General features: G+C 44.6%; 1 protein-coding gene across 4 annotated transcripts; it reads right to left on the bottom strand.

Moving 5' to 3' along the window:
- Nucleotides 1-65654: 65654 nt before the first annotated feature.
- Nucleotides 65655-277434, bottom strand: pdgfd (platelet derived growth factor d). 4 transcript variants are annotated; one of them, XM_078545535.1, is made up of 7 exons: nucleotides 276767-277434; nucleotides 164285-164471; nucleotides 149488-149674; nucleotides 133211-133270; nucleotides 114577-114778; nucleotides 96491-96705; nucleotides 65655-67879 (listed from the first exon to the last, which is right to left on the bottom strand). In XM_078545535.1, the coding sequence occupies exons 1-7, from the start codon at nucleotides 276876-276878 to the stop codon at nucleotides 67748-67750; spliced, it is 1095 nt and encodes a 364-aa protein (XP_078401661.1). In that variant the 5' UTR covers nucleotides 276879-277434; the 3' UTR covers nucleotides 65655-67747. The 4 variants fall into 4 exon arrangements, with proteins under 4 accessions (XP_078401661.1, XP_078401660.1, XP_078401663.1 ...); XM_078545534.1 differs by having other exon boundaries at nucleotides 164285-164489; nucleotides 276767-277433; XM_078545537.1 differs by lacking the exon at nucleotides 133211-133270.
- Nucleotides 277435-288358: the final 10924 nt, after the last annotated feature.

Below are 288358 nucleotides of genomic sequence, written 5' to 3'. Positions count from 1 at the left end.
AAGGAATGGGAGACAGAAAATTAGTGAGTGGCTCTGAAATACAGAGATAAAAAGGTTAAAAAGTGTAAAACACAGGAATTTTGCAATGTCAAAAGGTATATATGTAAATGCAAGGAGTATAGCAAATAAAGCCATTGAGCTGAGGGCACAGATAGATACATGGCAACATGATAGTATTGCTATAATGGAAACTTGGCTTAAAGAGGGACAAAAATGGCAGCTCAACATCTCTGGATATAGAGTTTTCAGGCAGGATAGAGAGCATTATTGGTTAAAGAGTCAATTACAGCTGTGAGGAGGGATGATATACGAAATGAAGCATCAAATGAGGCCATATGGAGTGAGCTCAGAAATAAATAAAGGGGCAGCCACATTACTAGGAGTGTATTATAGACGCCCAAATAGTGAGAGGGAGGTAGAAGAGCAAATATGTAGGCAAATTTTTGTGTGCAAAAACAATAGAACAGTAATTGTTGGGGACTTCAGCTACCCTAATATCAACTGGGATATGAACAGTGTGAAAGGCACAGAGGGCACAAAATTCTTGAACTGCATTCAAGAGAACTTTTTTAGTCAGCATGTAACAAACCCAACGAGACCGAATGCGATTCTAGATTTAGTCTTAGGGAATGAAGCAGGGCACATGGATGAAGTAGCGGAGAGAATGACCATAATACAGTTAGACTTAGCATCATTATGGAAAAGGACTAAGATAGAACAGGGCTAAAAGATCTAAATTGGGAGGGGAAGACAAATTTTACGAAGCCGAGAAATGATCTGGCGGAAGTAGATTTCATTACAGCTACTTGAAAGGAAATCAGCATCAAATCAGTGGGAGGCATTCAAAAGTGAGATTCTATGGGCACAGTGTAGATAAAGTAAAAGGGTGGTAATGCAAATCTAGAGCCTCCTGGTTATTCAAAAGCATACAGGGTAAGATAAAGCAGAAAAAGAATGCTTATGATAGTCACAAAAAATGTTATATTGTAGAAAGCGTATAGAAAGGACAGAGGTGAAGTAAAAAAGGGAATTTGGAAAGCAAACAGTGGATATGAAAAAATATTGGCAGGTAAAATCAAGGAAAACCCAAAGATGTTTTATCAGTACATTAAGATCAAGAGGATAACTAAGGGAAGGTTAAGGCCTATCAGAGGTGTACATGGTAACTTATGCATGGATGCAGAAGATATGGGCAGGGTTCTTAATGAGTAAGTTTGTCTCTGTCTTCACAAAGGAGAAGGATGGTACAGACATTCTAGTTAAAGAGGAGGATTGTGAGATATTAGAGACAATAAGCATAGTGAGAGAGAAAGTACTGGAGGGACTGTCATCCTGGAAGGTGGACAAATCACCAAGGCCAGGTGGATTATCTCCCAAGCTGTTTAAGAAAGCCAGGGAGGAAATAATGGATGCTCTGAGGATCATTTTCCAATCCTAACTAGATACCGGCGAGGTACCAGAGAATTGGAAGCCTGCGATCGTTGTACCAATATTTAAAAAGGGCGCGAGGGATAGGCCAAATGATTATAGGCTGGTCAATCTGACTTCAGCGGTGGGCAAATTATTATAATCAATTCTGAGAGGCAGGATTAACTGCCATTAGAAAGGAATGAATTAATCAGGGATAATCAGCATGGTTTGTTAGGGGAAGATTGTGTCTTACTAACAATCAAATATTTTGAGGAAGTAGCAAGGAGGTTGAGGGTAGTGCAGTGGATGTTGCCTACATGGATTTTAGTAAGGCATTTGACAAGATCCCACGTGGCAGACTGGTCAGAAAAGTAAAAGCCCATGGGATACAAGAAAATGTGGTGAGTTGGAGCCAAAATTGGCTCAGTGACAAAGAAAAAGGGTAATGGTGGATTGAGATTTTTGCAACTGGAAAGTGGCTTCCAGTAGCATTTCACAGGGCTCAGTGTTGGGGCCCTTGCCGTTTGTTGCATATATTAATCTTTGGACTTAAATGTAGGAGGTATGATTGGGAAATTTGCAGATGACACAAAAATTGGCTGCGTAGTTGACAGTGAAGAGGATAGCTGTTGACACCAGCATGATATCAATGGTTTGGTTGAAAGGGTGGAAAAGTGGCAAATGGAATTCAATCCAGAAAAGTGTGAGGTGATGCATTTGGAGAGGGCAAACAAAGCTAGGGAATACACAATAAACGGGAGGATAATGACAGAGGTAGAAGAAGTGAGAGACCTTGGAGTGCATGTCCACAGGTCCCTGAAGGTGGCAGGACGGGTGGATAAGGTGGTAAAGAAAGCATATGGAATGCTTTCCTTTATTGGATGAGGTATAGAATACAAAAGCAGGAATGTAATGCTGGAACTGTATAAAATGCTGGTTAAGTCACAGCTGGAATTTTGTGTACAGTTCTGGTTGCCACATTACAGAAGGACTAATTGCTCTGGAAAGAGTACAGGGGAGATTTACAAGAGTGTTACCAGGGCTTCAAAATTGCAGCTATGAGGAAAGATTAGATAGGCTAGGGTTGTTTTCCTTAGAACAGAAGAGGCTGAGGGGTGACTTAATTGATGTGTACAAGATTATGAGGGGCCTAGATAGAATAGACACGAAAGACCTGTTTTCCTCTTGCAAAGAGGTTTTTTGCAAGGGCCACAGATTTAAGGTGATTGGTAGAAGGATTAAAGGGGACATGAGGGTAGTATGTGTCTGGAATTCGCTGCCTAGTTTGGTGGTGGAGGCAGAAACCTTCAACTCATTTAAAAGGTGCCTGGATCTGTACCTAAATTGGTGTAGCCTGCAAGGCTACGGACAAGTTGCTGGAAAGTGTGATTAGAATGGGTGGCTTTTTTTAAAACTTTTTCTTTTTCGACCACACAGGCATGATGGGCTGACTGGCCTCTTTCTGTGCTGTAACTTTTCTATGGTTCTATGGATGGTTGCACCTGCACTAGTATTCAGTTTTGCTTAGATATTATGCCAATGCATCTGTGGGCATATAATCTGGACAGTGGAAAAGGCCTTTTTTTGTATCACTGTGCCAATACATTCTTTTAAGTTCCCTGTGTTGAAGGTCTGCTCACTTTGTGTGCCGATGGTCCAGTTATCCTCATCATCTGATCATACAGCTTCGCTAGACATTTTGTGGTTCTTGTTTTATACGCACTCTTGGTTGGTTAAAATGCTGTACCAGTCTGGCCTCTGGTTGTGGCTTCTCATGATGTCAAACCACATGTTCTGACCATTATTTTCTGCATTGGTGCTTCCAATGTCCACCTGGCATTTAGCGTTAAAAGCTGGTGCATAGGCAGAATTTTCTGCCTACTGGGTGGGCGGGCCCGACACAATCTCCAGCGGGCGGGGAGCTGATCCCCGCTGGAGAAGCAGGCCCCGCTGCCATTTTAAGTGGGTGGGCCAATTAAGGCCCGCCCAGCGTGACGCCTGATGGGAAGCGCTATGCACTTCTTGTCCGGGCGGGGGTGATTCCCCAAATGTGAGAGTGTGCTCTTTCACACGAAAGAGCACACATCTCCCTGAGGCTAAGTGCTGCCTCAGGGAGATCACTGACAGTTGTGAAAATATTAAAAATGGAAAAAAAAACCTTAACATGTCCCCCTCATGTGACAATGTCACATGTGATGGGACATGTTCATAAATTTCACTAAAACTTTATTAAACTTTTTAAATCCCTACATGAAACCTCATCCCACCGGTGGATGAGGTTTCATGTTTTTTCTATTTCCCGCCGGGGCTCCTGGCCTGCCCGCCAACCTTAAGGTTGGACGGACAGGTTCTTTAATTGTTTTAATGATCTTGTCAATGGCCCACCTTCCTGAAGATTTAAATGGGGCGGGATGACGTTGGGGGTTCCCCCACGTCATCCTGCGTCATTTTATGCGTCGGCGAGCGAGCCCCACCCCCTGCTTGCTGACGGTAAAATTCAGCCCCATGTATAAGACTGCACCATCCGCATTTCTTACTCGCTTGCCTGTATTGGCTATTGAACCAATAGTTGATGAATTATGAATAGCCTGTAGACTCTGTCTACCTACTTGTATGGTTTTGTACTTGTGTCTGCTTTGTAGTAGCACTTCCATGGTGTAACCTTTGGGTTACTCCAAGGGTTGAATTTTCCCCCCTTCGGAGGGGAAGTTGATGGGTGGGTGCATACGGGCGCACTTCCGATCGGCGCCCCCCGATTGGAGGCGTGGCGCCATTTTACGTGGTCGGGCCAATTAATTGATGTCCCCACAAAAGCGCTAAGTGCTCCTGTGCGGGGTGGGTGGGAGAATCCCAAAATCGAGTGTGCTCTTTCACGCATGTGCATGAAAGAATGCATTCATCTCCCTGAGGCTAAGTGCAACCTCAGGGAGATCGGCTGGACATGTAAAAAAGACAAAAATGGAAAAATAAAATTTCCCTGACATGCCCCCTCATGTGACAATGTCACATGAGTTGGGACATGTCCATAATTTTTACAAGATCTTTATTAAAACGTTTAAAAGCCTACATGAAACCTCATCCCGCCCGTGGACGAGGTTTCATGTTTTTTCTAGTTCGCGCTGGGGCTCCTGGCCTGCCCGCCAACCTTAAGGTTGGACGGGCACGTCCTTTAATTACTTAATTGATCCTGTCAATGGCCTCAATTGGCCATTGACAGGTCGGTGGGCGCGCAGCTGGTTTTGCTGCGGCCCCGCCTTCCTGAAAATTTAAATGCGACGCGGTGACATCGGGAGTTCTCCCTGACTTCACTGCGCGTCATTTTACGCATCAGCGAGCAGGCTCCACCCACGCTCGCCGACTCACAAAATTCTGCCCCAAAAATTCTTTTTGGAATTCTCCCATTGGGGTAGTTGTTATCACAAGCTTGATTATTCTGTTGGCTAGCTCTGCTGCTCCTTGTCTCTGCATCTACTTACGAATTGGTCAGTGGCCTCTGTCAGTTGTTGCCTAAAGGACAAGAATTACAGATGGTGTATTCTGAATCTGACCTTCACTCGTAATTGAGCTTTAAGTGTTGACCAGAATTTTTCTGGATTCTTTAGATGGTCATTGGACAGACCTGACATGGTTAGTCTGTGGAAGCCTTCATTGCCTATACAATTTTAAGTTTTAATGCCTTGTTCATCTGGTTCAGAAATATTGAGGTCCATAAAACACAGCTTGATGCATTGTCAGAACAAAGTAAAGTCAGGTAGGAGATTCATTGCCTTCTAATTGAATATTGGAAATTTTGTGATCATCTTATAGCTTTTTGCAGCATTTTTAATGCTATCTGGAGCTTTTGACAGCCAAGCAAGTTTCCTCCAGCTCTTTCAGAGTTTATTTAGTTCTGTGATGCCGTATCTTTAGTGGTCACTGCCTTAGCTAGTCATAGGTTACTGCTTGACTACAATGGTAGTCCGGTTGAGCTCTTTCTGATTTTCCCCAGGTTTACTTAAGCTCCCCAACAAAGCAGTGATTTAGGTCCAAAATTGTTGCAGGGGTCCAAAAATGAAAGCAAATAGCAAAAAAGCTTTCCTATAGGCTTCCCCTGGCTGCCAGGAGCCACCACTGGACAGACCCTTCCCCCCCCACCCCCCGCCAGCCCAGCATACAGTGTTCAATTTCAGCAATAATGAATTCTCCCATCTGTAAACTCTGCGCAAAGTGAGACCACCTGGATTTTGCTGTTTAATTTCAGTTCCTGCTTAAACTTCACAGCTGGTAAACTTTAACTATTTAAGCTCTTCCAATTTTGAACAATCTTACTGGATCTGGCGCCTGCCGACTAGAGCGAGGTGCAATCCCAGAATGAAGAGACAGTGTGTGTCAGATTCCTACAGAGCTACAGAATCATTTACACATGGTGAGTCTTGATAGTTGTTTCACTTTCACATCAGTTCTTTTCTTCTGCTGGATGTGAAAGGGTTGAGGCTTGTATTCTGCTCAGTCAAATCCTCAAAACCACGCTGCCATCAAGTTTATGTTCTGCTTCTATTCAACATAAATGTACCAATCATACACAAGGATTGGTGAAACAATAATATATTTTTTTATTTGGAGATAAGACTACATACAGATATTAATCACTGGGAGTATGAAACATCTTATCTCTACCACTGCTGTTCGCAGATTGACTACAGGTCATGGGACTAGTACATCATATCCTCTCGAGGTGGTAATGATTGACAGTAGTTTAAAATACAGCCCCTTAAAAGTGGATGTCATCATCATAACACGCTTTAAAGCATATCCTGTGAAAAAAATGGGAGCTGAAAGCTACAGAGGCGATTTCATGGCGCGTCCCCAAGGACTTGACTGCTATGTTGGACAAAGTTCAGTGACCTCTCACAAATAGTTAAATTCAGTGAAAGCATCTTCAAGTGACATCTCCTACTCACTGCACCGTCTCTCACACTGCTCAAAGCACCACAGCCCCATCATTAACTCATCAGTAATCAGTATTATTTGAAGTGTTGTTGGATTTTTTTTTTGTAGTGTCTTTTATTTCAGGATTTTGGTGAAGAGGATGATGGCCCATATCAGAGGACAGATAGGTGGAGAATTGTACGGGAGAGCTGATGAGATTCTAGGGGAACCAGAGCCTGAGTAGCTGACCATGGACAGGCCATCTGGACCAAAGTCCTCCTATCCTCCTCCTCCTCCTCCTCCGCTTTCTCCTCCTCAGATACCCACGGATGGCCTTCTGGCAAATACTGGGCCCTCAAGGACACAGCAGATCACCACAAATTTAGAGAGACCCTATGGCAAATACTGGAGTGCTCCACCTGCATGGTCCAGGTAGAACTGTTGTTCCAGAACAATGATAGTCTGCTGCGCAATGTTCCAAGTGGCAGCATGCCTCCCTTTGTAGATGAGCTGTCCCGTGGCAGAGGGGAGTCATGAGCCAGGTGTGAAGTCGGTAGCCTTTGTCACCAAGCAGCCAGCCTCTGCTTCAGCATGGTAGCTGAAATATGGCAGGTACGGCTGAGTGGTGCAAGATGAAAGCATTGCAGTGCTGCCAGGAGCACTGGGATTTGACAACCTGCTCTACTGTTATTATGACACAGCCGATGGTAAGTGCTGAGTTGTTCAAATCCCTGAGGGAAACTTGAAGAACTTGAAGCAACTGTCATAATCCATTTTTGCAATTTGTATGCTTTGAGATGCATGCTTTGAATTCAGTAGTAATAAGACCACATAATCTCAAGAGGTTTTTTTTAATAAAACTAAATTAAACGCTTATTAATACAAGAACAATTGTAAGCACGTACATATGTCTACAAAATTACTACTATAATAACTACAAAAATCCTCTAATTAATCTGACTCTCAGTTACACCCCCATTAAGGCAACAGTAAAACTCATGGATTTAAAGAGACACCTGGCAGAGCACACCCTGGACAGTCGCATTCAAAATGAGTTTCTTTCAGCTCTGGGTCCTTGCAGACAGACTTGAAGCTTAACAGGCTGGAGGCTTCTCACACTTGATGGATCTTAAAATGCCTCTGCCTTACCCACAATTTCATTTCTGTTTATACCTACTTTTTCCTTTGAATGTAAATTTTCCATTGTATCACTAGGTTTTTAATTTTACCTCTTCTAACAACAACACCCTTTTATTCCACCAATTTTATTAGTAAGCTATAAAAAATAAACACATTGCTTGGCGTCTTCTGGATAGGTACAATATTTCTCCCATTCTTTTGAATGCTTTATTTAAAAATGCAAATTACCACCTTGACACCTTTATTTCTAAACTTCCCCTATTTAGTCTACTGCATTCGCAGCTCCCAATGCGGTTTCCTCTACATTGGAGAGACCAAACGCAGACTGGGTGCTGGTTTGCAGAACACCTTCGATCTGTCCGTAAGCATGACCCAGACATCCCCGTCGCTTGCCATTTCAACACTACACCCTGCTCTCATGCCCACATGTCAGTCCTTGACCTGCTGCATTGTTCCAGTGAAGCTCATCACAAATTGGAGGAACAGCACCTCATCTTCCAACTAGGCACTTTACAGCCTTCCAGATTGAATATTGAGTTCAACAATTTTAGATCATGAACTCTTTCCTTCAACCCCACCCCCTTTCCGATGCCCCCCCCTCTTTTTTTCCAATAATTTATATAGATTTTTCTTTTCCCACCTATTTCCATTATTTTAAAATGTATTTCCATCCATTGTTTTATCTCTACCTTTTAGCCTATTTCAATCCCTTCCCCCCACCCCACCCCCACTAGGGCTATCTGTACCTTGCTTGTCCTGCTTTCTACCCTTAATTAGCATATTCCTTAGATAATATCACCACCTTCAACACCTCTTTGTTCTTTTGCCTATGACATCTTTTGGCTATCTCCACCTATCACTGGCCCTCTATCCAGCTCTACCTGTCCCACACCCTTAAACCAGTTTATATTTCACCTCTTTTCTATTTTTACTTAGTTCTGTTGAAGGGTCATACGGACTCGAAACGTTAACTGTGCTCCTCTCCACAGATTCTGCCAGACCTGCTGAGTTTTTCCAGGTATTTTTATTTTTGTTCTAGAAACTACAGGTCAGTTAGTTTAAATGAATAGTGGGTAAGGTTTTAGAAACAATGGGCTAAATTAGTTGAGGTGCCATGGTCCCTGCTCCCCAGGCTGAAAAGTCAGGAGGAGCCACCCAGGGGAAGGACAGCTGCCCCACGGTCATTTAACAGTCAATATGCTGTTAATAGGCTGAAGGCAGGATTTTCCAGAAGGAAAAAAACTGGGAAATGAGAATCAAAAACAGAAAATGCTGGAAAAACTCAGCAGGTCTAACAGCATCTATGGAGACAAAAACAGAGTTAATGTTTCAAGTCTGTGATGGAAACAGAATGAAACGTTAACTCTGTTTCTCTCTCCACAGATGCAATTAGACCTGCTGAGTTTTTCCAGCATTTTCTGTTTTTGTTTTAGATTTCCAGCATCCACAGTATCTTGCTTTTATCGTTATTATATGGCAAATGAGGATACTGGTCCGAACTGGTCTTGTACACCTTAAAATGGAACACCAGTAATAACTGGGAACTAAGAGTACTGGTCTGAAGTGTTTTTCCCTTCTGGGTTCTGCCCTTCAGGAAATCCTGCCTCAAAAGAGCTGCTGACCAGTCAGAGGCTGGTAGCTTTCAAGTGCCAGCATATCACCGTGAGGAGCGGCCACTGCCAATACCGCACTCAGTTTGAGGAAGTATTAACTGATTGGAAATTTGTAAGTGTTTGGGGCTCAGGGAGGGGAGGGTGGTCAGTGAGGGGGAAGGGAGTGGGGCTTGAAATGCCATGGGGAGATGTGAACCTCGGAGAGGAAGGTGACACCTTTGGGGGCTCTCTGATGGGCCCAGTGGGCCAGCTAAGGAGGGACCACCTCACTTCACCACCAGCCCACACAAGGAAATCTGCTGTGCTGGGCTGGGCCTTTGGTGTGGGCCTTTCCTGCCACCGGTTTAATCCCGGCAGCAGCAGTGGGATGAGGCTTCCACATGGGTATTAAATGCCCATCAAAGGGTCTCAATTGGCCCACTGGTGGGCAGGCTGCCCGAAGCCATACCCCTGCTGCTGCTAAAATTGCAGTGACGGCAGGGGTGGGTGGGTTTATGGTGTTCAGGATGCCTGTTGGATTTAATCTACCCCCTGCCTTCAAACCTGCCTGCAGGTGAGCCCAAAATCCAGCCCAGTAATCAGAGAAAAAAATCAGCAGGCACTTGGAGAGGCTTGAGTTAATTAAGGTGGGACAGCATGAATTTGTAAAAGGCAGATCATGCTTAACTAATCTAATTGAATTTTCTGATAAAGGAACAGAGCATGTGGATGAAGGGAATGCAGTGAATGTTGTCTATATTGGGCTTAATTTTATGTACAGTAGTGGTGGCTGGGAGGCTGATCTGGAAGTGTGTGAATTGTCGACTCCCATCCCTGTCTTTGAGAGAGGTTGGATAATGTGGGAATCAACTAAATAACAGCTGCTGGGTGGGTTGCTGGCAACAGCGTTACTGGAAGTTAGATAGCCTGCCCAATGGGACATTGAGGGCGGGAGGTACAGGCATCAAGTTGGCAGGCTGTGACCCAGAGGGAGGTCGTGGCCACTCATTTAAAGGGTCCCCTGGCAAGTGCCTGTGTCAGGTGCACCAGGGATAATCATTTGCAGAGAGTAAGAAGATTTTGTTGCTGAATATATTTATTTGGAAATATTGTCAGAGGTAAGTGAAAACTGTTATTTATTTGTAATGCTTTTATTGATGGGAAGTTTTCAGGATCTTTAACAGGGAAGGCAAAACCTTGGAACGTAGTTGAACTGTGTACCTGATGAATACCAGGTGTTCAGGGCGATGTGCAGCATCAGCTGTTAACTCTCTGTGTCTCTCCACAGATGGCTGAGAGATGATGGGGAGGGCAAAAAGACTAGGATGGCCCTAAGTTTGACAATGACTCTCTGCAGCCCTCCTCCAGGCTGTAAGTGACAGACAGGAAGTCCTCATGCCTGCTGATGGAAAGAGGAGACCTCCCAGCATGACCAAAGTACCCCGGACAGAGGTTGCAGTGGAGGTGAGCAGATTTGGTGTCACCCAGTGAACCTGGATTCAGTGCCAAAAACGCCTCAATGATTTTTTAAGATCTACAAGGGTGAGAGAGGCTCTATGCTGGAGATGTATGTATATGGAAAGTTTTGGGAAGGCTCCATTAGTTTAATGTCTTGTGTACAGCCCAGAATGTGAGGTGGCTTGATGCATAAATGGCACAGAGGCTTTTGGGGGGCAGGGGGGAGGGAGTGTAAAAGGCCTGGTTAGAAGGTGCTAATCATTTGTGCAACAGGCCGTACGTGTGAAGGAATGATTCTATAGAAGATTCAAAATCATTAAAATTTCATACTTTAATTACAGGAAAAGAAGGCACAAAATGCCAGGAGAGCAGCAAGGCTGGAGGTAGTGTGCCAAATCTGGCCACCCTCACACCCATAGAGGAGGATGTGCTGGAGCATGTGGTGAATGAGTGGAGCCGGTCCATTAGTAGAGGTGAGATAGAAGGAAGGCCCTGGGGTGGTGATGTTGCAAGGGGCATCCATTACATTTGAAAGAGAGCTGTGTTATGTGGGCTAAGGGTAGGGTGCATGATGTCTTTTATGATGTTGGGAATGAGGCATTGATGGTTTGTGCTTTTGAAGGCTGTCAAGGGAGGAACGACTGACTCCATGTTGGAAGCTGTGAAATGCAAACAACGAGCAACACCTTCCAATGTTTGCAGTGCTGCCAGTGTGGAAGCTTGTCTCTGTGCATTCACCGTAAAGGTAGAAGATGACCTTAACCTTCCCTATTTTTGTCTCCACCACCGGTTCACCATCAACTGAAGCTGCCACAAGCCGCAAGGGTCCCACACTAACCTCTGAGGAGGATGAGGAAGCCTCAGAGCAGCATCACATCCTTGCTCTGTACCCAGCACCAGCACAGATACTAGCACCTCGGTGGGAATGAGTGCCTCGGAAGTAAGGGAACCTCAAACTGGTGAGGACACGTCACAGTCCCATGTGGAGACTGAGATGGAGCAGGCCTCTGGCAGTTGGCGGAGTGCTGGAGGAGAGCCAAATGCGGAGTCTCAGTCAGATGAAGAGCCCTAGAATCATCCGTAAGGTGGCAGATGCTGAACATCCAGCGCGAGATGTGTGGAGATGTGTTGAAGATACCAGAGGGGTTGTGCTTTCTGGCATGGACTTTGTCCATCCAGACCATGAGTTCTGCAATCACCCACTCTACAGAATGTCCAACTTCCTCCATTGACAGACTGATGACTGTCTTGGAGGGTCAAGCCCAGCAGATTACTGGAGCAATCGTGGGGATGCATCCCGACCTGCACTTCATCGCCTTGTCTCTGAACTCAGGGGCCCAGATCCAGGGAGAGAGTGGGTTGATGAGCCTGGGGTCACTCTCAGGAAAGCATAGTGGGCCAAATGGGCCACATGGCTGGGGGTAAGCAGCAGCAGCTGGAGGCACCTCTCAGGGTGCTTTTGATGAGGTCATTCTCCCCTCTGCCATTGGCACAGATACTTTTGCTTGCCACTTCAACAGATGCTAATATGCAGGAGACACCCACTACGCCGGGGCCCTCATGGCCTTAGGTGACCAGAGGACGGCCACCAAAGTCATCGCAGACAAGGGTTAGTAAGGGCAGCTGCCAGTGAGGGGGGAGCACCAACCTGCAGCACCTAGAAAAGAATCAAAAGTGCATATGGGTGAATTTATAATTTGTTTTATTTGCAAATGTTACTGAGGTTCTGTGTAATAAATGCTGTCTTGTTTGAATATCCTCAAAAAGATCACTGGTTTATTTACTGTGTGAGAAAGCATTGAGATGGATTCCATTGACGGTCTTATTTGAATGTGTATTCATGTGCACTGCAATGAGTGTCATGGTTTGGATGTTTGTGATTGTCAGAGGTGACAAACTGGTTTTCTTGTGATGAAGGAGGGAGAAGAAGGAAACACTAGCCAATAGGATGAGATGTTTGGATGGATTGAACTATTGGAATCCTTGCAGGGTTAAAGCCTCCATTGCCTCATGCCCATCCAGATGCTCCCTGGCAGGGTATTCCACATCTGGCTCTGGCGGTTCACCCACTTCTTTCCCTATCGCCTCATTAGCCATGTCATCCAATCTCATTTTGAGTAGATTGGGGATTGTCGTGTCGTGGCTTTCATTGTATCAGCACTTGGGTTCAGTCCTGGGACTTCAAACAGGTGTCATGAGCCGCTTCTTCAGAGGGTATCCTTTGTCACCCAGCGGCCATCCTTCCAATATCTCAGACTCATTGAACATGCGTGGTACCTGGGAGTGCCTGAGGATGTATGAATCATGGCTGCTCCCTGGGTATCTTGCATACACCTGCATTATACACTGTTGGTGATCACATTAGGGGGAGGTGATGGCATAGTGGCATTGTCGCTGGACTAATAACCTAGAGACCCAGGGTAATGGCCTGGGGACCCAGATTTGAAACATGCTACGGCAGATGGTGGAACTTGAATTCAATAAAAATCTGGAATTAAAAATCTAACAATGACCATGAAACCATTGTCAATTGTTGTAAAAACCCATCTGGTTCACTAATGTCCTTTAGGGAAAGAAATCTGGCCCACATGTGACTCCAGACCTACAGCATTGTGGTTGACTCTTAAACGCCCTCTGAGCAAGGGCAGTTAGGGATGGGTAATAAATGCTGGCCTGGCCAGCAATGCCCACATCCCATGAATGAATTTTAAAAAGCATGATATCACTACACATTGACTGAGTGGTAAACCTTTCCGTTAATAAAGGCCCCTGGCTGCCTTGATGGAGATATGAGTGCAATCAATGAAGCCTTGCACCTTTGGAAAACCTGACATAGCCACAAAGCCTCTGGCTCTTTTCATTTGACTATTGTTGTCACTGGTGAAGACAATGAATTGTTCTACATGGTGAACCTTAATGCAGTGGTGTTCTTAATCTTAATACAGTGGTGTTCTTAATCTTAATGCAGTGGTGTTCTTAATCTTAATACAGTGGTGTTCTTAATCTTAATGCAGTGGTGTTCTTAATCTTAATACAGTGGTGTTCTTAATCTTAATGCAGTGGTGTTCTTAATCTTAATACAGTGGTGTTCTTAATCTTAATGCAGTGGTGTTCTTAATCCTAATGCAGTGGTGTTCTTAATCCTAATGCAGTGGTGTTCTTAATCTTAATGCAGTGGTGTTCTTAATCTTAATGCAGTGGTGTTCTTAGTCCTAATGCAGTGGTGTTCTTATTCCTAATGCAGTGGTGTTCTTAATCTTAATGCAGTGGTGTTCTTAATCTTAATGCAGTGGTGTTCTTAATCTTAATACAGTGGTGTTCTTAATCTTAATGCAGTGGTGTTCTTAATCCTAATGCAGTGGTGTTCTTAATCCTAATGCAGTGGTGTTCTTAATCTTAATACAGTGGTGTTCTTAATCTTAATGCAGTGGTGTTCTTAATCCTAATGCAGTGGTGTTCTTAATCCTAATGCAGTGGTGTTCTTAATCTTAATGCAGTGGTGTTCTTAATCTTAATGCAGTGGTGTTCTTAGTCCTAATGCAGTGGTGTTCTTATTCCTAATGCAGTGGTGTTCTTAATCTTAATGCAGTGGTGTTCTTAATCCTAATGCAGTGGTGTTCTTAATCCTAATGCAGTGGTGTTCTTAATCTTAATGCAGTGGTGTTCTTAATCTTAATGCAGTGGTGTTCTTAGTCCTAATGCAGTGGTGTTCTTATTCCTAATGCAGTGGTGTTCTTAATCTTAATGCAGTGGTGTTCTTAATCTTAATGCAGTGGTGTTCTTATTCCGAATGCAGTGGTGTTCTTAATCTTAATGCAGTGGTGTTCTTAATCTTAATACAGTGGTGTTCTTAATCTTAATGCAGTGGTGTTCTTAATCTTAATGCAGTGGTGTTCTTAGTCCTAATGCAGTGGTGTTCTTAATCCTAATGCAGTGGTGTTCTTAATCTTAATGCAGTGGTGTGCTGCAGACTGGGTTACACTACTCAGGTCATCTCAAGTGGCTTGAAATTATCCTGATGTGAAAAAGTTTTGTGCCACTGTGTCTTTAAATTCCACAGGCATTGGATGCTCCCTACCCCTCACACACAGTTGGATGCAGTCTCTGGGGCTAGAATATCACAAAGAGATGCCACAGTGGCTCAAGAAAGGCACAGTCCTGGCAGGCACTGTCTTTCAGTCATTTGCAGGTATTTAATGCACACTCTGTACACATGATTGGCAGGGTACAGGCTCTGTGGGCACCTCTGTGCCTGCTGCAGCCAGCCCTGAGCGGCCACTTGCTCCTCAGCACATTAGCCTCCATCAGCCACTTCCTGTGGCTCCTGCCTCTGTTCAGCTGGCCTCCTCCATCTCTTGCAGAATTATATTTAACGTTGGACATTATGTTTTGAGTTTTGCAAGCATGGGCTGGTTGGGTACGGTCTGTACCTGTTGTGAACAGCGGCTGGGACATGTTGTTTGATACTATCCATCAGTCTTTGGGACATACGGCCTACATTAGATGTAAATGTGATTCCGTGATTGGACTAATATTTGCTAAATAATCCTCAGTATGCTAAGAATTACCATGACAACCAATTTAAGCTTGCAGTATGGCACATTTGCGTATACTGGAAGTGACATATATTAATACACAGGGCCCTGTTCTTTGCAGACAGAAAGAACATGTACACCCATTACAAAAACAAAAATTGCTGGAAAAACTCAGCAGGTCTGACAGCATCTATGGAGAGAAAGACAGAGTTAACGTTTCGAGCCTGAGGGCAGAATTCTCCCTTCGGCGAGCGGGGGCGGGGCCCGCTCACTGACCTGTAAAATGACACGCAATGACATCAGGCGGGTGTCCTGACGTCACCGCGTGTCATTTAGATTTTCAGTTCGACGGGTGCGCAGCCGACTCGGCTGCATGCCCGCTAAACTGTCAAAGGCCTATCAAGGCCTGCTGAAAAGTAATTAAAACGGTTAAAGGAGCTGCCTGTCCAGCCTTAAGGTTGGAGGGCAGGTGAAGAGCCCAGGCAGCCTTCGCATATTTCATGGAACCTCATCCGTGGGTGGGATGAGGTTTCATGAAGTGTTTAAAAATTCAATGAAAATTTTAATAAAAATTCAATGACATGTCCCAGCTCATGTGACACTGTCATATGGAGGAGACATGTTTTAAAAGTTTTAAATTCCTTTATTTCAAAGTCTTAAATTTAAACTAATCTCCCTGAGGCACCTCTGGCCCCGACTCAGGGAATCCCCCCCCCACACAGGGAGCACTCAGCGCTTCCGGGTGTGCGTCACGCTGGGCGGGCCTTAATTGGCCTGCCCACGCAAAATGGTGGTACGCACCCGATCGGGGCGCTGATCGGGTTCGGGTTCGCGCTCGCCCCTGCACAACCTCCCCCGATGGGGGGAAATTTCTGGCACGTATCTCTGAGGAAGAGTCATATGGACTCGAAACATTAACTCTGCCTTTCTCTCCACAGATGCTGTCGGACCTGCTGAGTTTTTCCAGCAATTCTTGTTTTTGTTTCAGATTTCCAGCATCCACAGTATTTTGCTTTTATGTACACGCATTACACCTGTTTCAACTAAACAAAACAAGTGTCAGCCATTTGCTGACTCATTCCTCAGGACAATGCCTTGACAATCAGGGTCAGGCTGCTTGGTTTAAATTTCAAACAATGCTTGGCAGTCAGCATCACTGGTGCACACTCCATGGCAACGCCTCTACCAACCTAAGCCCACTTGCCAACCAATCAGCACTCTCTTTTTGTGCATTATAAATTGTTATTTTCCTCTTATATTGATATTCTTGCAAAGTGCCCTGATGAGTGCAAGATGAAAAGCTTCAACATATCTTTTTTTTCAGCAAAACTCAAGAATAAACTGTGCCCATATTGGACTCAGCAACAGAGCTGCAGTGTCTATCAGATTGAGGACACTGTAATGATCAATAGCTGATACTGTCCAAGGATTCATGAGCTTCACAGATTTGCCAGTGAAAACCCTGTCAGCAGCCTCTCCTGCTAAAGTTAGGCACAGACCCACCTCCAGCTTTTATATCTGCCCCTCCCACTAACAATGAAAAAACCAAGGTTCCCCCTGGTGTGTTTCACATGTAGGTAACATGTTGGGGCTGTATTATTGCAGTCGATTAGGCTGCACATGAGCTTAAACAATCGCTAATTGTTCATTTCAAAACGGCAGGTGGGTTCCTGATTTCAGAGTTGCCCACCCACTGTATTATTAGTGACTGGCAATTCACAGTGTAATTCACAACCCCGCATGGTCACATCAGAAATTACATTTCCGCAGGACTAAAAAAATCCTGTTTTTAGAGCATAAAATTCAGCCCATTGGTTTTAAGGAAGTGTTTGACAAAGTACTACATAAAAGGCTGGTTAACAAAATTGAGGCTCATGGAATAGAATCATCAGTGTCCAGCTGGAAAAAAAAGCACAGAAAACAGTGAGACATGTTAAATGGTTATTTTTCAGACTGGAGAATGGTAGAGAGTGGTGTTCCCCAATGCTCAGGCCACAGGTTTTTTTGCAATATATAAAAGATTTCGATCTTGGAATACAGAGTAGATGATACCAAACTTGGAGGAATGATGAACAGTGAGGACGATAGCAGGACACAGATAGGTGAGGAGAATGGGCAGGCAGGTGGCAGATGGAATTTAGTATTGGCAAGTGTGAGGTGATGCATTTTGGCAGAAAAGATAGGGAGAGGCAATGTGGATTCAATGGGACTGTAAAAAAGTATGTAGGATCAGAGGGGTTTGGTACATGTGCATCTATGTTTGAAGTTGGGAGGACACGTTGAGTGTGATTAGCAAAGCATACGGGATCTTGGATTTTATAAATAGAGGCATTATGTGAAAAAGCAGGGAAGTTCTGCTCAGCCTTAATAAAGCTCTGGTTAGGCCCCTGCTAGAATATTAGGTCCGGTTTTGGTCACCATGCTTTGGGAAGTTGTAAGGGTCCTTGAGAGGGATCAGAAGAGGATTTAGCAGAATGGATTCAGGGATGGGGGATTTTAGTTACAAGGTTAGGTTGGAGAAGCTGGGGTTGTTCTCCATGGAGGAAAGGAGATTGAGGGGAGATTTGATAGAAGTGTACAAGGCTATGACACATTTTAAGATAGATAAGGGAAAACCATTCCCATTAGTTGATAGTCCAAGAACTAGGGAGAAGAGATTTCATGTTTTGGGTAAGTGATGCAGGGGAGTTTGAAGAAGAACTTTACCATTCATTGCATGATAATGACCTGGAGATCACTGCCCATAAGATTAGTGGGTGCAGAAACAATCAATGATTTTAGGAGGAAATTGGATGGGCACTTGAAGAAAATATACCTGTAGGGCTACAGAGGTTGAGTGGGAGGATAGGACTGACTGGATTGCTCCGCAGCAAGCCAGCATGGACTTGATGGCCTCCCTGTGTGTTGTAAAGGACTCTATGATAAGTCTTAATTGCTGCCAAACCGCCTCTCAGGCACTGAAAATGAACTTTTACAAGTGTGGAGTTAATTCCTTCAGATTTTAACTGGAATTTTAGTTGGATTTTTCTTCACTGTTCTTTCCGTCTCTTATTTTTCTTTGACTCCCATCTTTCTTTTCCTCTCTTTATTTCACTTTCAATTTGGCATTGTGTTATGATCTCTGTAGAGACCAATAACTTTTAAAGAGAAATTTGGACTTCCAGGTATTAGCTGAAAGAATAACACATCAATATTTCTAATTTTAAGAATTTTTACAGTAGCAAATGACTTTGGAAAAACTATCAACTAAACATTATTTTCTCTGTAGGCAACTTATACTTTAAACTACAGAAATTAACAGGTTCTTGTTACTTATCACTTTCCCCAGAATTACAAGTCTCATGGCAAATAGTTCACAATTGCTCCCAGCTCCCACTGGGTTGTTTCCTTTCTACTTTCCCAACTGGGTAACTTCTAATCCCAAAACTATCTCTCACTGTGAGGGTTACACTGTAGATTTCTTCCTCTAGCTCCAAGATAGGCAAATCTTCTAGCCTCTTTTAACTCCACATGAACTTGGTTTTCAAACTGAGCATGTGCTCCCACCCATGTTCTGCATGGTGAATGATAGAGGCAGCATTTTCTCTGCTTAAGGTGAAGGACTGGATAACTCTATCTCCTTCTTGCTCTCTACCTCTCAGTTGGCAGCAGACACAAGACAAAAACTGCATCCCAACTTATCTCTCATATTCATGGATTTATAGGGAAGCCTATAACCTGATCTCAAAATGGCTTCCTCTATCCTCTTTCCCAGGTCAATGAGAAACAAATTGACTTTGTATCTAAGTGGAAATGCTAATCAGTATCCCAACTCTCCCTTGATTTTGTAAATAAAGGGATAGTTTACAACACCACTGTTTACAACTTAATAGCTATAACACTTTTTTGGGACTTCAGGAGATTTAGGGTCTATTCATGGTATACTCAGTACCTTATGGCATTGTTCCCAAGTGTAAATACCTTGCACCTCCCTCTCAACTAATCAATCTGAGTCTCTTTTTATCTCTAACAAATAAAGCATTCGGGCTTACTTTCAGGCAGACTCCAGCACAGGCCACATGACTATTTTCATCTACCTTACCCTTAAAGTTACAGTCTCAAAATACAGTAATTTTGTAAACCAAAATATATAATCCTAAAACATAATAACCTTATAAACCTCCTAATTGTAACAATTGTATTAACTATTCCTACTTACAATTCCTGATTCAGACTCTGTGTGCCTCACCAAGGATTCTTCAGTCTGATAGTTTAAGAGAATACATAGTTGTTTGCCCTATCCCTACAGTTCCCAGGTGCCCTGTCAAGGCACTGCTGTCTTAGATTTCTAATCACTGCAAGTTGTAGTGCAAATGCCCATTGAAACTCTGTGGTTACGTATAAGTGTAATGAACGGTTAGCGGCATTTGTTCACCGCTGAGCGCAAAATCTGGGCCGATGTTTTACACGTGCAAATATTCCAAATGCTCCCAATCTTTCCAATGGAAAAAAACGCTTCCCATTGGATAAATTTGTCTGTTATTCTTAACATATCCTGTTTATTTTCTCTTTAAGATATGAAAACATTCTACTCTGTATCTAAAAAAATAAACAGGATGTGTTATAAATGTCCTGCAATTCATAAGACTTCAAAGGCACTTCTGGATGAACTCTGGAAAGCCCCTCACTGCCCAGACGTGTGAAATCTCATTTTTAATTTCCAAACACGGTTGATGATGAAATTAAAAGATTGGCTGTAACATAATTAACTTCTCGAACTCATAAACCTGAAATGGAAAGTACAACTCCTTTTAAAAAGCATTTGAAAGTGGTATTATTTTAAGCTAACACCTTTGTAGTTAACTGTTGAAATAGAATTTACAATATATACATTTTTCTGAACCGTTAATATATTATATATAATGAACAGTTGGTTCTTTGGAAAAATTGTGTATCAATTTCTATTCAATGTTCTCAATATCAACATCAAATAATATTAAGGAAAACTTGACAAAACAATGAATCATGGGAAATTAAAATCATCATCAAACTTTAGAAATGTGACTCAAAGTCGATATTAACCCTGCCTTGTTTGAAGTAAGGAAAAGCTGATTTACATTCAGGTGCACTGAAAACTCATCTGTACCAGCCTGATCATTTCAATGCACTTTTGTCAAGATATTATGAGGTTAAAATATGAATAATTATCTTTTACATCCCTCACATTCACTCTTTTTATTGTTATATTGACCAGCATTGAATCTGATAAGTATACACCATTGTGGGTGATAATACTCAAGTTTAAAACCTTATTGTATAACAATTGGCAGTAATAGAAATGGTTTTCAAACTTAGTGCTAATCAGGTTTTCTAATGTATGGAGCTGAAATTACGACAGGAGATCACAGAATCTCAGAATCATGGGACTGTCACAGCACAGCAGGAGGCCATTTAGCCCATCGTGTCCGCACTAGTTCTCCGAATGAGCATTTCACCTAGTGCCATTCTCCTGCCTTTTCCCCATAATCCTGCACATTATTTATTTTCAAATAATCATTTAATTCCCCCTTGAATCCCTCGATTGAACCTGCCTCCACTGCAACCTCAGGCAATGTATTCCAGACACTAACCACTTACTGTGTGAAAAAGCTTTTTCTTATATCGCCTTTGCTTCTTTTACCAATTACCTTAAACCTGTGCCCTCTGATTTTCGATCATTTCGCCAATGGGAAAAGTTTCTTCCTATCTACTCTGTCCAGGCTCTTTGTGATTTTGAATACCTCTATCAAATCTCCTCTCAGCCTTCTTTTCTCCCAGGAAAAGACACCCAGCTTCTCCAATCTGTCTTCATAACTGAAATTTCTCATTCCTGGAATCATTCTCATAAACCTCTTTTGCACTCTCTCCAATATCTTCACATCCCTTTATTTTATGTTGTCTCTCCATGTTCTTCCTGCCAAAATGCATCACCTCACATTTCACTGCATTGGACTTCATCTGCCTAGGCTGCCCATTCCATCAACTTGTCTATGTACTTTGGAAGTTCTACACTGTCCTTCTTACAGTTTACAATGCTTCCAAGTTCTGTATCATCCTCAAATTTTGTAATTGCTCCCTGTACACCAGACCATTAATATCTATCAGGAAAAGCAAGGACCCCAATAACAACCCCTGGGGAACTCCACTACAAATCTTCCTCCAGCCCAAAAACATTCATTAACCATTATGATTCGTTTTCTGTCACTCAGCCAATTCTGCATCCATGTTGCTATTTCCCCTTTCATTCCATGAGCTATAGCCTTTCTGACAATTCTGTTGTGCAGCACTGTATCAAATGCCTTTTGAAAGTCCATGTAGACCACATCAACAGTATTGCCCTCATCAACCCTCTGTTACCTCTTCAAAAAACCTCTAGCAAGTTAGTTAAACATGACTTTCCCTTAAGAAGTACATACTGGCTCTCCTTAATTAACTCGCATCTGTCCGTGTGACTATTAATTCTGTCCCGAATTATAATTTCTAGAAGTTTCTCCACTGCTGAAGTTAAACTGACTGGTCTGTAATTGCTGGGCTTATCCTTACACTTTTTATGAACATGTGTATAATGTTTCCAATTTTCCAGTCCTCTGCCACCACTCCTGAGTCTAGGGAAAATTGAAAAATTATGTCCAGTGCCCTTGCAAATTCCACTCTCACTTCCCTCAGTATCCTTGGATGTATCTCACCTGGTCCCAGTGTCTTGTTAACTTTAAATACAGGCAGCCTATTCAACACCTCCTCCTTATCAATTTTAAACCCGTGTAGTAACTGGATTTCCTCCTCTGCCACCGTGGCCTGGGTAATTTCTGCTTTTTTTGTAAAGACAGATGCAAAGTATTCATTTAATACCTCAGCCCTGCCCCCTGCCTCCATATATAAATCCCCTTTTTGGTCCCTAATCAGCCCTACTCCTCCTTTTATCACCCTTTTACTATTTATGTGTCTATAGAAGACTTTGATATTCCTTTTTATGTTAGCTGTCAGCCTCTTTCCGTACTCCTTCTTTGCTTCTCTTCTTTGCTTTTTCACATCTCCCCTGGACCTTGTCTATTCAGCCTGGTTTTCAATTATACTTTCTACTTGATGCCTGTCATAAAAACACTTTTTCTTCTTTATCTTAAGTTCTACCTCCTTTGTCATCCAGGGAGCTCTGGATTTTTTACCCTATCTTTCCCTTTCAAGGTATTATACTTTGACTGTACACGAATCATCTCTTCTTTGAAGGTAGCCCATTGTTCCGCTACCGTTTTTCTTGCCAACTTTTGGCTCCCATTTATTCAGCCCTGATCTGTCCTTACCCCATTAATGTTGGCTTTCCCCCAGTTAATTATTCTTAGTCTGGATTGTTCATTGTTCTTTTCCATAGCCAACCAAAACCTTAAGATACAATGGTTATAATGTCCCCTAAATGTTCTCCCAATGAGACTTGATTTACTTGGTGCACCTCATTCCCAAGAGCCAGGTCTAGCAGTGCCTCCTTTCTCGTTGGACTAGACACATACTGCTGTAGAAAATTGTCCTGAAAACATTCCAGGAACTCTTAACCCTCTCTGCCCTTTGCACTACTATAGATTCCAGTCTATTTTTGGATAATTAAAGCCCCCATTATAACTACTCTATAATATTTGTGCCTCTCTGTAATTTCCTTGCAGATTTGTTCCTCTCCATCCTTCCTGCTAGTTGGTGGCCTATAGATTACAACGAGCAATGTAATTGCACCTTTTATTGCACCTTCGCTCTGGCCAATAGATTCTGTCCTTGACACCTCTGGGACATCCTCTTTCTCCTGCACTGGAATGTTATTCTTAACCAATACCACCCTCCCCCCTTTTTCCCTTACCTATCTTTCCTGAACACTCTGTATCTAAGAATACTATTAATACCCAGTCCTGCCCTTCTTTGAGCCAGGTCTCTGTTATAGCCACAACATCATATTTTCACATGGCAATCTGCGCCTGTAACTCACTTATCATATTTACCACACTCCATGCATTCACAGTAACCCTGATTTAGATTTCATTACTTTCCCCCTTACTTTGGCCCCACCTATTAACTTACTATTCTCTATTCTAGTGCTATCTGTCTGTATTTTGTGAATCTTGGTATTCCTCGCTGATATTTTCTTCTAGTTCCCACACCCTTGCTGAGTTAGTTTACACCCTCCCCAACAGCACTAGCAAAATGACCTGCAAGGAACTCAGTCCTGGGTCTGTTCAGGTGCAACTCATCCAGCCCGTACAGGTCCCATCCCACCCAGAGCCAATGCCAATGTTCCAAGAATCTAAAACCTTCCCTCCTGCATCATCTTTCCAGCCACACATTCACCTGTTCTTAAACTTTCTGTACTCAGGTTGTAAGATTGCATCCACTTGCTTCATGAGTGCAGCCCCTACAAGAAGCTCGACACCATTCAGGACAAAGCAGCCTGCTTGGTCAGCAGCCCGCCCACCACCATAAACATTCACTGCCTCCACCACCAGTGCACAGTGGTAGCAGTGTGTATTACAAGAGCACTGCAGTAGCTCATCAAGGCTTCTTCAACAGCACCTTCCAAACCCTGGACCTCTACCATCTAAAAGGACAAAGGCAGCAGGCACATTGGAACACCATCACCTGCAAGTTCCTCTCCAAACCACACACCACCCTGACTTGGAACTATATTGCTGTCCTTTCACTGTCGCTGGTCAGAATCCTGGAATTTCCTTCCAGCACTGTGGGTGTACTTGCACCAAATGGACTGCAGCGATGTAAGGCGGCAGCTCAACACCATCTTCTCAAGGACAATTAGGGATGGGCAATAAATGCTGGTCTTTCCCGAGACACCCATATCCCATGAAAGAGCAGAGAGGGGGTTGTAAGAACCCACCTGGAATTTCAGCTCCAACCTTAAATTAGTTCTGAGGTCCGAAATTTGCTTCTTTGAATTGTTTAATTAGGCAGTAACAGATAGTATTTGTGGCCAGTGTCTTCCACTGCTTCATCTGTAAATCAGTTTTTTGAAACCTGTTAGTCCTAATCAAGTCCCCCATGAAAATTCATTCCTAGTCCCATGTGTCACCTGACAACGCAAGCCAGTGATTTCATGCAAAAGTGATTGGCATAGGCAATGGCGCTGACTTAATCCTTTCCCATTCTTCAACGTGGGAAGCAGACATTATTGGGTGAGAAAATCATTTCCCAGAGGAAGCGAGCACAGCTGAAATACATTTTAGATTCTGCTGAGGTAATATTACCCACACTATAGAGGAAGCAATTTAGCACAGGAAAGAAAACAGCCCAGAATCAGCATATAGAAAAGAAGCTGTTAAAAGTCAGATGCTGCAAGATTTATTCGGTTTGATCAGCATTGTTTTTTTTTAGTGTCTGGTGCAGTGGTCGCATTCTCAAAATCTGAGGTAGAAAGATATGGGTTCAACTCCCACTCTCGGGTTTGACCACTTAATCTGAGCAGACACTTTAGAGGAGCACAGTCAGAAATGGTGGGTGGGATTTTCCCCTCATTGCACTAAGTGCGGCAGCGGGCGTGAAAATGGCATTCTGCCTGCCAGCTGCGATGGTGGGTTTTTGCGCCGTATTGTCATTAATTATGCACGCACAGGAAACAGCGAATCGCGGGTGGGCGGCCGGCCCCGGATTCACCAGCCCTGCCGTGAGCTCACTGCTTCTTCACTCCAGGCACTATATTTAAACGGCATCCATGGACAGCTTTTTTAATATCTGCAGCCCAGTCCTGCTCCACAGAAGACCTGGCTCCCAAAGGGAAGAAGACACCAGCCCCCAAATTTACTGACGCCTCACTGGAAGGCCTGCTGAATGCCATGGAGTCCTGCCGCAATATCCTCTATCCCTGTGATGGCCGGAGGAGGTCCACCGACCTCACCACTCCGTCTTGGGAGGGGGTGGGAGCAGTGGTCAGTGCCAACGCAGCACAGAAGAGGTCAGCCATCCAGTGTAACGAGGATGAATGATCTCATTCATGACCCCAGGGTAAGTCAACCATCTCATCACTCTCAACTCACACACTCACCAGCCCATCACACATTCACTGGCATCTCACTCACTGCCAGCTCAAGGGACATCATGACTCACTTTCTCACACACACCCCCATATCGCCATCTGGCCTCGTATCCTCTGCAGTTCACGTCCTAATCCCGTCCATGGCTGCACTCACCACCCACACATGACATCCTTATCATCTGCCTTGGCATGCGTCCTGCTCACATTCTCCATCTGACTTTATGCAGGACATGCTCACACATGATGGAAGGGAGAGGTCTTAGACTGGGAGTCGAATGCCAGAAATCAAGGTGCTCACTCCCTTCAAAAATCGAGCCATCGAGCTGGCTGGAGAGGACGTGGACCCTGCCTGCGCCAATGGTGAGGTGGGTGGCGCACACCCAAGTGAGGATCCTGCCACCAGCTCACGCCTCAGACAACCAGACTATGAGTGCATTGTCCTGCTTTAGAGTTGCCTGCCATGCACTAATTATCTCTCTTTTCTTTCATAAACACCTCTGGAAAGCACCCAAGGGCATTCGCAAGCCAGGTCCTCAGCTCTAGCCTGACGACACCTCGGATAAGGAATCAGAGGAGCGCACCATAGAAGACCCATCTCAGCGTTCACCCACACCCTTCACCAGCGCAGAGACACATACCTCAGTGGGACCTAGTTCTAGAGCAGCCTTGGGGTCACAATCTGGTGAACACAGCACACAATCTGATCCACGTGGAGGCAGGGACAGCCAAGGTCACTGGCATTCGGAGGACTGTTGGAGGCCAGGAATTTGTGGAGTCTGAGTCAGACAATGAGCCTCCAGACTTGGTCCTAAATCAGTCGGAGGAGCTGCAGCGACAATCACGGGAACATCAGGAAGGGTTGTCAGCTGCATCCCTCAGAGTTCAACGGACGATGGAGTAGTCCGTCCATGTTCAATCTGAGGTGATAGCACCAGCATGCCAACACACTCAGGTCAACACTGATAGGAAGGCAGTTGCCATGGAGACATTGGTCCAGGACATCAGTGCTGCAGCACTCCATCGCTGTAGCTATTGGTAGCATCCATCAGTGGCTACATGAGAAGGGGGACGAGGCAGCAGATTAAGCCCTCTCAGAATAGATGCACACCTACGGAATATCCTCGGCTGCCTTGGCCTAAGTCACCATCGATGTTACACAGAATGCATTGTCGCGTTGCTGGAGATGGATCTCCTTGAGGAGCTTTGTAACATTTAAGACATATAGCTACGAGCTCACTAAGGATAGTGGAACAGCCCCTGGCTCTTGTAGGCGGCCGCTGTGACTGGATGCTGAAGATACACTTGAAGAGGCAGCACCTTCTGACGTCTGATGCTGGGACTGCCCCCTCCAGTTAGCACCTCATCCCAGCAAGGACACACGCTGCTGAGGGTTCATCGTCCTTCAAAGGATCAGGACAATGTGAGCCAGATGTTTAACTCTCATATTGAAGCGAATGGTTGAAATGAGAGGAATAGCAATGCTGGTGTTAATGTTGGCTCGTGATATCAAAGAGGGTACTCACTGCAACTCATCATCCTACTCGTGGAATCTGGTGGCAATGAGGGCCTCATGTGCATGCCTGCTTCATCTGGCCCGCGCTATGGCCTCTTCCCCTGCAGCCTTGGCTTTTTCCAACTCAACGCCCTCATCCCCTTCAATGTCCCCCTCATCGGAGGAGATGTGCAGCTCCTTCATGTCAGCATCTGGCAAGTCCTCGCCCCTTTGCAATGCCAGGTTGTGCAGTGTGCAGCAGCCACGATGATCTGTGAGACCCTTTGGGGAGTGTTCTGGAGTACCCTGCCAGATCTGTCCAGGCATCAGAATCGCATCTTTAAGATCCCTATGGTGGGCTTCACCAATGCTCAGCTAGTGGCTTGAGCCCCATTGTACCTTCTCTCTGCAGGAGTCTGAGGCTGCTGCACGGTTGTCATCAGCCAGGTCCTTTGCTGGTACCCCTTGCCAATGAGGAGCCAGTCCTGGATATTATGTGGTGCCTCGAAGGTGCCCAAGATCTGTGATCTACTTAATATGTATGAGTCATGGATGCTGGGTATCTGGGGCAAACCTGCATGATCAGTTTCTTATAGTCGCAGACCAGCTGTAAGTAGAGCGAATGGTAGCCTTTCCTGTTCATGTATTGGAGTGCCAGTTGCCAGGGAGCTTTTATAACCGCAAGAGTGCAGTCGATGGTACCCTGCACCTGTGGGGATCCAGCAATCTCAGCAAAGCCCAGTGCTCTGGCGTCCTGGCTTGCTTGATCTCTTTTGAAGTTGATGCAATTGTAGGCCTTGGCACAAAGGACATCTGTGACATCATGTATGCACTTGTTTGTGGATGCTAGAGAGATCCTGCAGAGGTCCCCAGTGGAGCCCTGGAAGGAGCCAATAGCATAGAAGTTGAGTGCGGCCGTTACTTTCAGAGTCACTGGCAATGGATGCCCTCCCAGCCCCCATGACACCAATCCCTGGAGAATGTGGCAGGTGTGAGTCACCAGGTCCCTGGACCTGCAGAAGCGTTGGTGACATCGGTTCTCACTCATCTCCAGATAAGATATGTGAGTTCCGTAGACCCTAGGTCTTGTGAGCCACCTACGCATGATGTCTCTGTGAGCGTCGTCCTCTGCGTCTGGAGGGTGCCTTGTTGGCCTTTGGTCTTGAGGGTTTTGCACCTCCCTCTGGTGAGCCAAGTACCTCTGTCACAATCTTCTCCTTCTTCTCCATTGCCTGTATGCGATTATGCAGGCAGCAATAAATCCAGGCTCCATCTTCCTGATGGTCTCTCTGCAGTATCAATGAGAAACAGACAAGAGTCAGCATTAGTCTCCAAACTCTTTCTGTCAGTGACTCGTCAGTGAATGTGGGCTCAAGGGCTTTGTTCCCATGTCGGCAACTACTCGCCCCTGAAATGATGGCCAGTGTGGGGGTGCATATCAAGGTGCTTCCTTCCCCCCCACCCCGCCAACTTCCCATGGCCAAATGCTATGACATTGCTTTGGCCAGGTGCTTGGATGTGCTGCTTTCAGCCCAGGCGCTGGAATCCTCATTCACTTCACTCTAATACTACACTCTTTGGAATAAACATGAGGGTAAATGTGTAGTCAGGAAATGAGAATATTTGAGGGGGGCCTGAAGCTTCTCTTCTGTGAACTGTCTGGCGCCACAATTCTAACATGCTTCAAAAGCTTGTCCAGTCGTTCAGTTGCTCTGGCATTCATTATCGCTCTGGGAAATTTCCACACTGTGCACAAGGGGTTAAAACATGGAGATTGATTAGTGCCACTTTGTGGGATTAGTCTCACATGAATGTGCATCATTGCTTCACTTTCCTGATTCCTTGTATTGTCATTGAAAGGTTCCTAACATGTCTCAGTTGTGCCTCACTCCTCCTTTGGGAATGCGCAGTTCAGTTGGGTGCCCCTTTAACCGGCCCCCCAGTGCATGCACCTGCCCTCCAATCTGCCCACAGAGCCCTCATCAGCAGAGCATCTCCTCATTTTAATTCTGTACTGTGCCATCGCTGAAGATTGGAAGATGGTGGTGCTGAGCTTTCACTGCCAGACCAGCTTGGAACCTCCATGTGTGAGTAAGGAAATCCCTCCCATCCTCCAGGAGGAGCTTAATGTTCATGTTTTCTTCCCTCCAAAACCTCTCAATCCTTCCCCTGTATTCCTTGATCCCATCGTGATTGTGGTGGATATCCGCTTGTTAGCCCCTGAAAATTCTGAGGTGGATGTGCATATGCCCTGTGTGGACCTCAACCCCCCCAACTTGAGGCCACTTGCACAGTTAAACATATACTCCTCCTCAACACCTTCTGGAACTCCCACAATGCTTTTTTCCCATCTTTAGGCTGCGGATGAGTCCCCTGACTGAGTGTGCCAACTGTTAACCTGTCTGATGCCAGGAACCCCATGGACCGAGGCGCATGATATTACGACAATGGCCTCTACACAACACGCTGGGCACTACTGAGACTGGAATGACATGCCCTCCCCAACTCTGGACTGGGACAAGGACGTTGTTTGCAAGCTCAACAATGCTAACTGAAGCACTTCTTCACTCAGCACTCCTCCCGTTCTGGCTCCAAGTAGCTTATGTCATTCTAGAACATAATCTCTCCCCATCCTGGTGCTGAGGACGCTAACCCCCAACATCCTCCCTCTAGTTATGAGCCTGAGTGCAACTTCCCCATCCGTGCCACCTAGTACAGCCCTTGCCCTGCAGCCCATGAAAAGCTAGCCCCGCATTACCAATGGCCTGGTAGGTAGAGACTTACCTGTGACACTCCTACGAAAGCAATGTGGTGCTGCCTGTGAAGCCCGGTGCAGATTACTGTGAAGGCTGTGCAATGCAATTTAGGCGAAGATAGGGGGTGCAGGCAGGGGGTGTTCAATCGGCGGGGGAGGGTGTAGTTGTGGGTTGTGCAGTCAGTGGGGATGTTGTCGGGGCTGTGCAGTCAGGGGGTGTGCAGCCATAAGGGGTGTAGGTCCCTGCAGCCCCTTCGCATCCCTGAGGCCAGTTTCCCACCTTCCCCAGTACAGCTCTAACCCTGAAGCCCATTAAAAGCCACCCCTGCCTTACCACTAGCCTTGGTAACTAGAGGTTGTCTGGGGGGTTCTGTGGGGTGTCAGTGTGGGTCTGTGCAATAGTTACCTAGAAGCTAGAAGTGGTTTTAATTCTTCTAACTTTGTCTGGATAACTATTGCTGTAAGACAGTCGGAACCATCTGAAGTTTGCAATTTTGTTGCATTTCCGGATGATTCCCAGTGCAGGGCAATTGCCTATTGGAAGGTTGAACTTCCCGGGCAATTGCTGTGCAATCTTTATCTGGGAGACCTCTGGGGGCTGGTGGGGTGAATGGATTTCCCCAGCCTATCTTTGGGGTACCCACCAGATATGCTGCTCTGGAGCTCGGAAGTTACGGGCCAATATTTGAGCTGGTACATGGGTGGGAGAAAACAAGTGACACAGGTGATGATCCCAAAGGGGATTGATTCACAGAAACACATGTTCCAGGATTTTTTGAGTGAACTGGTTCTCAGCATTCTCATGCTCTTCATCACCATTGTCATTGTCCTCCTTTCTTCTAATTTCCCTCATTCACTTTGCCATGCTCTGGCTTCCGTTCCTATGATGCATGGGGTGACCTCAAGATGGTTTAGTAGAGAAACGTGGAGCAGGGTCTCTAGGAACACCTTGTTCATCCTCATTCTCACTGTCACTGTTATCATCTGCCCTCCTGCTCCTGGTCCCCTTCCTCCTCCTCATCTGTGGCTACAAGAGCAGGTCAGAGGCTAGGAATCCTGCGGCAAGTGACTCCCCTTCTGACTCCCCATAGCCTGTCCACCATCTACAAGGCACAAGTCAGGAGTGTGATGGAATACTCCCCACTTCCCTGGATGAGTGCAGCTCCCACAACACTCAAGAAGTTTGACACATTCCAGGACAAACCAGCCCACTTGATTGGCACCACATCCACAAACATTCACTCCCTCCACTACTGATGCACAGTAGCAGCAGTGTGTACCATCTACAAGATGCTCTGCAGGAATTCACCAAGGCTCCTTAGACAGCACCTTCCAAACCCATGACCACTACCACCTAGAAGGACAAGGGCAGCAGATACATGGGAACACCACCACCTGGAAGTTCCCCTCCAAGTTACTCACCATCCTGACCTGGAAATTTATCGCCGTTCCTTCACTGTCACTGGGTCAAAATCCTGGAACTCCGTTCCTAACAGCATTGTAGGTGTACCTACACCACATGGACTGCAGCGGTTCAAGAAGGCAGCTCACTGCCACCTTCTTAAGGTCAACTAGGGATGGGCAATAAATGCTGGCCCAGCCAGCGAAGCCCACATCCCGTGAATGAATTTTTTAAAATGGTAAGGAGTAAAAAGGATGCTGATAATGGCAAAGGTAAGTAAGCAGATGTGGGTCAGGGCCAGCACTCTGAAAAAAACACCTTGAACATGGCCCTTTTGGAGATGGTGAGGGGCAAGGTGGTGGGGAGAAAAACGATAGAAAATGGGATAGAAGAGAGGATAAAAAATGGAATAAAACCATGGATAAATTAATAAAAATAAGTGGATAAAAAATAAAAATGAATGTAGAAAAAAAGGGGATTAAAAAAGGGTGAGGATAGAGGGAAGAGTTCATGGTCTGAAGTTGTTGAGCTCAATGTTAAGTCCAGAAAGCTGTAAAGTGCCCTCTCCAGTTTCCTGCTTTACATAGTGTCCAAGAAAGAAAAGGGAGGGTGGGCCATGTTACCTTGCCTACCCTCATCTAGTCATTGATTTTTTTCCCCTTGTACTGTTCTTCTGATGATAATAGAAGTGGAACTCAGTCGCGCCATTAACTCCCTCCAAATGCATTCTTCTTTTCTGAGGCTCCTTCCATGAGAACCCAGTAAACTTTCTCAAGGGTGTCTTAATGGTGACTTCATTATAATTTGGGGTATTTTCCCCCTTGCTCTTTTTGCCTGCTTGGGTGCCACTGCCTGCTCCTCCACTGGAAAACATTGGGCTGGAATTTAGGTCCAGTATGTGGGTCCCATGGGCAGATGCAGAAGTGGGCTTAACGTCCTCTCCTGCTCAGCCCCATGGCCCCACAGTGATTTAACATCTATTGGGATAATTACCTTTAGGTGAGACTTGAACCCCCATCTGGATGGCCAGCAGCCTTTTTGTCCCAGCACCATCCCAGGGAGTGGTAGCCACTGCTGGGACTGCAGCCAGTTCCCATCATGTTTATCGCTCGAGCCAGATGGAGGGGGGATGGGTTTTGCTGGTGTCAGGTTGCCAGACCGCTGCGAGGGGAGCAAGGGGAATTTGGGGCCTGGATGGACAGGGTAGCGAGGGATGGGAAAAGCAGGGACGTTTGTGGCTTGGGGTGTGGCTCCTATAGAAACAAAGCATCCATTAAAGAGGCATCCCCCCTTTCCCTGGCCCAAGGCCTTGGCAGGGACTCCTGCCAAGTTTCTGACCTGCTGTTGGCCTCAGCATTAACTGGCTACTTAAGTGCCTCAATTAGCACAAGGGTGGGCAAGCCACCAGGAAAAGTGCTCATAGCATTTTACAGGCACCACCCCCCACCCCCCGCCTCCACCTGCAAACCCACCTGCATGGGAACATAAATTTCTGCCCATTAAAACGTTAGTTTATGTCACATGAACCACCTATGACAGCAATGAGCCAATAATTTAAATCTTGCAAAAGGTTCATTACTTACCTGTTTCTCCCATAAGAAACTTCCAGCCCCTCCCCAACAATGTACGTTAGGGTTGGCTAGATTGGCAGCCAGGTGTCTTGTCTTTGGAGTGCACTGTCAGGACAAATGACCCTGTGGAACTTTGGAGCCTGTGGCTCCCTCTGTCAGTGTTTTGGTAGAATTGGGATGGGTAGAGAGGGTATTGTGTTGGGGACATACTCTGCCACAAACATATGAAATAGGAGCAGAAGTAGGTCATTCAGCCCCTCGAGTCTGCTCTGCCATGCAATAAGATCATGGCTGGTCTGTTTGTGTTTTGAGTTCTACATTCCCATCTACCCCCAATAACCTTTGATTCCCTTGCCTTCTGAGGCAGAGATTTCTATATTCCCAATCGTGCTTACATCCAGATTCCCTCGTGGAATACAATGAGCTCACCAATTTATGAGCAGGCATCTGAAAATTATGGAAATACATTCTGCTTGATCTGATATTTAACTATCAGTCTCCGAGGACTGCTGTGGCCACTCTCTGCTCCATTTTGGGTGAATGTTTTCAGACAAAACTCTGCATATGACCTGAAGGCCAGAATACAGGTCAGGGCAGCAGTGTATACTTGTGACATATGAAGATCCTGCACAACAAGAGATGAACTCCAATTCTTGGCTAATGAATGAAAATGATTAAGGCATCCATAAGAGGAAAAATGCAGAGAAAGATTGAAACTCTATGAGAAACATATAGAAGAGACAGAATCACGAGAAGGGGAGAGAATGAGAACAAGAGCTGTTCATTATTCTAAACAGATTGAAAATATCTGGTTTTATAACATAAAGTAGTCTTTATCATTTATAACAATTGGAAGTACTACTGGCAAGTACCCACTCAATAACACGTTAAAGAAAGTTTCCTAATCCAAAAGTTTTGTTTCCAAAATTATACTTTATTCATAGAATTTGTAAAAGTACATTACAAAATATTTCAAATTGAAAATTACAGAAAGTGCAATAAAATTCAACCTTTATCTATACAGCATGTGCCACTCTGAGATGTCTCAATACAATTTCAATACTCTTGATATTCACAATACATTCCATGTCAGGCATACAGCCTGAGGGATTCCACACAGTTTCTAGTCCCTTCATTTAATATGGCAGAAAGGCCTTACACAGTGGCCTTTCCCCATTGTGCTTCTGTAGTGGCTGCCCCAAGCTTCAGTGCATCCCTCAGCAAATAGTCCTGGACCTTAGAATGTCAGAACACATATAACATTGATTAAATCTCTATCGTCTACTTCCTACCTGTAGGAAACTCGTTCGAGTTACCAACAGTCACAGATTGCAACTCTTTTCGAGTACAATCACAGTTCTTGGTTTCCGGGAGTGGGACATGAACCCACAACCCTCTGATTCAAAGGCGAGGGTGCTATGAACTGAGCCACAGCTGACACCTCCCGTGCTGACTTTACAAATAAGTGTCACAGTAACCAGATGTAAATTTGCTTAATTTTTTAGGCAGATTGACCTATTGACTTGCACTTTCAAATTAGTTGCTGAAATTAAAATTTCATGATATAATGCTCCTTTCAATATAAAACAGTGCATCCTCTGACTTATTGCAACAATGCCATGGAATATAATCTTGTGCACATTTTAATCATCGCATGTCATACATTGATATGCAAATTTAAATTAAATGAATATTTATTTGTGTCAAACTTGCAATTGATTGGCTCAAATTTCATATTCATAAAATAAAAACTTCCCACAAGTGACCAGGCACCATTCATAAAATTGAAACCATCAATTGCATAGTTTTAAAAGATCCTTAATGGAGAACAGGCAGTCAGAACTGTTACCAATAGGAAAAGGTAAGCCTATCAAATTGCTCAATTGCTTTTTTTTTGGAAAATCCCTTCAAGCTCTTGGACTCTCACCACTGAGACTAAATACTAACATTTGAGTGAATTTGGGGTGGCTGCACCTTCATGACTGAATCATCACTGACCCTGGCCAATTTTAGTTTCACTGTCTACTGACGGCTCAGTGAGACTCATCTCGGGCTAGGGAAAATTCCCACAGGAAACCTTTGAAAAAAGTTAAATCACAAGTTTGTGAAATAGAGTTGATCGCCCCACAAATAATCGCATTTCTTCACGGAGACTTTCAAAACTAAAATATTGGGTGGAATCATCCGGTCTTGTTGGTCGTGGGCATCATGGTCGGCGTAGAGGGGGAGAATTCAGCGTGAGGGGCAGAAATCGGTTTCACGCCGGTGTTAAATCACAGAGGGACCATTAGATTGTGAACCCAAGACTACTCTGGATCTAGGTCCCACCGAGGTGTGTGTCTCTGCGCTGGGCAGGGTGTGGGTAAGCGCTGTGGCTGGTCTTCCAGGCTGCTTATTTCCAGCTCTTCAATGGAGGAGATGTCCTCTTCGCTGGAGGTGAGGATGTGGATGGAGCTGAGGGACTGGCTGGCTGAGGGCGTCGGTTGCTTGGCAGAGCTCCCTGTGAAACAAAGTGGAGATAATTAGTGCATGGCAGCAGAGTCAAAAACAGGAGACAGAGCACTGACAGTTGTGTTGAGAGAGGGATGATGTGGTGCAGGATCCTCACGAGGGTGTTTGCTGCCAACCTTACCGTTGCTGTACCACTAGCAATCGCAAGCTCCTCAAAGTGAGTGTCCTAACGTGGTCCGTTCTGCCCCTGGTCTGGGACCTCTTCCTGCTTATGTGGGCCAGCTTCTCCTGCATGAAAACTGATGGTGAGAGTGTAAGCAGGACACATGGCACTGCATGGAGTGTTTGTGTGGTGAACGGAACCATGGACGGAATGAGGATGCGAGCTCCAGAGGATATGAGCCTGATGGGGATGTTGGGGTGTGTGTAAGAGTTAGTGGTGCTGTCCCTTGAGGTGTGAGATCCCTGTGGATATGCGATGAGTGTGTGAGTTGAGAGTGATGAGGTGGTTGACTTACTCTGGCGGAACGGATGATAACATTCACCCTCTTCCTGCACTGGATGGCTGACCTCCTCTGTGCTCTGGTGGCATTGACCTCTGCTGCCACCGCCTCCCAGGCCTAGATTGGTGACTCTGGTGGATCTTCTGCAGCCAAACTGGGAGTAGAGGACATTGTGGCAGCCTTCCACTCCATCCAGCAGGTGCCCCAGAGAGACTTCACTAAATTTAGACGCTGCCGTCTTCCTGGCTTTCGGGGCCATCTGTTTCCTGGAGCAGTCCTGGTCTGTAGACTTGAAGTAGGCTGCACTCTAAATATGGCGTGCAGAGCGATAAAACGCTAAGGTGTAGCGGACAAATCCAAGCCTGCCTGCCAGCGATCGGGCAACTTTCCTGTGAATACATTATTAAGGAGGCAGGATGCACCAGGAAAGGGATGATAGGACATGAAAACCCGTCATTGCCACTACCGCGCTTAGTGCAAATCTGGGATGATTCTGCCCATTAAATCAGCTGTTAGACACCACAGCAACACTGAAGCCAGGAATATAAGGCATTATTTTTATCCAGCATTCCCACAGCAGGAATGAAGAAAAAAGTTATGCCTCACAACACTCTAACATTACCATGCACTTTTTTGACCCCAGATTCACCTGGCAGAATATCAAGGCTAGTATTTGTAACATGATGAACACATAAAAAAAATGACAATTACCAAAAAGATTATTAAGAATATTTATACCATATCATTTTCTATGTGTGAAAAACTCGTATCAGTGTTTTTCACCAGAGACATTTGGTTCTTTGAGAAGCCGACATGTTGAGTTCATTCAGGTTCCCTGACCCAATGCTCTTAAATAAATAAATACTTGCATTTATATAAGCGCTTTCACAACCACTAGACATCTCAAAGTACTTTACATCCAATGAAGTACTATTTTTAAGTGTAGTCACTGTCGGAATATAGGAAACACGGCAGCTAATTTGCACTCAGAAAACTCCCTAAAACATCACTGTGGTAATGACCAGATCATCTGTTTTTGTCTTGCTGATTGAGGGGTAAATTTCTCTAGGACAGAAGGAATAACTCCCCAGCTCTTCTTCAAAATAGTGCCTTAACTTTTGCATCCCTGAGAAGGCAGATGGGGCCCCAGATTAATGTTTCACCTGAAAGGCAGCACCTCCAATAGTGCATAACTACCTTAGTACTGCACTGAAGTGTCAGCCTTGATTTTTTGTGCTCAAGTCCTGAAGTGGGACTTGAATCCAGAACCTTGTGACTTAAAGACAAGAGTGTTGACTGAGCCCCAGCTGATAATGGTTAAAACATTGTTACAGATGGGGGAGAGAGGAAAAACTTAACTCCTTTATTTTCTCACCATCTGTCCATAAGCAGAGGTGTTTTTTTCTGAAATAGGCTATGGGATGTTTCCCCAAACCCTCTGTTTGTGAGGTCAATTTTTAAAGTGACTCGCAGCAAACTCTGTTTAGGGTTAAATCAGAAGTATAGTTTGTTCACACATTCAAACCCGGGGAATGGGCACAATATCACATACACCCACACAAGCACACAATAAGGAGATAGGAAAGAGGAGCTTTTACAACTATGAATAACCTAAAAGAAAAGCACCACAGATACGGATATCAGTTCATGTGATTGCCAGAGTCCAGAAAGTCAGAGTCCAGTGAGAGTTCCTTCATGGGGGAGCAACAGTCAGGCGGGTTCAGTTAGCTGAAACAGGAGTTGCAGAATTCCTTTAAAGTTGATAGTGATGCAGAGAGATGTTGGTAAACAGAGATTTGGTTTGCTCAGCAGGAATCTTCCAGAGAAAATAGGCATCGAGGAGGCTTAGATTTGATGCAGGCTGTTGGTCAGCCTGGAGTCCTGCTTTAATAAAAGCAAAATACTGCGGATGCTGGAAATCAGAAACAAAAACAGAAAATTCTGGAAAAACTCAGCAGGTCTAACAGCATCTGTGGAGAGAAAAAAAGAGTTAACATTTCGAGTCCGTATGATTCTTCTTCAGAGCTCTGGAGAAAAGTCATATGGACTCGAAACATTAACTCTTTTTTTTCTCTCTGTTCCGGTGACGATATGGCCCTGAAAGCCAAAAGAGTTCAGTGACTCATCACTGGAATGTCTTTTTGAGGCCCGCCGTGATGTCTTCCACCCCTGATCTGGCTGCAGGAGGTCCAACAATTTCACCACTCCGACTTGGGAGGCGGTGGCAGTGGGAGTCAGTGCCAATGTGGTACAGAAGGAGTTGGCCATCCAGTGCAGAAAGAGGATGAATGATCTCATCCATGCCGCCAGGGTAAGGCAACCATCTCATCACCCTAATCTCACACACTCAAGGCCATCACACATTCACTGGCATCTCACTCACTGCCAGCTCAAGGGACATTGCCACTCACTCTCTTACACAGACCCTCCCATCTCCGTCTGGCCTCATCTCCTCTGGAGACTGCCTCCTCAGCCCTCACCATCTTGAGGCCACTGGCACAGATCAACATGTGCTCCCACACATATATCATGGGATACCCCCCTTGCCCAGTACAGCCCTCACCCTGCAGCCTCTTCCCTGGCCTGGGGCCACTTCTTCCCTTTCCCCAAGCAAGCCCTAGCCCTGCAGCCATTGAAAAGCCACCCCCGTCTTACAGCTGGTCTGGTAGGTAGAATCTTGTCTATGAGGCCCCCTAACAATAATGTGGTGCTGCCTGCGAAGCCTGGCACTGATCACCATGAGTGCTGCCCAAAGCAAAATCCTGTGTGAAGGGCAGCTTGTCAGGTGCACATTGATTATGTTTAGTTGTGAAACACATCGGCGTGACTGATGCCCGGAATGTGTAGTGTGGGGGATGATTCCGGTGAGCAGGACTTGTAATGAGATGTTAAAGTATTGAAATTAGGTTCCTAACGTGTGGCAGTGGGAAATGCCGCCCACCATCGACGGGTGGAGCGGATGATTGCAAACTGGTTTTACGACGATGTGAAACCTATTTTTGCGATCTCCCGATATTTTCCGCTCCTGCCCACTATGATGCCCACCGCAAACAGGAATGGACACTTCCGACTTTATTAACTGCCTCTGTGGAGGTCTCTTACAAACTTCCTATATTTTTCAGTGGAGATATGTAACTTTACTCTACATGTACACCCTGTCCAGGGTGTCCAACTCTTGTGGAGAAAATTAAGAAATTAAGGGATAGCCTGCCTTGGGAGTCCATACGAGTGTGGGAGGTGCTACCAGAACTGTTATACAGCACAAACATGAGGGGAGTGGGCAACGCACATGTGTAAAATTTAAAGGTCCGAGTTATGGGACAAACAGTGTACCGGTAACAAGGAGCACAGGAGATGAGACAGTGAACTCAGACATGGGACAATCCTATAAAATATGGGATGGTTGGTCATGCTGACCCCATCCCCGTCTTACAACAGCATAACCTCTGACTCAGCAGGAGCAATGCCACTTCGGATCTGCTGGTGTTTATATAGATTCCATTGATATTCTCATAGCTAACAAGATGGGTGTTCTTTTTATGACTGTATAATTACAGATTGGAAATACAGCTCAGGTTTATGACAGTGCAACATGTTGAGAATGTTTTTGTTACTTCTCTTCCAAGCTGTTTTTGGGGAGCTCATGTAAATCTGACAGGACTTTGGCTCATCCATAAACACTCACTTATGTATAGACGTCAATTCTGATGAATAATTCATACAGCACAGACATCGACACTCAGGAGTGACTTCCACAAAACAAAAATTGAGAGTCAAAGAAAAATACTTGTGTTAATAATTGTTGCCTGTAATTAAAAAAAATGTTATTGTTGATAAGTAATAAACTATACACCTGAAGGAGTTTATTTATGTATTTAAAAAATTGTTTCTTAAACAGCAAGTGATGGAATTGACAAGGGAAAAAAAACATTTGATGTGAACAGATGAGGTGGCGGTGATAGGGCAAATTGAAGTAAAGGAATGATTTTGGTCCATTGATCATAATGACCTTTAATTTTAAGGTTCAACAGAGGGCAGTATGGGAACGGTACCCTGTAAATTGTTAATGGGTCAAATTTCCTAATGTGTGTAAAGTTTTCGCTGGAAAGCTGACCAGACAAAAACCAAATTCAGCTTTTGAAACGAATGTTGGGAAAGGCCTTTTAGTGACCATATGTTCTCAACTAGTTCAAACCATCACACCCAGGCTCTTCATCATGGAGTTTCCCAGATAATTTAATTGCCCATAAATCTTCTAAGCTAAAGGCCTAAACTAATTAAAGCCATAAAACCTCTAGGCTAATTACGCCAGGAATATGTGCGTTTGTACTAAAGGCCTCCTTTAGTGTGAAAGGCATAGTCAGTAACCGAAAGCACTTTGGCAACAGCTATTGGAACATAAAGATGTTACTTCTTCCCATTTATGTGGGGAAAAAGCTCTTTGATAAATGCAAGATCAGGAAAGGGATTCTTTCACCCTGGACCTGTTTGCAGTCCCAGCAGAGCCCACAACTAAGCTCTGGTGCTGCGGGGACTGCAAGAGTTGCTGGCCATTCAGATTTGCCGGCAGACCGCAAGGGTGGGACTTCCTCCCAGTGAGGGGCGGAAGTCCCACACTTTCCTTGTTGTTGCCACCCACAGCGTGTAATTGTTCTGGGGTGGATCTTTTTTAGGTAGGGGAGGGGTAGTGGCAGTGAGCAGTACGCTCCCTCACCACCCCTATCCCCACCCCCTAACCCCTGATAAATCCCAGGCCAGTGTTGTTGTTGGTTAAGTGAATGCAGGGATCTACCTTTAAAATTAAAATATCAAGGTAGGGTTTCTGCACACCCCTCCTCCCCAACCCACCCACCCCAGGCTGAGGAGTAGGCAACAGTCTGCAGTAACCTTTTTCTAGAGAGAGTAAGCTATCTTTCTGTGTATCATAATACAATAGTCCCACATGCAACAGAGGCACTAGTAGCGGATCAGAAACTGATCTGTCACTAAAGCAAGCTTTTTCACGGCTCTTTAACCCAGTCACAGCATCAGCATGCCAGCTTTCCAGTCAATTATGGAGGGTGAGTGGAGTGACGCAGTGCATCTATCGGTGGAAGGATTCCAGGGCAAGGGAACCTGGCAGGAGTCAGAATGCCTGAACTGTACCTTGCTTCTTGAGGCTTCAACAACCACAGGCATGGGAGGCGACTGAGGGAGGCTGCCCCGGGTCACTGATTCTTTCCTGGGGGTCGTGCTGTGCGATTTAAGGGACCTAAGTGAGGTAGTGTTTCGCAAGGGTATGAGGAAGAGGCCAGCCTCTCCAATCAAGCAGGTGTGGATGGAAGTGGCCAAGTAAATGAGCAAGAGTGTGGTCCCTCGAACCTGGAAACAGTGCCTCAAGAGGTTCAAGGACCTCAGGAGGTTTGAAAAGGTCAGTGACATAGCACTTTCAGGTGCAAGCAGCATACTCTGAACCCAGCTTTCTCCTGTGCAGCACTCCTGAGAAAATTGCACTTTGCAACTCCAGTCATCCTTCTATCTCTGCAAACAACTCCTCAATCCCCATCTGAATAGACAACACTGACGGTCAAGCTCATCTTTGTGCTACCTCACACCCATGCTCACAATCACTCTCCACAAATGTTGTCTTTCCCTCCTCTCCACACGAACCATTATGACCACTCACACCTCTGCTTTCTCTCCTTGCAGGAGGAGACAGCAACCAGCCTTGTTGCAAGGCCTGGGGGAGTGGGGTGCAGGGGTGGTGGTGGCCCTCCAGTAACAGGCACCTTGTCAGCCATAGGCAATATGCCACTCTCCTCCCCACTCTCACCTGCTCCACTGGAAGGACACCTTGTACCAGGAGGCTGCAGATGTCAGCAGTGACTCTGCTCCAAAAACCTGAACCCCGAGGCACTGGTGCTCACACATGTTGAGAGATCTGATCCTCTGCCTGTAGACCCTGTGTTGGGGATGTCATCTCTTTCGAGCTGGGTGTGTGTCCATCCCCTCTGTCATGTGGAGGGGTATGTGACTGAGGAGAAGGCACCTGGTGCTGTTGCTGGTGTTTCTGTTGCTGCTGGCGCTGTTGGTGTTGCTGCTCCTCTTTTTCCTCATCAGAGGTCCAATAGGTAGAGCTGCGTAAGTTGCGCCCATGCTGTTCACTAAAGGTTCACAGCAGGGGTGTGCAGATCAAGGTGACTAGAGTTCAAGACAGGTGAAGTGGCATCCAAAAAGTTGGAAATCATCTGTCAAGCAGCAAAGCACACAGCCAGAAGTGCTGTGAGCAGCAATGCAAAAGCAAAATACTGCAGATGCTACAAATCTGAAATATAAACAGAAAATGCTGGAAATACTCAGCAGGTCAGGCAGCATCTGTGGAGAGAAATAGATTTAACATTTCAGGTCGATAATGACCCTGCATGATGTTCATGATGTTCTCAGTGCTGCACTGGAGTGTCAATTTAGATGAGATAAACATGAGAATTTTAAATTTGGGAGTTAAGAGCCAGTGTAGGCCTGTGAACTCAAGTGTGATGGATCAGTGGAACTTGATGTGGGATAGGATTTAGGCAGCACTTATGGATAATCTGGTTTATGGAGGGTGGAAAATTGGAATCTTGAATTTAAAGGCATGGATGAGGGCTTCAGCAGCAGAAGTGCTGAGGCAGGGATGGTGACAGGCAATGTAATGGAGGTAGAAGTAGGTGATTATTGTAATAGATGGGAAGTGGGGTCAGAAGCTTAATTTGAGGTTAAATAGAATGGTGAAGTTACACACTTTCTGGATCAACCTGAGGCTAGCAGAGGAGAATTGGAATTTGTGGTGGGAGGGAAAGACGATGGCTTTGGTCTTCCTAATTTTTAATGTTTTTAATATAAAATTCTTACTTTCTTACATTTCCATGCATTGGAGAGTCTCTCTTTCTCACCTCCACACCCTCCGTCATTAACATCAGTCCCAAACTAAAGCTTTGTTAATAAAACAAATAAATTATTTATATATTGTCTTTTTAGTATTTGACCTCAGGAGGCAAGTGAATCATATTTGCTGTGCCCAAGGTCAAAGCAAAGCCTGGTTAAAAGCCCAGTTAATTTTATGACTTTAGATACCTGTGGTGGAATTCTTTTTCAATAAAACATTTGCTATTTGAATGTCTGAAGGTGATAAAAATCCATTAAAGGTGACAGCATAAACCTAACATTAGTGAAGTGATTACTGTGTTAAATCAACACATTTCACTGCCTGCTGTCCTTTTTTTCTCTTATACCCATCTGTTATTAATATGGTAAAAGCCTTTGCATTTTTACTGTGGCAATCTATTTGCTGGTGAATGGAGTTTTAGAAGAATTCTTTCAACTAGGAGAATGTGTGATATTTGCGTGCTCAGATCAACTAGTCCAGAGCAGAGATTCCCATCTGGAATAACTGTGTGGATTCATGCACATTGGGACAAAGTTATAACTGTCAACAGCTCATCATTATTTCTATGCTTTTACTGTTTTCAATCAAGTATTGTTTGTTGTGTTCTTTGCTCTGGATTTGATCCTCGGCTAGCTACACAGACTAATGAAATGTAGCTAACTCAGAATCATGTTCACATTGGTAATGTTATTTCAAATGTCATATGTGGATACCAGATAACCTGAGTTACTGAGGGATAGGATTATGTTGGCACGGCCCGAGAGCTAATAATAGAAAAGTGAAGACTTTCACAATCTCAGGATGTCCCAAAGCTCTTTACAGGCAAAGAAATATTTCTGAAGTTTAGGAAATGTGGTAGCCAATCTGCACAAAGCAAAGTTTGAAAAACAGTGTATTAATAATGATGTGTTTTAGTGATGCCAGATGAAGGATAAGTATTGGCTGGAATACTAGGCTGAACTTTCCTGCTATTCCCTGAAATAATGCCATCTACCCTCTCACCTGAGAGGGCAGATGGGGTGTTGGTTTAACTGGTTTTATCTGAAAGACAGCAACTCTAAAACTATAACAGTTGCCCAGCCCCGCGCTTTAGTGTTAACCTGGATTTTAAGCTCAAGTGTTTGAAGTGGGACTTAATTTTTGATTCTGAACCAAGAGTGCTATAAATTGAGCGCTGGCTGACACCTATCCTGTGCCTTTTCCTCTTTAAAGCATGAAACGTTAGATAAAATATTAAAGTGCAAATTGTTCCCCATATATTTGTACTGCTATTTCCATACATGAGCACACCAGATTGCAAAAATTGTGAAATGGATAATTCATGGGCTGTATAAGTGCTATTTTAAATGAGAACAGCAATTTCTCAGCATCATTTCAGCTCTCATTGTCCCCTTTTAGTTCAAGTAGAAGGGATTCTGTAATATCCTGGGTCTGTCAGTGCTCTGAAATCTGTCTCATTTACATTACATTTACAGCAGGGCAGATTCAGAGCGTGGGAGGTAACACAGAAACAACTGCACACATTTACAACTTTCCTTTGCATTACCATTGACCTGCTGTGCATCTCTGGCTCTCTTTCTCAGATGTTCAGCAGTTCTATTTATTTTCTCCTTGGTCCATGAGATTCAAGTTGTTTTATTTCAGGCATGAGTTGCTACCTTTAGGAAAGGATAGATCAGTACTATTTCTTCATGGATCTCCTCAACCCAATGTGCTGATGTTCTGTGATGGCCACTTATCAAAGTCATCGTACAAGTTTATAAACAACTCCAGCCAGGCCTACCTGCTCTCTTTTTATATGATCCTTATCTAATTTTGCTGCTAGCCGGCCCTCCTGAAACTGTTTTAAACAGGATGGCTCAACGAGGTTCTCTTTAGATCAAAACATAAATAGATAGGTAAACACAATGGCCTGAATATTCCATTTAGGGTTGGAACCTCTGTTTCCGACCCTAATCAGACAAAAAAAAAGGAAAATTACCTTTCTCCAATTTTTCAGGGCAATCTTCTGATGGCAGATCCTGCAGAACACAGTCAGCACAGGAAAGCTCAGAGGAGCAGCGGAGAGAATCTGTGCAGAAACCCCTTTTTACGGTATTAGCTGCCATTTTCTGTAGGCAAAGCGTTTAAATGTCCCAAAGTTTCTTTGAAAAGCTACAGAGAGAAGGTAAACGGGTAAGGGGTAGGGTGGGGTAAGATAAGTGGGTAAGAGGATAGAGCGGGTAAGGGGGGAGGGCGGGTAAGGTAAGTGGGTAAGGGGAAAGGGTGGGTAAGGTCAGTGGGTAAAAGGATAGGGTGGGTAAGGGGGTTGGGTGAGTAAGGTGAGTAATGGGGTAAAATGACAGGTGGATAGTGTGGCTGTGGGTGAGGTGGCAGGATGACAGGTAGGTAGGTGGCAGGACAGCAGCTGGGTCAGTTGGCAGGATGACAACTGGGTATGGTGGCAGGTGGGAAGGGTGGCAGGTGGGTGAGTGATAGGTCGGTGAGTGGGTAGGTGGTTTGGGGGGAGTCGGGTCAGGTTAGGAGGGGTTTTCATGTTGGGGGCTGGTCAGATCAGGTTGGGAGGGAGTCGGGTGGTGGTGACTGGTCAGGTCGGGGGGCCAGGGGAATCAGGTAGTAGGTTTGGGTTAGGTCAGGTCGGATTAGGGGTTAGTCGGTTGGTGGGGTTGGGAAGATCGGGCCGGGAGCTAGACAGGTCGGATTGGACGGGGTTATTTGGGTGGTGGAGGCTTGTCAGGTCAGGTTAGGGGGGATGAGTGGGTCAGGGGGAATTGGGAGTTTGAGGGGGGAGTCGGAGGGGTCAGTGTGAGTGATTGGGAGTCAGTTGTATAATTACCCAAGAGTTAGACTAAGGGCTGGATTTTACGTGTCCCCACCAAGCATGTTTTTGGTGGGGAGGGGGGCATGCAAAATAGGTCAGGTGATAGTCCACTACCTTCCTGTCCATGCCTGAACTCAACCTCATAATACACTAGGTGGGTGGTCGCCAAAATTGGCAGCCCACCCACCATATAATTAAAAGTCACTTAGGCTTGTTAACAAGTCTATTGACCTGAATATTACGCTGCCCATGTCATAACACAGTTGGTGTGGGCAGTGAGGTGGGAGTGGGTAGGCCATTTTTAAAGGCCAGCATGAACAAAGGTGGGAAGGTAAGAGGGCACCTCATTTAGGGGGTGCCCAGCATGCATTGGGGGTGCCCCTCCTGAGATGTTAGCCCCCTCTTCCTTCCCTGTTGCCTGCCTGACTAGACCTGTCTGACCTTGTTCACTAAATTGCTCCCTGGGAAGATGGGATTGTCCTATGATGAGAAGCGAAGTAAATTGAGCTTAGATTCTCTGGAGTTTAGAAGAATGAGAGGGGATCTCATTGAAACCTACAAAATTCTGAAGAAGCTTGATAGGGTGGACACAGAGATTGTTTTAGATTCCCCAACCAGCAGAAACAATGGGGCACAGTCTCAGGGTAAGGGGCTGATCATTTAGGACTGAGCTGAGGAGAAATTACTTCACTTAAAGGGTTGTGAATCTTTGGAATTCGCTACCCCAGAGGGTTGTGGATGCTCCATCAATGAATACATGTAAGGCTGTGATAGACAGATTTTTGGTCTCTCGGGGAATTCAGGGATATGGGGACTGGACGACAAAATGGAGTTGACGCCCAAGATCAAGCACGATTGTATTGAATGGCGGAGCAGGCTCAACGGGCCGTATGGTCTACTTCTGCTCCTTTTTCTTGTGTTCTTGTGTATTCTGATAGAACACGGCCCCCCAACCCCCTCTCCTTGCTCCTTGGGCTCTGGGATCCTCCCTGCTCTAAAACCCTGGGGCTTACCTTCTCAGGGAAGCCATGTTCTTCTTCAGCTTTCTTCCTGCAGTCTTGTCAGCATCTGTTACCCAGCTCTGGCGCTGCCAGGAGTGATGGAACTGCTGGCCAATCAGATTGGGTGGCAGCTCCCGAGGGCAGGACTTGCTCCTGAGGGAGGGGTGGAAGTCCTACTCTCCACCAAATTAGCCCACCAAAAAGCCAAAAAGCCCTGGCATAGAGTGAGTTGGCTTCCGTTTAACTTAACTTCAAGGCGGTGGGGCGGGGGGCAGGGGCGGGTGGTGAGCAGTCTGGCCTCCCGTAAAATACAGCCCTAGGTTTTTTTCTGTCTAACATTTCCTGGGTAACTATCCAGGTAAGTAAGTTGGAACTGTCCAAAGTCCCTGACTCTAACTCAGGGTTGGAAACTTTCTTGGATGGTCCCGAGGAACAGGGGAATTGCCCTTCAGATGTTCAAACTTCCTAGGAAATTTCAGTGGATTCATTGTGTTGGGGCTTCTAAAGTGTCCAGTAGCACATCTTCCAAGGTACATCTCCATCTGGAGATTGGAAGATCTGGGCCAATGTTAAATTTGTTGACTATAGTGATCCAGCTCTCACTACCACCTTCTCAAGGGCAATTAGGGATGGGCAATAAATGCTGGCCTAGTCAGCGATGCCCACATCCCATGAATGAATAATAAAAAAAAGCCTGTCAGAGACCTGATCACTTATTCTCGTATTGGCATTTTTATTGGGCTGTCAGTTTTCCTGTGGTTAAAAAGACCCTTTGCCATTAACCTACCAGTTTAGCCTAGTAGCACTTTCTACTATCATTTATGTTTGTTGACCAATTGTAGCTTTTGTTGCATTAAATTGCCAGGTTGAATTCCAGCTTACGGATAGCTGCTCAAGCATTATAGTTTGTTGTAAGATTACCTGGCTTTCTGATCTTTTGTTGTTAAGAACCCTTTGTGAAAACGTCAAAGGCCAAATTATAAATCATCTCTAAAGGTGAAACAGTAAGTAAAATCTTATCAAGAAGTATTGACTTCAAGTTAAGAAGTGAAAGAGTTGAAAATATAAGGAAGTGGAAAGGCTGAAGTATTTCACATTTTTGAGATTCTGGAAAAAATGAGCTAGAATAAGAGACAGCAGCAATGACAGTGTTGATCTCAATGTAGTGTAAATGTATGGAAGACAGAACAATGACTTCAAATCTATGGGGAACAAAAGATGAAAGCTTGGAAGAGGAGTTTGAACTTCCTAATTTGAAAGTGGTCCATTTCAACCAAACCATGATCCTATTTGGAAGTTATTGAGGTACATTTTCAAAGTTGAGCACAAGAGGGGACCATTTACATTGTGTCCTATAGCTTGGGTAATATGTACATTTAGAGATAAATGACAAGCATTAGCACGCTTAACCTGGTCATCACCCTTTCTTCAAAACCCACTGCTTTGACCAAGCTTTTAGTCATCCCATCTAATATCTCCTTCTTTGGGTTAATATCCATTTCTCTCTACGCTTCTATGAAGCACCTTGGAATGATTTTCTACATTAAAGGCACTATATAAATGCAAGTTGTTGTAAATGCATCCTTTGTGTCAATCCATCAATAACATCATATTCATTTTACTGTATGTATATGATCAATATTATAAGTGATTATAGATGTCCAAAACAGAAGAATATTCTTTGTGCATTTAATGGGTTAAATCATTGGTGCACTTGTTGGAACCTTTACAATGATTGCAGCATGGTTATATGAATGCATTAAGTAATAATGTTATCCTTTTATAGAAAGTCTACCAAGAAATGATTTGCTGTCATTTCAAATCAGACAGACAGGGAACAAGCGCATGGAAGATCCATAAAAGATTTGGTTTTTTTTTGCTGGCAGACTGAACAGAGAAACAGGAAATCAGGTTTGCTCGCAGCATTGGTAACGATACAATATGCACTCTTCCTTCAAGATCTTCAGTGAAGGTCTACACAGTTTGCAGTAAGTGGTTACTAAAACGCCTTCTATTTGAGTGCATGCTGCGTATAATGTCAGTTTTATATGAAGTGTTGAGGTGCCATTTTCATGCTGTTCTCTCTACCTCATATTAAGACTTAGGCAAAATCTTGGAGAAATGACTTAAGCCATTTCTAGTGATCTTCCATTAAAGTAACAGTGGAAATTGGGAGAGCCCTGTGGAAATTCTGCCCATCGTTCTGTAGCTGATTAAAATATATCGCAATCTAATACCCCTATTCTAAAACTCTTGTAAGTTAGAATAAAATATAGTTTTCTGTCAATTTATAAAACGTGCAGGAAAACTGTCAAAAGAAAGTCGGATTCCCCCCGGCAGAAAAACGAGTCAGAATTTTCCCCTCACCACTTTCATGTTGGGATGATGGCGGGTTGACATTCCCACAGATCCATGTCGGGCACACCATTTGCATGCATTAGCATATCATGAACACTCATTAAAAACACAACTCACCAGACTCACATTCCCTCTCCCAATTATATGCCACGCCAAAGGGAAATTAGACCGGTCTAAATCACGACCGCTATAAGTGACGTGCAGTTGTCAATCCTCACTTCACTTGTGTCTTTGAGGTGAGTGCATCTTTCAAAACCTACCTGCAACAGCGCTGCTCTGGTTCCTCAGCAATGCCAATGTTAATCCACACCGGTGTGGGTGTATGGTGGGGTTGCTCACGATGGCTGCCTCGGGTGTTGAACTGGGATGACAGAGACACGAGAGTAAAGGGGGCTTGACAAGGTTGTGGGGAGAACATGGGAGAAACACGAGGGTGGAGGGGGCTTGGAAGGGTTGGAGGGGGGAAATGATGGCAGGCAGAGGGAAGATTGGGGGTGGGGAAGCTGGAGCCTGACATGGAACGGTAGAAGGAAGACACAGAAGGGATGGCTAGGATTCGATTTGCATGAATAGGAGGGGATGCACACAGACTCTAGTGGGGGAGGCTAGTGTGGCGTAAGAGGGAAGGGTTGCACATAGAGAGATAGGTTGCCCAGAGACTCATGGAGCAGTTGGGAAGAGAAACAGTCATATAGTAATTGATTGAGGAGCCGGAGGGCTGAGCGAAGGAGAGTCATAGTCCCTAGATTAATGCCAATAGGTTGGGTGAGAGATTAAAGGCAGCCCTGGGGCCCTGTGAGCCATGCTTCAGGGCTGCGTATGGCATACTCGTCATGTTCCCGCTCCAGGGAGGAGCAAGGCCTGTGTGCTCAATGGGGACCAGCCGCTGCTTGGCGTGCAGAGCGTGGTCATAGTCAGTCATTGGTGATGGGGGCATTTGGCTTGGTACTGGGCTGCAGATGGCATGGTCATGGTCAAGGGAGGCATCTGCAGCCTGTAAATGGGGAAAACGTAATAAAGAGGGGGGGTACTCGAAACTCTCCCGGGGGGTGGGGGGGTGGTGGTGAGGTCTACATGGGACATGGGGACATTAACAGTGATGGGTGCGGGGAGAGGGCAGGAATGTCCACAGCAATAATAGAGGGATTCAAGGTTACTGGAGGAGGCTGGAGAATCACTGGAGAGAGTTCTACCTGCTCATCGTGAGACTCTAGGAAGATCAGGGGTCCCGAATGCTGACAGGGGGAGGGTCAAAGTTGGTCTCAAAGTAAAAATGCAGCACCACCATCTTGAGACCTCAAAGTTATGACACAGTTTAAAATTGAAACTGGAAAAGAATCTGGAAGTAAGGGGGCTGGGGTGGTGTGGGAGGAGCGCATGGCTGGACTCAGGGGCCCTAACTGTTTAGAATAACAACATGGAAATGGAGTCTGAACTGATAGAACTCAGGAAAGTGTTTATTGAGAAGGTGCAATTGGAGCCACTGACATTTGGAGCACTTTAACGTGAGACTGCAGGAGTCATTGGGTTCACAATGAAGTTGATCAATTTGAGCATTAACAGTGAAGAATGTGAGAATGGAAGGTGCAGCCAACCACAAAGGGAGCACAGTTGCTGGATATCTGCAAGATAATCAATGAAAGCCTTTAAACTCTTTCGAGTTATCAACAATCACAGATTGCAACTCTTTCGAGTACAATCACAGTGCTTTCTGCAATTGGCATGGCTAACGGGCCAAAGGGCATCCAGTCATTCTAAAAGTGCAGGTAGGGCATAATCAGTATACTAGACTAGACATAGCACGTGCATTAGGTGAGGTTGAACATATCCTGGATGCATTCGAGCCTTTTCCAACCTCTCTGGGATTAAGATATCAAGTAGCTGGGGTGGCATCTTGGTCACCTAGATCTGTGAGGTAGCGCCTCAGCTGGAACACTGGATCAGGGGAAGGCGAGAAGAGCATAACGCTGGCTTTCTGGTAGTTGCCCATTTCTCTTTAATCTGTTGGATCTATCTCTCCACAGGGAGGAGGAGGATTGAATAATGGAGCCCATGCTCAATACTGCCTTCTTGATGACAGTGATTCAATTGAGGAGCTTTGAGAAGAGGCACAGTCAAGGACCATGGTCCAGGGGAACCCCAGCAAGACCTGGAGGGTGAGAAGGTCAGACTCATCCCACCAAGGCAATTCACATGACTAAGGGTCTACCGAAGACACTGTTCCTATCTGGAGATGAGCGAGAAACCATGCGTTGCATGTTAAGAGATGTGGTGGCTCATATCTGCCACATTCTGCAGGAGGGGTTAATGCTGCACGAACTGGAAGGACATCCCTGCCAGTGCCCCTGAGGTCACCGTCGCACTCAATTTTTTTAGCAGCAGGTCGTTTCAGGGGTACATAGGTGGCCTATGTGGCATCTCTCAGTCCTCAACACTTAAACATATCAAGGAGGTGACGGATGCCCTCTAAAGTAAAGCTCATCATTCTGTAAAGTTTGCACTTGATGAAGCTAGCCAGGCTGCTAGATATCTGGGTTTCGTAGCAATATCTGGCTTAGCTAGAATACAGGGTGTGATCGATTGCACACATGTGGCTTTGAGAGCTCCATGGCAGCAGCCCCTGATGTTCATTAACAAGAAAGGTTCCACTCACTAAACTTTCAGCTGGTCTGCGACCATCAGAAATGCATCATGCATGCTTGTGTCAGGTACTCTGGGAGTTCCCATAACTCATACATCCTGAGGCAGTCCCAGGTGCCTCAGATAGTCGAAGGGCCATGGTACTTACAGGGTTGGCTGCTTGGTGATAAGGGATATCTGCTGAAATGATGGCTCATGACACCCGTACATCATCCTCAAAGTGCCTGGGAGGAAAGATACAACGCGGCACATAGTTCGACAAGATCTATCATAGAACAGACCATTCACTTCCTGAAAATGCACTTCCGATGCTTGGACCACTCAGGTGGGGCTCTGCAGTACTCTCCAGAGAGGGTGTCCCACATCATCGTGGTCTGTTGCATCCTGCACAACCTGGCACTTCAAAGGGACGATCACTTGCCAGAGGAAGACATGGAGGAGGCTGAAAACTCCTCGGACGAGAAAGAACTGGAAGGGCAGGAACCTGAAGAGGGCGATGATGGGGAGCTTCCACGTGAGGGTGTGATTGAAGCCACAAGATGCGAGAGATGTGCCCGTGACACACTCATAGCCACAAGGCTCCAGGAGGAGTAAAGTACAGGCAAGGGAACCCAAGTGCATTTCTCCTGTCCCTTGGTGGCATGTCAGTGATCTGAAAAGCCTTTACAAACGCTAATATTGAGAACAATGTCAGCATTGGGCCTTGGACCTCCAACCCTCATGTTTCACCAGGCCCTAATCTTTGGAAAGGACAGCAGCCAAAGCTGTATGTAACTGCTCAGGGAAGCAAGTGCAAAGCAAGTGGAATTGATGCAGTCTTGACCTCCTGAATGAGATACTTTTGCTGCCACAGAGATGTACACACGGCTGGAGAGACCATTATGGCTACAGGTCTTGTGCTTTGGCACAAACAATGAAGACAACTGTTTGATGATGGGCCAACATGAGTGGTAACCCTCCCATGCAATTGAGCACGCATAACTCCATGGTGTCTTTTAATGAATATCACTTCCTAACTCAGTTTGCAATCATTTTCAATAAAGAGGTTGACACATCTCTCTGATGTTAGACAAGGGGTGAGTAACTGACATGAGTCAGCTATACATTACATAAATGTGAGGCTCACAAAGGGAGGTGATCACAGAGTGGGAGCTTGGGTCACCCTCGCAATAAGAGGCCACGTAGATGCATATGCACAGTGCATTCAAATGGCGAGACCATTGTCATGAACAGCAAATGTACTTACGAAGGTGCATGATTTATACAGTGAGCATACCCATGACCCAAAAGTGATATCAAGTTTTCATAATCTTTCTAACCCTACCGCTACGTCTTGGTGGATCCCCAACATGCGCAGCAGAGATGGAGGCAGCCTGCTCACTGCTACACCCTGTTGTCTGTGATGACTTTGGTGGGTGTCCTCTGGAGGGCTCAGGCCTGGAGGGCCCCAGCCTTCTTTGGGTCTCCTGCTGTGAGAAAGTGCACTGTCCTCTGCCTGTGCAGCTAGAGGTGATGGGGTCACAGGCAGAGGTGAATGGGATTGGCTGGACACTCGTGGTGTCACCTCAGTGGATGGCCCTGGGACGTCCAGCTGCTGGTCCTCCTCCCTGTGGCTGCCCGATAGCCCCTCCCTGACTCCTTGAGGAGAAGGGGTACTTGGAGGGAGGTCTAGGTGCCCCAACCCCCTCTCACCTAGTTGCTGATGGATTCCAACAATGCCTAGAGCAATGGAATGAAGGTCCGAGTGCAAATCCGGCAGAACCTGCCAGACCAAGGTCTCCAAGGTGGCCATCACCCTTTCAATGGAGACCCTGAGGTACTCGCATATCAGAGCCACGACATCAGACAGGACACAGACGGACTCCTCCATCCTTCACTCTAGTCTGTTGACTGTCTCACAAAGCTCTACCTGATGTTTCGCTGCCTGTATTTGCATCTCCAGTATGTTTGCGACGGCCGCTTCCAGAAGCACATCATCTGACTCGGACTCGGCGGGTGGCTGTTCTGTGAGTGCTAGAGACCTGGGCTGTCACTGCCTCCGCATGCTGCAGAGATGTGTCAGTGAGGTGTTCCGCAGAATGTTATCATGAGCCTAATCTAGAACTATGATCCACCTGTGTGTCTGTGCTGTGGAGGGCGCAGTTGAATGCTATGACGGGTCTTCTTCAAATGGCTCCTCAGCATACACCTCTGAAGTATCCTGGTGATTATGTTGCCTGTGCAGGTTTGTCTGGACTTGCTGCTGCCTGTAAGAGAGAGAAGATAGATTTAGTTCATAAATAGGCTGAATACAACATTGCCCGTCACTCACTGAGAATATCAGGTTCCTTGGGGCCGTCTCTGGAAATTCTGGAACACAGCTGGGCTGCAGAGAGTAATGTGCATGTTCAAGTGGCCTTTAAATATGGCGCCAGGAACTTGAACCCCATGAGGTGACAGTGGGCAGATGAATCAGGGTCCACCCCGCCACATGATTCAGTAAGCGGCTCACCTATGCATAATTAATGAGGTTTCAAACAGAAGATCGCGCATGAGAAACCGACCCACCGATCAGGGAGAAGCTTGCCGCTAATCCTGCCTACCACTGCATTTTGTCTCCAGAGAGGAAAATTCTGCCCACAGTTCTGAACATATATTCGTGGCGGATTAAATGTGCACTACTTAGATCATATACCTGAAAGGTTAGCTGTGTTCCTCTCGCCAAAGGAGCTGCTGGGCCTGCTGAGTATTTCAACATTTTCTGCCTTTATTTCAGATTGCCAGCATCTGCAGTATTTTCTCTTGCACTTCTTCCAGTAACTGGTAGAGTCACTGGATATTCTGACCAATATTACAATGGGCCTGAATTTTCGGGAATGGGGCATGCCATTATTTGAACTTTACAGCTCTCATTCATATTGATCTATATTATACATGGTTTGCTGGAATGACAAACTGTATGTCGTGTGGCATGGGCAGTGGTGAGTCCTTGATTCATCTGTTGCATGGTGCAGCCATTGGTTGACCCACAGATCAACTACATCACACTATAAAAAGCTGAGAACAGGCTTCATAGTCAGATAATGGATGATACTGAGAGGTATTCGAGGTGAAGCGGTGGCAGTGATGGTGACGGTGGTGTAGTGTTGTTGTTGCTGGACTAGAAATCCAGAGACCCAGGTGCAAATCCAACCACAGCAGGTGGTGAAATTTGAATTGAATAAAAATCTGGAATTAAAAGTCCAATGATGACTATTGTCGATTGTCATAAAAACCCATCTAATGAGTTAACCACTAATGCCCTTTAGGGAAGGAAATCTGGGGCAAAATTTTTAGTTCGGCAGGCGGGCGCGTGCCCGACCCGCTTGAGTGTAAAATGACGCGTGTTGACGTTGGGAGAGCGTCCCGACACCAACGCACAGTCGCACAATATTTCATTCGGTGGCCGCATGCCGGAGTCGGCAGCACACCAGCCGACAATTAAAAGGCCTGTTAAGGCCATTAAAGGATCAATTAAATAGAAATTTTCACTGCCCGTCCAACCTTATGGTTGGCAGGCAGACAGAAAGGCCAAGCAGTCTTTGCACTTTTTAGGAAACCTCATCCACGGATGGGATGAGATTTCCTAAAGCAAAGAAAAATAAAATTAAAAATGTAAAATTCAATTAGTGATGTCCCTGCTCATTTGACACAGTCACATGAGAGGACGTGTTTAATAACATTTTTAATTTCTTTATTTTTTTTTAAACTCTTCATCTCCCTGAGGCAGTTCTGCGACTCGGAGATTTTCAAGCTCTCACTCGCACGCATGTGCGAAGTTTGCTCACCCCCAACCCCCACTCCCCGCACAGGCAGAGCTGAGCACTGCCGCTCGTCTTTCACACTGGGCGGGCCTTAATTGGCCTGCCAGCTTGAAATCGCTTTCCAGCCTCGATCGTAGTTGGCAGTCGGCTTCCCGCTCATCCACCCGCCCCCACCGAGCCCGCCCGGCAAGGGTGAAATTCTGCCCCTGCTGTCCTTACCTGGTCTGGCCTAAAGTGACTCCTGATCTGCAGTACCATGCTAAATGGGATAGATTTGAAACAGGTCTAGCAATTCAAGATTGGACACCCATGAGGTGCTGTGGGCCATCAGTAGCAGCAGAATTGTACTCAAGCACAATCTGTAACCTCATGGCCTGGCATATCCCCCACTCTACCATTACCACCAAGCCAGGGGATCAACCCTGGTTCAATGAAGAGTGCAAGAAGTGCCAAGAGTAGCACCAAGCATACCTATTAATGAGGTGTCAACCTGGTCAAGCTATAACACAGGACTACTTGCGTGCCAAACAGCATAAGCAGCAAGTGACAGACAGAGCTAAGCGATTCCACAACCAACGGATCAGATCTAAGCTCTGCAGTCTTGCCGCATCCAGTCGTAAATTGTGGTGGACAATTAAACAACCCACTGGAGGAGGAGGCTCCGCAAGTATCCCCATCCTCAATGATGAGGGAGCCCCGCACATCAGTGCAAAATATAAGGCTGAAGCACTTCCTACAATCTTCAACCAGAAATGTCGTGTGGGATATCCATTTCGACCTCCTCTGGAGGTCCCCAGCATCACAGATGCCAACCCTCAGCCAATTCGATTCACTCCACATGATATCAAGAAACAGCTGAAGGCACTGGATACTGCAAAGGCTATGGGCCTTGACAATATTCCGGCAAAAGTACTGAAGATTCGTGGTCCAGAACTTGCCGTGTCCCTAGCTAAGCTGTTCCAGTGCAGCTACAACACAGGCAACTACCCGGCAATGTGGAAAATTGCCCAAAATTACACAAAAAGCTGGACAATTCCAACCTGGCCAATTACCACCCCATCAGTCTATTCTCGATCATCAGTAAAGTGAAGGAAGCAGCCATCAACAGTGCTATCAAGTGGTACTTGCTTAGAAATAACCTGCTCACTGACGCTCAGTTTGGGTTGTGCCAGGGCCATTCAGCTTCTGACCTCATTACAGCCTTGGTTCAAACATGGACATAAGAGCTGAACTCCAGAGGTGAGGTGAGAGTGACTGCCCTTGACATCAAGGCCGCATTTGACTGAATGTGGCATCAAAGAGCCCTGGCAAAACTGGGGTCAATGAGAATTAGGGGGAAAACTCTTGGCTGGTTGGAGTCATACCTGGCATAAAGGAAGATGGTTGTTGTTATTGGAAGTCAGTCATCTCAGATCCAGGACATCACTGCAGGAGTTCCTTAGGATAGTGTCCTAGACCCAATCATCTCCAGCTGCTTCAACAATGACCTTCCCTCCATAATAAGGTCAGAAGTGAGGATGTTCGCTGATGATTGCACAATGTTCAACACCATTTGCGACTCCTCAGATACTGAAGCAGTCCATGTCCAAATGCAGTAAGACCTGGACCTTATCAAGGCTTGGGCTGACAAGTGGCAAGTAACATTCACGGCACATAAGTTTCAGGCAATGACCACCTCTAACAAGAGAGAATCTAACCATCGCCCCATGACATTCAATGACATTACTATTGCTGAATCCCCCACTATCAACATCCTGGGGATTACCATTGACCAGAAATGAACTGGACTAGCCATATAAGTACTGTGGTTACAAGGGCAGGTCAGAGGCTAGGAATCCTGTGGAGAGTAACTCACCTCCTAACTCCCCAAAGCCGTCCACCATCTACAAGGCACAAGTCAGGAGTGTGATGGAATACTCCCCACTTGCCTGGATGAGTGTAGCTCCAACAACACTCAAGAAGTTTGACACCATCTAGGACAAAGCAGCCCACTTGATTGGCACCCCATCCACAAACATTCACTCCCTCCACCATCGATGCACAGTAGCAGCAGTGTTTACCATCTTCAGAAACTCATAAAAGCTCCTTAGACAGCACCTTCAAACTCAAGCCCACTACTGTCTAGGAGGACAAGGGCAACAGATAGATGGGAATACCACCACCTGAAAGTTCCCCTCCAAGCCACTCACCATCCTGACTTGGAAATATATTGTCGTTCCTTCACTGTCACTGGGTCAAAATCCTGGAACTCCTTCCCTAACAGCACCTCCAACAATGGCAAATTTAGCAGTGTATTTAGTTGTATCTCAACTGCAAGGGATTGCACCCCTTCAATGTTCAGCTGGTGCATGACCATAGACTATGCATCATGCGGGTAAGTGCCCAGTGTCCTGGCAGAAGTCATGATACCTTCATTCTGCAAGAATCCACTGTGTCAACTGCCACCTACCACCAGGAGGTGGCTAAAAGAGTTATCGACTGACAACACGCCTCATGCTTTTGGTGCACAACCCATGCACACATGGGTACCATGCATATTACAAAAGCCATTCTGCCAAACAAAAGGTAATTGAGTAGACCATTGGGATGTTTAAACAATGATTCAGCTACCTGAACTGCTCTGGAGGAGCTCTGCAGTGCTTAGCAGAACATGTATCAAGATTCCTCATAGACTGCTATATACTATAATCGCATCATCAGCCCTTGGCACCAGTTAAATGGCAAGTAGCTGAAGAGGAGAAGGGGGAGAGGAAACCAACACATCCCTTTTCTGCCGGGCTTTCCATGACTTAATCATTGTTCTGCAGTACCAATGAATACATTTCTCCTTCAACAACATTCTCATATCCTATCTTCTCTCTGCTACTGACCATCACAGTGTTCGCTTAGCCACAAAGCAAAAACAAAAGCCTCCACAAAATAAACCTTCCAAACCAAATTTGTGAATGAAACCATTCAATAGTCTCTACAAAAGTTCCCGAATTATCCTTGCGTATTTCCTTAGTGTCTGTCTTCTGATTGCTTTTGCCTGTCTGAGTGCTTCTACACAGTGCTACACCAATGGTTGCAGCATGGCTGGTGGAAGCTCCTGACGATCATTGGGGGAGACTACAGATAGCCGAGGTCAACCTTGAGCAGCTTTTGAAAGCACCATGTTGGCATGCATGACAGCAGCCTGGGTAGACGGGCTGGCAACTGCAGAATGGCAGTGGTGAGAGGACAAATGCTGTCATCCTGAGAGAGGACAGCCACTGCTATTCCACTGGGTCAATACCTCAGCTATCCCAGCAACGTGTTAGAGGATAGATTACTGGACTGCTGTGACATCCTGAAAGCCTCTTTGAACACTGGCATTTGCAAACATGATGGTAATGTGCTGGGCTTGCATGACTTCAATCTGAGCTTCAACTCCAGCACCCAAATGTTAAGTGGCTACTGTTCGTGCTGCAGTGGAAGCTCAGACATCAGCCAACAGACATTGTATTATTGTTGGGTCTACAAGCATGGGGGTGGCCAGTATTTTCATACTGGAGTGGCTGGGCAACCAGGTTCTGCACAAAGTCCTGCACAAAGTTGGCACCAGACTTCTCCAAGTTCCTTGACACTGATCACAGGCTTTTGGCATTGAAAGGAGCTGGTGTCAGGCTCCCACGCTCAGGTGACCAATAATAGGTAATTGCAAAAAGAAAACACCCTGGGGAGTTCTCATCACACCCCAATCCCTTTTCTGCCCCCAGCATCCCATTCCAATTGCCCCTCCCAGGACCTACCTGAGTAAGGCAGCAATTAAGGCACACCGACCCACATTTGATGTCTTCACTCAGTCAAGCTGCCTGTGGAGCTAAGACCAGTACCTATAGCTCATACAGAGCATGTTGATGAAGCCAAAGGTCAATTTCCATCAATCTTTGAGGTACTGCCTTCACAGTGCAGAGTCCGGGTCGGAAAACGGGCCCAGAAAAGTTTCTAGGCTGTGATAACACCCTTAAGCTGTTGCATGCCTTTAAATACTACTGCAGCACGTTGCCCCCTCCTCAAATATGATACCCCTAATTGGAGTCAACTTGATTATAATCCACTTAAATAAAGTTACACATAAGGTATTAGGTCTGTGACTAATGGCCTGTTCTTGACTTTGTGAAATGCAGTGTTCAGCATGATTGATCATTCCAATACCTAGAGATGAAAAGTTGTATTATCCAGACTAATTGGAAGAGATTAAAGCCCAACCCTCGCCTTTGAGCTATTTTGAGTTGAACACAGTATTTTCATCATAATTTTGTCTTCGTAACTAATTAATCTGATAATGAGGTGAAGATCATTAAGACAATGGGATGTTAAAAATGTTTTAACTGATGAGAATTGGTACGAAATAGAGTGTATATTCTTCAACTGCTGCTGCCACAAAGGAAACTTTAATTAATGCAGTTTAACTGGATCAAGATGGTGATACTTACACCTACTGGAAATGGAAAAGACAATTCTCACTCCTTTTCTCGTATTTTTGTGATTGTGCATAGAAAATATTAAGATCGATCGTCTAACTGCAGGAATTTCCGTACTAATGATTTTGTCTTTTCTTGTTAATAGCTCAGTTACTGCAAACTCAGGAATGAGTTGGGCTGGAATGCTGATAGGCAAAGCAAAAGACAGAGAATCCCTGAAATTCACTGAGTAGGAGATGGGATGGGGCTTCTTCAAATCTTCTTCCATAACTTTGGCGGATCTCCCACGGGAATGGTTATTTCAGCTGTGTATGTCCTTTCTGCAGAGATTCTGTCACTCACCCATCACAGTTACAGAAGGAGATCAGGATTAATCGTCCAAGTGAGAGTGAGGAGTCCCTTGGGCAGACATGATGTTTGTAATGAAAATCTGACATACTGAGTCATAATAGAAATGGAACCATTAATAAAGTACAGTACGCTATAAATAGCGTACTATAAATAGATGTACATATAACACAATCCCATCCGACTGAAAGAAAGCAAGTCAGAGGCAACTGTTGGTTCTCAACTTCATATATTGAATTATGTCCTTGATATTGTAAGATTGTTTCTCAGGGTCATTTGCTTATGGTAACATAATTATTTATTTTGCATGTACTTTCCTCAAAGCAAAGCTGATTAAGATTTATGTTTGACAACTTGTACAGAAACCTTTCAGTTTGTTCCAGTCTGCTAAGATCCACCATAACAGAATCACAGAATGTTATGGTGCAGGAGGCCATTCAGCCTATCATGTCTGCACCAGCTCTCTGAATGAGTATTATGACTTAGTACCATTCTTCTGCCTTTTCCCCATAACTTTGCACCTTGTTTCTATTCAAATAATCACCAAATGCCCTCTTGAATGACTCGATTGAACCTGCCTCCACGACACTTCCAGGCAGTGCATTCCAGACTCGAACCACTCGCTGTGTGAAAAAATGTCTTCTCATATCACATTTGATTCTTTTGCAAATCACTTTAAATCTGTGCCCTCTCATTCTTTATCCTTTTACAGGCGGGAACAGTTTTCTCCCTATCTACTTTATCCAGCCTGCTCATGATTTTGAACACCTCCACCAAATCTCCCCTTAGCCTTCTCCTCTTCAAGGAGAGCAGTCCCAACCTCTTCAGTCTATCTTCATAACTGAATTTTCTCATCCCTGGAATCATTCTTGTAAACCTCTTTTGCACTCCCACCAATGTGTTCACATCCTTCCTATAGTGTGATGCCTCAAACTGTACACAATACTCCAGCTGAAGTCTAACTAGTGTCTTATATAAGCTCAGCATAATCTGCCTTCTCTTGTACTCTATGGCCCTATTAACAAACTCCAACTCATCCAAAATTCTGTCACCCACATCCTGCTTTGCTCATCTATCAGCCCTCCATCAAATTTCATTCATCTGGTTTTAGATGAACAACTGTGGGTGAAAGGAGGTGGTGCAGAACCCAATATACCGTGTGTGCTCAGACCAAAAGTGCACTGCCACCATACTTGTTAGGGTGCTCCACAGTTGGTGTGGAGCGTTGTGCCTGTCTTAGGACCCATTTTAAAATTTGTTGGCGACTGACCACCACTTGGCATGCTGCAGTCAATTTTCCCATGTGCACAGCTGTCAGTTCAGCAGTTCTGGAGGCTGCTGACTGAAAGGCAAGTTTAAGACCATAAGACGATAAGACATAGTGGCAGAAGTAGGCCATTCAGCCCATCGAGTCTGCTCCATCATTCAATGAGATCATGGCTGATCTGATAATCCTCAATTCCACTTTTCTGCCTTTTCCCCATAACCCTTAATTCCTTTACTGATTAAAAATCTGTCTATCTCCACCATGAACATACTTAATGACCCAATCTCTACAGCTCTCTGTGGTAAAGAATTCCACAGATTCACTACCCTCCGAGAAAAGAAATTCCTCCTCATCTCTGTCTTAAATAGGGGAGCCCTTACTCTGAGATTATGCCCTCTGGTCCCAGACTCTCCCACAAGGAAAAGCAACCTTTGAGCATCTACCCTGTCAAGCCCCCTAAGAATCTTATATGTTTCAATAAGGTCGCCTTTCATTCTTCTAAACTCCAATGAGTACAGACCCAACCTACTCAACCTTTCCTCATAAGAAAATCCCTCCATACCCAAGATCAACTTAGTGAACCTTCTCTGGACTGCCTCCAATGCCAATGTATCTTTCCTCAGATTAGAGGATCAAAACTGTTCACAATATTCTAGGTGTGGTCTAACTAGTGCCTTGTATAGTTTTAGCAAGACTTCCCTATTTTTATACTCCATTCCCTTTGAAATAAAGGCCAACATTCCATTTGCCTTCCCTATTACCTGCTGCACTTGTATGCTAGCTTTTTTGTGATTCATGCACAAGGACCCCCCCAAATCCCTCTGTCCTGCAGCTTCCTGCAGTCTTTCTCCATTTAAATAATATTCAGCTGCACTATTCTTCCTGCCAAAATGCATAACCTCACATTTTCCAACATTATATTCCATCTGTCAAATTTTTGCCCACTCACTTAACCTGTCTCGATCCCTCTGTAGACTCCTTGTGTCATCCTCACCACTCGCCTTCCTACCTATTTTTGCGTCATCCGCAAACTTGGCGATACTACATTCACTTCTCTCATCTAAGTCATTAATATATATTGTAAATAATTGTGGCCCCAGCACTGATCCCTGTGGCACTCCACTAGTTACAGGTTGCCATCCTGAAAATGCCCCCTTATCCCAACTCTCTGTCTTCTATTAGTTAGTCAATCCTCTATCCATGCTAACATATTGTTCTAGGAAATTGTCCCAAATACACTCTCTGAATTCTTGCTCATCACTACCTCTGCCAATTTGCTTTTTGCAATCTACATGAAGATTAAAGTCACCCATGATTAATGTACTGCTTTTTTTACATGCCCTCACTATCTCCTGATTTATTCTCTGTCCTACAGTATAGCTACTGTTAGGGGGCCTATAGACTACCCTCACCAGTGTCTTCTTCCCCTTGTTATTTATTACCTCCACCCATGTGGATTCTACATCTTCCGATCCAAGATATACTACCCTTAACGCCATGGGCTCTTATCTCATTAAACAGCCTTATGTGCGGTACCTTATTGGACACCTTTTGGAAATCCAAATATATTGCATCTACTAGTTCCCCTTTATCTACCCTGCTTGTTACCCCCTGAAAGAATTCTAATAAATTTGCCAGGCATGATTTCCCTTTCATGAAGCCATGCTGACTATTCTTGATTATATTATGCATTTCTAAATGCTCTGCTATTACATCCTTTATAATAGACTCTAACATTTTCCCAATGATGGATGTTAAGCTAACTGGCCTATAGTTACCTGTTTTTTGTCTCCCTTCCTTTTTGAATAAGGGTGTTACATTGGCAGTTTTACAATCCTCTGGGACATTTCCAGAATCTTCTGAAGGATTCTTGGAAGATTATTACCTGTGCATCCACTATCTCTGTAGCTACTTCCTTTAATATCCTAGAATGCAACCCACCAGGTCCAGGGGACTTATCGGCCTTTAGCCCTATTAGTTTCCCTAGTACTTTTTCTCTAGTGATAGTTATTGTATTTATTTCCTCCCCGCCTTTTGCCCCTTGATTATTTAGTATTTTTGGATCGCTATTAGTATCTTCTACCGTGAAGACAGATGCAAAGTATTTATTCAACTCCTCTGCCATTTCCTGTTTCCCCATTATTATTTCCCCAGCCTCATTCTCTAAGGGGTCTATGTTCACTTTGGCCTCACTCTTCCTTTTTATACATTTCAAGAAGCTCTTACCGTCTGTTTTTATATTACTTGCTAGTTTACATCAAAGTTTATTTCCTCCCTAATTTTTTTGTTCATCTTTTGTTGGTTTTTAAAACTTTCCCAATGCTCTGGCTTACCACTAATCTTTGCCACATTGCATGTTTTTTCTTTCAATTTGATGCTATCCTTAACTTCCTTTGTTAACCATGGTTTGTTTATTACCTTTCTAGAATCCTTCTTCCTCATTGGGATATATCTTCGTTGAGAGTCATGAACTATTTTCTTCAACGTCTACCATTGTTCATCAACCATCTTTTCTGTTAAACTCCTTTCCCAATCCACTCCAGCCAACTCTGCCCTCATTCCTTTGTAGTTACCCTCATTTAAGTTTAGCACAGTTCTTTCAGACCCAAGTTTCTCACTCTCAAACTGAATGCTAAATTCTACCATGTTATGGTCACTGTTTCCTAGGGGATCTTCTATTAAAACTGCCTCATTACACATTACCAGATCCAAAATAGCCTGATCCCTGGTTGGACCCACAACATATTGTTCTAGGAAATTGTCCCAAATACACTCTCTGAATTCTTGCTCATCACTACCTCTGCCAATTTGCTTTTTGCAATCTACATGAAGATTAAAGTCACCCATGGTTAATGTACTGCTTTTTTTACATGCCCTCACTATCTCCTGATTTATTCTCTGTCCTACAGTGTAGCTACTGTTAGGGGGCCTATAGACTACCCTCACCAGTGTCTTCTTCCCCTTGTTATTTATTACCTCCGCCCATGTGGATTCTACATCTTCCGATCCAAGATCATTTCTTGCTATCATACTTATTCCATCTCGTACTAACAAAGCTACCCCACCACCCTTTCCTTCCTGCCTGTCCTTTTGAAAAGTCACATACCCCTGAATATTTAGTTCCCAGCTTTGATCTCCTTGTAACCACGTCTCTGTAATGGCTATAAGATCATATCCATTAACCTCTATTTGTGCTGTTAATTCATTTATTTTGTTCCAAATACTATGTGCATTTAAGTAAAGAACCATTAATTGTTTTTTTTTTTACCATTTTTCCCCCCTTTGACCCTATTTGCTGCTTTTTTTAAAGTTTGTACACTCTGTTATTTCCTGTCATATTCGGGTTTCATCACCTAAATAGCTACCCTGCAAGGCTGCCATAACCTTTTGCTTTTGAAGCCTACATATCCCCTCTCCAGAACTATCACCCCTCTGTTTAGCTAAAAGCCCTCTCTCCAACCCTAGTTATTCGAGTCGCCAGGACACTAGTCCCAACATGGTTCAAGTGATGCCTGTCCCACCAGCACAGCTCTCTTCTTCCCAGTACTTGTACCAGTGCCCCATGAACTGAATCCCCCGCTCTTTACATTTTATTGTAATTATTTTTGTTACACCAGTATCGATCTTATACTTAACAAGCTATTTTTAAGAAAAAGATAGATAAAAGACTAGGGACCTAAACACAAACTAAAGACTTTACCTTAAAGACTGGAAATGCTCACCAATCCTACTCACCAATAAGCTGTTTTCCCTGCACTTGTGTCATGTTGTTGTTCGTGAGGTCACTCTGCCGTTGGTCTCACTGCAGGTAGGCCTCTCGATCTGCCCTTTTATCCTCTCCTGCTCATTTCCCACTCAAAATATACTATTTTGAGCCTCAGGAATAGAACAAAAATTAATCACTTACCAGATACTCACCAATTAACCAGCTTCTTCTCCTGTAGCAGAGCAAGAATCAATTCCTGGAGGCTGAGAAATTTAGGCAAAAGCAACCAAACACCTCTTTCCATTCCTCCGCTTAACTCCCTGAAGCGCTCAACTCCGGCACGCTATTGTAAGTCAACTCCTTGAAACGCTCAACTCTGGCACGCTATTGTTAGTCACACAGGGGAAATCGCAAAAGAGTTTTACTTATCTGAATGTGGAGTCAGCAGGAACAGGAGCATTCCTGTCAACTTCAAAATAAAACCAGAGGTACAAATAGCCACCACTAACCTCCACCATGCCCCACTTCCCTGACTCACCTTGGCTGGCGTCTCAGTTGGCTGAATTCGCTCCTGACACACAGAGCTTGCCAGTACTATTCTAATGAGATAAAAGCAAAATACTGAAGAAGCTCTAAAGAAGGGTCATACGGACTCAAAATGTTAACTCTGTTTCTCTCTCCAGAGATGCTGTCAGACCTGCTGAGCTTTTCCAGCATCTTCTGTTTTTATTACTATTCTAATGAGGCAAATGGGCCAACTTTCTATGGTTCTGCTGTAAGCTGTGCGAGCTGCTCCAGTATTTTATCCTGAGTGGGCCAAGAGCCAATTTCTAAACCAAGTGCTTTTCTCTCAGGAAGGGTAGATGCCTTCTAGTACCAGTCTCACTTCACAATAAGCACGTGTTGTGTGTGATCACAAAGCAATTCACGGGCTAGCAAATCCTCCACTGTTGGTTGTGCGAAACAGCTCAGTGACATGAAACAGGTATAAAAGCTTAAACAGGAAAAGGAGGTTCCTTTCAGAAATGCATGACATTTGCAAACTTTCTCTGTATCCTGATTCCACTGTCTGGCGAGCCCTCTGCTAATAATGGACGCTCGTGGATAGGCCAGGAAGCAACATAGCAAATAAAGTTGAAAATTTTAGTTTATTTTATAACAAAAAATAATCCTCTACAATTCCCTTTCTCAACCAATCTTTACATTCCATCAAAACAAAGAACACATCATAATTCTAATTATAATAATACATACAAAAACAAAAGAAGCTGTTTGAAATGCTATATATATATTTAAAAATAAGTTGTGTTAAAATGCAAGAATTGCACTTTAGGCGATTGTGTTCTTATTACACAAGAACAAAATCAGTATCCCAGGACCCTGCGGAATTGTTCTAAAGGCCATTAAGCCTTGCAGTACTGAAAGTGTACTAATATTGGAGCACAGCGTATCATTATACAACTTACAGGAAACTAAAAATTGTCTATTCTTAAGATAAAATGAACTTTCTTAAGAAAATCACTTTCTGTTGCTTATTTAGTAACTTGTAAATGTGATGGATGACTCTGAAAAATCTCAGAAAAGGTGATTTGGGATATGAATTTGAAAGATAATATTGCATTAATCTATAAGGTGCAGAGAGCTTTATAGGTACATGATCCTAAGCAGGCAGCACTATTGAAAGGTAGAATGCGAACCTCCTCATGTGAAATCCATTCCATTAATTAATTGATTTGTACTTACATTGTTCAAAATTCTTCACCATTAATGCTAAAAGATTATGAAATTGCCTTGCACGATTCTTAATGGAACAGTATAAATTCAATTGGCTTTAAAGTTTTTCATATTGGACTTATTCCAAAATCTTTGAATCTCACAGGATTTTCAAATATGCTTGTCCATTGCAGACATTAATAGTCGTCGCCAGAATGTAATATCCTTCTCTCCCTTTGCTTAGCTTCTCCAGCAAGTATGATTCACAGGTAATTGGTATTGACAATGGGCAAGTGACTTTTGATGTGAGGATAAAATGGCATAATTGCTCTCTATCATACACTACATCCATTAAAATGGATGTAAGTACTGGTCATAAACTTAGAAAATAGCTGAAGTAATTGTTCTTGCGCTCAGATTAAGATTTGAATTGAACAGCTGAGGCATAACAGGCCTGGTGCCTTTAATGGACAATCATATTGATTTGGATGTCTATTACTTGAAGACTGCTGTAATTATAAATGAGAGTGGAACATTTTAGGCCAAGTATATTCACTACAATAGAATGGAGCTGAATGACTTCGGTTTTAAATTGAAGTCATTTGCTTCAGCCATTGTTTCGTGCAGTCACCAACCACATTGGAGTCTATTTCATTCAGCAAAAATGCATTCACTTTTTCTACTGAAGGATGCTATTTAAAAAATCTAGAAGATCAGATCAAAGTAAGTTTTACAATCAGGCTTGATTGAACCAAGGCACATTGCCAGTACAAGTAAATCATACTTCATTTAAAAAAGAGGTTCTGCCTTTTAAGAAGATTGTGGAGGTTAATCATCATGTGTTGTGCCATGTATCACAAAATAAAACAAAAAATGTAACAGACAGAAGAACTTCCTTGGCCAACAATATTTAAAAACTTGCATTTAAATATCATTTACATGTTTAGTGATGAAAGTAGTTGAAAGAAATTGAAGCATTAACAAACATTGCCTGAGAAACACTTTGAGCCCAAATAGTCTCACAAAAACGTTGTGCATAAAGCAGTTTCACATTTAATCTGAAATTGTTGTTACAATGTGAAACTTTCAAGGTGCTTCTGATAATAGGAAAGCCATATCTGTGGATTAACTTCCTTCTTCAACATCCAATAATTACTCTGTCTTTAAACATTGCTTTACAATTGACATGTTCTCAGACTTAAATCCAGTAAACTGATTGAGATGATATTCTGAACATTAGAAAAAAAAGTTGAAGGTTGTTTCTGCATTAAAGCTAGTCAAATTAATAAAACTCAGTTTTATGACGTTCTGACTACAATAAGCAAGGCATTATTATGAAAGTCTGGCTGCCACAATGCTAATTAAAGAATATATTCAAGCGCAGCAGTTAATTACTTTCTGTAATGTTGGAAAACATTAACTCTGGTGTCAGCAATCATCTGTACACAAATGCAATCCTGTTAAAAAATAAGGTCCTTAACAGCCTCTATCAGCAATCCAATTCTTAACTTATCGTGGTGGCCTGGAGCTGCAAATGCAGTCACAGCGTTCATGATGCTCCAATTGGATGTCGATAAGGGCCATGGTCTTGTTTCTGCCCCTCCTGCGCGGCTGACCTGGTTCAGGAATAAATCTCAACACCTGAAATGAAATCATGCGTACCTTCAGAAAATAGAATTATTTCATTGCCTTAACATCTTTAGGGGAAATCTTGATTCTTGCACTGAAAAATCATAAAGATAAATACAAATAAGGAAAACCTCTCAACTAAAACATGTTGTTCATTCAGCCTAAAAAATCGATGTTGGCGTTCACTCTTTAACTGATCAAATATTCCCAATCACATTTACTCATCTTTACTCTGTCTCATCTTTCTGCAAAATCTCCTATAAGAGCACCTAACTATCTCTTAAATGACCTTTAAGAGAACTTTTGCCACCATTACAGCACATGGAAGATCTTTCTAAGTATTGTTCAAGAAAGTGTTTCCTATTATCAGTCCTGAAGTTGCACTGTACCAGCCTCTGCATTTGGCCCTCTGCTCTGAAGAAATGGTTTAACATGAAATAATGAAATAATGCTCATATTAACATTTCTATTCCATGTAGTGTTTTATGTACTTCTATAAGATCTACTTTGAAACAAAAATGAGGAGGCCTGAGTTTTTCTAAGTTTTCTTCAGAACTCAATCCTCTATTGTTAACCATTAGTTTTATGGCCTGCATCACTTTATGAGATTGAACATTTTCCTTCTGCCTGACTGACTAGAAGTAAATGCAAGGTGCATCCAAACTAGCTTTAACATGATGACCTGAGACATAAACCCTGCTTATTTGCCAACATAGATTAGTTCGGATGAAAGGCCATCGACCTGAAAAGTTGGGCGGAATTTAATCCAGCCCGTTGCACAGGGAACCATGGTGGCTGGGCCCATTTCATGGTGGGAGAGGTCCCACGTCCATCTCCTGGTGGTGGCAAAACCTCCCCCAATTATATAGGAGGATGGAAGGAGCTGACATGAGATTCCTGGCCGCTGGTGGCGGAATGTTAATTAGGATCATTAATGAGCCAACTGACACATTATTCCTGAGTCTATTGCAATTCGTTGATGGCTCCTGAAGGCCACCAAACATACCCTATTAGGTTTGCCAGTGGCCTTCTGGTGGAATCCCTTGCTATCGGGCACTCTGTGCCCGATCGAGGGACCTGGCATTGGGAGAGGGGTCTCTCTGAAAGCCACCCCCAGCCCTTGCCTCCGACCACCCTGCCCCCCTCCCACAACCCCCACTCCATGATCCCATCCTGCCATCACTCACCTTTGGCTTGGGGCACCTCAGCGATCCTGAGCCTCAGGTGGGTACATTGCCGGAAACTGCCTCTGATTGGCTGGCAGCTCTTGGCGGTGGGACTTCTGTCGTCGGGATCCTGAATCCCGGGGAAAGCACAACGGTGACCGGACCTTCCCCATGGAAATGACAGGGGTTCCTCGCTGATTCTCTGCCCAGTGGGTGAGACCCCAGTTGGGCCAATTAAATCCCGCCTGTTATCGCTATTTCTCTCTCCACAGACTGCCAGGCCTGCTGAGGGTTTCCAGCATTTTCTGTTTTTATTTATGATTTCCAGCATCCACAGTATTTTACTTTAGTATTAGATCAGTATTCTGTTTATTTTGCTAATTTCTGTTTCTGAGATATTGCATTTGGTCAGAGTTGAGCCTGCTTCATCACACTGATCCCTAGTAGTTATGATACTACTCATTAAGTAAGTATGCCCTCTATCTTGACCATTGAAAGAAAAACATTGTATTAGATTTCATCTAGTAGTTGTGTGTGTGTCAGCTGGGCCTCAGTTCGTAGCATCCTCGCCCGTGAGTTTGAAAGTTATGGATTCAGTTCCCGTCCCAGAAACCTGAGCACAAAAATTTGACACTCCATATGGTACTGAGGGACTATTGCACTGTCGCAGGTACCATCTTTCAGGTGAGATGTTAAACTGAGGCCCCATTTGCTCTCTCAGGTGGGTGTTAAAGACCCTTGGCTCTATTTTGAAGAAAACACCCAACGTCAGGGCAAATATTTATTCCTCAATGAACACCACTGAAAAAACAAATGATCTGGTCATTATCACATTGTTGTTTGTGGGAGCTTGCTATGTGCAAATTGGCTGCCACATTTCCTACATTTCAACTGTGGCTTTCGGCTTTAAAAGTCCTTCATTGGCTGTAAAGCACTTTGGGATGTCCTGAGGTTGTGGAAGGCACCTTATAAATACAAGGCCCGAATTTTTAGGTCATCAGGCGTGTGCGATCGGCGGACCCGGGAGCAGCCGGGAAATGGACCCCCAACCACGATCGGCCCCCGGCTGCAATTTCACACTGGTTGGCCAATCAAAGGCCAGCCAGCGTGAAACGCGCAATGAAAAGCTCAGCGGGGCGGGGGAGGGAAGCGGGCAGGCGACAATATCACCGTGGGCACAGGTAAGTGCTTCTAGAGAGCTCCCTGAAAACAAACAGTTGCCTCAGGGAGCTGCAGACCTGCATATAATGAACTAAAACTGTAAAAAGCTGCAAAAAATTGCTCATACATCATAATCAAGCACCTGAAAGCATATCTCATAAAAATGCTGTCCACAGATATTTATTTATATTTTATTTTCTAACGGAGATTTCATCCTGCTCTTGGATGAGGTTTGATGAAAATTATGAAGGCCGTCTGGCCGATTTGCCCATCCGCTAAACATAAGGTTGGGCGGGCCATGAAAAATCACAGACAATTGCGCTGTTAATGGGCTTAATTGCCCGTTTAATTGTCGGCGGGTATGCTTCCAACTTCTGCACGTGCTCACCTAGCGAAATATCGCGCGTGTGCATGATGATGTCGGGATACTCGACGCGATTTTACGCCCAATCGGGTCAGGTGTACGCCCGCCCGCAGGATGTAAAATTCTGCCCCAAGTTTTTTTATTTCTCAGTTACAAATATTGGGGTGGATTCTACTAGCCACCAGGAGGTGGGGAACAGTGTTAAAATGATGGGGAGCTGTATCAGATTGGCTACCTGACCTTGTTCCTCTGTAGGGGAATTTTACCAACAGTGGGGCCAGAATTGGACAGGTTGCCCGCTCCAAGGAGACAGGCAGCCAATGTAGATATGCAAAGGCCCTATTACAGGCCATTTCACCATGCCATTGGCATTTTGGATTGATTCCCTCTGCCATGTGACAAGGCCACCTGCTAAATGGAGGGGGCACGAAAGACAACCGACACAGCCCCAACAATCCTCAGAGGGGCTTTCCCTCCAACGTTCAGCCTGTCAATTTTTTAAGATTTATTTTTATCTTACCTGCTGAAGGCTGCAAGCTTCCAGCCTGCCTGAACCACAGCCACTGCTCCCGGTGGCACTGGTGAGGTTGCTGAGCGGCCAGCCCTCTGATTGGGCCATCAGCTCTCAAGGATGGGTTGCCTGAATAGGCATTTAATTGGTTGCCACCCATAAACCCATAAGTTTCAGGGGGATGTCCCGCCAGCTGCCCTTGCGTGACGGTGACACACGTATCCTGCCAAAGTTGGGCCATCCACCCAATTGGAGAAATTCAGCCCATTGTCTAGATCCTTTCTAATTCTTCCATTCGCTTTGCTAGACTCTGCTGCATCTCTATTTAAGCACAATTTTCAAATTTGATCAACGCACATTGTGTTTTAGAAATCAAGTAATTCTAGATTGAAAATAGTAAAGGCTGTTACATCAATTCTTGGACACTCCATTCAATACGTCTACAATGCCTGACATCACTTCAATAACTAATATTGACTCTTCCTCTCTTTCAGTTTTTAACCAGAACCCATATTATTGTTTCACCAATCCTTGTGTATGGCTGATACATTGAAGAGAAGAAGGACATAACATAGTGGCAGCACAGTTTGTGAAGGTTTGACTGAGCAGAATACAAGCCTCAACTCCTTCATATCCAGCAAGAAAAGAGCTGGTGTGAAAGTGAAACAACTATCAAGACTCACTGTGTGCAAAGTTTCTGAAGCTTTCTAGGGATTCTACACACACTGCGCCTTCTTTCTGGGATCGCACAGCGCTCCAGCCAGCAGGCATCAGATCCAGGTAAGATTGTTCAAATCTGGGAAAGCTTAAACAGTAAATGTCTATCTGCCACGAAGTTTAAGCAGGAACAGGAATTAAATAGCACAGTCTGGAAGTTCTCACAGTAAACAGGACTCACAGACAGGAGAATTCATTACTGCTGAAGTTAAAAGGCTGCAGGTTCGGCTGGGAAGAAGAATCCATTCAGCAACAGCCAGAAGAAGCCTGTAAAAAAAAGCTTTATTTTCACTATTTGATTTCATTTTGAAGTCTGCAGCCATTTTCCTGCATAAATCACTACTTTGTGGGTGGAGCCTATAGCTAAACCAGGGAAAAATCAGAGAGCATTTAGCAGCGCCACCATTGCACTCAAGCAGTAACCTATGGCCAGCTAAGGCAATGGCTACCAAAGGTACTGCAACACAGAACTAAATTACTTCTAAAAGAGTTGGAGTAAACTTACATAGCTATCCAAAGCTGCAGATAGCATTTGAAAAAAGCCTGAAAAAAGCTAAAAGATGATCACAAAATTTACAACACTTAATTGGAAGGCAACAGATCTCATACCTGAGTTTACTTTGTTCCGTCAGTGCGTTGAACTGCATTTTCTAGACCTCATTATTTCCAAACCAGATAAACAAGTCATTCAAATTAAAATTACTATAAGCAGTGAAGGCCTCCTGTGATGAAAGTGTAATAATTTTCATAATTTTTTTTGGTTTGTTGTAAAGTAGGTTTATGGGGGTAAGTATAGTTGGGTCTGTGTGTGATCTAATTACATTTGGAGTCAAGTAGACTGCAAGCTTGAAACAATCAAAATAAGCTAGGTGCCTGACATGATAATGAGTAAACATGGATGCTGGCTTAGCATGTAAGGTGTGAAGGGAATTCGCATAATTAGATAAATAAAGAGATATTTGGGTTTCAAAGGGATCTTAGTCTGTTTACAACTAGCCAGATAAGCACGGCTAAGGAATGTGTTTATTTTTCCCAAAGGTTACTGACAATACATAGTGGCAACAAGAAAGTTTTTATATTATGAGGAAGATACAGTTTTAAAGACATATGGAACAGTAGAATTTACATATTAAAATAGAGAAGCATATATAAAGGAGAATGAAAGGCTATGTGGAAAGAGAAGGCCATGTAAGATCTAACAGGAGTGTATGAAATAGCCTTAATGGAGCCTCCAGCATTTGTGCATACATCTAACAAAACTGAAGTTGGGGGAAAGCCATTTGGAATTCCACTGTCCAGGATATTGTGTTAACTTGCTGGATCTGTTTAAAAAACTAAAATCTATTTTGGACCGTTGTCTTAAAGGGAGTGTAACTTGGGGTCAGGTTAATTAGGAATTATGGGAGTTATTGTAGTAGTTATTGTAGTAGTAAGTATTGGAGTATTATAAAGGCATGGATCAGTGCTTCAGTGGAAGATAAGTGAAGGCAGGGGTATAGATGAGTGATGTTGCAGAGCTGTAAGTATGTTATCTTGGTGCTAGAGAGAATATGAAGCCAGAAGATTAGTTCAGGGTGAAATAGAATGTAGAGGTTGCAAACCGTCATGTTCGGCCTGAGATAGTTGACCCCAGACTAGAGAACTGGGAAGAGGGATGGAATCAATAAGAGTAGAGTTTGGGATAGGGACCGAAGACGATGGCTATGCTCTTTCCAATGTTTAACTGGAGGAAATTGCAGCTCATCCAGTACTGGTTGTTGAGCAAGCAGTCTGACGACACAGAGGAAGTGGAAGCGTCAAGTGAGGTGGTGAAGGGGTAAAGCTGGAAGTTATCAATGAATCACAAAAGGCTAGACTACAAGTTCAGCAGGTAATAGAGAAGGCAAATGAAATGTTGGCCTTTATGTCCAAGGGAATGGAGTATAAAAATAGGCAAGTCTTGCTAAAACTATACAAAGCACTAGTTAGACCACACCTAGAACACTGTGAACAGTTTTGGTCCTCTTATATAAGGAAAGATATACTGGAATTGGAGGCAGTCCAGAGAAGGTTCACTAGGTTGATCCCAGGTATGGAGGGATTTTCTTATAAAGAGAGGTTGAGTAGGTTGGGCCAGTACGTGCTGGAGTTTAGAAGAATGAGAGGTTGTTTCCCCTTGTGGGAGAGTCTAGGACCAGAGGGCATAATCTCAGAGTAAGGGGTTGCCCATTTAAGACAGAGATGAGGAGGAATTTATTCTCTCAGAGGGTAGTGAATCTGTGGAATTCTTTGCCGCAGAAGGCTGTAGAGGCTGAGTCGTTAAGTATATTCAAGGCTGAGATAGACAGATTTTTAATCAGTAAGGGAATTGAGGGTTATGAGGAAAAGGCAGGAAAGTGGAATTGAGAATTATCAGATTAGCCGTGATCTCATTGAATGACAGAGCAGACTCGATGGGCCAAATGGCCTACTTCTGCTCCTGCGTCTTGTGGTCTTATGTGCTTGAAATCTTTTATATTTTGTTAATCAATATTTTAATTTAATTTTTAAAATCTCTAAAGGTCTTGGTGGACTTATTACTTTTGAATTCAGTGCACACATCTCGTAATAAGTAAAAATTGCAAAACCGTTGTGAAGGCGCAACCAAGTTTCCCTCATGGATTTGGTCCACCTGGCACACATCATCTGCCATGTCATAACTTTCCATAAACCGAACACGTCAGGTCCGTCTGACAACAATCTAGATAAAATATGGTCAACACTCAAAGATCAATTGCAAATGAAACTCAACTTCAGAGTACACCATCTGGAATTCATGGCTTTCAGGCAGCAATCAATAGAGATCATTGACCAATTCATTCACAGATGCAGAGACAAACATGCAGAGTCTACAGGCTATATATAATTCATCCACCATTGGCGTGATAGCCAATACAAGCAAGACTAATAAGCAATGCGGTGGTGTGGCCTCATACATGCACCAAGAAAATTCCCAGCTTTTAATGCTGTATGCAAGGCATGTGGTGCCAGAGGACTCTGGAAGTGCCAATGTAGAAGTAAAGGCCAACACAAGTGGTTCGACGTCATGAGAAGCCACAACTAGAGGCCAGGTAGGTATGGCATTCTAACCAACCAAGAGCGCATAAGAGCGCAAATAGAAGATCCACAAAATGTCTAGCCAAGCTGTACAATCAGGTGATAAACATGACCAGACCATTGACACACAAAGTGAGCAGACATTCAGCACAGTGAACATCAAAGAATATATTGGTACAGTGGTAGCAATGAAAGCTTTTGCCACCATCCATATTATATGTCCACAGATGCAGGGTCAGCATAACCCATATGCAAAACTGGATACCAGTGCAGGTACAAACATCTTTCCATTTTGCACACTCAAATGTATGCACCCACAGAAGTGGCAAGTGATGATTCAACCAACCACTGCCAAACTCACCGCGAACAGTATCACAACCAAAATTATCAAGTCATCCTATTGCGACTAGAACGCAGTTTAAGATTCAACACAAACAAAGCAACCCTAATCGTACAGCAGCCTCCACCAAAGATCACAATGATCTGGACAGATAAGCAAATCACTGATACATTTCAGAGACTTGTAAATTTATAGCTCTGTGTTAAAGCATATTCAGACCCAATGGCTAGAATTTTCCAGCTCCCCCGCAACCCCCTGCGGCTGGATCCTCTGCAGTGGGGCCAGCGAGCCATTGAAGTCTCTGCTTAGATTGGCAGGACCGGAAGATCCCACCGGCGTGAGGGGCTAGAAAATTCTGGCCAATGTTATTTTCTTTTGATGTCATGTAAATAGTTTGATTCTATAAGCATAAACCCTTAGTTTAGAAAAAAGGGGAATGTTGTCATGTAATGTGCATATACTTTTAAAGGCCGTATCTTAAACTACTGCCATTCAATACCACATTGACAGGATATGATGTATTAGTCTCATGATTTGTAGTAAATCTGCAAGCAGCAGTAGCAGTGAGCAGATGTACTATACCTAGCCTCCTAGTGAACATTATCTGTATATAACCTTATCTTTAAGTAAAGAAGTCACATTATTGTTTCACCAATCCTTGTCTGTGGCTGGGTTGTTTATGTCAAAGAGACGAAGAATGTAACAGTAATGGGATGATTCTGTTTTCCTGGTGAGTAGACCTGCTTATGAGGAATACAAATTTGAGAACTGGATTGATAAGTAGCTTGTCTCCAAATGATGCTCCCCACACGTTGGGTGAAATTGTCCCAGATTTGCACTAAGTGCGGTAGCGGGCGGGGAAAAGAATGTTTTACCCGCTGGCCACTATGGCGGCTTTTCACGCTGTATTGTCACAACCCTGCATCATTAATTATGCATTCCTGGGAAACATGCCATTTCGACGGTGGGCGTGCTCTCATTCGCTCACTACACTGTCACCTCGCCACTTCCTCACACAGGGTGCCATATTTTTCAAGTGCTGGCGCATGCGCACTTCTGTTTCTAGCCCACGATTGTCAAGAAGACTCAGCCCCCTGATTCAGTGATGCATCCCTAGAGTGCATTTTAGATACTGTGGAGGCCCGCCGTGATCTCCTCTGCCTCCATTCTGGGTGAAGACCAACAAGCAAGGTTACCAATCCAGCAAGGGATGCGGTGGCAGCTGTGGTCAGTGCCAATGTCTTGCAAAAAAGGACAGTCACCCAGTGCCGCAAGGGGATGAATGATCTCATCCGTTCTGCCAGGGTAAAGTCACTCTTCTCATCACTCTCAACTCACACACTCACAAACACATCACACATCCACAGGGATCTCACACCTCAAGGGACAACACCACAAACTCACACACACCCTCACATCTCCATCAGGCTCATATCCTCTCGAGCTCACATCCTCATTCCGTCCATGGCTCCACTCACCACACAAACATTCCACGCTGTGCCATGCGTCCTGCTCACACTCTCTCCATCTGTTTTCATGCAGGAGAAGCTGGCTCAAAACAGCAGGGAGAGGTCCCAGACTGGGGGTGGGGTGACCCACATTAGGCCCCTCACTCAGAGGAGCGTGCATCGCGCTGACTGGTGAGGACGTAGACTGTGCCTGCGGCGATGGTGAGGTCGGCAACAAACACCCAGGTGAGGATCCTGCACCACATCATCTATCTCTCAATGCAACTATGAGTGCTCCCTCTCCTGGTTTTGACTCTGCCGTACACTAATTATCTCTACGTCAGTTCACAGGGAACCCTGCCAAGCGACCGACCCACCCAGCCAACCAATCCCTCAGCTCCATCCACGTCCTCACCTCCAGCCAAGGGGACACCTCCTCCATTAAAGAGCCGGAAATAAGCAGCCTGGAAGACCCGTCACAGCGCTTACCCACACCCTCCACCAGCACAGAGACACACAACTTGGTGGGACCTAGATCTAGAGCAGGCTCGGGTTCACAAACTGGTGGTAACCGCACGGACACATGTCCGCAGCAGGAGGAGGCAAGTTCAGCTGAGATCCCCAGCATGCGGAGAACTGCTGGGGAAGATACATCTGTGAGGTCGGAGTCAGATAATGAGCCTCTGGATTCGGCCGTCCAACTCATTGAGGAGAGCTAGCAGAAGGCAGGGGAACAAAATACAGAGCTGTTGGAAGCCTTCAACAAAGTGGCACATGAGTCGGAGGAGTGCGTCCGCCTGCTCTCTGATGAAGTAGTGCCCAAATGTGCGTATGGAGGTCTCCATGAGATGGGTGGCAGATGCCATGGAGACCTTGGTCCAGCAGAAGGCAGAGTTGTGCGCAGACCTGCACTCCATTGTGGTAGCCATGGGTGAGTTCCTACCGTGGCAACATGAGAGGGAAATAGGGTGCCTCGACATTCCTCCTGGTGCTCCTTCCCCTCAAGGAGTCAGGCTGGGTCCCTCAGGCACCCGAAGGGAAGAGGAGTGGCAGCTGGACACCCCTGGGTCATCCACTCAGGAATCTCAGAGGCTGTCCGCTCCCTGAGTCCCCTTTGCCTGTGACCCCCTCTCCTCCCTCTCAGCCTTATCCTCTGTCCCCACAAAGGAAGCAGCTGGCCAACAGGAGGACAGCCAAAGCAAGCCAGGGCCCCCAAGGTCTTGGCCCCCCAGAGTCCCATGCCAAAGTCATCAAAGGCAACAGGGCCAGCCATTGCACAGGCTGTCTTCACCCCTGCTGCAGATGTCAGGGCAGCACCTTGAAGTGTAAGACCTAGAAAAGCTAAGAAACTCTGATCACAGTTGTTTGCACACCGTTGTCCATCTGCGCTAACCTGCATCTCTTCCCACCCACTGATTGCACTCCCATGTGCCTGTCCAACATGAGACTCCTTTCATTTTTGGATTTGCAAGCATGGTGCATCTAACATTCTTCTTCAGGTTCCCCATTCTTTCCCCTTCTCTCCTCCCCCAGCCACCCATGTCCTTTCCCCCATCACTGTTGATCCCCGGCATCACCTACCAGTCACAACTTTTTCTATCGGGATGTCCAGGTAAATGTGCACATTCCCTACCTCCCCGAAAATTCCACCCCATCCACATTAACCTCACCGACCTCCTCCTTCCCACTTCCAGGGTCTGTGTCTGCCTCCAAGTCTGCACCAATCGCCCTCACTGTCCCTTCTCCCGGTACCATCGCACCTTCACCCTCCCACCCTACCGCCTCACTCTGCCCTCTGTCATTCTCACCACTCCCTCCTACGACGCCCACCCTCAGTTCACTCCCCAGGAGGCAGTCACCAACTCCAGAGACCCCATCCTTGCATGTTCACCTGGACATCCACCCTTCCAGACTCCTTTCCCCCTTGGAACTCCTTCCCCCCTGGACACCTCCCTGCCCAGACTCCTCTCCCACCTTATTCCTTCCCCCTTCCTGACTCCTTTCTCCACCCTTACTTCTTCCTCCACCCTTGCTTCTTCCTCCACCCTTACTCCTTCCCCTTACCAGGCTCCTTCCTCCCCCGGACTCCTTCCTCCCCGCTGGACTCCTTCCCCCATCTGAACTCCTCACTTACACCTTCCTTCCCCCTTATACCTATCCCCGCAGTTGTAGTATTCTCCCCCATTACCCCCTCCTCCCCTGTACTCCTTCCCCCCGCCCAGCCTCACCCTCCCCGACACCTTCATTCCTCCCTCCCAACCTCATCCCGACACCTTTGTTTCCCCTCCTCCCAACCTCACTCCCCTGACACCTTCGTTCCCCGCTACTGACACTTTTGTTCCCCCGGGCATCCTCACTCCCACTGGCACCTTAATTCCCCACCTCCCAACCTCACCTCCCCCGACACACCTTCCTCTCTGAGTCAAACCTAGACCTTCTCTCCCACCCCCGGTACACCTTCCTCTCCACCTCCTTGGCAATCATCCATAACAGACCATGGCCAAGACACCGAAGTCCCAAAGCAGACCCTCAACGGTGATTTTCCATCTTCCCTGAGCTGCTTCGTGGTGGAGTCATGTCCATGAGAATCCACCCAGCGTGCCATGGACATTCCTCCAGGATCCTGTTGCTGTTGGGCTGCGGCATCTTCTGCTCCTCGGATGTCCACAATGTGAGCAAAGCCCTGATGGTAAGTCCCGACTTCTGCATGTTGCACTTTTCAAAATGTGGGCCGGGACTCTCCGTGTCCGCTGGCTTCGGGCGTGTTCGGTGGCGTGAGTGGACAATAAGGTGCGATCAGTTTCACAATACATTAACCAGTTTGCGATTGTCCACTCAGCCCACTGATGGTGGGCTGCGTTTCCCGCCAATGGACAGGAGGAACCTCATTGTAATACATCAGCATATCATTATAAGGCCAGCTCACCAGACTCATCCCCTCCCACTGAATCATCTGCCCATGACGGTGGGAAAACACGCCGACGTGTTCCACAGCAACATATAAACAACTTGCACTTGATGGGCTGCACTGTGCTTGAGACTTCAAGGATTATTTGCTTACTTTGCTTTGGTCAGCACTCGCAGTCATCAGCGCCAGGCTTCACAGACAGCACCACATCACTTTTAGGGGGGCTCACAGGCAGGTCTCTACCTACCAGATCAGCCATATGTGGGTGGCTTTTCAATGGCTACAGGGTGAGGTCTTGCTTGGGGAAAGGGGAGAAGTGGCCTCGGGCAAGGGAAGAGGCTGCAGAACAAGAGCTGTGCTGGGGAAGGAGGATGTCCTAGGATGTGTGTGGGGGCACATGTTGATCAGTGCAAGTGACCTCAAGATGGTGAGGGCTGAGGAGGCAGTCTCCAGAAGAGATGAGGCCAGATGGAGATGTGAGGGTGTATGTGTGAGAATGGGTGGTGATGTCCCTTGAGCTGGCAGTGAGTGAGATGCCAGCGAATGTGTGATGGGCTTGAGTGTGTGAGTTTAGAGTGATGAGATGGTTGCCATACCCTGGCTGCATGGATGAGATCATTCATCCACTATCTCCGGCATGAAAACCCACCTTGGGCATGGATGGCCAACTTCTTCTGTGGAGCATTGACACCGATCACCACTGCCACCACCTGCCATGCTGGACTGATGATGCCATTGCCCATCCTGCGGCCAGAGTGGGGCTGGAGGACATCAAAGCAGCCTCCACGACATCCAAATGGCATTCCAGTGATGCGTCATTAAACCTGGGGGCTGCAGTCTTTTTGCCTCTTGTGGAAATCTTCCCTGCAGCAGTTGTGGGCTGGAAGCACCGAGATGTGTGCGCGCGGCTGGACATTAAATATGGCACCTAGCCTGATGAAGGGGCGAGGTGATGGCATGGCGGGTGTTGAGAGCCTGCCCGCCATGGAAATGGCATGTTTCCAGGGAATGCATAAGTAATGCGGTGGGTTTGGGACAATATGGCATGAAAACCCACCGGGGGCGCGGCTGGCGGGTAAATCTGGGATGATTCTACCCGTGTTCGGCACCGATGTGTTTTCCCGCCAACGTGGGCAGTAAATTTGACATGTGGGACATGGCGATCAGGACTTACAACGATATGTGGAGTCATTACAATGAAATTCCGGACATCTGACGGTGGGAAACATGGCCCACCATTCACGGGCTGAGTGGATGATTGCAAACTGGTTTCGCGACGTCGTGACACCAATTTTTGGCTTCTCCACCATATTGTCTGCTCACGCCCGCCATGACGCCCAATGGCAGCGGGCACGAAAAATTCCGCCCATAGTGCAAGATGTTCTTCAGGTGGGGTTGGCCAGGCTGCAATGGCGCTGCAGGTGGAGAGTGGACTAATGTCAGTAGACATGCAATAAACTGCACATGAACAAACACATATAAAGGGTCTGAAAGCTAAGGTTCCCTATGAAAGGATAGTGTCTATACCCACCATAACCTATTCTGAAATGCAGGTAGCTGCATCGCTGCCTGTACACTCTGGCAGCAGGATAGCGGCCCCTTTCGCCTTGGCGTCTTCTGTGGCCCCTTTCGCCTTGGACTCCCTGCTGTCTCTGTGCCCTCTGTGCCTGCGCCTCCTCCTCCCACAGGTGGCTCCCTTGGATCCTGCCTATGGACACCTGGCCTCCTCTCCCTTCTGCCCCTCTCTTCCTCCTCAGAAGAGGTGCCACCAATGGAGTAGACAATCTTCATTACCAGAGAAACAGAAGGTTGTCTGGTGACTGGATGGGCTCACACTTTATAAATCCTCCCGGGGCCTTGGAGACACCAATGAGTCCTGAAATGAGGCTAGCAATGCAAAGACTTGAAGCACAAGACATTGATAAAGCTGTCAAGTTTTACTAAGCAACCAGCAGCAAACTATCTCCTAAACTCCTCACTACTAACAATGGCAATGCTCCAGTCCCTTTATTTCCCGCCGTTGGATGACAATTTGTTAAAAACGGGTTAACATCTGCCCGTTTTGCCCGTGCAACGAGCGTGAAATCGCATGGGCAACATAAAATCGTAGACAATAGGCTTTCATTTACCCTTTAATTGTCGGCAGGAGTGGCTCCGTCTCTCGCACACGCTCACCAATCTTAATATTGCTTGCGTGCGTGATGGCGTCGGGACGCATGCCTGACGTCGTTTTGCGCAATTTCACATGTGTCGGGCAGGTGCCTGACCTCAGACGTAAAATTCAGGCCGTAGCTTTGAAAGGGGAAAATTTTCTCCCCGTCCAGGGGCTGAGCGGGAACGGGCGTGCAACCAATCGCCGCCCGCAATCGGCTGCGCGCCACCATTTTATGTGGGTGGGCTGATCGGTCCCTGTGCAGGCGGGGGGGAAGAGGGAGAGTCAGGGCCTGCACATCTCCCTGAGGCACAGAGCCACCTCAGAGAGATTAGGTTGGGTATGAGAAATTTAAATAAAGGAAAAAAAAATTATTCAGACAGTGTCACATGAGCTGGGACATGTCAATGAATTTTAATAAACGTTTTTATTACATTTATAAACCCTTCATGAAACCTCATCCTGCCTGCGGATGAGGTTCCACGAAAAATGCGAAGGCCGCCTGGGCTCTTCGCCTGCCCGCCAACCTTAAGGTTGGAGAGGCAACCCTGTTAATCATTTCAATTACTATTTAAATGGCGTTAATAGGCCTTTGGCAGTTCGGTGGACGTGCAGCCGACTCTGGTGCGCGCTCGCCGAACTGCAGATCAGAATGATGAGCGGTGACATCGGGGCGCACGCCCAGCGTCACCGCGTGTCATTTTATGCGTCGGTGAGCAGGGCCTGCCTCCACATGCCGACCAGGAGATACAGGCCAAAGAAACCTAGACAAAAGTCAGTCACAAAATCTCAGTGATGTGAGCTATATTTCATTGTGAGAGAACACATGAAAATGCTATAGACTTGTGTTGATCCTAACCATGTAAGTAGTGTTAGTTCAAATCTAAATAATCTCTGTTCCCCAACTATTAAATTGTCCCTTTTGCTGATTGTGATTTTGTAGCTGAAGCTAAATTATCATATAGCTATTTGGGAAGATTTCAATAATCTTGTAAAGTAAGCTACAATTAAGAAAAGGTCACTTACAGACACTACCATCTAGAAACCGAATTTTTACCTCGGCAGGTGGGCGCAGTGGGCGGACCCGGGAGCGGCTGCACAATAGACTGCCACCCGCAATCGGGCCATGGCCGCGATTTCATGCTGGCTGGCCAATTAATGGTCAGCCAGTGTGAAGTGCACGCTGATAGCCTCAACACTGCCTGGGTGGGGGCAGGAGGACCAGTGCGGAAGTCGGCGCATGTGCGTGGGTGCACTCAGTGAAAGCTCCCTGAAGGCACAGAGCTGCCTCAGGGAGCTGAAGATTTTTCACATTAAAAATAAAGTTTTAAACATGTCTCCTCATGTGACTCTGACAAATGAGCAGGGATATGTTGAAAATGAGTTCCAAAAATTTTTATTTTATTTTTAATTAACATCGGAAACCTCATCCCGTCCCGTGGATGAAATGTCTTCAAAAATCCAAAGACCACTATATTCGCCCGCCCGCCAATCGTAAGGTTGGGTGGGTAGGGAAAAATTCTAATTAATTAATTAATGGGCTTAACAGCCCTCTTAACTGTCAGCGGGCCGCTGCTGACTCCCGTGTGTGCCCGCCGACTGAAATATCACGTGAGTGCGGGATGACTTTGGGACTCTTGCCAGGCATCATCGCACATGATTTCACGTTCATGCATGTCAGGCGTGTGCCTGCAAGCCAAGCTGAAAATCCTGACCCATGTCACTGCAGTACTGATTAGGGTTTCAGCAGTTTGACAAATCCCTTCATAATGTAAAGGATGAACGGAGTACAATAGCTCAGGTCCATTGTCCTATATGACACTTTTGAATCTATCATTTTAAATATGTAGAATGTGGCTGTAATCCTGATTGAATTGTGTATTTTTAAAACAATACTGCTTTACTTAATATAACATTTGAAGTAAATTTTAATATTATATATATATATATATATATATATTTGCGAAGAGTTTCATTGGAGAAGGACAGCGAGGAAACATTCCTGGTGAAATAAACTTAATAACCAACACTTGAATAACAACATGATTCATGCAGTTTGGGAAGTGTTCAAATAAGAACATGAAGTGCTAATAAATAAAGTATTCATTTATCCAGCTGGACAATTTGGAAAAGATTCCACATTATACATAGTTACAGAAGAATTTTAAGCACTTCAAACACATGTGAGCGGATGGCTTTGTGGATAGCAGTTGAGTTATAGCCAATATAAGTCAACAAACATGTTTACCAAATCTTATTGATGCTTCAAGTGCTATGAAGGCTTGGGGACTATATGAAAGTATTATGTCGCAGGCTTCTTTGTGGGTTGCTAACAACCACATTGGCGAACACAGTACCAGACAAAGCAGCTACCGTTAGAAAAATATGCCAGGTGACTCCGTATGGCAATCAGATGGCTTGTAGCAAGTGAGGTTATATTTAGTATATACAAATCAAGTATTTCACAAGTATTTGTATTGCTGAAGAATATGTACTGACGCACACAGTAAAGTGTGCAAATTGGAGAGGTGATTTTTTAATCAAACACTTTCAAAAGTGCTAAACAGTGTGTCTTAACATAGATTTTAACACTTGTAACTCTCTGTGTGAAAAGGTATTTCAAATGAAGGGAAACTGCCTTCATTGCCACTTTTCCTCTCATGCTATTTCAAAACAAGGAAACAATGCTTGGCTGAACTACTTCATTGTAATATGAGTGGGGGTTACTTGTTAAGTTCAGAGATACTGAGATACTGAAACACCAGAAATTACACTGGAGGAAGGTTTCACCAGTGCGCTGTGCATGAAAAAATTTGTGAGCCCGTTTATAAATTACATGTTTATGATTTTTAAATAAATATTTGCAGGTAGGAAATCTTTTGTCGAGCTTAAAATAGTATGCTCACCTAACAGCACAGTGGGTGCACCTACACCACAGGACTACAGCAGCTCAAGAAGGCAGCTCACCACCACCTTCTTAATGGCAATTAGGGATGGGTAATAAAAGCTGGCCTAGCCAGCGACACCCACATCCCATAAATGAATTTTAAAAATGTAGCATTACAGAAATAACACAACGTTTGTGCAACAAATTACTGGGGCAGAATTTTACGGCCCCGTTTCGGCAGGGATGGGGCTGTAAAATGCGGCGAACATTATAAATCCCCATTATAATCCCATTGCCGTAAAATTCTGCCCCTTTTGTCTATATATTTAGACCCATTGCCTAAATGAGGTTGAAATTATGAAACTAAGCTAGCTTTCTGCCTGTGGCATTCTAAACTTTAAAATACTAACACACCATTGACTATGAAACTCCCAAGTCCTGCAATGCATTGCTGTGGATTTAACAAAATCCATTCTTACAAGGTTCTTATTGCTTTCGTATCTTCATACTTCTTCCTTAGAGAATGGTGTGAAGTAGTGAAAGGATTCTTGGCTGGTTAATAGTCTGATATAACACAAAGTGAACATTCCTTCAATGGTAATTGTAACTATCTTTATGGTTGCTGATAGGGTTTTTTAATCCATGCCAACTTGTCAGCATTTTATATAAAAATTGTCAATAAAGTTTATTCCATTGTATTCAAAATAAAAATGATCAGGTTGCAGTCGTTTAAAAAAATGCACAAGAGCAAAGTTTTCAGGAATGGCACAGCTGAATTTTGTGCTTATGGCTGATTCCCTCCAGATTGAGATTTGCCATCTGTAACACTCTCATTACTAGAGCTGAATTTTCCTGTAAGAAAATTTTACACACGAAGATCGTAGTGTTAATCTTTAAATTAACAACCCCACTCCCTCTTTAATTTCCAAGTCCTGGAAATTCTGCAAATACAGTGACATGAGTGCTTGAACAAATCCTCATCCTCCTCATCTGAATGTGTCTGCAGCCAGTCAGGCAGAAAATAACTTTTCACGTAGAAAACTACAGGCCATGGTCCAGGAAGGTTTTTTTTTGAAGCTTTATTTTATCAGTGTACTTGTTAATATAATTTTTTATACTCTCGGGATGCTCTCAGAAACCATAAACTTAATTGAAAATATTTCTGCCTCATGGGCATGACAACTTACTGTGGGAGAACATCTTCTAACAATCTTCAGTGCCAACATTTAACCAAGCTGGTCGATACAACCGCCTAATGTAAAAAAGCTGATTTTTTTTGCATAACATGGATTAAAATGCAGATGTCAGCTAAAAACACTGATGGCTGGGCTGTATAATTTCCCTATTTATACTGGCATAGTATTAGAACCGATGCTCCAGATCTAAACTTTTGGTCATCATGGAAACAATATAATTGTGTGCCTTCCAAATGCCTGAAATGCACATTACATTTCAAAGAAGACAGGAATGCTTTCAGCTTACTGTTTATTATGAAATAAAAACTTGCATTTATATAGTGCTTTTCATAACCACAGAGCATCCCAAGGTGCTTTATAACGAATTAATTCACCGTTGTAATATAGGGAATGTGACAGTCAAATTGCAAAAAGCAAGGTTCCACAAAGAGTGATAAGATAATGACCAGATAATTTCTCTTAGTGATGTTAGTTGAGGAATAAACATTGACGAGGACACCCGAGGAGAACTCACCTGGTCTTATTAAGAGTAGCGTCATGAAATATTTTACGTCCACCTGAGAAAGATAAGGCCTTAGTTTAACACCTCATTCAAAGGGCAGCACCTCTAATGGTGCAACACTCCCTCTGTACTAAAATGAAATAAAATACTGCAGATGCTGGAGATCTGAAATAAAAACAGAAAATGCTGGAAAATCTCAACAGGTCTGGTAGCATCTGTGGAGAGAGAAACTGCATTAACGTATGAAGTCCAATATGACTCTTCTTCGGAACGCCATCTGTGCTCCCTCAGTACTACACTGGGTTACCAGCCTATATTATGCACCCAACCCTCTGGAGTGAGGTTTGAGCCTACACCCTTCTGACTCAGATGCAAGAGTGCTACCACTGAACCACAGCTTCATGAATTATAAATTAAAAACTAGACCTTTGGAAGAAATTGTTGTGCTATCGCTGCGGGGCAAGCTCAGATAATAGAGGGAGGTAACTTTCTGCAGTCAACTTATCCTCATCCAACCTATCCTTCTTTGAATTTTTGATTTGTTGGAAATTGAACTTCTTTCAATCTCTTGTATTGAGGATCTTGCTATTCTGATTTGTAATCACTATCTGTCTTTTGACCTTCTGATGGATTTTTCTAGACAGCTAGTTCACATTCTACTTGCATGATGCAAGGGAGCTGTAGAATTATTTCTTGGACATTATTGCAATATTAACAGATTAAATCCACTACATATTAAAAATCTAATTTAGGTCATTAGTACTAATGAGACATTTGTTTCCATCTTTCAAATGACCCAGGACCTATTGTTGGAAAGCAAAGTTGGATGAGGCTCATTTCTAAGCATATTGCTTGATTGCAAGCTGAGCAATTAAAAGGGTCAAAGGTTTCTGTTGCTTAACCGGTCATTAAGCTGAATTGGTAGACAATAACAGCAAAAGGAGGTCTGATGGTACTAAGCAATTGAACACATGACTTGATCCTTGTCAATTTGTAATAGGTTAAGTATTGACTACAAAGTTGGAAAGTGATGACACTTTAGTCTTGTCCCTAATTATGACTAATCCAAAACATGTCTATTTTCTTTCACAATACCAAACTTATAGGGCAGAATTTTTAGTTTGGCGGACGTGCGCAATTGGAGGGCCCGGGAGTGGCCACGGAACCGGCCGCCAACTACGATTGGCCCCCGACTGCAATTTCACGCTGGCTGACCAATTAATGGTCAGCCAGCATGATAAGCACGCTGAAATGCTCAGTGCTGCTGAAGTGAGTGAGAGAGGGAGGAGGGTGGGTGATGACGTAAATGTGGGCATTGGGGAACACGGAATGAAAGCTCCCTGAAGGAAGAGAGCTACCTCAGGGAGCTGAAGAATTTAAAAGCAATTAATAAAGATTTTAAAATCAAGAAGAAAATGTCCACAGATCAGAATCAGTCACTTGAACATACAGATGATGAAAATTCTGCCCAAACAATTTTAGTTTTTAAATTTAATAACGGAAACCTCATCCTGCCCTGGGATGAGGTTTCATCAAAAATGCAAAGGCCGCCTGGCAGATTCGCCCGCCCGCCAACCATAAGGTTGTGCGGACCATGAAAAACTGGAATCAATTGAAACTTTAATGGACTTAATTGCCCTCTTAATTGTCGGCGGGCATGCTTCCAACTTTCGTGCGTGCTCACCAATCGAAATATCGCGCGAGCACAAGATGAAGTCAGGATGCTTGTCCAACATCATCATGCACTATTTTATACTCGAGCGGGTCGGCCATGCGCCCGCATGCTGAGCTAAAAATTCTGCCCATAAGACCACAACTAACATTGCTATCAATGTAATTCAGGTCAATTAATCTTTGATTACCAAGGTAATATTTAGCAATGTTTGGATCATCACCCAAATGATTACTTTTATAGAAAAGATATGAGCAAGTGAATATCCTCAAGACACATCTTTTTTTATATTCATTCACGGGGTGTGAGGTTTGCTGGCTGGGTCAGCATTTATTGCCCATCCCTAGTTTCCCTTGAGAAGGTAGTGGTGAGCTGCCTTCTTGATCCGCTGCAGTTGTGATATATGTACACTCATAATGCTGTTAGGAAGGGAGTTCCAGGATTTTGACCTAGCAACAGTGAAGGAACGGTGATATATTTCCAAGTCAGGATGGTGAGTTACTTGGAGAGGATCTACCGGTGGTAGTGTTCCCGTGTGTCTGCTGCCTTTACCCTTCTAGATGGTAGTAGTCGTGGGGTTGGAAGGTGCTGTCAAAGGAGCCTTGGTGAATTCCTGCAGTGCATCGTTTAGATGGTACACACTGCTGCTACTGTGTGTCGGTGGTGGAGGGAGTGAATGTTTGTGGATGTGGTGCCAATCAAATGGGCTGGTTTGTCCTGGAATGTGTCAAACTTCTTGAGTGTTGTTGGAGCTGCACTCATCCAGACAAGTGGAGAGTATTCCATCACACTCCTGACTTGTGCCTTGTAGATGGTGGACAGGCTTTGGGGAGTCAGGAGGTGGGTTATTCATCGCATGTTTCTTTGCCTCCGACCTGCTCTTCTAGCCACTGTATTTATATGGCTAGTCCAGTTCAGTTTCTGGTCAATGGTAACCCCACGATGTTGACAGTGGAGGATTCAGTGATGGTAATGCCACTGAATGTCAAGGGGCAATGGTCTCTTGTTAGAGATGGGCATTGCCTGTTACTTGTGTGGCATGAATGTTACTTGCCACTTGTCAGCCCAAGCCTGGAAATTGTCCAGGTCTTGCTGCATTTGAACATGGGCTGCTTCAGTATCTGAGAAGTTGCGAATGGTGCTGAACATTGTGCAATCATCAGCGAATATCCCCACTTCTGACCTTATGATGGAAGGAAGGTCATTGATGAAGCAACTGAAGATGGTTGGGCCAAGGGCACTATGCTGAGGAACTCCTGCAGTGATGTCCTGGAGTTGAGATGACTGACCTCCAACAACCACAACCATCTTCCTTTGTGCTAGGTGTGACTCCAACCAGTGGAGAGTTTCCCCCCCGATTCCCATTGACTCCAGTTTTGCTAGGGCTCCTTGATACCACACTTGTTCAAATGCTGCCTCGATGTCAAGGGCAGTCACTCTCACCTCACCTTGGGAGTTCAGCTGTTTTGTCCATGTTTGAACCAAGACTGTAATGAGGTCAGGAGCTGAGTAGCCCTGGCGAAACCCAAACTGGGCGTCAGTGAGCAGGTTATTGCTAAGCAAGTGCTGCTTGATAGCACTGTTGATGACCCCTTCCCTTACTTTACTGATGATCGAGAGTAGACTGATGGGGCGGTAATTGGTTGGGTTGGATTTGTCCTGCATTTTGTGTACAGGACATACTTGGGTAATTTTCCACATTTCCGGGTAGATGCCAGTGTTGTAGCTGTACTGGAACAGTTTGGCTAGGAGTGTGGCAAGCTCTGGAGCATAAGTCTTCAGTAATATAGCTGGAATATTATCAGGGCCTGCAGCCTTTGCAGTATCCAGTGCCTTCAGGCGTTTCTTGATATCATGTGGAGTGAATTAAGTTGGCTGAAGACTGGCATCTGTGATGCTGGGGACCTCCAGAGGAGGCCAAGATGAATCATCCTCTTGGCACTTCTGGCTGAAGATTGTAGCAAATGCTTCAATCTTATCTTTTGCACTGCTGTGTTGGGCTCCTCCATCATTGAGGATGGGCATATTTGTGGAGCTTCCCCCTCCAGTGAATTGTTTAATGGTCCACCACCATTCATGACTGGATGTGGCAGTACTGCAGAGCTTAGATCTCATCCATTGTTTGTGGGATTGCTTAGCTCTTGCTTATGCTATTTGGCACGCAAGTAGTCCTGTGTTATAGTTTCACCTGGTTGACACCTCATTTTTAGGTATGCCTGGTGCTGCTCCTGGCATGCCTTCCTGCACTCTTCATTGAACCAGGGTTGATCCTCTGGCTTGATGGTAATGGTAGAGTGGGGGATATGCGGGACCATGAGGTTACAGATTGTGGTTGAGTATAATTCTGCTGCTGCTGATGGCCCACAGCGTCTCTTGGATGCCCAGTCTTGAGTTACTAGATCTGTTCTGAATCTATCCCATTTAGCACGGTGATAGTGCCACACATGGTGGAGGGTATCCTCAATGTGAAGTTGAGACTTTGTCTCCACAATAAATGTGCGTTGGTCACTCCTACCAACACTGTCATGGACAGATGCATATGCGGTAGGCAGGTTGGTGAGGATGAGGTCAAGTATGTTTTTCCCTCTTATTGGTTCCCTCACCACCTGCAGTAGACTTAGTTTAGCAGCTATGTCCTTTAGGACTCTGCCAGCTCAGTCAGTAAGGTGCTACTGAACCACTCTTGGTGATGGATGTTGAAGACCCCCACCCAGAGTATATTCTGCGCCCTTGCCACACTCAGTGCTTCCTCCAAGTTGTGTTCAACATGGAGGAACACTGATTCATCAGCTGAGGGAGGATGATACGTGATAATCAGCAGGAGGTTTCCTTGCCCATGGTTGACTGATGCCATGAGACTCCATGGGGTCCGGAGTCAATGTTGAGGACCTCCAAGGCAACTCCCTTCTGACTGTATACCACTGTGCCATCACCTCTGCTGGGTCTGTCCTGCTGGTGGGACAGAACATACCCAGGGGTGGTGATGGTGGTGTCTGGCATTTTCTGTAAGATACGATTCTGTGAGAATGACTATGTCAGGCTATTGCTTGACTAGTCTGTGAGACAGCTCTCCCAATTTTGGCACTAGCCCCCAGATGTTAGTAAGGAGGACTTTGCACGGTCGACAGGCTGAGATTGCCGTTGTCATTTCCGGTACCTAGGTCAATGCCGGGTGGTCTGTACAGTTTCATTCCTTTTTTGAGGCTTTGTAGCAGTTTGGTACAACTGAGTGACTTGCTAGGCCATTTCAGAGGGAGTTAAGAGTCAACCACATTGCTATGAGTCTGGAGACACATGTAGACCAAACCATGTAAGGATGGCAGATTTCCATCCCTAAAGGGTATTAGTGAACCATTTGGGTTTTTAATGGCAATCGACAATCATTGGTATTCAATGAACAGCATGGCACTAGGAAGTTCTGAGGAACAAAGGGACCTTGGCGTGTGTGTCCATAGATCTCTGAAGGCGGAGGGGCATGTTAGTGGGGTGGTGAAATAGGCATATGGGACACTTGCCTTTATCAATCGAGGCATAGATTACAAAAGTAGGGAGGTCATGTTGGAGTTGTATAGAACCTTGGTGAGGCCACAGCTGGAGTACTGTGTACAGTTCTGGTCGCCACATTATAGGAAGGATGTGATTGCACTGGAGGGGGTGCAGAGGAGATTCACCAGGATGTTGCCTGGGATGAAACATTTCAGTTATGAAGAGAGGTTGGATAGACTTGGGTTGTTTTTGTTGGAGCAGAGAAGACTAAGGGGCGACCTGATCGAGGTGTACAAGATTATGAGGGGCATGGACAGGGTGGATAGGGAGCAGCCGTTCCCCTTAGTTGAAGGGTCAGTCACAAGGGGACATAAGTTCAAGGTGAGGGGCAGGAGGTTTACGGGGGATGTGAGGGAAAACATTTTTACCCAGAGGGTGGTGACGGTCTGGAATGCACTGCCTGGGAAGGTGGTGGAGGCGGGTTGCCTCACATCCTTTATAAAGTACCTGGATGAACACTTGGCACGTCATAACATTCAAGGCTATGGGCCAACTGCTGTTAAATGGGATTAGGTAGGTAGGTCAGGTGTTTCTCACGTGTCGGTGTAGACTCGATGGGCCGAAGGGCCTCTTCTGCACTCTGTGATTCTGTGATTAGACTTTTAATTCCAGATTTTTATTGAATTCAAATTCCACCATCTGCCGTGGTGAAATTCAAACCCAGGTCCCCAGAGCAATACCCTGGGTTTCAGGATTACTAGCCCAGTGACAATACCACTATCCCATCGCCTCCCCCTATCTTACAGAAGGTTGAAGCAGTTGACATGAACTGCATTGTGAAGGAGATCTTAAATCTAGTTCATGAGTCTTTTCGTATACTCAGAACACAACGTAAGTTCCACACTGCATATCAGAAATATCAAAAAGAGCTTTCAACTGAATCCTTTCCAAATTCATTATGCATAAATAGCTTTCAGCTCAACATTACAAAAAGGGCTTTGATTGATCAGGAATGTGACCGATGCAATGACTTCTGCCTTCCTAGATTCTAAAATTAAATTCCCTTGTCTGAGCTGTTCCACAATTCAAGAATAATTGGCTCATGAGCGACCCTATACCCTCATGTTAAAAGTTAGGCTTTAAAAGCTACGGCTGGACTTCTATGTGAAGTGAAACACAAAAGGAAAGCAGCCTCAGGTTTGAATTTTAATTCTTCAACTTCACATTCTTTCATGAATATAAATCTGTTTAGAGGTTCGCTGTGGCCCTGATATGATTAGATCTGCGAGAACTACTTATGTCCAACGTTTGAAGGTGCAGCATAATTATTCAAGGATTTTGACAGTTAATGGGATGGCAAGAATATAGTATAGCCATTTAAGAACTAGAACTCCCATGTCAAAATTTGTATCTAGCAAATGTTGCAATGCAGTGTCTCCATAATTATTGACTTCTGCCTGATAAGCAACTGATACAAAGAACACCATCATCACTTGTATATGTCTGCGTGAGTTTCAGTGTCAAAGATCGGGCTGTTTCAGTGGAAGCATTCAATGTCATGACCTGAATGCCCCAGTCTTGAGTGTTTCTTCTAGGAAATTATTGGGATGTTAATAACAGGAAATTGCCAAAGGTGGAGACACTTCTCTGTTAAAAAGATGACAACTCTGCAATTAACTGTGGCAGTGAGAGCATGTGTATCTCTCACATGTCTTATGTTTCCTCAGTCTCAGCCCAGGTTGCATTCGGATTAGAGCATTTGAGATGTTGATGCTGAATGTATTGTGCAAACTGATGAATGAGGTTAGTGGTAGATTGTAGTGTCAAAGATGTCTTGGTCTATGCGTCTACCTACAAATATGCAGTCCTGTTTTAACATAAAGGAATATTAGTTTAAACCCTTATTCCTGATCTTTAACACTACTCCATCTAACATATTTACTTTACATTAAATATGTAAAATTTTGTACAAAAAATTCTGTTCTTGAAAATGAGCTTGATCTATTTAAAAATTTTTTAAAAAATTACAGCACCTTATTTTGTATCTTAAGTTTACATTGTAGCTTCTGTTCCAAAATATTGTGCATTTTAGCAAAACTGATTACATGCAGTTTCTGACCTCTTATGATAACCAATTATAAACAGAGGTTGCTTATGGCTTAAGGTGACAGTGGACAATGTTGTTGGGAGTGCAGTGGAGCTAAAAAAATGTTTCTTGGATACTTTGTAGTTCGAGTGCAAATACACTTAATCTGCATGTTTGACCAATCAAACCAGCAGATTGGGCACTTAAGAGGAAAAATTGACATTTTAGCACTAACACATTGCTAGTTTGATGCAGCTATATTATAAACAGAAAATGTGTAAAAGGAAAGTCACAAGTTCTTCATTTAAAGATGAGTTGGTTCAACTGTTTTCCACTTTCTAGATTTTTGTGCACTACGCACTTAATGGACTGGAAAGAGATGAATTAGAAAGAGCTGGAAATGTTGCCCATGATGTAACGAGTATGTATGAAGTACAGTTAAGTACCAACCACTGCTACACTACTTCTTCCTGCACCAAATACAGGTAATAAAAGTAGAGATGTATTCTTCTCGAGGTTCACATTTGCCTTCATTTTAAGACAAACACTTATCTGAAATAAGTTGTGGAAGGATGGCTTCAGAGAGAATAAGGTTATCTATGCAGCCACAGCTAACAATATACGTATGCTAAAATGTACAGAACTGTAGTGCAAGTGCAAAGTTGGTTGTACTACAATTAGAATTATTGTCAAATGTATTATTGGTATTCTGATCAGGGAAGCCATATAGCACACCCCCATTTCTCCTGTGTGGTTTGTAATTTCACCTTGTATTTAAAATATGTGATACTTGAAGGATGTGTGTTGTTTAGCTGCGGTTATGGTGGCTCTGGACCTCCTACGTTAAGCATTGTGAGACCTGTGCATGCATATCAGTCATGTGCAGGACTGTGGTTACTGATACCTGTTGCTTGTTTCCAGTTTATGGGAATTACATCCACAAACAAGTACCAAGCACATTTTCCATGGATATAACTTGTGCCTCCTCTGTCTGGGTTGCTGTTAGTTTTCCTGCAAAACTGGTTTTACATACAATGTACTGCCCTATTCTATAGCAATTTTATTGAGTAAACATCTAACTGTGCCTTCCCAGTGCTTAAATGCCTCCTAATTGCAGTTTACAGTTGATTAAGTTGATTAGTACTACGCATCTTCTATATGGAGGATTTAGCCCACATTTTAGCCATGCCCTGAAAACAGCAAAATTGTCAGGAAAAAAAGAGCAGGAATAAATTCTCCCCAAACTCATTGATCATCAGTCAACCTGTGAATAGCGCAGAATTTTTTAAGTTTGTATAGTCAGAATTTTCATGCGTATTTTCTATTTTTGCATCTCTCATTCTTGATCTGCTTTACAAATCTTGGCATTCTAATCTTCATGACATGTTAATAGATATTTTATTAAGTGGGGATTGCAGGACCAAGTTACTGTAAACACAAAAGATTAATTAAGTTAATTTGTAGAGCAAAATGCTCTTCGTTGGTTTTAATAAATATGTATGAAACATGATCCCAAATAGCACATTTGTTTGGAAGCTGTTCTTAACCAGCTGTTATTTGCCTGTCATTTTAATTCTCCTCCCCACTCCCACTCTGATCTCTGTCCTTGACCTCCTAAACTATTACAGTGAAGCACAACATAAGCTTGGTGAACAGCACTTCGTCTTTTGATTAAGCGCTTTATAGCCTTCTGGACTCATCACTGAGTTCAACAATTTCACATCATAATCTCTGCGCTCATTTATTTTTGGACAGCAGCTGTTGGTGATGATTCTCCTGTTTCATTTCCATTTGCACCATCTATAGACCCATCATTTGTTTCTTTCCTTGTCTCATTACTATTTCCTTCTCCCTTGCACCATCATCCATATTGTCATTTAATCTCTCCTGCCTTCCAATTTGCCACCAATTTTCCCTTTTGTTCTTCCCTCCCCTTTCCCTGCCTCTGTACTTGCTTGAAACCTGTACATCTCTAATCTTTTCCCATGCTGAGCAAAGGTGATTGACCAGAAATGTTGGCTGGGATATCACAGGACTTCAGGGAATGTGTTGGGAGGTGGGAGGCCAAAAAACAGGGTGGGACAACAGGGGTGGGGATGGCATTCCTGTCACCTTCTCACTGCCACTGGCATTTTACCAGTGGTGGTAGGGTAACAGATGGCCCTCCTGCCAAAAGGCCAATGAGGCCCCTTGTGGCCAATTAAGGGCCAGTTAAAGGCCTTTTCCTGCTGCTGCTGGCATTTTACCAGTGATGGGGAAGACCCTCCACCATGTGGACGGTGGGGGGAGAGGGGGCGCCTCCTTGTCAGGCACCTTTTGGCCCATGGAGGGACTCTCTGGCAGCAAGGGCTGCCTGTTAGCAAAGCCTCCCCCCCACCCCCCAACCCTCACCACTCCCCCCTTGCTGGGGCCTGTCTGACTGGCCCTGGTGACCTCACTTGCCTTGGTGCCAGGGTGCTGTCCATGATGCTGCTCCCGGCAGGGTGCAGTCCCAGCAGTGGTCATTGCTCCCAGTGACACTGCTGGGACTGATGAGCTACCAGCCCTCAAGTTGGCTGGCAGGTCTTGGAGATGGAATCTCCTTCTTTAAAGGTATGAGAGCCCTGACGCCAGGCAGTAATTGCCTGATTGACGTAAAATCTGGCCTGGGCTCCCAAAAACGGCCCAGTTGGGATTGCCCCTGACTAACAGGCTCATGGATGGGGCCACTGCCACCACATTATACCCTGGCCATTAGCTCTGCTTCTTCCTCCACAGATGCTGACTGATCTGCTGAGTATATTCAGCATTTTTTGTTTTTATTTCAGCTATTCTTCTATCTTTATAAACCAGAATATCACGCCTCCAAAGATAAAAGATAAAAGGGGATGCCACATGCTATTAGTGTTGATGTGTATCTGAACCATCAGATTATATCACAGTCTCAGTTAAGGATAATTTAATTAAAAATACCTCATGATATTTCATAATGGTTTTGGCTGGCATGCAGTTGCAGGATCGCCAGTGTTCAGTACCACAGGCACAGTTCCCCCCACAACGTTGAACAAGGAGGCAGCGAGGGAAGAAGACTGCATTCGTTTGTTTGAGCTCTTCTCGAAGGTTAACTGAGTAGTTTCGTGGCGTACAGCTGTAGCGTTTAACATCACTATTCATTCTGTTCAAGTCAGCTATAAAAGAAGATTTAAAGAAAATTAGTTTTGCTTTGCTGTTAGAAGTGGCATCATTGCTTGTTTTTGGTAGTTGGGTCAGAAAATACTCATTGATAACATATGCAGGCTTTTCAAACTTGCAAATGAGAATAGTTTCTTTTGACAAATGCATCGTAATTTGATTCCATTATCTCAGCTATTAGGCTAAATGCTTTATTGTGCTATTACATTTCTGATATATTCTTTTATATGAAGCTGTGCAATGATCATTTAAACATTATAGGCCATATACTATACAGTATATTCAAACCCAGTGATCACCTTATTAGTTTCACTGTTTTGCTATAGGTAATTATACTAATGACAAAAGTTGCCTTGTACCTGGTACAAACTACCCCAAGCAACATATTAATGTGTTCCACTAAGCACTCTCATTATATGTATAGTGCAAGTTTAAAACAAGATGTGCTCTATGTTTGTAAAGTATGTTCTGTTGGGCTGTCAGTCCTGTTCCCAGGGCTACTAATTATGCAATACATTGCACACAGATGTAGAGTCCAGTGTTACCATTTTACCACTGTTGTGAAAGCAAGTGTTATTTTATTATGTTTGACAGTAAATTGAGGTTTAACCAGTAAGAACATGAGAAAGCATGAAATGAGAAAAGGCTGCTCATACAGTGGTGTAGGCAACAAAACCCATTGAAGAATTTGGGTCATTTCGTGAGGTATCACCAATGATCTCATGCTAATGAAATGCCCATCCGTCCATTGACTTACCTAAGCTACAGTCACAATTTACCATATCGCTCTGCTGAAAATAGTAAAGCTTCTTTTAATCTTGCATGCCATGTCGGCATTGCTGGATAAGCCAACATTTCTTGCCCAACCCTAATTGTCCTTGAGAAGGTGGTGGTGAGCTGCCTTCTAGAGGTGCTGCAGTCCATTTGGTGCATATACACCCCACAGTGCTGTTCGGAAGGGAATTCCAGAATTTTGATCCAGCAACAGTGAAGGAACGGTGATATAGTTTAAAGTCAGAATGGTGTGTGGTTTGGAGGAGGACTTGCAGGTTTTGGTGCTCCCATATGTCTGCGACCCTTGTCCTTTGAGGCTTTAGAGGTCCTGGGTTTGGAAGGTGCTGCCTAAAGAGCCTTGGTGAGTTCCTGCGGTGCATCTTGTAAATGATACACATGCTGTCACTATGTGTCGGTGGTGGAGGGAGTGAATGTTTGTGGATGGGGTGCAAATCAAGCAGACTATTTTGTTCTTTATGGTGTTGAGCTTCTTGAGTGTTGTTGGAGCTGCACTTATCCAGGCAATGGATATTATTCCTTCACACTCCTGACTTGTGCTTTGTAGATGGTGGATAGAGTTTGGGGAGTCAGGAGGTGAGTATCTAACCACAGAATTCCCAGACTCTGACCTGCTCTTGCAGCCACAGTATTTATATGGCTAAGATAAAAGTAAAATACTGCAGATGCTGGAAATCTGAAACAAAAACAAAAACAAAAATTGCTGGAAAACTCATCAGGTCTGACAGCATCTGTGGAGAGAAAGACAGAGTTAATGTTTTGAGCCCATATGACTCTTCTTCAGAACCTTCAGATTCTTTCCAGCAATTTTTGTTTTAGTTATTTATAAGGCTAGTCCAGTTCAGCTTCTGGTCAATGGTAGCCCCCAGGCTGTTGATAGTGGGGGCTTCAGCGATGATAATGCCATTGAATGTCAAGCGGCAATGGTTAGATTCTCTGAGATAGTCATTGCCTGGCACTTGTGTGACACAAATGTTGCTTGCCACTTATCAGCCCAAGCCTGAATATTGTCCAGGCCTTGCTGCATGTGAGCATGGACATTCAATATCTGAGGAGTCGTGAATGGTGCTGAACATTGTACAATCAAGTGAACATCCCACTTCTGACCATATGATGGAGGGAAGGTCATTGATGAAGCAGCTGAAGATGGTTGGGCCCATGACACTGCCCTGAGGAACTCCTGCAGCGATGTCCAGGGACTCAGATAATTGGCCTCCAACAACCACAACCATTTTCCTTTGTACTAGATATAATTCCAACAAGCAAAGATTTTTCTCCCTGATTCACATTGACTCCAGTTTTACTCGGGCTCCTTGATGCCACACTCGGTTAAATGCTGCCTTGATGTCAAGGGCAGACACTCTCTCCTCACCTCTGGAGTTCAGCTCTTTTGTCCATGTTTGGACCAAGGCTGTAATGAAGTCAGAAGCTCAATGGCGCAAGCGGAACCCAAAACTGAGCATTGGTGAGCAACTTATTGCTATATAAGTGTCACTTGATAGCACTGTCGATGACACCTACTACCACTTTGCTGATGACCAAGAGTAGACTGATGATGCAGTCATTGGTCGGATTGGTTTTGTCTTGCTTTTTGTGAACAGGACAGACCTGGGTACTTTTTCACATTGTCGGGTAGGTGCCAGTGTACTGGAACAGCTTAGCTAGGGGCGCGGCAAGTTCTGGAGCACAAGTCTTCAGTATGATTGCTGGAATATTGTCAGGGTCCATAGCCTGTGCAGTATCAGTGTCATCAGCTGTTTCTTGATATCACGTGTTGTGAATTGAATTGGCTGAAGACTGGCATCTGTGATGCTGGGAACCTCAGCGGAGGTGGAACAAAAGTATTAAAATATGCATACTACCACAAAGCAAAACAGGGGTCAAATAAACATAATATAGGCAAACTGTGTCATAGCATAAAATCGACAACCAGCATTCTGCTAGTTCACTATAATTTCAGATTAACAGACCTCAGAGTTCAAGGCCTTCCAGCACAACAAACACCATTTATATCAAAAGGACTATTTTTTCAACCAGATGTACGTTTCAATACTGCTATATTTAATTGCTGGGTAGAATGCACTATATTTGTATCATTGCTAAAGCCATATTTGTACGTACCTAAAGCATTTTTAGATAAATAAATAGAGTTAATGAAAAATGGGGACTTCAGACTTTTGGCCACTTTAACATTATGTTGGTGTTCATAACTCAAATTCAACTGTGTTGTCATCAGTATTAAATATAAAATTAGATCCACAATATATCTAACACCTTTCCCCAATAATTGCTACTATACAGCACTAGATTTTTTTCACTTAAATTTTTAACATTGGAATAAGGCTGTACTTGCTTGAAGTATTTGTTGAAATACAGATTTTGAACTTGACAAAAAAAGATAGACAATTCTGAATTATAAAAAGAGAGAATATTAGCCCATGCTTGGTGTTCCCAATTGACAGATTGAAAGCAAAATTAAATTGTTAGAAAAAACAGATCAGTCTATGTGTCACAACAAGCTCCTTGCTACTTGTAATAAGTAATATTACAAAATCCACACTTTTGGCAGGAGTTTGACTTGTTGGGAGTGTATGGAAAAGAAACTAATCGGGCATGTGCACCCAAATTCTTCACCAGCATTCATGGTCAGCAAGCTGCATTGTTTGAAAAATGATCCCTATACTATCTTCTCCAACTGCAGCCACTTCCTGCCACTCATGAAGACTATTTACATAACATTACTCTGCATTCGTCAAGTTACTCACACAAATAACCTCCTATCTAATGAACTACAGACCTGTCCATCCACTTATAAGGTACTTGTGTGTGAAACCAATGCTACAGCCTCAGGGTTCTTGAACTGTGGTCGTCTTGCAGCCACCAAAGTCACAAGTGAAACTGCTGGGAATCAGTAAGACAAACAGGATGACCCGTTTTAGCAGCTGGGAACGCTTTATCACTGCCACTTAAAATTGGAACTAGCGCTAAAACTGTGATATATTGCCATCGCTGGCTGTCCCTGGGTTTGAGGATTTACTCAGGGTTGCGTGTTTCTGTCATGGGTTTTCATATGTGATTGAACAGGCCGATTCTCAACTTGCAGATCTTTGGGCACATGGTAGTGGGATCTGGAGTGTAGGATTTGCTTCCTTTTCTTTCTCTCTCTGCTGCTGTTCTGCCTCATCATTAAGGCATTTGGACTCATAGCACGATGCAGCTTGATGGACTAGTTGTCACCATTTTGAATGATGCTTAGCAAGCTCCTCCCAGTTATTAATATCAATACTGCCGTGCTTCAATGAGAGCTTCAGAGTGTTTTCTTTGTCCTCCCTGGAACGTTGGCCATTTGAGAGTTAAGAAAACAGAATCTGGTGGGGCAGATGCTTTAACCGCCCAGACACAGAGTCCAGTCCATTGAAGTTGATTTTGCAGGAGCTTTGCCTGAATGCTTGTGGAGCTGGCTTAAAGAAGGACATTAGCATTTATTTGTTTGACAGTCCTCCCATTGAATCCAGAGGACATGGCAGCGGCATTGCTGATGGAATTTCTCTAGCGCTCTTATGTTCCACTAATAAACAATCCAGGTCTCACTGCAGTACAGGAGTGTGCTGATGACATCTGCTCTGTACACTAGCATTTTTGGTGTCTTGCAGAGTTTCTTGTTATCGAACACTCACTGTCGTGGTTTGTAGAAGGCTGAGTTAGTGCAGCTGATCCAGTGTTGGCTCTCCTCATAAATGGTGGTCTTTTGAGAGAGTTGGCTTCAAAGTTATGGGGAGTGCTCAACACATTCCAGAGTCTCTCCTTCAACATAAAAAGAAGGTGGAATAACAGAGGTGCAAACCCACAAGATGAGATGGACTGCTGGTTTTTCACTCTGCTTAATATTACTCTCCATTCACTTCAATGAAGAATAAAATTGTGTGGGGTGCAAGACCAACATTGCACCAGATCCTATTAGTTCCCCAAAGGGAGGGACAGGTCAAAATTGCCCTCTCTACATGCACACTTTAAACTTAATGTATCAACATGTATACTTTGCTTACAGGACAATTTACCATATAAGAGACTCAAATAAGAAGAAATTTCCAAAGGTTGAAAACCATGAGTCTCTTGAAGAGATTACGTTGAACATCCTGGGGTTGGAGAACACTAGGGGAGTGGTCATGATGAAGCTAGAGGCCTCCCTGAAACAGAGGAATAGTATCACCCTTTCTCAGTAGGTTTTTTTCACTTGTCCCATCGTACATAGGAACTCTGCCATAACACACTCTTGCTTTATAAACATCTTTTTTCGCTTCTGTAGGTGCCAACAACAGTCAGCCTAACCTGCCCCAAATATCCAGCAATGCAATACTTCAGAGCACCACTGCAGATTTAGATAATCACTTACAGGAGGGTGCACCAGGTACATTAAAGAATGAATGAAGCAGGAGCATGTGTTGGTAGCCGATGAGCACCTGTTGGCTGGAGTGTCATCTCATATTCTTCCTCAGCTGCAGAGCCTTAGGATTCTGACATCAGAAAGCCTGCATTTAAAAGAAGCTTACTACCCCAGCAACAACATTTTTAGTTGTCATTAAAGAGTGCACCAGGTGTGTTGGCAACTTTGGAAAAGCCCATTGTCCAAATCTGGTTGTGCATGAAAATAGTCCACAATTTAGCATATGACAAATTCAGGGACATCTTCCAATGGACAGGTGCAATGGGTGGAGATAGGGGGCAGGATTTTACGCATTGGTAAGCGGGGGCGGGGCCCACTCACCGACATGTAAAATGACGCACGATGACGTCGTGCGGCACTCTCAACGTCATTGCGCCCCATTTAGATTTTCAGGAAGGTGGGGGCGCAGCAAAACCAGCTGTGTGCCCGCTGACTTGTCAATGACCAATTGAGGCCATTGACAGGGTCAATTAAGTAATTAAAGAACCTGCCCATCCAACCTTAAGGTTGGCGGGCAGGCCAGGAGCCCCGGCACAAACTAGAAAAAGCATGAAACTTCGTCCACGGGCAGGATGAGGTTTCATGTAGCTTTTAAAATTTTTACAAAAACGTTATTAAAATTTTCTGGACATGTCCCAACTCATGTGACAGTGTCATATGAGGGGACATGTTAGGGAAATTTTATTTTTCTATTTTTAGCTTTTTGACATTTAGAGCCGATCTCCCTGAGGCAGCACTTAGCCTCAGGGAGATGAGTGCGCTCTTTTGTGCGCATGCGCGAAAAAGCGCACTCTCGATTTTGGGATTCCACCCCTCCCCCCCCCCGCTCCTAAGGGAGCACATAGCACATCTGTGCGGATGTCACACTGGGCGGGCCTTAATTGGCCGCCCACATAAAATGGCGCCCGCACCCCCGATTGGGGGCGCTGATCGGACGCGGGCTTGTGTGCGCCCACCATTCAACTTCACCCCCAATGGGGGGAAAGTCCTGCCTATGGTGAGAGCAACCTCCAAAAGGTTCCCAAGTCCTTCTGTGCTTATTCCGCTCTTAATAACCAGACAATTTATGTGATATTTATTATCTATCATTGGAGATGTGCTAACCAGAAAATTTGCTTACACACCATGAGATTTACAGAGCACCATTGACAAAGGCTTGGGAGCAAGACTGACTGTCTATCTTCTTGTTCAAGGAATAATGTGTGTTAAAGGAACAGCCCCAAAACTGAGAAAGGTAACTTTCAAAAAAATGTTAGCAATAAACAAAAGGTTAAAAAGAGGTCTTTCACTAGTTTATATTTTATATTTTTTCACTTTTCCCATAACATTTTTTTTACTATGCCTGACAGGTAACTCCCAAAACCATCATCCTTGAACAGAGAGGAAAAGACCATCTGATTGTAACTATCAATAAATCTTCATGATTGTTTAACCTGATCGGAACATGGTTTTACAGATTCGCTTTATAATTTTGCAAAGACTGTAAAAATCATTTTTCCTTAAGAGCACAGAAATAGGAGCAGGATGGCCCATATGGCCTGTTGCGCCATTCAATACAATCATGGCTGATCTTGGGCTTCACCCCATTTTCCTACCCGTTCCCCATATCTTTTAATTCCTTGAGAGACCAAAAATCTGTCTATCCCAGCCTTACATATATTTAACGATGAAGCATCCACAACCCTCTGTGGCAGAGAATTCCAAAGATTCACAACCCTTTGAGTGACATAATTTCTCCTCATCTCACTCCTAAATGATTGGTCCCTTATCCTGAGTACCCCTGTGTTTTAGGCTCTCCAACTAGTGGACACAATTCCTCAGAATTAATCCTATCAAGTCCCTTCAGAATTTTGTAGTTTTCAATGAGCTCGCCTCTCATTCTTCTAAACTCCAGAGAATCTAAGCTCAATTTACTTAGTCTTTCATCACAGAACAACCCCCTCATTCCAGGAACCTTCGCTGTACCTCAAAGAAGTTCATCTGCTCAGGAATAATAATATGACATTACTTATGTATAAAGATTACACATAATTATTGTGCTACCTCAAAGCCATATTAAAAATGCCAGCTCAACATCACAATGCATTTCATTAGCACAGAACTGTGCTCCTTTCTGTGCTATTACAGCTTGTGCAAGTGCTAAGCACTTAAAGGGTTGGATTGTGGCTTTGTACTTGAGAAAAAATGCAGAAACATTGTTACTATGAATAGCTGTGAGGTATGAATGTCATGGTGTGTTGGCGAAAGCCAGGGTCCAGGAGTAAGGAATCAGCAGATCAATGAATTGCATCTATATCTGTTGAAGCATTCAGACCAAAATGTTTTTGGATGCCACAAAATGGTTTCCTTTTGCCTGACATGGGACGACTGGGATAACCTTAACAAAGATCTACAAATATCTAACTAAAAAAAAATCAAGAGGAGAATTTTCGGCTTGGCAAGTGGGGACGGGACCCGCTCGCCGAGGTATAAAATGATGCGGGGTGATGTCGGGCGTGCATCCCAACATCACCGCACGTCATTTAGATTTTCAGTTCAGCCGGCGTGAAGCTGACTTGGCTGCACGCCCATCGAACCGTCAGAGTTCTGTTAAGGCCATTAATTAATTAATTAAACCTATTGAGAAAGCTTAAGGTTGGTGGGCAGGCGAAGAGCCCAGGCGGCCTTCGCATTTTTCATGGAACCTCATCCATGGGCGGGATGAGGTTTCATGAAGGGTTTATAAATTAAATAAAGTTTTTCATTCAAGTTCATTGACCTGTCCTAAAATTTTTTTTAATTACAATTTTTCAAACTTAAAACTTATCTCCCTGAGGCAGAGGTGCTCAGGGAGGTTTCTGTGCTCTTTCGTGCGCACTCCCAACTCAGAGAACCCCCCCTCTCCAACCCTCACAGCGCTTCCGGATGTGCGTCACGCTGGGCAGGCCTTAATTGGCCCACCCACGTAAAATGACGGCATGGACCCGATCGGGGGCGCCCCTGCCCCCGCTCAACCCCTCCCAACGGGGGGGTGGGGGGCAAATTCTCCCCCAAGGGTGTTGGTCCAACATCAATACCATCATAAACTAAAAATAGTCAAATGAGACAGAAACGTGGTAATGATAATGATAAGAATGGGCAAGTATGATCTGTACTCTTTGGATGCTCAGGGCAGCCTTTCCTCTCCATCTCTCAAGTGTACAATCAAAAATGGCAAACAAATTGGCACAGGGCTTGGTACTGACAGTGACAATAAAGCAACAAGTTAATGCTAATGTTCAATTTGTTCAGTTTATGTTTTTCTAACTTCTCTGATTATTTGAAGGACAGAATTGTGATCCCAAATTTGAGGAGCATATCAGCAGGTCTGTAGAACTATCGACATGTATGTAACATGTGCCATATAGGTGCTGAGACTAATGTAAAAACTATTACAGGTATTGGTAAGCTACGCCCAAGAAACTATCAGTTCTGATTTCAATATATTTTGATGGGCAGTACAAACTTTGAGCTACAGGGTGGGTTTAAAAAAATACCATTAGTTGAATTGTAATGCAAATTACAGCACATTTATAAATGTTTCATAATCAAAGTTTATTACAAAGGAATAACTCTAGTTGCATAATACCACCTGTTAGACTTTACCTTGTTGGCACATTTGTGTAATTAAGAAGGCCTTATTGATCAAATTGTACTGTACATAAGCCTAACAATGAAAAGTCTTAATTTGTATGTATTTCTGGGATGATTCATTAATTTTGGAGTATGTTGTTAAGAAAGACTTAAAGTTGGCATCTCTTTAAGTACCAAATATTGTGATATAGCCTTAAGGAAGAACATGCGGAGTGAACTGAAGTTATAGCCAGGGACACACTTGAGGACTAGATGTGCCAGGGCCTCCAGTCAAAAGATACAAGTTATAGTTTAGCAGTTATAAGGGAAGTCAAAACTGCAATGCTGATTGGCCAGCAAGGTGGGCTGAGGGCTATAATGTTCTGATGACCTCTGGTTAGAGATACAAATTAAGATTAGATTGTTGTGGCAATGCTAGGAGCACTCTTCTCATCCAAGAATTGCAAATGTTGGGTTAGAAGTTGTTAGTTCTGTTCATCCAGGTGCACATACTTGGGCTAAATGTTGCAAAGCTACCTGCAAAATGGTTATAAAAATAGGGTGCATCACTGAGGTCTTTGCACTTGCCAAGGGTTAGAATTTGTCACAGGACAGTTGCTGGGGCAGGGCAGGGCATTTGTCAGGCAAAAGAGTTTGGAGTAGGTCACTGGCTATGAAGTTAGCATTTGCATAGGACATTGCCAGTGGACGAGTATTTCTCACAGTTTGAGGGATTGCCAGAAGAACCCAGTATTAGGCTTTGCTAGAGACTAAAGTAATTGTTACGAGTTGAGGGTTGCCATTAGTAAGAATCAAATATTAGAGGTCATTGGATCCAGTATAGACAGGTTTGCCAGGGCTAAATTAATTGCCTTCAGCGAGAGTGAATAGAAAATGTATAACAACTTAGCTGTCAGTTAAAGTCTAGCATTTTTTGAGAAAGCTACAGTTTTTGTCAGAAAGCTGTTTCCACCAAAAAGAAAGGAGAGAGAAGAGAGAGGGAGACGATGTTCAGCAGGCAGCTGTGAAGTATGTACCTTCAGCAGTTAAGATGGACCAGAAGCTTCAGCAGTCAAGGTCAACTGAAAAGTTGTGGTTTGGAAAAAGGTCCATTAGAGTTGAAGTTGCAAAGGGATTTGTATATTTGTTTGAGTTAAGTTGGCTGAGCTAAAGTCTCGAAACACATGGTGAGCCAGGTTCAAGGAACCAAGAAGAGAAGATCCCAGGATCCATGAGAAAGACAGACTGACATGGGTTGAACTTCTGTATATGCCATGCCTCGACTAATGAAATGTTAAGTATCAATCTTTATTGTCCGATAAACCTTGTTAGTTTGTGTTCTAAATTAGTGATTGTCCTTTTTGCCAAGAATTTTCTTACTCTGAGGTTTAGTATAAAGTCCAAATCCCTTTAACAATGCATTCTAATTTAACAATTGTTTGTAATTAACTTGTTGCTAAGTGATATATAATAAGTTAATTGTTTACTTCAATAGTAAGGAAGAGCTGTGAAATAATAACTTTTCCTTATGGATTATTACTATTACTATCTGAACCCGGAATTAATATTTATTGAAAAATAGGAGACTATCTATTTCTCCATATTTAACAGCCATCTCGTGAAATCACAGGAAGACACAGCTTTAAAATGTGCATTCTAAAAATGCAATTATTTTAACAACTCATTCATTTTGGAGAAACATAGGCATTTTCTATTCATGGGGGATTTTATTCCTAACTGAGTCCTGTTTGCAGTGAACATATCATCTAAAGTACTACAATCAAGACATATATGAACAAAGGTAAGTGGAAACTGTGGCTAATTTTCAGTGAACATCAAAACACATGGATACATTTCTGCTTGAGTCACTGATATAAGTGAGGTGAAGATGGCGATAAAATAGCTGCATCACTTACTAGCCATTTACACTTGTACTCCAGCCACCTGCTGGACTATTTCCATTGGTAAGCCCCTTTAATATGTAAATAAGGATCTGATGTTTGTAAGGTGGCCAAGTTGTACTAGTAATAATAGAGTTGACTGCAGACACTTCTTAGGTAGAAAGATTAAGTTTATTTTCAATATACTCTGCAGCAACTACACATATGCTTTCAACTCCAACTCTATCTCTACACTGACTGCGGAGGTAGCCCGCTCTACTCACCTATTGGTTACTACAGATTATGCGATCTTCCTTAACAATTATTATTCTTAAAAGGTACATTGCAGCTCCACAACTTCAGATTCTTTGTCAGGGACCTCATTTTCTGAAGTTGCCTGAACATCAGGTGCTTCGGTGGGCACTTAAGTTCTGCATCTTCAACTCTTACAGGAACATCAGACATGTTAGTCCTGGGTTGAGAATCCTCAACAGGAAACGCAGACCCAGTCATGGTCACTGGTGGAACCAAGCCTTGATGATTTGTCTCTCCCTTCCTTAAATGGTCCACATGTTTAAAGATGGTCTGGCCTTCCGCCTCCACATGGTAAGATAAGAGATCCAGTCACCGCACTTATTTCGCCCGGTAACCACTTTAGCCCTTCCCTGAAGTTTCTCAACTAACCCGCTCTCCCACGGTAAATTTCCTCTCGCTACCTATGCCAGTCGTATCTAGTTTTCTGGTTTCTTTGACTCCTTTCCACCTTCCCCTGTAAATTTGGCATTATTAAACTCAATCTCATCTTGAGACTGCATTTCAACAATAACTCTGCAGGTGTGACACCTGTTGTTCTATGAGGGGTAGTCCTGTAATGAAAAAGAAAACATGCAACTTGGTTGCCAAGTTCCTGTGGAACTGAGACATGCTCATCATTTTCTTGTAAAGACAAACGACTAAGGGCATCGGCATTTGAAATTTGATTGCCAGGCCTATGTACAAAAGTGTATTCGTATGTTGCCAGGATTAAGGCCCTATTAGTATTTCTGTATCTTATTTCTACGTGCCTTCTTCTTAGCACAGACTTTAATCTCGGCCTTCTTGTTGACTTCGCTATTGGCCAGACTTCTCTCAGATGCAAGCTCAAACTTGTCCAAGCTCAGTGGCTGAGTCTCCCAAAATTTCATCATCTGTCTGCTTCTTGGAAAATTCTGCGAATTTTGCTTCCAAAGCCTCTTTGGCTTCATTTAGCTGATTCTTCAGCTCTTCCATCTCATTTTTTGTATTTGTTTGCTGCCTCCTGGAAAATTGAACATTATTGTGTCGTCTCTGCCAACTATTTGTTCAGAGAGGTGCTGAATTCTTTCTGTTTCTCTTTATACTTTTCCAGAGATACAAACTTTGACCTGAGGGAACCTTGTAGTGTATGAAGGTTTTTCAACAGGTTTTATTTTTTCCTTCAAAGGTTGCTCACCTCGTCTTGAACTCTGTCATCAAGCAGGGTCTCTTTGAGTTTCTTCTGCTGTTCTTCTAGGTTTTGGCTTAAGCCTGCATTTCTTCAGGCTGTTGAGTCCTTAACACTACTTTTTCAAAACAGGGATGCTTCCAGCTTCCTTTTGGAATCTCAGTGGCCAATCAAGGTTGATTTCCCTTAGCCAATTTCGTGCTAGAAGGCTTGGTCCTCTGCCTCTCAATACCAACACTGGTAGCTTTGCCAATTGGCTTCCATAATGGACAGTTACTCTGCTTATGCCTTTTATTGAATGTCTGCCTGTATACATTTTTAGTTTGGACGCTGTTCATTCCAAATTTAATTGATGTTCACCACTATTCAGATATCTGAGGGTATGTTCCCCAATTACTGTAGTGAAAGCTCCTGTGTCCATTTCCATTTTAACAGGTTTGCCATTTACTTTCATTGTGACAAATATTGGTTCTGTCTTTCCAACTTTCAGCTTAAACAAGGAGTAAATGTCTGAAATTGTTTTTTTAGGCTCTTCTACATTGTAGATTTCATCGGGCTTCTTCTTTTGTTTACAAGCCTGCTTGAATCTACCCTTGCACTGCCTCATCATATGTCTATTTCTGTGACAATAGTAGCATTCGATTATTTTAAACTGCCAATCACTAAAAGACTGCTCGTTTCCACCTTTATTAAAATTATTCTTTGATTTCGCTGCTAAGTTATTTTTCTTTATTCTTCAGCTATCAGGGTTGTCTCGCTTTTTTGCACCACTTTCATCTGAGGCTTCCCGCTCGATGTGGAGGACGGCGCCATTTTGCACGCCCTGTATTGCTTTTGAATCTTACCGCACTTTCCATGGCCAGTGCTATCTCTAGTGCCTTCTTGAAATCCAGATTCACTTCGGACAATAATCTTTTCTTAATAGTGTCGTCTTTCACACCATACACAAAACGATCTCTGAGCATCTTGTTCAGAGTCTGACCGAACTCACAATGTTCCATTAGCTGCTTCAAATTTGCCACATAACATGCAATTGTCTCACCCAGGGCTCTATTTCACACATTAAACCTGAACTTCTGCAATGTGACTGAGGGCTTGGGTTGAAAATGACCCTTCCCGAGGTCCACAAATTCATCAAACTTCTTCAAATCTGGGACACTAGGTGCCGTCAAACTTCAAATCAAGCTGTAGGTTTTGCTCCCACTGTACTTAAGAAGATCGCTCACCTCTTCTCTTACCCCATAATCTCGTTTGCTTGAAAAAGAACGTGAGGCGTTCTATGTATTAAGACCAATCGTCTGTGGCTGGTTTGAAAGGATCAATTCTCCCAAATTGTGGCATTTTGAGAGAGGATAACTTCTTCAATTCTAATGGAGCTTGCTACTTACAATCACTGGGCAAGATACAGTGCCAATTTCTTTCTAACTTGATTTATTCTGTTCAATCTTGTTTTATCCTTGTCGCCAGTTTGTTGCAGGGTGGCTGAGTTATACTATTAATGATAGAGTTGAACTACAGACACTTCCTGGATGGAAAGATTAAGTTTATTTACAATATCCTCAGCAGCAACTACACGTGTGCTTTCAACTCCAACTCTACCTCTAAACTGACTGCAGAGGTAGCCCATGTGACTCTCCTATTGATTACTACAGATCATGTGATCTTCCTTAATAAGTATTCTTAAAGGTACATTACACACTAAATAAAACAATAATTATTACATGGTGTAGGACCCCAATGGCCATTTTGGGAGATAACTGGGGGTTGTGCACTCTTTTTTTTTTCCCCTCAGTTTTACTTTGATGGCCCAGCTGATGAGGACAAAAATAGTAAAATTAAAATTATTTTTGTGGAGCCGAGAGAGATAGGCCTGCTTCTCCAGGCTTCATATGGATTACACAGGCTGTTGCTGCTGCCACGGGCTTCACCCACTTCCAGAAATCATGAAGGCCCTCCCCTAGGACTTGCCTTAATACCGGCCAGGCGATGATATAGCAGTGGCCTGAATTTGGTGAGCTGCATCAGAATGTATGTTTGTGACAATTTGCTGGTCCTGTTTAAATAAGGCTCAGGTCTCAAAATGATTGCAGCCTCATTATAAGTGCAGGTGTGTGACTAGCGTGCTCCATAGATTTCTCACCCAAGAGTTAAAATTAACCCCACAGAACCATAGCCTAGAAATTACTCGGTATGTTATACAAAAATGGACACATATCACATTCCTCTAATCGCTACTTTAACTGTGACACTAATCTGCCTAAAAATAAATGCCTCAAAGCAGCAGGGAAATTTAAATTTATACTGTGTGTGCAGTATATTCTTGGCTTATGTGTTTAAAGCTTTGGTGCTGAATAACTGTTAGATGTTGTATCAAAGAGCTGCCTCTCTCCAGATTCGTTGCTAAATTTTATCGCTAAATTTTCAGTGCTCAGAAATGGGATATATTTTCCAGTATTTGCACCCATTACCAGAAGCACCTGCTCCCAGGCCATGTAAAATTTAAACCAAATATAAACTGAAGCTCACACTGTGCCCACTAAATGATGTCTTCAGCTTAATCTCAAGAACATCATTTATACTTCATAATTCACTGACAAATAACTCAAAAGATAAAAAAAAAATTCCGTCATAGTTTATTGCTGAAATCATTTCAGTTAAAAATAAACTTCTTCCTGGCTCTTAACTGGACTGTCACCCACTAATGCCATTAATACTTTCTTTTTCTCCATATCATCACAATATCTTCCTCAAAGCAAACAAACGAAAATATCATCCATTACCCCTACTGCTTTGGCATTTCCTCACAGATCTTTATCTCATTGCTTCTTAAATTAGACATTTCCTCTATTCGATCCTCATTTAGAAATTGTCTGCCTCAGTGCACAGTCCACAGCTACTCTCATCATCGTGTGACATATTACCATTATTGCTGTTATCAGTGGATATAAAAATAATCAAATTCTATCCTAATACTGAGTGCTTTTCATTCATACCCTTGTACTTTTAAGAGTTAAAACACATATAAGCAGGTTGTTAGACGAGTGAGAATTTTGGGATTTCAGTTTGGACATTAGCAGAAAGTGAATAAATGTGAAATCCTATTATCCTATTGCTTCTGCTTGTACTTATGATGAGTGCCATATTATTATATCCTGATAGCTTGTGATGCAGCTTTTCAAAATATTAACATTCAAAATAGTAAATATTTTAACATGTTGACTCGTACTCAGCCGCTGACGGCCCCCCAGTATCTCCTCAAGTTGTCAATCCCCAAGTGTGACCTTGGACAGTGAGTGTCGGCAAGCTATACAGGTTGTGGTCATCTGAGCTGCACATGATCCTACCATTATCTGACTTTGAGTAGAAAGCATTGGATTGGAATTAGCCATGGGTAATCCAGCTGATTTTTCACTTTATTGCCTGGAGTCACTGAGCTCAATTGTCCTGTCCATCTGTTGGCCTGACAAGGTTAATTAATTCAGATCGGGGATTGAACTTGGACCTTGTTCATTACCACGTGAGTCATCAAGAGATCTTCCCATGCAGATACTTCATAAAAACTACAAGATGATTTATTGTCGTATTGCACATGAACAGGTTTTTAGGTGGGATAATTGGAGCAAGGAGAGAGATGAAGTAGGGAGAATGGAACAGGCAGATGTGAGAGATAATGGGAGGATGAAATAAGGGGAGAGGATGGGAAAGAGAAGAGAGTTGAGAGGGGAGGTGTGCAAAATTTGCTGGCAGAAGCCCAATTCCAGAAGTCCTGACCTGAACCTGATCTCTGTTATTTTTGCAGGAGGAGAAGTGGGAGTGGATTATAAATTGCACATCCATGGTTCACATAGGCAGCTGCCTATATAAATCAGCAGCTGCCTTGACTCGTGTGATTAGGTGTCTGAATCCCAAAGTGTGCATATTAGACCTGGTAGGAGAAGGTCTGAACCTTGTGGATTCGTTTAGATAGCCAGTGTACCCTTTTGGAGAGGTAAGGTATCCCTTTGGATATGGTCCCGGGGTATCTATGGGAGAAGCAAGGTGCCCTTTGGGATTGTGAAAAGTAGACATGATTGTGCGTAAAAAGTGTATAAACGCATTGGAACTGTCCAAGCTGTCAAAGAATTGTCAAAGAGCTATCAAGCTGTCAAAAAACTGTCAAAACACATGGAAAATGTCAAAACTCATTGGAACTGTCAAAGTTGTCAAGGGATTGAATTCTGCTAGGCTTTAATTTTTTTTTAAAAGTGTGAGCTATGAGGATAGATTGGGGAGCTTGGGTCCATTTTCCTTGGAGGAAAGAAAGCTGAGAGGAGACTCGAGAAAGGTATTCAAGATCCTGAGGTGTATAGACAGGGTAAACAGTGAGAAACTGTTCCCACTCAAGAGTATCAAGAACCAGAGGGCACAGATTCAAAGTAATGGGCAAAGGAGTAGAAGTGATGTGAGGAAAGTTTTTTCACCCAGAGGGTGTTTGGGGTCTGGGGTCTGGAATGAACTCCCCAAAAGGGTGGTGGGGATATGTTCCATTGAGGTATTCAAAAGGGAATTGAATTGCTATCTGAACAGAGGGAATGTGTAATGTTACGGGGATAAGAAGAGGAGTGGGATTAGGTAGAATGCTCTTTCAGTGAGCCAGTGCAGACTTGATGGGCTGAATGACTTTCTTCTGCACTGTAAAGATTCTGTAATGTCAGCATGGCTCCTAAGGTTGACCCAAGGTAGGACATTAGGTGAGTTGGCTTGGTGGGTGGGGGACATGAGTTGGCACTAAGTTGGCACAGGGGCTATAAAGGGCCATGGAAATGAGTGGGGGGCATGGGTTGGCATGGGGGTATGAAGGGCCAAGTGGTGTGGGTAGAGGCATAGGGCAGCATTGGGGTATGAGCAGCCATAGCGGGTGAGTAGGAGCATAAGGTCATTTGGATGGGGCATGGGGAGTGTGTGGGGGTGGGGGGTGATGGTGACTGTGTGTGAGGGCTGGAGGGATGTTTTATGTTTTGTTCATTTTCCAGTAAGTTCAACAAAGTGCCAGTGCACAGAGGTAGCCCTTCTGGCCAGCCCGGGAAGGAAGGTACAACAAAGGCTGGGGCAGCATTGGGTAACAAGGGTTCAGGGAGAGAGTGTGAGAAATATCAATGATCCAATGCCCGACTTAGCTCTGTGATGACAGTACTAGAAATTTGTTATGTTACTCCAATAATTTACCTACATGTTTATTTTAGGGTTCATGATTCTGAAATGATGTGTGTTCATTGGGGTTCATGTCTAGACCAGTAATATCATATGGATTATATAGTTGTATGTTAGTAAGACAGAAGTAGCGTTTAAAACCTTACCTCATTTTTATTATCTTGAACAGATTTTCAACTAATTCTATTAATACATTTCAGCGAGATGTAGAGTTTCCGGCAGGGCCATCAGGTGGCCAGAACTGCACAAGGTCTCGTGATAAGCAGAGTACAGTATCTGCTCTTGCTTTTACATCTAATGTTATAAGACATATTCAACACTAAAACTATCTATCACAGTACCACTTACAGACATAACAGAGACTGCAGGTAATTGTTGATATTTTAAAATTGGATTTTTCATTGACAGATCCTGGAATAGGAAATGTTGAAAAAGGATCTTTCAATCTTATTAATTTTAATATATAATGTTTTAATGATTATCATTTAATCATTAATTAACTTCTTACCTTTGGTCTTCCGTTGATGATGAAATGTTCTTCCACGAAACCGGGGTGTTGCTTGAAAAATATTGCTCAAGTCTTCTTCCCAGAATTCTGGATCTAAATGCCTCAGAAGTTCTTCTATTGTATCAAATCCAGCAATAGTCTCATCCAAAGACTCTGCAGTCAATGGTGAATCAGTAACTGCTGAGGAATGCCATACTGGCCCCTGTATAGAAAAGCATAATCAAATTGTATTAGTGTACCCCAACATCATTGTATAGTTTCAAAACAGCTAACAGTGTTTCTATCTATAGAGTGCTCTATTGTGTAAAATGTATCAGTGTTTTACACAATGAATTACTTTCAAGTTCAGTAAATGTTGTGTAGGCAAGATGTACCTCTATTACTCTAAATTTTCTAACAGCCTACAAGCCAGATACACAGTGTAGCAACAACATTCGTGTTCTGCTAATTAATACCAATCTGCTTACTGGTCAATTAATCACTGATGTATGGGCTAATCCTCAGTAATGAGCCTGCACTCTTACTTAAATTCATATTAAAAAAACACAATAGTGCATAAACATTTAAGTCTGCACTCAAGTAGCGCATGTTAAAGAATGAACTACCAAATAAACTCTTCCAATATCTTGAGGAAAGATTGTTTATGCTTGTCATGTCATTGATTTAATAAGGTGCCCCTGACTTGGCCTGTAACCTTACCAACATATGAAAAGTGTACGCAATTCATTTTCAGGGCTTTTTTGGAAAGAGGTCAGATTTTCTTTTCCAGTAGAATGTGTTGCCCTTAGAAAATTTTTGTATCAATATACGTCAGTGACTGCAGCACCTGAACTTAACTTGTCAACTGTTTCCTTCTATGTAAAAAATCAATGGCAATGTAGCCTTATATCTTAGCCAGGGTTTGCCGGCTGCACCTGTCCTGCACCTTTTTTCGGAAAGGTTAGGGAAGGGGGGTTTCAACCAAACCAGCAGTTTGAATCCTGTAGCTATTTGTATAAGAACACTAATCGAGTATCTGTAAATTACTTCAAAGTTAGATTATTAATTCACAGCAGTCTTCTGGTGTGAGAAATTCCCAGAGGTTTTGGACAGCTTCCCCACTTGACCTCACTCAGTGCTGGAATGATTTCAGAATGATAGATGTTCGAAATGGCCTGCAATCTATTTCTATTTTGCACACGGATTGAACTGATAATGCTTCAGTGAATCATGCAGTAAAACTGTCTTGTAAAAATCTACTTTACAAAAAGGGTGAGATGAACAGCACCGACTTTGCCACACATGCCGCAGTGGTTCAGTGCATGAATGGTGAAATACAGAGTTAAGATCAATAACACGATTGCAGCTACATATATAGAATGTAGTTTGGGCACTCCATGCTGTTTTAGATTTGTATAATAACCTTTTCTAAAAGGCATATGCATTGATATTAAAGCTGAATTAAAGGCCAGTTAAATTTAAATTAAACTGTTAGTTAAGCTGAAGGAAGTATTCATTCAAATCAATGCAAACTATCTAACATCTTAAACAGGAAGCACTGTCCATAACTAGAATAGCTTATACTTTAATTATATTTCCAAGTCTCAGTTAAGGGTTTAAAAAAACTTCATCTTAAAAGCACACAGCTTTACTCAAAATATTCTGAACTACAATGTTTTATAGAATAATACTGCCTAATTTTGTTGTTGCATTTGCTGCAACACCATTCCCCTGGTGCACTCTGGGGAATATATCCTCACAGTGTGTTGTATAAATGCCACAAAGCCAAAAATCCATCTAGGTGCCAGGATGCATCAACCTGCCAACTCCATCACAGAATCAACCAACGTTTGTGGAGTCAGAAGCAGGACACTTACTTTTCATGGAAATAACATGCGCTCACACCACTAGGATTGCAAGTTTGTTGCTATCACTCCAGAAAACTAGGAAATCTGGCACAGTCTAGCCTCTTTAGGGATTGTGCCTGAGCGGTGCATTAACATGCCCCACCACAGAATAGCAAGATTTTACTTGATGCTGATTCTAAGCATTGCAAGTTAACAATCACAAGACTGCATCAACAGGTGGCAAATGAAAAGGCACCTCGAGGGGATGGATGAATAAGTTAACTCTTGCACTTCATACCAGGAGACAGTGTAGGCCACTTCAGACTATGAATAATTCCTGATACAGGGAAGAGCTGAAGAGCAAGAAAGAGTAACGAAAGTAAAAGTTGCTCTCTTAGAGGCTGAGACAAGAAAAATTAAAATGGGGAATAAGGAAATGGCAGAGATGTTCAACAGATATTTTGTATCTGTCTTCACAGTAGAAGACAAAAAGCATAACTAAAATAGTGAGGAATCAAGGGGCTAATAAGGTTGAGGAACTTGAAGTAATTGGTATCATTAGAAGAAAAGCACTAGAGAAATTAATCTGACTAAAAGTCAACATATCCTCTGGTCTTATTGGCCTGCATCCTTGGATGCTAAAAGAGGTCACTGCAGAAAATGTAGAAGCATTAGTTGGGATTTTTCAATATTCCCCAAATTCTAGAACATTCCTGTGGATTGGAATGTTGCAAATATAATTATATTACTCAAGAAAGGAGGAAGAGAGAAAACTGGGAACTACGGGCCAATTAGCCCAACTAATAATTGGGAACACGTTAGGATCTATTATTATGCAGGTGCTAATGAAGCTGATCATGGGAAAAATTTTCCCCCGTTGAGGGGGGAGGTGCGGGAACGGGTGCGGGCAGGAGTGCCTCCAACCGGTGCTCCCGATTGGGGGCGCACCGCCATTTTACGTGGGCGGGTCAATTAAAGCCTGCCCAGCATGACATCCACTAGGGAGTGCTATGTGCTCCCTGTGCGGGCAGGGGGGGGATTCCCTCAGCCAAGAGTGCACTCTTTCGCGCATATGCTCAAAAGAGCCCACTGATCTCCCTGAGGCTAAGTGCTGCCTCAGGGAGATCGGCTCCAAATTAAAGATTGTTAACCAAATGATAGAAAGATTTCCTTGACATGTCCCCTCATGTGACACTGTCACAAGAGTTGGGACATGTCCATAGCTTTAATTGAAACCTTCATTAAATATTTAAAAACCCTCATGAAACCTCACCCCGCCCGTGGATGAGGTTTCATGCTTTTTCTGAAGGTTGCCAGGGCTCCCGGCCTGCCTGTCAACCTTAAGATTGGACGGGCAGGTCCATTAATGATAATTACTTTTTCAATGGCCTCAATAGGCCGTTGACAGATCAGCGGACACACAGCTGATTTGGCTGAAAATGGAAATGACATGGGGTGACGTTGGGAATTTTACATGTCGGCGAGCGGGCCCCACCCCAGCTTGCCGACCAGAAGATCCTCCCCCATATGATCTTCTGGGTAAGCATGGTTTAATGAAAGGAAAATCATGTCTGAAAATTAAATTAGAGCTTTTTGAGGATGTACCAGCACATCAGATAAAGGGCAACCAGTGGATGTAATGGGCCAAATGACCTCCTTCTGTGTCATAAATTTTCTATGATGGAGGGTATCCTCCATGTGAAGATGGGTCTTTGTCTTCACAAGGACTGATCAATTCTACCCTACTGTCATGGGCAGATGTAGATGCAACAGGTAAATGAGTAAGGAAGTAGTTTTTTTCCATCTTGTTGGTTCTCTCACCACCTGCCACAGGTATGTCCCAACATAAAAATACCAAAGTGGTAACCAGCAGGAGGCTTCCTTGCCCATTTTTAACCTGATGCCATAAGATTTCACAGGGTCCTGAAGCAGTGTTCAGGATTCCCAAGGCCACTCCCTCCTGACTGTATGACCCTGTGCTGCCACCTCTGGGATAGTGATGGAGAAGACTGGAACATTAGCTGTAAGGTATGATTCAGTGAGAATAAAGGTGTGAAGCTACTTTGGTATGTCCCTAATTGCTAGTGTGGAAGAATTTGCAGAGTCAACTGGGCAAAGTTTTCTTTTGTCATTTTCGATGCCTTGGTCGACACTGGGTGGTCTGTCCAGTTTTATCCTTATTTGACTTTTCTGTAGAAGTCTGATGCTAGTGAATATCTTGCTAGGCCATTAAGAGTCACCCGCATTGGTGTGGGTTGGACATAGGCCAGACCAGGCAAAGATGGCAAATTTTCTTCCCTGAAGGATGTTAGTGAACCAGATGGCTTTTTACAACAATCTAGTAGTTTCATGATGATCATTACTGAGACTGGCTTTTTATTATTTATCAATTAAATTTAAATTCCCCCAGCTTCTGTGGTGCAATTGAACTCATGTCTCTGGAGCATTTGTCTGGGAGTCCAGAAAACATTTTATAATGTCCTTCAAAAGAAACTGTTAGCTAAAATGAAGCTCATGATATTGAGGGTAAATTATTGACCTGCTGAAGAAATCAGCCGAGCTGCAGGAGAGAGAGTGTAGGGATAATGGGTCAGATACTGTAATTGGCAGAATGTGACAATGTGTTGGGGCCTCAACTTTTCATCGTATTTCTTAATGACTTCGATGGTGGGATAGAAAGCCAAATATTTAAGTTTGCCAATGACAGAAAGAAGGGTGCCATTATAAGCATTGTTATATTACAAAGATTCATTGATAGGTTGAGTGAACTGGCAAAACTATGCCAAATGGATTTCAATGTAGGGAAATGTTAAGTTAGCCACTTTAGTCCTGAACAGGATATAACTGAGTACTTTCTAAATGATGAAAAATTAGAAAGAAGCCCAGTTCTATGGAGTACCCCTTCTACAAGGCTTTAAACTTGGGGAATTTGGTGAGCAGAGTGTTTTAAGGGTTGATCTCTTTCTAAAACTTAGGTAAGTTTTGCATTTTTATTTAACTTAACTTTAACCTTAACTTTCATTTCTTTCAGTGTTGGTTAGTGGTAAACAAGCGGCCTGCTAGTGGCAGCTGCATAATTAATTAACTAGGTGGTCATTGAGAACTGGAAAGTACTGACAGCAGGGCCTTTGAAATATTTGTTTGTTTAAATGCAGGGGCTTTTGCTGTTGCACAAGTTCTATGAGTACTGCTTCTGTAGAGCACTAAATTCTGGTAAGTGAGGGAATTCTGTGCAGTGAGAAGAGGTAGAGCTCTGTCCTGGTATTTAAAAAGAACAAGCAGCAAGAGAGCAAAAACAAGAGAGAGAACAGGAGACAGCGAGACTTGAGAGCTGAGGTCTAGAGGCATTATTTAAAATTAATAATTTAGATGAGGTGCTAACTAGGTCCTAAATGTGGGAATAGAATTTTTTAAAGAGAATGTGCCGTGTGTGGACATCAGGACACTTCCTGTGTGGGACCACGTGTAGGAAGTGTCTGCAGCTGCTTGAGCTCAAGCTCAGGCTTTCGAAGGCTGTGAGGCAGCTGGAATCACTGGAACAACAAGGAGGCTGAGAGTCTCCCGGAATGTAAGTTCCAGGAGGTGGTTGCCCCACAGGCAGACAAAGTTCAGGATAATAGATGGGGTGTCTGTCCAGAAGAAGAGGGAGAGGCAGGAAGTGCAGAAGTCTTTGGGGCGTGTGCCATTATCAAACCAGTATCCAGAATTAAGGTTACTGAGAATGATGACACTTTGAAGGAGTGCAGTCCAGACCATGGCACTAGGGAGAAACAGCAAAGAATAGAAATGCAGTCGTTTAGAAGATTCCACAGTCAAGGGAGAGAGAGGTATTTCTTTACCTGTCATCATTAGATCCACATGTTGTGTTGCCTCATGGAGCCAGTGTAAAAAGTAGCATGAAGAAACTGCAGAATATTCTGCAGGTGGAAGGGACTGAGCCAGAAGTTGTGGTACATGTCAATACCAACAATATTGAGAGTGCAGGTATTGAGGTCCTACAGTCACACTTTCAAGAGTTAGGGAAGAACTTAAAAAGTTGGACCTTGAAGGTAGTGATGTCTGATTACTCCCAGTAATGGAGACGAGCAAGGAACAGTCTAAAAATAGACTTTTCAATTGGAAGAAGGCGAGTTCAATAGGATGAGCGGGTCTAGCCAGACTCCACAGGTCAGCAAGAGGATAAGAAGATAGGAAGGATCAATGTGTGGCTTGAGGGATGGTGCAGGAGGGAGGGCTTCAGATTTTTGGGCGATGGGACCAATTCTGAGGCAGGAGGCATCTGTTCAAAAGAGACAGGTTGCACTTCAATTGGATTGGGACCAATGTCCTCGCAAGGTTTCACTAATGTGGTTGGTGAGGGTTTAAACTAAATTAGCAAGGGAATGGGCACCAGCATATAGAAGTAGAAAAGGGGAATAAGGTGCATAAAGTAGTGAGTATGTGGATAGTACCAGAGATTGAAGTAGTACCATATTGGTTAGAAGTCGACAAAGTAAAGCTATGAGGGATACAATGACAGGTTTGGGATACATGTATGTAAATGCATAAAATGTGGTAAGGTTGGTGCCATGTGGGAATATGATGTAGTAGCATTATTGGAAACGTGCCTTAAAAATGGTGAGGACTGAGCACTTAATATACACAATTACATAAAAAATTCATAAAAGATAGGGAAGGAGAAAAGGGAGGTGGTGTGGTGGTGCTGATTAGGGAAGACATTGTAGTATTGGAAAGAGGATGTCCTTGAGAAGGCAGGGTTGAAATCCATTTGGTTCATGTTGATAAGCAAAACAGGTATTATCATGCTACTGGGGGTATTCTATAGGCCTGCAAATAGTGAGAAAGAGATAGAGGAGCAAATCTGCAGATAAATCAGATGTGCAAGAATTATAAAGTTGTGATATTGGGGGGCTTTAATTAACCAAATATAGATTGGAATAATGATAGAGAAAAGGGGAGAAGGAATTTTTGAAATGTGATCAGGAGAACTTGACCAGTCTCAGTCTAATTACGAAGGAAACATTGCTGGATCTGGTGCTGGAGAATGAGGCAGGGCAAGTGGACCAGGTGTCTGTGGGAGAACACTTGGGTAAGAGTGATAATTGTATCATAACGTTAAGATTAGTAATGCAGAAGAGCAAGGAACAATCTAAAAATAGACTTTTCAATTGGAAGAAGGTGAGTGCAATGGGATGAGAGGGGATCTAGCCAGGGTAAAATGGAAACAAAGTTTGACAGTAAAATCTGTAACAGAAGTGTGGGACTTTTAAGGAAGTGATGTTTCAGGTACAGGCTAGGTACATTCCAATTAGAGGGAATGGGAAGGGAATGAAAGCCAGGGCTCCTTGCATGATGAGGAAGATAGAGAATGTGATGAAACAAACAGGGTGTATGATACATTTCAGGTGAATTCTTCAAGCAAGAATCAGGTCAAGTACAATAACAGAGGGGAAGGGAAGCAGAAAATAAGACTGGCATAGAGAAAATGAGAATAAGATGGTGGATACATAAAAGGGAAGCAAAAAATCTTCTACCAGCATGTAAATAGTAAACGAGTAGAAAGAGGCAGGCTGGGGCCTATTAGAGACAGAAGGCAATATATGCTTTGGGACACTGGGCAAGGCTGGAATACTTAATGAATACTTTGCATCGGTGTTTACTAAGGAGGAGGAATCTGACAAAATATCGCTAGAAGCAGAGACAGTAGATGTAATGGATGGGGTAAAAATTGATAGGATGGATGTCCTGAAAAGGCTGGCTATACTTAGAATGGATATGTCGCCTGGTCCGGATGGCTTGCATCACAGGTTGCCAAGGGAAGTGGGAGTGGAGACAATGGAAGAGTTTGCCATAATCTCCAATCTTCCCTGGATGTGGGAGTGATGTCAGAGGGTTGGAAAGTGACATATGTGACATCCTTGTTCAAGAAAGGCTGTAAGGACATTGCTAGCAACTACAGGCCAGTCAGTTTAACAGTGGTGGGTAAGGTTTTAGAAACAATAATCAGGAGAAAAAAAAATAACAGGCACTTGGAGAGGTTTGAGTTAATTAAGGAGAGCTACTATAGATTTGTAATAGGCAGATCATGTCTGACTAATTGAATTTGTGACAAAATAACAAAGTTAATGAAGGGAAAGCAATGGATGTTGTCTATATGGGTTTTAAGAAAGCATTTGACAAAGTACCACATAAAAGGCTGGTTAACAAAATTGAAGCTCATGGAATAGGGGGATTGGTGTGAGCTCGGGTAAAAAACAATGTCTTAAGGACAGAAAACAGCGGGTGTGGTAAATAGTTGTTTTTTAGCCTGTAGGATGGTAGACAGTGATATTTCTCAAGGGTCAGTGTTAGGACCACTGCTTTTTCTGCTATATATAAATGACTTGGACCTTGGAATACATTGAAAATATGCCAATGAAACCAAACTTGGAGGTGCGGCAAACAACAAGGATGATACCAATTGACTGCATTAGTATATAGAGAGGCTAGCAGAATGGGCAGACAAGTGTGAAGTGATACATTTTGGAAGATGGGAGAGGGAGAGACAATATAGACTTAATGACACAGTTTGAAAGTGTGTAGAGACAGAGACCTGGAGTTTCATGTCTATAGATTTAGCAGTTAGCAAAGCATATGGGATCTTGGGCTTCATAAATAGAGGCATTGAGTACAAAAGCAAGGAAATTATGCTGAACCTTTATAAAGCTCTGATTAGGCCACAACTAGAGTATTGCGTCCAGTTCTGGCCATCACACTTTAAAAAGAAGTGAGGGTCCTTAACAGAATGCAGAGGTGATTGACCTGAATGGTTTCAGGGATGAGAGAATATAGCTAAAAGGTTAGGTTGGAGAAGCTGGGCGTGTTCTTCTTAGAGCAAAGATGTGATAGAGGTGTACAAGATTATGGCTGGTTTAGATCAGGTAGACAAAGAAAAGCATTTAGCATTAGCTGATTGTTCAATGACTAGAGGACACAAGTTTAAGGGTTTGGGCAGGAGGTGCAGGGGGAATGCGAGGAAGAACTTTTTTTATGTAGCGAGTGGTAAGACCTGGAACTTGCTGCCTATGAGTGTGGTGGAAGCAGAGAAGATCAATGACTTCAAAAGGAAATTGTATGGGCACTTGCAGGGCTATGGGGATAGAGCATGGGACTGAATGAACTGCTCTAAGGAACATAGGAACGTAAGAAATAGGAACAGGAGTCGACCATTTGGCCCCTTGAGCCTGCTACACCATTCAGTGAGATCATGGCTGATCTTGTGTTTCGATTTCTACATTCCCATCTACCCCTGGTAACCTTAGATTCTTGTTAGGCAAGAGAATCAATCTACCTCTGCCTCAAAAATATTCAATGACCCGGCCTCCACTACCTTCTGAGGCAGAGAGTTCCAAAGTCTCACAACCCTCAGAAGAAATTTCTCCTCATCTCTGACCTAAAAGTTGAGGCCCCAGCACAGGCCCCTGTGGCACCCCACTCGTCACATCCTGCCAATCCGAAAAAGACCCATTTATGCATACTGTCTGCTTTCTGCCAGCCAGCCAATCTTCTATCCATGATAATATACTACCCCCTAAACCATGCACTTTTTATTTTCCATAATAGCCTTTGATGTGGTGCCTTCTGGAAAGGAGAGCTGGCATGGAATCAATGGGCTGAATAGTCTCCTGTGCCCTAATAGCTCTATAAGACTTGGGGGTACAGGCATTTAGATCATTAAAATATCATGAACAGGTACAGAATATATTGGGCAGAATTGTTCCAGATTTGTAATGGGCAGGTAAAACATTGTTTTACCCACCTGCTACCGCATTTAGTGCAAATCTGGAACGATTCTGCCCAAGTGCAATGGCAGCTTCTCATACCGTATTGTCCCAAACCCGCCACATTAATTATGCACTCCTGGGAACACACCGCTTCCATGGCGAGCGGGCTCTCATTTGCCCGCAACACCATCATCTCGCCGCTTTATCATACCGGGTGCCATATTTAAAGTGCAGCCATGTGCACACATCTCAGGACTGCTGCACAGAAGACACGGCCCTGAAAGGTAAAAAGACTGCAGCCCCCAGGTTCAATGATGCATCCTTCAAGTGCCTTTTGGGCGCTGTGGAGGCTTGCTATGATGTCCTCTACCCCCGCTCAGGCCACAGAATGGGCGGCAATATCACCAAACCAGCTTGGGAGTTGGTGGCAGCAGTGGTCAGCGCCAAGGCCCTTCAAAAGAGGACAGCCACTCAGTGCCGCAAGACGATGAATGATCTCCTTCGTTCCGCCAGAGTAATTCACTCTTCTCATCACTCTCATCTTACACTCTCAGACCCATCACACATCCATAGGGCCCTCACTCACTGATGTTCAATGGAGATTACCATTCACTCTCTCACACACACCTTCATTGTCCTCATCCTGTTAATGGGACCACTCACCATCCACACAGGCCAGGCATACTTATCATCTGGCCTGGCAGGCGTCCTGCTTACACTCTCTCTATCTCTATTCGTGCAGGACAAGCTGGCACACAACAAGAGAGCGAGGTCGCAGACTGGTGGAGGAATGCCTGAAATCAAGGTGTTCACGGACTTTGAAAACAGAGCCATCCAGCTGGCCAGCGACCATCTGGACCGTTCCGGGGCTGACAGTGAGGTTGGTGGTGCTCTACCTAGTGAGGATTCAGCAGTGCAAAATCCATCAGAAAACCATGCTGTGAGTGATGTGTCCTCTTTCACAGGCCACTGCCATGCACTGATTATCTCTCCTTGCTTTCGCAGGAACATGTGGGAAACAACCAACAGATCAGGGCCTCCAATCAGGCCCCAAGGAAACCTCAGAAGAGGAATCTGAAGGCACCCTCCCTGAAGTCCCATCACAGCGCCCACCCACACCCTCCACCAGCACAGAGACACACACCTTGGTGGGACCTAGCTTTAGAGTAGCTTCGGGATCACAATCTAGTGAGCACATCGCATTTTCTGATCCACAGCAAGCAGAGGCAGAGAGCTCCCAGGTACCCGGCACTTGGAGGACTGCTGGAGGCCCAAAGTTTGCTGAGTTCAAGTCAGATGATGAGCCCCTGGACTCGGTCACGTCACAGTTGCTGGAGCTGCAAAGGCAAGCTCGGGAACATCAGGAAGGGATGTCCGCTGCACTCCTCAGATTGCAAGGCACGATGGAGGAGTCCGTCTGCCGTCAGGCTGAGGTGATAGTGCCAGCGTGCCAACACACCAAGGTCATCACCGGTAGGATGGCAGCCACCATGGGGACCTTGGTCCAAGATATCTGTCCTGCACTGCTGCATGGGCTGAACTCCATTGCCAACGCCATAGTTGGCCTCCAACAGTGTGTACGCGAGAGGGGTGCGGGGCAGCTCAATGTCATTCCAGCCACCCCTTCTCCTCGAGGAGTCAGCAAGGGGCCCTGGGGCACCCATAGGGAGGAGGATCAGGAGGTGTACGCCTCGGGGTCATCCACTCAGGTGACTCCGGGAGTGTCCGGCCCATCCAAATCCCTTCTTCCACAAGCCGAGGAGGGTACCACTGCCACACAGCAGGACCCCGAAAGCAGGACAGGGCCCTCCAAGTCTCAGACATCCAGAGGATGTTCTTCACACACAGGGCGTAGCAGTCAGCAGGCTGCCTCCACCTCTGCTGTGAGTGACTGGGGAGCACCAAGATGTAGTGGCAAGGTTAGGAGAATTAGTTTCACAGCCTGGGCATGGCTGTTAATCACTTGTACATAATGTTCACTATTGTAAATAAACTCCCAAGACTGCCTCCCTGCCTATGGCTCCTTGTTCTGATGAGCAGTGTTCTTGTCACTCAAATGTGAAACCTTTCTGCACAAGATAATGGCAGGTGTCTCAGTCTGGGGCCTCTTCCCTGTGCTTTGTGCAGCCTTCAGACCAAAGTGATGGTCCGGCCTCACACTGACTGGACACATTACTGATTCCTGCACCCCGATGGTGCCTGTCATTGCTGCTAGAATGTCGTGGGCAGGTGTCACAGAGTTCCATCATTCTCTCTGTGTGCTCTCAGCGCCTTTAAGGTGGGGCTGGCCCCAACCTCATCAGCATCTGTGATCGGTGACACTATGGTCCTGAGAAGCTCAGGTGCTGAAGGCAGACAAAGGATCAGGTTGCACGCCAGTTGCACTTTTGGCGAATGGAAGCCCTTGCGGTTAACATAGTTAATGCCTTGTGAGTGCAGTCGATGGCACTCTGCACCTGTGGGAAACCCAAGGTCTGGGCAAGTCCAATGGCTCTTGCATCCTGGATCTCTTGGTCCCAGGCAAAATGCACAAAGTTGTGTGCCCTCACAAAAATGGCATCCGTGACCTCATGGATGCATTTGTGGGTGGAGGCTTGTAATATCCCACAGAGGTCACCTGTGGAACCCTGGAAGGAGCCGCTGGCATTAAAATTGAGCCCTAGTCACTTTCAAGGCCACTGGCAGTGAATGTCCTCCATGTCCCCATCGTGCCAAATCCTGCTGTAGCTGGCAGATGTGACAGACCAGTTCCCCACACTTGTGCAGTCTTCGGCGTCACTTGTTGTCAGTCACCTGCAGGGATGAAAGGTGGTGTCTATAGACCCTGGGACAAGCTGGGCACTGACCAATAATGGCTCACTGTGGGTCTTCAGTGGCATGTGTGGGAGCCCCAGTCGTCCCTTCTTCCTGAGGGTGCTGCTCCCCTCTCTGCACAGCCAGATGCCTTTGCCACTCTTCTCTGTTGCCTTTGCTCCCTGTACGCCACAAGGCATACAGCTGGCTGACCAGGCTCCATGCTCCCGATGTAATCCTCCTGCAGGATGAAAGAGAGAGATGTATGGGTTTACTAAGAAACTCCCTTAGTTAAGTCTGAAGGCCCCCTTAACGCATCCCAGGGAGTGCTGGCCGCCACTTGGATGGCCAGAATTTAGTGCACTGCATGGTTGCCCAAAACCCCAAACACCCTCGCCCCACTCCACCTGACCGATTGGCAGCAGCTTTGCCCACTGGACTGCATGCTGTGCTCTCAGCTCAGGCACAGGCATTCTCCTAACCCACACTGCAAAGCTGTGCTGTTCACTTGAACCATGGGAGAGACTGGTCCAAACCAGGATGATGACATTGCAAGGGGCTGTGAGTGCCTCCACCATTGACTGCTCCATGGCCAACTTTAGCAAGGAGATTGTACAATGTGCCCATGTTGTCCAACTGTTCTGCAGCCCACTAAAATGCTCATTAGTTTGCAGTCTGTGCCTGAGGGGTGAAAAGCTCTGGAGCACTTGGTGGGACTTTGATGCCTCTGTGCTGCTTGAGTGGGCAGATAAATTAGAGACCCAACTCCATGCCTGTCAATGTGGCTGCGTCTGAACTGTCTCAGCTGCAGAGGAATTGACACTATAAAAAGTTTTACCAATGCATGGCCGCTTCCCTCCACGCCTCCCCCCACCAACGTGCTTGTGAATCATCAACTACAGGGCAGCCCTTGCCTTCCAACCCCAAGTCACCTCAACCGCAGGGCAGTTCTGCCCCGCCTCACCCCCGCAAAGCGCCTCAACCTTGAAATCCAACAGGCAGCCCAGGTGGGTGCTGCGCAACGTTACTGTGCACTCACCTCCCAGTTCCCCTCAAGTGCAGCCTGCCAAGTGCATTCCTTATATATGCTGTTGTGTAGCATGTCGGCGTTCAATCACACTGATGAGGGTGGACGATCCAGCGGGGAAGAGGGAATAATTCCGGCAGGTTGACCTTATAATGATACGCAGATGTATTACAACGAGGCTTCTGATGTCCGATGGCAGGAAACGCTCCCGCCATCGATGGGCTGAGTGGGTGATTGCAAACTGGTTTTATGACATCATGAAACCGATCTTTGGCCTTCTTGCCATATTGTCCGCTCACACCGCACACACCCGTCGCCAACGGGCACGGAAAATCCCATCCAATTCAAGGCTAATTAGATGTTGGCCTTTATATCTAGAGGATTAGAATACAAGGGGTAGAAGTCACGCTTCAGCTAAGCAAAGCTCTGGTCTGACCACACCTGGAATACTGTGTTCTGGGCACCACACCTCAGGAAGGATACACACCTTGGTGGGGGGAGTGCAGTGTACATTTACCAGAATGAAACGCAGACATCAAGGGCATCCAAAGAATGCAAGGGGCTTATACACACTAGTAATATTTCCTTAGAATTTAGAAACCAAAGGGGTGATTTGATCAAAGTTTTCAAAATATGTAGGGAAACAGAAACACTGGATAAAGAGAAACCATGGCCTGAGTTTTACCCTTGGCGGGCGGGAGCAATCGGTGGGCCTGTGACTGATCGGGAAACGGGCCATGGCCCATGATCGGCCCCTGACCATGATGTCATGCTGGCTGGCCAATTAAGGTCCGCCCAGCATGAAACGCGTTCTCCCAATGGCCAGGAAGGGAAGGGCTGGGGTGGGAGCCTGACTGCCACCGGGTCCAATGGCGACCCAGTAGCAGGTTTAAAAATGGCACAGGCAGTTCCTTGAAGGCTGCCAGGGAGGGACATATCTTCTGCATTGTGAGCACTAAGTTATGGCATCAAGTGCGGCTGGAGACGCCAAGAGGGAGGGCAGGTCAGGTGGGCACTCGGTCCCCCGGTTTTTGGATGAGTGCCTTGTGGTCCTCCTGGAGAAGGTGGCTGCCAGGAGGGACACCCTTGTCCCCAGAGATTGAAGGAGGAGGCCACCCCACCGCACTGCAACAAGAGTTTGGGAACATGTGGCAGTGCAGGTCAGCAGCCACATGTTGTGTGGCACGCATGGGCGCAGTGCCGTGAAAGGTTTAAAGACCTGCTGTGCTCGGGAAGGGTGAGTACCGTGTTGGCATGGGTCAGTGTGTTGAAGTGTTAAGGTGTGGCCATCCCCCCGTGGAGCTCAGGGGTGTTAGAGTCTGAGTGCCAACTGTCAATGACATCGGAGCTGGCCAAGGGGGTGAGCCCCATCTGCTTGGACTGAGTGCCTTGCGGTTTGAGGGCCACAACTCGGATGTGCCCTGCGAGGTGTTCCTCAGGTGGGGCCAGGCTGCAATGGCGCTGCAGGTAGAGAGTGGACTAATCGATGCTCCTCTGTCCTTTCAGGAAAAGATGACCCACAAAAACATTGAGAGGTCACGGACAGGCGGGAGCCCCCCAAACCTCCTAATCCTATCCAGATTCGAGCTGGATGCCTTGGAGCTGGAGAGGTTCCATGGACCTCGGTCAATAGCTGAGGAGAGGCTGGGGTGTCAGATGAAGGTAAGAGTGCAGTGCACAAAGGTAAGAGTTCCGGATGCTGCGAACTTTCTTGTCTAGTCTTATCATTGAAGGGGAGGACTCTGGGTCTATACTCGATGGAGTTTAGAAGGATGAGGGGGGATCTGATTGAAACTTACAGAATATTGAAAGGCCTAGATAGAGTGGACGTGGGGAAGACATTTCCATTAGTAGGAGAGACTAGGACCCGAGGGCACAGCCTCAAAGTAAAGGGAAGACCTTTTAGAACAGAGATGAGGAGAAACTTCTTTAGCCAGAGAGTGGTGAATCTATGGAATTCATTACCACAGAAGGCTGTGGAGGCCAGGTCATTGAGTGTATTTAAGACCGAGATAGATAGGTTCTTGATTGGTAAGGGGACCAAGGGTAACAGGGAGAAGGTGGGAGAATGTGGTTGAGAAACTTATCAGCCATGATTGAATGGCGGAGCAGACTCGATGGGCCGAATGGCCTATTTTCTGCTCCTATGTCTTATGGTCTTATGGAGCCTCAAAACTGGGGTTCCCCGTTGATCATTGAAAGACAATGGCACCATGATGCAGATCTCCATTGTCTCATCAGGGTTATAGGGGAGTCCATGCGAAGCATGAGCACTGTGTTGACCATTATGGCTGAGCGCACAGCCTCTTCCATTGAGAGAGTGATGACTCTCAAGGAGAGGCAGGTCCTGGAACCTCAGGGCTCCTGGGGTTGCGCTCAGACCTGCAAGCCCTCACACAGGCAATTACCTCAGGTGGTCAGTGCCAATTTGGAAGATGGATGAGGCATCCAGTATCCCAGCTAGGTGCCCGTCCATCAATGATGTGCAGGGAGGTCCAGTGCGACCTCACATTGGTGCATGACCTGCTTGACGTCTCTGTGGGCTCCTCTCAGGGCACCCTGAATGATGGCTGCAGCTCTTCCACCCCTCTGCCTGTGACCATGGCATCTGATGAGGCTGCGATGACTGGGGAGATGCCAGCCCTGGCACTGGCCTCTCCCTCCCAGGCAGGGCCAGCACAGGCTCCACTGCCAGGATGACCACCAAGGTCATCAAGGCCAACAAGACAGCAGAGTCAGCAGGCTGTCTCCAATGCTGCTGCCAGTGAGGGCGGGGTGAGGGGGGAAGCATCAAGATGTAGCACTCGCAAACATAAGTTTAAGGCACCATGAGAACAAGAGGGACTGGTCACGTGATCTTCTGTTGTGTAATGTTTTGTTTATATTTACTTGTCTGGGAATGAAAACCAGAGAAGGTGATGTTATTTTTTTATGGATTGCGAAAATGAGAAATTTTGTTTTTGTCATAATGGCCTGAGTATGCTTCACTGTTGTGTTGTTTTGGTGCAGGGTACATCAGTATGTAATGCTGGACATGGGTGGCTCTAAACTTTATTGCACAGGCACTAAGTGGACTTTGGGCTCAAATGAAAGGGCCATTTCAGACATCCGGAATGGAGGCAGCAGCCCTGGTATGAGGTGGAAACAGACCTTTGGTAGCTTAGCTGAAGGTGCGTTGGATCAAGGCGTCTCTGCTGTTCCTGCCTCACTGAAGGATACAGAGGTCTGCCTCCGCTCCCTCAGTGTTCTCCTCACCATGCTCCTCTTCTGACTCACTACTAGATTCATCCTCTGTGGCCTGTGGAGCTGCCTCAGGATCCTCTTCCTCCAGTAGGTTCCCCCTTGCCAGTGCCAGATTGTGGAGTGCAACATGCAACCACTATCAGTGGCACCCGCTCTGGGGGGGTGGTATTGTGGTGCTCCCCCTGAACAGTCCAGGCATCGGAAGCGCATCTTCAGAAGACCTATGGTCCTCTCTATCACCATCCTTCTGGAGGCATGACTCCTATTATAACACTGCTCTGCCGCTGTCTTGGGTGGTGGAGAGGTGTCATAAGCCACCTTTTCAATGGATAAGCCCTTGTCACCCAGCAGCCATCCATCCAGTCGAGCTGGAGCACTGAAGAGCCTCAACACCTGGGAGTGTCTGAGGATATAAGCGTCATGGGAGCTGCCAGGGTCGCGTGCACAGACTTGCAGAATATGCACCTTGTGATCACTCTCTATCTGGACGTTCATCGAGTGGAATCAGCTCCTGTTGACGAAGGCACCCAGCTGACCCGCTGGCGCCTTGATGGCCTCATGTGTGCAGTCAATTGCACCCTGGATACATGGAACCCAGCAATCGCTACAAAGCGCTCACTCAGCCTGGCTGGCCTCATCCTTATGGAAATGAATACATGCCATTACCTGCCTGAACAGAGCTGCTGTTACCAGCTTGACTCAACTGTGGACAGCTGATTGGGAGACTCCACAAAGATTCCCCACTGACCACTGGAAGGAGCAGGAGGCATAGAAGTTGAGGGCCACTGTGCCCTTCAGAGCCACTGGCATGGGGTTTCCACCCACAGATTTGGAGGTGATCTCAGGCCCAATCATCTGACAAATGGAGGTGACTGTCTCCCTTGAGAAGCTGAACCTTCTTCGGCACTGCACCTCAGACATATTGAGGTAGCTGCATTGCCACCTGTAAACCCTGGCAGCAGGATAGTGGCTCCTTTCACCTTGGACTACCTGCTGGCCCTGCGCTCCCTGTGCCTGCGCCTCTCCTCCCACAGGTAGCTCCTGTGGAAGCTGCATTGGGCCACCTGGCCTCCTCTCCCTTCTGCCCCTCTCTTCCTCTTCAGAGGAGGTGCCATCTGCAGAGACCACAATCCCCATTACCAGAGTAAGGGAAGGCTGCCTGACACCTGGAAGGGTCCACATGGTCAAAATCCTCTGGGGGCCTTAGAGACACCAATGAGTCCTGAAATAAAGCCTAGAAATGCTAAGAATGAAACTCAGAACAGAGATGAAGCTGCCAAGTACCAATAAATCTCCTAAACTCCTCACTACTCATACTGAAAATGCTGCTGAACCTTTTTATCCTGCCCTTTGAATGAGGTTTTGCAAAATGTGGGTTGCCCGCCCGTTTTGCCTGTGTGACGACCGCAAAATTGCACGGGCAACGTAAAATCGGGTTCAATTGGGTTTTTAATGGCCTTAAGTGGCCACTTAATTGATGGCGGGCATGGCTCTGACTCCCGTGTGCAGTCGCTGACCCGAAGATTGCGCGGGATGACGTCGAGACGCTTGCCCGACGTCTACTTGCGCTATTTTACGCCCGATCAGGTCGGGTGCGCGCCCACCCACAAGGCGTAAATTTCTGCCCTATATCTGTTAGTTGGGGAGTTTAAGACCAAGGACAGAATCTAAAAATTACAGCCAAGCCTTTCAGGACTGAAATTAGGAAACACTTCTTCTATACACAAAGCATGGCAGGAGTTTGGAACTTTCTTCCACAAATGGCAATAGATGCAAGATCAATTGATAACTTTAAATCTGAAATTGATAAATTTTATTTATCCCCAAGATGTTAAGGAATAAGGTCACAGATCAGCCATGATCTCAGTGAATAGCAATAGAGGTTTGAAGGGATAAGTGGTCTACCCTGGTCCTACCTTATGGGTATTTCTGGATTGTCAATTTAATAAATGCTTTGTCACAGAGGGTAAAAAATTACTTACCGATACAGAACTTGTGACCGCCTCCCAGTTCGATTTTGAGGGCTGCGGCTGTAAATCGTCCTGAAAAAGAATGAAATAAATGTCCATTGATCATCTTCTTTGTTCATGTGTCCTGTGGCTTCGCAATGAAAGTGTTCACTGCGATTTTCCTAATTGAAGTTGTTGTGGGGAGTGGTGGGGTGGAAGTAAGCTGTAATGAATGCTAGCACTAAATTCAATAATCTCCCTCCAAAGCAGTGATTTTGCTATAGTAGTTGTGGCCTTTTGTAGCATAAAGGAAAAGTGCGTGATATTACTCACACTTGCAATGAGATCAATTTATAAAGGTAGGATATCTTTCTTCAACACATTTTGAAACACTTTATGAAATGTGATGCTTTCAATTTCTGGTTGACAGCTGATTTTTTTTGCTTTGCTGTGAGGCTCAATATCAACACCATGTCAAAACACTCCATATTAGCAATCTAGAATGTTATAAAATGAATGTTTTTTATGATGTGAGCTTTGTAAGGACTCATTGCAACAATGTCACTGTATGCATGTGGATGATTATATTTATTATCAGTCTCAATTAGCCATAAAGTCTCAGTTTCATGGACTGGATTTGACAGTGTTGGACCGTCACAAGTATTTTCGTACTGAATATGATGTTGGTTAAATTTCAGGGGAAGAAACAGAATTGCATGTGGGACTAGAATTCAGATTAACTGAATGCTGCAATTTCCTCAGAATTCACCTGAGAACAATTTCCCTCCTCCTCACAGCTGATCCTTTAATATCCAAACATTTCATGGTTTCTTTTTCCTTTTCATAGCCTCGCTCTACACCCGCAGCCTAAATTAACTTGTAGTCTATATAGCTTTACGATGTTCAGACTCTTATTCATAAGAGCAATTTCAGTATAACAAGATTTTCTTCCAGGACATGCCAATGATTATACCAAGAAAAGGCTTGAAGAAGCCATAGCAAATGGATTTGCGTCATTGATTATCCATGTACTGAATTATTCTTCTTAGTTGCTTCCAATCACTCAGGGCTGCTTTTACACATTTCTTAGCACTGGAAACAACCAAGGCACCGCCAGCCTAGTGGACTCTGCAAAGTCCTTCTCACTAACATCTGGAGACTTGTGCCAAAATTGGGAGGACTGTCCCACAGAATAGTCAAGAATCAGCAGACATAGTAATACTAACCGAATCATACCTTACCGCCTATGTCCCAGACTCTTCCATCATCATTCCTGCGTATGCTGTATCCCACTGACAGGGCTAGCCATACTAATGCTGTGGCTATGAAAGGGGTCAGAGGTTGGCAATTCTGCAGCAAGTACCTCACCTCCTGACTCCCCAAAGCCTGTCCACTATCTCCAAGGAACAAGTCAAGACTGTGGTAGAATACTGTCCACTTGCTTGAATGAGGACAGCTCAACAATGCTCAACAAAAAAGCAGCCCGCTTGATCAGTAACTCATTAACCGCCTTAAACATTCACTCCCTCCACCACCAGCACAGTGTCAGCAGTGTGTACCATATATAAGATGCACAGCAGAAGCCTTGGCAAATTGCTTTGACCCCACCTTCCAAATTTGTGTCCTCTATCACCTAGAAGGACAAGGACAGCAGATGCATGGGAACACTGCCTATGCATGTTCCTCTCCGAGCCACACACCATCCTGACTTGGAAGCGTTTCGTCGTTTCTTCACTGTTGTTAGGTCAAAATCATGGAACCCCCTAACACCACTTTGGGTGTACTTACACCACATGGACTGCAACAGTTCAAGATGGTTGCTCCCTGGTAGCTTCTCAAGAGCAATTAGGATGGGTAATAAATGCTGGCTTTGCCAGCAATGCTCACATCCCATGAGTGAATAAAAAATAAAGGCCTTCCTCTCAAGTGTCCCACATCCTCGCCCACCATTCTCCTATCAAGTTTCCAGACCTCAACATCCCAGTTGTCCCATACCTCACAATCTCCTTTCCATTTATCCCAAATTCTGAGACGCCACACCCAGACATTGACATTCACTCTTATATCAATAACCCTGCTCAATATTTCCTAACCCAAACTCTGCAGTGCTGCCAGACCTTGTAGTGCCCATCTCACTGGTCCTCAACCCATCTGGTACTGTCACACATGAGGAATCCTTCCTTGTACTCGCCACTATCACACTCTTCCTACTACTGCCACAGCCCACAATACAATGTCCTGTGCTCTGACAGCCCTATTTGCTTCCCATCATTTCCATTCTGAACTCTCCCTTCCCAATTTGACCTCTACCTCAAGGCCATCAAAAAGATATATAGGAACTGGAGAAGGTGCAAAAAAGATTTACAAGCATGATACCAGAACTGAGAGGTCATGTATATCAGGAAAGATTGAACAGATTTGGGTTCTTTTTTCTAGAAAAGAGAAGATTCAGGCATGGCCTGATCGAGATCTTTAAAGTTACAAAAGGGTTTCGCAGATTAGATGTAGAAGAAACGTTTTTACTTTGTGTGAGATAAAAACTAGAGGCCATAAATATAAGATAGTCAATAATAAATCCAACTGGGAATTCAAGAGAAACTTCTTTACCCAGAGAGTGGTTAGAATGTAGAACCCACAACAAGGAGTATTTGAAGTGAACAGTACAGATGTATTTAAAGTAAAGACATGGAGGGAGAAAGGAATAGAAGATAATGCTGATAGGATTGGATTTGTGGAGCATGATTGGCCAGTTGGTTAATGCATAAAATTAACTACAAACACATAATAAAGTGAACTGATTTACAATTGATACACAAATATCAAAATTGAAACTGAAAATACCACTACACTCCCAAAATATTTTTTAGTAAGTTAAATTGTATGCAAATCTCTCGCCTTGATAATAGTGCCACATAAACACTATTTTTCAAATGACTTTGAGTGCCAAAAGGAGATTCACTCATGTTTTCTAGAAAATGGCATAATGTGTTTCCTCATGTCACTCCAGTCCAAGCTGGACCATCAGGAGCTGATGCCAAAATCTCCCAAAGGATGAAGGAAAAAAACAAAAGGTACAGTCAATCTATGACTAACTTAATGCAGTGGTGACTTATGCCCGAGAACAGATCATCTGCCTACTCTCTCAGCCACTGGAATGGTGAGTCATTAGGGTTGGAATGTAAACAGGGGAAAATATATATCGGTTACAAAGTGGGGTGAGAAACGATAGAATATATTTACTTTTACATTAAACTAATTTGTATTTAACCTGAGATTAAAGATCATCCACAGGTCTGGTTATTTATGTGCAGGGTGAATTTTGAAAGGCTGCTGGAGTAGAGACTCACTTAATGGGAGTACTTGTGGAAGTCAGTGTACCAAATTCATGGCACTCCCAATTTCCTTGTGGTTACTTATTATGCCTTAAATATAGGCGTACAACAAAATGACCTTCATATCCAATTCTCTGAACCAAATCCACATTGAATAAGGCTCCATTTCAGGACCATAACTGTACAAAATTTATCTTGTAATCTTTCTGTAACTGGTATCTGGCTTTTCACAAATTATTTGCAAAGAGTATAATTGAGATAGTATGTTATGACCTTCTATGTGACAGTGTTTACCATGTACAAGTATGAGCACTATTTGATTAAAGTGGTCATGAGGAAGTTTACATCATTCACTAAAATAACGTGGCATTGATGTTGGGTTTCTTTAACAGTAAGTCAGCTGAACTGGGGTGAAAGCCAATAAAGGACGAACTGTCATTAGCATGTTGCAACAAGGCCAGAAATTGCCTACAAGAGTGTGCGTGATGGCATTGCAGGGTGCTAAATCTATGTTTGTCCCTGCTATTACATGTGAATTGTCAAATAATGGGGAACTTCAACATATATGCCCTCTTTCTGGTACTGTCATTCTCTGCTTTAGATCTGCCATCATCACCACTCGCCTCAAAAAACCCAAGAACGGAATCTCCCCACCCCCCCCACCGTCAACGGTACTTCTGGCGGGCGGGGGCAGGAGGTATGGCGGGGAGCAAACAAGTCGGTTTCCGACATCAGGAAACCAGATTGGGATTGTCCCCTTCTGGCTTTTATGGCAAGTTGATGATGGGTCGGGTCTCCCGCTGAAGCTCAGTGGGAACCCACTTTGCATCTCATGCATGCTCATTAAAACCCCAACAGACCAGAATCCTGCACCCCCGTCAAACCTTCCACCCCGCCAGCAGGAATTGATGCTGTTCTGTAACCTGACTGGACATTCGTGACATGCAGCTGGCGAGGGAGAATTTTAAAGCATGTACCTTGGAGTTGAAGCTGGCCGTACCAGGCCACAGGTATGGTAAGTGCAGAAGACACAAAGGTGTGGGGGTGGCGAGTGCAACATACGAAGGTGGGGGTTTAGAGGAGATGAGGAGGGTCCTGAGGAGATGGAGGGGGGGGCGTCCAGAGGAGAAGTAGGTGGGTGAGAACAAGGGAAGGAGTTGAGGGTCCAATAGTAGAGTAGCGCGGGCTACCTCTAGGTGGGAGAGTCTTGGGTTAGTCACTGATGAGTGAAGGCAGAGTTTTATGTTGTGAGCACACAAGTATAGTTGCAAAGTTTAGTTTGTAAATAAACAGCATGTGTTTATTCTAACAACAATCCCTTGGTCCTCTCTGTCTCTGTACCAACTCGGTCACCCCGAATGAAGAATGCAACCCAGGTCCTTTAGCTCCTACAAACCAAGTGCACTGGATCCAACAGAGGGACAGGATCCGGGTGTGGCGAGTATAGTTCTCATCCGACGAGGTCATTGAAGGGGACATGGATGGTGAAATGGATTATGGGAGTGGGGAGAATCAGGGTGGGCATAGGAATGGTAACTGGCGTGGGTTTAGCGAGGAGGGGAAGTATGTGCAGATTAACAGTGATAGAGTCCAGGCTGATGCAGGGAGGATCACAGTTTACCGAGGGTGCAGGGGTTCAGTGATTGGTGGTAGTTGGTGGGTGACAGGGGCAGGGTAAAAGGTAGTGGAGATATCATCTTAGACAGGGCCAGCTCCAGACCAAGGCAACACCCTCCATGTCCAAGTGCAAAACATCGAGGTGGGGGGTCTGCTCAGGTGGGTGGAGCTGAAGGCCAGCACAACTGGACAACTAAAGGGAAACCCTAATAATCATGTGGGGAATGTATGAGAACTTTCTCCTTTGTTATTCCTCACTATTTGGTGAAAGCCACACGGCAGCAGGTCTGACCAAGAGTGTTCTCATGACAACGAGACCACAGCAAGGTGTAAAGCTGCTGTTCACTCTGAGCCACTGGCCATTGGCTCCAGGAAGAGTTAGAGAAGAAGGGAGTAGGGAGTAAGGGGCATGCAGGTGAATGGCAGCCATGTCAAGATTGCAAACCTCCATCCTCCCAGAGGAATGGACCCGCCTGACAGGGACTCATATGGTTAGGCTTTCCATTGTGACCAGGTCTGTCCTTCAAGTCTAGAGGGCAGTGGAGGCAAGCGGAATCATGTGAGTGGGAGGCCTCTCGCACATGGCAGTCATCACCTTTGTCAAATAGTGATGCCTCTGTGCGCAGCCACGTATTAGGGGGAGGAAGACCCATCCTTGGTCCACACCAGGAAAGGCTGGAGGCATGCAACCATTAAAACTACTAGCAGCAAGAATGAATCCAGGAGACTTCCAAACAGTGCAACATAACATATATCTGGGAGTGCAATAACTATTTACAATTAAACATCTGTACCACCAGTACTCATTCGGTACTTTTGAATTTCCTTACTCTACCACAACATCTAGATGCTCCCCTGACATCCGCAGCAGAGGTGGAGGCAGCCTGCTGACTATCATACCTCTTGGCTGTGGTGACTTCAGCGGGCATCCTCTGCAAACCCAAGGCCTAGAGGGCCCCAGCCTGCTTTGGGTCTCCTGCTTAGAGGCAGGTGCATCCTTCTCGGTCTGAGCTGATGGGGTCACAGGCAGAGGGGATTGGGAAAGCCTGGACACCCTTGGAGAATTTTGGATGGATGCCCCCAGGGTGTTCACCTAATGCTTTCCATCCTTTGGTTGCCCAGGGGCTCCTCCCTGACTCCTTGTGGAGAAGGGGCACCTGGAGTGAGGTCCAGGTGCCCCACCCCCCTCTTGCTTAGCCACTGCGAAAGCTCACCCATCGCAACAGGTCTGAGCGCATCTCCGACAGAACCTGGGTGTTCTGCTGGACCAGGTTCTCCATGGCCTCCACCATCCTCCTCATGGAGACTTCGATGCACTCAAATGTCGGAGCCACTACATTAGAGAACATGGGGACAGATTCCTCTGCCTCAAGTGCCACTCTGTTGAGGGCCCCTAACATGTCTGTCTGATGTTCCCCTGCGTCTCGATGATACTCCAGCATCTTCTCCATGGCCGCTTCCAGAGGCTTGTCATCTGACTCAGATTTAGCAGAGGCCTCTTCTCCGACCTTGCGGATTGAGGGAGTTTGTGGGTGGAGGAAAGCATGAAGGAAAAGGGCGGGGGAAGGAAGGCATGGAAGGAGGAGGGAGGGGAGGTGGGGTTGGGCCAGAGTGGTTCAGAGGGAGAGGTCAGTTGAGTCGGCATTGGAATCCTGGGGGGAGAACTGGGGGTTTTGGTGATATGAGGGGGCGGTGATTGTGAGAGGGGGAAGTGGGACACGGTGGGGTGGGAGGGTGTAGTAATCTGAGATGTAATATACCTTTAAGAGAAGTATTGTAATGTAAGGTCACATGATCTGGGGACCTTGGCTATCACTGCCTCCTCGTGCTGTGGACATGTGTCTGTGCAGTGACCACCAGAGTGTGAGCCCAAGCCACTAGCTCTATGAACCACTGAGGTGTGTATCTCTGGGCTGGTGGAGGGTGCAGGTGAAAAGTTGTCCTTGTCCTCTTCCAGGGTCTCCTGCCAGCTGGGGCTGACTTCTGCGGAGGCTGGCCTCACCCTCTTCCTGCTGGCATCTGGAATGGAGAGAGGAGAGAATGAGTGACTGCCTAGGCTGGCTCAAACTTGGCACTCATCAATCACCTTGATTTTCCGAGGTTGCCTGGATTATGCAAGCTTCCTCGCTAGATGCTTGGGGGATGCCGACCTCATCGTCGGCACAGGCATGCTCACAATCCTCCCTGCCAGCTTGGCAGCCTGCTGCTCGAAAGCAGTGAGGGGGCTGGAGCCCAGCCTTCCCCCCCTCCCGTTTTCTTTCGCTCTCCCTCCTGTTGTAGGCAACCTTCTCCTGCATAAAGACAGATAGATGGATTGTGAGCACATTTGATGAAAGAGCAGATCAAAGGTTGCTAATTCTGTGGCTGCTACCTGACCTCAAGACTCCCCAAAACCTGACCACCATGTGCATGGCACAAGTGAGGAGTGAGATGGAATAGTCTCCAGTTGCCTGGATGAGGGCAGCTCCAAGAACACTCAAGAAGCTGGGCACCATCCAGTTCAAAGCAGGCCGCTTGACAGACACCCCATCCAGCACTCTCAACATTCAGTCCCTCCACCACCTGTGTACAGTGGCAGCGGTGTGTACCATGTACAAGATGCACTGCAGCAAGTCACCATGCCCACCTTGAACAGCACCCTCCACCCCCGCGAGCTCTACCAGCTAGAAGGACAAGGGCAGCAGATGCATGGGAGCAGCAGCACCTGCAGTTGCCCACTGTGCCTTCACTGCGGCTGGGTGAAAACTCTGCAGCTGCCTCACTAATAGTACAGCACATGGACTGCAGGGGTTCAATAAGGCAGCAGCCCACCATCTTGTCCAAGGCATTTAGGGATGGGCAAAAGAAATGCTGGCCTTGCCAGTGATGCCCAGGTCCCATGTGGGAAATACAAATGAGTGGTGAGGTGACAGTACCTGCAAGTTGCCCTCTACTCCATACCCTATGGCTGTGCCTTCACTGTGACTGGGTGAAAATCCGGCAGTTGCCTCGCTCAGAGCACAGCACATAGAATGCAGGGGTTCAATAAGGCAGCAGCCCCCTACCTTGTCAAGGCCATTTGGGGATGGGCAAGAGAAATGCTGACCTTGCCAGTGATGCCCAAGTCCCATGAGACAAACACAAATGAGTGGTGAGGTGGGTTGGAAGGGTAGAAGATTCACTTACCCTAGCGGCGTAGATTAACTCATTGCCAGGGTGGGGGCGGGAAGAGGGTGAGCATGGAAGTTCGCGCATGCATACAAGTGCGCGTAACAAAAGTTCCCTGAGGCACAGAGCTGTCTAGGGGAGCTGAAGATTTTTAACAATAAAAATAAAGATATTTAAAATAATGAAAATACACCCTCATGTGACTCCATCACATGAGCAGGGACATGTTAAATAGGAGTGTTAAAAGTTTTTTTAAAATCACTGGTCGAAACCTCATCCCGCCCATGGATGAGGCTTCGCAAAAAATGCAAAGGCCGTTTGGCCTTTTCGCCCGCCCGCCAACCGAACGGTTGGACGGGCAACAAAAAATTTGAATCAATTAATTGATTAATGGCCTTAATAGGCTGCTTAATTGTCGGCGGGCATGCTGCAGACTCCTGCGCGCCTCCGCCAACCAAAATATCACGCGAGTGCACGATGATGTTAGGACGATCGCCCAATGTCATCGCGCATCATTTTATGCTCAATTGGGTTGAGTGCGTGCCTGCTCGATGAGAGGAAAATTCTGCCCCATGAGAAAACAAAAGCGTTAGTTTTCCAGTACACCCAGTTCTTCCTCACCACCACCACTCTGGACTCCTCCATCCTCCATCATTACTAAATTATCAGATTGCTTGTCCCACATCCAGGACTGGACAAGCAGAAATTTTCTCCAATTAAATGTTGTGAAGACTAAAGCCATTGGCCTGAATTTTTCGGATGGCGGGGTCTCCGAAGAGTGGGCAGGGAACACGTCCCCACCAGTCCGAGTGTCCCACAGCCTTTTCAGGCTTGAATTAGCATCAGTTGGCTGCAGGCGGGACTTCTGCCCCTCACTCAGGAGGAAGTCCCACCTTAAAGAGCTGCCAGCCCATCGGATAGGCCAGCAGCTCTCTAGTCCCTGCAGTGACAGCTCTGCAGTGGACAGAAGAGGAAGTTCAGGAAGGCATTGGACCCTAAGTGCGGGGAGCAGAGGCCCAGGTAAATTTAATGGGTCCTAGGGTAGGAAAGGCCTGAGGGGGGGAGTCATGAAAATGGACGATCAGGGTGTCGGGGGAAGATGCTGGGGTGGTGGAGGAGGGGGGTCCAGAGGCCATTGGACCTTATGGTGGTGGGGAGCACGCCAGTCAAAAGAGGGTTTCTAATGGAGGCGCCCACAATCCCACCCCACCCACCACCCGGGATCTAAGCCTGTTGATTTCCGGTCTTCCCCTACGCCAGGTCAATCATCCCGCCAGCCTAAAAATTGAGGCTGGTGGGAAATGGCCCTTAAGTGGTCAATAATAGGCCACTAAGAGCCTCATTTGGGGCAAGGGGGGGCTTCCCATCCGAGGCCTTGCCTGCCCCAATGTAAAATCGCAGTGTAGTCGGGCAGGGAGGAACCGGGAAGGAATCCTGTTCATTCAATTTCACACTCCCCCGCCCCCCCACCCCCAACTCCCACAACCTAAAGAGCTGCTGGTGAGGGAGTATAAAGTTCTGGCCATTGTCTTCTGTTCCTGCTACAAATTCTACTCCCTAGGCATCGACTTCATTCCTCTCCCTGGCAACCGCCTGAAGCTGAACCAGACTGTTCGCATCCTTGGTGCCATACTTGACCTGGGATGGCTACCAACCACATGCCCACACCATCATAAAAATTGTCTATTTCCACCTTTGTTATATCGACAACCTCTCCCCAGCTTAGTTAATCTGCTGCTGAAATCCTCATCTATGCCTTTTTTATTTCTGAACTTGACTGTCCCAATACACAGCTGACCAGCTTCCCACATTCTACCCTCCGTAAACTTGAAATCATCAAAAACTCTGTAATCTGTGTCCTAACTCGTACCAAGGCCCTATTACATAGAACACCCATGACCTACACTGACTCCCAGTAAAGCAACACCTTAATTTTAAAATTCTCATCTTCTCATTCCCATTTTTTTCAAATATCTCCATGGCCTCATTCCTCCCTATCTCTGTAGTATCGTCTAGCCTCACAGCTCTCCAAGATAGCTATGCTCATTTAATTTTGGTCTCTTAGTCATTCCCAATTTTAATTGCTCCACCATTGGTGGCTTTGTCTTCAGGCCTTAAGCTCTGGAATACCCTACCTAAACCCCTCTCTCTCTCTCTTGTTCTCTTTTTCCTACTTTAAGAAGTTCCTAACAGCCTCTCTGTTTAACCAAGCTTTTATTCATCTGCCCTATTATCACTATGTGGTTGGTTGTGAAATGCCTTGGCATGTCTTTTAATGTAAAAGGTGCCACATAAGCAAGATTTTTTAAATGAAAACTCTAATGCTTACGGTAAAGAATTTATATTATTTTAGCATTAGCACTTTCTTGCTACAGCAGAACATTAGCTACTTAGTCCATGTGTCAGGATCAGATGAGAAAGCATAAACAAGCTGACAGCAGTTAATACTAATTGTAAATACTCATTGTGTAAGTCACTGGTTTTGCTCAACCAAGGCATGCAGCATGACAAACATTTATCTTTCTAAGTAATTCTTTTGCGGAAATAGATTGCATATTTTTCATGTTTTTTCACTGAATGCATTTGACAAACATTCTGTAATTTTCCAAAAGTCCTACAGGTGGTTTGTATGTCTATCATTTATGGTGTCACCCTTCCCCAATACACTTGTTTATTTTACAAAATTTCCTATGAGAAACCTCAATATTTTTTCTTTTGGGAAATAACGAGTCTTTTCCTGAAGTGCTTGGCATTAGTCATCCCATAGGATGCTCATTTGTGAAGCTGTCAACTCACTTTGCATGCGCTCTCATTGGCACACAAGGGAGAGGATCAGTACAGACCTGTCTGGCATCATATTCAGACACGTCCATATTGATGTCTGTAACATTTAATACATGGTTTTTGTGCCTTCTTCTCTTGCCAGTATTCCCTCTCAATTTAACCTCCGGGAAGGAGAGGAATAAACAGATACATTTATCTCTATCTTCAAACAAGATGGAAAATAGTTCTCGTCTTTATTCCTGTTGAAAAATTTTTTGGTACTGCTAATATCTGATATATGTAGATTTATTTTGCCAATTAATATCATAATAGAATAGAACATTTTCTATACACGGCTGGTAAAATTGACAGTCAATCTTTGTTTCTAACAATGCCAACAACTTAAATTTATTTAGTGCCTTAAATAAATGATCATGAAAGAAATAATAATAAAACATCCCAGGGAGCTTCACAGGTGCATTATGCAACAAAATATGACACCGAGCCACATAAGGAGATATTAGGTCAGATGACCAAAAGCTTGGTCAGAGAGGTAGGTTTTAAAGTGTGTCTTAAAGGAGAAACACAAGGAAGAGAGACAGAGAGGTGTTGGGAAGGAACTCCAGAGTTTAAGGTCTAGGCAACTGAAGGCACGACCACCAATGGTGGAGGGATTAAAATCAGGGATGCTCAAGAGGTCACAGTTAGATGAGTACGGCTATCTCAGAGGGTTGTAGGGCTGGAGGAGATTACAGAGATAGGAAGGATGAGGCCATGGAGAATTGAAAACAAGGATGAAAACTTAAAAAATCGAGACGTTGCTTGACTGGAAACCAATGTAAGTCGGTACAGGGGTGATTGGCAAATGAGATGTCGTGCGAGTTAGTTCAAGGGCAACAGAGTTTTGGATGACCTCAAGTTTATGGAGGGTAGAATGTTGCAGACCATCCAGGACTGCACTAGAATAGTTGAGTCTAGAGGTAACAAAGGCATGAATGAGGTTTTCAGCAGCAGATGAGCTGAGGCAGGGGCGAAGTTAAAGTGATGGAAATAGGCAGTGATGATGCAAACCTGTGGTCGGAAACTTATCATGGGGCAGAATTTTGCCCTTGATGGGCAGGCCGGCCCCACCGGCTCGGCGGCGGCGAAATGGGCCCCACCGCCATTTTAAGTGGGTGGGCCAATTAAGCGCTATGTGCTTCCTGTCCGAGGGGGAAGGGATTCCCCAACTGTCAGAGTGCGCTCTTTCGTGCATGCGCGTGAAAGAGCGCACATCTCCCTGAGACTAAGTGCTGCCTGAGGGAGAGCGCTGACAGTGTTTCAAACTTCAAAAATAGAATAATAAAAAAATTATTAACATGTCCCCCTCATGAGAAAATGTCACACGAGATGGGACATGTAAATAAATATTACAAAAACTTTATTAAGCTTTTTTAAAACAGACATGAAACCTCATCCCGCCAGTGGATGAGATTTCATGTTTTTTCAGAAGCCCGCTGGGGCTCCTGGCCTGCCCGCCAGCCTTAAGGTTGGACGGGCAGGGCCTTTAATTGGCTTAATAATCCTGTCAATGGCTTCAATTGGCCATTGAAAGGTCAGCGGGTGGACAGCTGATCGCGCTGTCCGCCCACCTTCCTGAATATTTAAATGGGGCGGGATGACGTCAGGGGTTCCCGCGTCATTTTCACGTCGGGGAGCGGGCCCCGCCCCTAGCTCACCGACTGAAAAATTCTGCCCATGTTGTCAAACACAACAGCAAGGTTGCAAACAGTCTGGTTTAGTCTTAGACAGTTGCCAGGGAGAAGGAATAGATTTGGTAGCTCGGAGTTTGGAGCGGGAGCCAAAAACAATAGCTTCAGTGTTCCCAACATTTAATTGGAGGAAATTTTCGCTCACCCAATACTGGTTGTTGGATAAGCAGTCTGAAAATTTAGCAATAGTGGAGAAATCGATAGAAGTGGCTGTGAGATAGAGCTGACTGTCGTCAGCATACATGCAGAAACTAACACTGTGCTTTCAGAAGATAACAAGGTCAGGTCTATCAGGCATTTAACCTTTGAACTGCAGAATGAACTGCTAAAGAGGCTGTTCAGTTTTGTAGGTTTCCAGTTCATGCACATCAAAACACCAGGGCCAGGGTTTTACTGCCCCGCTGCAGCGTGTCTCCCCCATTTAAATCTCCATTCAGTCCGTCGGGACTGTAATATCCCACCGGGTGGGAGGGGCCATAAAATCCTGGCCTAGGAATAGTTTTGTTATTGTAAACGTTGAATACACAATTTGACATAAAACAAGAAAGTCTGTTTTATTCATGTTTGCCCTGTTGTACATTTTTCTCCTTTTCTTTCCTGTTCACTCATTTCTTTATCATGTTTAGCCTTAAAGAAAGAACTTGCAATATATCTATATATAAAAAGCTTTCAATTTCCACTGCTAATTTTTGATTTTTTTCTTCTATAAGGCAGCAATCAATTTACATCGAGCAACATCCCACATTAATGATATTGCTTGAGTAACAACCATGAGTGAGGAGACCACCAGTGCCTTTCTTTGAATACTACAATGGAATCCTTGTAGTCGTCTTTTAATGTCTAATTCAAAAGGGAGCAGTTCCAAATAATGCAGTATTCAATGCTGCACAGCAGTATCAACCTTGGAAACTTTAACAAAAAGAGAAGACTGATGATGATATGGTTCCTGTATTCAAATTAATGTGATTCAAAGATGTAAGAGACCAGTCCAAGTTATTTAATTTCATATAGGATAGCAAGATAAAAGAACATGAATATCAGCTGAAAATGGATTGAATCAGGGATAATGCAAAAATGCAATGTTGCACTGGGCGGAATCTTTCCAGTCCCTGTGGGGGTGGGTTTCAATGCTGGATCAGGAGGAATTTCAGAGAAATGTCAAAGTCTGATGTGTTCCCACCTCTGGGTGATCTTCCCGGAGGTGAGTCAGCACTGGCAAAGACTACCCAACCAGCAGTGATGGATACTGCAGAATTAAATGTCCATTTGTAGGCTGTTTTAGCCCACAGATAGATTGGGATCTTCTTGATGCAGGACGGACTCCCCCGCTGAGGGCCATACCTGGTAGGTGCCTGTAGCCTCGGGGCGCCTGCTGGACGTCCTCTTTAACCCCCAAACTGGAGCCGCAGTGCGCCACTTCTGTGGCTGCTGGCCATCCTGTGGAGGGGGTTTTCCTCCACAGGGCTGCCCTGGTAGGTGTGGGCACCATTGATTTGATTAGATTCAAGATGGTGGTGCCATGTCAGTCACCTCCTGCAGCAGCATTGCCCACCTCTGCTGGGGTGGGCTGCGGCTGCAGGCTCTCTGACGAGGTTGTAGACCCAAGGAAACCTCTTGCCATCCTCAGTTGGGTGGTGGACCCAGAGGCGGCCTCTTAATTGGTTGCCTCTGAAGAAGAACTCCCAGGCAGTCGTGCCAACTGCCAGTGCAGGGTTGGGATCAGGAAATGGTTCAGACCCTTGACAAATTTTTAAAGATGACACGATTCTGCCCAAAGAAAGCATGGATGGTTTTGGGCATACCTTACCAAAGAAGATTTTGGTGCTTAAAAGTCTTCAAGGTCAAAATGAACATTTATCTTGAAGAGAGACACGTCACCAGTTTGAAGTGCTTGGACAACAGTAAGGCAGAAAATGGTCATTTCCAGCATTGTGATTTTCTATATTTCACCCTCCTGAGATAAAGCACTTCTACCCCATTTCCTCAGACTTCCACCACTCCCCAAACTGAATCCTTTCATTTTCCTCAGACAGAATACTTCTATTTCCCCTCACACAGATTATTTCTACTCTCTCAAACTTTAGGTCCAGCCTTCTGAAGTAGAATACCTCCACCCCATCAAATATTTGTTTTTCTTCCTCTTTAATCAAACACTTCCACATTTTATAATACAGACAAAATACTTCCAGCCCACAGACAAAATGCAACATTGTAATTTGTGCATATTGCCAGACAGTTGTTTAAGGAATTAGGAGAGAACGTATAACATTTCTACTATATTTGAGAACAATTAGCGTGTTCTAACTTGTCATTTTGTCATAGATTTCGAACAGATTTAGCAACTCAAGACTGGGCATCCATGAGGCACTGTGGGCCATCAGCAGTAGTATAATTGTACTCGAACACAACATGTAACCTCATGGCCCGGTATATCCCCCACTCTATCATTACCATCCAGCCAGGGGATCAACCCTGGTTGAATGAAGTGTGCAGGAGGGCATGCCAGGAGCAGCACCAGGCATACCTTAAAATGAGGCGTCAACCTGGTGAAGCTATAACACAGGCCTATTTGCATGTCAAACAGCATAAGCAACAAGTGATGGACAGAGCTAAGCGATCCCACAATCAATGGATCAGACCCAAGCTCTGCAGTCCTGCCACGCCTAGTCGTGAATGGTGGTGGACAATTAAACAACTCACTGGAAGAGGAGGCTCCACAAATATCCCCATCCTCAATGAAGGAGGAGCCCAGCACGAGTGCAAAAGATGAGGCTGAAGCATTTGCTACAACCTTCAGCCAGAAGTGCTGAGTGGATGATCCATCTCGGCTTCCTCTGGATCCCAGCATCACAGTTGCCAGTCTTCAGCCAATTCGATTCACACCACGTGATATCAAGAAATGGCTGAAGGCATAACATACTGCAACGGCTATGGGCCCTGACAATATTCCAGCAATAGCACTGAAGACTTGTGCTCCAGAACTTGCCGCGCCCCTAGCCAAGCTGTTCCAGTACAGCTACAACACTGGCATCTACCTGGCTATGTGGAAAATTGCTCATTAGTAAACCAGGTGGGTTTTTGTGACAATCAACAATGGTTTCATGGTCATCATCATACCTTTAGTTCCAGATTTTTTTTATTGGATTCAAATATCACCATCTGCTGTGGTGTCTGAACACGCCAGAGCATTACCCTGAGTCTCTGGAATACTAGTCCACCGCCTTCCCCTACAGGTGTATGGGTGTACCTACACCACATGGACTGCAGTGGTTCAAGAAGGCAGCTCACCACCACCTTCTCAAGGGCAACTAGGGATGGGCAATAAATGCTGGCCCAGCCAGCGACACCCACATCCCATGAATGAATAAAAAAATGAATAAAAAATATTTTTGTCTTTTCTCTGGATACTTTTTTTTCTCATTCGTAGGATGCGGGTGTCGTTGGCTAGGCCAGAATTTATTAGCAATCCCTAATTATCCTTGAGAAAGTGGTGGAGAGCTTATGTGGGACATTTTTAGTCATTATATTATCACACATGACATTTAGCTTCACACGAGTGTAATAACTTAACTGGCAGCGTCTTCACAGAATCTATCTAACTGCATCATGCAACCAAACTGTCAATTGAAAAGCCCACTGGTGGAAATATGAATCATGACTCTGATTCCTAGTTACAAATTTACTAATTATTATTACTTACCACTTCCACTGGAGAGTAATAAATGCGAAATCCAGGTTTGGCCACAAAATATTCATCTGATTTAAAGGTTATCCTGAGCCTATTGCTTTTTGATATTAATCTTGGGGGAACCTCCTTATTTCCACACCATCTTCCACGAATAATTCGGTTTGTGTCAGAGATATCTTCCACCTCTACAAAGTCATACCTAAATGGTGGAGAATGTAAAGACTCATGGTTAGTTTCCAAATTAATGTACTTTCTTTCAAAATAAAATGTGTTCCCTGGGAGATTGTATGGGTAAATAAAGCATCTCATGCAGTACTGATTAAGACAGCCCAAGAATATTCCACCTTTGGGACTGGATTTCATGGAATTGGGGAGAGTCTGTGGAAGTGTAAAATGGTGGCTCAGACCTGACTCCGTGATTCCCAACCCCATTCCTAGCACCCCCAGTTTTATTAGACTGTTGAAACAGCTGAACCCCAGGGAAAACATTGCTTGGTTGACAGTTCGTGCTCTGTGATGTATTCTGTCAATTGCACAATGTATGTTTACACAAGACAAGGAGGTTTTAATCGCTTGCAGTTTCAACTATTGATACTTTAAAGGATCTGGATGATTGACACTTTTAAAGGCCTGTAGTAAAAGGAATATTTTTTTAAGAAAGTAGCAATTTATGAATGAATGACTTTATTTAATTCTTGATCACACATACAATTTTGACTGTTGGGTTCATTGGTTATGTGCAGAGGGTATAATGGATGAATGGGAATGGATGTGCTGAGCTTCACATGCAGGGTATGAGAGGCCATGGAGTTTTCTGAGAGCCATAGTTTAGCATGGAGTGAAACAGGGGCCATTTCGGGTGGGTGGAACATAGCTTGGCATGGAAGGTAAGAAGGGCATGAGGGGTGGATGGAGGGTCATAGCTTGGCATGGAATGTATGAGGGGCCATGGGGGGGATGGGGGCATGAGTTGGCATGGGTGGGCCATGGGGAGTTTGTAGGGGTGGAGGTGAAAGGGTGTAAGGGGCGAGGGCTAGAGGGCTGCTCTTTGTTTTGCTATCATTCCTACAACTGGGACAAAATCCCAAAACACTGAGGTTGGTCTTTTAAACAGGCCGCCTCAGCACCTGGCAGCCCCCGTGGCTGCCTCTGAAATCTTTCTGGTGGGGAGTGGGGGCATGCTGAGCTCTAATTAACCCCTCTCCACTCTCTCCGGGAATGAAAATCCCATCACTGCAGGCACTTTCTCCCCAGCGGGGTTGGGGGTGGGGGGGGGGGAGGAGGTGAGCCAGGACATGTCCTCAGTCCTTCTACCTGCCTGTGGGTTGAAAATCCAACCTTTGATCTCTGGTCTGTATTCAACTACCTGATCTTAGCTGGGTTAACAGTGTTACAGTGAGCCTCAGTGATCCTGGGTTAAAGTGAAAAAAATGCAGCCAGAGTTCCCACAACTGATCACCATCCTATCCGACTGGTAAGTGTATGTGTGTCAACGTGGTGGGGGGTTGATAGAGTTGGTCTGAGCTATGGTTGTTTCTCCCTCCAACTCCACGATGGGAATATCCAGGATGAAATCTTCTGGACTTGATCCTTGCAGAAGGCCCATTTTCAGGTTGGAAAAGAAAGACATACATTTATATCGCATCTTTCACAACCATTGGTCGTCCCAAAGCGCTTCACAATGAATGAAATATTTTTGAAGTGTAGTCACTGTTCTAATGTAGGAAACACAGCAACCAAATTGTACACAGCAAGTTTATCCCACAAACAGCAATACGATAATGACCAAATATTCTGCTTTTGTGATGTTGATTGAGAGATAAATATTGGTCAAGACATCAGGGAGAACTCTCCTACTCTTCTTTGAAATGTTGCCATGGGATCTTTTACATCCACCCAAGTAGGCAGATTGGGCCTTGGTTTAAAATCTTATCCGAAAGACAGCACCTTCGCCATTGCAGCACTCCCTCAGTACACCATTTACTTATGGCAGGTTTAGCTCTGGCTCGTCTGTAACCCCACTTTGGGGTTGTCTGACCAATCAAGGAGGGAGGGCAGGATGAGCACTGGAAGTGTCAAAGGAAGGATTTCTAATTAAAACATGGGTTACAAGGGTTCACCGGCACGTGGAATTTTGAGGCTGCAGCAACCACGGGAATGGAGAGGAGACCTGGGAAGGCTGATCCTTGTGTCTCTTACTCTTATCTGGAGGTGCTGATGCAAGATCTGAGGGGTTGTAGTGAGGTGACATTTCCTAAGAGCAGGAGGAAGAGAACAATCTCACTAACCAAGCAGGTATAGATGGAAGTGACTGAGGAACTCAGCAGCAAGGAGTGGGGTCCCTCCAACCTGCAGACAGTAGAGGATCCAGGACCTCAGGAGGCTGCAAAAGGTGAGTTACATAGCACTTTTAGGTGCCAAGCCTCAACACTCTGACTTGGGCAGCACTCTGCTGCACAACCCTCCTCAGGACAGTATACATTGAAGCTCCACTCATTCTCTCCAGGCATCTCACATCGCCAGGGATGCTGGGGTGAAGGTGGTCAGGGTGGGGGAGCACATAGGGCAGCATATGGGCCCACCAGTGACATGCTGTAGTGAGGTTGATAGGGTGGTGCAGCTGAAGGTGTGAGGTGCTAGGTAGGTGAAACAGAGTTAATGTTTCGAGTGCGTATCACTCTTCTTCAGACCTTATCTAGCTGTCCTGCTACCTTCAGGAATCTGTGAACATGTACTCCAAGGCCAATCGATTGCTCTACACTTCTCAGTGGCCTACATTTATTGTACATCTCTACCTCGTTCACTGCACCCGCCCCCCCCAAGTGCATTACCTCTCCAAAACACTTCAAGGAGTGATGTTTCCCGAAATTGTGGGAGTTTAAGAAATAATTCTTTGTGGCTTTTTGTTTACCTTAAATTATATTTAATTTCCATTGCATATATTTAAATATGTTATTGTTTTCCATTGTGGAATCTCATTTCCTAACTTTCCATTTGAAAATGGTTAAAAATGTGGCTGTTGAAAAGATTTAGAATAAGACAGCTGGTTCCTGAGGTTACATTATGACCAAGGAACCAAGGTTCCTTTTCAATGTAGACACCACTTATTACATTTATTGATTTTGTTGAGCATAGGTGAAATCAGATTTAATAGAGGAGTGATATATGCCTTGTTTGAAGTAATATAACTCTCTGTTTTGAAATTAGAATGGAGAGGGACTATCAGGCAGAACTCTTGCAATTTGAATCTTCAAGTTGTGTGTAATTTTACACTGCTAGTTTAGATGTATGAAAAAATGTGTCTAGTCACCTAGTAATATTCACATGCAAATGTATTCAATAATAGTGTAAGTGCTCTTCAGAGCAGCCGGTGAGAATTAGTTGTCCTTGAAATTTAAGTACACTTCAAACAGCTTTTTTACTTTAATTTTAAGCAGAATGACATCAAAATGTTTAAAAGTAAAGGTACATTGAAAGGGATATGGATCAATCGATTGATGGTCAGAATGAACCATATTCAAATGTGATCTCAAAGTCAAAATGAGTCAGGTTGACTATCTATGTGCATTTTCCCAATAGCAGAAGGGTAGACAGGAATCCACAAATGAATGTAATTTATGCACAGTCATTTTTTTTCTGTGTTGCTGTGCATGAAGGCATTGTCATGGTGAGCTGACCACAGAGGTCAAGAAGCCATCAGCAATGAAGAACAATGTGCTTGTAAAATCAAATCTGTCACAGCACAGTTGCTGTCTGACATCTGGTGAAAAATGAAGCTTCTTTGCATGTTCCCATAGAAAAACATAAACGTTAATAAGGACAATTTGTTGAAAACAGGCAGATTAAGTGCCCAGCATGTATAATAAGGCTAGTGCCATGTTACATGGCATGGAAAAATATACAATTATCCACCAGAGGCATAAATTATCAAAGTGCAGGCACATTTTGCATTCTGAAAGACTGGACAGAAGCAGAACACCTACAGTCAGGCATCAAGGATGTCCCTATTAATTATTAAAAGTCTTATCTGGGAAATCAAAGAACTGAAATGCTTAGAATGTGGTTTATTCTATTTCTGTGATTCCTGTGTGTATATCAAGGTCACTAAGATGATTCGGAGGAGTGTAATGAAATGCTCCTATATTTTCTCACCCTAAAATCATATATTTATTTTTAAAATATGTATATATGTTAAAATGCTACTCTAAGGGCCTGTAGCACTCTGATATGGCATTGTTGCATTTTCCTTTGGTAAAGTCATTTCTAGACATAATCCTAAGATGCCAAATGACTGGATTCTCTTCAGTTCTTGTGTTGTTTTCTGGCAGGCATTAATAACAGGACATTATATTTATTAACAATTGTAGGCAACTTAATGGATATGATGCAGAGAATAGCCAGGTTGATTCTCGTTCCCTTGTTAAACAGGAAAATGAGGGGCCTATTGAAGTCAGCCAAAATTCCATTTGAGAAAAGATAAAATATTGTTAATTAATTTTCCAGCTTTTCATTACACTTTCAATGAATTAGGTTTCACCTTGGATAATGTTAAAAATAGATTTTTGTGCCTGCTTATGTTGCCAACTCTTAAAACTAATAAATATTTAAAAAATGATATGATTTTCCCAGTGCTCTTTAGAAAGATAAGCTTTTTGAATAATAGATTTTAGAAAATCAAAAGATAGGAACAGGAGTAGGCTATTTGCTCCTCAAGCCTATTAGATCATTGAGTTAGATCATAGCTGATTGTACCTCAATTCTAATTACCCAACTTTGCTCCTTATCCTTTGATACCCTTGCCTAACTAAAATCTATGAATGTCAGTCTGGAAAATATCAATTGATCCAGAATCCACAACCTTTTGTCAAAGGGAATTCTAACATGTCATGACCCCTTATTTGAAAGCTGCCTGACTGAGCGTAAATGACCTGGCTTTAATTTTAACATTTCCTCAAAACCTCACTTATTCTGGATTTTCCCACCAGAGACAGTCGCTTCTCCGTATCTATTATAACAAATGCTTTCATTATTTTAAAGACCTTCATTAGGTCACCCCTCAACCTTCCAAATACAAAGAAATTCAAACCAGTTAGTCTCACCATAGCGCTGGCATTTTGATATTTTTAATTTCTTATGTTAAAATATTAAGGGCGGAAACGTCCCAGATTTGTACTAAGTGCGGTAGCAGGAGGGAAAGACGACGTTTTTCCTGTCGGCTACAATGGTAGCTTCTCACACCGTATCATCCCAAACCCGCCGCATTAATTATGCATTGCTGGGAAACACACCGTTTCGATGGCGGGCGCACTCTCGTTTACCCGCCACGCCATCTCATCACTGCTTCATCACACCAGGCACCACATGTAAAGCGCAGCTGCGCACACACCTCTCAGTGCTTCCAGTCCAGGACTGCTGCACAGAAGACAAGTTGGCCCTGAAATGCAGAAAGACTGCAGCCACCCCCCCACCCCCGGTTTAGTGACATGTCCCTCAAGTGCCTTTGGATGCTATGGGGGCCCGCCATGATGTCCTCTAGCCCCACTCTGCCGCAAGATGGGCAGCAACATCAATCCGGCATGGGAGGTGATGGCAACGGTGGTCAGTGCCAACGCTCTGCAAGAGGACAGCAACCCAGTGCTGCAACAGGATGAATGGTCTCATCCATTCTACCAGGGTAACTCACTCTTCTCATCACTCTCAACTCACACACTCACAAACCCATCTCACACCTCAAGAGGCAGCACTACTAACTCTCACACACACCCTCACATCTCCATCAGGCTCATATCCTCTCAAACTCGCATCCTCATCCTGTCCATCTCTCCCCTCACCACACAAACATTCCACGCAGTGCCATGTGTCCTGCTCACACTCTCTGCATTTGTTTTCATGCAGGAGAAGCTGGCTCATATTAGCAGGGAGATGTCCCAGACCGGGGTGGAGTGGCCCACATTAGGCCCATTATTCACTTTGAGGAGTGTGCCATTGCACAGACTGGTATGGACATGGAACGTACCTGAGGTGACGGTGAGATCAGTGACGAACACCCTCATGAGGATCCTGCACCACATCATCCCTCTCTCAACGCAAATGTGAGTGCTCTCTCTCCTGCTTTTGACTCTGCTGCCATGTACTAATTATCTCTACTTTAGTCCACAGGGAGCTCTGCCAAGCAACTGACACCCTCAGCCACCCAATCCCTCAGTTCCATCTACATCCCCACCTCCAGCCAAGAGGGCACCTCCTCCATTGAAGAGCTGGAAATAAGCAGCCTGGAAGACCCGTCACAGCGCTTACCCATGCCCTCCACCTGCACAGAGACACACACCTCAGTGGGACCTAGATCTCGAGCAGGCTCGGGTTCATAATCTGGTTGTCGCCGCATGAGCATGTGTCCGCTGCAGGAGGAGGCAGGCGCAGCCGAGCTCCCCAGCACTCGGAGGACTGCTGGGGAAGAGGCATCTGAGAGGAGGAAGAGGCATCGGAGTCAGGTGCTGAACCTCTGGATTTGGCCTTCCAACTCATCCTGGAGAGACAGCAGAAGGCGGGGGAACATCACGCAGAGCTGCTGGAAGCCCTCAACAGAGTGATGTGAGTCGGAGGAGTGCGTTCGCCTGCTCTCTGATGAAGTGGTGCCCACATGTGCGTGTATGGAAGTCTCCATGGGAAGAATGGCGGACACCATGGAGACCCTGGTCCAGCAGAATGCAGAGATATGTGCAAACCTGGACTCCAACATGGGAGCCATGGGTGAGTTCCTGCAGTGGCAAAGTGAGAGGGAAATGGGACATCTCGACATCCCTCCAGGTGCTCCTTCTGCTCAGAGAGTCAGGTAGGGCACCTGGGCACCCGAAGGGAGGAGGAGTGACAGCTAGACAATCCTGGGTCATCCACTCAGTAATTTCAGAGGCTGTCCTCTCCCTTCAAGTTCCCTTTGCCTATGACCCCACTCAACCTCGTCCTCCATCACTGCAGAGGGAGCAGCTGGCCCACGAACGATTCTAGAGAGAGGTGTGTGTGTGGGGCAGGGCCTTTCGGAGCCTTGTGGAAACACTCTCCAAAGCACGCGGATCCTTCCCATATCACACTCACCTCAATGTCCTGATCATTTTCAATGCTGCCTCCTGGGGTTCACTTTCAGTTGTCCATCTGAGCTGACCTGCATCTCCGCCACCCACTGATCACACTCCCATGCAGCACCTGATCTCACCCACCATGACTTTCATTTCACTTTTGATTTAGACAACATGATGGTGATATAGTATTTCATTCACTATCCTGTCCTTTCCCCTCCCCCAGTTACCCATTTCCTTCCCCTCATCACCCAGCATCAGCTTCCATCGCCCCTCTGTGACCTACCAGCCATAGCCCTTTTCGTTTGGGGATGTCCAGGTGAATGTGCTCGCTCCCTTCCTACCCAAAAAACTCACCCCCATCCACCTTAACCTCCCCAACCTCCTCCTTCCCAGCCCCAGTGTCCATGTCTGTCTCCAAGTCCCTACCAACCACCCCTGCCATCCCTTCTACTGCTATCGTCGAACCCTCATCCTCCCACCCTACCGCCTCACTCTGCCCTCGGTCATTCTCACCATTCCCTTGTACCATGCCCACCCTCAGTTTGCTCCCCAGGAGGCGGTTGTGGACTCATCAGAGCCCACCCTTGCACATTCACCCGGATATCCCCCCCTGTGGACCCCTTTCCCCCCCTTGGAACCCCTCCCTCCTGGAACTCCTTCTCCCCCTGGAACCCCTTCTCTTCCTAGAACCCCTTTCACCCTTTGGAACCCCTTCCCCACCCAGAACCCCTTCCCCACCCGGAAGCCCTTTCCCCTAGAACCCTTCTCCCCTTGGAACTTATTCCCACCCCACCGGAACATCCCCCCCTGCTTAGATTCTCCCTCTTCCTGACTCCTTCAGACACCCTTACTTTTTTCACCACCCTTAGTCCTTCCTCCATCCCAATTCTTTCCCCCAGCCTTACTCCTCCCCCCTTCTTGTCTCCTTCCTCCACCCTTACTTCTTCCTCCACCCAGACTCCCTCCCCACTCTGCACTCATTCCTCCCCCTGGACTCCCTCTTCTCTTTGCACTCCTTCCTCTCCCTGGATTCCCTCCCCTCTCTGCACTCCTTCCCCTCTCCAAACTCCTTCAGTTACACCTTCAACCCCCACCTTACACCTACCCCGCAGTTGCCATCTTCTCCCAGTTACCCCCTCCTCCCCTTACTCCCTCCCCCAATCTCTCCCCGATACCTTCGTTCCCTCTCCCAACCTCACCACCCAACACCTTTGCTCACCCCTCCCAACCTCACCCCCCAACACCTTTGCTTCCCCCCTCCCAACCTCACCCCCCAACACCTTTGTTCCCTCCTCCCTACCTCACCCCCTCCAACACCTTTGTTCCTCCCTCCCAACCTCACCCCCTCCAACACCTTTGTTCCTCCCGCTCAACCTCACCCCTCCTGACACCTTTGTTCCTCCCCTCCCAACCTCACCCCCCCAACACCTCCTCCTCTCCCAATCGATCATGGACCTTCCTTTCCCACCCCCCGGTACATCTTCATCTCCCAAACACAGCTGAACCTTTCTCTCCATCCTCTCGATCATTATCCGTTGTGAGCAGACCCTCAACGGTGACTTTCCAACTTCCACGAGCTGCTTCGCAGCAGAGCCAGGTCCATGAGAATCCACCCAGCATGCAATGGATGTTCCTCCAGTGTGCCGTTGGTATTTGGCTCCAGCATCTTCTGCTCCTCGGAAGTCCGCAAGGCCCTCGTGATAAGTCCCGACTTTTGCACATCACACTTGTCAAGACGTGTTCTGCAGCGGCGTTCCTGCCGACGTGGGTGGACGATCCAGCGAGGGGGGGACGATTCTGGCGGGCTGGCCTTATAATGATATGCAGATGTATTACAATGAGGCTCCCGACGTCCGATGGCAGCAAGCATGGCCTGCCATTGGCAGGCTGAGCGAGCAATCAAACTGGTTTCACGATGTCGTGAAACTGATTTCTGGCCTTCTCGCCATATTGTCTGCTCATGCCACTGAACATGCCCGATACCAGCAGGCACAGAAAATTCCACCCTAATAGTATGGATGAAAGCAACAAAATTTGCATCTCATTACTGTAACATTAAAACATTAGAAAATAGCTGCAGTTATGAGATAGCATCATCAGCTGATCTCCCCTGATTGAGTGCTTTTGAATTTGAAGGATCTACTTAACAAAAGCTGATGCAATAATATCCATGATGAAAATTAGGATAATTTGTTTCACATTTGAATCTGCTCAAAATTGCACTTCATAGGTAATTTAGTCAATTATTTCCCCTTTAGGTAAAGTCAATTAGACTGACTACACCTGCTTTCGATGTTGCAAGATGTGTACTATTTATAATTTTCATTTTAAATTTCTAATTACTCCATGTATACTGAGAATTTATTGATAAGTTCACTGCATTTAAATAAATAAAGATTTTGGTGATCTGTTCAACTAAAGGTCGAATCCTTTGAAAGTGCTGCCAGACTATTTTCCTTTAAGTAGTAATGTAGAAATTAGTTCTGCAGTGTTATTGTACACAATTCTTCTGTGCTATTTTAGTGGATGTAATAACACATTGGGTTAACATACCAATTAAATTAATGGAAAGAATTGTTTGAAATGAGAGTGTGAAGCATTCAAAAATATAAATGACAGCAATTTCTACCCTACCATTTCTAATTGGCCTCCAATACCCTTTACTACAGTCACTTAACAATTGGACCTCACCAAAAAGTTATAGATACTGTAAGATAGTTCAAATTTTCTTTAATTACTTCTTTCAAAATGTAGAATTAACAAGGTCTGATTCTCAGCTCTGTAGTTGCAGACACACTCTTCGGAGCCTAAATTAGAACATACATGTTGAAAAGCTACCTTATGTATTTTCCAAAGTGCTAATGATTTTCTAGTTGTAGCCACCAATATTAGACATGCTCAATGATCATTTAATGAGACACTGTTCATGAGATGAGTTTTGCCTATTTTCAAATATTTGGTGCAAAGACATATAATCTGTCTGTTGACATAGGCCTGAGAGCTAACATTATAGGATTTCTGCTGCATGGCTGATTTTACAACCTCACATTATCACAGTGGGGTATCTTTTAAGTAAGCAGTTTGATTGATAGCTCCAAGTGGTTATAGAATAGAAATGTTTGTTTTCATAAGAGATTAGTTAAAACAATTACAATGTATTGATTTTTTTATCAATGAGTATTTTTTTAAAATTGTGATGTCATCAATAAGTACATTATTTTGTCTAAAGGAGGTGCAGGAACCAAGGAACCTTGGTGTATATGTACATATATCATTGAAGGTGGCAGGGCATGTTGAGAGAGCAGTTAATAAAGCATATGGCATCCTAGGTTTTATTAATAGGCCACTGAGTACAAGAGTAAGGAGGTCATGTTAACTTTATATAAGACACTGGTTAGGTCTAATCTCGAGTACTGTGTCCAGTTCTGGGCACCATACTTAAGGAAGGATGTGAAGGCATTGGAAAGAGTACAGGGGAGATTCACAAGAATGATTCCAGAGATGAAGAACTGTAGCTATGAGGATAGATTGGAGAGGTTGAGTCTATTTTCCTTGGAGAAAAGAAGGCTGAGAGGAGACTTGATAGAGGTACTCATGATCCTGAGGAGTATGGAGAGGGAAAATAGTGAGAAACTATTCCCACTCAAGAACTAGAGGGCATAGATTCAAAGTAATGTGCATAAGGAGTAGAAGTAATGTGAGGAAAAAAAATATTCACCCAGAGAGTGTTTGGAGTCTGGAACGAACTTCCTGAAAGGGTGGTGGAGGCAGGTTCGATTGAGGTATTCAAAAGGGAATTGAATTGCTACCTGAAAAGAGAGAATGTGCGAGGTTACAGGGATAAGGCAGGGGAGTGGGATTAGGTAGAATGCTCTTTCAGCGAGCCAGTGGACCGAATGGCCTCTTGCTGCACTGTAAAGATTCTGTATTTCTGTGAGGTGCTGTGATATAAATTGTGCCAAATGCATAATTGTACATAAATATCATGATGAAAATGATAGTGCTGTTCTCTCTCCACACAACTTAAGCTTTTGTGTGTATGTGTGCTCATCAAAGTGAAGGATGTTAGTGCTGAGAAATAGAATTTGATGCTGAGCTGAGTTTACAACACCACAGGGGGGATTTTAACTTCAAAGAATGAGTGTGTTTGGGAGCAGGTAGGTGGTTAAAAGTGCAGATAATGACAGCGTGTTGAGAAGCTGTCTCTAACCTGCTGACTTTCACATTTAATTGCGGCTGTGTTCGGCTGCATGCGAGAAACCAGGAGAGGTGGGTTGCCAATTTATGTATGTTAATAGCTCAATAACAGCTATTTAAACTGGGGTTTTCACTTTAACTTTGGGTGCACAGGTATCCTGGGCTTCCTAGAATCACCAGTGGAACCAAGGTGAAAGCATAGAAGCAACTGCGAAGGCTGAAGAAATAACAGGCAAAAAAATCCCATTAGTGTTGAAACCTCTCATCTGCTTCCTTGCCTGAGTGACAGGCTTTGGCTCACAGTACTTGTTCTGAGAGTGTGGTTTCACAACTTTGGCAGTGATTTCCACTACTTTGGAGGTGACTTTCCCTACCTTGGAGGTAACCTTCACTATGTGGGAAGATGGCATGTCTGATCTCCACTTTCCATCTGTCTCACAACAGTTCATGATGGGTGCTGCTTATTCTGCTTTACCTTGGACCTCAGATAAAAGAACAAGATGAACAGCAACAAGAACACCAAGGGTAGGGGAATGAGCAGGGCCAGCAGCCTGAACAGAAGCAGCCTTCTTCATTCGGACCTGCTGCTCCACAGGAGAGCTGGGAAGAGCACGGAGGTGCAGCTCGCAGGAGCTACTACCCACAACACAATGAATACAGGCAGAGGATCAACTTCCACACTCTGACTAAACACCAGTGCCTCAGGAGGCTCAGGGTATTGTCAGGTGGTCACAGACATTTGCAGCCTGCTGTAAGAAGACCTACTGCCAAGTGGATCTGGTGACCATGCTTTGCCACTGGCTGTCAAAGTAACCACCATCCTCAACTTTTTTTGGCTTCATTCTCATTCCAGGGACCCGCAGGAGCCATTTTCAGAATATCATAGTGAACTGCCTACAACTGCATCACACAGGTCACTGATGCCAAGTTTGCATAGTATTGTCATGCAATGTATACTTTGCTACTGATGAGGTCAGTCAGAGGGGCAGGTGTGTAAGTTATGCGGCTCTAGGTGCAGGTTGTGACCAACGGCACATATGATAGTCGAGCCATCCCAGATTACCCAGGACGGTTTGTGAACCATAAGGTCCTCCATTCCAATATGTAGCCTCTGTGCAAAAAGATCATGTGGATGTGTGGAAAATTTCCAGGGAGTTGCCATGATTCAGTGCCAGTTCACCCTCTGAGTTCTTTACACCTTGGAATTGACATAATGGCTGGTGCCTTGGAGAAATTGGCTATCCACTTAAAATGTGGCTGGCAACACCTGTGAGGAGCCCAAGCAATGAGGCCCAAGAGCACTACAATAAAAGCCATATGATGAAGACATGCTTAATAGAGCCAACAATTGGGATGCTGAAGATATGCTTCAGGTGCTTGGACAGCCCGGGAAGTTTCCTTCAATATTTCTTTTATTTTTTTCATGGGTTGTGGGCGTTGCTGGCAAAGCCAGCATTTATTGCCCATTATTAATTGCCTTTGAGAAGATGGTGTGATCCGCCTTCTTAAACTGTTGCAGTCCATGTGGTGTACATACACTCACAGTGCTGTTAGGAAGGGAATTCCAAGTTTTTGAACCAGCAACGTATAGGCCAGGAATTTTCATTGATCGAGCGGGCTCGATGGGAGTGGGTGGGGGTGGCCAGGAACCCAACCGCCACCAGCGATCGGTTCCACATTGCCATTTTATGCGGGCGGGCCAATTAAGGCCTGCCCAGTGTAATACGCGAGCCTTTGCAGGCAGGTGGAGGAGGGAGAGTCGGATCCAGTGGTCTCTCACGCATGCCCATGAAAGAGCGCTTCAATCTCCCAGAGGCACAGAGCTGCCTCAGGGAGATTGCAGCGCTTCTTAAAATAATAAATAAAAACAATAAAAATTTAATGAAACACAACCCCTCATGTGACTATGTCTATGGGACATGTTTTTATTTTTCAGAGAAAGTTTTTATATAATCATTATTAGCTTTAGGAAACCTCATCCCGCTCGTGGATGAGGTTTCCTAAAAAACATAAAGGCCGCTTGGCCTTTTTGCCTGCCCACCAACCATTAGATTGGACAGGCAGCATAACATTCATGTTAATTACCTGTTTAATGGCCTTAATAGGCCTATCAATTATCGGCAGGCGCACGCCAGAGTTGGTTGCGCGTCCGCCGAATGAAATATCGCGAGACCGCGCGATGACGTCAGGTCACACGCCCGACATCCAGCGTTTCAGGCCAGTTCTCACATGCTGAATGGAAAATTGTGCCCAAAGTTCCAAGTCAGGATGGTGTGTGACTTTGAGGGGAACTTGCAGGTGGTGGTGTTCCAATGTGCCAGCTGCTTTTGTTCTTCTAGACAGGACAGGTTTCAGTTTAGAAGGTCCAGTTGAAGGAGCCTTGGCAAGTTGCTGTACTGCTTCTTGTAGATGGTGCACACAGCAGCCATGGTGTATTGGTTGTGGAGGCAATTTCTGGTCAGTTATAACCTTGGGATGTTGATAATGGAGGATTCAGTGATGAAAATGCTATTGGATGTCAAGGGAAGGTGGTTCGACTCTCTTGTTGGAAATGGTCATTGCCTGGCACTTGTGTGGCATGAATGTTGCTTGCCACTTATTGGCCTAAGCCTGAATGTTGTCCAGCTCTTGTTGCATGTGGCACTGCCTCAGTATCTGAGGAGTAGTGAATATAATTGAACATTGTATAATCATTAATGAGTATCCCCAGTGTCCAGATAATTCTCCCCCTCCTTGTTGCCCCGCAACATCTGCACCTTGGACTCCAGCTCAACAACTCTGAGATGAAGTTTTTTGAGATGCAGACACTTGCCTCAGATGTGGTTGCATGGGATCGCAATTCTCTCCATAAATCCCCACCTGCTGCAGTTGCCACATGCCAAATGCATGCCATCCGTATCTAACTTTGCTTTATTTCATCAAAGTTTATGTATTTAATCAACTTAGCTCATAATTTATTTTTTAACATATCAAGTTTAAGTTTTAGACAGATTAAATTAAATGTTTACTTTTAATACAAACCACTCCAAGTATAGGAGGCAAAAAGCAACACCTAATTCCCCCTCTGCACAAATCATTTTAAACACAATGAATAGGGAGGGGGTCTTGTTGGGAGAGAAAATGGATGTGAATCCAGGAAACAATGTTGCTCGAATGGAGCTTTGCACCTTTTTGCACTTGTGTCAGGTACAACATGGAATGTATAAAATTCAGAGCTTCCATTTCCTATCGATAGCTGCAAAATGTGCATCAATACCAAACATCCTGTGCCATGCCAGTATGGAGTTTCTGCTTCTCATTCTGAAGCTCTGTACCATCTGCTGTTATTTGACACTGTAAATACATTTGCAGCTGCACCATTCATGTACATGCTGACTTCAAGTCAATTTGACCCATAAATATTGACACTTTTCGTGTGATAAAGGTCATTCAAGGTTACAATCTTAATGCTAACCCACAGCATAAACATTGTAATAGGTAGTTTAAGCACTAATAGCTATAGAGTTTCTCATAACTTACCCATTTTTTCTGCTTACCTGCAAATATCATTTTCTGGTTCCTCCAGCCCAAAGCGAGTATCGAACACCAACTGTATCCTTGTGTTTTCAGGAGACAGCAATCTCCACGTCAATAAAATGCTCCTTGGATAGTTGAGAGGAAATCGTGGACTCTGTATAAATCCATTATTCACGACATTGATTGTATCTTCTTGCCGATAAATTGCTGTGAGGTGATTGCTCTCTGTTAGTAGTCACAACTTGTACAAATTAGTAAGCTGTTTAATTATTGAAGAACAATGCAAAATAAAAAGCACCAAGTATAACAGTGTATGATAAATCTTCAAACTTTTAACATTTCCTGCAATTAATGATATTGCATATAAAAAATGTTAGCAGTCGAGACTGTTAGCTTTTAATGGTGCCTTTTAGGTACAGATACATCATGTACATGTCATCAGCTGGTACTCAGTCGGCTTAGGTTACAAACATGCAGACATTGTGGGCCTGTGGAAACTAGAAAGAGTTAAATGCTGGTTATATTTAAGCTAAAAAAAGAATCATGGATAAACATAGCATAATAGTAATTACTTCATATCCAACAGACCAGGAGTAGGCTACTGTGCAGACGTAGCTGAAATTCTACCACACGAGATGGCTGGAACTATTTGTGGTATAGCAAATATGGTACCTACCACAGCAATAACCTTTGCAAAGTGTTTTTCAGTAATAGTGGCCGGGATTTTCCAGCCCCGTCGGGGGTGGGACCCGCCGCGGGCGAGGTGGCGCCCCAGCCAGGTGTCCATTGACCTGCGGTGGAACTGGAAGATCCCGACGGCGGGCGGGTGCAGAAAATCCCGCCCATTGGGATTTTTTGCTAAACTTTGCAAATGTCCAGTGACACAGATTACGATTTAATATAAAAATGAATTACATAAGCGTTTGAAATGTAAGAATATAAAAAGATATGGGGCAAGGTCAGGGAGGTGAGATTTGAATAGACAACTGCAGTTGAACAGCTAGTATTGGCACAGGCAAGATGAGACAAATGACTTCCTTCTGTGCTGCAGTTTCTAATAATTCTACATATAATTGGTGAGGCAATTACCTTGCCCTCACATCACTCCTCCATTTACAAAGCTGATGAATTGCTATTGCAAAACACTTTACCAAGGTTCAATCTGCTTTTAACATCTATATTTATTATGTTTCAGCTGAGGCAGAAATATGAGAGCAGACCAATACACAAATAATTAACATAACCTCAGCAAATGGGAATAATTTACAATTTATGTATCAGATCACTGTCATTGCATGATAGCAGCATTCTGCCTCATATAGAACCTATCCAGACAGAGCCTGAACGCTATTTGTTTTCATCAGTGGATAATGTTGGCTTTTTTTTCCATCATCAGCTAAGGTTTGTTTCCACTAGTTAAAAGGAATCCAAACTAAAGCCAGGATGACTGTCTGGGTGAAAAAGTGCAGGTTGAATATCTGGATTTTATACGAGCCTTGCTGGAAAATGTTAGTGGTTAGAATGCAAGCTAGTAACCGTGCAAATTCCATCAACACTTTGCTGCTCTGATTACATTGAGTTCAAATCCAGAGTTTAGGAATGTGCGTAATCAATCTTGTGAAAACTGTACTAATGTTTTTGTGCACTGTATTGTAATGACCGTTTTTCCTTCCAAATTAAAGAGCCAGCAGAAAAGGTCATTGTGCAAAACCTCATACATGTTTTCTAATATGTTTTGGTTTTTGTCTTTATTCATTTATATTAAAGTGAGTGATGTGTGTGTTGGAATGTGGGACAGTTCATTACAGGTACCCAGTCTTAACATTAAGCAACCTCAGGTCAGGTGCAACAACAACTGGCATTTAACTGGCATTTCTCATGTTGGAAAGAGGTTTCAGAATATTTTAATACGCAGAAAAGACAAAAAAGGACTCTGCACAGCAATGAAAAACAAGTAGACAGAATTAGGCAATGGAGCCAAAAGAGTAGTAGGAAAATAAAAAGCATCGAGGGGATTTTAGAGAGGAAGGGTGGAGGAATTTATGAGCAAGATCCAGTAGCATGGTACGGTGGCTGAAAAAGCAGCTTTTAAAAAAAATCTTTCATGGGAGGTGTCCACCACTGGAAAGACCAGCATTCACAGAATCACACAGTGCAGAAGAGGCCCTTCGGCCCATTGAATCTGCACCGACATGTGAGAAACATGACCTACTTGCCTAATCCCATTTACCAGCACTTGGCCCATAGCCTTGAATGTTATGACGTGCCAAGTGCTTATCCAGATACTTTTTAAAGGATGTGAGGCAACCCACCTCCACCACCCTCCCAGGCAGTGCATTCCAGACCGTCACCACCCTCTGGGTAAAAATGTTTTTCCTCACATCCCCCCTAAACCTCCTGCTTCTCACCTTGAACTTATGCCCCCTTGTGACTGACCCTCCAACTAAGGGGAACAGCTGCTCCCTATCCTCCCTGTCCATGCCCCTCATAATCTTGTACACCTCGATCAGGTCGCCCCTCAGTCTTCTCTGCACCAACGAAAACAACCCAAGTCTATCCAACCTCTCTTCATAACTTAAATGTTTCATCCCAGGCAACATCCTGGTGAATCTCCTCTGCACCCCCTCCAGTGCAATCACATCCTTCCTATAATGTGGCGACCAGAACTGCACATAGTACTCCAGCTGTAGCCTCACCAAGGTTCTATACTACTCCAACATGACCTCTCTACTTTTGTAATCTATGCCTCGAATGATAAAGGCAAGTGTCCCATATGCCTTTTTCACCACCCCATTAACATGCCCCTCCGCCTTCAGAGATCTATGGACACATAGATGTGTCAAGGTCCCTTTGTTCCTCAGAACTTCCTAGTGCCATGCCGTTCATTGAATACTTCCTTGTCAAATTACTCCTTCCAAAGTGTATCACCTCACACTTTTCAGGGTTAAATTCCATCTGCCACTTACCTGCCCATTTGACCATCCCATCTATATCTTCCTGTAGCCCAAGACACCCAACCTCACTGTTAACCACCCAACCAATCTTTGTGTCATCCGCAAACTTATTAATCCTACCCCCCACATAGTCATCTATGTCGTTTATATAAATTACAAATAACAGGGGACTGAGCACAGATCCCCCTGTGGTACGCCACTGGACACTGGCTTCCAGTCACTAAAGCATTGTTGCTCATCCCTAACTGTGCTTGAGAAGGTCTTGGTGAGCCACCTTCTTGAATGTTACATTCCATCTGGGTGACTTCTCTGTAGCAACTCAATGAAACTGAGTAGCTTGTCAAGCCATTTCAGAGGGCAGTTAAGATTCAATCACATTGCTGTGGGTCTGGAGTCACATTTAAGCCAGACCGGGTAAAGGTGGCAGATTTTCTTCCCTAAAGGACATTAGTGAACCAGCTTGGTTTTTATGACAATCAGTGGTAGTTTCTTGGTCACCATTACTGAGACTAGCTTTCAATTCCAGATTTATTAATTAATTGAATTTAAATTCCACCAGCCACCATAGTGGGAATTGTATCCTCGTCCTCAGAGCTTTAGTCTAGGCCCTTGGATTACTAGTGACATTACCACTACCCAACTGTCACCCCTCTATATTTTCATCTTTTGGTGTTATCCCTCTTTTTCCACTGGATTTTTTAGTTGGGTTTAGTTCACTCTCTTCGTTAAGCCTTTGCTCCTCATGCCCCACTGCAAAGAAATCTAGATAATTTGGTAACCCTTTCCATTTTATTTTGGCTTACTTTCTAGCATCACATGATCTTCCTTGGACAGAATATGATGTGGATGGCGGGGTACTCGTCATCCATCACAAAATCAGGTGGCAACCCTATTGCCTGATCTCCACGATCCCTGACAGAATACAGTTCCTAATTGGCAGTGGGAACCCTGAGGTTATTTAATTGCTGCAATACCATGCCTTGTGCTGGTGGCCCACCCCAACAGCTGCCAGCTAATCAGAGGCCAACATTTTGCAGCACCGGCAGCAGGAGCTGGGGTTCTGGAGGTTTCCGCTGAGGTTCTCAGGGAGGAAGTGCCGTTGGGTGGTGGGGGGGGAGGCAAGTCGACAGGAAGGAAAAGGGTGGGCTTCCTGCAGGACCCCACTCCCCTCACCTTTCCCGCTGCCAGGACCGTCAATTGGGCAAAAGTACCGTCAATTGGGCAAAAGTACCTGTGAATAAGGGACCCCCTCCAGATGGCTAGGCGGACTCCCCAGATGCCGAGTTCCCCACCCACTACTGGTTGAATACATTTTCACTTACCATCCACAGAGATTCTTTTCCTTGACTATCCTTACAATCATAGAAGCTTACAGCACAGAAGGTCATCATGCCTATCCTACCTGTGCCAGATCTCCCAACATATTTTTCTCTGCTTCAAATACTTACCTAATTTCCCCCTAAAAGATACAGTTGCATTGCCAAAAAGACTCTGTGGCAAAGCATTCAATACCTCAAAAATCACCTGTGTAAAGAATGTAAAGGTAAAATTGTAAAGGTAAAATTGAGAATAATGAACATCCGTATAGAACCTGATCCAGTGCTTTCAGGTTATGTTGCCAACAGCAGCCCATAGACAATAAAAGAGAAGGGAATCAGGACTAAAACTCTGGGATACATTGGTAGCCATAGAGGGAAGGGAGGAGAATCCATTCAATATATGTTATCTTTGGGACAGGTTCAAATGAATTGGGAGACAGCAGTACTACAAAGGTTGATTGCTGAGGAGAGAATTTGGAAGGGGGTAGAATGATTCATGGTATCAAAGATAGCAGAGGGACAGAGAGGGCTATGGAGGGGCAGTGACCTGCAGTCATAATCATAGAAGGTGTTAATAATTCCTTTGCTGAGAGTAACAAACAGCCAATTTTATGAATGTGTTATTAAAGGCAAATGGCTGCACTGCTCACAATTTATCATGTATTAAAATTAATGGGCAATAATCATAGAGAATGCCCATGGATAAAGCTCCTTGCTCATCGCATACATTCACAAAACTCTCAGACTGAAACAGACAGTAGTGGGAAATGTAATTGCATGGCAATAACACACTTTAGGCCTTTGGAGAAGAGAAGGCTTGAGATGTGTAAGAACTGGGCAGGGTAGAAATGTTTATGCTTTTTGAGGAGACTATGATGATGATTGTTTTGAAGGAGAAGAGATGATGTCAAAGGTTAGTGATAAGTTAAGGAAGGCTGAAGGAAGAAAATTGGGTGGGTATCTCAAAGAGGAGAAAGTCAACAGGGCTTGAATTCAGAGCCAAATTGTTTAATAAAATTTACGGAGTATGGTTATAGATTAAAATTCTCTTCACTTATTCCCAACAACGTGCCTCACCCAAACTCAGAAGATTACTCTAAACTGCATTTTTTGGTATTTTAGTTTACTACATTAGCCTCTGTGGCTTTTCTGAATGATTTGTTTCTGTTATTCAGTGGTATATTGAACAGTTGTTTTGTCTTCAACTGATCACCGAATGCAAAAGGGATGTCTATCATATTATAAAGCCACCAACTATTTTTGCTGTTCTATAGTTTTCAATTGTTTCGTAAATATATCTTGATTGAAATGGCCATAATTTGGTTAACATTTATAAAAAAAAATCATTATCTTGGTGCAAAAATAGGATATGGGGCAAAATACTGCATCACCCCTAACAACAAAGATCCAGAAAGAGCATCGTCATTTGGACAAGAAATATCTTGTTGAGAAGGGGGTTGTTTTAAACATTGATCGTGGTGAGATTGTACAGTTGCCATCATGTACCAATGAACAACAGTGTGCACATATTGATAATTTCTAAATAAATGAACTGAAATTATTCCTAAAATGCAACCTTTAACAAAAAAACCCATCTGTCGCCTGCAGGAAAAACTCTATTCTACCACTTAACACTTCAGCTCAGCAAAATGATTATAAACAAACAAGCACACCGTCTATAACTTAATCAGAATCTCATAATAGTGACTATAAAATAAAATTAAATTGCAGCCAACAACGTGTAACTTATAAAATGTAGCACAACCTAATAGCATCCACGTAATTGTACTCATAACCTACAAAAAAATAATTATTCAGATAACATTTTATTTTAAATTGTATAAATGTAATTATAGAGCAGAAATTTTGTATCACTGAAAAAAGGATGTGCTATCAAAACTTTTTCGTCTTGCAATCATCAGGACAGCTCACAAGAAAACATCAATACTAAAGGGAACTGTTATGGCACAGCCGATGGTAAATGCTGAGCTGCTCAAATCCCAGAGGGAAACTTGTTTGCAATTTGTATATATTTTGAGATTTGTGCCTTGAATTCAGGAGTTAAAGGACCACCGAGTTTTATAGGTTTCTTACAAAACTAAATTAAACCTTTATTAAATAAGAAAAATTATTTTAAGCACATACATAGGTTTACAAGTTACTACTATGATAATTCCTAGCTCCCCTAATTAATCTAACTCCCAGTCACACCTCTGTTAGGCAACAGTAAAACACATAAATTTTAAAAGACCCAGGCAAAGTAACACGATACCCTGAACATTTGAATTCAAAGTGAGTTTTCTTAGCTTCAGTTTCTTTAGACAGCAGCTTGAGGCTTAGATGCTGGAGGCTTTTTACACTTGTTATATCTTAGAATTCCTTCTTTCCTACACACAACCTCATCTCCTTTATATAGATTTCCCCTTTGAATGAAAATTCCCATTATTTCATTATGTCTTTGGACTTTACCTTTTTAATAATAAAAATCTATCTTGGTACCAATTTTACCAGTAATCTTTGGGAAAAATAAACATACTGGGAAGAATTTTCTCATCAGTATGTGGGGGCAGGCCCTGCACGCTGACGCATAAAATGATGCCCGGTGACGTTGGGCGTGTGTCCCAACGTCACTGTGTGTCATTTTGATCTTTAGCGGGCACACACTGGAGTCGGCTGCGCGCCTGAACTGTCAATGGCTTGTTAAGGCCATTGATAAACTAATTAACCAAATTGACAGGGCTGCTCATCCAACCTTAAGGTTGGCAGGCAGGCGAAGAGCTCAAGCGGCCTTTGCATTTTGTATGAAACCTCATCCACAGGCGGGATGAGATTTCATGAAGGTTTTATTAAATGAATAAAAAGATCTTTGACACTTCATAAAATGCCCCAGCTCATGTGACACTGCCTCAGGGAGATTTCTGTGCTCTTCCCAACTCTCCCTCCTCTCCCCGCTCCCACAGGTAGTGCTGAGCACTATCGGGTGCGCGTCACGCTAATCGGGGTTTAATTGGCCTGCCCACATAAAATGGCGGCGTGCAGCCAATCACGGGCGGCGATCGGCTCCGCGCCCACTCCCGACCGGCCTGCCCGATGGGGAGAAAATTCTCCCCACTGTTTCTTAACTTCTCCTGGCTAGGTGAAACATTTCACCCCCTTTTGAATTCAAGCTGGTCTGGTTTATTTAAAAATACAAATGTTCCCTTTACACCTCATATTCTAAAACTTCACCCATGTTTACTTACTTAACATTTCAAACCTAGCTTATCTTCTGATACATCAAAGCCTTCAGACCAGCTGCCTTTAATTCAATTAAGCTCCCTACACACAGACACATGGACATAGGCCCCACTATTATCCTACTTTACAATAAATTCCAACAACATTATGAAAATTATTTTATCTTCCTGACAGGAACAACAATTTATACTGCATGAGATGAGAATGCTGCTTGGTTGGCATGTGGACTTTGGTTGGTAGAGGCATTGCCATGGCGAATGTGGCAGGAAACATTTAACTGCCAAGAATTTTGTTCAAATTTAAACCGGGCAGGTCGACTCTGATTGGTCAAGGCATTACCATGGAGATAGAACCAGGGAATGGCTATCCCTCAAGCTTTTGTTTAGTTGAAAAAGTCACAATGTGTGGACATGCTCCTTCTGCCTGCAAAGAACAGGACCCTTTGTGGCTTCTAGCATGCGTAAGTGAGCCACACTGCGAGCCTGACTGATAAATTGGTTTTCAGAGTAATTCTTAACACAATCAAGATTGTTCAGTAAGTGTTGTCCAATCCTGGAATCACATCTAATGTTGGACACTATGTTTTGACTTTTGCAAGCACAGGCTGGTTGGATGCGGCCAGTACTTTTCCTGTTGCGAACAGCAGAAGGGACATGTTATCTGATGCAATCTGCCAGTCATTGGGATGTATGGCCTACACTGGCATTGAAATTCATGTACCACATCACTCATTTGTGTGATAGGCAGAATGCCTTTTTGACTCGACAGCAGCATCCTGTTAGTGGAGAATTCCACTCGTGTTGCTAGTGGATAGTAACAGTGTGAAACAGCTAGCTTCATCTGTTGCTCAAATGGTTAAGACGCCTTACAGTTTCAGGGTAATCTGAGGTAGAAGGGGTACTTTTCAGGACTGACAGTGGCAGCTTTAGGCCCATTCGTGAGTTTGCGCAATACACAGTGAGCAATAATCTGATCAGGGTAGCTATTATCCCAAAGGATGACTTTGATGCGCCCTATTTTAGCATCAAGCTTGCATGATGAGCAAATGGCTCAGGTCCTATTTACGAGATTGCAATAAGGCCAATATTATTGAGTGTCGAACTGTTGGAATCCCAATCTGTATATTGACCAGCGAAGGTAGGCTTGTGGTAGTGTTACGGCACAGTGGATGGTAAATGCTGAGCTGTTCAAATTCCAGAGGGAAACTTGAAACAACTGCCACAATTATTTTGCAATTTGTATCTATTTTGAGATGCGTGCCTTGAATTCAATCGTGATAAAACCACAGAGTCTTCTGGGTTTCTTACAAAAGTAAATTAAGCCATTATTAATAAAGAAAATGATTTTAAGCACATACATAAGCTTACAAATTGCTACTATGAGAACTCCTAGCTCCCTAGTTAACCTAACTCCCAGTTACACCTCCGTTAAGGCAACAGTAAAACACATAGGGCAGAATTTTCTGCCTACCGGGCGGGTGGGCCCGACCCAATCTCCGGCGGGCAGGGAGCCGCTCCCGGCTGGAGAAGCGGGTCCCGCCGCCATTTTAAGTGGGCGGGTCAATTAAGACCTGCCCAGTGTGACGCCCGGCGGGAGGTGCTATGCGCTTCCTGTGCGGGTGGGGCGGGGGGGGGGGGGGGGGGGGGGGGGGTGGTTCCCCAAATGCTAAGGCTAAGTGCTGCCTCAGGGAGATCACTGAAAGTTGTACAAACATTAAAAATAGAAAAATAAAAAAATCCTTAACACGTCCCCCTCATGTGACAATGTTACACAAGATGGGACGTTAATAAATTTCACTAAAACTTTATTAAAGTTTTTTAAACTCTATATGAAACCTCATCCTGCCGGTGGGTGAGGTTTCATGTTTTTTCAGAAGCCGTCTGGGGTTCCTGGCCTGCCCGCCAACCTTGAGGTTGGACAGGCAGGTCCTTTAGTTGTTTTAATTATCCTGTCAATGGCCTTAATTGGCCAATGACAGGTCGGCGGGCGGACAGCTGATCTCGTTGTACCCCCGCCTTCCTGAAGATTTAAATGGGGCGGGATGATGTCGGGGGTTCCCCCTGACGTCATCCCACGTCATTTTGCGCGTCGGCGAGCAGGCCCCGCCCCCTGCTCGCCAATGGCAAAATTCAGCCCATAGATTTTAAAAGACCCAGGCAAGGTAACACGATACCCTGAACAGTCAAATTCAAAGTGAGTTTTCTTCACTTCAGTTCATGTAGACAGCAACTTGAGGCTTAGAGGCTGAAGGCTTTTCACACTTGTTGGATATCAGAATGCCTTCTTTCCTTACACATAACCTCATCTCTTTTATACATATTTCTCCCTTTTTAATGCAAATCCCATTGTTTCAATATGTCTTTTCAACTCTACTTTTCTAATAATAAAAATCTTTCATAGTACCAATTTTATCAGTAAGCTTTGGGAAAAATAAACATACTGTTTGGCTTAGCCTCTGCTGGCTAGGTGTAACACCTTACCACCTCTTAGAACTTCAATACTCGGGCCTATCTAAAAATGCAAATTTTCCTTTTATACCTCACATTCTACAACTTGAACCATGGGGAGATTTCTCTCACTGTCGAGGGGGCTGAGCGGGAGCAGGTGGGCGCACAGCCAATCGCCGCCTGCGATCGACTGCACGCTGCCATTTTATGTGGGCGGGCCAATTAAGGCCCACCCAACATGACACACACTCGGAAGCGCTGCGTGCTCCCTGTGCGGGCGGGGGTAGGAGGCTGAGTTTGGGGCCTGCCCATGCCTGACATCACTGTGTGTCATGATATGCGTCAGCGAGTGGGGCCCGCACCTGCATGCCGGCCAGAAGATTCAGGCCCATGTTTACCTTTATAACATTTCAAACCTAGCTTATCTTCTGATACTTCAAAACCTTCAGTCCTGCTGCCTTTAATTCCATTAAGCCACACACACACACACATACAAACACACACACAAAATACCTGTCCTTCCAATAAATTCCAATAACATTATGAAAATTATTATATTTTCCTGACAGTTGTAGTAGAGAACCCATTGGCAGATTTCCCAACCAAGTCAAGGAAAGGGGGTTCATTTGACTGCTCCATTTCAAAAGTGAATTTCAGCACAGGATGAGCCCATTAAGGTGTGTAAGGAAGTTCTTAGATGCAACTGCAAATTCAACTATAGCAAGCCTGTCATCTACATATTGAGCATATGCAAGTGGTAGGAGGTTTGCTATCATTCCATCAAAGCTGCGTTTCTCATGGAAACCGACAAAGATGTTTGCAAGAGCTGGGCCTAGAGGAATCCCATGGCAACACCATCTATTTGGGCATACATGGTGTTAAAACTGAACTCAACTGCACAAGTTTCTGAGTTCATAATTTCAATTAATACAGATTCAGCCAATGATGGTGCATCTAGATCACCATGATATAGTGGCGTGGTGCAAATGTCTATGGCTTCCTTGAGCAGTATATTAGTGAATAGGGTAACAATGTTGAACGAGCACATGGGCATGGCATTGCTATTGATCTGCGAGTCCTGTGTGGCCTTCGTAAAAGTGAAGAAATCCTTCACCGTGTATGCGGAAAACCTGCTCAGAACTGGTTGTGGCAACTCGTCCAACATTTGGCCAATTCATGTTGTGCAGAGCCAATCATGGATAAGATAATGTGTAAAGGGGCATTACTTGTGTGTGTCTTGGACAATATGCGGACAAATCCTATCATTTATACCACCTGGCAGCTCGTTACTCTTACACAAATCCAACAAGCATTTTTGTAACTTGCTTTCAAGCAGGGCTCTCTGGCCATGCTTAGTGCCTGGGCCAGTCCAATAGACACGAACTTGGACACATCATTAAGAATGGTGTGCACTTTGTTGATATAGTCACACTTATTGAGGGTGACTATTCCTTTTGTCGGGTTTACAGATAAGTATCTCTGCTGCATTTCCCATGCCAATGCCTCTGCCAACCAAAGTCAGCTTACCAACCAATCAGCACTCTCTTCTCATGCAGTATAAATTGTTGTTCCCTTTACTGTTGGTATTCTCTTGCCAGCTGTCCTGACAAATGCAAGGCAAAAAGCTTTGCTAGCATGTCTCTTTTCTCAGCAATACTCAAGTCCTGTACTACCAAATAAGTAATTCTGTAATAAAACCACCTTTAATAAGAGCGATATTTTTATAGTTCTATAACTAAGGTTATTCTTATTACAGTGGCAACTTACTGATTATATTGTATATAAAAATATAACAGTTGTCTCGGGAGCAATTTGTTAGATTGTTGGTCCATGACTAACAATGTAATTACAAATTTATATGTTTTTAATTACATTTGACCCACCACCCATCTCTCCTTTTAAAACAGGTCCATTTATATCAAGCACTAAGAGGATAAGCAGGCGACCTGTTTCTAACTTTCTGCCAAGGCTTCCTGATTGCCAACATTAAGGGATCCATTATCTTGCCTCACCCTGTGATTTTAACCCTCCCTGTTGGAGGTAGGAATTTCTGGTCAACATTTCCAATAGGGAGGATTTGTGCAAGTTATGAAATTCATTGGGGTATCTTGAATTTGTACAATCCTGTAAAGCAGATATTAACAATTTGGCAGCTTATTTTGCATCTCTCCTGATTTTTATTTCCATTGAACATTTTACTCGATATAAATGATATAACCTTGTCATAAGAACAAATTGAAGGCTATGAAATGATTAACTAGTCTGCAGATGCACATACAGGTGGGAAATTTATCATAAAGTTAACTTTTAAAAAAATCTGTAGTTTATCATATGTTGCAAACTTAGCCATAGCATCGTGGATTGGATTGCAAGTCTCCAAAGCTCACAGATAACTAATTTGTATTAACATGTAACTCCTTTCCATTTTTATAACATTAATCAGAATGACATGAAACAACATGAATAAAAACATCTATTTATTTATTCCATAAATGCCTGCAATTTAGTTGGAATTTAAGCAGCAGAATTATTTAGAAGACCATGCCCCAACAAATGGTCTATTTCTGTTAGATTCCTCTTCCTCTCTGCACTCTATCACCTAAAGTGAGCTTTAATTAGATTGTCAAGACAATCACCTCACACTATTCTAAATAAAAGTTCTTTGAAGGTTTACTTGATGAGAGCAGTCACATTGAGGAAGACAAATTTACAATGACACCATGCAAAATTTTGCTCCAAGAAGAGCAGTTGTTACTAGAAGAATTGATTGGCCTCAACATTTCAAACAGCAGACTCTTCCCAAAATCTGATTGAATGTTCGGAACAGCTGAAAGATAGCTATATAAAGAGGAGGACAGCAATATGGGCAGAATCTTACTGCTGATTGGTCAGGCTATTCTGTTTGTAATAGGTCAGTTCATATTAACATTCTTGCTGTTGTTTGGTCAAATTATTCGTTTTGGGCGGCAGGGGGGGAGGTTGGCATGGGGGGAGGGGACTATGCCGTTTTGCATAATTCAATCTCATGACACTACTTGAAAAAGAGGATAGGAGTTCTCCTGTCTGTCCTGGCAAATATTTATCTCGAAACAAACTTCATTAATATTGCTTGGGACATAAAAGGCCTGAAGTTTTGCTCCTGCACTGGGCGAGCAGAGTCGGGTCATTTCCCAGCTCTGCAAACCCAATCTGGGAGAAAGTGCTCCGGAAATTGGGATTTTCATTCCCGGGTGGAGAGGTTCTCTGAAAGTCAGGTCAGGCGACCCTGAAGTGAGTATGGAGGCTGCTGGGTACAGAGGTAGGCTGGGTGGAAGGCCTGCCTCGGTGCTGCGGCACTGTGTTGAAGTTTAAAAAAAAGCCCAATAAAACATAAAATAGCCCTCCAGCCCTCACCCACTCCCTATGCCCTATCCATGGCAACCCATGTCCCCCACCCACCCCCATGGCCCTTCATACCCTCCATGCCAACCTCTGCCCCGCCCATCCAATGACTCCTCATATCTTCCATGTCACTTTACCCCTCCTCTATCCACTCCATGATCCTTTATAGTCCCAATGCCAACTTAGTGCCAACTCATGCCAACCGATGGCCCCCACCCACCACCCTTTGCCCTTTTACCGACCATGCCAACTCAGTATCCACCATGGGCAGACCTTGGGAGCCATGCTGAGGTGAAATAGTACGAAGTTCTAAGTGTTGATTTCAGAATTTATTTTTAAAAAACACTCTCATTTATAAAAATCCACTTACTACATTTGCATTCCTTCAACTACATAATCCCTTATAAGAACAAACATTTAATTTAAACGCATAATCCTTTATAAAAGGATGCATTGGAATTCATAGTCTACTTCAAGGAACCGATAACCACTTGGGGCTGTCAATCAAACTGTGAAATGCCAGGCACCCTATTGTGATAATGGATGTTTGTGCAATCAGTAATGCAGCAGTAATCCAGGAATGGTATCCCTCAGGCTTATGCCAACAGACAGACTGAAATAGCAAGCAATATGTTTTTAAACACTCCAGACATTTTTTTCCCCAAAAATTTAAAGAGCAGGAGTTATAAATACCTTGACAGCCTTACAGTTGCTTTTGAAATTCATTTTAACACTTTTGACAGTTGCCTTTAACAGTTCATTTTGACACAGTTCCAATGAGCTTGATAGTTAATGAGTTTATGCACTTTTTACACACATTTATGCCTAACTTTAACAATAACAAGGGGTACCTGATCTCCCCCAAAGGGCACCTAACCTCCCGCAAAGTTGTCCCGGGACCATATCCAAAGGGGTACTTCACCTCTCCAAAAAGGGTACCCCACCTCTTCAAAGGACTCGACCTAACCTGCACATGCCATGATTCACACGCCTGGGTCACCAACATTAGACATGAGTGGAGGCAGCTGTTGATTTATATGGCCAGCTTCCTCCACAAAACATGTATGCACGAAACATGACCCACACCCATTCCCGCCCCCAACAAATATGGTAGGTGCCGTGTTCGGGGGTGGGAGTCCCGATTTTCAGCCTCCTCTACCATTTTCACACTGATGGAGAGGCTCTTTTGTCATTGCAAAAACAGGCCTATGAGTCTCTGCCTTTTGCTCTGCTCTTCACCTGGACATTCTACATGCTCCAGATGCTGGAAGTCTGCAGACCTTGAGGAGGGCAGGTTTTTCTAGGTTCCTCCTGAACTTTGCACTCAGGAAGTCTCCTACACCACATTTCTGCTGGCGATCCAGCATGGAAGCTGTGGACTTTAGCCCCATTGTATTATCCAGTACATGTTTAGAAGGGACCAACTACACTCCAGGACTATAAGAAAGTAAGTAACGAATGCACAATTTGGCTTCCTTTCCAATATGATGTTGCTGTGTTAAAGCGCAGTGATTGACCTTCTGTGCCATTTTGGTTTTGGTGTTACTGAACTTGACTCAATGGGATGAATTTTCATCCTCGAGGCAGGTAGCGGGAATTGGGATTATTCTCGGCTCGCCCTGCCTGCCTCAGGAGAAAGTGCCTGCAAGGACGGGATTTTCATTGTGGGGCATTTGGTGCAGACCTCAGTTGGGCCAATTGACCGGGGAAAAAATTCAGAGGCAGCCACAGGGCTGTTAGGTGCTGAGGCGGACTGTTTAAAAGGCCAGCTTCAGTGCTGTAGGACTTTGTCCCAGTTAGAACAAAAACAGAACGGCCCACCAGCCCTCACCCATCATACCCACTCACCACCCACATACTCCCCATAATCCATCCATGCCATCTCATGACCCTAACCCAGTCCAATTGGACCTCCATGCCAAGCTATTCGCCCCAAACAACCCCTATGGCCCTTATTCTCTCATGCCACATATGCTCTCCCAAACAACCACTATGGCATTGATTGGAGACATACCTTGGTATGGGTGCATGAGGGGGCCATAGAGTGGGCGGGGGCATGCCTTGGCAGGGGTAGCATGAGGTATCCTCAATGTGAAGGTGGGACTTGGGTGGTCACTCCTCCCGTTACTTTCATGGACCGATGTATCTGCGGCAGGCAGGTTGATGAGGATGAGGTCAAGTTTTTCCCTCTTCTTGGTTCCCTCACCACCTGTCATAGACCCAGGGGCTATGTCCTTTAGGACTCATCCAGCTACTGAGCCACTCTTGGTGATGGACATTGAAGACCCCCGCCCAGAGTACATTCTGCGCCCTTGCCACTATCAATGCTTCCTCCAAGTGGTGTTCAACATGGAGGAGCACTGATTCATCAGCTGAGGGAGGGCTGTACGTGGTAACCAGCAGGAGGTTTCCTTGCCCATGTTTGACCTGATGCCATGAGACTTCATGGGGTCTGGAGTCAACGTTGAGGACTCCCAGGGCAACTCCCTCCTGACTGTATACCACTGTGCCACCACCGCTGCTGGGTCTGTCCTGGGACAGGACATACCCAGGGATGGTGACGGTGGTGTCTGGGACATTGGGCAGAATTTTTCTCTTGTCGGGCAGGCGTGCGCCCGATCCGAACGAGAGTAAAATAGTGCGCAATGATATCGGGCGAGTATCCTGACGTCATCATGCACTCTTGCGATATTTCATTGGCGGGCACGCGCAAGAGGCGGCAGCAAGCATCACTGATAATTAAGATGCCTATTAAGGCCCTTTATCAATTAATTAAATCTGATTTTTCGCTGCCCATCCAACCGTTCAGTTGGCGGGCAGGCGAAAAGGCCAAGCAGCCTTTGGATTTTTTATGAAAACTCATCCACGAGCGGGATGAGGTTTCCAACAGGAATTAAAAATAAAGTAAAAATGTTGAAATCTTATTTAAAACATATCCCTGCTCATGTGACAGAGTCACATGAGGGGACATGTTCATTTCATTTTTTAAACCTTTATTTGTACTGTTCTAAATCTTCAGCTCCCTGACACAGCTCTGTGCCTTCAGGGAGTGTTCAGTGCATGCACCTGTGCACTTCTGCCCTTGCCCTCCTCCTGCCCCCAACCCAGCTCAGCGTTGCAGCGCATGATTCATAGCCGTTAATTGGCTAGCCGTTAATTGGCTAGCCAGCGTGAAATCGCAGTCCAGGCCTGATCGCGGGCGGTGGTCGGTTTTGCGACTGCTCCCAGACCTGCCTGCTGTGCCTGCCGAACGAGGGCAAAATTCAGCCCATTATCTGTATGATATGATTCCATGCGGATGACTGTATCAGGCAATTGCTTGACTAGTCTGTGAGACAGCTCTACCAGTTTTGGTACAGATGTTAGTAAGGAGGATTTTGCAGGGGCAACAGGTCTGATTTTGCCATTGACATTTCGTATGCTGGGTGGTCCATCTGGTTTTGTTCCTTTTTTGAGACTTTGTAGTGGTTTGATACAACTGAGTGGCTTGCTAGGCCATTTCAGAGGACATTTAAGAGTCAACCACATTGCTGTGGGTCTGGACTCACATATAGGTCAGACCAGGTCAGAAGGGCAGATTTCCTGGAGGGCATTAGTGAACAATTGACAATGGTTTAATGGTCATTATTAGGCTTTTAATTCTAGATTTTTATCGAATTCAAATTCCACCATCTACCGTGGCGGGATTTGAACCCGGGTCCCCATAGCTAATCCAGTGACAATACTACTATGCCATCACCTCCCAGTGTATGCCATGTACCTCCTGGCCTCACAAAATAAAAGATTTAAAAAAAAATGTTGCCCATTTTTTGAATGACCTCCGGTTGTCCCAATTGTCAAGTTGCATCGAATTTACAAAAACAGGCCATTTGGCCCAACTGATCTATGTTGGTCTTTATCCTCCATTTGTGCCTCCTCTCACCCTGCATTATCTTACCCAAAGCCAGTAAATAAGTCTGCACATTCCGCCTATTTATGCCTCAAAATTGCAATCAGCGCACTTTTTGCATCTTAGGGCTCTATTTGCATTTTACAAGTGCCCTTCCAGCCAGCTTAGAAATGAGTGGTGATTTATCTAAAAACATTTTTAGGCTGCTACTGTCAGATTTATGTTTTTTTCATTCTTTCATAGGACATGGGCCTCACTGGCTGGGCCAGCATTTTTATTGCCCATCCCTATTTGAGCTTGAGAAGGTGATGGTGAGCTGCCTTCCTAAACTGCTGAAGCCCCTGTGGTGTAGGTACACCCACAGTGCTGTTAGGGAGGGAGTTCCAGGATTTTGACCCAACTGATAGAGAAGGAATGGCGATGTAGTTCCAAGTCAGGATGGTGAGTGACTTGGAGGGGAACTTTCAGGTGGTGGTGTTCCCATGCACCTGCTGCCCTTGTCCTTCTGGAAGGTAGAGGTCATGGGTTTGGAAGGTGCTGTCAAAGGAGCCTTGGTGAGCTGTTGCAGTGCTGGTACACACTGCTGCTATTGTGTGTCAGTGGTGGAGGGAGTGGATATTGGAGGTGGTGAATGTGGTGCCAGTCAAGCAGGCTGCTTTGTCCTGGATGGTGTCAAGCTTCTTGAGTGTTGTGGGAGCTGCACTCATCCAGGCAAATGGAGAGTATTCCATCATACTCCTGACCTGTGCCTTGTAGATGGTGGACAGGCTTTGGGGAGTCACTCACTGAAGGATTCCTAGCCTCTGACCTGCTCTTGTAGCCACACTATTTGTGTGGCTGGTCAAGTTCAGTTTCTGGTCAATGGTAGACCCCCAGGATGTTGATAGCGGGGGATTCAGCAATGGCAATGGCATTGAATGTCAAAGGGAGATGGTTGGATTCTCTCTTGTTGGAAATGGTCATTGCTTGCCTGGCATTTGTGTGGTGCGAATGTTACTTGCCACTTGTGAGCCCAAGCCTGAATGTTGTCCAGGCCTTGCTGCATTTGGAAAAGGACTGTTTCAGTGTCAGGAAGGGCCATTAAAATTTCTTCCCAGTGATTCTGTCAGTCAGGGCTGTTTGTGTGAACTAAGTAGGATAAACTCACACCATTCATCTTAGTTCCTAAGCATAACATCTGCACTATATAACTGTCGGTCCAAATGTGTAGCTATGATCTTTAAAAGAAACAATGACGTAAATACATCGGAGGCAGTATTTAGCTAGGAATGTGGTTATTCTTAACCTTGTGCACCATTCTTTGTAACAATTGATGACACATGGGGGAGAATTTTCTCCCCATCAGGGGGGCTGAGTGGGTGAGGGTGGGCACGCAGCCAATCACCGCCCGCGATTGGCTCCACACCACCATTTTACGTGGGCAGGCCAATTAAGGCCCGCTCAGCGTGATGTGCACCTGGAAGCGCTGAGCACTCCCTGTGCGGGGGGGGGGGGAGTAGGCTGAGTCAGGGCCTGAGCTTTTTCTTAAGTTTTAAAAATTTAAATAAAAAAAAAATTTTGAAGACATGTCTCCTCATGTGACAGTATCACATTAGTTGGAACATGTCAATGAACTATAATAAGAAGTTTTATTCAATTTACAAACACTTAATGAAACCCCATCCCGCCCGTGGATGAGGTTTCATGATAAATGCGAAGGCCGCCTGGGATCTACGACTGCCCGACAACCTTAAGGTTGGACAGGCAGCTCAATTAACTATTTTAATTGACATTTATATTGCCTTTGACAGTTCGGCGGGCAGGTAGCCGACTCCGGTGCGCTCCCGCCGAACTGAAAATCAGGATGACGCGCAGTGACGTCGGGACGCATGCCCGACATCACCACGTATCATTTCACGCGTCGGCGAGCGGGGCCCACCCCTGCACACCGACCCAAAGATTCTGGTCATCAATTCCCACTCCGAGGCAACAGGCTCAATCTTGCCTGCGAGTGACTAGAATATCCTATGCTAAAAAAAAAATAGGATTACTTTTAATGACAGAGGAAAGGTTATTGTGGGGAAAGCACTAAGTGGGTGCTGTCCTAAGACATGCCTGTTTAAACTTATGTTTTTTGCTGATTTGAGGCTAATTGATGATTACCATGATTTAAACCTGCCTGGAGGTGCCAAAATGAACACCCCCACACATTTAGCGCTCAAGGACCTATATGGTTATTTGTGGTATATATAGCTTCCAAACACACTCTCCCACTGGAGGTGTGGAATGTCCTGGCTGACAGACAATGGTACATATGATGTTGGCTCAGAGACCAAGGGAGATGGCTCACAGGTTCTCAGACATAGCACTGGAGGGCTCCAGGGAGGAGGGATGCCCTGTGCCTGCAGGGGAAAGGAGGACATCAAGGCATATAATGTGTTGATGTGGAAGAGATCAAGGAGGTCACTGCCAGGAGCTCTGCCCCCAGGACATGGCTCCAATGCCACAAAGCATTTAACTATATGACATGACTGGCCAAATTAAGATCCAATCTCATGAATACATTTGTTAATAACAACACAAGCTTCAAATCTCAACACGCTTCACACACCATCTAACTGTACACGAACACTCACAAACCCCATTCTACTGCATCCTTCACAGGCACTGGTCACACTTCAGATGCATTGCATAGCCCTTCAACAATGTGAGACATCACTCATACACCCACACACAAACCCACCCGCTAATACACACATTCAAAATCAGCATTCTTTATCTTCTAAGATAATATAGCACATAACAGACACCAGAAGGATCTGATTAGGGGAGGCGGAGCATGACTGCATGTGATCATTCCCTTTGAGAAGGCAGTGCCGTGGTGGTTGGGTGCAGAGTGGAAGATGGCACGGCCACTGGTGGAGCAGGAGAAACAGGTATGTGGATACTCCAGCTTCCTTCCATATCCACAATCAATCCCAATCTCTAAATGCCAAAATCTATCTCCACACACAGACTCCATATGGTGTCATCACTTACACCCTCCAACAGCCAGATGCACTGCACTCTAACCCTTCTAGCCTTATATTTGCACACTGAACAAAGAGGAGGAGAGTGAGGAAGATGGTAATGCATCAATCACAATCACAATCGCAGGCACCAGCTCACGCATTGAGGGGTTGATCCAGCATCAACAAAAAATGAATGGCAGAGTAAAATAGCCATTAATAGGGTATTTACATATATAAATTGGCCTGTCTGATTCCAGTCCTGTTGTCACTAAAATTCCCCAGCGGTGGGATGTGGTCAGCGGGTGGCCAGGGGATAGTCAGGAGTTGGGGATGTAGTCAGAGGTTTAGGGATAGGATGGTTGGGAAGAGGGGTAGTTGGGGTGTACAGTGACGGGGTGGGGGGGGTCAGTAGTCTAGTTACCTTGGAGTTAGAACTGGTTTAATGCTTCTAACTTTTCCTCGGTAACTATTTTGCGAAGTAAATTTGAACTATCAGAAGGCTCCGAGTTTAACTCTGAGTTTTGGAGGGTTCCAGACACAGGGTAACAGCCCTATGGATATTGAAACTTCCCGGGCAATTCCCATGCAGTCCTTGCGAGGGGACTTCCGAGGGGTTCTCCAGCACATCTTCCAGGGTACCTCTGGGGAATGGAAGGTCTAAGCCCAAATCGTTTCTTACAATGGAGAACCAGTTAGGGGCTGATTAACAGTTATTGACATAATTTGATACAGTGGGATCCTAGGACTGGTGTGATTAGTGCTGCCTAGACAATTAAGGAAGGAAATTCTTGAAGGGAAAGTCAGACATTTTAACCTACCAGCAATATTGTAGCAATTCATTAGGATGGCAGATTCAAACAATGTGGTGAGGGCCCAGAGATAAGGAATTTGAGAAGTTATGTGACAGATTTGGTGTCATTTTTCAAGCAGTCCATTCTTGGACTCATAACAAAGATGTCCACAAGGAAACCACCCTCCTCAACAAACACCACCAGCTGACAGCTAATGAAACACTCCCATTGACACATGACCTCAAAAGGAAAATCCCACACTTATCTGATATCCCAAGGTCCCTTATGGAATATACCCCACACCCTGCAAACTGACAACAGCCCCATCTCTCGATGGCACACCTCCTGGATGACTGCAAATGTCACCAACTGCAGCCTGGTGACTGAACTGGGTGATGAAGTCCTGGGCTTCAACTTTCCATATAAAATATGAACAATCCGGCTTATGGGCCGATGAAGATGTGACCACTTGCTCCACAAGTGGAGCGTGAGGAACAGCTCATCCTGTGACTGCGATCATCCAAGTCAGACCATCACTCGTAAACTGAACTTCTGCCCTGAGAGATCCTTTCCTGGCGGCATCACAACCAATCACACTGCATCAGCTGAAGCTGTTGAATGGATGATGAACCCTGACATCAAACTATATATAACTGCCTACCCAGCCATCCAAATAAAAAAAAAAATCGAAGAGTGACAGAATTAAGGATGATGGACGGAAATAATGCTGAGAAAACCAGAGGTACAAGATTTGAGAGGCTATGTGACAGATTTATTGTCATTTTTCAGTCGTTTCAAGCACTCCCTTCAGAAGGGAACTCATATCAGAAAGGAACAGACTGGATCCAGAGCCAAATAACTTTGGGCAACATCAAATTAGATAAAAGCAGGCAGTTATGCAGACCATGTTTGTGCAGAATGTGGAGACGTAAGGGGTAATTATCAAGGATGAAATAGAGAATGAGAAAGGACGCCAGTGGCTAAAAGCCAATCGGGCATAAGAACACCAGCAGCTAGAGACCAGGATGGTGGTATAAGGCGCACGTTAACCCAACTGCAGCAGCAGCAGCACAAGATCTGGGAACTCAGAAAATGAAAGAAAAGAACACAGATTAGAGACCCAAAACAAGCTGCTGAAATGACAGTTCAAAAGGCAACAGCAAAGAAACATAAAATTGAAGTCACATTGAAATGGATGCTAAGTGCTGCCAGCTTCTGTGCTGATAAAAATGAAAGGAAAGAATCACGGAGTGAAAAGAAACTTAAAAGGTTGGTGGAATAAGATGTTATACTATTTCTTTCTTTGAAGGGTTGCCTTAATAAAAAGTGTCTGTAATTATTTTTTATTGTCAACACACAGTTCAAAGCCATATATCCCTCTGTAATCTTGTTCTTAATTGAAGTATTTTAAGAATTTTAATCAACACCTTTTCTGAAAAGCATACGCTGCTTTAAGTCTGTTAATCGCTTTCTCAATGTATCTATACACATATTGGCCAGGATTGCCAGGTGGGCGTGGCGGGCCGGCCCAGGAGTGGTCACGAAGCCGCCTGCCACCCGCAATCAGGCCCCAACATCAATTTCACACTCGCTGGCCAATTAACAGCCAGCCAGCATGTAACACACGCTGCAGCGCTGAGGCAGAGCTGCCTCAGGGAGCTGAAGATTTTTAACAATAAAAATAAAGAATTCAAAAATAAGGGAAACATGTCCCATCATGTGATTCTGTCACATGAGCAGGGACATGTTAGAAATGAATTTTAAAAGTTTAATTTATCTATCGCTGGTCGAAACCTCATCCTGCCCATGGATGAGGTTTCACCAAAAATGCAAAGGCTGCTTGGCCTATTCGCCCGCTCGCCAACCGAGCGGTTGGGCGGGTGGCAAAAAATTCAAATTACTTAATTGATTAAGGACCTTAATAGGCTGCTTAATTGTCAGCGGGCGCACTGCTGCCTCCCATGCCCGCCTGCCAAGCGAAATATCACGAGAGTGCACAATGACATCGGGACGCTTGCCCGGCGTCATCACCCACTATTTTCCTCTTGTTCAGGTCGGACGCACACCTGCTCGACAAGGGAAAAATTCAGCCCATTATTTCTGAGGTACTTGAATCATGTTTTTGGTTTTGAACTGACATAAACCATATGAATATTTCTTAGGCTTGTGGCCTGGGAATATCACATAAAAATTTGCCACTGAGTTCAATATTTAACTTGCATCAACCTTGTGAATGTCGTTGGTTAAGTATATTCATTTCAATTTAAGATTGTGCACTGAGAATTGAGGAACTTTGAATACGTTTAGAGGCTGCTGTGGGTTTATTTTGACTAAAGCTTACTTAGATTACCATGAAAAGCAGGGTGTTAGATTAATGTGTTCTTTTCAAAGCACTTCGATTGAATTGGAGTAAAGCTAAAAACTGCTATTGCTTTATACAGTTTAAATTGGACAAGGGCCCGTGAGAATGACAAGGCAGATGGGTTAACCAGAAGTTTGGGACTGCATGACAACTGTGGGAACTATCATCATGCATACAGGGTCAGTTACAAAAAAACACTGCAAGTGAAACACCCCCTTTAGATCTTTGAGTGTTATAGGATAGGGACCCTTAGGTTAAAGCAGCTCAGGTGACCATCAAAAACCAGGCTATCATGATCAGAAGACTGGTAGGAAAATATATATATATCTATATCATCCTGGCTACTTTGTAAACTTATTACTTTTTAAAAAATGTACAAATGGCTGGACCGATAAAATGACCACAGCTGACCACACGATGATCGTCCTGAAAGCTTCTGAGCAGTTTAAACATGGACAAAGGCTAACTCATCATACTTCTGGAATGTAACACCTTTAGCATTGTATAAACATTTTAACCAAGCCAACACAAAGGGCGGAATTTTCTGTGCCTGTTCATGGTGGGCGTGTTTGGCGGCATGAGCGGATAATATAACAAGAAGGCCAAAAATCGGTTTCACGACGTCATGAAACCAGTTTGCAATCGTTCACTTTGCCCAATGGGAGGGCAGCATTTCCCGCCGTCGCATATTGGGAACTTCATTGTAATACATCTGCATATCATTATAAGCCCAGCTCGCTGGAATCATCCCCCCACGGTGAATCATCCCAGCATGTTAGCGTGATTGCACACCGACGCCCTTCACAACTTACATAAGCGGCGTGCACCTGGTGAGCTGCACTTCACTTGGGACTTCACAGTTTGTTTTCCTACCTTGCTTTGAGCAGCACTCGCAGTCATCAGCACCAGGCTACGCAGGCAGCACCACATCACTTTTAGGGGGGCTTGCAGCAGGTCTCTATCAAACCAGCCATAAGGCAGGGGTGGCTTTTCAATGGCTGCAGGGGAAGGTCCTGCTTGGGGAAGGGATAGAAATGGCCTCAGGCAAGGGGAGAGGCTGTAGGGTGAGGGCTGTACTGGGAAAGGTGGGGGGGTATCTCAGAGTGTGTGTGGGACACAAGTTGATCTGTGCAATTGGCCTCAAGATGGTGAGGGCTGAGGAGGCAGTCTCCAGAGGAGATGAGGCCAGATGGAGATGCGAGGGTGTGTGTGAGAGGGTGTGTGGTGATGTCCCTTGAGCTGGCAGTAAGTGAGATGCCAGTGAATGTATGATGGGCTTGAGTGTGTGAGTTTAGAGTGATGAGATGGTTGCCCTACCCTGGTGGCACAATGAGATCATTCATCTTCTTTCTGCAGCATTGGCACTGATCCCTACTACCCTCACCTACCAACCAGAGTGGTGAGATTGCTGGGCCTCCTGCGGCCAGAGCGGCGTAGAGGACATCATGGCAGGCCCCCATGGTGTCCAAAAGGCATTCCAGGGGCATGACACTGAATCGGGGGGCTGCAGTATTCTTGCCTTTCGGGGCCATGTCTTCTGAGAAGCACTCTTAGACTGGAAGCACTGAGGTGTGTGTGCATGGCTGCACTTTAAATATGGCACTCAGTGTGAAGGACCAGCGAGGTGATGAAATGGCAGGCAAATGAGAACCCGCCTGCCATCAAAATGGCCCGTTTCCCAGAAATGCATGCTTAATGAGGCGGGATTGGGACGATATAATGTGAAAAGCCACCATTACGGCCGACAGGTAAAACATTTGTTTCCCGCCCGCTACTGCACTTAGTGCAAATCTTGGACAATTCTGCCCAAAGGGATAGGATGAGACATCTGTACCAGCCAGTGCTGGACAAAGACAGAGCTACTGGGATCCTCCTATCCCACGTTGTGATAATGGTTCTCCAGTTACCTGCTCAAAACACAATGGGTTGTAACAAGAGGCCTTGTTAGCTGAATAGGTCGATCCAAAACCACTCTGTCACGTGACAGAAACTTGAGTTGTTTGAATTCCTTTAATTACACAAGATTTGAATTTTATCTTCGGTTGCGGTTTAACTTCAGAAGAGAAGTCCAGACTTTTGGCTAGCAGCCTGCCTCTCTGACCTCCACTTCTCAGAGCCTGATTTCCAGAAAGAACCCTGTATTTTGCCTACAGAGTGAACTAATACCCTGAATACAAGAATACTTTGCTGGATCTTTAATGGGCTCAACCTGCAACTGGGTTTCTAGGACCAAGACCAGGAATTCTGCCAAGCAAAGCCATCTGAAAGGACTTTCATTGGACATTGACTTACTGGACTCTGGACTCAAGTGAAACCATAACTCTTATTTTTATTGTGGTCTTTGCCCCGAACCCCTTTCTTTCCCTTATCCCTCTTTTACTGTATGAATACAAAAAGGGCGGACATTGCAAAACCGTTTCCCGCATTTTGTGTGTGTGTGTGTGTAAAATAAACTACCCCTCTTATTTTGCCTTATCTTGAGTTTGCTGTGAGGTTATTAATAGCAGATTGGATCACTCCAAAATGGAAGGGTTGGGGAAAACACGCCACCGTTTATAAAGGGGGAAATCAAAACTCAGAAACGCCTTTCTGTTTACGGACGGGTAGTGAGTGGAGAAATCAGGGCTGTTTAAATTAATCCCCCATCCGGTCCGTAACAGGGCTCATGGCCCAAAGATGCTTCTAACAGGGTATATTTTTTACAGAACAAGGATATTTTATCAGGGTTAACTGATAATGAGGTGATCCATTAAGCTCCACTCCCAGTGGTCACCAGGAAGGTGACAGAGGTCCAAAGGCTGGTGCAGCAGAAATCAGACTGTGAATGCCATTATTAATGACTGCCTGATATATAGCAGCCTGATGGAACCATGCCCAGTATCTGCAGCCTGCAGAAAAATGCTCAGATTGTTTCACCAGACTCAACAGAGTAGCCAGTATGTCTTGGCTATAGGAAACATCAGGAAATGTAAATTGGTTAGAGAGAACAAGAACTCTAAATTAGCCTATGATGGAATTAAGAAGGAGAAACAGGAAGATTTAACCCCATTTCTAATGTTCCAAGATACAAGAGTTCTTTTGTTCTCAACATGTGTCCTTTTAGAAAGCTAGTATGAATGTTTCAGAGCCCACAGGCGGTTGGAAGCTTGCCTTTTTCCCGCTTTTGTGTAAGAATGTTGAAGGTTTATTTAAAGGCAAAACAAATTTTCTCTGGTTACATTCAATATTTTAATGATCTGGAAAGTAACCTGGATAAAGGAAGGAGAAAAATTATATAATTTACATTCTTTTTGTAGGTGTATGCTATTTTATTTTTTCTGTATTTTTTATTTTGTTTAGTTAATAACATTTTGGTCTCAATCAAATTGGTGATATTGAGGTTAACTAACCTATTACCTTGTGAGAAACAGACTCTTACATGGACACATTGAAATTCTGGTTGTTATTTTAAATTAATGAAGGTCTCTAATTCTAGACATGAGAATGTCATATGTGCAGTTTTGGATAGTTTTAATGTTTAATGATTTGAATTGGAATTTGGAAAAATTGAATTGATTTCTGCTTGTTTCATCATCTTGGTTACACTGGAAAAATTGGGTTTGGGAAACACTACGGCCAGAACTTTTACCTCTTGGGCAGGTGTGTGCCCGAGCCGAACGAGCTTAAAATGACGCGTGATGAAGTTGGCCGAACGTCCCGAAGTCATCGCACGATATTTCGGTCGGCGGGCGCACGCGTGCATGAGCCAGCAGAGTGCCTGCTGACAATTACCAGGCCTATTAAGGCCATTGAAGTACCAACTAAACATAATTTTTCGCTGCCCTTCCAACCTTACGGTTGGCGGGCAGACGAAAAGGCCAAGCGGCCTTTGCATTTTTTAGGAAACCTCAACCATGAGCGGGATGAGGTTTCCAACGGCAATTAAAACTAAAATAAAATGTTAACTTTTCATTAATAACATGCTCCTGCTCATGTGACAGGCTCACATGAGGGGACATGTTTTTAAAATCCTTAACTTCTTTATTTTTGATTTTTTATGCTTTCAGCTCCCTGAGGCAGCCCTGGGCCTCAGGGAGCTTTTCCTGCGCGTGCTTGCACTCATGCGTGAAGTTCCCCACTCACCCTCCTCCCCCCACCCCTCACACAGGCAGCACTGAGCACTGCAACACGTGTTTCATGCTGGGCGAGTGTTAATTGGCCCGCCAATTGACCGTGAAATCACGGTCGTCTTCCAATAGCAGGTGGCAGTTGGCTTCCTCACCACTCCCGCTCACCTCCACTGAGCCCGCCCGGTGAGGGCAAAATTCTGCTCTATATTTAAAGAAAAATGCTAATAGCTTAACATAATTAGAATTTATTTGAAAATGCTGCAGGATATTGAGGTCGGCAAGCGGGGAGCGGGCTCACTTGCCGACGCGTAAAATGACACGGAATGATGTTGGGTGGAACTCCTGACATCACCCCGCGTCATTTCAATTTTCCGGTAGGCGGGGGCACAGCCAAATCAGCTATGCACCTGCCAACCTGTCAATGGCCAATTGAGGCCATTTAAAAAGTAATTCTGGTAGTTAATGGACTTGCCCATCCAACCTTAAGGTTGGCGGGCAGGCTGGGAGCCCTGGTGGGCTTCAGAAAAAGCATTAAACCTCATCCATGGGCGGGATGAAGTTTCATGAAGGTTTTTAAAAATTTAATAAAAGTTTGAATAAAAGTGATGGACATGTCTCAACTCATGTGACAGTGTCACATAAGGGGACATGTCAGGGAATTTTTATGTTGTGCACCTTTACCATTTTTAAATTTGGTGCCGATCTCCCTGAGGCAGCACTTAGCCTCAGGGAGATGAGTTTGCTCTTTCACGCACATGTGCAAAAGACCGCACGCTTGGCTGAGGGAATCCCCCTCCCCTCCGCCCGCACAGGGAGCGCATTGCGCTCCATGGTGGATGTCATGCTGGGCGGGCCTTAATTGGCCCGCCCATGTAAAATGGCGGCGCGCCCCCATCGGAGACGTGCCTGCACACGCCCGCTCCTGCACTTCCCTCCGACTGGGGGAAAATTCTTCCCGCTGTCTTAATTCCTTAATGAGCGTCTTTTTGAAGTTAATAATATTACTAATGACTTCTGCTGTTTTCCATTCCAAAAGATAAAAAATGATCGAGTATTAAAAGATGGGCAGGGGGTTGTCAGGGGCAGTGCGGGAAGTTAAACGGCTTTTTACTGTTTTTAAATTGTGAAAATGCTTTTTAAATTTAGGTGAAATGATGCAATTGTGTCCGACAATATTGTATAAATGTACAAAGAAGTTAACCCTTTCAGCTGACTGCTGTTTTAATTCACCAAGGAACAATGTATTACTGAATATAAATTTATATATTAGGCTTTACTCAGTTGTCAGTTTCTAAATTGACTAGAAATTATGAGTTGACAAATTAACCTTTTGGGCTCTTAAGGTGAGCCACAGTGGATTCTCGGTTTTCCTTTTAAACATGTGACCATGGCTTTCTGGACCATATGAATATTGAAGATGTAGCAAGAGACCTCAAGCTCTAACCATTTAATAACTTATCTGCAGACATTGGCAGACTTCCAAGTGTGAAAGAATGAGCTTAACCTATGCAGAATCCTTTGTTATCTTCCAAGGCAGAGTGCTTTAGAAGAGGATTGGAAGATTGCAAAGCACTCCCATCTCTAATGTTAAACCACCGAAGCTGGGCATCAGTCTTATCCAAAATTTGAATTTATAAAAATAAAACTGATATGAGTTACTGTTTCAAACTTTGGAGGAAGGAACATTTACTTGAAGTTCAAGGGGACAAGCAGATTTTCATCAAAAGAAACTGGTGGAGAACAGTCTAGGAGTTCCTGGCAATTCCTGTGTAATAAAGAGCTTTTTGATGGCAAAAAAATTAAACACTGACAAGTCCTTTCAGTCTAACAATAATAATATTGGGTCCATTTAAGGGAAGATGACCAAAGGTCTCCAGGTACCACCACCCACCCCCCCAATCATTTGATAAAATCATCTAAAAGTCCAAGAAGGGGTTTCATTAGATGTCACATGAGCATGATATCAGAATAACGTTGAGTGTGTAAATGTGATTTCTTACAGCTGAAGCATAACGGCATGTGGAATGGCATGGTGAATGTGCACTGAAGAATGGGTCTCAGATATGCTTAGTTATTTGACAATAGCACAGCATGCAATGGATAACATGGCTCAGGGCATGAAATGAGTTTTTAAATCATTAAGACATTGATACATACTCAATCAAGGAACTATCAGGATAGAGTTAAACACACTGATACCTGTTGGAAGGATTGAAGTTGAAGGGAAGAGGGACATAAAATTTGCATTGGGACAATTGAGAAGTCGGGAGAAATAATACTTAACCAAAATTATTCACAAGATTGATACAGGTAAAAGGAGAGTTAGATAATCTTTTCAGTCCATGATTTATTAATGATATTGTAATCTGTATCTGTACAATGAAATATGATTTTCTTTGTATCATGATCCATTGCTGGAAACGTAGATACTTGATAGATGTGCTAACATCTTAGAATTGGTGGGTCTTCTGCAAAAGGGTAAGATATAAGATCGAACAAAGGGGTCAGAGAGAGCTTCTCCCCCTCCAACTAAGAATATGTGCCTTTGAGGGTATTGAGGATCAAGCATCATAAGAGTTAAATGGCACTAATCTTTTCTCTAAAGTTCTGTATAAACAGAGTCTAGGACTTTCTGGTGATTGCCGATCCTGAATTGCATCAAAAGGACCTTGCCTATGCAGAAATATAGGGCAAATTTTCAGGGTCCCTCACCTCACAGATTTGAAGGCAAGCGGGCCTCATAAAGTGCAGCACATGGCCTGCATTCTGCCTCCCTGCCTGCCCTGACCTGTCTCCCATTTTACAGGATGGCGTGGAGGCATTGGGCAGCTTGCTGGCCCTTGGTCTATTGAGGCCTTTGAGTGGCCAATCAATGGCAGGGCAGATGGGTGGCCCAACAGCTTTTACTGCATGGGCTGGTGTCAGGCAAGCGGCAGGGGGCCTCCATTGAGGGTCACCTGCACCCATTGGAGGCAATCCCCACAAGGTGATACCCGCCTTTTGAACCTACAGCCCCCTCACCTCTCAAACCCGGCCCCCACCCCTTTAGTTGGGCCCCGCTGATTCCTTGGACTTACCTGAAGTCTGGTATTCATAACCTCTCTTTCTTTGGGACTACCTGTAATCCCAGCAGCGGCCATTGCTTGAAGCCAGTGCTGCTGGGACTACAGAACTGCTGGACAATCGGATTAGCTGGCAGCTCTCTAAGGTGGGACCTCCTTCCCGGATGGGGATGAAAGTCTCTACCTTAGGCAATTAATTCCCCATGGAGATTGCTGGAATCAGCAGAGGTGCGTTCCCCTTTGATTCTTCGGTTGGCAGGGTAGGAAATCCTGCCCACAGTTTTCATTGCTAGGAAAGTGAATGAAAAGAATGAGTTATCGACGTTCCTTTTTTTATTTCCCTGGGCAGAATTTTCTGCCTGCTGGGCGGGCAGTGCGGGAGCGGGAGCGGGAGCGGGCGCAGACCCGATCGCTGCCCGCGGTCAGGTCCGCGTCACCATTTTACGCGGGTGGGCCAATTAAGGCCCGCCCAGCGTGAATTGCAGCTCCCAAGGACAGCGGGACTGGGCGGGTGGCGGCGGGACTGCTATGACCACCGGGTCCAATGGCGACCCGGGGGCCTGTTTAAAAACATTGCTGCTGCCTTTCAAAGGCTGCGAATCATGGCCAGTGGAAGGGCTCCCCAGAGCACTGCTGATGAGCAGGAGGGTGGGGCAGGGGGACACTGTGCCCCTCGTTTTTCCGATAATTGCCTTGCTGCCCTCCTCGAGGAGGTGACAGCACGGCAGGAGGTCCTCGTACCCAGGATAGGAGGAGGAGGCCCCCCCCGCATGACCAAACATGCCTGGGAGGAGGTGGCGGAGGTGGTGAGCTCCTGCGATGTGGTGCGGCGCACCTGGATCCAGTGTCACAAGCGCTTCAATAACCTGTTGTGCTCAAGAAGGGTGAGTACCATGTTGTCATTGGTCACTTAACCCAGCAGGTCGGCTTTCCCCCCTGGTGCCCCCACCCCCCCACCTCCCCCAGCACATCCCCCACCCCCAAGTCTGAGTGTGGTGACTGCATTGAATCATTGACGGCATGTGTCCTTCACTGGGTGGGCCAGCAGATATTGCCCATGCTGAGGTCACCCTGAGAGGATGGTGAAGAGATGGGTCCTGCCCCCGCAGCATGTGGTACAGTGAGACCCACATGACTGTTTTGGAGCTGCACCTAGGTGTAGTGCTGGAACTCCAGGACATGTCAAAATCAGGGTGATAACATGCTGGGAGGGAAGCTTCAAGGTGGCGTCGGCACCGATCGATCTGTTGTCCTCTGCGCTCTATGTGCTTGCACCTCCTTTCTATGGAAGGATAGACTGTGTGGTGCCTAATGTGATGTAGGCAGCATGTGGCCGAGGTGGGGGTGGGGGGGTGGGGTACAGGCCTGGCAGCTTTGTGCGAGTGTTCGGCAGCAGCGGGGTGAGGAGGCTCTGGAGCACTGATATGTCCCACTCTGGCTGGGGTGGGCAGTCCATGAACACAGTCCAGGTACAAGTAGCACTAATCAATGCTCTTCTCTCCTTTTCGGGAGAAGAATGCACATAATGCAGCTGAGCGGGCGAGGACTGGCGGAGGGCCGGCACAGTTGGTAATTCTCAGCCACTTCGAGCAGGAGGCCCTAGAATTGGAGAGGCGCCATGCGCCCAGGTCCACCAGTGTCGGTGAGGCTGGGGTGCCACGGCCAGGTATGTTTGCCCGGCAGCGAGGTCACCATTGTTCTCCCAACAGCCATGGCAGTGCTGAATGTTCAGTGACTGAAGTTTGCAACATGGTTTGACCATTGATTATGGAAGAATGAGTGCATAATGATCCGGGGGACAGGGATGCACATTGACATTGTCTCCACATTAACTGATCCAATGTCTTTGTTCTTCCTTTCAGCATCAGGGGAGCAGGGCCGGGAGGAGCAGCAGCAGAGGCCCCTCTCACACCTGAGGGCCCTAAAGTCATGGACTCACCAATGTCACATCATTTCAGCGAGACAGGCACCAGCGCAGGTATTAGCATCTCGTTGGGAATTAGAGCATCGGCTAGTGTCCTGGGACACAGCGGTGAGGGCACTTTACAGTCACTGGAGGAGTTGGCAGAGACAGGGCGTGCCCATGGTGCCAGCAGTCGGAGGACTGCAGGGGACCAGGCACATGCTCAGTCGGTGCGTGATGATGTGCCTCTGGAGTCGACCACGACACAGCAAATGCAGGAAATGCGGCCGGGTGTGCGGCAGCATCTCGGGGAGATACATGAGGCTATGCTTGGCTTGGTCTCCATGGCGGAGGAGTCCACACGGACGATCGCCGAAGCAATGAGCCACATGTCCGAAAGCCATGCATCCTCCATGGAGAGAGTGGCGACTCTCGTAGAAAGGCTCATCCAGGAGACTAATCAGGGCTTCCTGGGGATGCGCTCAGACCAGCAAGCCCTCACATCGGCATTGACCTCAGCTGGTCAGTGCCAATGTGGAAGATGGTCTGGCCACCAAGTTTCCCAGCTTGATGCCCACCCATCTATGGTGAGCAGGGAGGTCCGAAGTGACCTCACGTCAGCGCAGCAGCTGCCTGTCGTCTCTGCGGGCTCCTCTCAGGGCGCTCCGGATGAGGGCGGCAGCTCCTCCACCCCTCTGCCAGTGACCATAGCATCTGGTGAGGCTGCGACAACTGGGGAGATGCCAGCTGTGGACCTGGCAGCTCCCTCCCAGGCGGGGCCAGCACAGGCTCCACGAGTCAGAGGACGACCGCCAAGGTCATCGAGGCCAACAGGACAGCAGAGTCAGCAGGCTGTCTCAGATGCCACTCCCAGCAAGGGGGCAGCACCAAGACATGGCGCTTGAAAACGTAAACATAAGGCACCTTAGGCACACCACGGGTTTATCACTGGTGCTTTTGTGTTGGCCCGCAATGAGGTCTTTATGAGTTGGTGTGATTTTTAACACCTTTGTCAGTTTGTTTTCTTAAGTTCCTTTGGTTGTAATATTAAATTCACATGTCACCATGGCTGGGGGTGCCTCTTTTCTTCTGCAGGTGGATGGTTACCCATGATGTTATGAGTGGGTTGTGTCACACTGAGCTTTATTGACAAGACCCTTAGTTAATGTTCCTATCCAGGCAGATTTTGCACTTTGGTATCGAGTATGGAGCCTGCAGCCCAGGCTTGTCCTGGGGGTCCATATGTGGTGCGCTAGCTGAAGGTTCATTGGATTAAAGCCTCCCGGGTGTCCCTGCCTACCTGGAAGGAGCCAGAGGCATAAATGTTGAGGGCAGCTGTGGCCTTTAGAGCCACTGGCATGGGGTCCGCCCACACAGTTAGCGGAGATCTCAGGCCCAATCATCTGACAGATAGAGTTGACTGTCTCCCTTGAGAGATGGAGCCTCCTTTGGCACTGCACCTCAGACATATTGAGGTAGCTGTTTCGCCGCCTGTAAACCCTGGCAGCAGGATAGTGGCATCTTCTGCGGCCCCTTCCACCTTGGACAACCTCTTGGCCCTGCGCCCCTTGTGTCTGCGCCTGTCCTCCCAAAGGTGGCTCCCCTGGAGATTGAATGTGCACTCCTGGCCTCCTCCCCCTTCTAGCCTTCCCTTCCTCCTCAGAGGAGGTGCCTCCAGTGGATAGTTCAGCTCCCATTCCCAGGCTAAGGGAAGGCTTCCTGAAACATGCAGGCCCAGAAAAGATTCCTCACTGCAGAGTGCTGACCTGAAGGTTGTGAGTCCAGACCAAGCAGGTGATATGCGTTTAGAAGTATTGTGGATCACACAGGCAAGTATCAGTAACTTTGAAACATCAATATTTGACAAAGCACACTCACGACCCCACTGAGCCCTCTTATCCCGCCCGTGAATGAGGTTTATACAAATGTATCCTGCCCGCCTGCCCGTTGCGCCGACCTGAAGATTGCACGGGTGCCGAAAAATCGTCGTCGATTGGTGCCTCAAGGGCCTTAAGTGGCCCGTTAATTAATGGCGGGCGCGCATCGGAGATCAACGCGCGTCCGCCCAACGAAATATTGCGATGGCGAGCGGTGATGTAGGGACACTCGCCCCCGCACGCCAACGGGAAAATTCTGGCCCCTGAGTCTGGGGGAATGTTCAAACTGTTGTGAATCATTGAAACATAACCAAGTAAGTTCCTTTTACTAATTTTCAAAATTTAGCTTTGATAAGACTGTAGTTTAATATTACAATTGCCACTTTGTGGTTGTATTAAGTTGGTGTAATTTTGTTAATTCAACCTCTCGAGGGGTAATGCAGAAGGGCATTTGAACAGCACGCTTCAGATCCTCAGCTTCAATCCACCACACATAATTCTGCCACTCAGATTGCACTTTGTAGAAGCATTGGAGTAGGCAAGAGCAAGTATACAATAGCTATTAAGGGTAAGCACAATGATGAATAGTTTAATGTGTGTAAGTGTTCAGCTTCCGCTACCATTCAAAGTGTTTATTTATTCAATGCTATCTTTAAAATTCACTAAAACCCTCCTAAATGTGTACTGTTGAATGTTTCATGACTTTTTAAAAATTGTATTCTTTCTGGGCAGGGATGAAAGGATTGAATGCGGATAGTTTATTTCTTGATGGATCCTCGGTTGTGGAAAGTCAGGCATGTGACAACAGTGCTCTGAATTCTGATGAAGGCCATCTCCAAAAAGCGTTCTACCACCTAGATTCATCCAGATGGAAGCCACTGTTTCATCGGCATGCCCCCCCACCATCTTCCTTCTCCTCAGCCTCAACTTTGTCCTCTTTCTCTTCATTCCTTTTATGGCTCCTGAGTTTGACCCTCTGGCACAATTACTCATGGTAATGGCTGGGCTCTCATGATTGCTAGATTGTGGAATGTGCAGCAAATCACATCTGGAGCCTTCCTTGTCATAGCCCCTCCTCCCTTTCTGGGAAAGGGACACGGTCAATGACTGAAGAATGTCTGGCAGTTATTACCACTGCTGGAGCTTGGCATCATAATGGCCCCATTGAGTTGTTTTCCAATTCTTATTTCACAAGACTGGCTCTGAAACACAATGTATTTCAAGTTGCATCAGCCATTTTCCTCGTTGAAGGCCATACAGCAAACTTGCTTTATTACAGTTGTGAATTCTACCTAACCTTTTGAGCAGCATGCATAATTAGTGCACCAGCAAGATAGATTTCAGGCATGAGGGAGGGAGTGTCCCATAGGACTGCTTCCAACTAATGATGTTGAAGTCTACATTCTGTGACATGATAATACTCCTTAAAACAACCAAAACCCATAGCCAGAACGCAGAAAGAACTGCTATACATTGAGGGTGCAGCAAGCTGTATTACAAATAAGTGCAGAAAAAGCTTGTCAGACAACCTTACCTTGCAATAGTACATCATGTAGGAGCGGTAGAGCAGAAATTCAACTGCAGACCAATTTATTCACCAGAAGAGTAGGGTAGGAACAGCAGTGTATCATGTTAAACATGCACTGCCCATCTTTCATAAAGACATAACACATTTGCCTTAAATTTTAGCCATTATTTATTTTTTAACATAATGGTTTCCACCTAAATCCCAACCCAAAAAAATAGCTATTGTACAAAAAAAATGCTTAATGAAACAAAGTCAGGCTTCAAGGAAAGACCAGCTCAGTAAGAGCCTGACAATCGCATATTGCTTCTTCGAGCAATTGCTATTCTTGCGCTACATCTGTGCTATTCTTCAACTCCTCTGCCTCTTCCTGTGCCAATACTTGTCGCTGCTAATCTTCCACAACCATTTGTATGTTATTTTTGATGACTATGTTGTGCCACACACAGCGCATCACTGCCATTCTATCATCTATTTCTAGGGCATATTGTAGAGGGCTCCTGTAGGGCATATTGTAGCCCACATGTCAGAAATATTGCTTGCAAATGCCCAACGTCTGCTGATCATGTTCTCAAATATGCATTCTTACTGGGAGGATGCACATTGCATAGTATTGTTATGAATCACATTTCGTCAGGTAAACCCATTTCTTTGACAAGCTAACTGTACACCTCGTTCTTCATACAACAAGTCGGGAATCTGTAATGCCCTTCCGCTGTATCCGTTGTATGCAATTACTGCCAGGCAGTATCCTGAGAATGTTATAGCGTTCAAGAAACTCAAAGGTAATTCGGATCAGCAATCCATTTTACAGCCTGAGTTTTACTTTCCAGTGGGTTCAAAATTGGGCAGGATGCAAAAAGGTGCCCAATAAATCCAAAAGTCTCCTGACACGCAGGATAGGTTACACATATATCCCCGTCCCATCTCTTCTGTTGCTATGGCACATTAAAGCTATTTTTTAATGTATTCACCAATATATTGGAACAGGGCATCTATGAGTAGTGGAATTAGGTGATCAATGTGAAGTTTTCTGCAGTGCTCAGAAGGAGCCTGTGACAAGGTAACTGGGTGCTGTTTTCATTTCTAATCCTACTGGCAATGTGTTCCTTGGTTGTAAGTCTTGTTTCAGGAGTTGGCACAACTCATTATGGCATCCTTGGTAAAGCATAACTTCCTCTTGGTAGCTTTCTCACTGGTGATAATGAAGGAAAGGTTTCATTTATTACCTTGTCCTCAGGATGACCCAACATTTCAGAGCCCATCAATTATTGTTAAAGTATAGTCGCGACTGTTGCACAGGTAACTACAGCAAATAATTTACACACTCAACAAATGAGGTTAATGACCACTTAATTTATGTTTTGTCAGTGACATTATTTGATGGAAAAAATGTTTTCTATGGTGTCATGAGAACCCCTTGCTCTTTAAGTAGTGTCATGGGGCTTTTACATCTAGCTGGACAGGCAAATGAGGCCTCCATTTAAGATGGCATCCGACAATGCAACAGTCCCTCAGTACTGCACTGAGTTTCCAGCCTAGATTACATGTTTCTGCTGTGAGGCTTGAATCTACAACCATTTGACTCAGAGATGAAAGTGTTACCAACTGAGTCAAGCTAGCAGTGGTATAGGTACACTCCCTACAACATTGTGGCAGAGCCCCCCTCCTTCAGTCTGGTACCTTCCTGTCCCTCCTCTGCATTGTCTTTTTCCTCCTGTATCTCCAACATTTACAACAAAAAATCACATTTGCTGCAGTGTGGATCGAAGTAAGTCAATTTGCTTCACATAATAGTTCCTTTTCTGCTTCATATTGGAACATGAATTTAAAATGGAGATGAGGAGGCTTTCCTCTCTCAGAGAGTTGATAATCCATGGAACTCACTACCCCAGAGAGCAGTGGAGGCTGGGTCATTGAATATATTCAAGGCTGAGTTAGACAGATTTTTGATCTAAAGGGCAGTCAAGGGTTTTTGGGGCAAGCACACAGGTGGAGTTAAAGTCACAAGCAGATCAGCCATAATCTTATTGAATGATGGAGCAGGCTGGAGGGGCCAAATGGCCTCCTTCTGTTCCTATTCCTTATGTTCTTATGGGGTTGAACTTTCACCTTGGCATGCGGGCTCACGCCCGACATGCATAGGCATGAAATAGTGCGCAATGATGTCAGGCGAGTGTCCCGGCATCATCGCACACTCGTGAGGTATTTCGGTCGACGGGCACACACGGGAGTAGGCAGTGCGCCCGCCGACAATTAAGAAGGCTGTTAAGCCCATTAATAAATTGATTAAACTGAATTTTTCCCGCCTGCCAACCGAAAGGCCAAGCGGCCTTTGGATTTTTGAGGAAACCTCATCCACGGGCAGGATGAGGTTGCCGATGTTAATTAAAAATAAAATTAAAATGTTTAAATCTCATTTCTAACATGTCCCCGCTCATGTGACAGAGTCACATGAGGGGACATGTCTTCCTTTTTAAAAAAAAACTTTATCTTTCATGTGAAAAATCTTTAGCTCCCTGAGGTAGCTCTGTGCCTTGCGGTCAGGGGCCTGATCGCGGGCACCGGTCCGTTGTGCGACCGCTCCCAGGGCTGCCTGCTGCACCCGCCCGATGAGGGGAAAATCCTCCCCATGGTCCTATGTTCTGTCAATACCTTTTGTTGACTTGGCACAAGCTTTATAGTAGCATCATTAAAAGAATTTGCACTGGAAGGTGGGCATATACAAATTTGCACACTTTCCTTCAATGAACCAAAAACATTACAGAGGCTAAATTGCTTCAGCCCTTGCAGGAATTTCCAGAGCATGGGCAAAATCTGCTAATGTATCATGAATGCTAATGCACCAAATTGCTATACATTAATGCACATGCTCAATCATGGGTTGAACAAGTCCTGGGAAACCAGACAAACATGTGAACATTTGCTACTTAAGAGTTGTGCACTGATTTCAGAGGTTTGGATTGATTCAATACTGGGGAGTTCTCCACCTGCTTTAGTTCTGACGGGACAGCTAAATTCCATGGATGGAAAGGAAACTTCTATCAAAATTCCACCATCAATGTCTCTGAAACAGTCTTTCATTCAAATCAAATAATGTAAGCAATGCTTTCTAAAATGGGTATTTTAGCCCTTGTGGATTAATTCTATTTTTATTATATTCTCGGTGTTTTGTGATGTATTATTCAAACTACAGTAATCTGTTACTTTTAGCTGTTTAAATTGATCCAATTCCATTTTTTAACAGTTTTGAATAATAGTGCTGTTCTTCCATGTTCTGTATGACAGATATGGCCGAAATGTTCATCTTGAACATGCTATATAAGATTCAGCACATAAAACAGCATCGGAACATCTGATTCTCAAAGTATGTTTTTTACACAAATACAAGAGAAATTTTGGGAAAATGCTAATAACATTCAGGCCTGGTGGAGCTGTCAGAAACCTCAAAGTAAACTCGTTGGATTTGCCAAGCTGACTGCCAGGAAGACCTAGTTCAAACAAATGTCTTCGGGTGGCTAGCCTTAGCGAAACTAGCAAGCTTTTCTTTGAGGCTGCTGCTAGCTTTGTGAGGCTAGCATATCAGAATCTCATGTCCTCTCCCTCATCACACTAAAGGTCCTTGTCCAATGTGGAATACAGCAAATCGCAATGATGCAGGACTTTCTATGTGGGTTATATTGCAAGCAGGCATCAGATCAATCCAGGCAGATGAATTGCTGCTTAAGGACTTCAATAGCGTGTTTGATGAAGGCTCCAGTTGAGCCATGGAGCTTATCGTAATAGAGTTTGATCACTGAACACGGGTTTCTCACGTGTACAGGAGATAGGAAATAAAAACAGAAAGTCTTTCAGGAACTCAGCAGGTCTGGCAGCACCTTTTTATTATTCATTCAAGGAATGTGGGCTTCGCTGGCTAGGCCAACATTTATTGCCCGTCCCTAGTTGCCCTTGAGAAGGTGGTGATGAGTTGCCTTCTTGAAATGCTGCAGCCCATGTGGTGTGGGTACACCCACAGTGCTGTTAGGAAGGGAGTCCCAGGATTTTGACCCAGCAACAGTGAAGGAACGGTGATATATTTCCAAGTCAGGATGGTGAATGACTTGGAGGGGAACTTCCAGGTGGTGGTGTTCCCATCTATCTGCTGCCCTTGCCCTTCTACATGGTAGTGGTCGTGAATTTGGAATGTGCTGTCTAAGTTACCCTTGGTGAACTCCTGCAGTGCATCTTGTATGTAGTACACACTGCTGCTACTGTGCATCAGTAGTGGAGGGAGTAAATGTTTGTGGATGTGGTACCAATCAAGCAGTTTGCTTTGCCCTGGATAGAGTCAAGCTTCTTGAGTGTTGTGGGAGCTGTACTCATCCAGGCAAGTGGGGAGTATTCCATCACACTCCTGACTTGTGCCTTGTAGATGGTGGACAGGCTTTGGGGAGGCAGGAGGTGAGTTACTTGTCGCAGGATTCCTAGCCTCTGACCTGCCCTTGTAGCCACTATATATATATGGCTAGTCCAGTTCAATTTCTGGTTAATGGTAACCTTCAGGATGTTGATAGTGTTAGAGCTGTGGAAAAAGAAACTGAGTTAATGCATCCTGTCCAATATGACGGTTCTTCAGAATGCAGGAAGAACTTTGTTGCCAAGCAGATGTGTTGGGGCAAAGAGTGGGGAGGTGAAGGATTGCCAAATATAAACACATTGTGGCAAATGGCAGGAAAGCAGGCAAATGCCTTTATAGTGCGCTGCTGGTAACCACACACCAATTGCCCATTAATGGAGAGAAAGCTCTTGCAATTCATGAAAGTGGACTCATCTTGAGGGGCCCGTACAACAATGTGGAGACAGTCAATGATGCCCTGAAGCCTGACATTTGTGCACATCTGAGGGCTCTATTCTATTGCTTCTGGATGTCCATTGGGAAAGTGATAAAAACGTTCCAGTAAAGAATCAAGTGAAGTTGAAGTGAAAACAAGTGCGGGGATTGGGGTGCACGATTAACCCCTGACCGTTGATTCTGATGCAGGCAGCATGCAAACTTTGTGCTGGTTACTTATTTAAATGAGTGTAGCATGCAGCCAGCGCTAAGCGTGCTGTTGAGTGGCTGCACATCTAAGCAAGGAGCTCAAAATTGTGAGAGGTGAGCATTAATTAAAGTGAGCCTGCAATTCTTAAATGAGATATACATTCTGGCTGGAGCAGGTACTGGAACTGGTTGCAGAAGAAAGAGAAAGCAAGGAGAAGTCTAAATCATAAACAAAAACAGAAATACCTGGAAAAACACAGGAGGTCTGGCAACATCGGTGGAGAAGAGCACAGTTGACATTTCGAGTCCTCATGACCCTTCAACAGAACTAAGTAAAAATAGGAAAGGTGTGAAATATAAGCTGGTTTAAGTGGGGCAGGGGAGGGGGGGGTGGTGTTGGGACAAGAAGAGCTAGGTGAAGGGCCAGTGAAAGGTGGAGATAACCAAAAGATGTCACAGACAAAAGGACAAAGAGGTGTTGAAGGTGGTGATGTTATCTAAAGGAATGTGCTAATTAAGGGTAGAAAGCAGGACAAACAAGGTAAAGATAGCTCTAGTGGGGGTGGGGTGGGGTGAAGGAATACTAAAAAGGCTAAAGGGTAGAGATAAAACAATGGTTGTAAATACATTTAAAAATAATGAAAATAGGTGGGAAAAGAAAAACCCTTTTTTAAAGCTGCGCGTGCCCCCAGTTTCATTTTATTCTTCGTCTCATCCGACGCCTCAACAAGAAACTTTTTCTCTTTCTCTCAAGTGCTAAGGAAACGCAAGCTCCAACAACTCATCGACACCAACACCCATCCAGGACCCTCCACCCCTGCCTGTCCCTCTGTCCCCATCCCGTCTTCCAATCCCAGCCCCGGCCGTGTATTCACCATACCCCCTGACCTTCCCCTCTCTGACGCTGAACGTTCAGTGCTCAGCAAAGGACTTAGTTTCATACCCTTACGCCCTCATCACAATGAATTTCGGGCTCGGCACGATGCTGAACTCTTCTTCCGCCGCCTTCGTCTCCGTGCTCACTTCTTTGGGCAGGAGTCCTCTCCCCGTTCAATATTCTCCAATATTCTCCCTCCACCTGGACCCTTCCCTCTGGATTCTTACCTTCTCTTGATCTTTTCATCGAGAACTGTTGGCGTGATATTAGTCGTCTCAATTTCTCTGCTCCTCTCACCCATTCTAACCTGTCTCTCTCTGAACTTGCTGCACTCCGTTCTCTCAGGTCCAACCCTGACATTGTCATCAAACCCGCTGACAAGGGTGGTGCTGTTGTTGTCTGGCGCACTAACCTATGCCTCGCAGAGGCTGAGCGTCAACTCGCAGACACTTCCTCCTACCTCTCCCTGGACCATGACCCCACCACTGAACATCAAGCCATTGTTTCCAGGACTGTCACTGACCTCATCTCCTCTGGAGATCTTCCTTCCACAGCTTCCAACCTGATAGTCGCCCAACCTCGGACGTCCCGCTTCTACCTCCTACCCAAAATCCACAAACAGACTGTCCCGGCAGACCGATCGTGTCAGCATGTTCCTGCCCCACGGAACACATTTCTTGCTATCTTGACTCCATTCTCTCTTCCCTTGTCCAGTCCCTTCCCACCTACATCCGTGATTCCTCTGACACCCTATGTCACATCAACAATTTCGAGTTCCCTGGCCCCAACCGCCTCCTCTTCACCATGGACGTCCAATCCCTCTACACCTCCATCCCCCACCGGGATGGTCTGATTGCTCTCAGCTTCTTCCTCGAATAGAGGCCCGAACAATCCCCATCCACCACTACTCTCCTCCGTCTGGCTGAACTTGTTCTCACACTGAACAATTTCTCCTTAAACTCCTCTCACTTCCTCCAAATAAAAGGTGTGGCTATGGGTACCTGCATGGGCCCCAGCTATGCCTGTCTCTTTATGGGGTATGTGGAATATTCCTTGTTCCAGTCCTACAGCCCCCTCCCACAACTCTTTCTCCGGTACATCGATGATTACTTCGGTGCGGCTTCATGCTCTCGTCTGGACCTGGAAAAATTTATTAATTTTGCTTCCAATTTCCACCCCTCCATCATTTTTACATGGTCCATCTCTGACACTTCCCTTCCCTTCCTTGACCTCTCTGTCTCAATTTCTGGTGATAGACTGTCCACCAATATCCATTACAAGCCTACTGATGCCCACAGCTACCTCGACTACAGCTCCTCACACCCCGCTTCCTGTAAGGACTCCATCCCATTCTCTCAATTCCTTCACCTCCGTCGCATCTGTTCTGATGATGCCACTTTCAAAAACTGTTCCTCTGACATGTCCTCCTTCTTCCTTAACCGACCGAGGTTTTCCACCCACGGTGGTTGACAGGGCCCTCAACCGTGTCCGGCCCATCTCCCGCGCATCCGCCCTCACACCTTCTCCTCCCTCCCAGAAACATGATAGGATTCCCCTTGTCCTCACTTATCACCCCACCAGCCTCCGCATTCAAAGGATCATCCTCCGCCATTTCCGCCAACTCTAGCATGATGCCACCACCAAACACATCTTCCCTTCACCCCCCCCGGTGGCATTCTGTAGGGATCATTCCCTCTGTGACACCCTGGTCCACTCCTCTATCACCCCCTACTCCTCAACACCCTCCCATGGCACCTTCGCATGCAACCGCAGAAGATGCAACACCTGCCCCTTCAATTCCTCTCTCCTCACCGTCCAAGGGCCCAAACACTCTTTTCAAGTGAAGCAGCATTTCACTTGCACTTCCCTCAACTTAGTTTATTGCATTCATTGCTCCCAATGCGGTTTCCTCTACATTGGAGAGACCAAACACAGACTGGGTGATCGCTTTGCAGAACACCTTCGGTCTGTCCGCAAGCATTACCCAGACCTCCCTGTCACTTGCCATTTCAACACTCTACCCTGCTCTCATGCCCACATGTCCGTCCTTGGCTTGCTGCATTGTTCCAGTGAAGCTCAACGCAAACTGGAGCAACAGCACCTCATCTTCCGACTAGGCACTTTACACCCTTCCAGACTGAATACTGAGTTCAACAATTTTAGATCATGAACTCTCTCCTCCATCCCCACCCCCTTTCCGTTTTTCCCCCTCCTTTTTGTTTTTTTCCATTAATTTATATAGATTTTTCTTTTCCCACCTATTTCCATTATTTTTAAATGTATTTCCATCGATTGTTTTATCTCTACCTTTTAGCCTTTTTAGTATTCCTTCACCCCACCCCACCCCCACTAGAGCTATCTGTACCTTGTTTGTCCTGCTTTCTACCCTTAATCAGCACATTCCTTTAGATAATATCACCACCTTCAACACTTCTTTGTCCTTTTGTCTGTGACATCTTTTGGTTATCTCCACCTATCACTGGCCCTTTACCTAGCTTTTCTTGTCCCAACACCTCCCCTTAAACCAGCTTATATTTCACCCCTTTCCTATTTTTACTTAGTTCTGTTGAAGGGTCATGAGGACTCGAAACGTCAACTGTGCTCCTCTCCGCAGATGCTGCCAGACCTGCTGATCTTTTCCAGGTATTTCTGTTTTTGTTTTTGTTTTGGATTTCCAGCATCCGCAGTTCTTTGCTTTTATCTTTGAAGTCTAAATCATGGTACAACATAGTGGCTGCAAGATTTTCTAATGCAGCACTGGAGACATTGGTCAAGGAGTTGCAGAGGAGGAGAGCTATCATCTACCCCGGGGGCCAGAAAGCCCACCAGACAAATTCTCAGAAAGCATTGGGATCAGATAGCTGTGGTGATCAATGCCAACAGTCCAGCCCCAAAGACTTGAATGCAGTTCTGCAAGAAGTTCACAGACTACATACAAGTTGTCAAGGTCACTAAATACATCTTCAAATCCCAGAAATCACCAACTGCACCATTAGCCTCATACACTTCTGAATGCATCAGACCCCAATCACTCACCAACCAAATGTCTATCAATCAAGTCTCATACCTAGCAGTCATAGCCTCACTTTCCTATCACTTAGCACTGCTACAAGCTTCCCACCCATATTTCACAGTCTGCATACTCTGCCAGCTAATAAAATCAGGGCAACCACATCACCCAAACACATTGCACCACATTCACTGACACACTTTCCTCACTCATGCAGGATTAGGAGGCACATAACCAGAGGCAGCAGCACCTAAGCAGGCAGGACTCCATAGAGGAGTTAGTGGTTGCCACCATTGAACTGGCCATGACTGAGGCCGTGGTCATTGGTGGGGCTGAAACCTTTGAAGAAGATGATATCCTTGTATCTAATCCTCCTCCTCACATCCCATATCACCTCATCCCATCCCCCTTCTGATTTACAAACTGCAGGTGGTATAAGCATGTACCTCTTGTTTCCCCTGACTTCTCTCACCACAACCCTACCCTTGACCCTTTCTCCTTTCAGATACCCAAGAACTGCAACTTGGTCAGGCAGTGATGAAAGAAATCAGATGGAAGAGCAGGACGACAGTAATGTAGAAGAAACACCATCAGTCACTCCCATACTCTCAGCCACCAGCTCAAACATTGACACTACATGTACTTTAGAGGCCAACTTTGAGGCCACTCTTATGCAGCGTTCAGCAGACTGGAGTGTTACAGATACCACCTGCTCCAGCCTGGAAGGAGTGGGGTGCATAAACATTTATGGCCACAGTCACCTTCACAGCCACTGGCCATGCTGTCTTTGCCCTGCTCTGAGGTGGCGGTTGTGACTTCAGCAGGTGGCAGATTTTAGTGAGGATCTCCTTTGTGACGTGAACATGTAAGGCACATGGAAATAAAAGCAAAATGTTCTTTAACAATTTTGTGTGGATATAGCCTTCTGCTGAGAACCACTCTTCCCCACTTCCCTTCCTCCTTCTTCAAGCATCCTGTCCTGCTCTGTGTCACCTCTCCACATTCTCACTGTCATCTTATAGACCAAGGAAATTGTAAACTATGGCATTCATGTCTGGGAGAAAAGGATCTGTGGAGAATCCTTGAAGTCAGCTTGTTCCAAACCACTCCCTGTAGACTTTGGCAACTTTAAATAACTCTGCTAACTGTCAAACGCATCTACAATTGCAGCTAGAGCCAGTAGGCATCAATCAGTAACTGAACTGAAAGTAGTTGATGATCCCTTTAAATAGCCCTGGTGCGGGATCCATTTTTCTGCTGAATGCATGTTCAGCTGTGCAAAGTGAAGAAAGGACATTAGCTGGAGCAATGAGCTCCAAAATGGCACTGCTGTCGTCAAATCAGCTTTACATGTTATTGACCTCATAATCTGCCTATTCTACATACTTGGCAGCGGATGCACTCTGAATGCATGCTGATGCCCTCACTAAAATGGCATCCAGTGGGGCCAGTGGATGCCATTTTGGAGGCAATACCACATGTCAAGAAATAGGAACTTACCTGATTTCCGAGCGGAGGTAGGGAACTACAAGTCCTGACAAACCTGGGGTGTTTCCGGACATGCGTGAATCGGGAGCAGGCTGCGCACACACAGTTCAGACCAGGGACAAGTGCATGGGGAAAATAGTTCAAAATTCTGATCATGGGACTCAGGAGTTGGGCACCATAACAAGAGGAATCCTGGGACAGGAGAGGGTAGAGGGAAAGGTCCCAAAGAGGGAACCCACGGAGAAAGGCCAGGGAGAGGTATCGGAGAGAAAGGAAGAGTGTTGGGTGGTGGAGGGTGGGGAGGGAAGAGAGAGAGAGAGAGAGAGAGAGACGAGAGGGGACTGGGGAAGATACCACCGTGAGGAGACAACAAGGGGGAGGAGACCAACAGTGGGAGCCATTGGGGAGAGAAACCACTGTGGAAAAGGGCAAAGAAAGAGCAAAAGAAAGCAGTAACAGTGCAGTTGACAGGCTCCAAGTAGTGAGGGCTCAGGAAAAGCCCTGGAGAGCTTAAAAGGCAGCAGAAGGTTGGTGACTCCATGCTGCGGGCCATTAGGGCAAAGGGGAACAGTTCTGCCCACCTGGTCTGAAGAACTCACATTGTGCCTGTGAATTGGGGTGGAATGCAGGCTTGGAAATCCAGGGGAATGTAGTCCAGGGAGACGAGATTGAAACTCTAGGAGGTGAGCAGTCATTGAGGCAGTTCAAGTCAGAGTGACTTTTGGCAGGAATTTCAAGGTTAGATCTTTGAAAGGGAAGATTGAAGACTGGAAACCCCTCATGAGTGAGAAAGAGTTTTAACGAGATTGTATAACTCACAGTCAACATGAACATCTGGGTGGGTTGCTAAGAAATCCGTGGGATCTGCTTTGGTCACTTTTGCTATTTAATATGTAGTGTGAGTGTTGGACCACAGTTTGCCTCTAAATTCGCACTTACCAGATAGATATTATAAATTCTTTAATTTTTCTGACTTTGTATAGTAAAGTTTATATTGTTTGTTCAAAAAACATGGAATCTTGTGGTTTTATTCTTAGTAAATACCTAGGTTTTCAAATTTTGCCGAATTTAAACAAAAAGTTACTGGTCTCTAACCAGATCATACCAAGAATTGGGGGTCTGGTCAGGATCATAACACATATCTGCAGCGCCAAAAAAAGGCCACAACACGTCTGCATTTGGCAGTCTTTATTTCTAGCCTGGCATATTTTATTGATTACTGACAGGATTTAAATGTATTAATAACCTCATGGTTAAAATACTTGCTAACATGGCAGAGTTAGGATATAGCAAGGTTTTTTTTTATTCATTCATGGGACGTGGGCATCGCTGGCTGGGCCAGCATTTATTGCCCATTCCTAATTTCCCTTGAGAAGGTGGTGGTGAGCTGCCTTCTTGAACCGCTGCAGTCTATGTGGTGTGGACACACCCATAGTGCTATTAGGGAGGCAGTGCCAGGATTTTGACCCAGCGACAGTGAAGGAACTGCGATATATTTCCAACTCAGGATGGTGAGTGACTTGGAGGGGAACTTCCAGGTGGTGGGGTTCCCATCTATCTGCTACCCTTGTCCTTCTGAATGGTAGCGGTTGTGGGTTTGGAAGGGTCTAAGGATCCTTGGTGAATTCTTAGAGTGCATCTTGTAGATAGTATACTGTACTACAGTAGTGCAGCTACTGTGCGCCGGTAGAGGAGGGAGTGAATGTTTTTTTGTGGATGGGGTGCCAATCAAGTGGGCTGCATTGTCCTGGATGGTGTTAAGCTTCTTGAGTGTTGTTGGAGCTGCACTCATCCAGGCAAGTGGAGAGTATTCCATCACACTCCTAACTTGTGCCTTGTAGGTGGTGGACAGGCTTTGGGGAGTCAGGAGGTGGGTTACTCATCGCAGGATTCCCAGCCTCTGACCTGCTTTTGTAGCCACAGTATTTATATGGCTAGTCCAGTTCAGTTTCTGGTCAATGGTAACCCCCAGGATGTTGATAGTGGGGGATTCAGCGATGGCAATGCCATTGAATGCCAAGGGTCAATGGTTAGATTCTCTCTTGTTGGAGATGATCATCATCTAGCACTTGTGTGCCATGAATGTTACTTGCCACTTGTCAGTCCAAGCCTGGATATTGTCCAGGTCTTGCTGCATTTGGACATGGACTGTTTCAGTATCTGAGGAGTCGTGAATGGTGTAGCACATTGTGCAATCGTCAGTGAACATCCCCATTTCTGACCTTAGGTAGAATAAAGGTCGTTGATGAAGCAGCTGAAGATGGTTGGGCCTGGTGTACACTACCCTGAGGAACTCCTGCAGTGATGTCTGGAACTGAGATGATTGGCCTCCAACAACCACAACCACCTTTCTTTGTGCTAGGTATGATACCAACCAGCGGAGAGTTCCTATTGATTCAAGCTTTGCTGGGGCTCCTTGATGCCACACTTGATCAAATGCTGCCTTGATGTCAAGGGCAGTCACTCTTGCCTCACGTCTGTAGTTCATCTCTTCTGTCATGTTTGAACCAAAGCTATAATGAGGTCAGGAGCTGAGTGACCCTGGCGGAACCCAAACTGGGCGTCAGTGAGCAGGTTGTTGCTAAGCAAGTGTCGCTTGATAGTACTACTGATGACCCCTTCCATTACTTTACTGATGATCGACAGTAGACCGATGGGGTGTTAATTGCCTGGGTTGGATTTGTCCTGCTTTTTGTGTACAGGATATACCTGGGCTATTTTCCACATTGCCAGGTAAATGCTAGTGTTGTAGCTGTACTGAAACAGCTTGGCAATGGGCGCAGCAAGTTCTGGAGCACAAGTCTTCGGTACAATTGCTAGAATATTGTAAGGGCCCAAAGCCTTTGCGGTATCCAGTGCCTTCAGCCATTTCTTGATATCACATAGAGTGAATCGAATTGGCCAGTGTTTTTTTCAGGCTGACATGCACATACATTGCCAAGCTTCTCTGTCAGTGTTATGCATTTTGCAATATCTCTACCAAATGTATATTCATCTCATTCTGAGACATTTCAGCAAGATTGATTACACTGTAATATTCTCCTGGCTTCAGAGGTCTGTAATGATAGATGTTGCAACAAGACTAGCCCTAAAGCAACCAGGGTGAGCACTAATCTGATGTTTAACTGGTAAATGAAATACAGCAGGATTTTCTTTAACTTTATCTTAGGTTAATAAAAATTATATTATATCCACCAGTGTATTGTGGAGAGAATGCTTTATATGATTGTTCTATCAGAGATTGTAGCATTTTATATTGTTATAGTGAGGGTCCTTAGAAGTACGAATGGTCACATCTAGATAATTGAAAAAATGGCACCTGTTCACTGTCTATCCTCTCTTCTTGTCCTTATTTCAGAAAGTGCTTTGGTCCCTAGAAACAATGTGACAAGCAGTTCTTTCATTAGGCTTAGGAGCAACCAAGCAGATATGAAGTTCTGTTTCTCACTACTGTGTCTATTGTTACTCAATTCTCAGCTGCCTGGCATCCAGCAGGTCTCAGCCCCAGCTTCAGTCACTTTCTCTTTGTCACTCAAGTCTTCAAGCCCCCTCCCTCAGATTCAGAAACTAGTTACTTAGTTCTTCCTCTTCTAGCTCTGGCACCATGCCCTGACTGCCTGTCTCTATTCCTCTCAGCCCAGCTCCAGGCCCGACATTTTGCTCCTTCCTTTCAATGAGTACTCAGCTGTTTTGCTTCAGGCCCGATTCTCTGAATCCAGGCCCAGCCTCCCACTTATGACAATGGGAGACCTCCTATCTTGTAGTTCCTATCCCTCTCCTTTGCCGCTCACCTCTAACCTCAGACTGCAGCCTCTTCCTTAATCCACCACCCAACAACCACCATCTCTGCATTTTCTCCCTAAAATCAGATTTTCAAATTTTTTAATCTTTCATCATTAGCCCTGCCACAACCTGCAGCCTCCACCAGTATCTGTCTCCCCATTATTTAGTCCATCCACCAGGTTCACAGCTCTCTGTCTGGGTCCTGCCAAGCTGTTCCTTGCAGCCACATTTTGTTTCTGCCTTCAACTTTAAAATTACTAGCTCAAAGCAGATTAGGAACAAAATTGCCTTTGATGTGATGCCATAAAATTTTACATCATGACTAGGAGCAACTGTAAGGAAACAAAATGATCATTTTGGATTAATTTGACTATGTAATTGAATGACTGTGGTATCTAAATGTGAATACCAGATAAACAAGGGTAATAATAAAACAATGCAGTAAGTAATCAATGAAGGTAAGATCAGGTGGCAGCTGAGATATCCTAATAAATCTAAATTCCTTCAGTTTTTGACTGGCCAGAATTAGCGTTAACTGTTCTGTTCTGCGGTAGGGGTTTAGACGGGGTTTGGAGTTTGCCAAGACTCCCAAAAATATGCTGCTCGAGTTGATAGTCTTTTTAACAAGAACTATTTATTTACAGCAAGTATTTACCCATTTGAACCCCCCACGAGATAAGAACTTTTGCTCTCTTCCAGATCTCGTACTACTCAGTCATGTGATCTGACGTAATTATTACATCAACATCATGTATACTTCCGATGTTAACCCTTTACTCTGCATCTCCCTCCAAATCTTTTTCCCAACTATATACATCCTCCTACATCTCCCCCAAAGTCTCAGACTTCACAGGGTTAGTCTCAGAGGTACCGTAACCAATCTTCCTGATCTCATTCTGTTCTCCTTTTGAGGTCGAGGATATTAAGTCGTCTCCCTTCTGTTGATGGGAGTGTTCATCTGGGTGACTGTAGAGCTTGTAATAGTTCTTTCCTCATCTTCAGGACCTGAGCAGTAAACCCAAGTTTCTACTGGCTTTCTTTTCAAGGATATTAAGGTTCTACGGTTTCTCCTTATGATACCCTGGTCTGTCTAAATCCAGTACAATCTTGGTTGTGGAGTTTTTTCAATGATCATGCCTTCCCTCTCTTGGTCTCAGACCATACTCTCTCCCTGGACTTCAGCACTGGTAACTCTCGTGCTCTATGCCTGTAATTAAAGTTCTGAGCTTGGTTGTTTCTCTGTTCTTCCTCACGCTGCTTTACCCTCTCTTGGCCGCTCATGAGTTGAGTTTAAATTTTTGTGTCAGATGAAAGCGGTGTTTTCAATCTCCTACCCATTAGGACATCTGATGGTGAGAAACCATCCTGTATTGGTGAGGGCTGATAACTCATAAGAGGTACATTAAGATCTTTATTTTTCTCTAATATCTCCTTAATGGTTCATGCCCCTCTCTTGTCCTCTCTATTTACTTGAGGATAGCAAGGTGAATTGGTTAGATGAAGCAATTTTCATTTGTGAAATTTTGCACTTGCTCATTTGCAAAATGTGGCCCATTGTCAGACACTGCCATGTCCAGAAATCATGTGTTGAATAAATTCTCAAGGGATTGGATGACTGCTTCTGCTGTGATGCTATGCAATCGGTTTATTTCAATCTGCTGTGAATAACAATAACAATAAGGAAAGTTTTCCCCTCACATTTAAATAAGTCCATTCCCAGGTGCTCTCATGATGTTGATGGAAAGGAAGAAGGTAATAGTGATTCTTTTTGTTCCAGGTTGTTTACTGCACAAGTAATACAGTCAGAAGTCATTTCTTCTACAGAGTAAGTAACACCTGGCCACCAGACTGATTGTTGTGGCATCACATAACACTTTGTAATTCCAAAATGACCTTGGTGAAATCTTTGAAGGATATCAAGCTGAAGGGCTCTTGGTATGACTAATCTCTCATTGAAGACTAGTAAGTCTTCGATGACAAAGGGGTGCTTGCGCTGTTAATAGTACTGGCTTGGTACCAGATTTATGGGGATATAGCTTAGCTATCCTTCCAGACAATATTCTCGGATTTGAGACATTCTTCATCCCGTCTCTGGGTTTGCCTTATTTCCTGCAACTTTCTTACAGTAGCTGGTAGGTGCTGACTGATTAAGAACATATATGCTTTAACCTCCTTAATGAAGTCTTAATGCTCTTGTTCAGTTTCTTCTGATGGTATTCATGACAGTGTGTCCACTGTTGTTTGGCATTTTCCTTGCACATACTCTGTGAAGGAGTCATGTCTCGTCAATCTTAATCTGAACTGCTGGTTTCTGGGCAGCACCTCCATAATTTCTTTCATGTTCAGAAGGGTGACTAATAGTTTATGTTCAGTTTCAATTTTGAAATGTAATCCCATAACAGTCTGAAAATTTTTCACACACCCATGTTGCTGCCAAAGGTTTTTTCTATTGTGGCACATTGTTGTTCAGTTTCTGTCAGTGACCTGAGGGCATAATAGACTGGTCTACATTTACTGTCTTTTGCATTTGAATAGTATTGCCCCCAGACTTGTGGATGATGTATCCGCCGCTATTATGGTTGGTAATTCTGGGTCGTAATGTGCCAAGATTTTAGAAGAGATAAAAGTTGTTTAATCCTTTCAAAAGCATTTTGCTGGTCCACATTCCAGCACCACTGTTGACCCTGTTTCAGCAGCTATCTCAAGGGCTCATTGACCTCTGCTAAATACGATAGGAACTTCCCCGCTTGGTTCATCAGCCCCAGGGATATTTGAATCTCAGTTATGTTCCTGGATTGCAGAAATTCTATTACAACTTCATTTTTTGCGGGTCAACTATGATGCCAGTGGTTTGTACTGTGTGACCTGGAAACTTAATCATGGGTTTGGCAAACTCACATTTTTCATTCAGTGTTAGGCCTGCATCTTGTAAGGCTCTCAGGGTTGCTCCGACTCTGCGATCATGCTCCTCTCTCGTGGATCCATGTATGAGTATATCGTCCATATGGCGTATTACTTCTTAGATGCCTCCTAAAGTGTTGGACATTGTTCTCTGGAAAATTTCTGGCAATTCCAAAGGGCAAACTATTGAAATAATAATAGCCAAATGATATTATAAATGTGCTTAGCAATCTGGATTCTTTGTCCAGAGGCAACTGCCAAAATCCACTGTTTGTATCCAATTTGGTGAATAAAGTACTCTTGCCTCATTTTGCTAGGCTCTCATCCACTGAGGCCATCGGGTGGATATCACGTTCCACTGATTTGTTTCACTGAGTTAAATCCACGCAGATTCTTATAGAGCTGTTTAGTTTTGGGACCGTAACCATATCTGAACATCATTTTGTTGGCATGGTGACCAGTGAACTAACCCCTTGCTGCTGCATCTTTTTTATTTCAATGTTGACATTGTCCAAGAGTGGATGAGGGACTTTCCTCAAAGTAAAGAGGCAAATTGATTTAGCATCAGTGCGTAGCGTGATGTGGTGCTCGGTCTTTAATTTTCCCAGCCCTGTAAACAATGTTAGGAATTTGTTTCAGAATGTAATGCTGTAATTCTCATCAGCAACTTGGCCCACTTTAGAGATTAATTTCAGATTTAGGCATGCCATTCAGCTTACTTGAGAGCACTCTTGATTTTCAATGAAAGAGAGGTTCGAGGGTTTCTCGATCTTGATATTTCAGCAATGCCATGAGCTAGCCTTTCACTTTTAGTGTAGTGCCCCCAGGACCTTGTAATGTAATAGATGAGGGTTGCAATATCATCTATTTGAGCCATTTGGCTTCATCTGATAAAATAGATACTCCTGTTCCTGTGTCTACTTTAAACTCAGTGGGGTGTCCAACCACAATGAGCTTAACACTCCAATGCTTGTTTTCAATGTCATTTATCTCACCTGGAAAGCTTGATTTCTGTTCTTGTTGTTCTTCCACTTTGTTTACATGACTCTGCTTTAAAATATCCCCCTCTTTTTACAGGTTGTCAGCATTTTAGAGTGACAAACAGTTTTGAAGTGGCTTATTTTTCCACAGTTGTGGCACTCAGACAACCACCTCCCTGCCCCTGTTCCCCCCGCCTCCACCCCACACTCGCTGGACATTCTTCTCATTTGTGTGGCTTGTTCCTGCTACACCAGAAACATTTCAAAATGATAGTTGGCAAACTTTTCCCAGTTTTGGCAGCTTTGGTTTTGGCACGCTTCCCATTTTATAGTCTACAAATAGAATGCTCGTGCTCAATCTTCCCCATGAGACCTCTCCTTCCCTCGAACAAACGCCTGGTGCTGTTTTCTAAGTTCTGTTTGTCTCACGATCTGCACTGCTTTTGCCAGCATTAACTTCTTCCTTGTCTCTAAGAAACCTGATAATGCTTTGTCTAACACCCCTACAATGGTGCAAATCAGCTCATCTTTCAAAATTCTATTATCGCACTTTCCTGCCAACCTATAGAAATCCTAGATAAACAAATCCATGCTTTCACTTGGCCTTTGTTCTCTTCTGTTAAATTTAGCCCTCTCAATTATTAAGCTGTGATGGATGTTAAGATAAGAGTTGAAAGGTTGCGCTTCTTCTTCATAAGAAGCTGAAGTCTCATCAACCCCTTGCTTTGCTATCACATCGTCAGCGATAGTTTCTACAGTGTAAGGTTGAGCACTGACCTGGTCTTTCTGGTCTTTTTTATATAAACCTGAAGCAGTTCTGTACCTTGTGAACAATTTTCTCCAGTTGTCCCACTTCTGGACCTAGTGTGGGCCTTCCGCATTCTAAAACAGTTCTGAGAGTAGTAGTGTAGATTCCATGCTTCTGCCTTGGAATTATTCCTGCATTTGATCCCTCTTCTCTGCTGCTGGTTGCTATTTCAGGCCTGTGCTCACTGCTGTCTGGTCTTCTGGTCTCTGTGTTACAGCTTGCCTCTGCTGCTCCCGCAATGTTCCGATGTTTTGGTGAGCCTTGATTTTTTTTTCTTTGGTTCTTCCTTTGAGATTCTCTTTTCTTGCCAGCCCTGTAGCTTCCTTCAGTCTTTGCTGGGTCTTTTACTCACGGCCACCATGTTCTGTTGTGTGGTAGGGGTTTAGACAGGGTTTGGGGATTGTCTAGTCTCCCAAAAGTATGCTGCTCAAGTCCATAGTCTTTTTAACCAGAACTATTTATTTATAGCAAGTATTTACACATTTGGATCTCCACACTAGGCTGGAGCTTCTGCTCTCTTCAAGATCTCTCTTACTTCTCAGTGATCTGACATCATTATTACATGTATGCTTCTGATGTTAACCCTTTACTCTACAGTAAACTGCCTCAAAATAGTGTCAGTAGACACTTTCAGCCATTGACATTTTGAAAGTAATCTCCTCTTGGGAGGCTGGAACGCCTGCCTGTTTCAGGTAATAACCCTCTTGATTATATAAATCGGAGTCCTGTGATGTAGCCAGCACTCTGATTGCAATTTTAGGGGGGCATGGGTGGACTTTGAGGGGCATACGCAGCAGTACTCACTGAGACTAGAAAGGTAGGAGTGGTAGGCAATTTAAATGAAATACAATAATAGTGGCCAGAATTTTACATTGGTTTTGCAGGCGCACACCTGACCCGACAGCGTGTCAAATCGCGCGAGAAGACGTCAGTTGCGCATCTCAACTCCATCGCACACTCGCGCGATATTTTGCCCGGGGGTGCACGTGGCAGTTAGAAATGCACCCGCCGACAATTAAGCAGGCAATTTAGCCCATTAGAGAGGCCATTGTAATCGAGTTTACATGGCCTGTCCACTTTAACGGTTGGTGGCCAGAGCAATTGGTCAGGCGGCCTTCACATTTTCACTGAAATCTTGATCCAGGGTGGGATGAAATGTCCGGGGTGAAATATAACAAAAAAAGATATCTGGGGACTGATGTGTTTTGAGTTCTGCTGTCAGGTGCTTGAGTGTGTTGCATAGAAACAGTTTGGTGCATTTTTTTCTTGTCATTTAACCTGTACAGGTCTGCAACTCCCTGAGGCAGCTCTGCCACAGCTATCTGCCTTCAGGGAGCTCACTAGAAACCTCACCTGCACCCTCGCTATTCTCGGCATCCGCCCTCTTCCCGTCTACCCTCCCGCCCGGCCGGCTGTGCTGAAGCTTTCTCAGCGCGCTGCTGACTGCTAATTCAGGCTGTTAACTGGCCAGCCAGCGCGAAATTGCGTTCGGGGGCCGCCAGAACGTATTTTGCGTCCACTTCCGGGCCTCCCGATCGCGTGCACCTGACGAACGTAAGATTCAGGCCAGTGTCTAGTGGGCACCCAGGCCAGAAATTTTAACTTAACAGGGGCATCAAACAGGTGGTATCGGCCAGCTGCCTATTGTATATCTCACTCGATTTTCTTTTCCATTGCCTACTGTTGAAGTACAAGTTTAGCACTTGGTGTCAGGATGAAACTGCCTCCAGGAGGCGGTCTCACACTTTGCATGTAACAGTCAGTGCGAAAGCAATTAAATTTACAGATTTCTGCTTTCGTTGACTTGAGAGTGATATGAGTGGGCTGGTGCTGACAATTCAGGTCACCCTAAAACTGGGTAGCGCCGTCAAACCTGCACGAAATAACCATCTCTTTAAAAGCATATGCGTGCATAATTAGAACATATCTGTTTTAAAAATGAAACGTACTTACAATACACATTATTTTGTAATATATAAAGTTAAACATAATTACAGGTACACTGCCTAAAGCACTGGAGAATAAAAGAAAAACTGGAGTTCTCCACATACTACACTTAAGTAGACCTTGCAAAGTAAAAAGAACCACGAATTCCAGAAACCTATTGATTGCTCTTGAGGCAGCATGATCTTTTTCTCTGAATACATTGAGTCATCTGTTAGTCATAAAATATAGCATCAACTTTCTTTTGCTTTTGTAAAGATTACCGTGTCTCTAGTCAACCATATAAATCCTGATTCCTGTCCTACTTTTCAGGTATGTAAAGCAACAGGCACATTTCACTGGTTTGTCAGTAAAATCTAAAGCTGGTTAAGGAATATCTGCGTTTTCAGCCCTGATATCTTATCAATAACAGATATTTGAAGCATGTGTTAGTACAACACTCTGTGGCTTACACCAGGCAGCAAATGTGTGAAAGGAAACAGGAATGAACAGTCAGCTTTTTTAAAAAATTGCCTCATTTATCACTTATTCCTTGTACTAATATAAATTTCAGAGAATTTAGGGATTGTTTTTAAAATATTTGGGAAAACAACTGCAAACTGTTTGAATTCCATTTGTTAGAGCACATTAAACTGCCCACACTTGTTTTTAAACCCTCCTTATAAAAACAGAGTGTAATAACTGCACATATTTGCTAAAATTGGCCTTAGTTGGTCTGTTCTTCATGAAGAATGCAGTCTGTGGCACCTTAACACACTCTCCCACTGTCTAGCAGGATCTATAGAACCTTGTGTCAATCTTTCATCCAAGGAATTTAATTCGGCTCTGTACAGTATTCTTGGCACATAAGATATTGTTGTTACAGAGATGGAGATCCCACTGTACCAGACATGGTTTCCGGGTCCACAGCGTAAGTCCCATAGGGCACCAAAACAACAGAATATTTTTTGTGAGTGTCCCAAAAGCAAATAATCAATTGTAAAGGATATCACTTGATGTGATACTGAGCTTTACAAACCTGACAGATCCAGATTGAACCGTGGTTTGCTGGCCTCAGCCTAGGTGTCAGCAGGAACAGTACAACTGATTCCTGGGCGAGGAAGAATAAAAATCAAGTTTGAACCCAGCTGTGATTCACTTCCACAATTGGTTAGCCTGCCAACACTCACTGTCTAGACTCACACCTGAAGAATGACCAGTTAGTAGAGGTGCCAGGGCATAGTGCACACTTTGGAACCATTCCGCAGCATGAATCAGCAACTTCAGGAGAGACAAGGAAAAACTTTATATAACTTATAACTTTATACATTCAGGATAAGGGATGGCCCGATTTCCTGCTTTTATACTCATGCTAACATTTTATTGTTACTCAATTCTACTAAGAAATCCCACCCTATTAAGGTTTATGTTCTAAAAAGGGATATAAAATAAACTTTAGTCATAACGAAAATAAGATGGAGAATATTGCAAATTTGTTATATTATCTGGTACAGTTACCGGGCTTTAGTGAACAAGAGGTTACGGTTTAGCAGAGCCGCAATGCAATTAAAATAGTTCTATGACGGGCGAGCAAACTATTGCATCAGATTACTGCTCAGGCAGGGCAGATGAAAACCCACTTCTGATCTTTTCCCTGATTGTGTTCTGCTTCATGACTTAATTTATATTTTATACTCGAGTTTTATCTAAACTGAACTGGCATGAATTATGTCATTATTTATCCAGTTCTCTGTAATGAAATATTAAAGATCCAGCTCAGAGGCTTGTCCCTCCAACTGGCACTTAATATCAATCAACAGAGGCATTCTGCCCAAATTATTCTTGAGACCTTAGATATCAACTGATACTTAGCCTTAATAATTCTGTTATTAGTAAACTTACCAACCTTGAGATTATAATTGAACATATATAGATTATACTCAGGAAGTCAAGATAGTTCCATGTGATTTTAAAAGTATCAAGTCTTGCTAATGTTATGATCCCAGCTGATGTCACTACTGGACAAGCCAGACCCCAGGGTGGACCCCAGCTTCATAGATCCTAACTTTTATTTTTTGTTTCGATACACGGAAAGTGGCTACTGAACAGTCACAGGAGTCAGCTGATTAACATTTAACAAAAGAATAAAACATTTATTAAACAAGGAAAGATGAACTATATTACAATACTCCTTCACCCACACGTATACCTTTACAGATATATGCAGATTTGTAAGGATAACACAAGTTACAAAAGCTATCTTATACTCTAATGTTCACAGGAAGTATCCAGTCTATCTAAACCAAAAGGCGACCTGTGGTCAGACACACCACACCCTGAAACCAAATGACAGATGCCACCCTAAACAAATGCTATGGATCCCTCATCAACTCCCCCCAGGCGCTTGTCACACTGTGAGCCACTGAACTCCGTCTTTCACGCAAGGGTTTCCAATTTCTACTCTCAAAGAACCCACTTTGGAATCTTCTCCTGAATGACGCTTTCTTTCGGATACCTTCCACAAGGGTCCACCTCCAGAGTTTTGAACTCTCCTTCGGATGTTCCTCTCCTCTGGTAATCACCACATGCATTCAAGCTTTGCCTTCCATGCACTCACTCTCAGATACTCAGTCATGCCAACAGAACACTACTGCTTCACATGTCCATAGTATAGAGTTACAGACCTTTGGCTATCTCATTGGATCTTCTGGCACCTCACAAGCCTATTTTGCTTTAAGACTGAATCCTGTGGCTTTTTCCCTTTAAGCTTGGAGCCTTTCTCTGCTCCTCACTCTTAACTTAACAGGACTTTTTCCAGATTCCTGTCCTTGTCCTTAAATATTTACTTAACCTAAAGGGCTTCATGTGGCTTTTTTCTTTTCCTTTTGGGCCTGCTCCCTGCAGTTCTCTCTCCCAGTAGACTACTGACAACTTGGTTTCTCCCTTGAGATCCTGAACTTACTCAACAGTCACTGTTACTTTAACTTTACAGCAACTCATCTAAAATTCTTAGACTTATTTTCCTCAGCAATCTGCTAGTATGTCAGCTAGAGAGACTTAAACTGCTTCCCCTACCTTAGAGCATAATCTCCAACTGAACTAAAACTGCTTTTGGTTTCTCCATGTTTGTGGGTCCCTCTCTCTGGACCCCTGTTGCTAGGCAAAAGCATGGTTTTTTTCTACCTTGTGTTTGTTTTAATTTCCCTTCAAGAGTCAAAAAAACCTCATTAGAATGCAGGCATTTTTTAAAGCGAAACTAAAACTCAAGTTCCCCCCTTTCTTAACACACAAATATAGAAACACAAATTAAATTTAAACTTAAAGCTAAAACTCATTCCTTATACCCAGAAATACAAATTATAACTTACTTAAACTATCTCTAGTTTTAACATGAAGGACAATTATATAACAAAGAGGCTGGTGCTCCTCTGTCCCCAAAACAAAGTGGTAATTCCTAATGAACTCAGAACTGAGGCTTTGAAAAATACAATGGGCAGAATTTTGCCGTTGGCGAGCAGGGGACAGGGCCCACTTGCCGACGCGTAAAATGACACGGGATGCGTCGGGCGGAACCCCCGACATCATCGCGCCCCATTTAAATTTTCAGTAAGGCGGGGGCACAGCAAAATCAGCTGTGCGCCCGCCGACCTGTCAATGGCCAATTGAGGCCATTGACAGGATCATTTAAACAATTAAAGGACCTGCCCGTCCAACCTTAAGGTTGGCGGGCAGGCCAGGAGCCCCGGCGGGGAATAGAAAAAACATGAAACCTCATCCAGGGGCGGGGTGAGGTTTCATGCAGGGTTCTAAAATGTTGAATAAAGTTTTACTGCAATTTATGAACATGTCCCATCTCATGTGACAAATAAAAAAATCCTTAACATGTCCCCCTCATGTGACAATGTGACATTGTCACATGAGGGGGACATGTTAAGGATTTTTTTATTTTTCTATTTTTAAAGTTTATAAAGCTTTCAGCGATCTCCCTGAGGCAGCATTTAGCCTCACGGAGGTGTGCGCTCTTTCGTGCGCATGCGCAAAAGAGCGCACTCTCACTTTTGGGGAATCCACCCCCCCCACCCCCGGCACAGGAAGCGCATAGGGCTTCCCGCTGGATGTCACGCTGGGCGGGCCTTAATTGGCCCGCCCACGTAAAATGGTGGCGGGGCCCGCTTCTCCAATGGGAATTGGCTCCCCGCCCGCTGGAGATTGGGTCGGGCCCGCCCACCCGATTGGCAAAAAATTCTGCCCAATGCCTGAGGATGAGATTTAATTAGCAGGAGCAAAAAAAGTACAAGTGAATCATGAATCTTTGTGGTAATGTTTTAAAGCTGCTAAAAAGACACTGAACTTAGAAATTTCAAGAAGCTAATTAATCCCAACTCTAAAGTGGAATGTGCAATCCACAGTGAAAGAGACCAAATGATAATTGTTGTTACTAACTTTGGAGTAAATATGTTGACTTTGCTTCTTGGTACATAGCTTCTCATGCCAGGGACTTGTATTTGGAAGTCAGGCACATATCCAGAGTGTGCATTGCTCATCTTTAATTGTACACAGACCCAAACCCGACACTGGATTTTCAAGGCAGAGTCGGGAACCTGACACCTGGATGAACTGTGGGTCCTCATGCTGTGCCCCAGCTATGTTGCTCTTGTAATGCTATATTTTTTAAAAGTAAATGGCTGAATTGGTCAGAAGGTGAGCTTGGCGCTCAATTAGAGTCACCAATGCCTCCAGGAGGCAAGAGCTGCTTGCCTAGCACCAATGCCGATGGCACGTGTGCAGCCATATTTGGGGTGAAAGCAGCAGCTGTGCGCAAAAATGCACAGGACTGTTTGGGTTCCCCCTAATTTTTATTTTAAAATTCCAATCTCAAACTGACAGGTCCATTGATGAGCTTAAGGGACTGTTAATTAGTGGCAACCACGTTTCCCATTCCCTCTTCCCCACTGGCCCTTTTAAAATTCAAAACTGTCCCAGAGACAGTTGGATCCCGAGATGATCTATGGGACCGTGATTTTCAAATCTTGCCTGCACTGGGTTCCGACCCCATGTCCCTTTAAAAATTCAATACCTGGTTTTAATAGCCACTCCATCCAGATCTGGCAAGACCAGTAGGTGCATGGGGCTAAGATGGTGGAGGTGTCATGCCGTATTCCCCTACCTCCTGCTCCTCATTCAACAACCATCCTAATTCACATTATATCAGGCAGAGGAAGCCCACGCAAAGACAAGAAATTCCAACCCCAGGTTATTAATTCTGTACAAAAATAAAAATACCTGGAAAAACTCAGCAGGTCTGGCAGCATCTGCGGAGAGGAACACAGTTAACGTTTCGAGTCCGTATGACTCTTCAACAGAACTAAGTAAAAATAGGAGAAATATAAGTTGGTTTAAGTGGTGGGGGTGGGGGGGACAGGTAGAGCTGGATAGAGGGCCAGTGATAGGTGGAGATAACCAAAAGATGTCATAGACAAAGGGACAAAGAGGTGTTGAAGGTGGTGACATTATCTAAAGGAATGTGCTAATTAAGGGTAGAAAGCAGGACAAGCAAGGTACAGGTAGCTCTAGTGGGGGTGGAGTGGGGTGAAGGAATCGAAATAGGCTAAAAGGCAGAGATAAAACAATGGGTGGAAATACATTTAAAAATAATGGGAATAGGTGGGAAAAGAAAAATCTATATAAATTATTGGGAAAAAAAAGAAAAAAGGGGGGGATCAGAAAGGGGGTGGGGATGGAGGAGAGAGTTCATGATCTCAAATTGTTGAACTCAATATTCAGTCCGGAAGGCTGTAAAGTGCCTAGTCGGAAGATGAGGTGCAGTTCCTCCAGTTTGCATTGAGCTTCACTGGAACAATGCAGCAGGCCAAGGACGGACATGTGGGCATGAGAGCAGGGTGGAGTGTTGAAATGGCAAGCGACAGGGAGGTCATGCTTGCGGACAGACCGAAGGTGTTCTGCAAAGCGATCACCCAGTCTGCGTTTGGTCTCTCCAATGTGGAGGAAACCACATTAGGAGCAATGAATGCAGTAGACTAAATTGAGGGAAGTGCAAGTGAAATGCTGCTTCACTTGAAAGGAATGTTTGGGCCCTTGGACGGTGAGGAGAGGGGAAGTAAAGGGGCAGGTGTTGCACCTTCTGCGGTTGTATGGAAAGGTGCTGTGGGAGGGGGTTGAGGTGTAGGGGGTGATGGAGGAGTGGACCAGGGTGTCCCAGAGGGAACGATCCCTGCGGAATGCCGCCGGGTGGGGTGAAGGGAAGATGTGTTTGGTGATGGCATCGTGCTGGAGTTGGCAGAAATGGCGGAGGATGATCCTTTGAATGCAGAGGCTGGTGGGGTGATAAGTGAGGACAAGGGGGACCCTATCATAGTTCTGGGAGGGAGAGGAAGGTGTGAGGACGGATGCGCGGGAGATGGGCCGGACATAGTTGAGGGCCCTGTCAACCACCGTGGGTGGAAAATCTCGGTGAAGGAAGAAGGAAGACATATCAGAAGAACTGTTTTTGAAAGTGGCATCATCAGAACAGATGCGAAGGAGGCGAAGGAACTGAGAGAATAGGATGGAGTCCTTACAGGAAGCGGGGTGTGAGGAGCTGTAGTCGAGGTAGCGGTGGGAGTCGGTAGGCTTGTAATGGATATTGGTGGACAGTCTATCACCAGAAATTGAGACAGAGAGGTTAAGGAAGGGAAGCGAAGTGTTAGAGATGGACCATGTGAAAATGATGGAGGGGTGGAAATTGGAAGCAAAATTAATAAATTTTTCCAGGTCCAGATGAGAGCATGAAGCAGCACTGAAGCAATCATCGATGTACCGGAGAAAGAGTTGTGGGAGGGGGCCGGAGTAGGACTGGAACAAGGAATGTTCCACATACCCCATAAAGAGACAGGCATAACTGGGGCCCATGCGGGTACCCATAGCCACACCTTTTACTTGGAGGAAGTGAGAGGAGTTAAAGGAGAAATTGTTCAGTGTGAGAACAAGTTCAGCCAGACGGAGGAGAGTAGTGGTGGTTGGGGATTGTTCGGGCCTCTGTTCGAGGAAGAAGCGGAGAGCCATCAGACCATCCTGGTGGGGGATGGAGGTGTAGAAGGATTGGACGTCCATGGTGAAGAGGAAGCGGTTGGGGCCAGGGAACTGGAAATTGTTGATATGATGTAAGGTGTCAGAGGAATCACGGATGTAGGTGGGAAGGGTCTAGACAAGGGGAGAGAGAATGGAGTCGAGATAGCAAGAAATGAGTTCCGTGGGGCAGGAACAGGCTGACACGATCGGTCTGCCGGGACAGTCCTGTTTGTGGATTTTGGGTAGGAGGTAGAAGCGGGCCGTCCGAGGTTGGGAGAATATCAGGCTGGAAGCTGTGGAAGGAAGATGTCCAGAGGAGATGAGGTCAGTAACAGTCCTGGAAACAATGGCTTGATGTTCAGTGGTGGGGTCATGGTCCAGGGGAAGGTAGGAGGAAGTGTCTGCGAGTTGATGCTCAGCCTCTGCAAGGTAGAGTTCAGTGCACCAGACAACAACAGCACCACCCTTGTCAGCAGGTATGATGACAATGTCAGGGTTGGACCTGAGAGAACAGAATGCAGCAAGTTCAGAGAGACAGGTTAGAGTGGTGAGAGGAGCAGAGAAATTGAGGTCTGTCCGCAAGCATGACTCAGACCTCCCTGTCGCTTGCCATTTCAACACTCCACTCTGCTCTCATGCCCACATGTTCGTCCTTGGCTTGCTGCATTGTTCCAGTGAAGCTCAACGCAAACTCGAGGAACAGCACCTCATCTTCCGACTAGGCACTTTACAGCCTTCCGGACTGAATATTGAGTTCAACAATTTGAGATCATGAACTCTCTCCTCCATCCCCACCCCCTTTCCGATCCCCCCCTTTTTTCTTTCCCCAATAATTTATATAGATTTTTCTTTTCCCACCTATTCCCATTATTTTTAAATGTATTTCCATCCATTGTTTTATCTTTGCCTTTTAGCCTATTTCAATTCCTTCACCCCACCCCACCCCCACTAGAGCTATCTGTACCTTGCTTGTCCTGCTTTCCACCCTTAATTAGCACATTCCTTTAGATAACATCATCACCTTCAACACCTATTTGTCCTTTCGTCTGTGACATCTTTTGGTTATCTCCACCTATCACTGGCCCTCTATCCAGCTCTACCTGTCCCACCACCCCCCCTTAAACCAGCTTATATTTCACCTCTCTTCTATTTTTACTTAGTTCTGTTGAAGAGTCATATGGACTCAAAACGTTAACTGTGTTCCTCTCCGCAGATGCTGCCAGACCTGCTGAGTTTTTCCAGGTATTTTTATTTTTGTTTTGGATTTCCAGCATTTGCAGTTTTTTGCTTTTATCTTATTAATTCTGTAACCTGACTGAAACCATAAGAACTGCAAACTTGTAATGGCAGCCGTTTTTGGATTACATTCTCACATCACTTGGAGAAAAAGAGTGCAGCAGCGGGACTCACCAAAAATTTTGTGGCTATTTCTGCTTACTGATTTTAATAGGATGTCAGTATCTGGAAAAGGATGCTGGGAAGAAGGACCAGCATTCAACAATACTGTAGGAATGTTATGGCATAGCCAATGGTAAATGCTGAGCTGCTCAAATCCCAAAGGAAAACTTGAAACAACTGCCACAACTTGTTTTGCAATTTGTATCTATGTTGAGATGCGTGACTTGAATTCAGTAGCAATAAGACCACCGAGTCTTTTAGGTTTCTTACACAACTAAATTAAACCTTTAGTAATAGAAGAAATGATTTTAAGCACATACATAGATATATAAATTACCACTATGATAACTTCTAAACCCCCTAATTAATCTAACTTTCAGTTCCACCTCCATTAAGGCAACAGTAAGACACAAAGATATTAAAAGACTCAGGCAAAGAAATACACAATACCTTGAACAGCCGAATTCAAAGTGAGTTTTTTTTGTAGACAGCAGCCTCAGGCTTAGACGCTGGAGGTTTTTCACGCTTGTGTTAGACCTTAGAATTCTTTCCCTTGCACACAGCCTTCTCTCCTCTATACATGTTTTCCCCTTTGAATGCAAATTCCCATTGTTTCACTATTGGACTTTAACCCTCTAATAATAAAAATCTATCATAGTACCAATTTTACCTGTAATCTTTGGAAAAATTAAACACTGTTTCTTAACTTCTCCTGGCTAGGTGAAACATTTCACCCCCTCGTTTGAATTCAAGCTGGTCTGATTTATTTAAAAATGCAAATGTTCCCTTTACACTTCACATTCTAAAACTTCACCCATGTTTACCTAGTTAACATTTCAAACCTAACTAATCTTCTGATACATCAAAGCCTTCACACCAGCTGCCTTTAATTCAATTAAGTCACATACACACACACACACAGACCCCACTATTACTCTACTTTACAATAAATTCCAATAGCATTATGAAAATTATTATATTTTCCTGACAAGGAAAAGCTGGTGAGATGCAAAGAAAGTATGCAAAAATGCCAACCTCCACATCTAAACAACTTAATGCAGAGGGGTGGGTGATGGTCGTGGGTGGGGTGGCGGGGGGAGGCATTGTTGGTGATGAATGCAACTAAGTGCCTTTGCTTCCATAAAGTGAAATGTAACTTCTCAATGTAATCTCAGAGTAGCCAAGGCACTTTTCAGAATCCAGCAACAGAAAGTCAGCCCAAATCATTGGCTCACTAATTTCCCTATTTTGTTTGGGCACAGGGAACATTAGAAGCAGAGTTCACCTAAAAAATGTGAATTTCTTTGTGCGAATTCATTAATATAACTGCTCCTTGGCAAAGACACTGATGCTGGCTGGCAGCACAGCCTTTCTTTGTCCACTTTGTTTCCTTGCCGTAAATAGCAATGCACAGCAATTTGAGCATGCGCCCAAAATCCCGTTTCGCGATCACTCACTTTATACACACACATTTCCTTTATGCACTGTATTCTAGAGCCACAGTACCTTTTCTTAATTTAACGTATTATCCTGTCAATTCTTCCTAATGACTCCACATTTCCTCGGCTCCTATATCACTATCGTTTTTATTACCCTTTCATTAATGTCATGCTGCCTCTACTACACCCAATGTAGCCAAAACAAAACAAAGCATGAATTTGAGAAAAAAAAGTTTAAAATAAACATGTAAATATGAACCCTGTGGAATAATAGATGATCAGCAGTCAGTTTAATGCAGCAATAATATATTCAGGTTTCACCTTGCTGTTCATGACATCCAAACTGCTTATTTGAATTACTGCTTTGTAACTCACTGTCTGATATCTGCTATCTTATAAGCATCAATTTTCTGCTGTGAAATTATTTTCATTTTATGAAGAAGCAAGCATGACTGGAAGTTGCAAGGTTCAATAATCCAAGACAGTGTAATTTAAACTACTGTAATTTATTTGCAATCTGTATTTTCTTTAATTTAATTTACTCCTGTTAATTGATTATTGGCAGGTTTAAAGTAATAATCAGCAAATTTCTTTTATCAATTATAACAATTAATACCTTATCTTTATTATAATTCAATAAATGAAAACTTGCTCTCATGATTGGGCTCATTTATGATCCAAGTTTCATAAATCTCTTTTTCCTACAAATCTTGTACTCTTCAGAATTCTCTAGACAGCCATTCCACAAGCATTTCACCAAGTAAACTTCATTGATTATCGCTCTGAGTTTCCTTGGTAATTCCTCATCTGAATTCTGACTGTTGCAGCCCTTGCAGTTAGATGTTGCTACTTCGCACAATGTGGGCAAGTAATTATACCGCATGTCAAGAAATGTGATGCGCATGAATGTGTGGTGTGAGCACCTTGAGACAATAACCCACATAGGCCACTTCTTGCTAAATGGGTTTTCACATTTGAGTTCAGATATTGGAATTATTCAGGTCATTTTCTTTTGGTAACTGGACAAATAGTAGTATTAGGACCTGCTGGAGAAAGTTGCAAAATACTTGCACTTTAATATAAAATTAAATGAGTAATAAAAGTATCCTTTTGCATTTGTTATTTCTATTTTATGACTTTTTCAACTGAATGTCACACCTGCGCTATGTCTTCCTATGTTCAACTCTGGAATTTTTATCTGGAATTTTAATCTAATTATTTTACACTTCTTTTGAAGTGTTAATTTCCATAGCTGTGAATTTCCAGGAAGCTGCACCTCCACCATAACTTCACTGAAAGTGTGGCGGAAACTCCTATTACACATAAGCACATTTCATGAGATTATGGTAGTGGTGTTGGAACAGCTCCAGGGACGCTCCAGGCCCATGTTCTTGTTGCACTGTGTGCAGCACCAAACTTGAACGGAGTGGACGAAGAACAACATGCTGCTACAAATTTTGCTGCAGCTTAATAATATAACTTGCATTTATATAGAGCATTTAACATAGAAAAATATCCCATGGTGCTTCCACAAAGGCATAAGGATAAAAATGGATGCTAAGCTAAAGGAGAAAATATGAAAATGGGCGGTCAAAAGCTTGAAGAGGTGAATTTTATGGGGGGTCTTAAATGGCGAGAGCAATGTACAGAAATAGAAGGGTATGGGGAGAGAATTCCAGAGTGTGGGACATAAGCAGCTGAAGGCACGACCACCAATGATGGGGAATAGCGTGGAGGGATGTACAGTTGGAGTCAAAAGAAAGTTTTAATGGCTGTGTTTTAGCACTGAAGAGGTTAAAGAGGTAGGAGGAGGCAAGCCCATGGAGCGATACAATATATGAATTTTAAATTTGAGGTGTTGGAGGACTGAGAGTCAGTGGTGGGTGAGCGGGATAGGAGGCAGGCAGTAGATATCTTGACTGAGTTACAATTTAAAGAAAATGGAGATAAACCAAGAAAGCATCACAATACTTGAGTCCGAGGATGACAAATGTAGGGTTTAGGGTATTAGCAGCAGATAGGCTGTGGTAGAGCTGTCAGTGGGCATGATATGGAAATGGAAGTAGGTAGTGTTTCTGATGGAGAGGAAGTTAAAAGATCCAGTTGATTTCTGGGGAAAGTACAGATTAATGAGAAAAATGGCATGTAAGGGCACCCGTTGCCTTTATGACTCAAAATGAAACATTTCAAAATGTCATGAAAGTTATGTAAGCAACAGTTTGCCGACACTGATATGAAAATAACTCCCTTGGCTTGCACTTGGCCACAGGACCACAGAGTTTCTCCCTTGTTTTTCTTTTTCAAATTCCATTCCTTTACCAAGTGCAACATAAAAGCAATCTTGCTCTGTGATCTTGTCTTGAAACATTGCCTGGGAAACATTCCAGGATATGCACTGAGTAAGGACTTAATTTTGTTTTGCAGGGGGCAAGTTATCTTGTAAATATTTTTGTTTCCTGTCTCTCCTTCCAATGCCACACACCACACCTTTCTGGGAAAATAACCAGTTTAAAGAAGTGGCTTTACTTCCAATCTCCCTTCCTTCCCTCCCTGTGGGCAAAGTTATTGCCGGTTGCTTGGCGTTTTGCCATAATGGGACAGCTCTAAAAATAAACCACAAAGAGAAATTGCCTCTTATTGTAACCCTCATCCCCAATAAATGATATTTCATTTCAAAGCAGCTTTGAAAATTAGGCCCACAGAGCAGTCAAAATCCTTTGATGTTGTATTACTGCATTGGCAATTCTGGAACATGCCAAGTCATGGTATTATGATATTGTAAAACGTCCTCGATGCCCAGATAGTGTTGATAGCATTGAGAATCCTTAAGGCATTTCTCGAACTGATATTTTCCCTTTTCCACCAACTCACTGCTGAGGATTGTCAACTCTGGCTGGACAGGTTCTGGGAAATGTCATACAACTTACTACCTTCACCACCCCTACCCCGGCCCCAGACTCGTACGATCGGACTCTCAGCCAGGTTGAAAGCAGCGAAGCCTGGGATCCAGGCAATGAGTATGTTTCAGGTTGAGCCCTGGTTCTGCCTTTGTACCCCATCCAGGAACAGGCAGCCTCTCGGTGAGGACTAACTCCGCAGCGTGGCGCTCCCCATCTGCGCTTCTTCCGTCTCAGCAGCGCTGTGGCCGGCAATGAGACCTAAAACAATCCCCGGGCTTCACAGAGAGCAGGGTGGCCTCAACCCAGCTCTGGGGACAACCATCTTTAACGGAAATATCGCCGGTGTTCTGCAAAAACCCAGCAGCCATCAGCCCCCCAGACAAATGTCCAGCTCCCTGACAACCCCATCCACTCATTCGCTCTATCTATATCTATTAACATTTCACATATCCTCAATTTCACGGATTGCTTTCAATGGTCACCAAGAGATGGGTGCCGATTCCGGTAGACTCCTGGTTAATCCAAGAGGGTTGGCAACCTTATCACTGTTTGTCAAAATCCTACCATGACAATATGCTGAAAGCCTTCCCATCCCACCAACACCGCCAGCAAAGTATGTTATGCCTCCAAGTCTAATTTAAGAGCAATCAATCTTCTATCTGTTGTTCCAAATGTTCCTCTATGACACCTAAAAGTTGATGGAAAATATTTACTTAACAAGCTGCCAGGCCAGTTAGTTTAACATCAGTGTGGGCAAGGTTTTAAAATCCATAATCAGGGAAAATATCAACAGGCACTTGGACAGGTTTGAGTTAATTAAGGAGAGCCAGCACAGATTTGTAAAAGGCAGGTGGTGTTTGACTAATCAAACTGAATTTTTTGCTGAAGTAACAGAAGTTTGATGAAGGGAATACGGTGGATGTATATGGGTTTTAAGGAAGTGTTGGACGAAGTATCACATAAAAGGCTAGTTAGCCAAATTGAGGCTTATGGAATAGGAAGGTCAGTGTCCAGTTGGATAAAACATTGGCTTTAAAGCAGCGAGTCATGGTAGATGGTTGTTCTTCGGACTACAGGGTGGTAGACTGTGGCATTTTTCAAGGATTAGTGCTAGGGCCAGTGATTCCTTTGTTATATATAAATTACTTGAATCTTAGAATATGAAGTAAAATTTCAAAATTTGCGCATGATATCAAACTTAGAGGAGTAATTAACAGTGAGGATGATACAAATCACCTGCAACAGGACATAGACGAGCAGAATGTGCAATCAAGTGGCAGATGGAATTTAATATAGAGAAGTATGAGGTGAAGCATTTTGGTAGGAGGGATAGGGAGAAGCAATAGAACCATAGAAAAGTTACAGTACAGAAGGAGGCCATTTGGCCCATTTTGTCTATGCCAGCCCGAGGACACCCAGTGCCCTTTCTAATCCCACCTTCCTGCACCCGGCCCATAGCCCTGCAGCTTACAGCACTTAAGGTGCAGATCCAGGTACTTTTCAAAAGAGTTTAGAGTTTCTGCCTCTACCACCAACTTGGGCAGCGAATTCCAGACACCCACTACCCTCTGTGCAAAAAAGTTCTTCCTCTTGTCCCCCCTACACCTTCTGCCACTTATCTTGAATCTATGTCCCCTGGTTATAGAATTCTCCACCAAGGGAAACAATTTTATCCTGTCCACTCTATCTATTCCCCTCATAATTTTGTACACCTCAATCAAGTCACCTCTCAGCCTTCTTTGTTCTAAGGAAAATAACACCAACCTATCCAATCTCTCCTCGTAGCTACACTTTTCTAACCCTGGCAACATTCTTGTAAACCTCCTCTGCACTCTCTCCAGAGCTATTACGTCCTTCCTGTAATGTGGTGACCAGAACTGCACACAATACACTAGTTGTGCCCTCACCAGTGTTTTATACAATATAGATTTAATAGGAATATTTCAAAAAGTGTGCAGGAACAGAGGAGCCTGGAGATGCATTTGCATCCACCTTTGAGGGTGGCAGAACATTTTGAGAGTATGGTTAGCAAAGCATATGGAATCTTGGGCTTCTTAAGTAGAGACATTGAGTACAAAAGCAGGGAAGCTATGCTGAACCTCTATAAAGCTCTGGTTAGGTCCCAACTAGAGTATTGTGTTCAGTTCTGGTCATCACACTTCAGGAAAGATTAAGGTCATTGACAGCATTCAAAGGAGGTTTACCAGAATGGTTCCAGGTAGTTTAGTTGCATGGTTAGGTTGTTCTCCTTGAAAGAAAGGAGATTGAAGGGAGATTTGATAGACGTGTACAAGAGGCTCAGATAAGGTAGAAAAGGAAATTCTCTTCTGAGATAGCTGATTGTACAAGGACTTGGGGAGACAGATTTAAGATTTTGGGTAAGAATGCAAGGGTAATGTGAGGAAGAACATTTTTAACGCAACAAGTGGTAAAGACCTGGAGATCACTGCTCGCAAGGGTGGTGGAAGCTGAAACAATCAATGATTTCAAAAGAAAATTGGATGGACAGTTTAAGGGAGTAAACTTGCAGGGCTGCAGGGATCGAGAGTGGAGTGGGACTAACTGGATTGCTAACGGTGGAGAGCAGGCACGGACTCGATGGCTGAATGGCCTCTTGCTGTGCTGTAAATGACCCTTTGACCTTTGTTTTCTATAATTAGTCTAACCTTCATTCTCGAGTAATCCTGCTTTCTCTTTAATTTTTTTAAACTATATATGCTTATAAAAGTCCTTATTAGTTCCTCATATCATCTAATACCTTTTCGCAATTTTTTGGTACCCCTTTTAATCTCCTTTTTCACATCCCTACTACTTTTTTAACTTGTCATAATAGTCTTCAATTATGGAATGGTTCTTTTGCTTAATAGCAGCATTCCTGTCCCCCATCAGAAGGTTCATACCCCACTCTTAACAGTCCTGGTGAGTGGAGACTAGAGCTCTGGCTCTGAATTCTGGGCACATGAGCCAAGTCAATGTGTGTTCCCAGCGCACCCCGTCCCCACTCACCCATCTCCCTCCCTGCCTCCACTACCCACCTACACCCTATGGAATTATGGCAGTGCATGAAATGAAAGTGGTGTTCACATTACAGCCTGTCAGACTCAATGTCAACCTATAAATCCTTTACACTATTCACCAACAAGAACAGTGAGCAGATATGAAATGATGATCTTTCATATTACTAACACAAATGTTATCAGTAGTTTACCTTTTAAGTTTCAGTTTAGTTTTTTAACCCCTCTATTAATCCATGAAACTCTATAGTTTGATGTGCCCTATATTCATTTTACATCTTGTATTTGAAGATTTCCCACTGATGGTTAGTCATTCTGTTTCCTAATATTTCTGCCCAGTTAATTTGGGCCAAATTCCCTTTTCTTTCACTGAATTTTGCCTTTTTCCAGTCATAAATTTTTGATTCACCTTTGATTCTGCATTATTCTTTTCTATTTTTATATTGAACGTATCTATGTTGAAGTTACTGTTTCCCAATTCTTCCCCTTATGTTCATGTCGGTTATTTGCAGCATTTCATTTACCGAAACTACATTAAGCAATACTTCTTTCTTTGTTGAATTGAAAACATACGGACTTAGGAAACAGTCCTGGATGTATCCCACTTTGACCTCATACTTATATCCCAGTTGATTATAGAATGATTAAAATCACCCAATATTATTGTCATATTTTCCTTACAGATCTCAGGATTGTCTGCAGATCTCCACAAGTACCTCATCACTACTATTTGGTGGCCAGGAATGTTACCATTTCCCTTCCTATTTCTTAACTTTATCAATATGGATTCCATCTTCATGCAATCTTTTGGTATATTTTTATGTTTTAGCACTGATACAATCTTTCACCAGCCCCACGCTCCCTTTATTCCTATCTCTCCTGAAATTGTCTAACAAAGAACACAGTAGGAAAGGAGGACATTCATTTATTTAGCATTTTAGTAAGTCAGAAACATTGCCAAGCATGTCACAGACAATTAATTGCTTAAGTGTTGTAACTGTTTTAGTGGGAAGAGTTCAATATAAATCACTTCTGAATTTATAAACCTGCACTGGATGAGTTGAAACTCAGGTCGTCTAAAATCAGAAGCCGCAGTTTTAACTTGGGCAGAGCGATGAATGTGGGTCTGATGGTCATTTTTAATCCCAAACCTCATTTAAATAGGTGAGGCCGGACTTCTGCCCTAATTTACCCCAATGACATTAGGCCAATATAGAAGGAGGGCACAGCCAAGGACTCATAGGTGTTTTGCTGGGTTGTTGCTGCCCATCGTGTGTACTGCTTAGGCAGTCTTTTAGAAGTTATGAAGAAGTCTTTATTAACATTACTGATCTATGTACATATTTACAAAAGACAGTACAGGTATGGAGAAGACTCCATGACATGTCCTTACATGTTGCTACCTAGCTCTACACTGCTGACCTAATCTCTAGGTCAGGTTCCTTCTTACATCACCGGTGGGCGGTACTGTATTCAGTCCCAGGTTAACCCTTAATATGCTGGATCCTTCTATTACCCTCTCCCGAAGTCTTTATCCCTTGGATGCAGACTGACAATATTACTTACAGTTTGATTCAAATCTTGTGTTGTCATAAGGCTTGTGTACTTCAGTGTTGCAACTAAAACCACTCCTAGCTCTAAACCACTTTATGATTAACATTACAACATTAACAGCTGCATTAACAGAGTTCATACTACCCCATCTCCCCCTTCAAGTCTATGAAATCAGGGTTTGAGTTGGTCTGGAGATCTTGTACCCCTGCCACGTCTCATTTACCATCCGGTCAGGAGACTGGTAGGATCTAGGGGCTGTTAATCTTGGTGGTAATTGTTGATTGGAGCCGGGTGCAGGCATGGCTCCCTGTGCTTTTTCCATTGGTGAGTGTTGCACCATGCCTGGTCGGCCGAGTTGCTGCGGCAGCAGTTTGGCACCGCGAGTGGTGGTCGTTTCTTTCTGGGAGGGTGGGAGTGGTATCCGTCTGGCTGTCGGTTGCATCCCTTCTTCTTCCACCTTTTCTGGCATCTGGAAACCTTCTGGGGTTAAGGGGGAGCCGTCCTATGGATGGAAGAAGAGTGTAGAGATAGCTCACTTTTGTTGAGTAACGTTTGCGTCGAGCGGCTACCTGGTTCCAGTGGATTCTGTGATTTCATCACACTGGCTGGTAGCTGCTGGGGCCGTCTGTAGGTCGTCATCTTAACCAACCGCACCGTGGTCGCTGGTGGAGGTGGAGGTGGAGGTGGAGGCTCTGCCGGAAGTCATTCTGGCTCTGGCGTCACCTCCACTGGGGGTGCTGTGGTAACCTCCTGCGCCGTGGGTTGGTCTGGCCCTCGGTTTGGTTTGGGGATCTGGAAAGAAGAACAGACCTGCACGGCGATCAGGGAAGTGAGGTTATAAACAAAGACAATATTGGTTTTCTGCTTTGTAGTTGAGCTTTTGGGAAGACGAGTTTCTGTCTACATGGGAACCATAGTTGTCGTCACATCTTCTGCCGGTTGAAGCGGGTCGAGAGCTATTCAGACATTTCTCCTGAGGAGTGCAAAGGGCTGAGTTTACACAACGTACATAACTTCTGCGATCTGTTTGTCACCATACCTTAATGGCTCGAATCATTCCAATGATCAGGAGTTGGACTCCCCGTGCATCCTAGACTGGGGTGTTCGTGGTTCAGACCCAGCCGTCTTGAAGCCACGTTTCTTCATCCCATAAGACGGTCACTCTGGCACCAGAATCTAACTTGAAATTGGTCAGACGGCCGTTTACTGAGATGTCCGTGTTCCAGAAGGAGGAGCTGCATCGTCTGATGTTGCCCAGGAAGAAGGGCTTCTGGGTCAGTGACCTTGACATCATGATGGCTCTTAATTGTCTGCATGGTGCAGAGGGTATGACTAGCATAGCCGGCTGGAATGCCCCTGTTTGTGACAGTGGAAGCATTGAGCAGCACTGGCCGGACATTGGTCCTTCCTGTGGGTACGCTTTGCCCAGCAGCGCTGGCACGGACGTTCAGCAGGGCGGTTGGGCGTTGGCTTACCCTGGCTCAGATGATCTCTTCGCTTCTATGGCCAGATGTGGTGGACCGAGGTATGGCTTCTGCCCCATGAAGCGCTCTCACCTCTAAGAATGGTCTGATGTTGGTCCCACAGCTCGGACAGCCTGACTAGCTGAACAGCCTTGTCAAGAGTGAGGTCTTCCTTGGCTTAGAGAAGGTCAGATAGTGAACCCTCCAGAACACCCACCACAATCCTGTCTCAGTCAAGTTCTGATTTCAGATCTTTGTATTCACATCCATCTGTCATGTGGCAGACATCGTTGATAAAGCAAACAACAGGCTGTCCAGGCTGCTGGGCTCTCCTGTTAAATTTGGTGTGTTCCAAGATCTTGTTGGATCACAGGTTGAAAAAGAAGTCAAAAGATTTTAAAACATCTTCAAACTTAGCAGATGATTTCTCTATGGCTTGCCTGGCGATGATATCATCTGCAATCAGCATAATTGAATAAAGTAATGTGCTAATTTGTTCTGCCTCCGACTTTTTAATTAATCCTGCAGCTGTGGAACCTTTTTCTTCAATAACACCAATTGTGAGGTTGGTCCTGGCCACAGGTAAAGCACATTGGGGGTGGCAATGATGAATTGAGACCCATGGCCGAATAATCTTAAAGCGTGGGTGTCTCTTTAAGAGAGCAGAGGATATTAAAATGGTGCCGCTGCTAATGCGGAGGAGAAGATTTTCACATGCCTTGGCCTTTTGGTGTGACTTTTAAAATGGTGGCAATGGGCTAGGAGGAGGAAGAAGCTGCAAAATAGCCATGGGTCAGCTCACGACTGCGAGTCAGTTGAATAGTGGAGGCCAGGCCTGGGTTGGGAGGGCAGAAGCCTCGCTGGCCGGGAGGCTGAAAATTTTGCAAGGCACTCAATCTTTCGTTTATATGGGGGTTTCTGTGTTTTCAATGTTTTTTTTCTTTTGCTGCACTCCGGACTCAGGGGCCATGTGGAGGGGATGCTGAGTCGCAGGTTGGGTTAGCAACAAACATGCAACTAGGTTTTCTGCCTGGTTGACTTTTTAAAAGAAAGTTGACAGATCTGGCTTCCTGGAACTTTAAAAAAGTTGCATCTCACCCTGCAGACTGCTGGCTGCCAGCTCTGCTTTGTTGAAACTGCTTCCACAAGGATCCAGTGGAGGCTTTAGCTTGAGCTTAATTTCTTTTTTTCTGCTGTCAGCGTCTTCTGTCTCTGGAGCTTTTCAGGTGAGCTTTCTCAGCTTCTTGCACCTTGAGTGAGGTTTTTTCAGAGCAGAAATGTATTTCTGGTGTCCTTTTCTTGATTTCTGAAGTCTTTTTACAGAGGATGTGGATTTTGATCCCACTGCTGCCACCATGTTTTACTGAGTTGTCACTATATAAAATGTTTATTGCTTAGACACCATTAAGCACTCTTGTAGAAGTTAGCAAGAAGTCTTTTTTAACATCACTGAACTATGTACATATTTACAGTAGAGGGTACAGGTATGGAGAGGACTCTGTGGCATGTTCTTACATGTCGCTACCTAGCTCTACACTGCTGACCTAAGCTCTAGGTTAGGTGCCAATAAGTAAATGGGTAGGGAGGTGGGGGTTCTGAGGGAATTGGAGAAAACATGAGGCTGGGAGGTACAATGGTTCCTTGTGGAGTACCTTTGCTCTTCCCCAGGGAAATCTGAAAAATCAAAATAACAAACTGTTAAAGGCCACTTCTGGGTCCGCTGATCCTCAGCACTGGATTTCACCAATGAGACCAGCACCGGGTGCTGACTTCATTGCAGATGGTTAATATGTAATCAGGGTCTAAATGATCTAATCAGATCCTGACTTTTGAATCTCAGTGAGACCATCGGCCTCGTCTGCCTGGGGTAAGGGCCTCAAATGCTGCCCAAAATGTGCCTGATAAAATAGCAAAGGCTGTTGTGCAAAACTTTTCTGGGGACTCTCTCATGCTGCCAATATTTTGACTCCCCTCCTGCCACCAACCACTGCCACCCCACACATACCCTGTTTACATTGATTGTGGGTGATAAAATTGGAACTTAAATCCTCACCCAAGTCATAAAAATCAAAATGCTCCTTCCATTTATTCATTATCCTGGTGTAGTTGAAAGTGTTACATAATGTTTTGCTTGGGTAATACCTACTATTCTGCCATCTAGATTGATAAATCTATCTCCAATACAAGACTCTTTTCCACTGGATTATTAAGGTCGAATAGAAAATCCCCTCCAGAAGACTGTGTACTTCTTTCTCCACTAAACTACTAGGGATTTTGTGTGCTCCTTCTGGCACCCCTGAGAATTGCTTGCAGCCCCTGCTCCAAACTACCCACAATCACCCTCTTCACTCAACAATTAGGGTTCAATGTAATGCCCTCTTCTGATATGAGTTTTGAGGTAAGGGTGGCCGCCTTCCTGCCTCTGCCCCGAATAAATTCGGGGTGGGAAAGCTCGTGGATGTACTGCCCGCCCCTCGACCAATTGAGACCCTTAGGTGGATAATTAACGCCTCCTCCCGTTGCTGCTGGTATTCAACCAGCAGTGAGTGGAGACAGTCACCAGGCAGGAAACCCAAAAAGCAAACACTTGATCCTAAGGAAGACCCGCCACTGGCCACTTAAGGGTCTAATTGGCACTTAGTATGGTGGGCCTTTCCCAAAGAAGGCAAAGTGGGGCTCTCGCCAGCTCCCCTAGATTAAATACCATCCTTAATGTGCAGAGGATTATTCCCACGGATGCCCTGCTTTCTACCATGCTTGCTTAATTGCCAACATGAAGCTGCACCTTGCTCATAGCAAACTGAGAGGATTAGATAAAAAAAATGTGCTGTTTGTTCACAGAGAAGTTATCTTTCCCAAAATTTGAGTCCAAACCTCAGGACAAAAGATAACTATAAATAGCTCACATATAAACAACATGCTGAACTTAAATCAATTCTTTCCACTTAAAAGTATGGCTATATAAATATGGTAATACATTGTAAAGGACTGAAATCATACTGATTCATTATGTGCAGGAAATTGGCCCACCCTCTCAACAGTGGGAAGCCTTCCTTCTAGCTACTAGACTGGGAAATAAGAATGACAAAAACATGAAAAACATTCCTTAAAACACGGTTTAGTCATGATTACTCTAACTATATCAGAGGGTCAATGACCCAGCAACCTAACAATGGGAAACTTTCTTAAGGGTAAAGACAGAGTTTATTGCTTATATGTGGAAGGCATTTTATTTTTTTGCTCAGGGGTGTTGCCAGTTTGTTTTGTAAAAGGGAGAGGCCAAATCTGAGTTTTCCAAATTAAGCCAAGTTTGGCTATTCATGCTACTGCACTATTCATGCTACTTACACTGACCCCCTTTCAGGTTGTTCATTTTGGACAGAGTGTGAGTTGGCTCACAAAACTGCAATATAGTTTTGTTTATTTTTTCACAAATTGCATTTATTTAGCACACATGTAAAGCCACACACACAACTCTTTCTTCACCTGGAATATAAACTGGAGGTGCTGTATGAGCATTTATAAGGTGTACCAACTAGTGGCCCATTGGTCAAAGAATGGTTGCACTAAAGCACAGTAAAATACACTTTATTCCTGGAAAGCTGCTTTTTAAAAGCATAGTCATGTTGTTACTGTCTGTCATGGTGAAATGGGCTGTGTTTTGAGACATAGGACTACTCATTGAAAGATCTAGTCTGCAAAACATGATGTTGCATGTTATTATTAAAAGAGAAAGAATTTGCACTTGTAAAACATCATTCACAATATCAGGATGTTTCAAAGCACTTCAGAGCCAATTAAGTACTTGTATATTGGCATGAATTGAGAATTAGTTAGCAGAAAGGAAACAGAGAGCAGGAATAAATGGGTCTTTTTCAGAGTAGCAGTGGGGTGCTGCAGGGATCAGTGCTTGTGCCCCAGTTATTCACAATATACATCAATGATTTGGATGAGGGAACCAAATGTAATATTACCGACTTTGCTGACGACACAAAACTTGTTGGGAATGTGAGTGATGAGGAGGATGTCGAGAGGCTTCAAGGCAATTTCGACAAGTTGAGTGAGTGGGCAAATACATGGCAGATGTAGTATAACGTGGATAAATGTGAAGTTATCCACTTCGGTAGGAAAAACAGAATGGCGCAAGTATTATTCAAATGGTGATAGATTGGGAAATGTTGATGTACAAAGGTACCTGAAAGCAAGCATGCAGGTGTAGCAAGCAGTTAAGAAGGCAAATGGTATGTTGGCCTTCATTGAGAGAGGACTTGAGTACAGGAACAAGGATGTCTTAATGCAGCTGTATAGGGCCTTGGTGAGACCACACCTGGAGTATTGTGTGCAGCTCTGGTCTCCTTACCTAAGAAAGGATATACTTTCCATAGAGTGAGTGCAGCGAAGGTTTACCAGACTGATTCCTGGGATGGCAGGGTCGACTAGGCCTGTATTCACTGGAGTTTAGATGAATGAGAGGGAATCTCATTGAAATGTATAAAATTCTGACAGGGCTGGACAGACAGGATGCAGGGATGATGTTTCCTCTGGCTGGGGGGTCTAGATCAAGGAGTCATAGTCTAAGGATACAGGGTAGGCCATTTAGGATTGAGATGAGGAGAAACCTCTTCACCCAGAGTGTCGTGAACCTGTGGAATTCTCTACCACAGAAGGTTGTGGAGGCCAAGCTACTGAATATATTTAAGAAGGAAATAGGTAGATTTCTAGACTCTAAAGGCATCAAGGGATATTTGGAGAGAACGGGAGTTTGGCATTGAGATAGAGGATCAGCCATGGTCATATTGAATGGTGGAGCAGGCTTGAAGAACCGAATGACCTACTCCTGCTCCTATTTTCTATGTTTCTATGTTTTGAAACGTAGTCACTGCTGTAACGTAGGAAACATTGATTCAATATGCACATAGCAAGATCTCACAACTAGCTAAGAAATAAATGACCAGATAAGCTGTTTTATTAGGGGCATTGGTTGAGGAATAAATGATGGCCAAGACACCCAGAGAACTGCACCTGCTCTTCTTGGAATGGTGCTGTGGGATGTTTTACATCCACCTGAGATAGGAGATGGTGCTTTGGTTTAACATCTCATCAGAAAGACGGTGCTTTCAAAGATGCAGCATTCCCTCAATACGGCACTCACATTTACTCTGTTTCAGATGGATGCGAACATACATACGAGCACACAAACAAGGAGCAGGAGAAGGCCATTCAGCCCCTCAAGCCTGCTCCGCCATTTAATAAGATCATGGCTGATCTGATAGTAACCTGAAATCTGCATCCCGCCTACCCCTGATAACCTGTCACCCTCTTGATCACCAAGAATCTATCCATCTCTGCCTTGAAAGTATTCAAAGACTCTGCTTCCACCACCTTTTCAGGAAGAGAGTCCCAAAGGCTCACGACCCTCTGAGTGAAAAAATTTCACCTCATTTCCATTTTAAATGGGTGACCCCTTATTTATAAACCGTAACCCTTAGTTCTAGATTTTCCCACAAGAGGAAACATCCTCTCCACATCCACCCTGTCAAGACCCCTCAGGATCTTACATGTTTCAATCAAGTGGCCTCTTACTCTTCTAAACTCCAGCGGATACAAGCCTAGTCTGTCCAACCTTTCCTCATAAGACAACCCGCCCATTCCAGGTATTAGTCTAGTAAACCTTCTCTGAACTGTTACCAATGCATATACATCCTTCCTTAAATTAGGTGACCAATACTGTACACAGCTCTCCAAATGTGGTCCCACTAGTGCTCTGTACAACTGAAGCATAACCTCCCTACTTTTGTATTCAATTCCCCTCACAATAAATGATAACATTCTGTTAGCTTTCCTCATTTCTTGCTGTACTTGCATACTAGCCTTTAGTGATTCATGCACTAGGACACCCAGATCCCTCTGCACCTCAGAGCTCTGCGATCTCTCTCCGATTAGATAATATGCTTCTCTTTCACTTTCTGCCAAAATGGACAATTTCACATTTCCCACCTTATACTCCACTTGCCAGATTTTTGCCCACTCACTTAACCTATCTACATCTATCACAACTTACTTTCCTACCTATCTTTGTGTCAGCAGCAAATTTGGCAACCATCCCTTCATCAAAGTCATTTATATAAACTGTAAACAGTTGAGGTCCCAGCACTGATCCCTGTGGCACGCCACTCGTTACATCTTGCCAACCTGAAAAAGACCCATTTATGCCTACTCTCTGCTTCCTGTTAGCCAGCAATCTTCTATCTATGATAATATGTTACCCCATACCATGAGCTTTTATTTTCCACAATAACCTTTGATGTGGCACTTTATCAAATGCCTGCTGGAAATCCAAGTATAGTCCATTCACTGGTTCTCCTTTATCCACAGCACATCACCTCAAAGAACTCCAGTAAGTTGGTTAGCTAATTGTGTTTTTTAAAAATTCATTCATGGGCATCACTGACCATCCCTATAGAACTGAGTGACTTGCTAGGCCACTTCAGAGGGCAATTAAGAGTCAACCACATTGCTGTGGGTCTGGAGTCACATGTAGGTCAGACCAGGTAAGAATGGCAGATTTCCTTCCCAAATGGGCGTTAGTGAACCAGATGAGTTTTTTCAACTATCTTGTAGTTTTATGTGATCCCTTGGATCTGTTGGGTAAGTAATTAATTTATTTAAAAACCAATTAAGAACTTTTTAAATCCTCAATTCTGGATTTCTGAACCAGGGCACCTGCTAGCAACTCAACAGGGTTACTGAGGCAAGTGTGCAGCATGAAGAACTTCGTCAATTAAGTTGATAGGCTGGGAAGGCTTTGATCAGTTGGAGTGAAGAGCTCCAGTCATAGCCATTGAGAGACTGCTGTTCAAAGCACTTGTTTGCTTCTCTCAGAGAGTGCAATCATTGCTTGACTAGTGGTTGCGTACTTCTTGGGGGGCACTTCACCTGCCTAGCACTTCACTAACCTTCAGGTACACATCCTCCTGCCAGCCTTCACCGCGGCACAAGAGCAGCTTATGCAGCTCCATCTTCCAACTCTGGTGAAGAACAAGAGTAGAAGCAACACTACCACCAACAGATCCAACAGTGGCAGCAGGAGCAACAACAGCAACTGCACCAGTTTCTTTCTCGTCATCCACAAGGCAGAGGGGATGGACACAGTGATTCAGCTCAAAGGAGGTGAGACCCTCTGCACAGAGTCTCCAGGCAGTAGAACAGCTCTCTTGACATCTCCGAGCATCAGTGCTCAGGAGCTCAGGCTCTCGTAGCAGGCCACTGCTAACATTTACAAGGGACAAGACCAGTGGAGCAGGTGGGCTTGCATTGCCAGGGGCTGATAAAGTGCCTGTCACCCCACCCATGTCTCTCCGAGGTTGTGTGCTCTCTCCTCCTGCAAGGAGAGACCACACAGAGTTGTGAGTGTTTATAGTGGCTTGTGTGACAAGGATGAAAGGACAGCATTTGTGAATGGCACTGTGAGGCATGAGTGCGAGAGGGAAAAAGGCAGAGGGTGAGGTGAGCGTTGGCTGTTCAGATGCCCATGTGTGGGGTCTGGAGAGACAGGAATGAGTGGAGCTGGTGACGTGCGTTGTTCTGAGGAGTGTTGGCAGGAGAATGCTGGGAAAGTCGGAGTGTGGGGCTTGGCACCTGACACTGACCTGTCATGCCCTCCTGAGGTCCCGGATCCTTAACTCAATGTCTCCAGGTTGGAGGAACTATGATCCAACCGCTCACTTCCTCGGCCACTTCCATCCATGCCTGCTTGGGAAAGATCACCTCACTGCAGCCCCTCTGTTCCCTCAGCAGGACCTCCAGGTAAGAGACAGAGTTGTTGGGCGCTACCTTCCCAGGTCTCCTCTCCATTCCTGTGTTTGTCGGCTCAGAAATTCAAGTGCTAGTCAGTCCTTGTAACCCTCGTGGTCCCTTTAATTAGAAATCTTTTCTTTGATAGAACAAGCGTATCATCCGACCTGCCCTCCCTGATTGGTTGGGAAAAACAGAGGTGGAATGCTACTATTGTGGGTCTGGGAAAGAACCCTAGGAAAATTCTCTCCTTCACCATTCGGGTCCCCAATCTGCAAATGGCCCTGTTGTTCCAAAAAGGATGAAATGCAGAAAATGATGTCCCATGTCTCAGGGTTATTAGTCCAGGCCCCTGGTTGCTAATTCAGTAACATCTACCTTACACCCTTGAACCTAAAGTCTGTAATAATCTATGGCACAGAGCTGAAACAAAAAATAGAAAATACTGGAAATACACAACAAGCCAACAAGGTCTGAAAGAGACGGTTAGTTTAGCCTCTTAGGTGTACATATTCTGATGAAGAGTCACTTCTGAAGCACTAACCAATTTTTCTTTTTATTAGTTGAACAAGCTCTTGTTATTTGCAGCATTGTCCATTTAGTTTCCAAGGGAGGCTGAGAAGTATTGCCTAATATTCGACATTGAATTTGACCCAAGCCATTCCTCCCATTATGTGGTGTTATTGTCTCCCACATTAAAAAGTGCCAATGAACTACACAGTGTGAAAAGCTCCAGAACTGTCAGCATTGCACATTTGGGTCATGGTATCTCTGCCATCTTATTGCACTATTACTTCATTGTAAGGCCCAGCTACTCACATTTAAATATTTCGGCAAGTTAACTTTTAAGAGCAAGCCAGTAAATTTACATTAATAACATCTGGTCTGACATTTCTCATTTAAATATCAACGACCTTATAATATTAACAGTGTCTCCATCAACTCGAACCGCTACGCATTTCTTCTGGGATCTTCCGATCCTGGATTTCACAGGAATGCGCTGCACAGCGTGCCTCAGGTAACTCCATTGGAGCAGAGGCGGGGGAAGACAGGACATGTCCCATTTTTACGGCACTAGCTGCCATATGGTAAGGTTAAAGGTCCAGTTGTAATGTTAGTGAATGGATAAGTGAATGAGTAATTAAGTAGGTGGGTAATTGGGTAGGGTGGGTAGGTGGGTAAGTTGGTGGTTGGTAGGTAGATAGGTGGGTAGGGTAGGTAGGTGAGCTGGGTGGGTGGGTAGTTGTGATGAGCAGGGTAGGTGCATGAGTGGGTGGGTCGGTAGGGGGATGAAGTGGTAAGCGGTTGAGGTAGGTGAGTGGGTTGGGGGGGTACTCGGGTCCGTTGGGGGTGGGTGGGGGAAGGGAATTAATTAATTGGGTCAGACCTGGGGGGAAGTCGGGTCGGTTGGGAAGGTAGGTAGTTGGGAGGGGTAGTCAGGTCAAGGGTGGAGGGGAGGTGTAGCTGTGTGGTGGAGGGTGGTAGTCAGGTCAGAGGGGTAGTGAAGTCTGCTTGGGGGAGGGGTAGTCGGTTGGTTGGGTGGGGTAGTCAGATCAGGTTGTGTCGGGGAGTAGTCAGGTCAGGGTGGTAGTCAGGAGGGTGGTCGGGTCAGGATGGGGGCAGTCCAGTTGGGTCAGGTGTAGTCAGGCCGGGGCGGTAGTTGGGTGGTCAGGGGATAGTCAGGTGGTCGGGGGTAGTTGGGTCAGGAGGATAGTCAGTTCAGGTCAGGGGGTAGTTCGGCAGTCAGGAGGGTAGTTGGGGGTAAAGGGATGATGGTAGAGTTAGTTGTGTAGTTACCTAGGTGTTAGACTAGGTTTTAATCTTATAACATTTCCTGGGTAACTATTCAGGTAAGTGCCCCAGAACTGTCCAAAGCCTCCAACTCTAACTCAGAGTCGGAGACATTTGTGTTGGGTCCCCGGGAGCAGGGGAATTACCCAGGCAATTCGCAAGTAGGTCCGTATGTCAGCTCTCCTGCAGTGTCCCAATGCACATCTTCAGCCATACATCCGGTCTCCAACAGTCCGGAGTTTGGAAGAGTTAACCCATGAAGACAATGTACTACTGATTGTGGGGCTGAGCCATAAAGACCAAAAAGAGGTGCCATACTCACTCCTTGATTTTTGATGATTTAGCTAATCTCAGCCATGGCTTCCCAGTCTTGATCATTCTTCACTGACCCCTGCTGAAAATTATGCATATGTGGATTGTGGGCTCAGCTATAGGATTAACAGTTAAATAGCCCATCAAGACTCACTCATGACAAATGGTTATTTCATCAGGTACTGGAAGGCTGTATGTGCCTATAGAAATAAACCCCAGCATGAATTAGCACCTTCAAGAAAAGGGAGAGCAAAGGGAAGTGAACTGGACCGGTGCAGAAAGGTGTAACAAGACTGCGTTGCTATAGTTTAGTCTCAGGAACTCTTAGATGTTGTTAGCTCTAAGTTAATGAATACAGCCACTAATACTTGGAGTCCTTTGTGACCAAACACTTAATGTTGTGGCTATCTAAAAATTTTAAGTTCATTGATTGAAAATTAGTAAAAAGTTTGTTTACCAAGTAAAAAGAAAGAAAGCAAATGGGATGCATGTGTTTCTAACAAATTTCTGTATGAGTTCAGGCAGTAGACAAGAATTATTAAGATACTGAAAAACCCTTCTTATGTCACTGACTATTCAGATTCCAGACGCTCTTACTCAACACATCCATTTCCAGTGTTGGAAGAAATGTTCCCTGTTTGTTATAACCATCTTGGCAGAAAGCCCGGTGAAGTTTCCAATTTTGTCTGCAAAAGGTAGGTTGAGATCAATCCAAAAGGGATTGGCATGTTGAACCAAGTGACCCTTTCCTGTTTCTAAAATTTCCTGTCTTCCTATACAAACTTCGCTGGAGAAAACAACCAGCAAATTGTACAGATTGCATCATTTTTAAAAAATCACATCTGTTCTGAGGGTATAGAAAAAGTCGAGGTCAGGAAATCTACCCATGTCTATGTGAAAAGTGCTTGGAGAATCTCAATCTAGTTCCAATTGGACATAATCCACAAAATTGCCCCTAATTGGCACTAACTTGTTCATGAGCTTGCAATCCCACTCAGAGGGTTAGGAGACTGCTGATAATGGGAAGTGAAAAGTGTTCACACTGACAGCCACACACTAACACTAAGCATGTGATTATTACTGGAAAAGAGTTGAGAGGTTTCTGGGTGGTGTTGTTTCAATACAAAATACAGCATCAAGTTTGAAAGGCTATTGCGCACCTTAGTGATCAGCTAAGAGTAACATTTTGGGGAGATGGTGGAATGCTGGCAACGTCACTGGGCTATTAATCCCAAGGTCCAGGCTAATGCTTTGGATGCATGGGTCAAATCGCACCCATGGCAGCTGGTGGAATTTGATTTCAGTTAATAAATCTGGAATATAAAGCTAGTCTCAGTAATGGTGACCATGACAACTATCATCAATTGTTGTAAAAACCCATCCAGTTCACTAATGTCCTTTAGGGAAGGAAATCAGCCATCCTTACCTGGTCTGGCCTATGTATGACTCCAGACCCACAACAAATGTAGTTGACTCTTAAATGCCCTCTGATTAGGCCACTCAGTTCAAGAATAATTATGGATGGGGAACAAATGCTGGCCTTGAAAGAATAAAATAAAATAAAATCTTAGTAATTGGCCACTGCCGCAAAATTTGGATCTGTAACATCCAGGTTTTTCGATGCCAAGAGTGCTATTTTGCTGCCAGAATGGTGTTCACGGCATGCATGCACACTTTTAGTGCAAGCTCCACCAGTCACCATTTTGGTGATGATGTTCACAAAGGCATAGGCAACATTTGCTGAAAGTATACTCAGTAAGAACAGTGTGATGTTAATCAGTGCACAATGCTGATTTGGCGCCAGCACTGCTATTTTGTGGCTCAAAACTCCAGCTAAGGTGTTCTTTTAAATATGCACAGCTGACCACACAATCACCAACAGAAAAGAACCTATGCTATTTAAAGGAATCATCAACTACTTTCAGGATAGTTGCTGATTGATTTCTACTGGCTCTTGCTGTGATTGTGGAAGTGTGTAGAGGTTTCCAGAGTTATTTAAAGTTGCTGAAGTCTACAGGGAGTGGTGTGGAATGTGCTGTAGAAATTTGTCCTACCTTCAAGGATTATGCACAAACTACTTTTCTCCTGTGCAGGAGTAACCTCAGCCTAGAGTATGACGGGTAAAGTAAGCGGAGGTGACACAGAGCTGGACAAGTTGCTGGAATAGGGAGGAGGACAAAGCCATATCCACACCATCATGACTGTTGTGAACACACCGGAGATATTTCTGGAAAAGTGTGCCATTGTGCTGAACAGCATGCCTACGGAAATTGGGTTTGATTGTGAGCTGCTGTTGAACGAGAACCTGTGGCTAAATCCTCGAAGGAAAGCAGATGGAATTCTGCGTGAGGAAGATCAGAGGTTTGAAGGACTTTATGGCTTCAAGTGGTACCACATATGCCGAGGGGGGCTTCCTTAATAAATCTATTTTTATTGCTTAAAAGAGAGACTTGTTGTTGAAGCTTTTCATCTTGCACTTATCAGGACAAATGCAAAAATGCCAAATTTCAAACAGCTACAGCAATTTATAATACAGGAGAAAAGGGTGCTGATTAGTTGGCAAGTCTACCCTGATTGGCTGAGGTGTTGCCATGGAGCAAGCAACAGGGAACTACAGGCTCCCAAAGCTCCCGAGTGATTCAAAAAAAGTGCAAGGTGTGAACATGTTCCTTTTGTTTACAGAGAATGGCTCCCTGTGTATGAATGTATGTCGCTTCCAGCAAGTGTAAATGAGCCATGTTACCAGCTTGACTGATTATCTTAAATTGGTTGTTAGTGTCACTATTAGAACAATCAGGATTGTTCAGCAAGTGCTGCCCAATCGTGGAATCACATCTAACAGCAGACATTTTGTTTGGGATTTTGCAATCGCAGGCTGGTTACATATGGTATGTACTCTGCCTTTTGCAAACAACGGTAGGAAAACGGTTGACTCAATCAGCTAGTCACTGGGATGGTATGCCCAGCCTATGTACCTGACATCGCACCAGCACTGAAATTCATACATGATGTGCTAGTTGAGAAATCAGTTAATGGGTTCTCCACTACTGTCTACCACAAGCCTACCTTCTCCGGTCAGTATACATGTTGGGATTCCTATAGTTCCATGCACTATAAGATTGGCCTTATCAGCAATCTTGTAAATAGGGCCCCAGCCATTTGGTCACCTTGTAAGACTGATGCAAAATTAAAGCACATCAAAGCCATCCTGCGGGGCAATGACTATCTTGATCAGATCATTGTTCACAGCGTATCATACAAACTCGCAAATGGGCCAAAGGCTGCCACTTTAAGAACTGAAAGTGTCTGGTCTACCTAAAATTACCCCGTAAAGGAAAAGTATCTCATAAAATTTGAATTACAGGTTAAGGAAGATGTTTCATGCTACTACTGTGCAGTGGCTACGAGTGGTATTTTCCACTAACAGGATGTTGCCTTCAACCTAAAAAGACATTCTGCCTACCACACTATTGAACAATGTCATGTATGAATTTCAGTGCCAGTGCGATGCCAGGCCGTAAGTCTCAGTGATTGGCTGATCGAGTCAAACAGGATGTTCCTTCAGTTGTTCATAATAGGCAGAGTACAGACCACACTCAACCAGCCCGTGCTTGTAAAACTTGAAACAAATGTCTACTGTTAGCTGTGATTCCACGATTGGGCAGCACTTGCTGAACAATCCTGAGTGCACTAACAGCTACACTAACAACCAATTTAAGATAATCAGTCAAGCTCATAACACGGCTCATTTACACTTGCTAGAAGTGATGTATATTCATGTGCAGGGACCCAATCTCTGCAAACAAAAGGAATATGTTCAAGCCTTATGCCTTTTTTGAATTACACAGGAGCTGGGTAGCCTATAGTTCCCTATTGCTTTCTCCATGGCACATCTCAGTCAATCAGAGTTGACTTCCCAACCAATCAGGATCCTTCTCTCCTGTAGTATAAATTGTTGTGATTGTTAAAATTTGGCATTCTTGGGTTTGTTCTGATGAGTGCTAGACGAAAAGCTTCAGCAACATGTCTCTTTTCAGCAATAACCTATAAAATTCTAAAATACGTTAATCTTAAAATTATAAATCTCAACATATCTTCTGAGATTTACTAACTGAGAAGTGGTTAAACAATTCATTTTCATTTACAATTAAAAGCAATTTCTGAATAAGTTTTATTTTTGGAAATTAAATTATTCATGTCAGTACACATCAGGCAGCCCATCCATACAAATGTGAGGGCGTTTACTATTGAGGAATTAACAGCATAACATTGATTGTTCTGATTCCTGTGAAGACGTAAATCAAAATAATGTGAATGTGATCTCAATTTTATCACTAGAGAGAGTTTGGAATATCAATATGCCTGCTTGCCAATTGTTAGAGTGTAATTAGCTCTCTAACCATCAGACCTGCTACATCTAACCATCTTTGCCACTGTGAAGGTAGCTCACTGCTGTACTTTTAACATACAATGCCCAATTAATTAATTTAAGACTCTGCGCTATATACAAAATATATATTTTTGCCAGGTGTTTTCAGACCTCACAAAGTTGTACTCCCTGCACAAATGGATACAATCCTATCAATGTTGGCATATGTTATAGCTTTATTGCATTGGACTTGAACTCATTGATGCACAGTAATTTCTGAACAGATGTAAATTTTAATGTAACCTGGATATCCAACACTTCATAATATGCTTAATTCTTCAACTGTGAAAATCTTAATCTTAAAGGTTCGATCGACTATGGATCCCATGAAGCCTCATGGCATGACGTCCAATATGAGCAATGAAACATCCTAATCATTACCACCTACAGCCATTTTCTACACCCCACATCCCGCCCCTCTGCTAATGAATCAGCACTCCTCCACGTTGAACATCACTTGGAAGAGACACTGAGAGTGGCAAGGGCACAGAATGTACACTGGGTGGGGGACTTCAATGTCCATCACCAAGAGTGGCTTGGTAGCACCACTACTGACCGAATACTAAAGGACATATCTGCCAGACTGGGTCAGTGGCAGGTGGTGAGGGAGCCAACAAGAGGGAAAAATCTACTTGACTGCTCCCTCACCAATCTACATGTTGCAGATGCATTTGTCCATGACAGTATCAGTAGGAGTGACCACTGCACAGTCCTTGGGAAGATGATGTCCCAACTTTGCACTGAGGTTACCCCCACATCGCGTTGTGGCACAACACTGTGGTAAATGGAATAGATTTCAGATAGGCCTAGCAACTCAAAACTGTGCATCCATGAGGCCCTTTTACCATCAGCAGCAGAATTGTATACAACCACAATCTGTAACCTCATGGCCCAGCATATCACCCACTCTACCATTACCATCAAGCCACAGGATCAACCCTGGTTTAATGAAGAGTACAGGAGGGCATGCCAGGAGCAGCACCAGGTATACCTAAAAGGTGTTAACCTGGTGAAGATATAACACAGGACTACTTGCATACCAAACAGCAGAAGCAGCATGCAATAAACAGAACTAAGTGATCCCACAACCAACGGATCAGATCTAAGCTCTGCAGTCCTGCCACATCCACTTGGGAATGGTGGTGGACAATTAAACATTTAACTCGAGGAGGAGGCTCTAAAAATATTCCCATCCTCAATGATGGGGGAGTCCAGCACATCAGTGCAAAGGTCAAGGCTGAAGCATTTGCAACCACCTTCAGCCAGATGAGCCAAATGGATGATCCATCTTGGCGTCCTCCTGGGTGCCCAGCATCACAGATGCTAGTCTTCAGCCAATTTGATTCACTCCATGTGATATCAAGAAGCTACAACACTGGCATTTACCCGACAATGTGGAAAATTGCCCAGCTATGTCCTGTACACAAAAAAAAGCAGGGCAAATTCAACCTGGCCAATTACTGCCCCTCAGTCTACTCTTGATCATCAGTAAAGTGATAGAAGGTGTCATTGACAGTGCTATCAAGTTACTCAGCAATAACCTGCTCACTGACACTCAGTTTGGGTTCTACCAGAGCCACTCAACTCCTGGCCTTATTACAGCCTTGGTCCAAACATGAACAAAAGAGCTGAACTCCAGAGGTGAGGTGAGGTAAGAGTGACTGCCCTTGACATCAAGGCAGCATTTGACCGAGAGTGGCATCAAGGAGTCTTAGTAAAACTGAAGCCAATGGGAGTCAAGGGAAAAAATCTCCGCTGGTTGGAGTCTTATGCAGGATGACGGAAGGAAGATGGTTGTGGTTGTTGGAGGCCAATCATTTCAGTACCAGGACACCACTGCAGGAGTTCCTCAGGGTAGCGTCCTAGTCCAACCATCTTCAGCTGCTTCATCACTGACCCTCCCTCCATCATAAGGTCAGAAGTGGGGATGTTTGCTAATGACTGCACAATCTTCAGCACAATTCGCGACTTCTCAAATAGTCCATGTCCAAATGCAGCAAGACCTAGACAATATCCAGGCTTGGGCTGATAAGTGGCAAGTATCATTTGCACCACACAAGTACCAGACAATGACCATTTCCAACAAGAGAGAATCCAACCATCCTCTTGACAGTAAACATAATACCATTGCTGAATCCCCCTCTATTAACACCCTGAGGGTTACCATTGACCAGAAACGGAACTGGACCAGCCATGTAAATACTATGGCTGCAAGAGCAGGTCAGAGGCTAGGAATCCTGCGCTGAGTAACTCACCTCCTGACTCCCCAAAGCCTGTCCACCATCTACAAGGCACAGGTCAGGAGTGTGATGGAATACTCTCCACTTGCCTGGATGAGTGCCGCTCCAACAGCACTCAAGAATCTCGAAATCATCCAGGACAAAGGAGCCTGCTTGATTGGCACCACATCCACCATCTTCAATATTCGGTCCCTCCACCGCTGATGCACAGTGGCAGCATTGTTTACCATCAATAAGATGCAATGCAGCAGTTCACCAAGGGTCCTTTGACAGCACCTTCCAACCCATGATCTCTACCATCTAGAAGGACAAGGACAGCAGATGCATGGGAACATCACCACCTACAAATTCCCCTCCAAGCCATACACCATCGGGACTTGGAAATATATTGCCGTTTCTTCTCTGTTGCTGGGATGACCAAATGTTGGCCTAGCCAGTGACACCCACATCCTGTGAAATAGTTTTTTAAAAATATTTTTATCGTGAACATTTACTGCTCAACTTTGCATTGGTTTTACCTTGCACTAGTGCTATCAATGGGAGCTGGTTAGCTCAGTTGGCTAGACGGCTAGTGTGTGGTTCAGAATAATGCCAACAGCCTGCATTCAGTTCCCGTTTTGGCTGCCGTAGACTTGGAACCTGCTTCCTCACCCTGCCTCTGAGAGTGGAAGGCAATGGCAAACCGCCACTGATTAAAAGCTGCCAAGAAAACAGCTCAGGATGAAGCATCAGCAGACAATGAGCCAAGGACCTGCCTTCAGGCAGAGCACACATGACCTGGCAGCACTATCATTGACACTTTTTTCAAAATATGGATGGCAAGCTGTCTGCTAAATAGGAAATAGAGAGCTGTTATTAAATGTACCTACTCAGACTAGCAAAAGGTGGGAAGAGCTCCACAGGGATGGGTGCTAGGACCCTATTGTTCACAATTCACATTGATGATCTGGACTCAGGAATTGGAAGTACAATTTCAAAACTTGCAAATGATGCCAAATTGGGAGGGATATTTAATATAGCAAACAATGCAATAAATACATACAAACATTAATAAACTGGCAGAATTGTCATGTAATTGGTAAATGAATTTCAATATAGAAAGTGTGTGCGGTGGCGCATTTTGGTAGGAATAATAAGCAGGTCACATACTGCTTGGATAATAAGAGTGAATGGGTACGAAACTAGAGTTACAGGCACACAAACCACTAAATGTAGCAAGTTAGAAGGGCATCGAACAAACCCAGAAATAAAGTTCACCTCAAGAAAATCGAATTGAAAAACAGAGGAGGTCTGTTATACTTGTATGGAACCTTGGTCGGACAACTGCTTGGAGTTCTGTGCACACTTCTGGTCTCCATATTATAAAAAGGATATGCAGGCATTGGAGAAGGTGCAAACAATATTCATAAAAATGATAAAACAACTGATAAGAATATCCTATCAGGAAAGGATAATCTTATCAGGAAAGACTGAACAAGCTGGGGCTCGATTCCATAGAGAAAAAGCCGAGAGGTGTCCTGATAGAGGTCTTTAAGATAATGCAAGCGTATGGTAGAGTAAATGTAGATAAAATGTTTTCACTTGTCAGGAAGTCCAAGCTAGAGATCATAGCTATAAGATAGTCACTAACAAATCCAAAGGGGAATTCTTTACCCAGTAGAATGTGGAACATGCTGCCACAAGGAATAGTTAAGGCAAATAGCATAGTGGGGAGGCTGGATAAGCATTTGAGGGATAAAGAAATAGAAGGATACACTGAGAGAATTAAGTAAGAGGAGTGGTTGAAGGCAGAAACCCTGTCATAGACCACTTGGGTCAAATAGCCTGTTTCTATATTGCAGACTTGATGTGTCATGTCTAAAACATGAATGTGATGTGGCCCCCCAAATCAGTGTTTATCTTTCCTGAAACTCCCCTGCCACAGCATCAAAATGGCCTTAATCAAAGTCAGAAGTTACATCATATATGACCGTGTTTATATGTCATTGCATTTCATTCCTTGTCCTCCTTGACGTCTCTGCAGCCTTTGACAGTTTACCACAGCTACCTCCAACACCTCTCCTCTGTTGTCCAGTTTGCTGGGTCTATCTTCCCTGGGTTCCACATTCTCCTATTCAATCATAGCCAGAATGTATCTCACAATGCTTCTTTTCCTGCCCCTGCATTGTTCCCTCCAAAGTCCCCCAAGAATCTATTCTTGAACCCCTCCTTTTCCCCAATTTCCCGTTGCCCTTTAATAACATCATCCTCAGACATGGGGTGAGCTTCCACATGTATGCTAACAACGCTAAGTATTCTCACCACCATTTCAACTGATTCCTTCATTGCTTTTGTGTTGTCAAGTTATTTGTTTAACATCCAGTCATGGATCAGTCATAATTTCCTCCGGTTAAACATTGGTAAGACTGAACCATTGACTTGAGTCCCAGAACAAACTCGGTGCATTTGCCACTGATATAACTGCCCTTTCTGCCATTCAGGTTGAACCAGAAAGTTTGCAAGCTACACATCTTATTCGATCTCAAGCAAAGCTTCCAACCCCATATCCATTCCATCACAAACAACACAAACTCACACCTCATTAACATCACCTATCTCGGCCCCTATCTCAGCCAATCTGCTGCTGAAACCTTCATCCATGACTTTATCACCTTTAACCTTGACAATTCCAATGCTCTCCTGATTGGCCTTCCATCATCCACCTTCCAAAACTTCAGTTTATGGCGTGAGCTATGAATCAGTGGTGGCACTCTCACCTTGGAGTCAAAAGGTTGTGGGTCCACACCCCATTCTAGAGACTTGAGCATATAACCTAGACTGAAACACAACATACTTCAGTACAGTGGTGAAGTGAGTGGAGATGCCACCTTTCAGATGAGATAAAGAGTTTTTATTTGCCCTCTTAGGTGTATGTAAAATGCTATATAACTGTAAGTTATGATTGTCCTTTGCAAAATTTAAGTTATGATTGTGACTGAAATAAAGCACCAAAGGACATAGTAGCAGAATTACCACCTCACATCACATTTACATTATTTACTTACATTTTTAAGTAGTGCTGATAATGGAAAATGGGAGCAGCAGCTATTTATAAAGTTGATGGTGCAGCATTCAGAGGAGCAATCTTAAGGGATAGCTTCACACATTTTTGGTTTCATACTTGCTGCAGTGTAATTCAGCGTAAAGAGGGCATTTTAAATTTCAAATGTTTCCCATTGGTTCAGGGGTTGTCTTTATATTTTTCAGTCGTCTGTTCACTTAAATGAACATTTCACTGATATCCAGGTGCCAGTTAGTCATCCAGTCTACATGTGTCTAATTATCCATGTACAGTAATCTGCAATACCTTAATTTCACAGCTTTGTGAAACCAGCTCAGTACTGCTAGCTCATATTTCACTGAAGCAAGTATCAACCTCAAACAGATAGCTGCAGTATAACAGAGCATTATACACCAGTTGCTGCAGTACTTCAGTCTACAGAAAGCTACTGAAGGACAGCTTGAGGGATCTGTGTCTTACTGAGATAATTCATCAACAATTGGATGCCACCGATTTTCTCTTCAACACGAGCAGATGTATTCAGCAAATGCTCCACCTTGGTACAGTTATTCGATATACTGGAAGTTGCGTACTGTGCAACATGCTCACATAACTTGTCTATCTGAATTTGCTGAAACACATCCTGCAGTGGTTTGGCAGGCATTTCCAACACATGGCAACAATCTGTAACCTCAAAAAGACTTGGAGCTCTGCCAAAATAGGCATGTGTTTGGTGTCAATGCAACGTGGTGAGGGTAAGTGATCCATTTTGCAACACTGGGTTATGTTTGTGTTTCTAATTTCCTGATTCATGGAGTTGGCATGATTTATTTTTCAATATGTTTGTGAACAACAGTTGGAACTACAGTAAGGTGATAGCAATTGTATTAATGTGTTTAATGTAGTGCCATTTCATACAGCTCCATTGACAATGCAGATAATAAAGCAAATAGCACTGGAGGGAATTAGTATTTGTGAAGAATGCTTGCCAGCTATTGCCGCTAGTTTGATCTTGGTGAAATATGCATTTAAAATGCATAGTTATTTAAACATCCAAAGTTCCACACTCAGCTCGTGTGCTATTTCCCCATGTCCATATGTGCACTGATGACCTGGACCTAATTCCTCTGTTAGGCTCAAATGGTATGAATGCTTGTGCTGCTGCTGCAGAATTTACATTTTTGCAGTAGCTTTAACCTGAAAACTGAATAGGGGAAGGAGTAAGAAAGTCAAAATATCTGTCAGGGAATAGTAGGACATCATTGTGCTTACTTTGAACACACAGAGCTAGAGTATTTGTTTCATGAGGTTCGAAGGAGGAGGGAGAGCTTAAAAGAAATCTTATGTTTGAACAAGTAGTAGAAAAGTTCAATTCTGTTTAAATATTCCTTTGGAAAATTTTGAGGTCAAAAATGTTTCCATCCTGTGGATGGGTTTACTGAGTCTTTCAGTTAAGATTCTCTCTTGGGCTCCTGTTAGGAAAGTTGAGATTCACAAGATCTATTGAGTAGGAGAGAGAGGTGGAAAGAGAAGCAGAAGCTGTTCAAACATACCAAAAGAATCCGGCAGACACAGTTTAATAAACCATTTATAATCAACAGCATATAGATTGCAGCCATATTAACTTATGCTTATAACGCACAAATGCATTTACCTTCAGGAACAGAGGTATTTACAATTCAAAAATAATTAACTGGTTGTGATGCACTGGAAAATCTCCACAGGACACATGAAAGGCACTAAATTAATATTAAATATATATTTTTTTTAGTTCTTTTTCTCTTTCTACATAATTTCATTAAACATGAGTAAATGGATATCAGGGACTATAAGTTTTAACATGGAGGTGTGAATTAGGAATCAGGAATTCTCCTGATATTGTGATCCCACCTCTGTCCTGGCAGAACTGGCTGGTGGGTTTTCATATCTTGGAGGGTGGGATAGCTTGGAGTGGGGCCAGCTGCTGTAAACAGAGGCGGGCTGATGCCAATGTGACCAGGTTAAAATATCCTCCGTTTCCAGAGATATTGGCCCAATTCTTCATATCAGCATAAAGCATCCTTCACCCCCTTTACTCCTCACCTCCTTTCCCCCCTTTAACTCCCCTCACCCACTGACACCCCTCAACCCCTTAGCTCTTATCCCAAACCACTCACCCAGTATCCACTTTATAAACAACTCAAAAGCCTTATCATAACATTTTGAAGTTATTAGACAGCTCATAAATATGTCAAAATAAACAAATACACTTGAATAGGTTTTTTGAAAAACCATTGTCCTCTTCAGAACCTCAGAAATCTGACAAAGCCATCAAACTCACATTCCCTGGGACAGCTGGATAAATGAACTTTGCAGTAAATAATCTATTAGTGTTTTGGAATGCAGCCAAGCCATCATACTTGAATTCCTTAGGGCAGCTGAGTAAAAAAGAACTATGTATTACAGAATCCAGCAGTGCTCTTGAAGGCAGCCAAAAGTTCATACATCTGTCAAAGCTTTCAAACAGCCAAACAGATGGCTGAGTTGTTCTGCAATGAATGAATGAAAATTATGGGGAGAATTTAAACAATCAGCTCTCGATCTCACACTGGGAAAGCCTTTCAATATTGTGCAATTTAGAATAGCAGTTTATCCATTACATAATCTACTCTAATGCATCTGAAGACTTTTCCACTTCTATAATGCTGTTCTTTCCTTTGACAGCTTGCCATTTATTAGAAGTAACACCCTGACAAACACATTATTTGATGTTTACTTGCTTTTTCCAATCACTGCACTGTCATCGCTCACTTCAGTAAACATAACTCAGGCTTCAGCATTTCATGATGAACTATAAGGAAGGTTACACCTTGTATATTTGACACCTTGCATACTCTTCCTGCCTCTAACCTATGGTTCCTGCCCCAACTCTACTAGTGTTTTTTTTTACAAATGTTTCCAAAGTGTGGCTGCCTTGATGAAAATTGGAGAAGTTCTGAAATATCCACTCCTAGAATGATGCCAGCAACTTCAACAGGGCTGTGTGTGGAGTTCCCAGCCTGCCCCCCTACCCCGCCATGTGCCACTGAAAATGTCCAGCATGGGAATGGGGTTGGGACTTGGTTTGTGCACCAGCCGTTATCTTTTCCCATTCAACTCCGTTCAGTCCCATTTTGGGACTGCAAAATCTGACCCAGGTGACTGAATTGAGTCTAATATTAAATCTGAATATTTCTTGTATCCTCTGTTTATAACTTTTATATTTTGCTAACATATAATCGAAGCAGATGAAAGAACAAAAATGCATTTTAACTGCTTTTCCACTAAGTAATTGAAGCTGAAGCCTGTCAATATTCTGATTCATTATTTGCTGAGTCAACCCATTCATCTAACTTTGAACAATTTTGGCACATTGTTATCTTTACCATAATAGCATTCAAGCATAACCAAAACAAGGAAGGCAAAGCTTCAGTAAAGTTTGCTTAAAATATTCAAGACGAATTAAAATAGGTCAGTTAAGTCATTAATCCAAAATGTTAACCTGTTTTCTCGTTTAGTTGCTGAACAACCTGTTGTTCATTGCCAAAATTCAACTTTCCTTTTACCTCAATTAAAATATCCCGTGGGATGCTAACCCACAGACTTCTAAAATCCTGTGCACTTTAGCACTATGTCTGTGAGTCAGATTTTCCAGTTCACCAGTTGTTCTGAAAAAGGAACAAAATGGTTTTCGCTGCAGCATAGTGGGTTAAATTAGTGTAAAAGCAATATTTAGATTTTCTTAAACATGCCTCGAAGTTATGGCAAGAAATAGTGTGTTGTCCATTTGTAAGCGATCATGAGTTGTCACAGTTGTATCCATAGTTGTATTCCTATTTATCAAGGGCTGGATTCTTCTTTACTACCCCATTGCAAATTGGGTGGTATTGTGACAGAAACAGTGGGGAAATTCAGATGGAGAAGCCTGTTGGTTCTGCTAGTCGCTCTTTGCCTCAATCACATGCAAATGCTGCTGGGGATGCAGGAGCCAGCCTCCAGGCCCATTTTCTTCTGGCTGTCCCTCTTGCTGCCACTTCCTGTTCAGGGGAGCACACACTGGAGTCAACAACAAGTAAACTGGAAACACACAACCAGAATCGAGAGTGTTTAGGTATTACTAGTTGAGATCCTAAAGCATTGAACTCAGAGGAGACAGATTTTCATCTCATCATTTGGGCATCACACTGATGTTGCAGGTCACCTGCTCACTGTACAAATCGCCCAAAGAAATCACTGGGAGTGACAATTGGGTAATTATTACAATGGGTGGTCAATTCGCAATATCAGTTTTACACCCAAGCTGAAAGGTGAAAATCTACTTATGAGAGTCAAGGCCAAATGTAGACTGGAATTTTCTGGTCCCATTGGCGTCGGGCATCATGGCATGCATGGTGGGGGTTGGTGGGTGGTGGGTGGGAGGGGGGGGGGAGATCAATATGGTGAGGAGGCCAAAAATCAGTTTTACGCAGTCATGAAGCCAAAGCCATTTTGTGATCGTCCGCTCCACCCGTGAATGGCAACTGCCTTTCCTGCTGTTGGACATTGGGAACATCATTTTAATACATTTTCATCTACTTATAAGCTCCGCTCGCCGGAATCATCCCCCCATGTCAAAGTTACCATCCATGTTGGTGTGACTTCAGAATAGTATTATTCACGACTGCCTTTAAAAGGCATGCACCTAGTGACCTGAACTTCGAGGGGAACTTGGAGCTGAGTGCACGCTTGTGAGCATCGCCCATAGGACATTCAGGATGAGGTGCTGCGCATTTGCGGGATCACAGGCAAGTCGCTTTTTCACGGCTGACTTTCAGTATGGTGCAGGGACAAGGGCTCCAGTGCGGGTCAGACCGTGTGGGGTTGTGAGGCATCACAGACTGAAGGAAGTACTCAAGCACATGCCGGGAGTGGGGGGACATAGGTGGGAAAGGCAGCACAGACAAACTGAAGGAAAGACTCAAGCATATGCTGGGGGGAGGGGGGGAAAAGTGGGTGAGGGCAATAGCCTGCGCTTGGAGAAGCTTGTCAAAAGTGAGCATTCTTCCGCAGCTGAGACCATTCAGCTGCAGCTCCATTGACATGCTTGGAGTCGGACCTCTGCCCATTCAAGCAACACAAAAGCATGAAAGTGCCACCAAATGCTCCAGAACTTTTCACTCCTCGGGCGCAGACTGCAAATTAAGTTGGGTTTTAGGGGGCAGCAGAACAAATGGCCGACTGGGCATGTTGTAGAATTCCCTTGCGAAAGGTGGCCATGGCGCAGACACTGGGGAAAGTGCTCACAGCCCTTTGCAATGTCTTTGTTAAGGTTTGGACCAGTACCCATTATGGTTCAAGCTAACAGAGCAGCCTTGCAGTGTGGCTTAGGAGAATGCCTGCATTTGAGCTGAGAACACAGCATGCAGTCCAATGGCCAAAGCTGCTGTCAATCAGTCAAGCGGAGTGGGGCGAAAGTGAGTGGGGTTTTGGACAGCGATGAAGCGCACTACACACTGACCATCCAAACGGTGGCCAGCACTCTCCTGCATTCATGAAGGGGCCTTCTGACATAACCAAGAGGTTCTTAGTACACATATGCTAACCCACACGTCTCTCTCTTTGATCCTACAGAAGGACAACATCAGGATCATGGAGCCTGGTGATTTAGCAGTATGCTTCATGGCTTATAGGGAGCAGAGAAGTAGAAGAAGAGAACAGCGGAGGTGCCTAGCTTGGCAAAGGGAGGAGCACCTCCCTCAGGATGAACAGTCAGCAGGGGCTGCTGCGCATGGGGCTGAAGATCTTCAGCAAGCTATCACTCACAGGCGCCTCGCTAGACCCAGAGTCTATAGACAACACCTGTCATTCCTGCAGATGGCGACTGAAAACCATTGTCCCCGAAGACTGCGCATGTGTAGGGACCTGGTCAGTCACATATGGCACCTGCTGCAGGGTTTGGTGCCACAGGGGGGCCTGGAGGGCATCCACTGCCAGTGGCCATAAAAGTAACCACGGTGCTCAATTTTTACGCCAGCGGCTGCTTCCAGGGCTCCACAGTTGACTTGCGCAGGATTTTGTAAGCGTCCACACACAAGTGTATCCAGGGACGTCACAGACACCATCCTCACAAAGGCACTGAACTTTCTGCATTTTGCCCGGATCAAGAAAGCCAGGAAGCAAGAGCGCCTGAATTTGCACAGATCTCAGGTTTTCCACAGGTGCAGGATGCCATCGACTGCACTCACTTGGTGCTTAGATCTTTATGGCAACAAGCAGTCAACTATGTCAACCACAAGGACCTCCACTTGCTGAATATTCAGCTGGTGTGTGACCACCACAAACACATCCTACAGGTCTCCGCACAATTCCCAGGGAGCGGCCATGACTCCTACATCCTTAGCAGGTCTCAGATCCCTGACATCTTCCAGGGTCCACAGAGGCTGCAGGGTTGGTTCCTTGGGGACAAGGGCTACCCACAGAGGACATGGCTGATGAAGCCTATGCAGCGGCCTCAGACTGCAGCAGAGCGATGGTACAACCAGGCTCATGCCACGACCTGGACTTTGGTGAAGCAAAATATAGGCATTTTGAAAATGCAGCTCCAGTGCCTCGACAAGTCTGGTGGATCACTGCAATGCACTCCCCAGAGGGTTTCATGCACTATCGTCGCTTGCTACACACTCCACAAATTGATGCTGCAATGGGGGGAGGACCTGGCTGAGGAGGAGATGGAGGAGCTGCATGTATCTTCCGATAACGAGGATGTTGAAGGGCATGACAATGATGAGGTCCTCGGAGGCGAGGATGCCGATGAGGCCGTCGCACTGGCCAAACGAGGCTGGCATGCTAGTGAGGCCCCTATAGTCACAGGATTCATGGAGGATGAAGACAAGATGCAGTGAGGACAGTCCTGACATCCTCACCTTGCATCTGTGAACGTTTGACTCCTGTGTGGCTGATGGCAGCGCACATACCCTCAGTGCTCAGGCTCACTCACAGAGGAGCAGTGGAGACCTTAATAGTCACTAGCTTCCTTTGACATGTACCGAGGACACTCCACAGATCTTCATATTGCCTCTGCCTCTGTGAATGTCTGCCTCTGTGAATGTCTGCCTCCGTGAATGTCTGCCTCCGTGAATGTCTGCCTCCGTGAATGTCTGCCTCCGTGAATGTCTGCCTCCGTGAATGTCTGCCTCCGTGAATGTCTGCCTCCGTGAATGTCTGCCTCCGTGAATGACTCCTGTCTGGCTGAGGGCAGCTCGCTTGCGCTCTGTGATCAGGGTCATGTCATGGAGATGCAGCTGTGAAACTTTAAATGCATCTGACCTTTTGTCAGCCTTCAGCATCTGGCCCTTTTAGGAGCACAGCATCACCGGTCACAGACGCTGAAGAGATGGGGGGCCAGCCCCACCTAAAGGTGCTGAGAGCACACAGAAGAGGGGATTCGGATGGGCTGGACATCCCTGGAGGCATCTGGGTAGGTAACCCTGGGATGTTGATCCTCCACCCTATGGATGCCTGAGGGTTCCTGGCTGACTCCTTGAGGAGAAGGGAGCTGGAGTGAGATCGAGTTATCCCGCATACCTCTCATGTTGATACTGCTGGAGGCCAACTATGGCATCAGCGATGGAGTTTAGCCCACGCAGCAGTGCAGGACTGATGTTCTGGAACAAGGTCTTCATGGAGGCCAACATCCTACCAGTGTTAGGTCAACAATGGTGCATGCTGGCATGCCGGCGCTATCACCTCAGAATGAAGGCAGATGGACTCCTCCATCGTGCCTTGCCATCTGAAGAGTGCAGCGGACATCTCTTCCTGATGTTCCCGAGCTTGCCTTTGTAGCTCCAGCAACTGAGGTATGACCAAGTCCAGAGGGTCTGACTCAGACTCAGCAGATTTCTGACCTCCAGCAATCCTCTGAGTGCTGGCACCCTGGGAAGTCCCTGCCTCCACCTGCTGTGGATCAAACAGCACAGTGTGCTTGCCAGGTTGTGACCCTGAGGCTACTCTAGAACTAGGTCCCTCCGAGATGTGTGTACTGCACTGGTGGAGGGTGTGGGTAAGGGCTGTGATGGGCCTTCAATTAGGGTGTAATCAGGTTCTTCTTCCGAGGTGCCTTCAGGTCTTGAGTTAAGGACTTGGGTCATGGACCCTCTCGGCCGTTTCCCAGATGAGCCTGTGAAAGCAAGGAGAGATAATTAGTGCATGGCAGGGCACTGCAGAACAGGGAAACTCACTCACAGCATGGTTGTCCGATGGACGTTGCACTGCTGGATCCTCACTTGGTTGATCACCACCAACCCCGCCGTCAGCATAGGAACAGTCTAGGTCATTATTGGCTAGCTGGATGACTTTATTTTCAAAGTCTGTGAGGACCTTGATGTCAGGCTTTCCTCCACCCCTCTGTGACCTCTCCCTCTTGTTGTGTGCCAGCTTGTCCTGCATGAAAACAGATGGACAGACTGTAGGCAGGACACCTGCCAGGCCAGGTGAGATGGATGCCTGGCGTGTGTGGGTGGCGAGTGGTACAATGGACAGGATGAGGACATGGTCCACAGGGCAGATGAAGGTGTGTGTGAGAGAGTGAATTAATGATGTTCCTTGAACTGGCAGTGAGTGAGATCCATGGGGATGTGTGATGGGCTTGTGAGAGTTAGAGTTGAGAGTGATGAGAAGAGTGACTTACCCTTGCAGAATGGAGGAGATCATTCATCCTCTTTTGGCACTGGGTGCCTGTCCTCTTTTGCAGGGGATTGGCGCTGACCACCACTGCCACCACCTCCCATGCTGGATTGGTAGCTTTGCTTGCTGGTCTTCGCCCAGAGCAGGATAGAGGACTTCACAGTGGGCCTCCAATGTGTCCAGTAGGTGCCCGAGGGAGGCGTCACCAAATCTGGGGGCAGCAAGTTTCCTACCTTCAGCAGCCATGAATTTGCAGCAGCTTCCAATGCCTTAGAGAGAGCTTGTGCAGTACAGGGGCGTCCTTTAAATATGGTGCCTGGATTACTGAAGGCCTGAGGTAACTGCAGGGCGGGCGAATCAGAGGCTGCCCCACCAGCGATCTGCCTTGTTTCTTGGGAATGCATTATTGAGGCAGGAAGCACTGGGAATGGGACGATACAGCGTGAAAAGTCACCATTGAGACTGGCGGGTAAAACATCCTTTTTCCTGCCCACTACCACACATTGTGCAAATCTGGGATGATTCCTCCCATAGTCTTTGGATTAAGTGAGGTTAGAAAGTGAAGAAGAATTAGACCAGGGAATGCCGATATAATTTAGACCCTATTTTAAAGTCATCCACTATGTTCTTTTTATATTATACTTTTATTTTATATTATTATTTATTAAAAAGCAAATTTTCCAGCAAGTTGATAAGCAGAGAAGTAGAGTTTATTGCAGTGTAGTAGCTTTTTTACTATGCTACCCAAGGATCAGGAAGTGAAAAATGAGGCTCTATACTGCCCCCACAAGTTTGAGGATGTGAACACAGTGACAAGCTTATGTAGGCAATTTCCATTTTAAATATGTAGGAATTAAATAGGAATGTATAAATGGCAAAAGGTGGTGATCAAAAATGTGAATAAATGTGACAAAAGGACTTAAAATTCAGAACGTATATTCAGATGTAAGGTTTTTGATATATTAGAGAAAACGTTGACTGTATCTTGCAAAGTTATCAAATGCAATATTTCATTTAAAAGGTAAAAAGTCACAATTCCAGCATTTAATCAGAATGCAATTTGAATAAAGTAGAAAAACCTCTGCCTATTTGTTTTATTGATAATGTTTTAAAGCTTTTAAAAGATTTATAAAATACAAGAAACTATCACTGTTCAAAACAGATTCCTTTGCATAAAGGACCTCCTTTGCAAATACTCGATTACTTTGCCTGATAAAAATATCTCTACCAATTGCAAAGGAAAGTAAGTTCTACCAAAATTGTTCAAACCTTCTTCAGGCCAGCATTACAAAGGACAACAAATCAACTTGTTAACCACCATACAACTTAAGCTTAGTTTCACTATCAGAGAGGGTTCTTCTTATCCCCAAAGACTGACTTGTTAACAGTCTAAAAGCCATTGATCGATCCAGCGTGCGACAGCAATATAGAGTTTAACAGACAGTACAGTAGCACAATGTGCAATAATAACAGGCAAGAGGTTACAGGACAAACATAAACATTTTGCACAGTGGTGCTGGAGTGATATCAGCTGCATTCTCTACCGCTTGCTTTGGGAGAGCATAAGCTACCAGATGTCCAGCAGAATCTTCCATCAGCTGCCTCCGAAGCAATGCAGGAAAGTAATGCCAGCTGGCTTACTCAACTTCAAGTTGCTACGAGCTACGTTGGCTCAACTCTTTTCTAGACTGAGTAGAGGATTCTCTACCCTGGTAAAAATCAGCTGTTTAGCAAGTTCGTGATTGTGTATCTTTGTGGTTAGGTCAAGACAATCTCTGAATCTATGCCCCAACTAAAGTGATACTTCCACCCTCCGGCTAGCATTAACTCCAGATGGAAGGATGGACTCCCTAGGTGACATTTTAATCAGCATCCCCATTTATCATAGCAGTTCCTGCATCCTCCTCAGTGTGAGCAGTATGTCATTATATATATAGCAAGAAGGAACAATTATCATGAATGGACTTCTGAGTATAGCTTTTCTTAAACATACATATACATGTTTCTCATGGAGAAAATCTTTTTATGGATTGCATATTAGAAAACTTAATAGATTGTCCATACATTGTAAGTGCTACAGTTCAGTACTGAAACTTTGCTAGAATACGTTATAATAATGTCAGGGGCTCACACAAATTCAAGGATTTGCAGTAAACTCATAATCGCTGATTGTAGTATTCTAGGGAGTGTTTATCTGACTTGCAAATTATTTAATTGATTTATGTTGAAATATGGTCATACTTATAAAGGGTCAAGGGAATGCTCAGTGCTATATGGCAACAGAGGAATTAGTAATCAAGTAATTTATGAGGCGTGTTATTAAATTTAACATTTGAAGTCTCAAGTTCAAAGTTTCCACTGCAATGAGTGCATCAATAGAATGGTGATGGGTGTTTTCCATGCTCAACATAATGTTTATTTTATTCTGAAATGAATAGTTCTCATGCTCCAGTTAGGGACCAGTGGGCGCAGAGCAAAACGCACAGCTAGTAACACCCAAGCTGTGCTGCAGACTTTTAATCAAACTCCAACTGCCATGGGGGAGCTACATGCATGGATGCTTGTGCACATTCACAGGCCTCTGAACCCTGGAAGTTACTTTTTCAAGTTTTTGAAATCCTGTGTGGAAATGTCTATTTTCCTTGGCTTCACTTTATTGAGGTCGGAATTTTACGGCCCCGTCGTGGCGGGGAAGGGACCATAAAATGTGGCAAGTCATTCAAAACTCAATTGACTTTGGCGGGAACATAAAATCCCAATGGCATAAAATTCAGCCCCAAATGTCTTGAGCAACTTTCAAATCAGGTTTGATGCCACACTTGAAACATTTTGCAGCAATGATATTGGCCCATGAGCATCACTTTGTCTGATGATGATTCTGTGGCTTGGAACTCCATTCTTTAAACTTGTAAAATTAAAAGTGATGCTGGGCTCTGCGAAGAACTTCTGAACTCCAGAGGTGAGGTGAGAGTGACAGCCCTTGACATCAGGGCAGCAACAAGGATCCCTAGCAAAACTTGAGATAATAGGAATAAGGGGGGAAATTCTCCACTGGTTGGTGTTATATATGGCACAAAAGAATATGGTTGTGGTTGTTGGAGGTAAATCATCTCAGTCCCAGGGCATCACAGCAGGTGTTCCTCAGGGTAGTGTCCTAGGCCCAACCATCTTCAGCTGCTTCATCACTGACCTTCCCTTCATCATAAGGTCAGAAGTGGGAGTGTTCACTGACTGTTACATAATGTTCAGCACCATTCACGACTCCTCAGATACTGAAGCAGATCGTGTCCATATGCAGCAAGACCTGGACAACATTCAGGCTTGGGCTGACAAGTGACAAGTAACAAGTAACACTAACGCCACACAATTGCCAGCCAATGACCATCTCCAACAAGAGAAAATCCAACCATCTCCCTTTGACATTCAATGGCATTACCATCACTGAATGCCCCGCTATCAGCATCCTGGGGGTTACCATTGACCAGAAACAGAACTGGACCAGCCATATAAATACTGTGGCTACAAGAGAAGGTTAGAGACTGGGAATTCTGTGACAAGGAATTGACCTCCTGACTCCCAAAAGCCTGTCCACCATCTACAAGGCACAAGTCAGGAGTGTGATGGGATACTCTCCACTTGCCTGGATGAGTGCAGCTCCCACAACACTCAAGAAGCTCAACACCATCCAGGACAAAGTAGACTGTTTGATTGGCACCACATCCACCACCTTGGCACCACAGCCACTGACACACTGTGTCAGCAGTGTGTACTATATACAAATTGCACTGCAGCAACTTGGCAAGGCTCCTTCAACAGCACCTTCCAATCATGCAACCTTCAACACCGAAAGTGACAGGGACAGAAGGTGCATAAGAACATTACTACCTGCAAGTCCCTTCCAAGTCACACACCATCCTGACTTGGAACTATATCACTGTTCCTTCATTGTCACTAGGTCAATATCCTGGAACTCCCTTCCTAACAGCACTGTGGGTGTACCTACACCACATGAATTGCAGCAGTTCAAGAAAGCAGCTCACCAGTGCCTTCTCAAGGGCAATTAAGGATAGGCAACAAATACTGGCCTATATTCCGTGAAAGAATCAATTTTAAAAATCTTAAAATTAGATCTAGGCTATTCAGGAGTAAAATCATGAAGTATTTTTCACACGATGTGTGAAAATTAGGTATTCCGTCCCTCAAAAGGCTGTAGATGGTAGGGGAGTTGATATTTTCAATTTAGACGCTGCTGGCATTTTATCAGCTAAGGGCATTAATTTTGTTCCTTTATTCTTTTTATGGGATGTGGCATCACTGGCAAAGCCAGCATTTGTTGCCCATCCCTAATTGCCCTTGAACTGAATATTTCAGAGGACAGTTAAGAGCCAACCACATTGCTGTGGATCTGGAGTCACATGTACATCAGACCAAGTAAGCATGGCAGATTTCCTCCCCTAAAGAACATCAGTGAACCAGTCGGGATCATACAACAATTGATAGCAGTTTCATGGTTACCATTACTGAGATAAGCTTCATCTTCCAGATTTATTAATTGAATTTAGATGACACCAGCTTCTATGGTGGGATTTGAACCCCTGTCCCGCGGGCATTAACCTCGACTTCTGGATATCTAGTCTGGTGATATTATCACCATACCCCCAAGTGAAGATCAAAGGCAAATAAATGGAGCTGACACAGGTACAGATCAGCTGTGATCTAACTGAATGGTGCAACAGGCTCCTGATGCATCTTTAACAGGTGAGAGAAAAGGTATATTTAATACTTGCATTTCTCTGACACCTTATCTTATTCTTAAAAAATATCAATTTGTTCACTGACTTAATTTTTGCAGTGCAATGGCTGAAAATATAAGGAAATGCATTACAATTTCACTAAATGTTAGGTGTTTTTTTAATATGTCAAAACAGCATTTTTTTTTGAAAAACAGGCTTTTTTCCCAGAAGTTATCATTCTGTATACATATTGGCCCAACTCTTCAGAGCTCCAGATCGTCAGAGACCAGACATACTACAGAAGATGTGTGTGAGGACCCTGTGGAAGTCCTGATGCACAGACTTACGTTGGAATTGCCTTGAAAGTTTAAACTTCTGATGGGCAATTCCCCTATTGCCTGGCACCCTGCAGGAACATCTGTGATTCTGAGCCAGAGTTGGAGGCTTCAGAGAGATCCATAGGACTTAGCTGAATAGTTATCCAGGAACTGTTACAGAGATTAAACCTAGTCATACACCTGGTAACTGCACAAGCAACTCAGCACTCCAATCATACACCCTAATCCTCCCAACTATCCCCCAATCACCCAACCGCCCAACTAGCCCCACGACCTGACCAGATACAACTAATCTCCAACCCAACCAGATTCAACTAATTGCCAACTCAACCGGACTAACTTCCAACCTGACTATCCCCACCCCTCTGCCAATCCAATCCGACTACCCCACCCGCCCCAATCTGACCCAACTATCCCAATTGGACCCAACTACTCCCCCCCCCCAGGCCACCCAACTACAGCCTTGCCCAACTCAACCTGATTACCTACCCAGGCAGACCAGACTGTCCCTGACCTAACCCCCCACTGACCGGACCTATCTCCCAAACCACCTGCTCACCCGCCTATCCACCTCAATCACCTATCCACCTCACCCATCTACCCATTCACTAACCCACAAAGACTGGACCTTTAAACTTACCAGATAGAATACGGCAGCTAGTGTGGTAAAAAGGGGGAGTACCCTGCCTTCCCCCAACTCTATTCTATTCTGACGGAGTTCCCCAGAGACACTGTGCTGCGTATTTCTCTAACAGCCAGGATCAGAAGATCCTGGAAAAAATATGCAGCAGCATGGGATCAGGAGAATCTTCACACGCAGCAGCAATGCACCCAATATTGCCGCTGCTTGGAAGGTTCAGGCCAATGTGTGCAAAGCATTGGTACTGATGGCGATCTATTCTGATGAGGGTCATCAACCTGAAATGTTAACTGTTTCTCCACTGTTGCCACCTGATTTGCTGAGCATTTCCAGAATTTTCTGTTTTTTTTTCCCAGATTTCCAGCATCTGCAGCACTTTATTTTTATATTATATAAATGCAAGTTGTTATGAAGTGATGCCAAATTTTGCTCAGGCACGGGTTCAACCTTTCTCGTCACTGAGTTCCCAATCGCAACTGTGAGGCAGTGCCCAGCAGTAATGGAAGAGTGATAAGTAAAATGAAATGTGTAGCCTTCACTGAGCTGCACTCATAATTCTATGAAGAGCTGCCCAACATCAGCATTGGTGCATGATTTGGGAATAGAATTTTATTCCTGTTTTGACAAACTGAGGTGGTGTGTGGCTGTGGATGGAAATCAGTAAAACATAATTAGGAAAAATAAAATCAATCTGTATATTTGCCTCGGTCTTTTCCTTTTAAAACTTTCAACTACATTTAGTTATATTTTGTGATCATTTTTCTTAAAGTCTTTCTTCCAATATATTGAAAAAAATGCCCAGTATCTAAAAGTTATTGGTATGGAGACCCAGAATTCAAAAGTTGTCAGTAACCTAATTTGCTCTCACTGAACTGCGAAATTACATTTTAATCAAAAATAAATAGAGCATGTTTTTTTCTACTGAGTAACTCCTAATTATCTAACTAAACTTTTCTCAATTTGAATTAAGCCAAGCCACCTGTTTAAGTTAAAAATTACTTTGATAGCAAGTAGTGCAATTTAAACTATGTTGTTCAAATAAAAGGAAAGGCACAAGTCAATTTTAATTAATTCATAGATTAACAATGTTGCAATGCTGAAATGCAATTTACAAGCATTCTAATAAATAAGATTAAATTGATTTAATTTAAATAAATTAGTGACTACATATGTGAATTAACTCAAAATAGTAATTTTGAAGCAAATATCCTTTGTAATTAATTTTAACATTTATGACTTGAAAAATTATTTTTTCGACCTTAGAAGCAATTAACTAAGTGATGTCTGATAACTGTGATAATGGCACTGAGGTTGTTAAGAACTGTAGCAATGGCACCAGAAATGGATGTTTTTCAGAGCAGGATTTCGGAATAAGAGGTTTATTTCAGTAGCTAGGGAATTATCTCAGGTCTATGGAATTTCTGCAGCAGAAAGTCCCTCCTTGTTTAGAAGCATAATTAATTTTCTCTTCCCGAATTTCCCTTCCATTTCCATCATCCTCTTTCAGCACATCCTGTAGTCAGTAAGGTTAGGAAAGGAATTTCCTGCACCATGAACGCATATTTATGTCAACGTTTTTTCTATAAAAAAAACACTACAACTGCGAGCAGTTTCCTTGAAGTGTTTAGGAAAGGCTTCAAGGCGCATGCACCAACTCCAAGGCGGCATCAGGAGCTAATGGGGTCTGCGCCGCGCTGACGTCGTGTTCCAGTTACCGCTGACGTCACAATCCGTTCGTTACCGCTTATGTCACAATGTGCCCCTTACTGCTGACGTCACTTTTTTGCGATTAAAGTCGCCTCTCTAGTCGCCTCTGATGTCACAATCTTACCGCTGACGTCAGTCTTCCAGTTACTGCTAACCTGCTTGTTGCTGATGACGTCATGCGGCAGCCCCGCCCCCCCCGTGTCAGTTCAAACGGGGCAAATTGAACAGCCGGGCGGCGCGACACCTTTAAATGGTTTAAGGCCGATCGGCGCAGCTCACCGGCCCATTCTGTTCCCTGGTGATCGATCTGCGAATGGGATTGTGGCCTTGAAGGTGCCACATCCTCTCTCAATGCAGTTTGGACAATAGCACTGATGAAGTCATGCTTTTGCTCCTTCCAGATCTGAGTGCCGAGTAATGCCTCTTCCCGCAGGGTAATATATCCCGCTGCCTTCAATAAAACTGACACATTCTTCCAGCTGCTGGAATACAGCAGCCACATGCTCTGAAACCAGAGCCCCCCTGCACAATGGACACGCATCTGTCAGCATTCACACAACAGGCGCACCAGCAAACCGCCCTCAGCCAAAACAACCCCAGCAGCTGAGGCGGGCAGCTCTTGTTATAGTTTATTTCACCACTGAAACTTCATGACCCAAACCACAATAATTCACGGCGAGGGGAAAGAAAGCAATTTTAGTAAGCATGAAGTTTGGTGTGGCCTCTGTCCAGACAGGCTCCGATTGTGACAAAACTATAATAAAAGTTTAAAATACGTAAATTTGAGAAATCTGTCTTCACACTCCGTTGTCTCCGATCCTCTGTTAAAGCTACTTTAAAAAGTACAGTAACGGTAACATTAAAAATTCACTTATTTTACAGGAAAATTTAATTTTTGCGATCATATAATCATCGCAGTTACTTATTCTGGTACATATATCCGTTGTGTGGTAAACATCGGTTAAAGGCCTCTAAAGAGATCCAAAGGTACACCGAAAAAATGTGCTGTCCTTCCTCCAAACTATAATAAACGAATAAGACCCAAGTAAAAAATGTCAAACAAGCAGCATACTGAAATATAAAAATGTTTTAAAAATAGAAGAGTTGGAACATTTCATTGAGACAAACTAAATGTTCTGCCAAGATCTCGAAATACTTTGAGAAAACAGAAAAAAAGTTTTGCAGTTTATTTACATTTTCTTCACTACATTCAGCCCAACAGGAGTCGCTAAACAGCACCAGCTTACTTTTATTAAGTGAAAACATTGATGCTCGAACAACTTTTAATGCTTAGATTAGATTTAAAAGCAAAACTGTAACTTACCATCTCTCTGTATGGTAGAGGATCGCAAAGCTTTAATAGATCCACCTTGAGCTTTGGTGCCATGAAGGCGAAAGTCTCCAAACACTGTAACCAATATGAATAGCAATAACATTGGGATTTTTATAACCAGGCTCCACTGCTTAATTAATATCAAATCCAGTTAGGCGATGTGTACTCTTTAAATCTTCAAAGCGTTCTCTAAACTCTATCGTGTTTTTAACAAACTTTCAGCATCATTAATGCGGCGATAGAGAGCGATTTGTCTAAGACCTGCAGAAAAGAACGCCCCAAAGCTCAAAAGATGTAACAGGTTGATTCTTCGAATCCCCGATCAGGAATAAACAAGACTCCAAATTTCACCCAAAAACTGTGTCCTGTGGAGATCTCATCTTCAAAGAGTGCGAGCGCATCATCAACGCTTTCAAAACGCAATAAAAATAGAATCCTTGTAAGTGTCTTCTGACAGCCCTAACATATATGTGGTTTAAAAATGCAGAGGCAGTGATCGGTGCAGATCGCGCGTGTACTCCCACAGTCCTGGTGAGGAAATACGCCGGGTAAAGCATAAGGAAATAGCAGTGTAAACAAAGGGAAAAGCATTGCAAGCTACAGCTGAAGCTTTCACGTTGAGAGGAAAAAGTCTACACGTAGCAGTTTCTGTTTGACGCTGGGAATGTCATCCACAGTGCACAGTCCTTATATGACTCAGACTTGGCAACGCGTTGTTTTTTTTTTACACTTTATAGGATAAGAAACCAGTCTTAGGATGCAGTTTTTATGCTGCACCAACAACCCGTGAAATAATTAGTACAGATCAGCTGCCGTGCACTCGCAGCGTTAAACCACCATATTAGTACTGCATTCAAATCAGTTTATGTGATCACCTACGCTCGGCACTCTTACCCCAGTCGATCTTCCCTTTCTCAGAATGAACACCTGATTGGATTAAGCGGGATTTCTTTGCATTAACACCAATTTTAACAATTCAACACCTGGAAATAATATTAGTTAATCTTTTGTCACATCTGCAATAGTATCTGCTGCTTCAGTGGCATTGTTTTTGGAACCTTGCTGGATAACACACAGTCCACTCATACGTTGGGAGTGGGAGAGGTGCTTTGTGTATAATTGCAGTAAGTGTTGAAATTCGAAGTAGTAGTTATCTCTGATTCCTATGGATAAGAAACTTACAGCGCAGAAAAAGGTCATTTGGCTTTTCATGCCTGTGCTGGCTGTTTGACATATCAGTTGCACTTAGCCCCACAACCCTGCCTTTTGACCATAATCAGGTAAGTTCTCGTCCTCAAGTACCTATTCAACTGCCTTTTAAAATTATTTGTGGAATCTGTTTCCACCACAGAATCGTAGAAGGGTTACTGCACAGCAGGAGGCCATTCTACCCATCATGCCCATGCCAACTCTGGAAGAGCAACTCACTTGGCCCACTCCAAAGTCTTTTCCCTGCAAATTGATTTGCTTCAATGATAATCCAATTCTCTTTTGAATGCCTCAATTGAATCTGCTTCCACCACACCCTCAAAGCAGAACATTCTAGATCCTAATCACGCACTGCGTAAAAAAGCTTTCTTCATGTCACAGTTGCTTCTTTTGCCAGTCACCTTAATCAGTGTCCTCTGGTTCTTGACACTTCTACCAACAGAAACAAATCATCTGATCCTTATGACTTTTAAAACATTTATCAAATTTCCTCTTAATCTTCGCTTCGCCAAGGAGAACCACCCCAGCTTATGCAATCTAACCATATAGCGGAAGTTTGTCATCCCTGGACCATTCTCATGAATCTTTTATGCACCCTCTTTAATGCCTTCACATCATTCCTAAAATGTAGCGCCCAGAACTGGGCACCGTACTCCAGTTGAGGCCGAACCAATGTTTTATACATAACTTAGTTTTGTACACTATGCCCCTATGTAAAAAATACAGGATCCCATATACTTCATTAACTGCTTTCTGAAGCTGCCCTGCTGCATTCAATGATTTCTGCACATGTAACTCTATGGCCAGGATTTTCCGTGCCCGCTGGCGTTGGGCATGATCAGTGGCATGAACGGACAATATGGTGCAATTGGCTTCATGACGACGTGAAGCCCATTTGGGATTGTCCGCTCAGCCAGCCAATGGTGGGCCACCTTCTCTACCTTCAGACATCGGGAATCTCACTGTAATACATCAGCATATTATTATTAGGCCTGCCCGCAGGAATCGTGCCCCCTGCCTCCTGCTGGATCGTCTGCCCATGTTGGCAGGAAAACACAATGGTGTGGAACATGTCTTGACACGTGTGATGTGCAGAAGTCGGGACTTACTGCCGGGGCTTTTCTGACATTGCGGACATCGGAGGAGCAGAAGATGCTGGAGCCCAACAGCAATGGGATCCTGGAGGAATGTCCATGGCATGCTGGGTGGATTCTCATGGGCATGGCTCTGCTGCGAAGCAGCTCACGGAAGTTGGGAAATCACTTTTGATGCTCACAATGGATGATGGTCGAGGAGGTGGGAGAGGAAGGACTAGGATCGGCTGGGGAGGTGTCGGGGGTGAGGTTGGAGGGGAATGAAGGTGTCAGGAAGGGGGAGGTTGGGAGGGGGGAAATGAAAGTGTCAGGATGGGGGAGGTTGGGAGGGGGGGAATGAAGGTGCAGGATGGGAGAGGTTGGGAGGGAGTGAATGAAAGTGTCAGGATGGGGGAGATTGGGAGGGGGGAATGAAGGTGCAGGATGGGGGAGGTTGGGAGGGGGTGAATGAAAGTGTCAGGATGGGGGAGGTTGGGAGGGGGGGAATGAAGGTGTCAGGATGGGGGAGATTGGGAGGGGGGGAATGAAGGTGCAGGATGGGGGAGGTTGGGAGGGGGTGAATGAAAGTGTCAGGATGGGGGAGGTTGGGAGGGGGGGAATGAAGGTGTCAGGATGGGGGAGATTGGGAGGGGGGGAATGAAGGTGCAGGATGGGGGAGGCTGGGAGGGGGTGAATGAAAGTGTCAGGATGGGGTGAGGTTGCAAGGGGGAAATGAAGGTGTTGGGGGTAGGTTGGGAGGGGGGAGGGATAACAGGAGGAGGAGGATGTAACGGGGGAGAAGAAGGCAACTGGGGAGGTAGGTGTAAAGGGGGTGGAAGGCATAAGGGAAGGAATGTGGAGCGGGGAAGGTGTCCAGGGGGAGAAAGGGGTGTGGAGAGGGAAGGGTGTACAGGGGGAGGAAAGGGCAAGAGAGGAGAGGGAGTAAGGGTGGAGGAAGAAGTAAGAGTGGAGGAAGGAGTCAGGAAGGGAGTAGGAGTAAGGCTGGAGGAAGAAATGAGGCTGGTGGAAGAGGTAAGGGTGGAGGAAGGAGTCAGGAAGCGGGAGGGCCTAAGTGGTGGGGGAGTCAGGGCGGGTCGGAGGACTGGAGTGTGGGGTCAGGGGTTCCAAGCGGGGAACGGGTTCCAGGGTGGAAAGGGTTCCGGCGGGGAAGGGATGCAAAGGGGAGAAGTTGTGCGGAGGGGATGATGTGCAGGTGAATGTGCAAGGGAGGTGTTGGATGAGGCAATGTCTGCCTCCTGGGAAGCGAATTGAGGTGGGCGTGGTATGGAGGAAGGATGAGAATGACCAAGTGAGGCAGTAGGGTGGGAGGGTGAGGGTTTGACGGTAGCAATGGAAGGCACGGCGAGGGTGGTTGGTGGGGACCCAGAGGCAGACACAATCCCTGGGGGTGGGAAGGAGGAGGTCAGGGAGGTTAATGTGGATGGGGGTGGGATTTTCAGAAAGGAAGGGAATGTGCATGTTCACCTGGACATCCCCGAAGGAAAAGGGTTGTGGCTGGTAGGTCACGGAGAGGAGGTGGAAGGTGATTCCAGGTGGGTCAACTGTGATGGGGGAAAGGAAATGGATGATTGGGGAGGGTAAATGATAAGGGAGTGAAAGTAAAACCAAATTAGCACCTTGCTGTGCAAATCGAAAGTGAATTGAAAGTCATGGTGGGCAAGATCAGGTGCTGCATGGGAGTGTGATCATTGGGTGGGCGGAGATGCAGGTCAGCTCAGATGGACAACTGAAAGCAAACCCCAGCAGGCAGCATTCAAAATGCTCAGGACATTGTGATGAGTGTGAAATGTGAAGGATCCACGTGCATGGGAGAATGCTTGCACGAGGCTCTAAAAGGCCCTGCCACACACACTTTTCCCTCCAGAATCACTTGTGGGCTGGCTGCTACATCTGCAATGACAGGTCTTCCAGGCTGCTTATTTGCACCTCTTCACTAGAGGAGGAGTCCTCTTGGCTGCAGATGAGGGCGTGATTAGAGCTGAAGGACTGACCGGCTGAGGGTGTCAGTTGCTTGGCAGATCTTCCTGTGAACCAAAGTAGAGATAATTAGTGCATGGCAGCAGAGTCAAAAACAGGAGAGAGAGCACTCACAGTTGTGTTGAGAGAGGGATGATGTGGTGCAGGAACATGGGTGTTCACCGCCGACCTGACCGTTGCCGCAGGCGCGGTCCATGTACTCATCAGTCAGCGCGTTGGCACGCTGCTCAAAGTGAGCGAGGGGCCTAATGTGGGCCACTCCACCCCTGGTCTGGGACCTCTCCCTGCTGATGTGAACAGGCTTTTCCTGCATGAAAACAGATGGCGAGGGTATGAGCAGGACACATGGCACTGCATGGAATGTTTGTGTGGTGACTGGAGCCATGGACAGGAACAAGGGTGTGAGCTCAAGAGGATATGAGCCTGAAGGAGATGTGAGGGTGTGTGTGAGAGTTAGTGGTGTTGTCCCTTGAGCTGTGAGATCCCTGTGGATGTGTGATGGGTTTGTGAATGTGTGAGTTGAGAGTGATGAGAAAAGTGAGTTACCCTGGCGGAACAGATGAGACCATTCATCCTGTAGTGGTGCTGGGTGGCTGTCCTCTTTTTCAGGGCATTGACGCTGACCACCGCTTGCCATGCTGGATTGGTGATGCCGCTGACCATCTTGTGGCCAGAGTGGCGGTAGAGGACATCGCAATGGGCCTCTGCGGCATCCAAAAGGCATTCTAGTGATGCATAGCTAAACCTGGGGGCTGCAGTCTTCTTGCCTTTCATGGACATTTTCTCTGCAATAGTTATGGCCTGGAAGCACTGAGATGTGTGCACACGGCTGGACGTTAAATATGGCGCCAGGCGTGATCAAGCAGTGAGGTGATGGCGAGCGGGCAAATCGGAGCCCACCCACCATGGAAACGGTGTGTTTCCTGGGAATGCATAAATAATGTGGTGGGTTTGGGATGATACGGCGTGAAAATCCGCCATCATGGCCGGCAGGTAAAACATCATTTTACCCACCACTACCACACTTAATGATAATCTGAGAGGATTCCGCCCTATGTCTCTCTATTCCTGCAATCCATTTGGAATTGTACCTTTATTTTATACTACCTCTCCTCCTTCTTGCTAGCAAAATGAATCAATGCTATTACAATTCTGAGGTTTGTAAGGTTGTTGTATTTTGGGGTTATAGCCTTAAGTTTAGGTTAAACTGTTCTGAAGTCTACCTGGCAGTAAACTTGGATGGTTGATTGTTAGAGATCAAGGAGGGCTTAGATTGTTTTACTGAGAAAAATGTGCAAGGTATTTATGCTTGGAGACAATGGCAGCAGTCTCTGAGTTTACAATGAGTAGACTCTGAGTTTCCCAAACTCCCAGAAGGGTGTTATTGGTATTGGGTTGGAAACAGTTGTGCTGTAAACTGTCCATTTACTTCTAAAATGAAAGGAAGTTGGGATCAAGGATAGCTAGTTAGCATTTCTACCTAGATGCCCATGTTTCACATTGCCATGGGGAAGAGGGCAGAAAAATCATTTTTGAGATCAGGTTACAGGCTTCCCTATAAATCAAGGAACATCACAAACAGTCAGCAGCAGTGCTGTGTTCAGCAGACAGAAAAAGACTGTCTGGCTTTGCAAGCTATCATAGTTGGATTCAAGAAGGCAACAGTCTCTCATTGAAGAGACACATCCTACAACCTCCTAAGGATTCTGGGAGATTTGTCTCATGAGGAAGAAAAATCATCAGGACAGGTTTTGTTATTGGTGGTGAATTTAAGAAACTCTCTGAAGACTGAGAAAAGTGCCTGGAGACGGTCACTCGAAGTTACTACTCAGTGAAATGGGATACAGAAAACCCATTGGAAGCTAGTAGCAACTAAGGACTGTTTGCTATATGGACTGTAATTCCGCAGAGAGTGCGATGGGTGATTAGTATACAAGGGGAATGTCACTTTCTGTAGTTTAAAGTATAAGATGCCTACAAAATTAAAATAGTGTCTAGTCAATGTTGTTTTGGTAGTTATTTGTTACATGAAATCTTGCCGTCCCATTCTTTCAGCTAGTAACTTGAAGTTCAAACCACTTTAAAAGTTATTGGTGTCTACGGAGATTGTAACTTGGTGCAAAGACATCTTTCCAGTATCTTGTTGCCAGTCCATTTTGCACCTAAGATGGAATCAGCAATATTGTATTGCATGATAATTGGTGCTGACCAACATCAAATAGGCAGTCCAATTACAGTATTAATGGGGGCTATTGGGTTCCTGGTAGGAAAGAGATGATTACCCCCACAAAGTGAATGAGGTAATTTAACTTCAGGCTAGATACAGTCAATTAATCTCTGTTTTAGCAATCTTCTAATAATTGTGCAAATTAATTAATCTCATCATAAAACTGTGCTTCTTTACTTATAATTACTGATTCCTTATTGACCTGTGTTTAAGCAAATGTATTTCAAAATGTCAAGTTTAAATTCAAAACTAAACATTTGTACCTCTTCATTATTTGAAAAACATATAGATGGTGACTCTTCCACTTTAAACATCATCTGTTGATATTATTGTGTGTTTTGTGTGGGCAGGAAATGCTGAGGCTATTGCTCCTCCTCCTCCAGCATCAATGCATGACAATGGTTAGCAGCTATAACATATTTTTCGAATATATTCTTTCACTGCTTCTGAAAAGTACTAAGGCCCTGAAAGCCCAGAGATCCTGAGGCTTATTAGTATACTGTAAGATTGCTAAATAACCTGGTAGGGAAGGAATCAATTTTATATGGTGAAGGAAATAGGTGCATTAAGAGTTAAATCTCCTCAAGAGAATAAATACATACCAATGAAAAGTGACAACTTCCATAAAGCATTTCTTAACCATAGATAAAGTGACTTCTTTCTGAGCAGGTGATATGCAAAAATACAGCAATCAATGCAATAATTCAGGAAAGGCATGGTTGGTGACCTCAGCATTTCCCTAGGTGAAATACAATTTCTTACTGGAAATAATTAGCTCCTTATCAATTCCTGAAATTTGTACGCAAATTGGACAAAGCAATGTCACTAATCTTCTGAAAGTCAACAGAGTGCCAACTGATAGTCTCCCAAGCATTTTATAGGAAAGGGAAGTTAATATCTTGCACAATAGATTTTAAGAGCACAAAACTTCATGTACCATTATATCATTAAAATTGGGATTGCTACACATCTTTGAAATTACATTTGAAAGTAATCTGCTCTGCCACTGGAACCTGATTTTCTGTGAAGTCTGGACTCATTTGAAGTAACTCCCAATTGTATTTTGAAGCTGCCAATGGCCAAGCCTCCATTCAGCACAATACTTCACTATTGAGTTGCTCAACTACTCCCTCTCTTCTAACTTTAATGCCCTGGTCTCCAGTAAAGCCCTTATTGCTTCCATCTTTGTTCCTACATTTCCATGTTTCCTACATTCCTACAGTGAGTATGTTTCAATAGTGCTTCATTGGCTGTAAAGCACCTTGAGACATCTGGTGATGGCACTAAGTAAATGCAAGTTTTTCTTTTTCCCCTTTGGATAGCCCCCAAGTCTAAGGGATGCAGATTGGAGCACACCTAGCCCACAATTTATATAACCATCCATCATCAGATCTTCCTGGACTACTTCAAGCACCATCAGCGCGATGAAACCTCACTCTTCTCTGCCTAAGCAGGTGATATGGAGGTAGAATTGAGTGTTCTTCAGCATGTGAAAAATGACTTTATAATCTTTGAATATTGTTGCTAGAAAGGATAGTTCAGAGGTAAAAATCCAAAGGCAGGAAGAGATGCTTTTTGTGTGGATACTTTGAATATGACAAAAAATATATTTGGAACAAAACAAGAGCAATCCCACTGAACTGGAAAATAGAGAATTTCAGAGATCTAGGGACAAGACCAAATCCCATCATGGCAGTTGGGAAAGTAAATTCAGTTGGGTACATAAATCTGGAATAAAAAGCTTGGATCAGTAATGATGACTAACCACGGAATTCAATTATACCAAATCGCTTTGATAAAGTATAATCAATGTAGGTGCAGTGGTTCAAGAGGATGGCTCATTACCACCTTCTCAAGGGCAATTAAGAATGGACAATTATTACTGGCCTTGCTGGCGACATCCACCAGACGATTCAAAGCACTCTACAATCAATGAAGTACTTTTGAAGTGCAGTCACTGTTGTACTGTAGGCCCGCCGTGATGTCCTCTATCCCCACTCTGGCTGTAGGACGGGCAGCAACATCACCAATCCAGGTTTGGAGGCGGCGGCAACGGTGTCAGTGTCAACATCTGCAAAAGAGGACAGCCACCCAGTGCCGAAAAAGGATGACTGATCCCCTCAATTCCACCAGGGTAAGTCGCTATTCTCATCACTCTCAACTCACACACTCCACGGGGATCTCACTCACTGCAGTTCAAGGGACATCACCATTCACTCTCTCGCACACACATTCATTGTCCTCATCCCATCCATGGCACCACTCACCACTCACAGATGCCAGGCATACTTATCATCTGGCCTGGCAAGCATTCTGCTTGCACTTTCTCTAGCTGTATTCATGCAGGACAAGCTGGCACACAGGAGGGGGATGTCACAGACTTGTGAAGGAATGCCCAACATCAAAGTTCTAACGGACTATGAAAACAGAGTCATCCAGCTGGCCATCAAAGATCTGGACCATTCCAGTGTTGACCGTGAGGTCGGTGGTGCTCTACCAAGAATAAATCCAGCTGTGCAACATCCATCAGACAACCATGCTGTGACTGATGTGTCCTGTTTCACAGGCCATGGACGTGCACTAATTATCTCTCTTTGCTTTCACAGGCACATCTAGGAATCAGCCGAGGGAGTCCATGTCATGAAGGTATGATAATTCTTATAATACTATTGTGATTTATTGTAAAAGTAATAGTGGGGCTTGGATAGTGTGTGTGTGTGTGTGTGTGTGTGTACGTATGTGGGTGTGATTTAATTGAATTAGAGACAGCTGGTCTGGAGGCTTTGATTCATCAAAAGAAGCTAGGTTTCAAATGCTAAATACATAAACATGGCTGAAGTTTTAGAATGTGAGGTGAGGAGAATTTGTATTTTTAGATAAATCAGGATAGTTTGAATTTCAAGTAGAAAGTAGGATGTTACACCTAGCCATAGAAACTAGACCAAGCAGTGTGTTTGTTTTTCCCAAAGGCTACTGATAATATGAGCACCATGCAATGATTTATAGGATGAGAAAAGCAAAGTTCCAAAGACATATGGGGACAATGAAATTTGCATTAAAAGGGAGAAACATGTCTAAAGGGAAATTAGGCTGTGTGTCAGGGGAGGCATTGTAAGATTTACCAGAAGTGTGAAAAGCTTCCAGTGTTTGTGCATTAAACTACTGTCTACAGAAACTGAAGCTGGGAAAAGCCACTTTGAATATTCCATTGTCCAGGGTATTTTGTTGACTTGCCTGGATCTGTTTAAACTTATTTTTTTTTACCATTGCCTTAACAGGAGGTATAATTGGCAGCCAGATTAATTAATGGCTTTAGGAGTTATTATAGTAGCAATTTGTATACCTATGTATGTGCTTGAAATATTTTATTTTGTTAATGAAGGTTGAATTTAGTTTTCTAAAAAAAATCTCTAAGTCTTGGTGGTCTTGTTACTTCTGAATTCAGGCCACGCATCTCGAAATAAAATACAAATTATAAAATTGTTGTGACCGCGTGATCAAGTTTGCCCCGTGGATTTGATTGCCTGGCACACATCATTTGCCGCATCATAACAGTCTGCAACCCAGGCCCTTGACTCAAGACCCGAAGACACCTCAGAAGGGGAATCTGCTGAAACCCCAATTGAAGACTCATCACTGCGTCCACACCCTCCACCAGTACAGAGACACACACCTTGGTGGGACCTAGTTCTAGAGTAGCCTTGGGGTCACAATCTGATGAGTATATTGCACTGTCTGATCCACAGCAGGTGGCAGCAGGGACTTCCCAAGTTCAGAGGACTGCTGGATGCCAGAAATCAGCTGAGTCCGAATCATATGACGAGCCTTTGGACTTGGTCATACCTCAGTTGCTGGAGCTGAAAGGCAAGCTCAGGAAAATCAGGATGGGATGTCTGCTGCACTCCTTAGGTTGCAAGACACGATGGAGGAGTCCGTCTGCCTTCAGTCTGAGGTGATAGCGCTGGCATGCCAATGCACTGAGGTCAACACTGGTAGGATGCAAGCCACCATGGAGACATTGGTCCAGGACATTAGTCCTGCACTGCTGCGCAGGCTGAACTCCATCGCTGACACCATAGTTAGCCTCCAACAGTGTCAACGTGAGAGGAGTGCGCAGCTGCTCGATCTCACTCCAGCTTCCGCTTCTCCTCACGGAAACCAGACAGGGGCCCTCAGGCCCCCATAGGGGAGAGGATCAGCAGATGCACGCCTCGGGGCCATCCACCCAGGTGACTCCTGGAGTGTCCGGCCCATTGAATCCCTTCTTCCTGTGACTCCAGCTCCAGCTCCACGGGCCGAACAGGGTGCCATTGCCATACAGCAGGGTCCCGAAAGCAGGCTGAGGCCCTTCAGAACTTGGCCGTCCAAAGGACGCCCATCAAGCTCATCACAGACAGGATGTAGCAGTCAGCAGGCTGCCTCCACCTCCGCTGTGGATGTCGGGGGAGCACCAAGGCATAGCGGCAGGGTTAGGAATGTTAAGGAGATGTAGTTGCATAGCCTGGGCAAGGGTGTTAATCACTTGCACATAATGTTCACTGTTGTAAATAAACTCCCGAGAATGTCTTCTTGCCTATGGCTCCTTGTTACGATGAGCAGTGTTCCTCAGCTCAGATGTGAAACCTTGGTTCCTGCACAAGACAAAGGCAGGTGTCTCAGTCCAGGGCCTCTTCCCTGTGCAGTGTGTAACCTTCAGACCAAAGTGATGGTTCAGCCTCACACTCACTGGACACACTAGTGATTCCTGCACCTCGATGGTGCTGTTCATTGCTGCCAGAATGACGTGGGTGGGCACCACAGAGTTCCGACATTCTCTCCGTGTGCTCTCAGCACCTTTGAAATGGGGTAGGCCCCCCATCTCTTCAGTATCTGTGACTGGTGATGCTGTGGTCCTGAAGGCTGACAAAGGATCAGATGCATTTAAAGTTTCATGGCTGAGTCTCCATGATATGACCCTGGTCACAGAGCACAAGTGAGCTGCCCTCAGCCAGGCAGGATGCAAACATTCACAGAGGCTATGTGAAGATCTATGGAGTGTCCTCACTGCATGTCGTCTTCACCCTCCTGGAATCTAGT

This window comes from Cetorhinus maximus, chromosome 7 (genome assembly GCF_964194155.1).
Source record: "Cetorhinus maximus chromosome 7, sCetMax3.hap1.1, whole genome shotgun sequence".
Lineage (NCBI taxonomy): Eukaryota > Metazoa > Chordata > Chondrichthyes > Lamniformes > Cetorhinidae > Cetorhinus > Cetorhinus maximus.
The sequence above is the reverse complement of the archived record's forward strand: the minus strand, read 5'-3'. Positions and strand labels throughout refer to the sequence as shown.

Coding starts and splice junctions, on each gene's coding strand:
- pdgfd (XM_078545534.1), bottom strand. CDS start 276,878: ATGTTATTGCTATTCATATTGGTTACAGTGTTTGGAGACTTTCGCCTT. Junction 96,706..114,576: donor TCATCAACGGAAGACCAAAG/GTAAGAAGTTAA, acceptor CTTCTTTTATAG/CTGACTTGAACAGAATGAAT. Junction 67,880..96,490: donor CCATTATGAAATATCATGAG/GTATTTTTAATT, acceptor ATTTCATTTCAG/GTGTTGAGATTTATTCCTGA.